Source organism: Sphaerodactylus townsendi, linkage group LG05 (assembly GCF_021028975.2).
Source record: "Sphaerodactylus townsendi isolate TG3544 linkage group LG05, MPM_Stown_v2.3, whole genome shotgun sequence".
Classification (NCBI taxonomy): Eukaryota; Metazoa; Chordata; class Lepidosauria; order Squamata; family Sphaerodactylidae; genus Sphaerodactylus; species Sphaerodactylus townsendi.
Window position 1 is genome coordinate 38,812,325 of NC_059429.1, and position 234,803 is coordinate 39,047,127.

The 234,803-nt window shown below is 41.4% G+C and overlaps 6 protein-coding genes across 14 annotated transcripts; 2 read left to right on the forward strand and 4 right to left on the reverse strand.

Annotated features, from left to right (window-relative positions):
- Nucleotides 1-354: 354 nt before the first annotated feature.
- On the forward strand, nt 355-11,865 carry LRRC39 (leucine rich repeat containing 39). The gene is made up of 9 exons (XM_048496348.1): nt 355-465; nt 776-986; nt 1,873-1,978; nt 2,528-2,684; nt 5,372-5,508; nt 7,347-7,492; nt 8,259-8,411; nt 10,173-10,312; nt 11,641-11,865. Exons 2-9 carry the CDS (start codon nt 805-807, stop codon nt 11,685-11,687), a joined length of 1,068 nt encoding a protein of 355 aa, XP_048352305.1. The 5' UTR covers nt 355-465; nt 776-804; the 3' UTR covers nt 11,688-11,865.
- Nucleotides 5,942-23,809, reverse strand: TRMT13 (tRNA methyltransferase 13 homolog). Of its 4 annotated transcripts, none has more exons than XM_048496345.1 (11): nt 23,659-23,809; nt 21,983-22,029; nt 19,788-19,854; nt 18,733-18,795; nt 17,510-17,579; nt 17,131-17,237; nt 15,449-15,616; nt 15,099-15,165; nt 13,437-13,511; nt 12,426-12,852; nt 5,942-12,102 (listed from the first exon to the last, which is right to left on the reverse strand). In XM_048496345.1, the coding sequence occupies exons 1-11, from the start codon at nt 23,791-23,793 to the stop codon at nt 11,907-11,909; spliced, it is 1,422 nt and encodes a 473-aa protein (XP_048352302.1). In that variant the 5' UTR covers nt 23,794-23,809; the 3' UTR covers nt 5,942-11,906. The 4 variants fall into 4 exon arrangements, with proteins under 4 accessions (XP_048352302.1, XP_048352301.1, XP_048352304.1 ...); XM_048496344.1 differs by having other exon boundaries at nt 17,510-17,582; XM_048496347.1 differs by lacking the exon at nt 19,788-19,854.
- A 37-nt stretch (nt 23,810-23,846) lies between these two features.
- SASS6 (SAS-6 centriolar assembly protein) lies at nt 23,847-47,998 on the forward strand. The gene is made up of 17 exons (XM_048496343.1): nt 23,847-23,950; nt 28,594-28,654; nt 31,393-31,472; nt 32,648-32,752; nt 33,691-33,862; nt 34,319-34,396; nt 35,378-35,497; nt 35,594-35,785; nt 36,247-36,441; nt 37,006-37,095; nt 37,180-37,359; nt 38,445-38,526; nt 43,015-43,136; nt 43,878-44,003; nt 44,486-44,565; nt 45,999-46,093; nt 46,189-47,998. The coding sequence occupies exons 1-17, from the start codon at nt 23,883-23,885 to the stop codon at nt 46,275-46,277; spliced, it is 1,935 nt and encodes a 644-aa protein (XP_048352300.1). The 5' UTR covers nt 23,847-23,882; the 3' UTR covers nt 46,278-47,998.
- Nucleotides 47,999-49,045: 1,047 nt separating this feature from the next.
- Nucleotides 49,046-79,574, reverse strand: MFSD14A (major facilitator superfamily domain containing 14A). Of its 2 annotated transcripts, none has more exons than XM_048497587.1 (12): nt 79,317-79,574; nt 67,750-67,845; nt 66,080-66,142; nt 63,999-64,126; nt 60,297-60,411; nt 58,328-58,546; nt 57,779-57,892; nt 56,939-57,010; nt 54,255-54,367; nt 53,620-53,717; nt 52,842-53,005; nt 49,046-50,541 (listed from the first exon to the last, which is right to left on the reverse strand). In XM_048497587.1, the coding sequence occupies exons 1-12, from the start codon at nt 79,401-79,403 to the stop codon at nt 50,335-50,337; spliced, it is 1,476 nt and encodes a 491-aa protein (XP_048353544.1). In that variant the 5' UTR covers nt 79,404-79,574; the 3' UTR covers nt 49,046-50,334. The 2 variants fall into 2 exon arrangements, with proteins under 2 accessions (XP_048353544.1, XP_048353543.1); XM_048497586.1 differs by lacking the exon at nt 79,317-79,574 and adding an exon at nt 69,823-69,975.
- Nucleotides 79,575-97,918: 18,344 nt separating this feature from the next.
- On the reverse strand, nt 97,919-121,454 carry SLC35A3 (solute carrier family 35 member A3). Of its 5 annotated transcripts, none has more exons than XM_048498628.1 (8): nt 121,395-121,454; nt 105,965-106,169; nt 104,906-105,060; nt 104,700-104,822; nt 102,945-103,116; nt 101,835-101,953; nt 100,530-100,663; nt 97,919-99,114 (listed from the first exon to the last, which is right to left on the reverse strand). In XM_048498628.1, exons 2-8 carry the CDS (start codon nt 106,149-106,151, stop codon nt 99,024-99,026), a joined length of 981 nt encoding a protein of 326 aa, XP_048354585.1. In that variant the 5' UTR covers nt 106,152-106,169; nt 121,395-121,454; the 3' UTR covers nt 97,919-99,023. The 5 variants fall into 5 exon arrangements, with proteins under 5 accessions (XP_048354585.1, XP_048354586.1, XP_048354587.1 ...); XM_048498629.1 differs by having other exon boundaries at nt 105,965-106,166; nt 121,395-121,442; XM_048498630.1 differs by lacking the exon at nt 121,395-121,454 and adding an exon at nt 120,871-120,892.
- Nucleotides 121,455-125,996: 4,542 nt separating this feature from the next.
- On the reverse strand, nt 125,997-220,479 carry LOC125432313 (hornerin-like). The gene is made up of 71 exons (XM_048495733.1): nt 220,427-220,479; nt 206,721-206,922; nt 203,048-203,184; nt 199,733-199,821; nt 198,267-198,414; nt 197,499-197,534; nt 196,743-196,778; nt 195,944-195,985; nt 195,394-195,441; nt 194,351-194,392; nt 192,492-192,527; nt 191,281-191,310; nt 189,895-189,933; nt 189,694-189,711; nt 187,421-187,453; nt 187,012-187,044; nt 184,814-184,852; nt 183,856-183,885; nt 182,700-182,735; nt 181,875-181,919; nt 177,942-178,151; nt 175,662-175,694; nt 175,100-175,138; nt 174,272-174,310; nt 174,123-174,161; nt 173,974-174,012; nt 173,839-173,862; nt 172,001-172,039; nt 171,849-171,887; nt 170,449-170,490; nt 169,957-170,001; nt 169,772-169,807; nt 169,361-169,396; nt 167,207-167,263; nt 166,024-166,056; nt 164,174-164,215; nt 161,936-161,971; nt 161,655-161,696; nt 159,924-159,959; nt 158,870-158,908; nt 157,997-158,029; nt 156,283-156,309; nt 155,747-155,782; nt 153,067-153,102; nt 152,740-152,784; nt 151,587-151,637; nt 151,442-151,480; nt 150,940-150,981; nt 148,450-148,494; nt 148,313-148,345; nt 148,173-148,217; nt 148,033-148,068; nt 147,878-147,922; nt 147,737-147,772; nt 147,588-147,632; nt 146,836-146,880; nt 145,528-145,575; nt 145,379-145,411; nt 145,211-145,258; nt 145,028-145,060; nt 144,861-144,908; nt 144,637-144,684; nt 140,523-140,561; nt 140,408-140,440; nt 137,173-137,211; nt 135,547-135,576; nt 132,683-132,724; nt 131,632-131,658; nt 130,833-130,874; nt 130,670-130,732; nt 125,997-128,164 (listed from the first exon to the last, which is right to left on the reverse strand). Exons 2-71 carry the CDS (start codon nt 206,914-206,916, stop codon nt 128,063-128,065), a joined length of 3,372 nt encoding a protein of 1,123 aa, XP_048351690.1. The 5' UTR covers nt 206,917-206,922; nt 220,427-220,479; the 3' UTR covers nt 125,997-128,062.
- Between the last annotated feature and the right edge of the window lie 14,324 nt (nt 220,480-234,803).

Sequence of the window (234,803 nt, forward strand, 5' to 3'; positions counted from 1 at the left end):
TGTTTCGACTGAGTCTACCCAAACAGGGAAGTTCCCCTTTCTTTGCAAATAAAGCTACTTACAACTGTGTTCTGTTGACTTGATGTTTGATAAAGAAATATTGGGTGCCACAGTTTCATGTCACCACCACAACTACGGTCATATTAAATATTTTTTCTTGATCCAGCATAGTTTACTTTTTCTTTACTTGCAGAAGCAGAATGCAAATCTTTAAAAAGGGCTAAGATTCCTAGAGGACGAATAATTCAAGAGGCTCTGCAGTCTGGCTGTGGCAATACTTGCTATTCTCAGCAAGAGCCACTGGTTAAAATTAGAATTCGACTGCAGTTGCGCTTCATTCTTGTCATAGCCCACGTGGGAGTTGCAAATGGCTTTAGCAACCTGGTCAAGATTCATGACCTCTCCCTGTTGCTGCACAGAAATCAACAAGCCATGGAAAGCCAGCTAATACATCCAACGATTTAGGTGAGGAGTTAATGAAACGCTTTTGTTAACGCCCAGAGGGGAAAGTGTTGAGTTGACAAAGGGATTTGTTGACACATGGAGGGAGCTTGCTGTTCTTTGCTGCTAAAGTTGGGAGTGCTTCTCTGAACTGTCCGTTGAATAGATTAATTGCATTTGTTAGAAAAGGAAAAGTAGTTTTCTGTCACTCTTTATGTCGTGGAAGCAGTTTCTTTTTGGCTTGCCTCTCTTTTTCAGTGTGTCTGTTCCTACTGGAAGTCAGTTAAGTGAGTCTCAAGAGATCTAAAACAACACTTCTAATGCTTTCATCCAGGTTTCCTCTCTGATACGTGAAGCTCCTGTATGCAAGAGCAATGGAGAAAACCAAAACCTGATGCTGAATCAGAATGTGGAAGAGCCATGACTGAAACAGTAGCTTGTGTTGGCTCATTTACAGCTGTTAAAGCACTTTGGGAAGTCAGAATCCAAAAAATAAACGAAGAACTCAGGAAGGAAAGAGAATTCAGGCAGAAGGCTACGGGGAGGTAGGTACTTACTAAAAGTACCTTAGGGATCCTCAGACTCTCATTTCTATTTCATGTGCATCCCATCAGTCTTCAAATCAGGGTGGCGTATACAAGGTTTATCCCTACCCTTTTATATTGCAACAAACTGTGAGGTAGGTTAGGCTGAAAAATAATCTCATCCTGTAACTGTCACAGCAAAATGGGGATTTGAACTTGGATGTCCTGCATTCCAGCCAATACAACATACCTGCTTCCTGAGAAATCTGGTCAGTTTCTAAGCTCTGAGACCCAAGTATTTTTAGTTTTCGGCAGCAGGGAGTATACATGCAGAAGAATAAGATGACAGAAAAGACCGGACCACTTTGAACAGTAGGTGGGAGTCCACTTTCTATAATGCTTCTTGTGTAATACCCACATTTCTCCCTCTCTGCAAGCAGAAAACTAGCACACCAGGAAGCAAGTTGGGCTAGAATTTTTATTGCAGGAATTTTTTGTAGGAAATCTCAGACATCTTCAGTTAAAGTCTCCCAGGCAGAAGGTATTAGTAAGGCCGTTTCAGCATAAAGTCTCGGAAAGCAGCTTCTGCTGCTGTGGTCCATTTGCAGGCTAAAGTAGCATCATCCAGAATTCAACCTCTTCAAACTTTTGCACAGGTCAGGCCTAAACCAGCATGGCGAGGCTTTTAAATTACATTTCACTGGTGCAGATTGGAAGAATGATCTGGGGACCTTTCTCTGGAATGACACTAATATCCCTTCCTGCTTACATAAGGGCAATGTTAATGCCCTCAATCACAGACTGTCCTTCGTGTGTTCCAGACTCTGTTCTTCAGCACAGCCTATGTATCTAACTGTAGACAATAAAGACAGGATATTACAACTGAAGGATTCAATTTTTTTTCTAGGTTGACACTTGTTTGGGAAGAGAGGGTCAGTCTGACCAAGCTCAAAGAAAAAGTGATCACTGAAGATGGGAGGGTTATATTAAAGATTGAACATGAAGAATGGAAGGTACTGCAAACATGGGAGTTCAGCTAATGAAATAATGAAGAAATCTGACTCTTATTTCATCTTTGCTATTTCACTTCATGGTTTTACTCCCTGCTTTCCCAAGCATTTAGGTTAAAGCAGAATTGATGCTGTTCCATTATTAATTTTTGTATTTTTTTAAAATGCAATGCAACTGCCAAGACTACAATTTGAACTTGAAGACCGGTGGCAGGATGGGGTGATGCTGTTTAATCGTTCAGCTAAAAAAATCACACATATCTAGCTGCTTTTATTGTTACTGGGGGAAAGATGGGTAAGATATTGTCTTGCTTTGTATTGTGTGTTGGGAGAAGAGAATCAGTCAACTACATGTCAATTTATGTTTATTCTTTTCATTTTACTTTGGCTCATTTTTTTAATTTTGTCTTGGTTGGATTATTGTAAGCTCTGAGTTGGTTATTTAAGGAGGAAATCATTTCCCAGTTGCCTTTCTACATGAATTAGGAAACCATGCTTGGTTTAGTTTTCTCAATGACTTTTTAAGCACCCAATTTATCTTTGCAAATTTAGATGCTACCTTCTTGCTTACTGAAACTGAACCATCTTCAGGAATGGCAGCTTCACAGAACTGGTTTGGTAAAAATTCCTGAATTCGTCGGTCGCTTTCAAAATCTCATTGTGCTAGATCTGTCTCGAAATTCCATTTTGGAGTTGCCTACACAGATTGGTGAGTTTTAATGTCTTTAGTGGTTTCTGAATCCAGTAGATCACCAGGTTTTTGAATGTAAAGAAACCACTTTTCTTTACATTGTATTTAATGTACAGTGTATTGTATTGTGTTTCTTGGTTTTTTAATTCCAGATGGGTAGCTATATTAGGCCAATATATATCAGCAAAATAAAACTGGAGCCTGGCTGTAACTCAGATTAACAAAATTTATTCCAAGATAAGCTTTCATGAACCAGGTCTTACAGTGCACTGGACACTGGTTTTATTTGGTTTTCTAATACTGGTTTCCTATTGATCTTATTTCCAGTCCCAATTGATCACCTGCAGCCCTCCCATTTCATCAGACAACTAGGAACAGAAGGGACCAGTAAATTCCTATCTGTTTTCAGCATAATGGTAGCTTTCAAGAACCTCTTCCGTATTTACTATACTCATTTACCATTCATTTTTTTCCTGTGTAAATAAGACCTAGGCAAAATGCTCTTAAATTCCACTTCTTCCCACAATATGAACAAAGTCTCTCTAAATCCTTTCTCAGTTGAATGGGACAGTACATAGGCTAGGACTGGAAATCTCCAGGGATAACTGGGTTTGCCAATGTAACCTCAGCTTGTGGGTTCTGTGGGGCAGTACTTGGAATGAGTTGCAACAACAATTTTTAAACAACAAAATGGTTTACTTTTCTGTACAATTAACACTTTTAAAACATCAACATTTAACGTTACAATTCAAGGTCCTGTTCAGGTTGCATTTCAAGTCCTTCTATTTACAGTCTACTGATATTGCCAAGTCCAAATCTTCTTTGCAAGTTGGCTGGCTCCTGAAGACTCCAAGGGCTTGATGAACAGGTTGCAACATGATGAAGGTCTCCAGGAGAACTCTCACCCATTACAACCACAAAAGAAAACCCTGAAACAATAAACTCCAACATTTACAACATAGCAAAAACAACAACTACCTTCCCAGTAGTTCCCAACAATATTGCAATTACCTTAACAAGGTGTTAAGGGCTTATAGAAATCAAGGTCCGAGTCTGGTACCCTTGTCTTCTGCAAAGAGCTCTTTCAGCCTTTCTGCTGCTCTGAGTCTCCACCCCTTACTGGGTCAACCCATTCTGGGCCAACCCATTCTGGGCATGGGGGTTACACCAACATCCAGGTGGTGGCTGGAGATCTCATGGAATTACAACTGATGTCCAGTTGACAGAGATCAGTTCACCTAGAGCAGGGGTCAGCAACCTTTACAAAGAGCCATTTGGACCCATTTTCCACGACCCCGAAGATCTACCGAGTTGGAGAGGCAGCTCCGCATGGAGCTGCTTCCGGTTCGGCTCCTCCACTCACCTTTCCTTCCAGTGCTTCTCTGGAGGGCTGGAGGGACAAACCCATGCTACCCTCCGACCTCCAGGCTACGCGGAGCTGCAGTATAAGGCTGAAAGAGCCGCTTGTGGCTCTGGAGCTACAGGTTGCAGACCCCTGACCTAGAGAAAATGTTATTATGTTTATAATTTATGGTAAGTTTCAAGGACATCAACAATTGAAGCAGTATTGTTGATAGTAAATGCTATTGGCTTTAATGGACAATCCCTGAAAGGTAGGGCTGGCAGAAAGCTGCACACCAAAGACACCTTCTGGTGGGCAGGTGGAATGAGCCCTTTGGGGATGAGGCGGCCTATAAAAATAAAATAAATAAATAAAATATGAGGCATTAGGAGAAACACTAAGTAACCATCATGACTGCAAGAATTAAAAAAGTTTACAGGTAATCTCTGGCAAGTAGGGTCAGCAGGAGATGGTAATTCACACTTGCAAATGGACATGAAGACTAAGGTACAGCAAATTCTTGCTGTTAGGAAAATCGTACATCCCACCTAGACCACTTCTGTTTACTGCTGGTGGAATGTGGTCTACCTGATCTTGGAAGCTGTTACAGGCACATGCCACAATTTTCCCAAGTCCACACAAGGGTTGCTAAGGGTTTCCAGGTTAGGAAACTCCTGGAGATTTCGTAGACGAGTCTGGAGAGGACAGGATTTGGAGAGAGGAGAGACCTTAGCAGGCTGTAATGCCACACAGTCCATCTCCCAAACCAGCAAATTTCTCCAGGGGAACTGATCTCTGTAGTGTGAAGATCAATTGTACATCTGGGAGATAGCCAAGGCCCCTCATGGAAGCTGGCAACCCTACTGAAGTACTAGTGTGCTTTGAACAAAGGTATATTGCACAATATTTCTGTGAAATATACCTTTGTACTCCTATTGTATTACCTCCTATTGTTCAGCTAAAAAAAAAGGAAGGTTAAAGAGCTCTTTTCTGTCTCTACTTCTGGGAAATGGAGTCGGTATTGGCCCCTTTACCAGTTACAAATTTACTGCTCACCAAAAGGCCTAGGCCTAAAGCAGGAGGTGAAACTGCCCACTAATATTGACGGTTCAGCAATTTAACTTGTATGGGTGAGAGGAAAATACATTCTTTAACAATAATGAAGATGGACTCAACAATTCCAGACTAGTGAAAAAGGATGGGAAGCCACCAGAATCATCCCACATTCCGTCCTCCTCCAGTATTGTTCACATCTGTGACATCTTCGCCACCCACTCACGCTTGACTTAGCACTGTGCTCCTTATGGAAAAGTAAGTTTTCAACAGGTGATTATATGGTTTCTTTGATTTCTACCTTTTTCAGGTCAGTTGTCAAATCTCCAAGAGCTGAACCTAAGTTACAATAAAATTAAAACCATTCCTAAAGAGCTGAGCCATTGTGTCAGTTTGGAAAGACTGGAGCTGGCTGTCAACAGAGACATCTGTGAACTTCCCCACCAGGTTTGGAAAGACAATTTTGTTTTCTCTTTCTTTGCTCAGTGTGATGAAGGGTATACTCACAAACTTTGCTTTTAATACTAGAGTAACAAATGTTGAATCTTCCAATGGCTAGTTCAGACTTGCAGGTTCTTCTTCCTAAATCCAAGAGCTTCTGGGCTTGCACCTGGGCTTGAAGACAGGCATGACTGACATGGACACAGTGCGCCATTCACTTGGAGCTCCACAGGCAACTGCTTCAATTTGATTGAGTTCAGTAGCTCTTCTACAATGCAGTAAGGACACATACAGTCCCTCATCTGTGGCAGTTCTCACAAACGGTATGGCCACATCCACACGGCTCTCCTGTTGTGATCTCAACAGATGCCACCACATGAGCCACCTCTTAGAACCAGTTTACATATTACTTTCATGAATAATTGCAGGATAACTGTAGCCAGTTTCAAACAGCTTTATTTAAAATTAACAATGTGAACTGTTAAACAGTGAACAGCTAACAGCAGCTCCACATCTGAACTCCTCCAGGTCTCAGCTACAACTGCTTTTCCCAGGTATCTTATCTCCGTCCATCAATTCAAACTCCTTAAGGGCACACATCACCACAATTACAACCTGTCTCTGGCTAAAGGAACTGATTCAGTTAATGAAGTCTGCATACATTTTCTTATTCAATAACAGATTTGAAGGAAAATCATATTTTGTGGATGCAGTTTTATAGGTACTCATTAAAGATAATTAACTTTTTAAAAGTGTTGCACAGTTAATATGGGACACTTTCTTCATCCATCTAAAGGTTTTAACTGACTCAGCACAATCCTAACTTTTCTAGGCCATTGAATTCAGCGAATTTAAAAGATTGTAACTGTTAAACATTGCACAGGAAATATTTCATCTTTACAGTAGTAAAGCCAAGCAATTTCTGTCCTTTCTTCCTTCTTCTATGCAGACTTCCCACAATAAAAATCTGTGATGTCTTGATTCTACCATATTTCAATTTTCCCTACTTGATAACATATGAAGCAGCTGTAACTAGTTCATGTTGGACATGTTTGCATATAGATTTACTATACTCATTCACTATTCATGTATTTAAATAAGTCTATATAGCACATAAGCTTTCAGATAAAATAACTACCGGTATCATTAAAATACAAGAGTAAAGTAACATTCAGCACTCAAGATAAAGTAGATATTAAATACATATTTTAAGATAGTGAATTAAAATTACAATTAAATTAGCTGGGGAAGTTCATCTGTGATGGTGACCAGCAGTTCTGTCCCAGGACCAGGCTGGAAACTCGACCGGAATGGGTCCAAAACTGATGCATCTTCCAGAAATACCTGCAGCTGTTCCACAACCCCCCTCTCAACTACCTTACCAAAACTATAGATTTGGGACTGGGTAGTAGTTGGCCAGATCCATAGGATCTAACGATGGCCTCTTCAAGAGTTATATGATCACGACAAGGTTACAGTTACATAGCCAGCTGGTACCTATTGCTGGAACAGGCCAGACTGGATTACTGAACCGGAAGCACCTGACAGATCACTCAGCCATCTGTTCATTGACATTCTGTGGTAGTTGACTTTCATTGCTGATACAATACTAAAGGTGGTTCCACAACAATACACCCTCACTAGAATTCTTAAGCGTCTAGAACAGTGTCATTGGCTTCTAAAGATATCTTCTAAAGAATGTGGTCTGATACAGAGCTGGCAGCAGCCCACTGCAAGGCTAAATACCTAATGGGGGGCAAGGGTATTTAAAAGGCCCACATTAAGCTGCTGTATTCTGATCTGGGAGTCCTTGCTGACAGTTGCCCCTTCCCTCTTTTCATCAGCTCAGCAATCTGAAAAGGCTTTATCACATGGATCTGAGTATGAACCAGTTTGCCACTTTCCCATCAGTCCTCCTGGAGATGCCTAATCTGGAATGGCTAGACATGGGAGGAAATCAGCTGAAGGAACTCCCTGGCAATATTGACAGGTACTGGAGAAAAATCCTGCCTCCATTATTTGGCTATAATCAGGATTTCATATTAACAGTAAGAGTCAATACTGTGTATTGTTATGCAGAAATGTGTCTCTATTAAACTATATCATTGCACTGCCCAAAGCAAAAGATGTTCCCTAAGCTGTAATTGAAAGATCACCAAGGCAGATATAACTGAATTTAATCTTTTCACTCATTTACGGATGGGGTTAGCTGGTCTATAATGCAGCACATTAACAGATCTAACAGGATGTTATAAAAGCAGACAATCTCCTTGGAAGGATAAGTATTGGATTCAGCATAAAAGCTCTCAGGTTGGAAAAGGTTGAATTCAGCATAAAAGCTCACAGAATGTCTCGGTGGAGGAAATCTTTCCCATCCTTCTCCAGATGCTTGCTGTTTGTTCCAAAATCCTATCTTGTGGATTAGAAAAGCATTTCAAACAAAATCTACCACAGCAGGTATGAAAAAGAAACTGGGTGAGCCCAATTTTTCTCCCAGAATTGTGGCAAGAATAAAATGATTGGTGGGAGAACCATACATCTTTTATCAAATATTGGATTCAGCATTCTGGGATCCCAGAAGTCTTTCCTTATTCTGCTGTTATAAAATGTCTAGATGGAAAACCAGCAAAATTGCTCACAGGACACCCCATATGCTGATGTTTTGTTGTGGAGATATAACCATACTCAGAGATGACAAGAGGTGTCAAGAGAATTTAAGAAATGTTCATAATAAATAGAGCTGTTTTTCTTTGCAGAATGGAAAACCTGCATACATTGTGGCTCCAACGGAATGAAATAAATAACTTGCCAGAAGCCATTTGCAACCTAGCAAACCTAAGTACCCTTGTCCTCAGTAGTAACAAACTTCAAGATATTCCTGTTTGTATGGAAGGCATGACAAACCTGAGGTAAAATACCACAACCTACTGCATGTTTACAGCTATCAGCAGATATAGACAATCTGGTCACTGGTTTCTGGGAATGCACATTTGTTTCCAAATTAATAAATTCCTCCCTTCACTCAAGCCTCATTCTTTAAACTAAGGAAAATCAGTGGGCCCACCTAGTAATATATCCATCTCCCTTTTGGCAGTCCAATTTCGAGTGTTCAAGGCATATTCATACTCAGAGGGGGACAAAGTGAGGAGCTTTGAAACTGGCAGCCTAATTTTCCAGTAATCAAAATCAACTAATCTTGTAGGAGAAGAAAAGTATCCTGATAGATGTTTCTTTCAATCACTGCTGATTTAGTGGCTGTGGAAAGAGGACTTCCTTGACTGTTTAGGCAGATGCTTGCACTAAGTTCCCTCTATGTCTGAGTTAGTCCTGTTCTCATTGTGTATTATTTCTGGGGCTTTGCTAATTAGAATGTTTTCCACTGTTCCCAGTCATTGATGAGTTCAAGTCTCTCTTTGTGTTACAATTCACAGTGAGCACACATTTATTTACTAGTCAAATGATTGATACCAAGCATTTACACTCAATTGGTTTGTGTGCATCTTTTGTGCATTGAATAGGTACGAACTGAAGAATTTGGAATTCCCAAACTAGTTCTGCCTTTTATCCCTAGCTGGCTGTCTTGTTGGAATCCCAAGTGCCAGCCTTTATGTGCTCACTGTTATATTGACACCTGCCCTTCATTCCTTGAAGTTCCAATGTATTCATTTATTGTTATTTACAGATTTTACACCCCATCTTTCTGCCCTCATCAGGGCTATCAAGGTGGCTGACATTAAGGAAAACTGCATATTCAAAGCCATTAAAACCAAACACACTTCATCAAAACAATGAAAAGCCAACTAAAATATGTAGACAAAAGCAGAAAAACAATAATTAAAACATAGGGCAAGAAGGAGGGGTCACTCAGTGAATACCAGATGAAACAAAAGTCTTCACCTGCGGGCAGAAGATAATAACAAAAGGGGACAGGTGACTCTCTCCGGGGAGTTCCAGTGTTTTAGTACCACAACTAAGATGATCATCTCCGAGTCCTGAGTTGTCCCCCTGCCTACCCTAAAAAAGTTCGGGGGCACCTGTAGCAGGGCCTCAAAAGATGACTTGTGGCAGGATAGATTTGTAAGGGAGTATACGGTCCTTATGTTTGCTGGTCCCAAGCCATTCAGAAACACACTGGCAGCCCATGTGGACAGCCAAGAATGCAGTCATACACTCTCTACAATCTACTTCAGTCAACATCCTGGCTGCAGAATTCTGCACTGGGGAGGCTTTTGAAGTATAGAAGTAAAGAACCTAGTTGCCTGGACGAGATCTGTACTTATCGCAGAGATGCCAGCATCAACCTTAGCTGAAACTGACTTCAACAGACAACTCAGAATACATACAACTATTGCAAATAAATATAATTGCATAAACAATTTAAATTCTCCTATCAAGGTTATATTTGATATCCCATACACAGATAAAGCCCCACTAAAACCACTGAGATCTTACAAGGAGGCACAAGTATAGAAATAAGTACTAGAATTAAATCATAAATGTAGGCTATGCTTCTGAAAAATGCTGAAGATTACATAGTACGAACACAAAGCACCACTGATTTGAACAGGATTTGTCCTGCTAGCAATTTCTCCTATCAAACAGTTGGGGTTGAAATTGCTCTTTTAAAAAAATTCAAAATCACTGCCTTAACCTATTATTCTAATTACTAGATTTGTCAACTTCAGAGACAATCCGCTAAAACTGCAGATTATACTCCCTCCATGTGAGAATGAGGAAGAGGAGGAAGAACGAGAGTTGTATGGAATTCAGTTCATGCAAGCATACATTGAGGAATCACACAGCAGAAAAGGTATCTTTGCATACTTAAAATGAACTCAATTCTTGGAGGAAAACATGCATCGATGATTTGAAGAAAGATGACTGTAACGAACTGAGTCCAGCAACAAGAACCTTCATAAAAGAAAGGGATCTTTATTGCAAAGCTTAGGTCTGTCCAAGGCCTTGTAGCCAATGACTCAAAAATCACACACAGAACTTCAAGAGAACTCTGGCCCAGCCCACTCAGGTTCATTCTCACACCCAGCCAGGCCAGACTGGGAAAAACGCCAAGAGAGAGGCAAGCAAGATAACGGTATACAGTAGAACAAACAAAGCACAATAGCAGGTGTTAACAGTAATGGCACACATTCCAATTCCCTATTCACAGTGACCTTTTTACTAGCACCTCTGCGTATTATCTGCTAGCTTAGATTATTGTTGCCTCACTTCCTAATACCAAAGTCTATATTTCCTTCCCAGAATGTCAAAATCTGTTTCTGGAGGGGAGCGGGAGGGCAGGCTGGGAAAACAACTGTGATAGGCTTGTTGCTCAGAGACTAGAAACCAGATGGCTCATGTCCTACTGCTCTTTAAAATACTTTGGTACAAAGGAATTTTAGACTCCGTGAATGTTTGCCACTAGTTGGTAATAGCCAAGACAAGAAGTAAAGAAAAGGAACCACCTAGAAAAATTCTGCCTTTTGCTAATTTCTGTAGCATTTCTGGATTTTTTTACATGGAAGTTTTGCTTCAGTTTGGATGCAAAAGCAGATTGGGTTTTTTGGAGTACTGATACTGTGTTGCCTAATAATTCATTCTCTGTGTTTTCTTCTGCTTTTCTGCATTCTTTCCCAAATCTGGTTAGTTATAATCTTTCTGGAAAGACTGCAATAAAAGTGTGTTTGTATGCCATGTGCAGAGGAAGGAGCACATTTCTGCAGGGCCCACCCAAACTAATATCATTTTCCTCTCTGGGCTGCCCCACACAGTACCCATGCCATATCACCTAAAGGATTTTTTGAGTTTTCAAGAAAAAAGTCTGTAGTGGACATATTCCTGCAGAAGAGATTCTAGTGCATGGCTAGTGACTGTTCTGGACACCAACAGCAGCCAAAGCAACCTGGGGCTGTAGTTCTAGAAAAGCAATCTTTGCTGGCAGAACAAAGGTATTTTATAAGCTTAGACAAAATGCTTTAATTCAACACAAATGGACTCATGCGTTCAAATGCAGTTTTAAAAAATGGAGTAGAACAACTTCTATAATACATACAAAGTAATACATTAGCTGAGACTGTAAATAAGATGTTGTGTGCAGAATTAAGTATGTGGATTCTTCAATTTCAAATTCTTATCTTTCAGAAAACACAGAAAACAATATTGCTGCTATCAATAACAACTGGAAATAAATCCTGCCAATTTCCTTTTTACAACTACTAGGAGGCAACTATCATACTTTTTTCAAGTTCGAAAGACTGAAGAACACTCATATCTACTCTGAGAAAAATGTTACGATATTCTCTCACTGTGGGAGGAATGCTTTGGTGTTTTGAGCCAATATTGAAATCTGAAAAAAACCAAAAACCCTACACAGCACAAGTCCAGTCACTGTAAAATCCTTTCTCCCTTTAAGAAGTTGAATGAGGTAATGAAGACTGATGTGGTACTGCTGTCAATAGCACATTTTCTAAGGACACACTTGGATCTGTATAGTACTGCAAGACAGCATCATACCCTCTTTGCTGTAAATATTCAATCCGGCCATGATCAATCAACAGTTTACATAACTGACCTATGCGTTTTCGTTCCTCGGTGGTCAGCAGCCTAGAACCAAATAAATAAATGCATCATTGCAACATAAAGATTGAAAGTTGTTGTTTCATTCTGGTTGTTATTTACTATGAAAGGAGGGATTCAGAGGCTTTAACAAACAATTAAATAAATAACAATACAATAAATTAAGATATTACATCAGATTTAGACAATTTTAATGCAAGCAAAGAAGCTTAAAATGTAAAAACATTTTCTTAAAATGTAAAAACTTTGTAGTCCTTATCTTGGATCTCAGAATTTAGAATTCTGAGATCTTCCACTTTGAAAGACTCTCGCTTCCACAAAACATGCCTGTACTACAAATGGTCACTTACCCTTGCAGACTATCTGAAGTGCACTCCATGTGTTTGTCAGGTGGGTCATGTTCTTCAGCTTCACTGCCTTGTTCGTCACTCTCCGTTTCAATTCTAGAGGTTTGGGGACTACTGTCTCTCATGCCACAAGTGGCCCAGCTTGTAATTCTTTTAAAATAATTGAATTCTGTTGCTCCAAGCCCCAGTGCGGTAAAAAATTCTCGACCCACATAATACCTCCAGTCGCATCTATGATGGCAACACAATGCAATAACAATGCCAGCCACAGGGCTTTGGTTCTCAGCTACAGATTTACTACAAGTGTCACTGGAATTATCAAGAGCAGCGCTGGTTCCATCACTCTTCCGACGTTTAGCTGATGGACTTTCTCTTCTGTCATCTTCACAGAAATTTGCATAGGTTTCAACCAAACATCTCAGAGCAAGGTCTGTGAACATACATAACATAACCGTTATTTGCAGTTTACTTCACATCATAAATAACAAATGCATGTAATTTTTTCAGAGGGTAGCTGTATCAGTCTGCATTGAACATCTGAATTTTAGCCCAATAGCACCTTTAAGGCCAACAAGATTTTCAGGGTACGTGCATTCCCCCCCGCCCCAAAAAAGGCTCCCTTTTGCCTGATCCCATTCCCCTCAATATGCACAATTTAGCTCATTAACAAACTGTTAGCTTACCACCTAACAGCCATGATTTGCCCATATTTACTCAGAAGACAAACCAATTGAGTTGGACTGTCTACTTAGTAAGTGCAGCCGGTATTGCAACCCAAGTAAACAGCATTAATTTATTGTGCATCTTTAGTTATTATTTAGTAAACCCCATTATTCAGCGGTTTTTTTCAGATTGCTTATGGCTACCTTTTCATTAAAAAAAGCTATTTTAAGCAGATTCAGAACCAAAAAGGTAATGAAATCCAAAAAGCTCAGAGCCTGCCTTAGGTCACATATAATTTTAAGCAAAGTTAGCTTGCTTGTCTCCAATACGGATAGCCTGTACAATTTTTACCTGTTGCAGAACCACATACATGCTTTCCAATGCCTACTGTAGGTAGTTTCTCTTTCACAAGAACAGGTACCTTATCTGAAAAAAGGAACCAAGTCTAAATTACTTAATTTAGTCTGCCTGCTTCTGAATAGTAACTGCCTCATGAAAATATTTTGCAAATATAATCTACAAATCAGACAGTGTGAATGTTCAAGTTGAAGCTAATCCTAATCAATAAATGGCTATGGGATGGAATGTTGTGATGACGAACCCCCCACAAATTGGCAAGCAGGACTCACAAAGTGAGTCCCGTTTGCCCATTGGTGGGTGACATTCCATTCCCTCCCCCACCCCTTCCCCTGACCCCAGAGCAAGTTCCACCAGCCCATCCCCCACCCAAGCCTCACTTTCCACCCTTGCTATCCAAGTCTCACCTTATCAGCCTCCCCTGATCACAAGTCTTATCTTTCCACCCTCCTCCCAAGCCACACCTTCCAACCCTCTTCCCAATCCTCACCTTTCAATCCTCCCCCAACCCCAGACTCACCTTTCCACCCTTTCCCAATCCTCACCTTTCCACCACCCCACCCAAAGCCTCACCTTTCTACTCTCCCCTTCCCACCTACCCCAAGCCACACCTTTCTGACCTCTCCCACCTCCAAGCCACAGATCCAGGACCAAGTAGGTGCCAAGTGTCATGCCAGGAGAGGAGGCACTATGGCCCAGTAAAGCCATTGCAGGAGGAAATGCTTGCTCCCCCATCCTTTGCTAGGTCCCCCCTGCATCTCTCCTGCAATGGGCTTTGATGCTAGTTAATATAACTCACATTAAATCAAGGCACTCAGTTTCACTGTTTAGTGTATTTGACATAGCTTCTGATTAATCAAATCTTGATACTTTGTGTACAAAAATGAGTAGCCCCTTAGATGCTTCTTGCCCTCAGAGCCTAGTCATCTGTTTTCCTGAAGGGAGTCTGGGTTGGATTCAGCTACTGAAGTACTTCAATGTGAAAGACCAACAGAGCCACCATCAGGCAAACAGTGATGATGGCCTGTATACTTCCCAATCCTATTTGGAAGCCTTCCTCCAGATTCCCTCCAATTTAAGTGGCTCTTCCTCCAGCAAAAGTGTTCTTCTGCTGGCTGCATGGAGTGGTAGAATACCTGCCAGTGGCAATATCAACCTCCCCCAACAACAGGCTTTGTTAGCTGAAACCTGGCCAGAATTACTATCTCAATGACCAAGATTCAGAATTAACCTTGTAAAATGAAATATTTTGCTACTTCAACTCAAAATACATTTACTCTCCCTCCTCCAGTCCCTTCTGTGCATGGACAGGTACAAGAGGCTATTGGAAAGGACAGAAACTATGTGCATGGCTCCCAGAGCTACAGGCCCCCACACGCTTTGGTGAAAGTTATTCATAATTTAACAGATGGCTGCCTAAGAAAATAACATGGAGACAAGTTCAATTGACAAACAATGGCATGTACCCCAGGCTACTCTGGTAAATCTTTGAAGCTGGCATGCCCCATTCAACACTCTACTTATAAAGGCACACTGGCTCTCAGCCTTAGCTGAGATTAATGACACTGACCCTGCCTTAGTCTGTTCAAAAAAAATTACCATGTTCTCTTGCACTGTCTTCTAAAGACACAGTGCAATGTAATCGATGTAACTTACTTAGGCACAAGTGCTGAATATCAACTTGAAGCCTTTCAAAGCTGTTTTTCCTGTGCTTTCCATCTACCTGTGTAAACAGAACAATCTGTGATTATGAACTCAGATCTTATTTATTATCCTGCTCAGCAATGCATGGTTCCATGTTATCACTAGTTGTTTGGAAACAAAAACATTAAGCAGAAGAAAATATCAAGAGTCATTTATTGCTATGATACTGTTAAACTTTATAAGTTTTGCATCTTAAATCACTTATATTGGCAATCTTCTCTCTGTAAAAGAAACCAGGAAACTATAAAATATGGCACAATGCCAAAAAGGGAGGGGAGAGAAAAGAAAGCTTGAAATTGTACCTTATATCTTGTAGTTGCTCTTTCAACAAGAAGGAAGTGAACATCTTTAGCATCTTGTAAGGCTATATCAACCCAGTGAGACAGCTTTCCTCGTCCAGCTCCAAATTCAACAAAACATCTCTTCGTCCCAAGCAAATTTAATCTCTCCATGTTACCTAATATAGAAGCCTACAGACTTCAAAAGATTATTTTATGAACACAGAACACAGATAGTTGCAGAAACATATTAATACAGCTTATGGTAAATGTATTTTCCATAGTCTCTACTATGGCTAGTTCTTTGTTCCTTTTCAGTTCTTTTTTTAGTTTTATGCACAAGTAAACAATCATTAAATAAAGAAGGCAGAAATATATGTATTTGGTACACACATACAAAATCAAATAGCAAGTTTACACTGAAACTACTGACTATATTCTTCTAGAATTTTTCTTATTTATAAGCATTTAAGAAATTCTTACATTTTTCCCATCCAATCTTTCTTAGGAATAACTTTATTTCCAAATCTTTGCAAAAACTAGTCTAGCAGCAGTTATATATAGAACTGCAACTTGTTTATCTCATGATAAAGACCCCACATAATTAAGGAGAAAAAATACTGGGCACATTATTATTATTTATTAAATTTATAAACGGCTGTCCCCCGAAGGGCTCAGGGCAGTAAACAAAAAGGGATAAACCACAATTTTAAATCACAATATAAAACAATATAAAACATAAAAACAATTCAGCACATACTCAATAAAACCAGGAATCACAAAAAAAAATGGGATGAACATCCCTATTCCTTCCATAATGCAGTGACAACCATATTCCAACATTTACTGGGCTTGAGAACCATTCCACCAGACTGAAGAAATCAAGTTTCTCAGCAGCACAGACCCATCAACTTCCTTCCCAACTCTGATACACATTTGTTAAAGACCAAGGTGATTAGTACTACAGATCTACACTGGATAGATCCGATGCTGCCTATAATTATGTGAGGACAGAGAAACAAAAATCTTGGGAATCAGAGACATCATCGTTTTGTGTATGGAATTTCTTTCGGTCCTGTGCAAAAGGATTCTATTAGAGAGGTAGAGATTTGAATCTCTCTTTAATCGCAGGAAATTCAGGTAGTAGTAGGTTGCAGTCCACTATTATTATGTACTTAATACAACAGTTACTTTTAGCACCGACTTTTAAGAGCTGGATTTGTTTATTGCGCAAACTCAGAACAAACAGAAAAATCAACAAAAACTCTGTTATGTATACAGCCGTTTAAGGAACAAAATTAGATTCAGCAGCAAATGCCTAATAAAGGTTCTGCAATTAATGAGATTTCAATAGCGCTTTTACAACATCTGAAGTTAATGCAGCTCATGCTTAAATTGAGAAATAAGTATAAACTTTCAAACGAGAAGCACTTTAAAGTGGTGGTTCCAAACCTTTTCGAGTATGAGAATCCCTTTTTTAATTTATAAAATGTTTGCAGTCCCTCCCATATGATAGTAGTTGTACTATTAGTATCTGTCGGCTGATAACATATATCATGACAAACACAGATGGATTTCTGTTCTCCTTGCTATGACCCCCATGGGGATCAACCCACAGGTTGAGAACCACGGCTTTACAGGAAACCTACTGGTAACAAGGATTAATGAGAAAATTACTCGCCAATAAAGACAATAAGATACTCTACCTGCTGTTTCAAATGCTTGAAAGCTGCATCCCCATTTCTGGGGTCACTTAAGGCTTCCTGTAAGGCATGATGAGAACAGGTTTGGTCCTTAAGAATGGATTTTATGCCTACAAAAGAGACTCTGATTTATTCCTCTGAGCTTCACCAGAAGTAGTCACAATCCTGACTCCCGTATAAATACATGGCAAATAACTTCCTTCTAAATGAATCTGTTTAAAGGTGAATTCCCTGGGCCAGAAATCATGGAGAGCTTAATCAGGTTGACAGATATTTTAAGCAGTTATTATTAGTTAATAGTTGTTCTAACTGTTACAAAATGGTATTTCATCTTTGCTGGATACTCCACATAAATCCAACATAACAAATAAAATAGACGTACCATTACTTGCTTTTTTCAGTTTTCTAATCAAATCTTCTAATTCTTCTTTAGAGAGAGCAGAAACTGAAACCTGCTGGACAGAGTACAGAAAGACATCTTGTGTTGTATAGTTTCTTATTTTCTGATCTTTATAAAACAAAAAAGGAAACTTTCTTGTATACAGCTACTAGTATAAACCAAGAATAAAACTGAAATAAGAAGCAGAAAATTTGACCTTATCCAAATTATGCAGTTACCAGAAAAAGAAGACCCATTCATATTCTGCTTCTCAGGCATGATATTCAATCTTTTTCTATTAGACTATCCAGTTATTTGAAGGAAGGCAAAAGGGAATCAAACAGATTAATAAATATTGTGCAGTTCACCCAGATCCACATTTCTAGCTTCAGTGAATGACCAACACGCACAGGGAAGGGGTTGTGCAAATGGATCCATCAAGATGTAGCTCATAGATATGAATAGCATTGGCTATTTTTGAGCCAGTATGTTTAATTTTCCCTGCTGCTGTTTTTACAGATTGATGCTTTCACCAAATTGCAAGTGTTGACTTTACTGCATGAACATTTACTTCTATTTAAACAAGCACAGGATTGGGCTACAAGTCCAAGCAGGCTAAGTGGAAATTATTCCTAGTAAAAATGCACAAAGCTAGGCTGTGGATGCATCTCAGACATGGGTTGAAAGAGACACTATAACAGAATCAAGAATATGGAGGCTACATGCTGGATCTTATACAAAAGCTATATTTCAAAACAATCAGAAGTACACTAATCTAGCCAAGAGCAACCATAAAGAAATGTGACTTTCTGTGTTGGAATTTATATGGGGAGGTTCAAACAATCATATATCTTGTATTGTCGAAGGCTTTCATGGCCAGAATCCCTAGGATGTTGTGAGTTTTCCAGGTTGTATGGCTGTGTCCATGATCCTCTGAAGATGCCAGCCACAGATGCAGGCGAAACATCAGGAGAAAATACTACTGGAACATGGCCATACAACCTGAAAAACCCACAACATCCTAATCATATATCTTACTGGATTGTCTTGTGTCATACAAAACCAAGCTCACAGTACTGAAAAAACTGTTACGATTAAAACCCACAAGAGAGGTCTTCCCCACACTGATATACTATTCTTCTCCAAGAGCACTCTATAACTGAAAGATACTCTTTATTTCCTTTATTAACATTTGCAATACACATATATTTAAAAAAACTATTCACCTTTTCCTCAGGCAATTCTGTTGCCTCTTTCAATCCTGCATTAATATCTTCAGCAAAGTAGAGCTTTATAAAATCATAGGAAAAATATGTTGAAGACTAGTTATAACAAAACAGCATAACAACAAACCTATATCATGGTTAAAGGCTAAATGAGCAGAAAAGCTAGTTTGTTTAAGAGAAATAAAGATATCCACAATTGTCCAATTTCATAGGAACAGTGCTCAGGGACTTTCTTACATAGAAGAGGGTTAAATGTGTTCCATAACCAAAATAAAAAGTCCTTCACAGAAACACAGGTCAGTGCCAGTTCACCTTTCACAAGACTTTAACGTTTGATTTTAAAAAGACATAAACATTTATTCCTATGAATTTGTCCCCAAGCCTCATTTCTGCTTTTCTTTCAGCATCATCCCTTTTATTTTGTACGTTTCTTATTAGATACTTCTGCTTACACCTCCCCTTGCATAATCCAATACCCACAGATTCAAAGGAACCCCCTGCTCTGTGCCTTACACTGCCCTGTATTTGGAAACAGGCCAGCATCTGATGGAAACCAAAGCTTGGTGCCGCATTTTCAGGTTCTGGTTACGTATCTGCTTCTCCAATGGGCAGCTCCAATGGGCAGTGGGAAAAATTACTCAATCCTCTTATGGCTGGATTAGGCAACACTGCAGATATTCCCAAAACTCTGTTTTCAACTGCCATACTCGAACCAACAGCTAGATTTCTGTGCGCTGTGATTGCTGAGCGTTCCCAATTTTTTACTAGACATACTTTTAATTGAATGGCTTAACGTTTTAACTCCTATTTATTGTATGTCCAAATAGATTTTAATTTAACTTAAATCTCTATTGTATATTCGATATGCCATTAAAGGTTTCATTCATTCATTCACAGCTTCAAAGGACTCCAATACTTCATATATAATGTATTATTGTATGCAAAGCATTCATACAAATGAACACAGCAAGGTATATCACTGCAAAAGGCAGACTGTCCCTGGGATTGTACAGGCCCTTTCAGCTCCAACAAGCAACAACTCCAGGTACACTTACAGGCTTTGGTTTCTCTCTTGAATTACATTTTCTCAAGTGTTTTTGTAGCAGATCTTCATATACAGTGCTAAGATCAGAAACAGAAAGTAAACACGATGTTCTGTTCACCACGTGTTGTTGAAAAAAAATCCAACCATTTCACCCTAACTATCTGAAAGCAAAACAAAAATTCTCAGACAACCCTAAATAAGTGAAAACCAATAAAATACAACAAAAATAAAAATACCATATACCAAATTGGCATCCCACCACTCAAACTAAACTCTTTAGAAAACAGCAGGTTTTGCCTGTCTCAAAAAGGAACAGAAGGAAGTAGTCTGCTGAGCTTTCTTTAGCAGACGGTTCCTGGGGGGAGGAGGGGGGCTGGCTAGCAAAAAAGCCAGTGAATACATGGAGGTGTCTTATACTGAAAAGGACCATTGGTCCGTCATGGTCAGTACTGTCTACTCCATACAGTCTCAGGCTGAGGTCTTTCACATCACCTGCTACCTAATTCTCTCTCACACACACTTTTAAGATGGAGATGCTGGGGACTGAATCTAGGAATTTTGCACACCAAACGGCTGCCCTATTACTGAGCCACAGCCCCTTGCCCGTTGCTTTCAAGGATTGTTCCTGTAGCTCCCATAGGAATCAGAGTAAATAAATGGATTGCTTTGATGGAACCTTTCAAGAGAAGTTGAAAGATCTGTTGATCCAAAATTCAGCTTCTTATCTTTTGGCAGGAGCAAAACCAATGTTGAGACATTGCTATGGGTCTATTTGTTTTGAGGTTCAATTCAAGGTTTGTTCTTTTTTCATTTTTAAAGCTCTTTGTAACCACATCCCTCAGCTAAGTATTTAGTTATGTATTTTGAGTCAACACCTCCTTGGAGTTTCATCTCCCAGGGCCCACCATCTCCGCAGCTCAGCTGTGGGTTGATGTATATATATTAATTTTATCAATTTATACTCTGTCTCTCTCAACGGGGATCCAAAGCAGCTTACATCATTCTCTTCACCTACATTTTATCCTCACAACAACCATGTGAGGTACATTAGGCTGCAAATGTCTGAGAAGTCTAAAGTCAGCCAGAATAGAGATTGGAACCTGATCTTTGACATCACAGTCTGGCAGTCTAGTCCAGGGGTGGGCAATTATTTTTTCCATGGGGCCGCATAAGAAACAGAAAATATTGTGGAGGGCCGGGCCAAAAGGTTGAACTCAATTCTGCATAATAGGAGCTGATAAGTGACAGACAGGTGCACAGATCAACTTGGAATCAGTGGCAACAGTTCTGCATACAACACTATTTGGCACAAAGAATCACAGGCTTAACCTACCTGCATAGTTGTCCACTGTGACAATCAAGCAAGTGGGGAGACTTAAGTCCCTTGACCTACTTTTTTCATCGACTGGTGCTTTTGAAAGCCCCGCAGAAGCCGGTTGCCTTGGTTGCCGGCTTCTGTGGGGCTTTCAAAGGCGCCTCGCTCCCCAGCAAGGCGGGGGGAAGGGGAGGCGCTTTTGAAAGCCCCGCAGAAGCCGGCAGCCAAGGCAACCGGCTTCTGTGGGGCTTTCAAAGGCGCCTCGCTCCCCAGCAAGGCAGGGGGGCCAGTCAGGGTCATCCGGCAGGCCGCATGTGGCCCGCGGGCCGTATAATGCCCAGGTCTGGTCTAGTCACTATTGTTCCAAGAAGTTGGAAATACATCCTGCCTTGTTGTCTTTAGGAATGCAAGTCTGACTTTTAAATTTTTTTTTTTAAATGCAAGTCTGACCTATCTCCTCCCTTCCTTGGCCTTGGTTCGGGCGCCTGTTTTAAACAATCTTCGTTTTAAAATACTTAGTTATTTAATCTATTTCTGCATAGGTTTTAAGGGATTAAGTTTTTATGTGCTGATCCGTTGATTTGTTGATTTGATGTTCGTTGGAACAGCCATGTTGTGAGCCGCCTCGAGCCCTTCGGGGATGAGGCGGCCTATAAGTTTAATTAATTAATTAATTAATTAAAGACTCTTTGATTAAGTCAACTGGTTGGCAGCAGAAGAAAATTTGTATGACATGGGTACTTTTACTGGTTTATGATATATTAAGTTTTCATGCCGGTTCATTATTTTCATTATGTAAGCAACCTTCAACCCTTCTGGGAGGATTAAAAACAGCCAAATAAATAATAAATTAAAACAGTAACTGAATAACATACATTACAGTTGCTTACTGTTTTGAATCCAGAGGGCACGGAATTCTTTTCTTGCCATTTTCTTCCTGATTAAAAAAGAAAGATTGAAATGTGAACTGAACAGTCATTCTTTTAGACCACAGGATAAGTATGCAATGCATCTGTGAATTTCTGAATTGCATATTTATTTATTTGTTAAATTTATAGGCCGACTCACCCCCGAAGGGCTCGAGGCAGCTCACAATATGGCTGTTCTCTAAGACAGCAAATGCATAAAAATTGGCCTATGCCAGAAATCTCCCACTGATAAGATAAAATCACCTCTACAGAATCAGTACTTGCTGCTAAAGAGGCAAGAGCTTGTAAACAGAAAAAATCCTAGAAAGATTATACCAAAAATAAAGAGAAAACCACTAAGCTTAAAGGCATTTTATTGTTGGGAAAGAGTGGGATATTAAATAAAATAAAGTAATAACAATAACAATAAATAAAAATTACAACATAAGAACAGCTAAGAACTGGTGAGAACATTGTCCAGAGAAAGTAAGGAAAATGAGAAGGTCAAGAGCCTGTGGGACTTTTGAATCCAAAAGGACAAAGTGTTGAAACACCATAAGAACATAAGAACATAAGAACTAGCCTGCTGGATCAGAAGAGAGTCCATCTAGTCCAGCACTCTGCTGCTCGCAGTGGCCCACCAGGTGCCTTCGGGAGCTCACATGCAGGATGTGAAAGCAATGGCCTTCTGCTGCTGCTGCTCCTGAGCACCTGGTCTGCTAAGGCATTTGCAATCTGAGATCAAGGAGGATCAAGATTGGTAGCCATAGATCGACTTCTCCTCCATAAATCTGTCCAAGCCCTTTTTAAAGCTATCCAGGTTAGTGGCCATCACCAACTCCTGTGGCAGCATATTCCAAACACCAATCACACGTTGCGTGAAGAAGTGTTTCCTTTTATTAGTCCTAATTCTTCCCCCCAAATACACCAGACATCACTGTGATCGAGGACAAGAAAGTGACCATCATCGACATAGCAGTACCAGGTGACAGCAGGGTCACTGAAAAAGAACAAGAGATGGTCACTAGATACTGCAATTTGAAAATCGAGCTTCAGCATCTATGGCACAAACCAGCTGAGGTCATCCCAGTGGTTATCAGCACGCTGGGCGCCATCCCGAAAACACTAGGGCAGCACTTGAAACATCTTCGAATTGACAAAATTAACATTGGTCAAATTCAAAAGGCAGCCCTGCTGGGATCTGCACGAATACTACGCCGATACATTACAACTTCCTAGGTCTCAGGGTGAGGCTCAAATTGTAATGAAAGGCCAACAACCAGCTAAAGATCTGGCAGCTGTGAAATCTACCATAATAATTCGGCAAAAGTGCCCACTTCTTCATTTGCGAGTTTAAGATGGAATTGAATGTTGTTAGCTTTTAAGGTGCTACCGGCTCTTAATAGTAGCCACGTTGAAAGAGATCTGGGATCCCTGACATGAAGAATGACTGACATGACTTCTGAGCATGTGTAAAGATGGTTCTCTCCACTCCGCCAGTCTCTAAGTGCTCTGGTCTCACTTCTGGCATCTTAAAGCAAAACCAACTGGTGTCCTCTAGCGGGCCAAGGTAGTTTTCTTGCTCTGTGTCACCAAATCAGAATTAGGCTGGAGCCCTTTGCCAGCTGCCCCTACTACAGCCTGTGCCCGCCTGCTACCTCCTGGGCTGCGTGTTCCCCACAAAAGCGCCTTCCCTGCGCCGGGACCATCTTGCAGAAGCGTCTCTTCCGCGCCACGAAATAAGCGCATCGTCCAGGCTGAGGGGAAAACGACCCAGCCAGCTCCTCCGCCATCTTGCCTCTCCGCTCCTCCTCCTCCCTCGGCTCGGCCCTTCCCTCATATTCCCCCCCGCGGGAATCCGGCGCCAAACTCAAAGCGCAAGATGGCGTCGGAGTGCCTCTTCAGCCGGTTGGTGCCGGTGCAGGTGAAGGGCCAGGGCTGCGAGGAGAGGTGAGGGGCTGGCGCGGAAAGAAGAGGGACCTCCAAGGGCCCTGTCTGCTCCGGTGATGCAAACCCAGAAGTCTTTCCTCGCTGGGGCTGCAGGAGAAAGCTGGGGCTGCCCAGTCCTAGAGGCGTGTATTGGTTTAGCTGGTGGTTTGTCAGGCCGGGAAATAGACGGTTGGCCATGCCTTGTCGGGCTAACTGTCTGGTGGAGAAAGCCCCCCTTCCTCCATCTAACCCGTGCTAAATCTTCAGCGGATACTTAATTGGCGGGTGTTTGAAATATAGTAACTCTTGCCTCTGCTTACCTGTTTTCAGTCTACCTATATTGCCTGTTTTCCTGCCTGCTTTTAATAGCGATGCAGACTTGGGTAGCCTTGAGCTTATATTGAGAGTTGCGACCGCCCGTCTTGGGCAAAGGACCCCGTTTCTTTAACAGCAGAGAGAAAAGCAAAAATTCAGCAGCTGTCGTGCAAGTTGTTAAACTTTCGGGTTAATGCCAGAAAAACACAGAGGGAACCTAACTTTCAAGGAAGGTTGGATAACCCTTAGTTAACTTTAATTTGTTTTTTAGTTGGTCAGGGTGATTTAAAGAGTGGTGCGTGAATGTTTATTTTGCTCAAGTCTTTTCTTGTGAGTACCTAGAAATATAACTATTAGAATATGCGAGTGCAATCCTATGCAGAGTTATTTCAGTCTAAGCAGGAACTGCAAATGGCATTGTAAAATTTGACTTGGTAGCATTTTTTTGTTTCATTAATTTAAAACAGTTGTATCCCCCCCTTCTTCCCTGATATTGGAAAAAGGGTTTAAAAGCAGGAAAAAATGTTGTTATTATTATTCATGGTCCACCTTTCTCACTGGAACTCAAGGCAGATTACAAGTGTAAGCCAATAAAATCTATTGCAGGGGTATTTAACGTGTGGGGGCCAGATCTGGGCTTATCAGGCCCACAAGCCAGCTGTGGCAACTGCCCCCCTCCCAATCTGCCTTGGTAAGCCTGCTGCAAGCTCGCCAGCTGAGGCAGCCACCCCACCAGGTCCGCCTTGACCAATTCACATTTATTTCATATCTGGCCCTTGTAACAAATAGGTATAATGCTCCTGATGTATTGGATGGGATATTCAATAAATAATGTAATAGCATTTGGACAGCAAAAATCTGAAACCAAGCAAAAATTGGAAAACAGAGCTGAAATAAAACAAAAACCATGACAGGTAAAATAATGCAGGTAAAATAATGCAAAAAATTGCACAGTAGATGCAACAGCAGACAGTGCGTACTGTGTGCAGTAGTGTAGTCTGTGATCCCTATTCTTTTGCTGAAGCGTCTTTCTGAACCACTTTGTTACACTTGCAGCTATATAACCTGTGTAAAAAAGCTCTCCTGAACCTGTGCATTAAGCATTCTTTTTTATGTGTTCAAGTAGTTTTTGCCCATTTGCAAAGGCCCTGCTCAGATGAGTGAAGCTGTCATGGAAGCACACAGAGGGAGAGGGGGTCCTGTAGTTTTGAGGGACTAAGGCCGTGAAAGGTTTCATATGTGATAACCGGTGTATTGAATTGAATTCCATCACTGAATGGAGTGACTCCAGAATGGGAATAATATGCATGATCTGCCTAGCTCCTAATAACTGACCCGCATTCTGCACCAACTGGGGCCTCCAAGGTGACGTCAATGGACGACCTATGAAGAGTAGAGAGTGTAATTTCAGTAGTCTAGTAGAGCAGATGATTGATCCAAGAAGATCTGGTATTGTTCCATTCCTGTTCTTTCAAGCACGTTGCCTGGAAAAGGCAGATTAGAGATTGGATGATAATCAGCCACATTGTTTTTCTGTAGGGATAGTTTTAAAAGTAATGAACAAATAACTGTCTCTTTGAGTGGCTATGGGAAAATACCCTGTGTTAGTGATTGATTTATAATAGACCATAAGGATAGGTAGACATGGGCCTTGCATGACTTTTGCAGGCTGATGAGCATAAGATGTCTTCTATCAATGGTTCCCAGTCTGGGGTCCAGGGACCCCTGGGACTTACCAGGTTATTAAAAAGGGTCTGCGAATCCATACATGCACTAAACATTATCATGTTGATCTTTTTGTTTTTATTTTCTCAATCTATGGATACTAGTAGTATAATTACTATCATGTTGAGGGTTTGCAAAAACAAATTATGTCAAAAAGGAGTACCCATTCTTTAAGAGCTTGTGAATCTTATAGCATAATCTGATGCCTGGTAAGGTCCTATTACACAGGTTATACTCTTCCACTGAAAGATTAAAGTACAGTTTTATATTCATCGGCCACATGCTCTGCTTGAGTCCTAGTACCTACCTGGTTCTGCTCCACCCCCACTCCCATTAGCCTTTTGCCATCCCTCCTTCCCCTTTAAGAGGCTGGGTATGGGACATTGTCTAGTTCTGCTGCTGCATGGGGCTGGTTGTGGACTAATTTGGCCATCTGCAGCTGCCTGTGTGCTCCCTCTCATCCTAGTTCTTCCCTCACTAGCCAAGTCTTGCTGCTGCCTTGTTGGCGAGGCAACCTGAAGATTCCTGCCCCAGTAGGTTCCTGCTCCCCCGCCTGCCAAGTTCCACTGCTGCCTCCTGCGTTGTCAGTGAGGTGTCCTGAAGATTCCTCCCCCTGGCGGGTCTCTTCTCCCCCCAGTTGGCGAGCCATTTTTAAATATGCACAGAATAATGGTTTTGACAAAGGCAGTCCTGAAAAATAAATGATAATTCTCATATTCATTTGGGACTATTTTCTAATGTGGAAATATACTAGTTCCTCTTCTGCCGTACCCCAACTGACCATAGTTTAATCTTTCAGTGGAAAAGTGTATAGTCCTTATTAGTCTCCTTGAAAAATGATGGAATTAAATTGTCTACTTGTGTAAATCAGCAAGATTGCAAATTAGGATTAATATCCTTATTAAATATAATGGAGACATATATAAAACTGAAAAGCACACTTTTGCTCAATTCAGTATGACTTGGGTCATGCATATTTACTCAGAAATAAGTGCCACTATACCTGAGGGCAGGTAGCTTGTTTTTGTGGGCTGTTTAGAAATTGTCAAGTTTAATGAGTAACCTTCCTAGGAGAAATAAAATGCAAACAGTACTTTGGATTTTTTCACTTTTTCAGAATTATGAAAATGGTAGTCCTTTAAAGGTGCATTAGAATTAAAAACTGAGTATTGTAGTGACAATGGAACAAATTGGAAGTGATAGCTGTGAGGTGGTCAGATCTTGTGTTTCATTACTTTGCATAACAAGTTGTTCAAACATTGTTCATTAATATCCTAAATAACTTACTGAATCTGAAGAAATCTAAGTGCAGCAGATATTCCCCTACTTTCTCCTGCAGACTCCTGCAGAAGGGAAGGGAGGGGTGGCATGCAAGGGAAGGGAGGGGAGGGAGCCCGGTATCTGGACACGGCCCACCCACCCTAGCAGAGGGAGGGGAAGGGAAGGGAGGGGTTGCATGCAAGGGAGGGGAGGGAGTGAGGGGTGGCATGCAAGGGAGGGGAGGGGAGGGGAGGGAGGCTTGTTTTGCAAGCCAGAGGGCCCTAGGGAATGGGGCAGGGGTTGACATGGGCTGCTGCAGCCCAAATGGGAAATTTGCAGGTGTCCTAGATTTGCCAAACCCTGTGGGGTAAACAGTTTGCTGTAGCAGAACGAACCCAGTGGCACAGCATTTATTTCAATATTTTATTATTCAGAACTCACTTCCTCAGAAAGAAAATCATTTTCCTCATTGTTACACAAAGAATTACAGAAGGGGAGGGGCAGGATGGAGGAGTTGAGAAAAAAGATGCCTGGTACCTGTTTCCCTGAAAATAAGACCTACCCTAGCCCAAGCATGATTTTGGGGGATTTTTGGAGGATTCTTGAAATGTAAGCCCTAGTTACACATTCTGCGGGACATTCTCTGGCACAGCTGATCTGGTCACGTGGGGGGCACAAAATCATGGAAAAAAATAAGACATCCCGTGAAAATAAGCCCTAACGCATCTTTTGGAGCAAAAATTAATATAAGACCCTGTCTTATTTTTGGGGAAACAGGGTATCATAAATCAGTTGTGATTCTCTGTGTCAGAGATTTAAACCTCTTAGGTTGCAACAGCTGGTGATAGTTTCTAGCCGCTGTCTCATTAGTTAAGTTAAAGTGCAATAAAGTTGGGGAAATATCAAATGAATTGGAAGTGCCTTCTATTTGTAAGAGGACTAGTTTGAATCTATTCCAATATGTATGGACTGGTTTTTAAGATTGGTGTTATATTGATAATTACATGTGTGAAGTACATAGGGTTGCAATTTTAAAGTAATTTTTAAAAGTGGCAAATAGGAATTATGAGCCACAATACCTAGCCATAGAAATGTATCTGTAATCTAAACTCGTTTTGTGCTACGTTACATCTGTACAATTCGATTTTACAACATAATCAGAGAGAACTGCCCACCTTTATTTAAATAGTTTAGATAATGTATTTTACAGCTTTTAGCAGTAGACTTTTCTTGGCTTAATTCTTCCTGTTCAAAAGTTGATCCTATAGATCTTAGCTTAAGTATAGAGTATTTTGTTTGGTAACTTGCAGAATAAATTACCGATATTGATTTGGCAAGGGTACAGTTGTATGTTTGTTTTGCAGGCGAATAAACGTTCGTGTGAGTATCGAGCTCCAGTCAACTTCGAATCCTATACATAGAAAGGTTTGTATTTCATAAGGCTTGTTCCTCGCTTGTCATATTTAGTTTTACTGTACAGGATTCCTACAGTTGCTTCAGCATGTGATCCTGGTTACTTCTGCAAGTAGAAGCTACCACCAAACTGAAATGTCTTGCCTAACAACAGTCTTGTTGTAGACAATAAACTTTTAGAGAAGACTTTCAGCTCATCCCCAGAAAACTGCAGTGCAGCCTACAGATTTCCTGGCTATACACAATCCCTAAGAATGATTTTTGATGGACTGTATGTAATTTCTATCTCCTCTAGAACATTATTTATTTATTTAATTCTATTTATAGGTATCCCTTTTCCTTATGGACACAGGGCAGCTTCCAACATAAAACAACAGTGAAATCCATACAATGTCTCAATAAACCTATAGCAGTCTAATGTAATTTCAACCAAAGGGTGTTAAAAACGGAACAGATTAAAAACAGATAAATTTCCAACACTCCTGATTTCATATAGGGCAAGAAAGAAACAAGATGTGGGGGAGGAGAAGGCAGGCCTGCTTGATGGAATACCATTGCTACCTTACTCATAGGCCTGCTGGAACAGCTCTGTCTTACATGCCCTGCAAAATTGTGTCAGTGGTTGCCAGGTTAGGATTTCATTTGACAGAGCGTTCCACCAGGCTGGGGCCAGGGCCCTGGCCCTGGTAAAGGACAGCTGAATAGCCTTTAGGCAGGGATCGTCAGCAAGTTGCTATTAGCAGAGCAGAGCATTTTTGGGGGGACACAGCGGAAGAGGTTGTCTTGAAGATACGGCGGCCCCTGACAGTTTAGGGCTTTGAAGGTACATACTAAATCCTTGAACCTGATTTGATACTCCACCTGAAGCCAGTGCAGCTGGAAGAGCACAGGTTGAATATATGCCTGCCACAGAGCCTGCCACAGGTAAGGATCCACACAGCTGCAGTCTGCACTAACTGGATTTTCCAGAGCATCCCCAAAGGCAACCCTGTGAGGAATGAGTTGCAATAGTCCAGTCTAGAGGTAATCAATGCATGGATCTCTGAGCTAAGTCCAGTTGGGACAGGTGGGGAGTCAATAGCATCACCTGAGAAAGGTAATAAAAGGCTAGGTGGGAAACATTTGTGACCTGAGATAAGGAGGCATCAAGGACCACACCCAGATTCTTGATGGCTGGCATAGGTAAATTGCATGCCATCAGGATTTGGCCATCTCCTAAACCTCCTTGACCCAGCCCTGACTCTATCTTTGACGGATTTAACTTCAGCCGTCTTCCTTTCATCCACCTCATCATGGCCTCCAGGCAGCTGGCCAGAATATCTGGGGTGGTGTCTGTCTGTCTGTCCATAAACTGATACAGCTGGGAATTATCAGTAATCGCCCAAAGTTCCGGATCAATTTGGCAAGAGGGCACAAATAGATGTTGAATGATATTGGAGAAAGGATCGCTCTGTGGGGTCCCCAAACACCAACAAGTTGTGCTCTGAGACCCTCTCTTCAATTGCTATCCTCTGTCCCAAACCCTGGAGAAACAAGCTCAGCCACTGTAAGGTGGTCTCACGTATCCCTGTGATTGTTTCTTCTGGGACCCCACACAAAACAAATGGAGTGTCAAGTCCTCTCTCTAAATGAGCTCAGCCACTGTAAGGCTGTTCCACATATCCCATCATCGGCAAGAGATCATGATAATCGAACTTGAACACTTGCTGTTAGGTTAAGTTATAACAGCAGCACCAACCCATCTTGGTCCAGCTAGTCTCTGTAGATCATCAGTAAGGGCTACCAAGGTCATCTCTGTTCTGAGGCCAGCATATAGAAGCTGGGTTGAAATGGATCCAAGACTGATACATCTCCATAAAAGCCTCGAGCTGCTCTGCAGCTGCTGTCACAGCTACCTTACCCAAGAACAAAAGATGGAATGCTGGGTGTTAGTTGGAAGGATCTGCTGAATCCAAAAATGACTTTTTTCCCCCCAAGAGCAGCCTTACCACAGCCTCTTTCAACGCCCAGAGTTAGGAACAGTTGATAATATTCCCCGGGGAGGGGGGGTGGGATGTTCCACACTGCAACTCCACTGGTTTTCACCAGGCAAGACGGGCACAGATCTTAGGGGCATGGGGTAGACTTCACAGGTCTCAGGACTCTTACCAGCATCATCTTGGGAGAGGCTGCTGAATTGGTCTAACATAGGACCTGAAGACAGCCAAGGGGCCTCTAATTCACTAATTGCATGTAAGTTGGCAGGGAGGTCCTAGTGGAACTACAAGACCTTATCCGCAAAACAAACTTGCAAACACCTCATAGCTGAGGTCCGAATTTCTAATAATTTGGGCCTCTCTGTTGTGGCCGTCGAAGACCAAATTACCCTAAATAATTGAGTTGGATGAGAGCCAGTAGGTGTGATGCTAGTCACAGAATGTTCGTTTTTCACAGCTTTCACCACCATCTCATAGGCCTTTAGAAGCATCGGCCTACAAGATATTGCTGCTTCATCATGAGTACTCCACCAAACTCACTCTAGTTTTCTCAGTTGCTGCTTTTTCCTCCTCAGCCCCAAGGTAGACCAAGGAGCTAATTTGGAACAGGAAAGAGTGTTTTTTAGTTATTTTAATGTTATAATGCTGTTGTGTATATATTACATAGAAGTTTTCACCACTTATACTAAATGTTTTGTAGGCTGTATAGGAAATGGATGTTTCCTCTACCTAGTTTCATAGGATTTTAAAGAAAATTTGAACTCTGTCTTTTAGGATTTGGTTGTTCGACTAACTGAGGATAGTGATCCATTTTTTCTATATAATCTTGTCATTTCTGAGGAAGATTTTCAAAGGTAAGTTTTCATATTAAATGTGCAAACTAGAAAATGTTCCCTCTTCTTTTCTGGTGAACTATTCCAAAGGGCTGGTGAAGAAAAGGACTGTAATGTGACAGTTGTCAAATAGACTGAGAGGGGGTCCCAGGAAGAGAAGGCTGTTTGAAGAGTGCAAATGGCACACCTGAATATACCAAGTTGGCACATTGCAAGTCTTGCCAAGAGTAGCCAGTCATGCAGTCAGGGACTATTAATGACTTTCTATCCAAGCTGGATTGGCATGTGCACATCACAGTATAGGAGGAGGGCAACACAGAGTAGGCAGGCCTGACCCTTGGGGCTGCCTTGACTTTAGAGAGCCCTGCAATTACAGCTGCATAAGATCTGTGGGAAAAAAGGCATGAAAAGCTCCAAATGGGCTCAGGCTTATCTTGGCCAAAGGTTTAACATAAAAGTTAAAGAGCATTGGGGATAAAATGAACCCTTTGACACCACATACATCAGGACTTAACTCTGCCTCCCTTATAGCAGTTCTTTATTTCCTGTCAATAAGAAGAATGAAAACAACTGAGGTTTGTCCCTTTTATCCCACCCATTGATAGTCAGTCCACCAAAATATTTTGGCTAACAGTATCAAACACTCCCAGAGTTAATTAGCTAAGGCCAATAGTTATGTTTCAGTTGTTCTGGGTCAGAACATTCTCAATATTCCCCTGCCCTTATGGTGGGAGGGAGGGAGGTATCACAGCATTTGCTTTCAGCAAGCAATGATCTGATCCCTGCGCAAGTTAAAATATCAACCTCCTTAGCAGATCATCAGAAATCATTAAAACAAAGACTAGCTGTTCTCAAATCTGGTGTTGGTGGTGCACTCAAGTGGTGCAAGTGGTGGTGTACTCAGCCACTGTGGACCAATGCAATTACCTTGCTAAAGAGCATTTAAGTAATCAGCTCAACACCGGCATGGGAGTTGGATATCACAACATAGTGGTACAGTAGAAAACTGAAATGGCATCGATTGCATTGTGTGTTTACATTCAGAAAGGTGATTAAAATATGCCCCTCTGTTTCTATTTAAGGCCTCAGTCATGTCAGTATTTTTGTGCTTTAAAAAATTTCTAGTAGATCATTTGTTAGCATCAATGTAATCTATTATTATAGTTGTTTATATATTTTTTCCTTTATATACGTAGCTTAAAACTCCAGCAAAGTCTTCTGGTAGATTTTTCTGCTTTTCCTCAGAGGTTTATAGACCTTCTTCAGCAGTGTATACAAGAACAAAATAAAGATATTCCAAGGTGAGTGAAGAATACAGAGAGAAACATGATTTTCCAAGGAAATAATGTGCCAGCTTTGTGTGAAGTATTTACTTGTTTATAGTGTCATTTGAGGTGTAAAGTTAACAAAACTTTAGGAAATCTCCAATACCATCATTCTAAAGAAAGAACCAGTCACTACTTTAAACAATTGATAAAGTTGGGTGAAAGTAGAAGGAATGAGGTGTGACTTCTGCATTGGTTATTAGGTCTGGCTTTGCAGCTGATGTGAAGCAGTTTCTCCCCTGCTCCTAAACAGTATCGTACTGCTCTTTTGCATCTTCTGGCTATTCCCCAGCTTTCCTGCTGTCTTTTCTGGCCATGCTTTACTTCTGTGTGGATGGGAGAATCTGGGTCTAGGAGGAAATAGCCCCACTCACTTCAGTGCCATTGTTGGTGTCCCAGTCCTTCATATTAGCCATCTTGGGCCATTGGAGATCTTTTTTTGTGCTTGTGTTTTTTTTAAATAAGTAGTTGATAACTTGCTCTAGTACTGTTATGGTCTGTCAGGACCCTTGAATTCCCATCTTTTATTTTTAAACAAGCAGGCCTCTAGCCCTTTTAATTGGGTGGATATGTCTTTCACCTTATATCTCTGCAGCGAAAAGGGTTAGAGATTTACTTAATGAAAATTGAGAATTTAATAGTGAGGTTGTTGTTAATGTGAAAACACTAAGTCAGTCATTGATTTTTTAAAATGGCCATCATGGGGTTTAGTGTAGGGAATATGTTGGGGAAACCCACTATGTGCAAGTCTCGTTGCTACTGTATTTATTGACAGCTGCAGTGGCAATGAGAAAAACACATAATATTGTTGCCATGTGGAATTTCACTTTATTAGCTTATACTTCCATATGGAGGTATGCTTCTCAGGCTTACCTAAGTTCATTCTTTGTAATGCATGATATCATTCTCTTCAGGTTTCTGCTGCAACTGGTCTCATCAGGATCTAGTCTAGACCACACTCCTTCTTTTTTAAATGTGATAGAAACAAACCCATTTAAACATCTTACTCATTTATCACTAAAATTCTTACCGGGAAGTGATACCGATATCAAGAAGTTTTTGGCAACCTGCTTGAAATGTGTTAAGGTAAGATGGTAAACACATAATATAGGCAACAATAAGCAGTATTACAAAATCAAAACATCAGCATGAGGATTTGAACTGCACACTCGAGATAGTGTTCACTTTGCATAATGTCTATTATTGATCATTCGTTTAAACGAGAAATTAAAATTTAAAATGTTGGCCTTCCCCACTGTACCTTTTGCTGATATTGTGCTTTATATTTTCATTTTAAAGATATGAGAATGATAAGATAAACCGTGCCTGAGTTGTTCATAGTGTTAAAATTGACATGATGTCAGTGCATTTTTTCAGAATGATGGAAAGAGAAGGGACTCCAGAACTTTACTGAGCCGACTTCTGTGTCTGGCATACTGGGAATGGTTGTTTGTAGCTAATATGCAACATAATGGCATGATTAATGATTTTCCAAAATTTGAATTGATTTGTATTAACATGTCAATTATCAATCATTTGCAGGAAGAAAAGCTGATGCTGGAACAGAAACTTAGGAAGACAGAAGAGGATCTTACTCGGCAGCTCAGCTATACCCAGCAGGTAATATCAATGTTTCAGTGTGGGCCATTTCCCAGCATTGCCCCTGTGTCCAGGAAACATCACAGCTGCTTTGCCCTTTCATTCAAATCCCTACCTGGGTACTTTGATATTTTCAGCACTTGGGCAGCCCAATCCAAAGTGGGGGACGGTTAGAGCAGTTGCTGGGGACAGTGCCATGGCAGTGTACCCACGTCATCTCCAATGCACAGGCAGGGAGGGGGAATTTTAAAACCCTGACTCCCTGAAAAATCCTATTGGGAACACCAATATGCTATACTTTTGGGCATATACTGCCAGCATAAAGAGCATTCTCAGGCTAAACGTTTGCCTGCAGAAACACTGCCAAATCCTCCTGCGGGGCAGGAATGAGAGTGTTGGGGAACACTTCCTGATTCCTGTGCCATTGGGTCCCACTGCCAGGCAGAGGCAGAGCTACCAGGGGCAGGGGGGCACCTGGATGGGCGTAAAATTGCACCCCCCCGGCGGCGCCCCCGCCCCCACACACACTTACTTTAGTGGAGACTGGAAAAAGCGGCCTGTTCACTTAGGCTGAAAACGGTCTGGTGGGAACTATACTTCCCAGGAGACCTTGCAGAGTGCACACTGGGCGCAGTATGGCCCAGCTACGCCTCTGCTGCAAGGGTATGTCTCTCTACGCCGGCATCTGTGCCACTTTGCACTGTGCTGGTGGCCCCAGCAGGGGCACAACCTTTCCGCTGCTTTCAATAAGGTTCTGGCTCCCCCCTTTGGATTGTAGCATCTTCAGTTAAAACTTTCATCGTGGCATAAATCTTGTGGTCAAAATCATACTTCATTGTAGGCTTTCCTGTGATTTATCTGGGAGGCAGATGGAAAGTTAGGAAACAGTCTATAGAACAATCTCTGTTTTGAGATATTATTACATTCTAATAAAACTTTGGAATAATGTTGACAACTCCTTACATACTTGAGAATCTAACATACAAGTCTTTATTTTCTCAGAACTTGTCAGAAAAAAGCAGAGAATTGGACAAGTTAAAAAATGAATGGACATCAAATACAGCATCATTAACCAACAGACATACTCAGGAATTGACTAATGAGAGGGAGAAGTCTCTTCAGGTATGTAAACTAAAGGCTCTACACATCTAGTAGAAACTACAAAATTATTAATCCATTAAAATATTTTCTCCTTGTTTTACTTGTTTTGCACTGCAGATGCAAGCACAGTATCAACAGCAGTACGAGCAACAGAAGAAAGAAGTTGAAAGCTTGCATCAGAAGGTGGTTCAGCAGCTGCAAAATAAGCTGAAGGAACTGGAGATTGCCAATAAGGATCTAACAGAAAGGAGATATAAAGGCGATTCTGCTGTCAGAGAACTTAAAGCAAAACTGTCCAGCATAGAAGATGTATGAATTGTTCATTTACTGAGATTTATATGTATCTACATGAGCATAAACTTAATTATACCTATGGTCTCTAGTCATACATATTATGACCAATTTAAAATGTATCTAATATCCCAAATGACAGTAATTCAGTATTATGGATCAGACAAAGGTGTAGCAAGGGGGGAAAACGCCCGGTGCACTGGTGTGTCCTCCGGCCCTGTCCCACCCCAGAATGCCCCTATCCCACCCTGGAATGGCCCCGCCATGCCCCCGGAATGCCCTCATCCCACCCCCATAGGGGCGTGCGCCTGGTGCGTCACACCTCCCCCCCTTGGAGCTACGTCTGTGGGATTAGACATACTCTTCTAAGCACTTTATTTCTTTTCATATAGTATACTTTTAAAAACAATGCATAAATTACTATAGCTTTTCTATTTTTTTCTGAGAGTATTTTTAAAGATCTTGTCCTAACATGCTAGGAGTGTCAAAGAACAAAGCAGGAGGTCCTGTCACTGCGTCGAGAGAATGCCACTCTAGATGCAGAATGCCACGAAAAGGAGAAACAGGTTAATCAACTGCAGACCCGAGTTGCTGTTTTGGAACAGGAGATCAAAGACAAGGATCAGCTTGTTATTAGGACAAAAGAAGTATTGGCTGCAACTCAAGAGCAAAAGGTTCTCAAACTTTGCGTTTACTTGGCTTGAATCAACGTATGTTGCTCTTGGGATAATGGCGCTTAAGTACTGGAAACAATAAATTAAAGAACATGACCAGGAGCAGCTGGAGGCATGTTTCAGGATTTGTCTGTGCCCTGGGTGGCTTTACAGTTCTTCTTTGAATTATGCCCTCACAATAAATTTACTTTTCCAGTTCTTCTCACATTTCAAAGGCAGTTTAGACAAAGTGAGGGTTCACGGCAGTTTTGAGAACAAATTCAAATTATGGCTGGGGGGTAGGAATTAATTAGATGGTTCTCTGGACTGTAGTCATATTTATGAAGTCTAACTATACTGCATTCCATATGTTTTTATTAAGCTTTAGAGATTGTGTAATGGATGGGCATTTTTTTTAGGGGTGGGCAGCTTTAATTGAATTGCTAGTGTTTCAGATTTCTGAAAGGAGCTATAAACAAAGGTTTTGGTATATTTGGAGGGTGAATCAAATGAATCAAAGGCTTTGATTATTTCTTTCTGTTTCCAAAAAGTCCTTTAATAAGAGTCTTTTTCCTTTTTTGAAAGGCAAGCCTAGAAGAAAATACAGAAAAGAAACAAATTCAAATAGGCAAGTTAGAAGCAACATTGAAGTCACTATCTGCTGAAATCCTTAAGGTTTGTTCAAACATTCACTTGTCCTTGATGAGGAGTCTTTTATTTTATGTGGTTTTAGCATTCTAAAATAATGTTGTTTTTTAGGCTAATGAAATCATAAAGAAATTGCAAGGAGATGTAAAAAATTTAATGAGTAAATTGAAGCTGAAAAATACAGTAACAATTCAGCAAGAAAAACTGTTGGCTGAAAAAGAAGAAAAACTGCAGAAGGAGCAAAAGGAATTGCAGGAGGCAGAAAGTTCTCTTCGACAAAAAGAGCAAGAGGTACCATACGGTTCAGATATATCCAGGAAGTGCTTAGACGGGCTTTTTGGATTTGCACTTGAAACAGTTTGTATAAATACAGTCTATGGATTGGATCCAGTAGATCTGTTTCACAAACAGAGTTTTCCTTTGACAGAAAGCTCCTTGCATCAGAGGGAACCCTGAAACAAGTAGAACAATTGGTTCTGGAGGGTTTTCTGGGCTGTGTGGCCGTGGTCTGGTGGATTTTGTTCCTAATGTTTCGCCTGCATCTGTGGCTGGCATCTTCAGAGGTGTATCACAGAGGGAAGTCTGTTTCTCACTGTGTCTAAGTGAGAAGGGAAAGTTTAGTGTGGTATATTGTCTATGTCACCAACTTTTTTTTAGCCTGTTGGGTACTGTTGGAATTCTGATATCGTGGTGGAGCCATGACTGTCCAGCTTATCTTCAGTCATAGGCTGTTTTCACACAGCCCAATAACAGAGCCCTAGGGACAATAAAAACTACGTCCCTGGGGCGCTGTTCGTACAGCAGGCACTGCTGCATTGCAGCAGCGCCGTGCTCAAAAACGCTGCTTTTGAACCAGTGTCTTCCACCTGCTGCCATGCGAATGGCAGCGGGTGAAAGGCGGTGTTTTCCCCACGCCATCCCCAAATGACTCCTTACTTCCGCCTGGCTTCCTTCGCTCTGTGGAGACCAGGGGACACGCCTCCTGGGTGCCGTCCCTGCAGTCGTCGCTCTGGCCATGGGGGCATTTCCCCTGGCCTCCATAGAGCAATGGAAGCCAGGAGGAGGTAAGGAGCCTTTGGGGGGCTGCGTGGCCATGCGGAGCTTGCTCTGGCAGCTGCGCAGCCAGCGCAGTTGTTCGTGCAAACGGCCCCTGGGCTTGCATTGGCATGAACCATGCTGATGCAGCCTCGCTGCTCTGGCAGTGCAGATATAGCCATTCAGTGAAGACAGATGTCAACACGAGAGGATACCTATAATTTGAGTATCTTATGACATCCTATGTTTGTTTTTAAAGTAGTAATACAGTTTTGGTGTTGACAGTAGAATAGTCTAATGTAAATAAATTAATGTGGGCTATTAATATGCAAACATTTCAGGTGTGCAAGCTGCAGGAGCAATTGGAAACCACAGTACAGAAGCTAGAAGAAAGCAAGCATCTTCTTAAAACAAATGAAAATGGTAATTGCATGAAATTTAGTGGCCATTGTATGTGGTGTACTCTGACTCTTCTGAGCCTTTCTAGTAAAATTGACCATCTGAGATTACCTCATACATGAGCTGGACATTTTGTGCTTATTTATGCTTTCTGTATATTTTGTAATCTTTTCCTTGTGAATGGTTTTAAGTGTGGTTTTCCCTCCTTGTGTGGTTTCCCCTCTATTAGATGCCATTCTTATTTTTTTCTCTGCCATCAGAATTTTGCAGTGATTATAATAATAAGAACATAAGAACATAAGAAATAGCCTGCTGGATCAGACCGGAGTCCATCTAGTCCAGCATTCTGCTACTCGCAATGGCTCACCAGGTGCCTTTGGGAGCTCACATGCAGGATGTGAAAGCAATGGCCTTCTGCTGCTGCTGCTCCTGAGCACCTGGTCTGCTAAGGCATTTGCAATCTGAGATCAAGGAGGATCAAGATTGGTAGCCATAGATTGACTTCTCCTCCATAAATCTGTCCAAGCCCTTTTTAAAGCTATCCAGGTTAGTGGCCATCACCACCTCCTGTGGCAGCATATTCCAAACACCAATCACACGTTGCGTGAAGAAATGTTTCCTTTTATTAGTCCTAATTCTTCCCCCCAGCATTTTCAATGAATGCCCCCTGGTTCTAGTATTGTGAGAAAGAGAGAAAAATTTCTCTCTGTCAACATTTTCTACCCCATGCATAATTTTATAGACTTCAATCATGTCCCCCCTCAGACGTCTCCTCTCCAAACTAAAGAGTCCCAAACGCTGCAGCCTCTCCTCATAAGGAAGGTGCTCCAATCCTTCAATCATCCTCGTTGCTCTTCTCTGCACTTTTTCTATCTCTTCGATGTCCTTTTTGAGATGTGGCGACCAGAACTGAACACAGTACTCCAAGTGCGGTCGCACCACTGCTTTATATAAGGGCATGACAATCTTTGCAGTTTTATTATCAACTCCTTTCCTAATTATCCCCAGCATAGAGTTTGCCTTTTTCACAGCTGCCATGCATTGAGTTGACATTCCCATGGAACTATCAACTAAGACGCCCAAATCCCTTTCCTGGTCTGTGACTGATAGCACTGACCCCTGTAGCATGTATGTGAAGTTTGGATTTTTTGCCCCTATGTGCATCACTTTACATTTTGCTATGTTGAACTTCTTTTGCTATTTCTTAGCCCACTCATCTAATTTATCAAGGTCCGCTTGGAGCTCTTCGCAATCCTTTGTGGTTTTCACCACCCTACATAATTTGGTATCATCTGCAAACTTGGCCACCACACTACCCACCCCTACTTCCAGGTCATTTATGAATAAGTTAAAGAGCACTGGTCCCAAAACGGATCCTTGGGGGACACCACTCCCTACATCTCTCCATTGTGAGAACTTCCCATTTATACCCACCCTTTGTTTCCTGTTCCTCAACCAGTTTTTAATCCATAGGAGGACTTCCCCTCTTATTCCTTCATTGCTGAGTTTTCTCAACAGTCTCTGGTGAGGAACTTTGTCAAAAGCCTTTTGGAAATCCAAGTAGACCATGTCCACTGGTTCCCCCTTATCCACATGTCTGTTTACACACTCAAAGAACTCTAGTAAGTTTGTAAGACAGGACTTGCCTCTACAAAAGCCATGCTGACTCTTCCTCAGCAGGTCTTGCTTTTCTACATGTTTTATAATTTTACCTTTAATGATAGATTCTACTAATTTACCAGGAACAGATGTCAAACTGACTGGCCTGTAATTTCCCGGGTCCCCCCTAGACCCTTTCTTAAAGATTGGTGTGACATTGGCCATCTTCCAGTCTTCAGGGATGGAGGCAGATTTCAGGGATAAGTTGCATATTAATGTGAGAACATCAGCAATTTCATGCTTGAGCTCTTTAAGAACTCTTGGATGAATGCAATCTGGGCCAGGGGATTTGGTAGCATTTAGTTTATCAATGGCTGCCAGAACTTCTTCCTTGTCTACCACTATCTTCGCTAGTTCCTCGGATTCACTTCCTAAGAAGCTTGGTTCAGGTGCAGGAATGTTCCTCACCTCCTCTTGGGTGAAGACAGATGCAAAGAATTCATTCAGCTTCTCTGCAATCTCCCTGTCATCTTTTAGCACACCTTTTGTTCCTTTATCATCTAACGGGCCTACCGCTTCCCTAGCTGGCTTCCTGCTTTTGATGTACTTGAAGAACTGTTTGTTGCTGGTCTTGATGTTTGCAGCCATGCGTTCCTCATAATCCTTTTTTGCCTCCCTTACAGCTAACTTGCTTCTCTTTTGCCACCATTTGTGTTCTCTCTGGTATTCTTCATCAGTTAAGTTGGACTTCCATTTTCTAAAAGACATCTTTTTTTTCCTAATAATTTCCTCAACCTCCCTTGTTAATCATGGTGGCTTTCATTTGGACTGGGTGCTGCCTTTCCTAACCTGCGGAACACATTCCAGCTGAGCTTTTAAGACTGTTTTTAAATAACCTCCAAGCACCTTGGACATTTTTTACTCTCTTGATTTTCCCTTTCAGCTTCCTGCACACTATCCCCCTCATCTTTGAGAAATTTCCCTTTCTGAAGGCAAATGTAACTACATTAGTAGTTGCCACTTGTTCGCATGCTGAGATACTGAATCTGACAGCATTGTGGTCGCTGTTCCCTATTGGCTCAACGACACTGACTTCCCGCACCAGGTCCTGGGTCCCACATAGAATTAGATCTAGGATCACATCTCCCCTAGTTGGTTCTACAACCATCTGCTCTAAGCCACAGTCATTTAGCATATCCAGGAATGTTCTCTCCTTACTATGACCTGAACATGCATTTTTCCAGTTTATGTGGGGATAGTTAAAATCGCCCATTACCACGACATTTTTACTTTTGTTGGCCTCTCTAATTTCTTTTTCCATCTCAGAATCCTCTTGTGCACTTTGGTCAGGGGGACGATAATATATTCCTAATGTTAAACTATGCTTCACCCCTGGTATTGATATCCACAGTGCTTCTGTAGAGGAATCAGCTCCCCCTGCATTGTCTATTTTATGTGACACTATGCTCTCTTTGATGTAGAGGGCCACCCCACCCCCAATACGCCCTGTCCTATCCTTCCTGTAGAGCTTGTAACCTGGGATAACAGCATCCCACTGGTTCTCCTCATTCCACCATGTCTCTGTGATGCCCACTATATCAATGTCCTCCTTCAAAACTCTGTACTCCAGCTCCCCCATTTTAGGTCGAATGCTTCTACTATTAGCATAGAGACACTTGTATACTCTGTCTCTGTCCCTAACCTGGGATTTATGTGTTTTGCCCTCTAGCCTTTTGTAGACACTCTCACTTATCACATTGCTATGCTCCTCGCTTGTATGTGGTTGATTTAGAAAAACCTCCCTCTCTGTCTGCATCCCCATGGACTCTGTATTCCGAACCGAAGTCACCTCAGCTCCTGTCGGCTTTCCCCCAGGAATCAGTTTAAAAGCTGTTCTGCCACCTTTTTAATGTTGAGCGCCAGCAGCCTGGTTCCTCTTTGGTTAAGATGAAGCCCGTCCCTTTTGTACAGGCCTGCCTTATCCCAAAAGGTTCTCCAGTGCTTGACAAATCTGAAACCCTCTGCCTTACACCACCTTCTCATCCACGCATTGAGACCCTGTATCTCCAATTTCTTGCTTCTAGCTCGCCTCTTGGGGCGCTTTTGGGAACAGTGGTAGCATTTCAGAGAGAATGCCACCTTGGGGAGTCCTGGATTTTAACCTTTTCTCCAGCAGCCTAGAATTTAGCTTCCAGAACCCTCCTCCCGTACCATGCTCAGTTGGTACCAATGTGGGACCGCTACAACTGCTGACTCCACCCCAGCACTGTCTAACAGCCTATCTAGATGAAGCGTGACATCCGCCACCTTCGCACCAGGCAGGCAAGTCACCATGCGGTCATCACGCCTCTCACAAACCCAACTCTCTATATTCCTAATGATCGAATCACCCACTACAAGGAGCCCCCTACTCCTCCCCTCTCGGGAGGGGTATCCTCTTAGTGCGTAGAGGATCATCTGGACCTCACCAGCTAAGGAAGGGGTCCCATCTAAAGGGAGCATCTTCCACCACCTCAGACTGGCACCCTCCGTCCCCCAGACTCTCATTCTCCATGACATCTGAAGAGATGTCACTTTGGGAGTGGGACCCGGCTGCTAGGTCCCTGAAAGCCTCGTTTGTTGCCCTCTCTGCCTCTCTCAGCTTCTCCAGGTCTGCTGTGTCTTCCTTCTCTCTGCTCTACAAGTTCATTGGACTTTACTTCTAAACACTGAAGGATCTGATGTGTGATTCCTCAGTGTTTATCCCTTGTATGAAAGCCTGAAAGGCAGCCATAAGATTAGGCTTGCCAGTCTGTAATTCAAAAATTCCTCTTGTGTGGTTTCCCAAGCAGATACTGAAACTTCAGTTTAGCTATGAAATAGAAATAAAATGAACTGAAAAGCCAAATGCTTGTCTGATATTTCTCTGTATAGTTATCACGTGGCTAAACAAACAACTGAATGAAATTCAGATGACAAAGAAGCAAGAAGCTTTAGGAACCTCTACTCCTCCTAGCAATGCTACTACAAGAACTGGCATTTCACCTCACAACATGGTAAAGTCACTCACATTTAAATGAACGTTAGTATGTCTGTAAACATGGCTGATTGTGGACACAGGTCCGCAGTCTTACTGCTTGAAAGCAAATCCCAACAAATTCGTTATTTGAGAGCAAACCCCAACAAAGTCAGTTGATCTTCTTTCTTTGAAAACAGGCATAGGATTGGGCTTCAGGAGTGTATATTTTTGCACATATTTCTGGATGACATTTGAGCCCTGTTTAGGCTATAATTCTCTTTCCATGGGCTCCGTAACAGGAGTGGACTTAGGGCCTTCTCTCTCCAGCTTCTATTTAGTAGATAAAAGTTTTAATGATGACATCAAGCAATTATGTACTAGTTCAGCTGATATGTAAAGTACAAGTGGAAAACTTAACATTTGTCTATTCTTGGTTTGTTTGTTTTTAACTATTTTAAATTAGTCCACTCTGTCTTCAAGGTACTTTTTTATTAACCATGTATTTAAGATTAATTCTACGCATGCTCAGGATGGTCAGGAAGTGTGTGACCTAAGATCCTCCCACTCTCATCATGAGGGAGGAACTTGCTTTAAAGTAAATAAAAACATACTGAATACAGATTGTCCACGACTCTATTATTCACATACTATATATCGGTACCTGTTGATCATTTTTCAGTGTGGTTGGGCTTAAAGACCCAAAAGGCATTAATACATCTTGAGAGTGACTTTCATGCTGTCACTGGTTTGGCTTGACCAGTTTCATTGTGTTCTACAGATTGAAAGCAGAATCCCTTTTATGAACTCAGGATTTGGCTATCCTATTTCCCCACTGCTAGCTTTTCAAAGCTTCCCAGATACAGCACCTGTCAAAAGTGCCAACCAGCCAGTCTCTGGAACCAAGGCAAGCATCTAAATCTTTTTATGCCTACCTTTACATTCTTTTGAGTCTTCTGATTAATTTTAGGGTTGCTATACCCTCAGTTGTTTTCAGACCCAGGATGCATGTTGCCTATAATAGGTGTAATTCAAGTTAAGTGAGCAGAAGGAAACATGATGTTCAGTTCTTGATCACAGATAAAAATTTTCAATGCAAAAAAACAAGTAAGCTGCATGAGTAAAAGTCTGATTAGTCAAGCATGTGGCTTCTATTTAGTAGATAAAGTTTTAATGACGACATCAACCAATTATTTACTAGTTCAGCAGGTACGTGAAGTACAAGGAGAAAACTTGACTTGTTTTTTTTAACTATTTAAATTAGTCCACTCTGCCTTCAAGGCACTATTTTGGTAACAGTGTATTTAAGATTTATCTCTTCTGGGTTGGTTAATATATAACCAAAGCATTCCTCCAAAATAATATGTGAAATTTGCACTTTCATCACAGGTTCATTTCAATATGCCGCTTTCAGAAAGCAATCAATGTCCAGGACTTTCTGTTGTGACAACTTCGACAAATAAAGAAAAGTGAGTGTTTTAGTTAAATTTCTGGATAATTGTTCTTGGTTGCTGTTAAGAAGGTTTCATAATACTAATTGGTTTAAAATTGGACATTACATTTGCTAATGTACACGCATAAACTGAATTCAATGCTAATATCTTTACAAGGGCATTTGTCAATCAGTTCTATTGTTTAATAGCTTTATTTATTAATTTTCCCCCAAAATGCTAAGTAACAGTAGCAGCAGTATTCTTACAGCGGTTAAAGATCTGTTCTCATTCTTGGAACTTGTAAACAAGACAAACAAATCATGTGATAATTTATTCACAGCAATGCTCAGTCTTTTTGATGAGACTCCTTGTGTAGAGAAGTGATTGTACACAGAAGTTAGTTTAAAGTGGCAAATCAGTGTTCAGTGCCAACTAATTGAGATCTAAGCATCTCTGTACACTTACTGAGATGTTTGTAGTCATTGTTTTAAGTTCCATGTTTTTCACATAATGTTTGTGATGCAACTCAAGAAGTTGCTGCTTTGGGGTGTATTGTTAGAGAATCAGGTTGCTGCTTGTGGAAGAAATAAACCCAGACTGCTTGACATGCAGAGCTAGTTGCATGCATTCAGATCCCAGTATTAGAGTGGTCTGTATAAAGTGGATTTCCAGAGATGTTTTGCTTGGATGCATGTCAGCAGTATTGTCTTTGTCTTCATGGACTTTTAATTGTGACACGTGAAGAATTTCTCTATTTGGAAAAGCTAGATTCTAGACAAAATTTCAACTATAGAAGGAGCTGAGGCAAGCTTCACTGGGAAAATGCAGCCCCAATCAAAAATGTGTGGAATAATATGTCCTGCAGTTGTTTTTTTGGGGTGAAATGAATGCAAAATCAGATGCTTATCACAGTTTCTTGGTTCTGCAGTTACACTTGATGGCCAGGAGCTTATCGATCTGATGTGTGTTTCGAGCTTTGCTGATGGAGCAGGGCATACAAAGGACCTGTGGTTCTATTTTGCTAATGGTGATGTCTGTCTTTGACTGACACTAGTTGGTAAAGGAGCCTCTTTGTCAGTGGAAGGGGGCCTTAGTGGAATGAACCAGTCGACTCCAACTTGATGTCATTAGCTTAGAGCTAGCTCAGTAGTATAAAAATGAAACCTGCTGTGTCTTTCCAACCTTGATTAATGCTGTGCACTAGGGTCTGCCATGGTGTTGCAGCCTTGCTGATGTATTTGTAGAATTTGGAGACAACCCTTCAGTTTGATATTTGCTCTGGGGAATAATCAGAAAGCAACCCGTTTTTTGAGACTGATGCCTTGGTGGAATTCAGTGCCTTTCGACAGGAAGTAGACATTTGTAACAAAAGACTTAAATACTGTGACTGTCAAGTTAATGAGCCTTGAAGCAAGCTCCAAGTAGACAAACTGAAGATTATTATGGTTATCTGTTCTTTCTTTGTCTAGTGGTGAAAATGTAGGATTAGAAGCCAAGTACCTGAAGAAACGGGAAGATAGCATCCCCTTGCGTGGCCTCAGTCAAAATGCATTTCACAATGCAGGTAGGAAAGCAAGCATATGCACTCAACTAAAATTATCAAATTGCTCCTAAGATCTCATAATTATATTAATATGAGACATTTTTCCTCATTAACAGGACATGTGAAGTCATCTGCACTGAAAAAGACACACATACCGTCCAAATCCTCACTACCTTCTACAGCGTCTGCATATTTTCCTGGATAGCAGACAGTGTAGTCATTAGGGGCAATACATTTATCAGCAGTTGTGGATTTTTATGGTTGTCATTCGTATACTATTTTAAAGGGAACAGTCAATTTCAGGAAGCAAAGCTAATATTCCTCTTGTTTTTTAAAGTATATATGTATAATATAAACTTTCTCACAAGGACTTCTAATGCAGTAAGCTAAAACTGGTTATTTACTAATTGTCTATGACAGTAGAGGAAATATATTTTGAATACTCATTATTAAAGAGATACCAATCAGTAAGGATTTTCTGTTTCTCTTTTGAGGTTGATGCATCCTTGATGATTTTAAAAGATCTTTATTGTGAGTTTAGTAAAGCAAATGATATTTCTCTGGTTTTGGGGGACTGTGGAAAATTTTTGGGAGTCAAACTTGTTAACTGTGGTGACACCATTTACATAATCCCTTCCCTAACCATGAAGGCATTGAAAAGAAGTCTGACCTTGTTTAAGGCTTGTTTGAAATGATAGCTGAATATTTGAGAAATCCCCTTAGGTTGGACCTAAGTATACATTGTTTGGCCACCCATTTTTGTTAAGGGTCCAGTTAACGTGATTCAACATTGCCCTGATATCAAAAGTCTGAGGGTAGTGTGCACAACTTGTTTTTAGTTCATTTGACATCAAAATTAGCAAGCTGGTTATCATCAGCTTACAACTTACAGACTTTGGGCATGACTGAATTGAGGTCTGACTATTAGGAATGCATTCTAGATTTCTTGCCCATTTTTCTTGGGATGCTTTGTATGTGTTGCCTCCTAAATGCAGTTTGGCACCGTCATGCAGAGTACTATTACAGATTTTTATAGCATTCAATTTTAAAGTAAAACTTTACACTGAAGTAAAACTTTTGTTTGGAAAACTAAATTTTCTGTTGCAATACTGAGGGTATATTTATTATATTATTGAACCAGTCCGTTAATGTCAAGCTACAGCCATCCAGCACTTTAATTAAAACTGCTGGAAAAGGTAATTCTGCTGAAGTTTTCAAAATATTTCAGTTTATAACAAACATATAGTAGCTTTAAAGTTGTAAAATATTTAGAATCCAGTTAAAGGTCATTGTAAATCATGCCCCTATACACTTCACAAATTTATAGAATGCCTTCCTCCAGAACAACCTGTATACAAGGCCCTTTGAAATGAATAGGTATTTGGAACATCGTTTAGTCAACATGAAGTACTTTGCATTACTGTTGAAATGAGCTGGAGATTTCTGGCTCATTTATTTTGCTCTTTCAAACTAATAGGACCTGAGCCAATTCAAGTGCAACTGAGTCATTTTTGGTCTGTATTCTTACACAAATCCCATCATTGTTCAATTAAGCTTTTAACCTTTGGTATGAACACTTAAGATCTGATGCATAGTTACATCAGTATCTTATTAACTGTTCTTTGGATTTTACTTCTATACCATACAGCAGGGTAAAAGAGGAATTTCTGATTATTCCATTGTTTTGGGATTAGTAATTGCATTGCACTAAAATTATAACTTTTGTCTATGTTAAGTTTGTGTTTGACACCTTGATGACCAAGCTGTGATTCTGTAGCCAGTCTAAAGTTTGTAAATACAGGTAAAATCATTTGGTGTTTGAATCATTTTTTGCAGTGTAAAATTTGTACATTTGTTTATAATCAGAATGAAGTGTTCTGTATATATGGTCTCATTGTAAGTTTTCAAATAAAATGAATTTCCTAAGTCGTGGTAGGGTGAATGTTAAGTGCTGTCAAATTGCTTCCAACTTAAAGCAACCCTATCAGTTAATTGCCTCCAAAATGTCTTGTCATTAACAATCTGAGGGTTGTGGTTTCCTTAACTGAATCAATCCATATCATGTCTTCAGCTTTTCCTACTACCTTCAGTTTTTCCTAACATGACTGGCTTTTCCACAAGTCTTGTCTTATGTGTTCCAAGTATGATAACCTCTATTTGGTCATTTTAGCTTCTTGAGGGCGTTCAGGCTTGATTTCATCTAGAACAGGGGTCTACAACCTGCAGCTCTCCAGATGTTCATGGACTACAAATCCCATCAGCCCCTGCCAGCATGTCTTTTAGCAGTCCATGGTATCTGTAATACTTTCCTCCCACACCATACTTCACCAGCATAGTGCAGTGGTTAAGAGTTGTGGACTCTAATGTGGAAAACCGGGTTTGATTTCCCACTCCTGCACATGAAGCCTGCTGGGTGACCTTGGTCCAGTCACCGTTCTCTCCAAACTCTTAGCCCCATCTACCGCACAAGGTATCTTTTGTAAGGAGAGGAAGGGAAGGAGTGTGGTAGCTGCTGTGAGATTCCTTACAGGAGAGAAAAGCAGGGCATAAATCCAAACTCCTCTTCCTGTCAGCTTTCTTTGTGGTCCAACTGACACGCCCATATACATTAATGGCAAATACTATGGCATGAATTAATTGACCTGGTTTGCCAGTGACACATCCTTACACTTGAATATTTTCCAACTGCTTTCTGTTCTCCCAGTCTTGATCTCCCCGATTTTTTTGGTTGCAGTCTCTTTTGGTTAATGATGCAGCCAAGGAATAGGAAGTCTTGAAAATGTTCAATTTCTTCATGTACTGAAGGATAGTACAGGTGTCTTTTTACTTTCAGGTGTCTATTTACTTGCCCAATTAGAAATAAGGAACATAAATACCAGGAACAAGTAATAATTGCCTTTGACAAAGAAAGCTACAAGTCACATATATATGAATATATCCCTATACAGCATTGTTGTAAATAATTGTGAAAAATCACTAAAATATTCAACTTTATTAACAATGTATTTACATATTGGCCAGTTTTTATTCAACCATGGTGAAAGTTAAAAAAGCTTAAACGATAACCACAGCACAAGATGAAAACATTTTGAACTATACAATACTTTATACACATTTTATACAAAGGAACATTTAAATAATACAACTGCACACAAAAATATACAGTTCTAGAGAAATTCACATCAGTAATTGTATAAAGCTCTCTCCTGTACTGTGGTCCTGGAACTGCAGGACTAACCCTTGGCTGTTTGACATGTTATTTGTGACAGTTCTGAAAGGCCACTATAGAGCAAAGGATTGCCACGGCTGTTACTGGACAAAACTATGCCAGCTCTCTCTCACCCCCACCATTTGTTACAACTCAGAAAACAGGAAAAGGCAGATCAACGGCCTCGTCCCCTGAGCTGTATACCTTGCTCTTCAGCGATCCTGTCCAGCAACCGAAGCGGTAATCCCACATGGAGTACACTGACATCTTCAAGGCTATCAGCTTAAGAGTTGAGTTCATATTCAAGTTTTGAGGTCCTTATGCAAAACATCAAAAGCATAGTGGTATCAAATTCTAGTTAGGAAGATAAAGAGTTTTGGAGCCAATAACAAAATCTTGTAGGCTCATACCACTTACCTATAAGAACTACAAACAGATACTATACTCAGTTCAAAGAACAGAAAGAATGAGAGTAATGCACTTAAAAGTGTGTTCTTCTGAGGATGTGTGTTTAACACATGATTGTGTTAGTAAAAACTCAAAACAAAACTTGCCAGACATTGATTTGAAAATCCAAGGTCAATCCAGTTCATCACTTAGTCAAGTGCATCTACATTAAGGCTTTGAATTCATCTAACCCAAGGTTTTATGTTTAAACAAACGGGTCCTCAAGTCCTGCTCATATTATGCCTCACTGAGACCAGCATGAAGAGAATTAAGCTCAACACCTTCAGGAAACTGATGCAGGAACACATGCTGATACCTTGAATATATAGATATAGAGATATACATAGTTTCAAAATTAAGATGTAAATATTTAATATTTACTGAGAACTTATGGAAAGAGTTCTAAGAATTTAAAAGGTTGAAATAATTTAAATCTTTGGAGGATTTTCCACTTCCCGGATGTGGTTCTTACAATTTTCATGCAAAGAGAATTCCTTAAGACCCTCTTAAGAAACACCACTTTTTGATGGAAATGGAATGTGCATCCAGAACTGCAGGTGAAAAAGAATAAAAAGAACTGCACTCTAAGAGTCCATGAGTGTTGCTGTCATACATTTGTGTCTTGTAACAAAGGTTCTTTGGCCTCCCCAGGGGCCTGTGGACTGTGCGGATGGCCGTGGCTCCCACAGTGCTTCTTCCAGTTGCTGGATCGACCATTTAGATTGGTGTGTTCAGGAATAAACAAGGCAACAAGCAGAGCCAGTAATACGGAGCATGCTCCAAATAAGAAAGGAGGACCAGGAATGATCGCATTCTGGAAAGAAAAACAAAAAGGCACACAATAGCCTTAACAAAAGATAGACTTTGTTCATGTACTTGAAGCTATGTTCTTTTCTAGACTGTCATGTCAGACATCAGTAGAGGACAAAAAACCCTGACATGGTGAATGAGAAAGGGGAAGGTTATGCCAGTCCCTCTCCCTTGTTTGTATCTATCTGAGATTAGAAGGTACTGAACCCTAAATTCAAACAATACCTTATTTAACTTGCTCGGAGTGCTGCCTGAGTTTGACTTTAAGCCACAGAATTGCTCCACATCTTACAGCATGCCAAGATACAAGGTTAATCCTGTTAACCAGTAATTGCAGAGTGCCCTTTCATGAGCTACTATTTCCTCTAAAATAATTAATGCTAGCCTACAGTCCATAAGACAGTAAAATGAGATCACCAACAAAGGAGGAGGAATACTTTTGCATAAGCTAGGAAGATTTCCATGCAAACAAGGACTTTCCGTCTTCACCACGGATTAAGAAGACTGAAAAAATGACCATGACTGAGCACCTGTGCTGTGATGAAACACAAGCAAAAGGAATTCTCACATGCTGACATTCAGTTTAGAGAGTAAGCCAGAGCAGGGAGAGGCAACAGGTTAGAAGCAAACTGGTCCCCCCCTGGCCCCCACACACTTTTTTGTAGCCAGAACACAATCTTAAGAATAGAATGTGTACAGATGTCTGGTGGAATGGCAATTCACTCTGGTTGAGCCTTTGAGCGCTCCCAGACTACAACATTGCTGATAGGGGCTATTTTTGCTGGCTGTAGAGCACGTTTTTCTTAGGTCTCACTTCCCCAGATCTTGGGGACCTTAAATTTGCCAGGTGGACTGGAAGGGTCTGCATTTTAGACCCACTAGTTCTGAAAAAATCCAGAATCAGTAGTCTGAGTGAGCCACTGAGCCCTTAGCCACAGCCTCCCCCTTATCTTTGTTTTTCTTTCATTTTCTCTTTTCTTTTTAAAAGTTGAAGTGTATTATTATTCTCATTGCTATTACTGTTAACTTTCTTTTCCTGTAATTTTTTGATTGATAACATTATTTTAAAAAAGAGTAAAATGTGTGCAGGTAGGTTCTGCAAACTCTACCACTGCCTGAATAGTAGCTTTCGGCAATCGAACAGCCACCTTAGTCGAGTAACAGCTCTCCTCAGTTTGGCTGGCAGGGTCTGAAAACTACACTTGCCTGCTATTCCTGATGCACATTCCCTCAGGGCTTCCTGCCCTTTTTTCACTAGTAATTTCTGTATGTGCATTTTAGCTTGAATGGTTTGACTGCTACACAACTTTGTTGACTTTTATGGCTATTAAGAAGTGCTTTTATTATGCATATTTTAACCTGTTAGCTGCCTTGATAGTAAAAGGCATGGAATAAATTCTGCCAATGAATAAATACACCCATGAATGCCTATCTGGACCACAATAGGATGCAGAAGTGACTCTTATAGTTCTATGCCTACTCTCACTATGTGAGACATAGAAGAAGAAGAAGAGTTTGGATTTATACTCCCCTTCCCCTGCTGTAGGAGACTCAAAGGGGCTGACAATCTCCTTTCCCTTCCCTCCACCACAACAAACACCCTTTGAGGTAGGTGGGGCTGAGGGAGCTCAGAAGAACTGTGACTAGCCGAAGGTCACCCAGCTGGCGTGTGTGGGAGTGCACAGGCTAATCTGATTTTCCCAGATACGCCTTCACAGCTCAAGCGGCAGAGCGGGGAATCAAACCCAGTTCCTCCAGATTAGAAAGCACCTGTTCTTAACCACTACGCTACTGCTGCTCCCCAGTATGTTTGCGCCAGGCCTTGAAAGCTTTGGCCATGCTCATGTACTCCAGCATTTGTACAACATACACACTGGGCTTGTTTGTGAATCAGCTTTTACACCACTAGAAGAACACCCTTAACACCACTAAAGCTGCACCAAGCTTTCTATTCACTTAGGCCTAGACAGTGCCTATCAGAGAAAACATTATAGAAACTTTTAAGCCTACATATTTTTAGAATAACTCACTATACCAACTCACACAATTCAGAGAAGTTATGCTGGATCTGCCACCTAATGCACATGTGACAGACACCTGCCACCAAGCATGACTGCCTGCACACCCACAAAAACTGCGGGACATGCTCCTTACTGCAGTACCAGTATGATGCATATCTGCTAAGCACGTGCTTGCTACATTCTTGGCTTCAATTTCTAGATACACACCCAAAGATGTAATGCACAAAGTGATCCTGTTTGCCATAACACGGACAAACCCATCTCCCTGAAACCCAGGCAATACCTGTTGCGAATGGTGATGCACAGCCACATTGTCTGCCAGGTCATTTTGAGCCTCTGGAATTTCATTCAGTTCCACGTGGAAAATGTAGAATATAAAGCCATAAAGTGCTGGTCCCAAACCGTTACAAAGTCCTCTAATTCCTGTTATCATTCCTTGGACAACACCTAAAAAAACAATCAATTTTTGGAAAAGTCATCTTTACAGCCAATCACCAGCTTTTCTACACTGGGGTCATGATAGAAAGACACTTTATGTTCACCACATTTACCTGCCTTGCCCCCTTACATCAGGGGTCCCTTAACATCGATAGGACCCGCCGTTTCTCCCTCTTGGGGAGGGTTTTAAATATGGGGTTTCGCTGGACGCCGTTTTATTGCACTAACCACTGTTTTAAAGTGATTTTAATAATTATATTTTATAATTAGTTGAGCTTCTGTAATTTGTAATTTATTTTATCTGTATTAAGTTCTTGCTCCCTTTGGTTGTATTTGTGGTGAAATTTTTATGTTGTGCACCACCCAGAGCCCCCCGGGGATAGGGCAATATAGAAAACCAAATAATAAAAATAATCTCCCAACAGCCTACAAACTGCCAATAAATATTTTGATTTCTGTTTCCAAAATAATGAACATTTTTGTAAAACATAGTTCTCTGAAGCTCAAGAATGTGCTAGGCTAGTAGAGTTTGTTTTGTCTCCCCACCAAGGTAGCCCTAAGGAGAGAAGCATGTTTGATTTGAGAAATCCATCTTATGGAACATTTCAAATACCGGTACCTACCTTGCTGATCAGCATCTGCTGTCCGTGAAACTAAAGCACTGACAGCTGGGAACGTGATGCTTGACATGGCTGCAACAGCCCCAGCTGCCCACATCATCCTGAAAAGCACAATTGGCGAGAGTTAATCATGTCAAGTTCCCACTCATAACCAGCTCTGATTGTTTCAACAGAATTTTCAGTTAATTTCATGCCCTGAGTTTCTTTAATAGTCCAAGTAGGCATTCATTTTCTCCAAGATATTTTTTTTAAAACGTAGTACAAAATTAAGAAACCCTTTACATCTGGTAAGACTGATTTGATAGCTTTGCCCTAAGCAAATTTCAGAGCGCAAACAATGCAGAAAGCAGCAGCAAAACAGTCTGAACGCATGATTTAAGGACTATGACAGGGAATGAAAGTTCATTATTGTCACAGAATGTGTCCTCAATCATACTTGGGTCTATTAAAGGTCTCGTTAGAAAATGATTGCACAACAAGAATCACTAACTCCAGCCAACACAGAAACTGAAACAGCATAAAGGAGGGCAAAGCATTTGAGCATGTATAATTCACTTAATACTGAGGGATATTTGTTCAAGAAGTAGAGCGCATCTGAAATATTATACTAAAAAAGCAACACACTGAAAAATACTCACCAAGGTTCTGAGCCAAAGCCATACCATGCAAGCTGCAGAATTTGGAATCCCAGTCCCAGAAGAATGGTGTTTTTGTTTCCAATTGACCTCATAAGTAAACTCAGAACTATTGTCTGTGGGGAGGAAAATGTCAGTATTTTAGTTGGCAACACCAATTTGACTACTTTAAGTAACCAGGACACAGACAAATTTAGCAAAAGCAGTTGTCTGCAGAAATGTATGGCTAGTGCTTTATTAACCATGTAAATCTGGTTTTAAGTAACATGTGGGGGGGGGGGGAGATGTGGAACAATCTATTGCAAAAAGTGAGGAAAAAAGGACCACCCTGTTTCATAACGAAGTACTGTCCGCTGATTCAGCTGTAAGTTTAATACTTCCCCCACCTTTCTGGTCTAGCTGAAATGAGCAAAGACATGGGTATTTCTTATTATTATCTTGAACATATTTATGAGGAAGCTAGTCCCACTGAGGCCTGTGTATTATCTTCAAGGATAAATGGGGGGGGGGGGGGGGGGGGTGGCTTGGGTCCTTGGGGTTGTATGATTTTTACTGAATTATTTTATACGTTATTTTAAATACTGTTTTAATGTTCAAATATTTTTTGTTCACCATTTTGGAGACCCCTATTTAGGTAGAAAGGTCTCATAAAGATGTTTTGAATAAATAAATGCTGCAGTCAAAAATTTCCATCTGTGGAGCAAGACTTCCTTGTCTCCCCTCTTATGAGCGTGTATTCAATTAAGCCAAACTCCCCACCCCCACCCCAGTCTCTGGCTATCTAGGTATAGTAAAAAAATATTCCTTTTTTTGGCTTTTCAGTTTCCCATGGCCCATGTAAGGGCACAGGGAATTTTTAAAAAAATTTCCCCCTCCCCAAAAAACCCCAAAATTCCTGAAGGTAATTTGCAAGGCTGGCAATTACACTTTATATTTTAACTCCCCTCCCAAACATTTTACCTTGGCTGGTGGGATTTTTTATTTACAATTTTTCAGGTCTTGGTGTGTGCATGACTCTGTTTAACTTTTTTTGCTGAGCTATTTTTCTTGGGGTTTTGTGGGGGGGGGGGGTTAGTTTCCCTCATCGCTTCTATATTTTGGTTAGAAACCTGTTTTCCTAGTGTAAAATTGGAGAAGACAGGCCAAAAATCCTCCTGAGGTCCAAAAGACTGGTGGTCTTCTCCTGTTTGGTTGTGTGGTTCTTGCCGGGGGAGGGGGGGAGTTTGTGCAGTTTAATTGGTTAGATGCAGTTTTTTGTATTTTTTTTTACTTTCTGAGGGAGGTTCTATTTTTACAGGTTTCTGTGTATAGTTTCTTACCCCTGTTTCAGGGTTTTTTCCTTTGGATTTCTTTCTCCAGGTTTCAGGGTCTGCGGTGATATTTCAATTTTATACATTGAATTAACCTTCCCCTCAATTGTCTGGTGCTTGCTTCTCTGTTGTGTTGAAGTGGACCAAGCCCTTGTTCTCTGTTCTTCCTTTATTTAAAGGGGTGTGGGTTCTGTTCATTTCTGCACGGTTGAGTTGGTGGAGTTATATTGTTGTGCTCCTCCTTGCAGGTTTTATTTTAGCTATTTTCATATAGTAGTTGAGATATTTCAATAGAAGCTAATTTTATTAAGAGTTCTTTAAGAATTGGTTAAGAAACTTTTTTAAAAAGTTTAACCAATTCTTAAAGAACTTTTAATAAAATTAGCTTCTATTGAAATATCTCAACTACCATATGAAAATGGCTAAAACTGAAGTCCTATACTTGCTTCAGTTTCTTCCTAACTAGGCTTGTAGTAGATGTTATGAGAACTGAAAAATTGAAGGGAAACACACACACACACCCCAAAGCAACCCTCCATCACATTTACCGGTATGGTTAATTGGCCTTTTTGACCTTTCTGAAAATTGTTGGGTCTAATATATTTGCATGTGAAAAATACACACACACCCCCAATGATATTTACTCCTACTCCCCACTCTTGCTGTGATCTTAAATGCCTTTCAAAATGCTATTTTTGGTGATCAGGTGACTCCCTTCTCCAAGAAACAGTATAAGGGGGAACTGACAAAACTCTCATTCCTTAGTATTTGTAGATGTTTTCCATTGAATTTAACCTGATTAAAAAAACAAAGGCCCCATTTCTCCTCATAGTGGCTGAGGCATAGTGGTTGATCAAATGTTTTTATTCCAGAATGCAAAAATGTAATCAAACAAAGGCTGGCAGAAACTCTTAAAACTTCATTCTCACATCCTGGGACAGCGTGTTCCACAAGTCAACAACGCACTGTATGAAACGGTACTTTATGCTGTCTGTCTTCAATCGACTGCAAATCTGCTTCATAGGTAACCAGAGTGCTAATATTTTTGCAAAGAGAAAATTACCTGTATCTACTTTCTCGTTATCATGCACAGTTTCAGAGACCTCTGTCATGTTACTCCTCACTTGCCTAAGAAAGCACATCATAGTTACAGGAAACCCTGTAAAAACCTCCCTGTGATATAGCCACAATGGAAGATTTAGCCCTGATTCTTGCCAGTGGCACAAAGCAAACACAAAGCATCTATAAGCTGAATAGCAACAGCAGCTGTTTCCCTTCGTCCCATACATTTTTAGGTACTACTGCAGCCCTCTCTTGCAAGGGTTCTACAGACAGCGCCTCAGCCACATACACATGATTGCTAGTTAAATAACTTACTTGTGCAACAATGGAGAGAATCCCAAGGACTGCTATAAATGCTGCAACACTTTCAGGTGAAAAGCTCATCATCTAGATGAGAAAGATTATTTGGTCATTTCACTTTAAATATATGTGAACATGCTCAACTGTGGTCATCACAAACATGTAACCAAACATTTTAGCTAGCTGACAAAGAGTCCCATAGAAAGAGGGTGGCAAAATTCGCTCTTGGGAGAGGCGCACCATTGCGTTGGTAGATTTGCCCTCCTTGGGGCACTTTCCTTGGTGGAGGGGGGTTCCCTCCAGCATGTGGCCACCGCTCCCACCCCCGGAACACGGTGTCGAACACCACGCAGGCGTCCCAAGGTCCCTGCCATCGGCGTAGCGTAGTAGTTAGCTTCCTCTCATTCTTTGCCAGTGTTATACTAATGGGCCATGCGTTAGACTTAAGCTGCCCCTTTGGGGGCATAAATCCATTGAAATCCATAGAGGTATCTTGGTGGGATGGGGGGGCTCTTTTACTTTCGGAGCTTCTCCACACCACCAGGAAGCCTCTTTGGTTTGGCGCCTGGCTCATGGATGGGGTTGTAAACCAATATTTTCCATTATGAAGACCAGAACAAATTTCTGAAGAACATGCTTGCCCTGAACCCTCACTGTTTCAACAGAAAATTAATTCACTTTTAAAGAACACAAACAATTCTACACAAGTAGGTAATTCCCATCAAATGCACCAGTCTGGGGCACAACAATACAAGGAAAACCACATTAATCCTATCAGCAGCTCCATCTGGCTGGCCATCCCCCAGTTCTGTAAGTTAATTTTTCTACAATCAGAACAGTTAGGCAAATGCTTACTTGTCTGAGGTACAAGAAGAAGCTGGAATACTGGCCTGCCTCAGGGAGGTAGGAAAGAAAGACTGTGATGCAGATTAGCAGCACGATGGAGTCTTGGCCTACTTTCTTTAATGACTAGGGAAAGGGAAAAAAGATGTCTCTCACAGGCTGCATATACAGAACTTCCTCTCTTCATTACTAGGAGAATTTACTTTATTCTATTTTTATTTGATCAGATTTATACTACACTTTTTTCCAGTAAGCCAGGATCAGGGTAGCTTACAACAACCACCAACGATCAGTAAATAGTAAAATATGTGATTAAAACATTATAATTAAAATAAATTCCAATATGTTGGACAAATAATAAAACTGAACAGACAAATAATAGAACTGAAACATAGAAAGTTATATATGCAAAACTTACTTCTTGATATTTAATGTATACTAGCTAATGAGAATCATGGGTATTACCATTTGGCGACAGTTTAAGAAATACTGATATACATGAATGAAAAATCACTTTTTAAGGTTAGGCCAAAGCCTGTATCAAACAATTAAATACAGTACCGCAAATGGGTCTGCCTGTTCCCAAGAAATGGGTGCTCCCCATGATGCAGGCCTCATCTTTTCTGGCAATGATTCAGGTACAGCAACAAGGATAAAACAAATGTCCAACAATGCAATTGCTGTGGCTAGGACCACCACGAGGCTGTCTCCATACACTCGACCGAGGTAGGCACCAATGGCAGGGCTGGTGACTAGGCTTGCGGCAAAAGTCGCTGAAACCTACAAACACAGAAAAGAAAAATATTTTCAGCCAGAAATCCCATCCTTTACTACAGCTGCTAAAAACATTCACAGTTTCAAGGATCAGTTCTTTTATCATAGGAAGGAGGCAATGCTATTGGACACTTCCTACTTCTACAGTACAACTTAGAACATAAAAGCAGTTTTGCTGGATCAGATTGGTGGTCCATCTAGTCCACCATCCTGTTTTACAGAGTTTGCTCTGGAAGGCCAAGAGACAGGGCGGAGGCTGAGGCCCTCCCCTGATGTTGCCTCCTAGCACTAGTATTCAGAGGTTTACTCTTTTGAATGCAGAAGTTCCCAAACTCACTATGGTTCATAGCCATGGAGCAACCTATCCTCCATGAATCTGTCTAACCCCCTTTTTAAGCCACCTGTCACCATGACCATTGTAACATTTACTTTAAGTGAATGCCTCAATTCACTCACTGCATAAAGATATATTTATGTCTTCTGAAGTGAATTCTTTCATGTAACTACTGTCCATCAACTTCACCAGAGGCCCCTGAGTTACAATATTACTGGAGGACTCTGAGTTACAGAGGGGAAAGCACCCTCTGGCCCATTATGCACAAGGTGTTTGGTGCGCAATGGGGCAAATGTCCATCATGGCAAGGTTTCTTGTACGGACATAGTTCCTTGAGCCCGGCTTTCACTTTGCATTCTCTCTGTGGCAAGCGACACCACTTCTAGCACAATTTTTAATCTGCTTCACAGCCAGAATGGGCAGCTTTGCCAGTGAGCACAGCTTTGCCTCAGACATCTTCACTCCACCCACAGCCAGCCTATCTAGTTCCACCCTTTCCACTCCCTCACATTACCGTCCACGGCTTCCCCCTTGTCCCCCCTTCCATGATACTGGCTCCTTCCTGCTTCTCTAAATGCTAATATTGAGATATCAATATCTTGATATAATAACAGAGAGCTGGGTTTTACAAGAAACAGTACAAGAATGGTCTCTTTTTGGCTCAACCACACTTCCTCCCCTCTACTTCCACCCTCCTCGATGATCAGGAGGGCTATTTCAAACTTTATTTCAAACAAGCCTCTATTGTAAAACAAGCCTTCTATCCTGTGGCAGCAGTAGCAGGAGGAAGAGAGAGAGAGAGCAAGAAAGTGGAGGAAGATCAAGCAAACTGTCCCCCTTCTTCAGTAGTTATAGTCCAGGGAATTGTTTTGCCTCATTCATCTGGGTGGGGGGCCATTTTTGGGATGGGTTAGAATATCAATATAACTGCAATTGAAAGGGCTTTGATCAAGTCCTTTATCTTGCAACTATGACTGTGATGAGATCTGTGCCTTTCAGGCCCACTGAGACTTCAACAAGCAGCTATGAGGCAGGCAGAGAACGGCTCCTTGGTTGTAAACAGAGAAATGCGGGGAGACCATACTATAGCCCCACTGCACAGCCAAAAGCCCTGAGGTAAGTGGTCCAAGCATAATGGGCCTCTATCTACTTTTTCCACCCCATGCTTGATTTTTAACAACTGGGGGATGAATTAACATCATCATAAGTTAATATAAGACAGACACTGAGGATTAAAGTCGGAAGGGAGAAGATAGCAATATTCTTTTATCACTCCAAAGTCAGAAAAAGTTGCAAAATATAATTTTAGAATATTGATGTCAATAACAGAAAAATCTCAAATGAGTCATGTGTCCAACAGGAACATTAATTACACAATGGCTATTGTGTTTAAAATGTACAGAGGAATTTAGATAGACATACCAGGCCGTAGGCCATGCTTCTTTCATGTTCTTGGGTTATATCAGCTACATAAGCAAACACTACTGAGAATGTCACAGCAAAGACTCCAGAGACAGAGATAACAGCGAAGTACCACCTAAGAACAAAAGACTCAGGCTCAGGATTAAAAGTATTCAATTAATGAACTGCTTAAGAGTCTACCCAGACTGACCTCTGCCTGTCCAAATAATCTGTCATCTTTAACTTCACATAGGCATCCTTCATTAACATTACTGAGCATGTCACCCCTTCTCTGCAGAGGCAATTAAAGCATAACTATCTCCAAAAATCCTTTGGGAAGTCAGGGGGCAGATTTTGAGATCAAACCATTTAACAGACTTTATGTTGGGATTCGTCCACTTGGTACTCTGAAGCAGCCTTATTTCACAAAATACATCCCGACTGTTCTTCTACGATGTTCTCACTTCCCTATTGTGCCTGCTTCTCATTCTCAAAATGCCATCCACCCTGGGTGTTGGGAAAGACCTTGCTGAGCTAGATGAATCCATGCCTGGTTTTACACAAGACACATCACATCAACCCCGATCTCTCTTTCACATCACCACTGTGTATCTAATATAGATCATGAGTCCAGTAGAAATAGTTTGCTATGGTGCCTAACCCTCGCAACACCAAATATAATCAGCAAGATGCCGGACTTGGATTGGGAGAGCATGTCTTCACATTTATTTATTTTATAGGTTACCCATCCACGCTGGATGGGCTCAAGGCAGCTCACAACAATACAAACTGCAATACTAAAATCAACTACTACACCCCTGGTTCTGGTGGGTTTTTCAGGCTGTGTGGCATTTTGTTCCTAACATTTCGCCTGCATCTGTGGCTGACATCTTCAGAGGTGTATCACAGAGGGAAGTCTGTTACACACTGTGTCCAGAGAGAAGGGAATGTTTGGGGTATATATTGTCCATGTCCCAGGATGGGAACCAATCAGTAAGTGTTTGGGTGGAACTTGTTATGCAAAGATGTGGTTGATAGTATTGTATTGCAGGTGGGGCTTATCAGTCAAGGGAGTGATTCACATTTTCATGCCTGCAGCAGCAGCAGCAGTATTGGTGAATGCAAATCCTGTGTTTGGGTGGAGTCCTTTGTTCATGAACTTAGCATGCCCTTGGAGTTTGCTTTTGGTGTTTTTAAGTACTGGTAGCCAAGCTTTGTTAATTCTCAGAGTCTCTTCTTTCCTGTTGAAGTTGTCTTGGTGTTTGTGAATTTCAATGGCCTCCCTGTGCAGTTTGACAAAGTAACCTTCTGAATTGTCCAGAATTTCAGTGTTTTCAAATAAATTGTTATGTCCTGTTTTGTTTAAGACATGTTTTGCAACTGCAGATTTTTCAGGATGGTTAAGCCAACAGTGTCTTTCGTGCTCCTTAATAAGAGTCTGAATGCTGCGTTTTGTGGTTCCTATGTAGATCTTTCCACAGCTGAAGGGCAAGCAATTTCCAGCCGCTGGTGTGGGAGGGGGCCTTATTGGCGCCGGCCCCCTCGGTCCGCAGCCTGGGGGTCCACCTGGATTAGTCTCTTCAATGGAGACCCAGGTGGCCCATATAACCCGGGTTGCGTTTTTCTATCTTCGACAGGCCCGGCGGCTGGTTCCCTTCCTCTCCCACACAGACCTGGCCACGGTGATCCATGCAACGGTCACTTCCAGGCTGGACTATTGTAACTCGCTCTACGCGGGCCTACCCTTGCGGTTGATCCGGAGGTTACAACTGGTCCAAAATGCGGCGGCCCGTTTGCTCACGGGGGGGCTCCTCCCGTGACCATATTCAACCAATACTGCGTCGTCTGCATTGGCTCCCGGTTGAATTCCGGATCATCTTCAAGGTATGGGTACTTACCTTTAAGGCCTTATGCGGCCTGGGACCCTCCTACCTTCGGGACCGCATTACCCCATACGTCCCTACTGAACGCAGAGGCCAATTTGCTGGTAGTCCCTGGCCCCTCAATGACGCGGCTGGCCTCCATGCGGGCCAGGACTTTTACAGCCCTGGCCCCTGCCTGGTGGAACACTCTTCCTCCAGCTGTCCGGGCCCTGTGGGATCTTGGTGAGTTCCGCAGGGCCTGCAAGACGGAGTTGTTCCGCCGGGCTTTCGGAGTGTCCAGCCGCTGATAAGAGTGCCCCTTTCACCCTCCTGTTTTTCGGGCCATTACCACCTATGGGCCCCACTCTTTTTCTCCCCTTCTGGGAGTATCTAGTAGGAATTGTTGCGGGCATTGTTGTTATTATCTGCTGCATTTTAACTTAACTTATTTAAAATCTATATGTAATTATAATTTTTTGTTGTTCACCGCCCAGAGCCCTTCGGGGGTTGGGCGGTATATAAGTTTAAAAAAAAATTGCCTCCTCCAGAAATGAGGGGGTCTCTCTTATCCTTTGCTGAGCGTAGCATCTGCTGTATTTTCCTGGTAGGTTTGAAGATGGTTTGTAGGTTATGTTTCTTCATCAGTTTTTCTATTTGATCAGTGATTCCCTTGATGTATGGTAGAAATATTTTTCCTGTGGTGGACTGTTTCTCCTGGACACAGTGTGTAACAGACTTCCCTCTGTGATACACCTCAGAAGATGCCAGCCACAGATGCAGGCAAAACGTTAGGAACAAGATCCACCAGACCACGGCCACACAGCCTGGAAAACCCACCTCAACCAGTTTAATCTGGCCGTGAAAGCCTTTGACAATATTACATCCCTGTTCAGCCACAAAAGCTTACAGGCCTTAAGTAACCCACCATCTTTTCAATCTAACCTCACAATCACAATTGTGTAGTTTAAATGAAGTGGAACAACCTGAACTCTTCAGAGAAAGGGTGGGATATAAATGCAACAAACAAAACAGAACAAAAACAGAATTAAGACCTCACACCCAAACAAGTGTGTTTGGCAAATCTAAAGGTACATCTAAAACAACCATTTTTTAAACTGCGAGTAGCTTCCCTGCAAAGCCAAAATGAGTATGGAACGCAATTATAGCCAAACAAGCTTTTAACAGTCTAGCATGCCAAACACAGTTTGACCGAAAAATAATTATAAGCATGCAGTCCTGTTTTATAGTTTAGTAATAGCAGCTTTGAGCTGTCTGTGAATTCATAATTTTAGAGAATTCCAAACTTTACCAGGGACAACCCTTGTTTCCTTAGTCCCTGATGGAGGGAATATTTAAGGGAGGAAACAGACCTAAACATAATAGAGTCAGCCTGTCTAAACAGGCATTGGCTTTAGAGATGATATTACATATACGAAGCCCCATAGCACCATATATTGCTTATTTGATGCCTGTATTGCATAAAAGTTGCAAGAGGAGAGGCAGCAGAATCCCACAAGCCAGGTCTGTATTGTAACAAGCTTACAGATGCATCAAGTGGACAAACAAAACAAAACAAAAAACATTGAAAAAGCCCTGAGAGCATTGCCTTGTTAGCTCTCAACATTGTCAGGCAGCAAAACAAGGAGGGAGGCCAAGAACACAGTCTTCTGTGCCACATACAATGCATTCATTGGTAGGTGGCCTGGAACTCTGCCAACAGGCCTAATCAAAGCCCACACAAAAACAGCTGAAACTGATCAAAGAGGAGCCTGACATTTAAGGCCAGACTTCTGGGGTAAACCTAGCTCTATGGCACTAACACAATCTATACACAAAAGCAAACTTTGAAATGGCCACTGACCATGGGCTGATCTTCATTAGTGGAATTGGTGCACAAGTAAAAAATACTGTTAGCAGCAGGAAGGACTTTCGGCCCCAAACATCAGACAGGGCCCCAATCAAGGGAGCGCTCAGGAAAGACAACAAACCCTGTGAAGAAAACCAAAAGCATTTTAAATTAAGGAAAACAAACAGAAGGTGGGAGGCTGTAAGATATTGGGATAGATTTTGAAGATCTGCTACACAAATGGCAGCACTCTGCACCCCAGCATAAGGAACCTTACAAGAGGCACTTCTGCCTTACACTAGGGAAGGAACTGTAATTGGAAGATCTGTAGGATCCAACTCAGAACTTATTTATCTGCTTTTAAACCAAGAGACAGTTTGTCACTTCTTTGAGGTAATCGGCACGAAGATGAGCGTAGTCATCATACATTGCTTGCTATTCCTGCCAGCAAAATAGCTTTTCCAAAAAGAGAAAGTGTGCCATACAGGTGGTAGGGTAGCGTCTTTGCTGTTTAAAGCTGCAAACTGCAATTCCATGAAACTCTTTCCAGCTTGGACTGAGTTGCTGCCTCTAGGCTGTAAAGCAGGCTGGCTAGACCAAGTAAGAACTGCTTCTAGGCAACCAGACAGGAACATTTATGCAAAGCAAACAAGCAATTGTCCTAAAAATGAAACATCAGCATGCTCATATGAATTAGCCATGTCATGTGTGAACAGTCAGGCTAGTAATTTTTGCAGACTGATTTGCAAGGCAGTGGTAGACACAGTCAGGGCCTCAGAGCAACCTGCACATGAGCCATTAAACAGGCCGAGGTCACATATCTGTGGAGATCTTTCTGATCTGAAAGACAGATATTTCTCAGACTGGAAAGAATACTGCAGTGGTCTTCTGGCTCCCGCACCTTTCTCTGAAGGACGAGGGGATGAATGTGAGATGAATACAACAACTCTCTGGGGAGCCAACACCATTGTAAAGACGTTGTAGTAACAAGAGAGTCTTTTGGTTCAGAAATCCAGCATCCAGAAGTCTAGGATAGAACCCCTCTCTTTAACTTCTGTACAGATATTCTGAATGTGTGTAACAGCATATGGTCATAACGGCTCCACTTGCAAACTGCAGTGATGTACCCAGAAACTTTTACCCCTCCAGCAAGAACTATGCTCCAAGTTCAAGACATAAGCACTCAGGAATGTTTCCTCCTCCAGCTTTTGTTCTCATAGGTTCAAAAAAATTGCACAATGAAATAACTGACCACTGAACAGTCAAATGTAACTCAGTAGTCCAAAGGATGGCTATTTGCGATCAGATATTGGCTGAAAATACACTTCAATTCTAATGAAGACAATCTTATTTCATTCCTACTCAAGAACATAAATTCTGCAAACAGGTCTAAGCCCATCTACAGCAAAATAGCCAAAATTGGAATTGCACTGGATACCCTGCAATTGTGTGACGACAAATACATCTATCAAACAATCAAACAAAGATGAATAGACCAAGACAGACACCTATTACATCCTCACAAGCCAAAAATATGTTCGTCAGGAATATTTGGAATAACTCCTTCTACGGACTCAAGCACAAAATATCTGACTACATTAAACAATCCGATACACCACAGAACTTTTTCTCTAGCAAGATTGAACATCTTTCCCTCTGCAGTCTTTCTAGTGAGATTTTTCACAAACCCATACTCGGCTCGTCTGTGTATTTGTGATCTTAATGAACCAGATATGCTCATTCATATTATTCTTCGATGTCCTTTACATGAAGAAGCCTGAACACTTGTCCTTGGACAATTGCTTGATGATCAGAAAGATCTTTCAGACAAGGACTGTGTGAAGCTTTTGTTGGCAGATAAGAATGAAGCTATCACATCTACGATGGCTCATTTACTATCTATAATAATGGTTGACAGATCTCACTACATCTACCATAACAGCAAGCCAAAGACATAAGTTTTTCCCTTGCCGTAAACAAACTTTTAATCTGTTTATTATTTCCCTCTATGCACTTTGCTAATTATTTATAATATGCCATTAAAGGTTTTTTATTTGATTTAACTCACTGCTTATTAGGATTTCGAGTAATCTTACCTTTACTCCTTGAATCAGGCCATTCATTAAAAATGTATGTTTTGGAAATGTTTTGTGCAAAACCTGTGGAACAATTATGCACACAATGTATTAAAACGCAGTAGATGCACACAGATTACAGCATTAAGATTGTGAGCCTATGCAGAGCTACTGCTAGCAGGAGCTGAAATAAATGAGAAAAAAGAGGAGCGACAGGAGCAGTGTGGAGAGAGTTGGTCAGTAGCACGAAGGGGAACGGGCAAAACTGACCCGCCATTGCCTGTGGAAAAGCTCTACGTTTATTCTCTATGGGTAGGACCAACATTTCCCCTCAGAGTAGAAAACTGCTCAGCTAAATGAATATTGCATGGGGAGATATATTGCCATTTAAAAGATACAGCATGTTGTTGATAGTAAAAAAGTAGGTTGGGGGACAGAGGTACCAAGTGCTATCAGCTGAGAGCATGCATTAAATTCCACATTACTGTAAGATACAAGTGCATCACTCAACATGGGTATGATTTCTAACACGAGCAACCCAACAATTGATAGGTCCACTTTGAATAAAAGCCCCAACAAAGTATAATTTGAAAATGGACGTGCTAATCTTGAAATTACATGGCAAGAACAATATATTAGAGCTTCTCTAATGGATTATTCTATGCCTCTCATTCTCCACAGTCACAAATGATTAGTTCAATTATACATCAGCTTATTAATAAGTTGAGAAAACACGTTATCCTTAAGAAGGACAATTCTACAAATTCAAGACAAACCAGTTTACCAGGAATATCTGATTACATTAATATTTCATCAAGCATAGAACACTTTTAACAATGAAAAAAATCTCTCTAGTACAATATGCTCCCTGCGCAGAGTTCACTCCATTTCAGACTTCAATATACATTATATTGGATGAAATATTTTACCAAATACATAAATAGTAGAGGAGGAGTGTGGATTTATACCTATCCTTTCTCTTCTGTAAGGAGTCTCAAAGAGGCTACAAGAGGCTTCCCTTCCTCGTCCCACAACAGACACCTTGTGACATAAGGCTAAGAGAGTTCTGAAAGAACTGTGACTAGCCCAAGTTCACCTAGCACAGGGGTCTGCAACCTGCGGCTCTCCAGATGTTCATGGACTACAAATCCCATCAATCCCTGCCAGCATGGCCAATTGGAATTTGTAGTCCATGAACATCACATGTAGGACCAGGGAAACAAATCCAGTTCACCAGGTGAGAGTCCACTGCTCATGTGGAGGAGTAGGAATCAAACTTGGTTCTCCAGATTAAAGTCCACCGCTCTTAACCACTACACCATGCTGGCTTTTCACCACAATAAGAAATATGTGAAAGCATATTCTGCACTGCAGATACATTCCATCTCCTCCCTTTTGCTTTGTAAATTTAGATTTTATAATGTTTAGTTCAGGTCTGCAGAGGACAAGTGGCACCCTTCCGCCATCATATTATTCTCTTGAGTCCTAGCAGCTAATTTAACCAATTTCAGAGCAATGTATTTTCAAGTAGGTGCATAGAAAATAAGAATAGTAAACTACCAAGTCAAACATCTTTAATATAATAATCTTCATGGCACACTTATGTTGCCAAGTCAAGTCTGAAAGCCATAACTGAAATAAAACTGAAGGTCAACTCACTGTAATTTCATACAAATAAACCAGTCACTTACCACTAAAGTTGGTGCAGTCAGGAGTCCCCAAGCAAAAAATTCCAAAAATATTACTATCACAGCATGATAGATACTAGGTGATCCTATTCCTTGAGGCTAAAAAACAAAAAAGTTAATTGTTATTGCAGATTCCCTAAAATAGTAGCTTACAAGCAATTCAAGAGGAAAAGCAAAGGAGGTGCATGGAACAAACACAGAAGATTCAGAAGCCACTTTTAGCCAACAATAACCATTGGGGATCATGTGCATGAACCCAGATGGCTACTGGATTCATATTCAAGCCACGCTTCCCCCTGACACCTGCTTGTGTGGAGAATCTTAGTTGGAAACTTACAATGCAATCATAAACAGAGTGACACCCTTCTAAGGCCACAAAATTCCACGGACTTAGAAAGGTGCAGCTACTCTGGGACTGCATTGTAGCTCTGATTGTCCAGGAGGGATGAATACAGCAGACTAATTGGAGTTCACTCCCCACCACCCCAGGGTTTTAAACTGAGACTGAACTAGATGTGTATGGAGACATACAACATGCCGGTATTTAACATCATAGGAAATGAGAATTAATCTCTATCTGGAATTCAACACCTGGAGAAGGAAAGCAGACATGCAAGCCCAACTGGGCTAATGCACATCATGGCCTCCTGTCAGTTATCTGTCATGGTTGAACATGGTCAGAGTGAACTTCAGTGACACAAAGTTTTCTATTCAATTTTCATAATTTATTTTACTGTCTGAAACTGAAAGCTAACATACAATTTATGAAAGCTCTATCATTTCATATGTAACGATTCCATTGTCTACCATCAGCAAAAAAATTAGCCTATTGGTCTTAGTTCAATTTGAAGTTGTGTTCATGACAGTGGTGTGAACTTAATTTTTACATTTGAATTAGCACATCAAAACAAGAATGTCCCCCCCTTCCTTAATAGTTCATTTGGTGATTTTCAAAGTCACTGCATATAAAGCTCATTTGGAATACTTCTTACTCATCTTCACAGTCAATGAAAAAGCGAACATTTTCAATCCAAAAACAATTTCTCAACCAGGAAGTTCTGTACAGCAAGGCACTGATTGCAAAAGCCTACAATGGAGATAGTTATGTTCTTTCAATTACAGTCAATATTTGAAGAAAGGCTTTTGACAACTGCCACAGTGCCTCACTGTATCTATTCATTTATTTACAGCCCACCTTCTTCACAGAGGTTTGAAGCAGGCCACACAATATAAACAATGCAGGCAATATCAGCCATCCAACAAACACCACAATAGGACTAGAATCATACAGTTAGGGGGAAAATGCAAAAGAAAAAGGTATCACACATGATATATCATAAACAATGTAAACAAGGGAATTTTAAAAGACAATATTGTAACAGCTGACTGTAATTCTGTTCCTTGTATATAGAAGCAATTTCTTGAACTACATATATAACTGAGCAAGCCTAAAAGGTGGAGACAACTCACAGACAACTCACTTCCAGCCAATGGCTCCCCCACACTCTCTCACAAAGAGAGAGAGAGAGAGAAAGAGAGAGAGAGAACGAATGCACCTAGGGGCAAAGCTTATACAGAATCAGTACAAACCAACACAAACAAAACAGTGGAATTTGGCAGTTACTTGCTCTATACACAGCAGATTGCTTAGCTTCTGATATCTAATGAGACTGGGCGAGCTGGGACCATTCAGGTCAGGGCACCACAGGTAACCCCAAGGTATAACTTGGTGGGGGGCATTTTGAACAGTAGGGAGGTGAGAAAGTGCCCTTCTACAAAGCTTTTAAAAATACTGGTGCCAAAAGAAGAAGGGAGGTCCACTAGGCTACATTTAAACTCAAAAATCCTTTCTCAGCAAAATAAACTAAAATGTTGATTGCCGGAGTGGAGTACAGGGGTACAGAAAGAGTGCCTCTGAATGTACACAGAGGAGTTTTCTTAACAGTCTCTCGATGCTGGAGAATCACAACACAGCTGAGACTTTAGAGCACTGAGCGTGACTTCCACAAACTTAGAATAGCGAGTGAAAGAAACTAAGTTCGGTAAATAAAAGGAAGAGAGAGAGGGGAGAATTACCTGCTGGGACCTCTTGGTTCTTCTTTCCCTGGCTGGGCTTTTGCTCACTGCAATGGAGACTCGAGTTTGGCAGCCCCAGCAATCTCTGTCTCTCCTGCCATGGCGACCGCCTTTTCCCACCCCTGCCCTCTTCAACATTTCCAAAAGAGGCCATGGTTGCAGGAGCAGCCTGCATGCTTCTCCCATAGCCAGGGAAACAGGGCACTGTGGAAGGCCTAGCCACAGTAAGGTTGGGAGGTGAGAGCCCAAAGGAAGGCAAAAGGTGTGGCTGGGGAAAAGATGGCAGTTAGCAACAATAGTGAGTTGAGAAGGCTGAAGTTGGTTTCCAGTTTGTGCAATTATCATCAGTATTTCCAGACTGATTCATAAATAAGGAAATAGGAAACGTGAATAAGGAACGGGGGACCAACTTCAAGCTCCTAACAAGCTGCAACCTAGCACTGAGCTCTGCAGAGGATGGGGTGCGACTTCCACGAAGTTATCTCTAAGCCTGAGGAACCTAAGGTTTTTTCCCTCCAGTGGAAAGTCATTCAGTCATTTATGCAGATCCTTCTCCAGCGGAATCTATTTTGCCCTAGGTGTGTGCACTAAGGCGGCCAAGATAAGTTGCTTCCAACTTAAGATGATCCCATGAAGTAATAGTCTCCAGAATGTCCTACTGCTAACAGCCTTGCTCCGCCCTTGCAAACTGCGGGTTGTGGCTTCCTTGACTGAAATAATCCATCTCATATTGGGGCTTCCTCTTTTCCTCTTGTTTTCAACTTTTCTTAGCACTAGTGTTAGTTTGCAAGACTGTTAACGATACAATGCTTTGGAGGACATTGATTCATAGAGTCGCTGAAAGCAACTTGATGACACTTAACACACAGCATTATTGTCTTTTGCTTTAGCTCTTGCTAAAGCAAGACTCTTGCTTTAGCTACACTTTAAGGGAAAACTGGCTAGCCTGAGGCAAATCAAAATAGCTTTGTGACACTTTAAAGATTAACAGATGTTCCTACAATGGGCTTCACTACTAGTTCTTTTATAATCAGCCCTTTATAAAAATGTGAACAATTTTGTTTTGAACAACCTCCAGAAATACAGACGTGTGAGAGCCATCCTGGCCTGGCTTCCTCAGGGAGGTCATTTCACATGCAGAGCACAGAAGGCACGTCAATCTTACCCACCTGCAGGGTGGCACCTTCAGAAGGTTTTGCTCAAATCAGTGAAGCATACAAACACAGAGCTGGAAGGTACTTCAAGGATCATTTAGTCCCTGGACAACACAAGAAATTCACAACCAGCCCCCACCCCTACCCTCAGTGATTCCTGTTCTATGCCCAGCAGCATAGCAGGGGAGGTACTCCTGTAGTTATGTGGGTACCAGGCCGTGAGAGACTTTCCAGAAAATAGCCAGTATCTTGAACTGAAGTCAGTAATTGACAGGTAGCCAAAGAAGTTACTAAAGAATGGGTGCAAAATGCATTCTTTGCCTAGTTCCTGATAGTAACTAAGCTTCAGGATTCTGTATCAACTAGATGTTCCAAATTGGCTTCAAGGATGATACACTGTTCCTGAATTTGTAGCAATATACGGTATTTAATTTCCTGCAAAGGAGCAAGTACAAAGCTGTTTCAGGTTGTGAAAATAATATGGGGGGAAGGGGGGCTTCAGTATTGTCCTGCTGCGAGCAACAGTCCTCATTCGAATCATGCTCCTGAACTCCTTCCAATGCATGTCTGCTTGACAGTCCTGAGAGTGGACCCAGAAACTATTGTTGTACAGTTAGGGTTAGGAATAATATATTAACTTTAGGAATCACTACAGTTGCAAACAACTTATATCACACTAATCAAATGGATAGGCATTGCAACAGGGGAAGATTTGCCCATGGAAAACATATTAGGTTTTTTACACATTATACTTTTTACTCTATGAATTTTGCAAAATGCCACACTGCATTGCGATTATGAAGGCAAAACATATTTGAGAAAAAAGTTAAGATGGCAAAAATGTTAACTGCCAGAGGATTTCAACTACTCAAACAGTATTAAGACAAGAATGATTGCAAGTGGCACAGCATGGTGCAGATGTTTGTACTAGACAACAATGGAGAACTACTGCTTCTGCCCTCTACAGTATAGGATACGTAAAGCCTTGAAATTTGTATTTTAGGGTTATATACTGAACTGAGTTGTGCATCTTTGAAATTGAGCTTTGTAATTAGGTATCTGCATGGCTACTTTTAACAAGTAACAGTTGCTCTCTTTCTTGGAAAATGAGCACACAGATCCAAAATACTTTGCTGTTTTCCCGAGGGAGTCTTACAACTGCTGCTACTACAGTTGTACATGTTTGTTCTCTTTCTCTGGCAGAAGAGGAAAAAAAGGATATTTCTTCTTTAGCCTTTATTTGGCATTAAAAAAGGATATATATGTATGCTTCCTGAAACTGATAGGAGCCACAGGACAGTGAACCATTTCTCTTTCTCACATAAAATTAGTCTGGCTTCTGCATCCAACTCTTTTCTACTGCGGTAACACAGCGAACTCAGACTGGCAGCAGACTCAGAGTACACCACTACATTTGTACAGCCAAGAAGACACAGAACAGCATTTGCACTGCTGTCAATCTCACTGTGTTCTCCTGAGAGGAGAGTTCTTAGATGCAGCACCAGTTGCAGGAAGAACAGAAGAGCACCAGATGCTGCACTACTTTCAAATATGCGATAAATTAGGATTAAGGGAGTGGTGGCAAAAATGTAATGCTCTGACAGCTCTAACCAGGGATCTTCAAACTATGACCCTCCAGATGTTCATGGACTACAATTCCCATCAGCCCTGCCACTTGGCCATGCTGGCAGGGGCTGATGGGAATTGTAGTCCATGAACATCTAAAGGGCCATAGTTTGAAGACCCTTGCTTAAGACAGTATCACAGACAGCCATTAATAACTGTAGGGGGCTATTTCATAGAACACTCACTAGAATCTAAAGTTTACATTCTAATTCAGCAGTATCTCATGTTTCCTTAAAATGAGTGGGGGCAGGAGTCACAACTAAGATTGTGTGCATTATGTGCCATCAAGCCACTTCCACCTTACGATGATCCTACGAATTAACGACCTCCAAACAATCCTATTATTAGCAGCCTTGCTTAGGTTTTGCAAACAGAGGGTCATGGATGTTTATATAGTCAATCCATCTCAGGTTGGGTCATCCTCTTTTCCTGCTGTCTTCGACTTGTCCGAGCGTTACTGTCTTTTCCAATAAGTCTTGTCTTCTTCATACTATGATCAAAGTATGAAATACTAAGTTTGATCATTTTATCTTTGGCAGACAGTTCAGGCTTGAAGTGATCTAGAACCCACTTATGTATCATTTTGGTGATCCATGGTATTCACAAACCTCTCCTCCATCACCACATATTTCAAATGAATAATTTTTCTTCCTGTCAGCTTTCTTCACTGTTCAACTTTCACATCCTTATACAGAAATGGGAAATACCACAATGTGAATTTGGCAACACTTCCTCACACTTAAGGATCTTTTCTCGTTCCTTCATGATGCTCTTCCAGTTCTCAATTTCCTGATTTCTTCTATCAACACAAGCAATTGACACACTTGCATGCTCCCCCAGTATGTGCAGTTTAGTGTCAGCACCTCCTCCCAGCCAGGACTGGGAGAAAAACCACATGGGGAAAAACACAGTGCAAACATCACAGATGTATTGAAATGCCTCTACATGAACACATGAATCTACTGTACACAGAGCCACAGGATTTTCCTCACCGTCACATAATACATTTTTAAGTAAAGGTGCCAAATAACAAACATGGCATTCCATGCACAGAACACCTGGACCGTTATGACTTGCAGCGGATAGCTATGAAAGCCCCAGGCAACATTTCATATATAAGCAGCATATGAAGCAATACTCCAGCTGTCTCATCAATTCCTTTAAGAATGGGAATGACGGCTGCACCAGCACCACTGTCTGTATACCCCAGACTGGGGACTGCTTACACAACTTCTCATTAAATGAGCACTGGCATATTACTTCAACTATTCCTCCCAGCCTTAAAGGATCAGAAAAGTTAATTAATGGATTTTTTTAAAAAAAATCCTGTACTTAATTACTGAAGATATGGTAGGACACCAATGAATTTGTAAATTTAACATAATCTTGTACTGGAGCCAGTGACCAGAAACACAACTATAACTCCCTCCCCCTTTGAAACTGGTTCCTATTACTTCAAAACATTGGTTTTCCAACCCCAGCACATTTTTGGCACTTCTTTACACACAAATTAAGCAAGAAATAAATGAAGAAATGGCAAATAGGAGACAGACTATAAGAAAGAGTACAAGGCTACCACAGCTGAATCCATATCAGCAAACATTAAGTGAGGAAATACAAAAGTAGAATCTAAGGATATAAGGATAGCCCTACAGGATTAGACCTGGGTTCATCTAGTCCAGCATCCAGTTTCATGTAGTGATCACTTAATTGCCCCGGAGAGCCACAAGCAGGGCACAGAGGCCAAGGCCTTCCCCTGATGCAGCTTCCCAGCTATGATGCCTCTGGATGAGGAGATTCCCATTCCTCACCATGGTTACTGATTGACCTATTGTCCATTAATCTAAGTCTCTTTTAAAGCCATAAATGCTAAATGGACACTAAATGCTAAATGGACACAGGTTGGAACCTGAACACTAGTGGCATGAAGGACTTTCACATATGCTCACTTTTAAATAAATATTATTTCAGGGAAAAATGAACGTTGAACTCATTAGCATTATCACTGTTCACAACTGGTCCAACAACATCTACATCTTACATGAGGAGTCAAGCCCCACTCAGGACCAAGAGCAGAGTCGCTACACTCCTTGTTGCTCTGTGACCCACTGTTCCAGTGTACTGTCATTTATGAAGTCTAGAAACCTTGTTGTTAAAGCATAACTCAAGCACACATTCACCCAGTGATTCTGAAGACATCCAGGACTACATTTCCCCCTTTAATAATTTCCCTCTCAATCTTGAGATCAATTTCATGGTTCTGATTGGGGCCATAAAAGTTGTTAGGGCCCAGTATCTCCACCCATAATGATTTTGTGTGGAAGTTTATCCCCCTAATGTTTTGTACCTTTTTTCATTCTGTCCAAAATGTCCCTTCTTGTCCTGTCTATAAAGTTTATATGCACAGCTAACAGTGTCCCTTTGATTTCCCCCATCCCACCAGGTTTCTGAACTTCAAGGCTGGTCTACAAGAAAGTTTAAGCCAATCCTTCTTCTACTCAGTGTATACAAATGTTTTCAAAATATGAAGTAGGCCTGCCTTGGCAAGTGCAAGGGGATCCCAGAAAAGACCCAAGCCTCTTGGGAGTACCAGTGTTGCCTAGTAGTCAGAGTGTTGGAATGTCCACCTCTGCCCTAGAAGATAACTGCATAACCTTGGTTCAGCCACATCCTCTCAGTCTAACTGCTTTCATAAGGCTGCTGTGATGATGAGATGGAGGAAAAAATTACCAGGAAAGAAAGAAGAGAGTTTGACATTTGGAGTTTATTATTTTGATTTTTTAGCTGAAAATGTTTTAAAACTATTATTGTAAGCTGCCTTGAACTATGATGGAAAGCAGGGTATAATTATTTTAATTAATCAGTAATGAAGCTATGCTGACAAACTAATTCCTAGGGAGAAAGGGCAGAATAAAAAAAATGTCTTGCCCATTCAAGTACATACTTTTGCTGAACAAGTAGACAGCCCATTGCCAAAATTACCCCTTTTGGCCTTCAAAAAGCTATGAGGTCCAACTTGTGCTGACTGTTTAGTATATTTAGTAATATGGAAAGTCAGAGGGGCAGCTTATTATTCCGCAGGGTTTCTCTATCAGAGAAACCTGACTGCCCCGGTTCCTTTTCTGCTGATATGGCTGGTTCAGTCTTTGAGAAAAGTTGAGGCTTTGTACAACTTTGGCTTGCCAAGAATAATTAGGATTTACAGATGTACTCTGGTCCTAAGAACAGCATTACCCATGATCTAGGAGGTACCACACCATACCACCTGCACTGGAAATAAGGGCCTTAAGATTCACATTCATGCCCGCAACACACTATAAATAAGTTGACTGATTTACAGGCATGCTGCCTAAGCATTTTTAAACTACCACAAACAGACGTTACGACACAGTCCAAATTGTTATGAGTAAACAAGCAACCCTGCTTCTGATACTCACTAGCTACTATTGCCAAGCCAGGAGGCATCTGGAGAGTTGCATGGGAGAATATCATGCCATTTACATGTCGTTCATTTAAAAATCACACATTCAAGATAGTAAAGTCACTGGGACTTCCACAGGTGCTCAGCCTGCTTTTAAGCACAGCTATTAACAAATCTATTGAAACCTTAAAAACCGGATTTTATTCCAGCATAGGTTTTAATGCCCTAGAGCACATTTCTTCAAATGTAATGAATGTGTTGTCACTATGAAGGCCTCTCCAGTAAGAGACGTGGAAAGAAAAAGACAGCAAGTTCAAAGCGTCATGAGATGTAGAATGTACAACATAAAATGTAATCATATAAAATTCAGATCTAATCAAATAGATCAGATCAAAATTCAGATCTAATCAAATTTGATTTAAATTTTACAGAATTACTTTTCACTCTGTGCTTTCTGGCTGTCATGATCCCTTGAACCTGTTGTATTTTTAATACTTCCTGCATAAAACGTCTCTCTAATGAAAAGCTATGAAATGTATTTGAAGTATGAAAGCTTATGCTGGAATGAAATCTTTGGTCTTAACACGTGACACTAGATTCCACTTTATTTTATTTTTTACAACAGACCAATGCAGTTACTTCTCAATGCAGTTACAATGCACACAGCATTCTGCAAACATAGAGGATTTGAATAACATGAACATCAAGGCAATAAGCTTAGCATACCAATGACAGGCCAAAAAAGTGTTGCTGACCATTTATATGGCTTTTTTAACTGAATACTTCAATGACCCTCAGGGGCCAGGTCAGCTGTGTTTGCACAGCTGTGTGTACCAAGTACTCACAGAGTGTCAATTAAAGACACACTTTTGTGAATATCAGGGAATCCAGAATGGAAGCAGGTCAATACATTCCAGCTTTGGGTTGGATCCAAAGTACTACAAGTAGAGCTACACCTGTAGAATGCAATTTCCCTACTTTACCCTCTTGCTACAGCCCACCATGCCCCCCCCCAAGCAGTTCCTGGGGTTCAGGGGATTCCCACAAACAGCTTTGAGCATGATATGGGAAAGGGGAATAGGCAAGTTTGCCCCCGAGCCCCTTGACAGAAATGCCTTCCCACTAGCAGCAAGGGATCCAATTGAAAGTTATTAAAAATATTCACCTGCTACCCTGTTTCCCCGAAAATAAGACATCCCCTGAAAATAAGACGTAGTAGAGGTTTTGCTGAAGTGGTAAATATAAAGCATCCCCCGAAAGTAATATGTAGCAAAGTTTTTTGTTTGGAAGCATGCCCATCGACCAGAGCATGCAATTGTGGAGTGGAAAAATAAGACATCCCCTGAAAATAAAACATAGCGCATCTTTGGGAGCAAAAATTAACATAAGACACTGTCTTATTTTTGGGGAAACAGGGTATTTACACAATACAACTTTGATGTAAGCAACTGGTGTGACAATGGAAAATACAATTAATTAAATCAGAAGCAGCTTTAAGTTCAAGCTGAGCAAGGAATGGAATACAGACTCCAACCTAGTGCCAGTGGGCTATGCTGTGCTAGCTTTGCTCAAGACCTTTCATGCATAACAAAACAACAGGTGGAGAGGTGCATTTAAACGAGTACAATAATATTTTTAGGAGCATATGCCTCTAACCAATAAATACTTTAGAGGCACCAGCGACCTAATGGACAAACAAAATAATCAATTTTAGTGCTTGTGAACACATGTATTTTTAATATTATCCCCATGCAAAAAAAGATGCATCAAATATTGCAGGGGTCTGCAACCTGTGGCTCTCCAGATGTTCATGGACTACAAATCCCATCAGCTGCTGCAAGCATGGCCAATTGGCCATGCTGGCATGGGCTGATGGGATTTGTAGTCCATGAACATCTGGAGAGCCGCAGGTTGCAGATCCCAACAGCAGTCAGACAAATGTTTTAGAAAGGCTCAACAAATCCAACCAACTATGGGAAGAAATGGGGGGCGGGGGCGGCTCTGAAACATCCCTGACGCACTCTGTTCACATTCATACTGTTCTCAGCTCGTTTTTCGATTTGTCTGGAGAGTTAGGTGTGTACACAGAGGGCCTAATCATTACCACCAAAGCCTGAAATGCCACAGAAGAGCAATTTTATAAAGCTCTTTCCTCCATCTAGCCCCGTGGTGGTGAACCTTTGGCACTCCAGATGTTATGGACAACAATTCCCATCAGTCCCTGCCAGCATGGCCAATTGGCTGATGGGAATTGTAGTCTATAACATCTGGAGTGCCAAAGGTTCGCCACCACGGATCTAGCCTATGAGAATTCTTTTCATAAACAAGTCACATGTCAATGCAAAGTGCTGCTATCCCAATATCCTGACCTCTTCTTGACAGTTCATGAACTGTAGTATTTCATAATGGGCAGGTGCTTCTGGGAAGAGTTTATTCTTTGCTCCACCATTGGCGGAAAGGCAGCACCAAAGGGCTTCACTGGAGAGAATATCAGAGGGTACTATTTTCTCTACCATGGCCTTTTGGTGGAGAAATTAGACATGGCACAATGGGGTAACTAGTTTGTTCTGGAGAGGCAGATCTACTCACTAGCACAAGGATTGAAAACATCCTTGTTGAAACAAAGTTGACTTGAAAAATTAAAACAGTAGAAAGGCAAGATATACAGCTCTGAAATAAACAACCAAATCGCAAATAAGTGGTGGGTGGGACAATATCCAAGCCCTGTTAATTCCAGCAGCCACAAATGACTCTCTGAAAATCTGATCAGCATTTTTCCCAATATGTTCAACTTGTGCTACTGCTACCTTACGGAAACATTTTTAAGAAGGAACTCGGCACATGCCCACTCTTACTTTTATGAAGGAACTCGGCACATGCCCACTCTTACGATCGAACCACGGTTTCTCTCTTCAAAAGGCTGCTACCTGCCTTCCCCTCCAAACAATTTAGAGACAAAAGAAGAAACAAGGCTGTGGGCAACAGCATGTGCTTACAGACCATTTTGGGGTCTGTCAAGACGGCGCAACGTTTCCGCACTCTACACCTGGCAATGACACATTTTTAAAGAGGGGGGGGGGAAGAATAAAGGAGGCACAGGCTGAAGTTAAGCAAAAAGGGGAGGGTTGTTCCCGAGGACATCTGTCTCTGGAGGACCTCATGGCCGTCCAAACTGACTTGAAACTGCAAAGTGAGAGGTAAGACACGTGAACATGCCGACAGGTCTCTCCTAACAGACCCCTGGCAAAGGATCTCAGCCGGCCGCCTCCCTTCCCTTCCTCCAGGCCGCTCACCGTGCCCCCGTCCTTAATGATAATCTTCTTGGCCAGCAGGATGCTGCGGTTCGCGGACCGTTTCTTCTTCTTCCCAGCTTGAGTCATTTTCACATACTTCTCAAAGGCCGGGAAGGGGGGAACCGGCCGGTGGGGAAAGGAGAAGCAGGAAAAGCCTTTGCCGGCGGCAGCAACCCTGGATCGTCGGGACAGCTCCTCTCAGGCACCCGCCGGCGCCGCCATCTTGGCCGAGGGGAGGGAGAACAACAACCCGCCAGCGACAGCGGCGGCAAGAGAGGCTCACATCACGCGATCCCCTGATTGGTCCCGCTGAGGGGCACGTGAGCCCGGAACCCCGCCCACACACGAGGTTGAATGGGAGCCAATAGGTTTCGGAGGCTTTTCTCTCTTTCTCTCTCCCACCCCCGCTTCATTGGACCGCGGATAGAGGAAGCTACGCCGCCTGCGCTGACTTCAGCAGGGCAGGCGTGACCGGAAGAAAGGGACAGAGCTGAGAGTTGTTGTTAGGCTCTGTGTTTCGGCCTCATTTTAAACATTTAAAACTATTTATTAAATAATGTTTCAAATAAATAAAGATAAATAATTCTTTTTAAATAATGTTTCAGTACACATTCTACTTTCTGCATTTCTTGCCACACTGACTCTTGCATTGTTTCGAGCCACACAGTAACAGGAAACCTACACACACTGATAGATACCTGCACAAAAACTCCAATCATCATCCAGGACAGAAAAGAAGCACAATAAAAACTTTGGTAGATCGTGCAAAAATAATCTGTGAACCCCACCAAGACTAACTGAATCACCTAAACTGAGCTCTGCAGACTAATGGTTATTTTACTACAGATATCAGAAGAGCTGCAAGACTAAGAACAAGCCACAGAAATAAAGATAAACAGCCACCTAGAGGGATAGTGTTCTTACCATACATCAAGGGAATCACTGACCGTATAGAAAAACTGATGAAGAAACATAACCTCCAAACAATCTACAGACCCACTAAGAAAATTCAACAAATGCTACGTTCAGCAAAGGATAAAAGGGATCCACTAACTTCTGCAGGAGTCTACCATATACCGTGTAGCTGTGGACAAGTCTACATAGGAACCACCAAACGCAGCACCCTGACACGAATCAAAGAACATGAAAGGCACTGCAGACTAATTCAGCCGGAAAAATCAGCAATAGTAGAACATGTGATAAACCAAGCTGGGTGCAGAATATTATTTGAAAACACAGAGATTCTGGACCACTCTGACAACCACTATGTCAGTCTACACAGAGAAGCCATTGAAATCCAGAAGCACATGGACAATTTCAACAAAAAGGAAGAAACCATGAAAGTGAACAAAATTTGGCTACCAGTACTGAAAAACACTAGAATCAAGACAGTGACTAATGAACACCACCCAGACAAAGGATGTCTCCAGGCAGTAAGTAATCAAAGGGATCAAAAGGCCAGGCTACTACAATGCAGATGCCCTCACTAATTGATTATGCTATCTTCAAGGTTACTCATATGCTAAATGGGTGAATCCCACCCAACAAATCAAGCTTGCTAATTGCACCCTTTACACTTGTTAACAGGCAAATGGTTCTTTCTCCCACCCTGGACATTAGACAGGTATATATACTCCACTTGCTTTACTACCATCAGATCCTCTGAAGATGCCAGCCACAGATGCAGGCGAAATGTCAGGAGAAAATGCTACTAGAACACTGCCATACAGCTTGGAAACCACACAACACCCCAGTGATTCCAGCCATGAAAGCCTTCGACAATATTCATTGACTCTGTTGATGGGTTATGGAAGTTGCCCAAAAACAACTGCCTAGTGAGGAAAATAAAAGTCCAGTGGCACTATAGAGATTAATCTTTATTTCTATAGGAGCTTTTATAGTCTGCACTGGAGTTAAACTTTGTTAATATTTATGGAGCCAAAAGGCTGTGAAAAAGGAACTAGAGACCTGAGGGAAGCTTTACTCAAAGATGCCCTTGGATTGAGGAGGGAGTTGGTGTGGAGTGTTCTGGAATTCCAAACTTCATGGGAATATGCAGTCCTGGTTTGGATCCACTGTGAGTAGAGAGTGGGCCCCAGACCTTTACCCCACACTTTTTCCTGGACTTGAAACTGCTTGGGGAGAGAGGTTTGTGGAAAAGTAACATGCAGCCCCAGATGGAGCAAATACTGTCCAAGACCCATTTCAGGTTGGAAAAAATGGTGCAAGAAGCAGGTCTAAGACCCCTTTGTAATGTGTTCTATGACCTCAGCCAAATTGCATCTCTCTATGTGTGGCAAGTGCAATACTTCAGATACAACTCTCTGATCTGGGGACATACCAGCATAAAAGCCATGCAGTCATTGGTTGGGGAGTGTGTGGCTTGTGGATATACTCTGGAGCATCATAGCTCTAGTGTTTTGTAAAGCCACTAAGATGCAAAAGCAAGTATCTACAGAGCCTTATGATTTTTTCCAAAGAGACTTCTGCGTCGAACATAACCACATCCTTGTACAGAGAGTGAACCATAAAACATCACAGATGCAGCTGTTCATAGTATTGCAGTACAGAAAAAACTTAGACCTGAAGTATATATCATCATACTTTTTATGCCAAGACTACAAAAATCTGTAATCAATCTGCAGCTCATATCATGAACTGTAAAAACCATAGATCAGCCACTCTTTAAAACTATCAAGGTACGAAAGGGGAAAAACACTAGACGTAATGTATCCTTATGATACTTACATGTAGACTACAAAATTCAACTGTCCACAGTGATGCTCACAGACTACACCATGGAATGCTGTGTTTTATACATTTTTGACAGGGTCCCCAAATTAGTGTAACGACAGTTAATACCAATGTCTTGACTACACTGAAAAAAATTAGTGCATCCTCCATTGAGTTGTGATATTAAAACCTAGTTCCAAGTAATACTATCTCCATGATTTTTACATGAGATTGTGTGTACAATATATGAAGGGATTTGGTTACCAAACTGTTTTATTTATTTATTTTACTATATTAATTTGTATCTTGCCTTTCTCTCCAATGAAGACCCAAAACAGCTTACATCTTTCTCCTCACTTCCATTTTATCCTCACTACAAATCAGTGAGGTAGGCTAGACTGAGAGTGTGACTGGCCCAAGGTCACCCAGTGAGTTCCACTACTACACTAAAATAAAAGAACTATATCCATGCCTCACTAATATCAATCACTGTGCATAGAAAGAAGAGAGAATGCCGCTAGCTCCTATCCTACTGCTTCATGCATTGCACACAATGTTTGAAAAATGCCTGTGCGTGTACATGATGTATGCACTTAGGCATTATCCTTCTAATCAGAAACCTTGAGAAGGCAGGTTTCTCAACTGTGTATATAGAGGCTGTGTATATAGAAGCTGTGCCCATAATTTTTTACACACGTATCTGTATTAAATGTGATGGCACAAAGAATAGGCAGGCATAATTTCATCCTTGTTCTATACATTGCCCTATCATATGTCTATGCCCTGTTAGCTTGAACATGACAAGGAAGCACATTCAATATAAGATCAAATTATTAATGTCTTGGAAGAATCGGGACTTCATTCATCATAGGAAGATCTCTTCTATACACATAGGAAGATCTCTTCTATACACAGCCTCTATATCACAGCATTCGTATTGATTCATTTCAAGAAGGCATTTATAACACTTCGCTTCCCAAAAACAGCATAGGCTTATTTGCAGGGAAGATAAGCAAAACCAATTGAGACGACCCTCTAGGTATTTGTTGTTTGAAATGTGACTGAGAGCCTTACGTAGTATTAATTTTACTGCCCATTCTATGCCTCACTTAAGATTAATAATTTGAAATTTTTAATAATTTGAAATTTTTGTTGGAAAGTCTGCTATGGGAGAAATCTGTGACAATCAGTTACCTACTGATCTGAACCAATATGTGAGTTATAAAATTTTCTATTTTGGCTTTAGTAATGCAAAAAATTGATTTAACAGCATTTTAAAGATTGCAGAAAAGCTGAATGAATTCTTTGCATCTGTCTTCACCCAAGAGGAGGTGAGGAAAATTCCTGCACCTGAACCAAGCTTCTTAGGAGGCGAATCCGAGGAACTAACGAAGATAGTGGTAGACAAGGAAGAAGTTCTGGCAGCCATTGATAAACTAAATGCTACCAAATCCCCTGGCCCAGATTGCATTCACCCAAGAGTTCTTAAAGAGCTCAAGCATGAAATTGCTGATGTTCTCACTTTAATATGCAACTTATCCTTGAAATCAGGCTCCATCCCTGAAGACTGGAAGATGGCCAATGTCACACCAATCTTTAAGAAAGGATCTAGGGGGGACCCGGGAAATTACAGGCCAGTCAGTTTGACATCTGTTCCTGGTAAATTAGTAGAATCTGTCATTAAAGATAAAATTATAAAACATGTAGAAAAGCAAGACCTGCTGAGAAAGAGTCAGCATGGCTTTTGCAGAGGCAAATCCTGTCTTACAAACTTACTAGAGTTCTTTGAGGATGTAAATAGGCATGTGGATAAGGGGAACCAGTGGACATTGTCTACTTGGATTTCCAAAAGGCTTTTGACAAAGTTCCTCACCAGAGACTATTGAGAAAACTCAGCAATGAAGGAATAAGAGGGGAAGTCCTCCTATGGATTAAAAACTGGTTGAGAAACAGGAAGCAAAGAGTGGGTGTAAATGGGAAATTCTCACAATGGAGAGATGTGGGGAGTGGTGTCTCCCAAGGATCCGTATTGGGACCAGTGCTCTTTAACCTATTCATAAATGACCTGGAAGTAGGGGTGGGTAGCGTGGTGGCCAAGTTTGCAGATGATACCAAATTATGTAGGGTGGTGAGAACCACAAAGGATTGTGAGGAGCTCCAAGCGGACCTTGATAAATTAGGTGAGTGGGCTAAGAAATGGCAAATGCAGTTCAATGTAGCAAAATGCAAAGTGATGCACATAGGGGCAAAAAATCCAAACTTCACATACACGCTACAGGGGTCAGTGCTATCAGTCACAGACCAGGAAAGGGATTTGGGCGTCTTAATTGATAGTTCCATGGGAATGTCAACTCAATGTATGGCAGCTGTGAAAAAGGCAAACTCTATGCTGGGGATAATCAGGAAGGAATTGATAATAAAACTGCAAAGATTGTCATGCCCTTACATAAAGCTGTGGTGCGACCACACTTGGAGTACTGTGTTCAGTTCTGGTCACCACATCTCAAAAAGGATATTGAAGAGATAGAAAAAGTGCAGAGAAGGGCAACGAGGATGATTGAGGGACTGGAGCACCTTCCTTATGAGGAAAGGCTGCAGCGTTTGGGACTCTTTAGTTTAGAGAGGAGACGTCTGAGGGGGGATATGATTGAAGTCTATAAAATTATGCATGGGGTAGAAAATGTTGACAGAGAGAAATTTTTCTCTCTTTCTCACAATACTAGAACCAGGGGGCATTCATTGAAAATGCTGGGGGGAAGAATTAGAACTAATAAAAGGAAACACTTCTTCACGCAACGTGTGATTGGTGTTTGGAATATGCTGCCACAGGAGGTGGTGATGGCCAGTAACCTGGATAGCTTTAAAAGGGGCTTGGACAGATTTATGGCTACCAATCTTGATCCTCTTTGATCTGAGATTGCAAATGCCTTAACAGTCCAGGTGCTCGGGAGCAACAGCCGCAGAAGGCCATTGCTTTCACATCCTACATGTGAACTCCCAAAGGCACCTGGTGGGCCACTGCGAGTAGCAGAGAGCTGGACTAGATGGACTCTGGTCTGATCCAGCTGGCTTGTTCTTATGTTCTTATGTTCTTATGTTTTAAAAGATGGTAACTCCATATTTTCATTTGCAGACTGGAGAGTTCTCTCCCTTGCTTTTTGTTTGCCATATTTTTTGTAATTGGCATCACCATTAATTTTGTGATGACTAATATTATTTTAAGTGCATACCTTAAATAGATTACATTATTCTAATACAGTTCTTGTAGATATCCTGTGCTGCTAGGAAAGTAGCAGCAAATCACAGCACATTCACAGTTATGGGCGACACCTTGTGGTTATTTAGAAAAGCACTTGCAGATTTCTACAATTTATCTTTATCTTGTTTCTTCAAAATGGAAAAACAAAACAGTACATGGTTGTATTTCATTGTTCTGTGTATTTATTTCTACCATTCCACACAAGCCAGTTCATGTGTCTGGCAGCCTCCACCTGATGCACAGGGCCACTAGCCACTTGGCTGGAATCACATGTGCTGGTTATACAAACTGATACTTCTGGATAATTCTGGAGGCTTAGCTGTGTTGGTTGATTGTAATAAAATCAAACAGCAGCTTGGTAACTGTTGGAATAAATGCTGTTAATCTTTAAGGAGCTACTGGGCTCCTGTTTAATTTTTCTCAGCGACTGTGTATAACCATACTTTAGCATACACGCACAAAAGTTGCTGCAATTGCTCAAAATACATCAGCAGCATTCCCTCCCACTCTAACACACATCATATAGCCAGCAGGTTGATGTGATTCTGACAAGGTAGTGTACACTGCCAGAGGAGCTCCTGTTCTACATTTAGTGAGAAGCAAGCCCCAAACCATGATCTCTTCAGGGATACAGAGAAAATCTGTGAGGTCACTGGACCTTGTAATTATTTCTAGAGGCACAGCTTGGGAATTGCTGACACTGAGATTCTTAAACTTTGATATAATGAAAGGGATCTATTATAAAAATGTTGTATGCATGTTGGACTTTTTGATCCCCTATGGACACTGCTGGGATATCAGACAGTTACCCACAGAGGGAGTTTCATTACTAGGGTACTAGGAGGTTTTTCAAATGAGCAAGTTGGATTTGTATAATGGAGGCTTGTTGTATATGCCTATTACAACAGGTGATGATAGGTTTAAAAAAATTGCAGTTGCCTCACCTGTCTGCTGCTTCACCTGTCTGCTGCCTCAAGCTATGATTTACATATTTCTACATCAAATTGTTACAGTAAAATATATAGGTCTGGCTTCTGTGAAAGACCAGAAGGGACATGTCAGCTGCAAAGTGCTTAGGATCTGGCACCTGATATGAGGTCACTAATAATTACACCAAATGATGGGAATCAAACAGTCATTTATGATGAGCAAAATAAAAGCTGGGAACTGGGGAATCTATGCACAAAGTCAGCCCCGCAGCCCGCACCCCAACAAAACCTCGAGGTTTCTTTATGTACATCTAGCCAAATCTAGTCTTTGGGAGAATTCTGCCTTTGCCTTCTTCACTGTCTACGACATAGGAAATGCAGAGATAGAATTCTCCCATGGTGTCAAACTCATTATTTATGAGGGCTGGATGCAGTGGTGGGATTCAAATAATTTAACAACCGGTTATTTACAAGTGCCATTTTAACAACCGGCTCTGCTGAAGTGGTGCGAACCTGCTGAATCCCACCACTGGCTGGATATGACATAAATGTGACTTGGCTGGGCCAGTTCTGAGTGGAGTGTGTGTGGCTACTTTGGCTGGCAAGCCCCCAGCAGGCTCGCCAACTCAAGTGAGCTCTGGGAGGGGGTGGCTACCTCATTGGCGAGTCCTGGGGAAGGTGTTCGGCACTGGAAAGGGTGGCTGTCTCAGCTGACAAGCCTACAGCAGCCTCACCCAGTCCAGATCAGCACTGGAGGAGGTGGTCAGCACAGTGTGTGTGTGTGCGTCACCAAATTGGGTGGAGAAAGGTGATCAGCCCAGGAGGGGGGCGGCTGCACAGGGGAACCTTTAGCTTAGGACATACTGGGAGCTGAGTGGGATAGGTGCTTTATTGATTACTAATCTTTTCCATAGGTAGTGCTTATATATAATTCTAACATATATGGTCAGATTTATTTATTATATTTCTACACTGCTTTTCCGCACTGCTCAAAGCCGTTTACAATACAAAAGTTAATTATACTCATTACATTCCCCTCCTCTCCAAATCTCCAGAGTTAGTCCCAAATGATGGGCCATTTGTCTCTTAAGTCAAAAGCAAAAGAGCAAATGGAAACAGTGCACTCCCTCCCCAAGATCAGCAGTAATGGTCCTGCATAAAACTGCTCTTCTCACTGTGAAGGCAGCTTTGCCTGAAGAATCTAATCATGTCCTCATACGCTCAACAATATAAGGAGGTCAAACATTGAAGATTCACACCAGTATTTCCCATATTAAAACCTAAATCAAACACACAGAGATTTTCCCTTCCACCTGCTGCCTTCCCTACATAAGGAAACTCAGGCTCATTCTGCATAGGTCAAGAAACACGGGTGTGGGATGCTGTATAATCCATTTTTTGAAGGGGGCTTCAAACAGGTTCTGCTCCCAAAGCGAGTTTTCCCTGTTTTATTTCCCCCAACCTGGTTTTTTAAAAAAATTGCTGAACAAGTGATCCTTTTGAAAAATCCCAGATTGGACCTGCTCAGGAACAAACACCCTTCCACCCAGCCCTCCTAGGTGAGGGAGAAGTCACTTGCCATTACCCGGCCATTTTCCTTTCCTTTTTGTGTGTGACTTGCAGCTGTGTAGCTATACAGGTGCAGTTGGTCATATTGTAGGACATCAGTATGGCTGTGGAGGTTCTTTTCAGCCTGCCTGTGTGTTGCAGGACATATATTGAAGGACAATTTTTTTTAAAAAAGAGAGAAGACTCTTGGTGTAAGATGCCACAGCAACCCAGATTGTTTTTGTGGTCTCCACTCATTGCCTGCACAGAACGCATGTGAACAGGAAAACAGGAAGACGGGTTCCTTTATCTTGACTGCAACTCTACATTTGCTGTGCAGAAGGGACCTAAGGCTAACCATCTGTTCTGCAGGTAGCCCTTTAAAGCTTCAGTCATTGCTGTTGCTTGCATGACTGAGAAATACCTCTTGTTATGTAATCCAGGGATTCTCTCCACCACAGAGATGATGGCTACAGCAGCACAGCTGAAGCGCTGGTAAGGGGGGAAGGTTCTTCTTTTGAAGCATCCCCCCTTTCTTATGAACTCTGAAGCATCCCCCCTTTCCTTGGAGAATCAACTAGTAGTTACAGGCCAATTACTGAGAGGAAAGAAGCCTCTGGACTACCTGCTTCCCCAGGACTTTTGCGACCCTCCTCAGATGTTTAACATCCCAGCATTCTCAGTGAAGTCGGGCTTATCCCTATGAAGAACAGAAGAAAATTCTGATTACATCTGTGGCAGTCAAAGGAGAGCTAGCTTTGACAAAAAAATATTCAGCAACTGATGGAAGGCCTCAGAAAAGAAACATGTTGACCAAAATTTACTGGAGCATGAAAAGTAACTCTTTTAAAAAAGCAATGCACTACCCATATTATAAGTAAAGATTTATGCAAGTTAACAAAAAAGCAAATTTTTACATTCTCATTAACTGTAGCCATAAAAACACATCTATAAAAACACCCAACAAGACAACATGTGTGCATTATAATTATTAATTTAAAAAAACAAATATAAATATACAGTCCATCCTGTGAGGCGGAGGAAAAAATCATAGAATGGAGATGGCATTTATAATCAGGGACAAAAAGCATTTGCTTGTCCTTTTGTGTAATTGCAATAAAATATTCAGTGAAGGAACAACATCATTCTTTGGCTAAAAGAACAAAAAAACTACCAGCAAGTTAATTTTAAAGTTTTATAGGAATGTCAAGTTTCACACACATACCATAAATCCAACCTGCCACAAAATCCTGTGTGCTGAAATAGACTGTACACACAGTGGAGGCTACAAAGGCCACGATGCCTCTTTAGAAGATGAGTTGGCAATGGCTGTTGTCGCCATTTCGGTAAAATTTTATAGGGAACTGTTTTGGATATCAGAAGGAACTGCAGTTAGTTCCAAAGCAGGCAGGTTTCAGTTATCCTACTCCACATGAGGGGAAGGTAGTTCATACACCAAATGACTTCCTGGCTCCTTCTAATCTAGCCAAAAACAGTGTAGGGTTAGTTTGAATGACATGAATCCATCCCAGTTCTTTGCATCAGTAGATATCATGTTATGTTTGCTGGTTTTTTGCCATCAAGTCACATCAGATTTATGGCAACCCCCTAGGCTTTTCAAGTAAAGAGATGTTCAGAGGTGATTTACCATCACCTGACTTCATGTCATGCTGCTGGTATTACTTGGAAAGCTCCCATCCAAATAATTGCCAGGTTCAAGGCTGATAGTGTGTGACTGGCCTAAGGTTACCCAGAAAGTTTCCATGACAGAAATGGGATCTGAACCTGGATTTTCCATACCCTAGTGCAACACTTTGATCACTATACTACACTGAATTTCTGTCATGTTACGCTGACCTAGTCAAAATGAATGTGACATATACAGGCATGCTCATTGGATGAAGGATCACACATATTTATAAACATAGTTTGTTACAAAATTGGATATTTATTCCCCAGGTTGATTTCAAGCAAACTGTCTTAAAATATTTAAAGGAGTCCACTGTTGCATCAGTTTAAAAACACAGCCAGCTGGGGTGCTTTTTAAAACACAGCTGAAGCCTTTCTGTGGATTCATTCCAGGTTGTGCTCTAATATTTAAATGCCTGCAATTGCATTGCTGGAACCAATAATCACTCCAGTGTTTGCATGCTATAAGCATGTACGTGATTGGCCCCACTGACGTAGAGTTAAACTGTACAGCAGCTAAGTAGCTCCTGTGCTACTTCAGTATCATCCGAAGATCTCATGTCTTGGGATCTTCTCTTGTGGCTTGAGAAGCTCCATCACATGGTATTGTAGGGGATAAAGTATGAGGAAATGTGTCATTCTTCTCATGAATCAATGACTACATCCATGCACAGCATGACAATACTGTGTGTCAGCTCTGCATATGGTGTCATTGACCTGAACAGGAAGGGGATCTGGGAAGCAACCCGACCACCACTCCAGTTTTGCTTGAATAGGCTTTTATAAGAGCCATCACAATGCTATATTTTGTAAGATTCCCATTTCTTCTTCATGGGGGGGGGCGGGGAGGGAATGGAAGATTGCAGGGACCACTGCAAGAACCAGAAAAACCTGCTGTTCGAATCTCAGAGCTCTTGAGATCTTCCATGACTTCCCAAGTCACAGCACTGATATGGACAATTATCTCTAGGGATTAGGTAGCTGTAACAATGTTTGCATCAGCTCTTAAAAATGCAGAGGTATTTAGTACTGGGATTTGAGAGCTGGACTCAAATTATTCATCAGTTTGGAAGCTGCAGAGATAGCTTTTTAGGCAAAGCATTAGTCCTTATCTTTAAAATGGGATTTAATAGCAACACATTTCCCAGAGGTTTTGGATTAAGATGGGAGAACTTTATGGCATTTTGTGGATGCAAAGTGTCATACTAGCCCTTGTAGTCATTCTCCCCCAACCCCCGCCGATTATTTCTAGTCTTTTAAAACTATTTTTTCTTATTCTTACAGAGTCTCTCCACACAACATCATCATCAATTATTTCTTCAGAATATGGGATTCAGTTTTCCCATTTAGGTACACATTCAGGTAGTACAAGCTTCACTTCTCAGACAGCCACATGGTATTTCTATGCACTGATCATCTGCCTATTACAGTGTAGGGAGTGTATGGAAAGGTTGAGATCAAAATCTGGCACATACATTGATTTGATAAAGTGCTTTCATAATCTTCTGGATAAGAGCTTCTAAAGCATGTTTAAGAACCAGAAATTATTTTAGTGACCAATTTTAAGGATGCAACACCCAATACAGTAAAACCAAACAATATAAAACCACTCATTTCTGTGTTGGTCGTTTCAAGTTCTGAAAGCTCAGTTGCATTATTTGCATGTTTAAAAATAAATGATGTCTCTCATTCAGGTCCCATAACATTCAAGTCCAAGAGTTTCATTTCTATATTTTTAATCAGCAAGGTTATGAACAGAAGCTCAAAAGATGTCACAAGAGGAATGCTGTCTCCCTGGAGCAAAAATCCGTGATGTCACTGAGAGGCTGACAAGGCTTGTTAAGTCCATTGACCATTACCCCTTCCTTTTGATCCACATGGGAATAAAGGACACAGCAAGATGTAGCTTTCAGGGTATCAGAAGGGATTTTGAGGCTCTGGGAAGGAAGGATAGTCTGTGGTTCCATGAAGAGGGACTGCTGGAGGGAACAGCGGGAGGGAGAAAACCTCAAAGAAGCAGCCAGAGGAAATGCACCATGGCCTTTGATGGCTCTACACCAATGCACAGAGTATGGGAAATAAAGAAGAAGAGTTTGGATTTATATCCCCCTTTCTCTCCTGCAGGAGACTCAAAGGGGTTTACAATCTCCTTGCCCTTCCCCCCTCACAACAAACACCCTGTGAGGTAGGTGGGGCTGAGAGAGCTCTGAGAAGCTGTGACTAGCCCAAGGTCACCCAGCTGGCATGTGTAAGAGTGTACAGGCTAATCTGAATTCCCCAGATAAGCCTCCACAGCTCAGGTGGCAGAGCTGGGAATCAAACCCGGTACCTCCAGATTAGATACACGAGCTCTTAACCTCCTACGCCACTGCTGCTCGAACTCTTAACACAGCAAAACAAATATATCATAGGCATCACTGAAACCTGGTGGGATGAGCCTCATGATTGGATGAGTGGGATGAGTCCAGTGGTGGGATCCAAAATTTTTAGTAACAGGTTCCCATGGTGGTGGGATTCAAACAGTGGCGCAGCGCCAATGGGGCTGGGCGGGGCATGACAGGGGCGTGGCCGGGCATTCCGGGGGCGTGGCATTAATAATTTCTCTGTTACTGTAAAAAACACTTACTGTAAAAAAAGTTCCTAATTTCCAGCTGGTATCTTTCTGTCCATAATTTAAACTCATTATAGCAAGTCCTATCGTCTACTGCCAACAGAAACAACTACTTCTCCTCTAATTGACTGCCTGCCAAATACTTAATACTTTCAAATACTTAATTTTGTTTCTAGAAATCAAAAGAAGGATACTTTCCTTAAACAAGGAACTTTACCATATTTCTAAAACATGTTTTTAAAACAACCCAACAGGGAGAATTATCCCATTTTCTACCTTCGCTAACCAGCCACATAGGAAACAACAGGACTGTATGATTTTTGGACCTAATGGAATTTCTAACGGAAAAGCAGACCCAATTAGTAACCCCCTCTCGGCACACACAAATAATTAGTAACCCACTCTCGGGAACTGGTGAGAACCTGCTGGATCCCACCTCTGGATAAGTCTCATCCTTCAAAATACATAAGAATTGAAGGATATAATAGATCAAATAGAAAAGGAGGAGTAGCTTTATACGTAAAAGATGATTACAGCTGTGAGCAGGTCCATGACTTAAATCCTGCAAGCCACGTTGAGAGCATTTGGGTGAAAATTAAGGGGGAGAGAAACCACACTGATCTCATTTTGGGGGTCTATAATAGTCTGAAGAGATGGATGATGCATTCTTGGAACAGATAACCAAACTTTCAAAAAGGAAATAAGTAGTAGTCAGGGAAATTTCAATTATCCTGATATTTGCTGGGAGTCAAACTCTTCCATGACAATCAGGTCCAACAAATTTCTCACTTGCCTTGCAGACAACGGTATTATAGATCTGCTCCTAACCAATAATGATGACCTGATTAGTGGAGTGGAAGTGGTAGGATCCTTAGATGGGAGTGATCGTGTGTCCCCTGCAGTTTGTTATACAGTGGAAAGGGGGTGCTAAGCATAGTCATACATGCAGTCTAGATTTTAAGAAAGCAGATTTCAATAAGCTAAGGGATCTATGGGTGTGATTCCGTGGTAAAAAATACTGAAAGAGAATGCAGTGCATGATAGCTGGGAGTTTCTTAAAAGTGAGGGCACAATTTCAAACAGTTCCAATGAAAAGGAAAAATGGAAGGTATTTAAGGAAACCAGGATGGCTGTCTAAAGAACTTTCAACTGAGGTAAGATTGAAAAGGACATGTACAAGAAATGAAAAAGGGGGGAAATCAGCAAAGAGGAATTCAAACAAATAACCAGGATGCGTAGGGAGAAAAGCTAAAGTTCACAATGAACTAAGGCTTGCCAGGGAGGTTAAAAACAAACAAAAAAGAGGCTTTTTTTGGTTATGTCCATAGCAAAAGGAAGAAAAATGATAGGATAGAGTAACTGCATGGAGAAGATGGCAAAATGCTAACAGGGGATGGACAAAAGGCAGAACTACTAAACACCTTCTTTGTCTCAGTCTTTTCCCAAAAAGGAAACAGTGCTCACCCAGGAGAAAATAAAACAGAAGATACAGTAGGAGAAATTCAGTACAAAATAAAGAGGTAGTGCAGGAACACCTGGCTTCTTTAAGTGCCTGATGAACCAATGCCTGATAGACTACATCCCAGGGTGTTAAAAGAACTGGCAGAAGTAATCTCAGGACCACCTGCTATAACCTTTGAGAACTCCTGGAGACCAGGTGAAGTTCCAGTGGACTGGAGGGCTAATGTTATCCCCATCTTCAAAAAGGAGAAAAATCTTATCTCTTTTTTTGATAGAGTGGCAAGCTTGGTAGATGAAGGGAATGCTGTGGACATAGCATACCTTGATTTTAGTAAAGCTTTTGACAAGGTGCCCCATAATATTCTTGCCAGTAAGCTAGTGAAATGTGAACTAAACAATGCTACTGTTAGATGAATTTGTAATTGGTTGACTGACCACACTCAAAGGGTGCTCATCAATGGCCAGTGGCGTAGCGCCCATGGGACGGGGTGGCGCAATGCCCTGAGAGGAGCTGAGGCAGAGGTGTGGCCAGGTCGTGGCAGGGGCATAGTGTGTGCACGCGCCCCAGGCAGTTTCCTCTCACTCTGCCTCTGCCAATGGCTCAACTTCATCCTGGAGATATGTGACTAGTAGGGTGCCACAGGGTTCTGTCCTGGGCTCAGTGCTATTCAATATTTTTATCAATGACTTGGATGATGGAATAGAGGGCATGCTAATCAAATTTGCAGATGACACCAAAATAGGAGGGTAGCTAATACCCCAGAGGACAGAGTCAGAATTCAAAATGATCTGGACAGATCAGAGCGTTGGGCCAAACCAAAGTGAATTTCAACAGAGATAAATGTAAAAATACTACACTTAGGCAGAAAAAATGAAATACAGATATAGGATGGGTAACACCTGGCTTGACAACACTACATGTGAAAGGGATCTGGGAGTCTTCATAGACCACAAACTGAGCGTGAGTCAGCAGTGTGATGCAGCAGCCAAGAAAGCCAGTGTGATTTTGGGCTGTATCAATAGGAGTGCAGTGTCAAGATCGAGGGATGTAATTGTACCTCTCTATTCTGCATTGGTTATACCTCACCTGAAATACTGTGTACAGTTCTGGGCACTGCAATTCAAGAAAGATATTGACAAGCTGGAGTGGGCCCAGAGGAGGGCAACCAAAATAGTAAAAGGTCTAGAATCCATGCCCTACGAGGACAGACTTAGGGAGCTAGGTATGTTTAGTTTGGTGAAGAGAAGGTAAAGAGGTGACATGGTAGCCAAATTTGAAGGGATGTCATGTTGGTGAGGGAGCAAGCTTATTTTCTTCAGATCCTCTGAAGATGCCAGCCACAGATGCAGGCAAAATGTCAGGAGAAAATGCTACTAGAACACAGCCTGGAAACCACACAACACCCTGGTGATTCTGGCCATGAAAGCCTTCGACAATACAAGCTTGTTTTCTGTAGTTCCAGAGACTAGGACCAGGAGTAATAGGTTCAAGGTGAAGGAAAAAAGATTCCACCTAAACATCAGGAAAAACCTCCTGTCAGTAAGGGCTGTTTGACATTTGGCTGAGAAATTCTAGTTTGGATCCACAAAAATCAAGTCTTCCCCCTACATATATCATACTTGCCTTGGTTCAAAAGGTCAATTCCCCCATCTTGTGCTTATTCTACCTTGACCAGGAAAGGGGTAGGGTCTAATGAAACCCTCATCACATTAAATCTCCGTTATACATTATTCACACACATGGTAGGACTGTTTTGCTTCCATTTTAGTCCTAACCATGCAAATCGCCATACAGCTATAGAGAGATTTTAAAATGAATCTGAGCACCTTTATACATGTCTGTTTTCTTTTCTGTCCTGTAACATGAAAAGAAAAAAACTACTTGCTGCCCGAGGTAAGTAACTGACTGCCCTCGAACTAAGTAACCCAATTAACAAGACACCAGGCATATTTGTGTGGTAAAAGATTGGCCATAGCCTATTAATTTTATTGGTTCAAGGTTAACAGATATGTAAGGTGCAGCATGGGGGTCTGATGTGCCTGCTGGGCAGCACAAATGCTGTCCCCCAGCACCTAATTTTCCTCAAGCCCACCTGCTGAGGAAAAAAACTCATGGATGAGCCATAAGCTTGCTTTTAGTACATGAAGACCAATGAAGCTGCCTTATCCTGAACCAGACCATTACTCTATCATGGTCAGTACTGCCCATTCAGACTGGCAGCAGCTCACCAGGGTCTTCAGAAGGGGTCTTTCACATTATCTACTACCTAGGCCTTTCACCTGAAGATGCTGGAAACGAACCTGGGGCCTTCTGAATGCAAAGCACAGTTTTACCACTTAGCTATGACTCCTCCATTGGGCCAGCTCATCTTCTGTCAAAGTTATGGAACATTTCCATGAAACTCTATGCTGACAAGCCTTTGCTAAAATTTGTGGAAAACATTATAAATTTCTTTTGCCACCATAAAACACTTTATTTTCTAGGACCAACGTATGAAACACAAATTAGTTTTTTCTCTGATTATTATGATAATCAACAGTTCATTTATAAATTCATCCTTCACCAATGTTTTAACCTAATACTTTCTTGGAAAGTTTGGCTGAAATAACTTCTTGATAAATATAGTTATTGAAGTGCTTTAGCTGAATACAGGGATGTAGGTATAGAGTTTTAATGGAGAGGGTTCAGGGGGTGGGGCCAGGCCCCCCACCCACCCCATAGGGCATGGCCTCACCTCCCCAAGCCCCGCCCTCCCCGCCTCCCACCAGCTGGGCTTCTAGCCGGCAGCCCCTTCTGCCCTCCCCTCTGGGTAGAAGCATAGCTACGGAAAATGGAGCCCGGTGCAAAATCTCAGTTTTGCGCTGCCCCACCCCCCATGGGCAGCCACTGTGATGCTGGAATCCACCCCAAACAGCATCACTATCAATGGTGTTTAAACTAGAGAGCCCAAATTCTCCTTTTAAATCCACCTTAAAGGGAGAATCTGGGGTCCCCAGTTAAAACAACATTGAAAGTGATGCTTTTTGGGGGTGGATTCTCCCCCACCCTGAAACAGCATCACTTTCAATGTTTAAACTGGGGACCTCAGATTCTCCCTTTTAATCCATGCCGAAGGGGGTGGATTTAAAAGGAGAATCTGAGAACATTTGGAGGGTGCCTACTGTCAGGGGTGCAATTGTTAAGATAGCACCAAACTTTCAGGGTATCTTTAGCAGACTCTCCTGGTGAAACCACCCAGGTTTGGTGAAGTTTAGTTCAGGGGGTCCAAAGTTATGGACCCTCAAAGGTGTAGCCCCCATCTTCTTTTAGCTCCCATTGGAAACAATGGGAGATGGAGGCACCCACTTTGGGAGTCCAAAACTTTGGACCCCCTAAACCAAACCTCACCTAATCTGGATAGTATCATCAGGCGAGTCTCCCAACAAATCCCTGAAATTTTGGTGTAGCTAGCCTTAAAAATGCACCCCCTGCAGGCCAAAAACAAAAAACCCACTAAAAATACAAAAAAACACACAAACGTGGAGCGGAGCTTCAGACATGCAATGCGGGGGGTTGAACCCGAGAACCCCCCCTTACTTATGTCTTTGGCTGAATATAATAAGATATTTCAAGTAAACCACTTGTAAACTAGTATAGCTCACAGCTTCCCTCAGAGTATTGCAGAATTTCCTATTTTGATATGTCATTTTAGGCAGTTTATCAACAGATTTATCTACAATGTTGAGCTGGATAACATATTTTCTAAAAGGTTCCACATAAGTGTACATTTGTTCCAAGGAGATATTGTATGGAAAACCACAGTATGTGAACAAATTCTTCGCAGACACAGCTTCTCAACAGAAATTCCAATAACTATAGCGAGGTGTATTTTACTACTGCAATCATGAGACTCAGAAACAGGAAACAGTGGGAATGTCTATGAAGGACTTGATTCAAGCGCTACAATTTTCCACAGAATGCCTGGAGGAGTCCAAGATGCACTGTAAATAGCCCTTCTGCGGTATGTGAACTAGCTCATTACCTTAAGTACTTTTGGAATTTTTGCTTGTGAAATCTCACCTCACTCCTAAAACTGCAGACATGATCCCTATCAGTATAAGGAAAAGCAAAAAGGAGTCTTCTGTCCTCCAACCCTCCCCATGATAATTAGGTGGAATGGAAACCCATCCAATGCTCTCTCTTCAGTGTGCATCCTGGCCTGGAATTTACTTTGCCTCAGGTATGCAATTGGACCTTACGGCTATCCTTCCATTCATACCAGCAAGGATCATCCCCTATAATTGTTGCACAATCATTAATTTTCATTTCTTGGTCAACACAATTCTAACAACAGAATTTCAAGACCAAACAGAACCACTCTTTGTTGCGTAATTTGTGAGTATTTTTTTAAAGCTCTGTCATATTGTACAGTATATACATATTATATACCACCATGGCTCCAAAAGGAGCTATTATAATACCTTTACACATTGCATTTTTAAAAATTAACCTGTACATTCTTTAAAAAAAAATCTCCAAATTATATTTTTATACAATGACAACTACTATTAAGTTTACCGCAAGAAAGCTTTTGCTTATCTTGAAAAGGAATTGTTCTTTGAATACAGCCACAGGGATGGTAGCAATCGGAGCCTACCATGCCACTGGCAGAATGTGGAAGCACACCAACAGGCTCTGTGCTTGTGCAATTGCCATTCATTTCAATGGGCTTTCTGTGCAGTTCTCACAGAGCCTTAGAAGTGAATGGTAATGAGGCAGCAGCGCTTCTGGTGACCTGATCCCTTTACGTGCCCAATACTTTATGGGAACAGCAAATGGTAAAAATACCAAAATTCTTTCCCTCATCAGTCATAATACATCTCATTATTACATGAAATGTTTTGCAACACCCATTTCTGTTTATTAATTCAGCTCCCTATCTAAAATATTAAAAATCTGGAAACGATAATGCCTTGTAGTCACGTGTAACAGTCTTTTTTTCCTTTAGGAAAGAAAGAGGAATACCTAATTAGAGCTGTCACTGTAGAACTACATCTTATTTTGAATTGATTGGATATTTATAGATACACAGCAAGTACATACTTACTAAAACAAAATAGTCAATTTGCAAAAAAAAAATCGATATGATTCAACAAATGTTGTCATGTGCTCTTTCAAGAAGAGTGCATAGGACATCTCTGCAGCAGTCAAATGCAGCAAATTATTCTGAGGTAACCTCAGAGTTCCATCTGGAATCATTACTAACTGTAAGTACCAGAAGCTGTCACTGCCCATCAGGCTCTGTGCTAGGCCATCCTTCTTTCCCAGAGGCCCTATTGTTCCCCATTCTTTTTTGTCTCCTGTGAATCCCGTGCTGTTCTTCCAATACAGTGTAAACTTTTCTGCTCCAGTGCTTGGTGAAGTCCTCTGTACAGAGTTATTTGGAGGTCTCTTGAATGAACAGTCTTGGCAAAATAGTCTGGCATGGAAGAGTCTGCTATGCTTTCATAGTATTCCCCACAGGTTTTGGATCATACCCATATAGGAATGTGGCTGCTATTACAAGAACAGCCCCAAAGAAGAAGACACTGAAGAGAAAAAGAAAGAGAAAGTCACAAAAAGCTGAGCATGAATTCTTTTTAAATCATTCCTAAACTATGTATCATGTAATTTGGGAGATTAGCAGCACTGGGTCAGAACTCCAGCTATGGCCACAGGAATCATGCTGGCCGGCCAGAAAAGCAGGAGTAGGGCCTGCATGTGCCTGAAGGTGCAGGCATATGGTGGCTGAAGGGAGAAGAGGTTGTCCTCTAGGTGCTGCTGATTAACTGGGCATTCTAGATACCACATACTCATGTATAAGTCAACCCACATATAAGTCAAGGCACCTAATTTTACCACAAAAAACTGGGAAAACTTATTGACTCACGTATAAGTCGAGGGTGGGAAATGCAGTAGCTACTGGTAAATTTCAAAAATAAAAATAGATACCAAAAAATTACATTAATTGTGGCATCAGTAGGTTAAATGTTTTTGAATATTTATTTCAAAGAAAAACAGCAAACTAGCTCTGTAAGTGGAAAAGAGGGTCAATAAGAACAATATGGTATCAACAATAACTTTAAAAGTACAAAAACCTTAGCTTTTTTGTAAGGAAGGGTTTTAAACAATGGATCTTACAATAAAAACTGGAATGAACATTCCTGTTCACTGTGACTCAAAACTACCCTGCTTTTTAAAAGAATAGTTCATTATTTGTAGTGTACATATTTTAAAAATTGCACATGGCTGGTGTCATTTTAGAAGGGACATTCACACAACCTGTCAGGGGAGGAATGTTTATGTTAGCAGTACCAACATTTCAGAGTATCTTTAGGAGACCCTCCTGATGATACCACCCAGGTTTGGTGAAGTTCGGTTCAGGAGGGGGTCCAAAGTTATGGACCCTCAAAAGGGTAGCCTTATCTACTATTAGCTTCCATTGGAAACAATGGGGGGATGGGAACACCCACTTTGGGGATCCATAGCTTTGGACTCCCTGAACCAAACATCACCAAACCTGGCTGGTATCAGCAAGAGATTATCCTGATAATACCACCCAAGTTTGGTAAAGTTTGATTCGAGGGGTCCAAAGTTATGGACCCTCAAAATGTAGCCCCATCTACTATTAGCTCCCATTAGAAACAATGGGGGTTGGGGCACCCCCTTTGGGGGTCCATAACTTTGGACCCCCTGAACCAACTTTACCAAACTTGGCAGGTATCATCAGGAGTGTCACCTGATGATATCCTGGAATTTTGGTGCCACTAGCCTAAAAATGTGCCCCCTGGAGGCCGACAAAGTAAAAACCCTAAAATATTTTTAAAAATACAGCTGACTCATGTATAAGTTGAGGGGGGCTTTTTCAGCACAAAAAATGTGCTGAAAAACTCGACTCATACATGAGTATATATGGTAACCAAGAGTCAGTCAGCACAGTTTTAACTTAACTAGTTATTCTTACCTTGTAGGGACAAAATCTTGCAGCCAGAAGTATGAGATTAACGTTGACAATATAATAGACAAAGATGTTGCAAATCCTTTTAAAATGTTGTCTGCATATTTTATTACAGCAGCTATTACAAGGCCTCCGAGTGCCTGACAAAATATTAATAATGAAAGCTTACTAAATATGCATACCATAACATTTACATATTGCAGGAAACAAGGATTCTGAAGGAAAAAATATGTTATTTTAATGTTAAACATCATTTCAGAATTATTAATAGAATCACTGTACTGAAAATGCTATTGTATGTCAATTTAAAACAACAAAATTTACTTAAAAGTTGTAGAACAAGTCAAAGCTAAAAGATGAGTCGTCAGAGGAGCGCAGGGAGATAGAGTGTCAATTATCCTACTCTTTGTGCACTCAGCAGCCAGAATATTGAAAAATACTGTGCATCTTAACTGCACAACTGAATCAATTACCATCTCCACATTTTCTCACTTACAAATATGTAGGTGAAAAGCTTAGATACTTCTGTCAAAAATAAAAACTGTAACATTATGACCCTGCAACATTCCCAAGGGCTGGCAACTTCTTGGAACTTCCCCCCTGATTTCACAAACTGAAGAGAAGCCTGCTGCCAACCATTCACCCACATGAACACCCCAGTTTCTCCAGTCACTGGAACAGACTTCATATTCACTGCTGCTTCTACATCCATTGTAGAAATTGACCCAGGAAGATCAGCCTTTGGGGCTGAATAAAGTCATCTGCTGCACATAAAGATATTAAGCTATGCCATAAGAGACACCACATTCTTTTCTTCTTCCCAAAAGAATCAGGTTGGAAATCACTAATTAAATAATAATATCTAGCATCTTACTCTTAGGAAAGCTTTTTTAAAATTAGTGACATTTGGAACAGGGGCTTGCCAGCTCACACTAAGGCCCCTTCCGCACACGCAAAATAATGTGTTTTCAAACCACTTTCACAACTGTTTGCAAGTGGATTTTGCCATTCTGCACAGCTTCAAAGAGCACTGAAAGCAGTTTGAAAGTGCATTATTCTGCATGTGCGGAATGAGCCTAAGTTTCATCGTTACATGTTCCTCTGATTTCAAGAACAGTATTTGGAAAATGCTATCAAGCAGCTGCTCATTCACCCATCAAAACAGGGTCTAATACCAATATATGGGACAATAATAGTGTCAAAAATATCCCTTTAGAGTTAATTATAACTCATAGCAGTTTCCCTTCTCAAAAAATTGCCACTCTTACTTTCTGTCAGAATAAACATGGCTGATTTTGGGGGGCACATTACCTGCAGAACTACAACTATCCAGGTGAGGTTGTTATAACCCTGGAAAAAGCCATTCTTCGATACCGGTTCTCCATCATAAATATACACACCCATCAATCCAAATATGCTGCCAAAAAATCCTGAAACACAAGACAGGTAATGGAGTAAGTAGTGAAAGAAGAAATTTCTTCTTTATTCAGACACACAGAGACTCATAAGCCAGTTGCCTCCTATAATCCATTACTGTAATGAGCTCTGTGTCGGCCAATCCTTGAAAATGCTTTGCTAATGAAGAATGCAACAGACCATTCATTGACAGAGGGTGACCACAGGAATGTAACAGGGGTCAACCACAGAAATACAGCAGCTATGCATTGCCTAGCCCATAGGAAGCAATTGGCATTCTAAAGGCAGAGTCATGGCCACCCGCTGCGACCCAGGAAAGGCCAGAAGGTCCAGTCTCAAACAACAAATTTGTACCAAGACATGAAATGGGAGCTCTTTGAAAAAATCAAGGCAAAAAGTTTCCTTGGGGATCATGGAATCAGTTGCACAATGTTCTGTATTCCACTGTACAGCTGAGCACCCACTTAATGCTATCACAAATCAAACAAAACAAGATGATGCACCAACAATGAGTGAATGGCAATTATGTCTCAAACAGGATGTAAATTCCTGGAGTTCCTGTTAGCAAAAGTTAATGGAAAACTTGGCATATGCTTCTGTAATGGTACAATTGAATGTAAATTGTTATAGTAGCCTGATTACATTATGATGGTGAAAGCTGTTTTTATGATCAGCTTCTAACCTGAGGGGTGCTTTACAGGTTTAGCCTGCTAGGTGCTGTTTTTGATTTTGATAGTTTTATGCTTATTATTTTATGTTTGTATTGAATTTGTTTTTACTTTGTGAGCTATGTTGAGCAGTATATATAAGCTGCCTTGGAGAGTGGTAGAGTCTCCTTTGGTAGTTTTTAAACAGAGACTAGATGGCCATCTGTTGGGAATGCTTTGATTGTGCATTCCTGCATGGCAGGGGGTTGGACTGGATGCTTCCAACTCTTATGATTCTTTGATATAATTTTTCCAAATTAATAAATCTCTGGTCAGTTTCTCTCCAAGTAAGACTTACCCAGCTGAATATTCCTAATCCACACTGACTGTTTGGTTTCTTTCAAGATTTTCTCAAAATAAACTCCAGCAAATCCACTTGAAAAGCAGGCGATAAGGACTGCCACAAGGCCCACAAACTGGGATCCTGCTGAAAGTTCTTTCGTGGCTCCTTCTTGTGATTCAGTTGGCCACTAAAAGAAATAAGCAAACTAAAAGTATTTGCTTTTAATCCATAGTGTTACTGACTAGAATGAAATACATTGTTTATTGCTTTTTAAAAGTACCAGAAAGGCATATAGCTGTGATAGCATGAAAGAAATAATATTTTCCTTCACTCTGTGAGGCATCGTCTCCCTTGTATGCTGAAGTCCAATGAAAAGCATTAATGAAATTTGCATATTTCTTTGGTTAACCTCTGTAGATAATACTGCTTTAGTTTATTTTAAGCCAGTAGAATAGAAGACCACCTGTTCCCGCCAGCTTTCACTAGAACTGCCAAGAACTTACAAGCAAGAAATTACCCTGCTCACATGGTTTTTTTTTTCCTTTATCAATTTTCACTAATTCTGCCAGTTTACCATTAGAATATGTCAGATTACTCTGTAGTGTCAGTTCTAAAACCACCACCATGTTGAGAAAGTTTAAGACCTCTTTGACTGATTCAGATTACAGCCACTGTTGTCTGATCAGTTTAACTGCAGAGGGTTCTTCCATTACATTTCAACTGACCAGAGGTGGAATTTGGAGGGCGAATATGGAGCTTGGAGGGTGGAACCAACAATCAAATGGACCCCTGCCACTTCAATTTCCATTTGGAGATTGGGGTTAGGGTGAGCCCTGATCGCCAGTCATCAACTGTATCCCTGTCCTGAATGGGACACAGCTCCTGGAGTGAGCCCTGGATGCTGTTTTAATAGCTACACACCAGTGGTGGGATCCAAAAGTTTTAGTAACAGGTTCCCATGGTGGTGGGATTCAAACTGTGGAGTAGCACCAATGGGGCTGGGCGAGTCACGAAGGGGGCGAGGCCGGGCATTCTGGGGGCAGGGCATTCCTGGGCGGGGCTGTGGCAAGGTCGCAGCCACTGTGCCGGTCCTTGGATGGGAAATGAATGCATGCAGGCGCAGGCTGCCACGCATGCCGGTGCACCTCCTGCTAGACTGCTTCAAGTTCTGCGCGCTACTGCTGAGAGGAGAACGTAACTAAGGCACAAATCACGTGGCAAAATCACCAATTAGTAACCCACTCTCGGCACACACAAATAATTAGTAACCTACTCTCGGGAACCTGTGAGAACCTGCTGGATCCCACCTCTGCTACACACCTGACGTAGAAGCAAGCAATAGCTAACCACCTCTCAAGTTCTCTTGCCTTGTAAGCTCTACAGCAGTGGTGGTGAACCTATGGCACTCCAGATGTTCATGAACTACAATTCCCATCAGCCACTGCCAGCATGGCCACGGCTCTACAGGGTTTTCATAAATCGGTTGTGACTTGACAGCAAAAAAAAGGGGGGGATTTCAAAGCAGGAGAAGTCAGAAATAATTTGCCATTGGCCATTGGCTGCCTCTGTGCAGCAACCACACACTTGCTTCATGGTCTCTCCAATTCAAATACTAAGCAGGGTGAACTCCTCTTAGCTTGAGATCTGACAAGGTGAGGCTATGCCAAGATCGAGCTAACCTGGGCAAAACATAAAGACTTACCACACATCAGTAAAACAAATCCTCACTATTCATATTCAGAAGGATCTGTGTTCATGTTTAATATATACCTGTACAAATGCAACTCCAGTCATCAGAATCACCAATGAAAGCCATTGATACACGCCTAATTTTTTACTCAACATGGAAACAGAGAACAATGCAGTGGTAAGAATTTTCAGTTGATATGTGACCTGCAAAAGAAGAAAAGCTCAAGGTTACTAAATGGTATTATTTGCCCGTAGGTTTTTAAAACAAAATCTGTGGCACACTGTACCTGGTAAGTAGCTGCATCTAGATTTGACAAGGCAACATAGAGGAGGTTATTCTGTAGTGTATAAATCCCTGATGGAATAGCAAGTTTAAGGGTCTCCATTGGCTTGTTAAGGATTTCATCATGTAGCACTCTGTTGAGAGCTCTTAAATTGCACTCTGTGAAAACAGAAAGAATTACAAAAATTGTTAAGATTTCTAAACTGACGAGTTAAAAGAAGTAGTAGTTTTTGTTTGTTTGAAAACTTTGTTTTCAACTTACTGCTTTTAGGTAAAAATTATATAAGAAATTAGTATGCAAAGTGAGATAGTTTCACACAGCAAAGGAGATGAACATCTCTATGCTGCTAAGTGTACAAAGCTCTAATAATGCACAGACTGTTCTTATGGCTAAAGAAACAAGACTCTGCAATCTATCTGGAGCTTGTCTCTATAGCAGTTGGAATTTCTGCAGCAAAATCAAGACACAAGGTTCTCTAGGCTATGTATTTCCCTCCTATTACCATATATCCCTTCTTTTTGATCCTGATGGACAGGAGTAGTAGTTATGGTGCAGTTGTGATGCCTTCTGAAAGATTTACTGTGCCACAGCCAGCAAGCCAAAAGCTACACTGCCCTGACATCTGTGAAATCCCCCAGGCAGTACAATGGGCTGTGCTTACCTTTTTGCTGGTGTAAGTCTGTGCTGGAAAATGGGGACATTCCCAAGCCAAAAAGGCTCAGGAACCTGACCAAAGTTGGCTCTGCCCCGGGAATGCCCCCTTTGGCACAAACACAGGTTCCTACACCATAGAAGCACTGTTGCCACAGCTGCTTTGGTGACTGTGTATTGCATAGCTCCCAAACACCAGAGAAAATGGCCTTGCATCATTGTAAATGCCCCTTATACCAATGTGATATTTATACTAGTGCAGAGGTCACACTGCCTCCTCAACAGTTCCCCCCTCCCCACACTTTGTATTGCACTGTTAGTATTCATGCTGCGTTCAAAATACAACATAGTGTATTGACAAAGATATTAACCTTTGCTAAGGTTACAGGGTGGAAAAAACCAGACACCTACTGCTGTCTTTGTAAACCAACAAAATGCAGGCCATAATCTTCATAAGCTCAGCAATAACAACTGCTGTTGAAGACAAATAACGGGGTCCTTCCTCTTTCAGAGTCCGAGAGTAACGCATAGTTAAGACCAAGCTTGTTGTCTGGAAGACCAATATCCCCAAGGAAAGGTACTTTAAGTTGGTAGACATAGCTTGACTTTCAGTCTTCTGAAAACAAAAAAGGGGATGGGAACACATATACATGAAATGTTAATCAAAGTGATGTACTGAAGTCTATTTAACAAAGAACCAAAGCATTATAATAAATGAAGATACCAAAGGTATATGTAGAGCAAATGTTTCACAGTGACAGTACAAAAATCAATGGAACAATATATTGCTCATATATCATCTGATTTAAGGGCTATTCGTTCAAGGGTTGTATTGCATTTAGCTGTATAGTTAATTAATTGCCCCATAAAATTGAGAAAACTATCATTTTAGAAAAGATTAGTAGGCGTAATAGTAACGTTTTTTTAAATAGTTTGGAAAATCAAGCATTTCATGTTTCAACAGAAAGTACGTGCAGTATGTTGCCTCCCCCACCCATGGCACCCTCAGACTCTTCCCACCCCTGCCAAGACCTCAGATCCTCTAGTCTCAGATCCTCTAGACTCAAGCGGTGCATTCTAAAACAAAGACGTTCCTGCATGTGGCAGATGAAGTTACAATTCTACTTAGATCTTTTGGTAGAAAGTTGATTTGCTAATTGCTTGATCTCTTTCATAATTGCTTTATCTAGAAAATTTTATGTTGTGCCTCCAACACTCTCATTCTATCCAATATGTTCTTAGTTTGGTCCATTAAGAAAAAATGATCTGAATATGGTATCCCCCTTAGATATTTTTGTTTTGTTTAGTATTTTTATGCTGTTTGGTTTGATTACAAAGTATAATGATATATAGATGGATAGTGCTGGAATACGGGAGAGAGATCTGCATTCTTGTTTTGTTGTAGATATTTTGGAGATTTGTAATATATCTGGTCATTGACTGTAAATAAAGTCTTCTACTTCTTCTTCTTCTTCTTCTAGTTTGGTCCATCTTATCCTTCGTTTACTTTGCTGCAATTGCTTCTAAATTTCCTCTCATATATGATTTACTGGTTTCCCAAGCCATGGCCTTTATGATATTCTCCATTGTATTGATTTTTAAGCAATTCTTCTAAATCTTTCCTACATTTCTCCACAATTTCTTCTTGCAGAAGAAGATTTTTGCTTAATCTTCCCCTTCCTCTTCTGTTTAACTGCCAAATTACTTCTACTGGATTACGGTCTGCAAAAGTTTTGGTTGTATATTCCTACTCTCTACATTTATGATTAGAGTTTTAGATATCCATCACAAGTCAATTGTTGAATAGGAAGAAGAAGATTTTCTATTTATATCCCCCCTTTCTCTCCTGTAGGAGACTGTGAGGTGGGTGGGGCTGAGAGAGCTCCGAAAAGCTGTGAATAGCCCAAGGTCACCCAGTTGATGTGTGTGAGAGTGCACAGGCTAATCTGAATTCCCCAGATAAGGCTCCACAGCTCAAGCGGCAGAGCAGGGAATCAAACCCGGTCCCTCCAGATTAGAATGCACCTGCTCTTAACCACTACGCTACTGCTGCCACTGATGTCTATCAGTGAAAAAAGGTATAGTCCTGCATATTCAAATTTTTAATCTTCAGTGCATTAAAAATTTTTTGAACAGGATACAAAGTATTTCTACGAAACAACATGAGAAGATTTTAATAAATGGAATTTTAATAGAAGGAATACAAATTGAAAAAGAAAAAAAAACATAATTTTTTGCATTACAATTGTTGACCTCTAAGATCAGACACAATGCAAAAATCAAAGGACTGAGAGTAGATGGAAAAGAGTTTAAAATGAAACGTTATGCTGATGATGTAGTAATGATTATTATAAACTCAATGAAATATTTAATGGAACAATTTGATGAATTTGGATATTTATCAGCATATAAAATTAATAGGGAGAGGACAGAAATTATGTTGAAATTTTTAACAAAGCAAGAAGGACAAGAAATCGGAAGATCACTAGCTGTGATATGACATGAACTCAATTCAAATATATAGGAATAAATCTGACTGGACAAAATGAGTCACTATTCAAAGCTAATTACAAATTGACATGGATGAAAATACAAGAGGATACACAAAGATGGACTAAATTAAACATTTTATGGTGAGGAAAAACGTCCACAGTTAAAAGGAATATTCAACCAAAATTGAACTAATTTTCAAATGTTACCAATTCATATACAAGGAAACAAATTGAAAGAATGGCAGAAACAGATAAATAAATTTATATAGAATGGTGAAAAGCCAAGAATTAGGTTTAAAGTCTTGCAAGATGAGAAAGAAAGAAGGTCTAGGAGTCACAAATATTAAATTATATTTTCAAGCTGCGGGTCTAGTTTGGATTATGGACTGGATTAAAAAACTTGATCAGAGGATAATAAAATTAGAAACAGCAGATTTGGAAGTAGGATTCCATAATTGATTGTGGACAGAAAAAAGTTGAAGAAAAGAAATATAGTTAGAAATGGGAATCATGCAATTAGAGATGGACTGTTAACATTTTGGGTCACAGCAAGAAAAATAATAACCCCTTCAAAAATAATAAGCTCTCCCTTAATGTCACCTATAGAAGCATATTATGATAAGAATGTGATGAAAAAATATAATGGCTTTTATATTTTCAATTAGCCTCAAGATTAAGACGACAAATTAAATTAACAGGAAGAACAAGAAGAGGATTGACAGAATTGAAAAAGAAGAATTCACATCAAAATGAACATGCATGAGGATGAATATATAACCTTCTGTTGCAGTATGATACAGAAATTAGACAAGAGAAATCATGTATGGCCAAGTGGATGTAAAACTTTGACAATAAAATATCCTTCCAACAATTTGAACATTTATGGATGAAAAGTATAAAATTTACAGACAGCCAATCATTAAGAAAAAACTGATGTAAACTGTTTAACTGTTGGTAAATTACCCCAAAGGACACTGAAAAGATGAATAAGAATTACACAGAAAATTGCTGGAAATGTAAAGTGGATAGATCCTTTTTTCATATGTGGCTGTGAAATGGAAAAAAATGGAAAGATATATATGCCAAAATACAAAAGATTTTAAAAGTTAAATTACTTATGGATGCTCAGACAGCGCTATTAGCTATTAGCATTGTCTTACCAAAGCTATTTGTGTTGTCTTACCAAAGAACATATCAAAAACGTCAGAGGAATTGGTGTTTGACAACAACAGCTAAAATGGTTTTTTGCAACAAAGTAAAAGGTCCTAACCTCAAGATCTGGGAAAACAAATCAAGAAAATATGCACCTTCCACTGGTCCAAATCCCAACCCCAGAGCTTGAGGCTCCTTGCTCAAGCCCTGGCCAAAATGGCACTAGCCCTTTAGCTCATGCTGTATATTTGACATGGTCCACAAAGCAGTCTGCCTTTATGAGTAACTGATTAATGCTTTTAGCGTCCAGAGTTACCAGGCTTGTCAAGTACAGTATAAACAACAAATTAAAAGGGCAATAAACATTGAAGAGGTGATCCAGAAACTTGAAGAGGTGATCCAGCAACTGTGTATGGACAAAACAAGGACACATTTTATAGCTCCTCCCCATCCTAGAATTGTATCTGAATACTTCAATAGTCTGATTCATCTCAGATTACTTCTTAGTTTTCAAGCATTTCAGTCTTTACTCCCAATTGATGGCCTTGATTAGACTTTCAAAAGCATTAGATACTCTCTAAGGCTCATTCTGCACATGCAGAATAATGCACTTTGAAACTGCTTTCAGTGCTCTTTGAAGCTGTGCGGAATGGCAAAATCCACTTGCAAACAGTTGTGAAAGTGGTTTGAAAACGCACTATTTTGCGTGTGCGGAAGGGGCCTTAAAGAAAAAAAATCAGATACTATTTTAAACTGTATATATATATATATATTTAAAAAGCAACAGCTACCACCAAACTGTTTGATGCTCTCTACGGTGCCTAAAAAAATCCTGTGGAAAACTTCTTAAAGTTAAACACAGATTAAGGAGTTGAATACAGACTATATTTTCCACTAGTGGAACGGAGCATTTCTGCCTCCCCCTTGTTACTAGTAAATACTGTGATGTGACATCACCCCATGGGTCAGTGATGACCCAGTGCTTGCATAGGGGCTACCTTTATGACAGACAGACAGACAGACAGACAGACAGACAGACAGACAGACAGACACCCATCACCACGAAATGCTGCTCCTGGGGTAAGAGGACCCTGAGAAACTACATGAGGCAGTACCATGCAGGAAGGAGGAATTTATGGAAACTTGCAGTTCAATTTGGATCCAGCTCAAATACAGTTTTGAACTGACCTTTGTAAAGCATAAACCAGATCTAAGCATGTGTGCTGTCCTGCAATGAATTTCATATTAAATCTGCATAGCTCAACTTCGGCACAGTGTAGCCACTTAGTGGAATGAAACTCTGGCTAAAATAAATAAAAGTGCACACTGATTTGCTGCGATAACCATGAGCATATATTGATTTTGAACTGAACAGAGACTTTACACAATATCTGAGGGTATGCTATGAGTTTCTCAAATATTTAACAAGGATTCTTACAACACTAGGAAACATTCCACAATACATGCTTATACAAGGCTTGTAAGGTAAGGCTTTGTTAGAACCCACAGCCATGACAGGAGTCTACAGACAGGTGATGACTGGAATCAACACTTCAAAATGAACCTTCTTTCCATTTTTCTTTCTGCTTTAGTCAGCCTCATCTCCTTTGTCATTATAACACTGACATGGTCCACTTCCCAAAAAGAAATAATCTCAGCCAGAAACAAGGACAGGTAGAAGGTAATGACAGTCAGCATGGCGCTGAACCAGGATCAAAGAGATCTGGGTTCAAATCCCCACTCTTGCCAAAGATAAATTGTTGGGGGACCTTAGGCCAATCACACTCTTTTAGACTAACCTGACATGGAAGCCCATGACTGAAAATACTTTCAGAGGGTATCCATGTTGATCTGCAATAGAAGAATCCAGTAGCATTTCACAGAACAGTAAAATTTTTGGGGTATAAGCTTTCAATTTGATTCTTTGAAGCTTATACCCCAAAATTCTTGTTGGTCTCTAAGGTGATACTGGACTCAAACCTAGTACTTTGACTGAATTTTTTTTTTTGAAAAATAGACAGAAAGGCTTGAAAGGGATATGTGTTGGACAAATCCAAAAAATGGTGAGATTTGCCAAAGGGCACACATTAAGTATTACCAGCCACTCTAAGCCTTTGGTATCAGGAAGGATTTAAGCAGAACATTAATATTGTTTAACTCATTGCAAAATAGGTGATTTCAGTATAAACAGATGTGTGACCCACCAGTTGGTTTCTGAGTTTAGGCCCTGATATGCACCTTGACAATGGAACACATGCAATGGAACACATGGAACATGCAATGGAACATGCAATGGAACATACAACCTCCCCATATAATCAGGTTTTTGGCATTCTCGATGAATTTTAAAAAAAACCTGTTCACTTGTAAACATCATCTGAACATAAAACAAGCAAGTAGTACCAATTTAGTCACTTTCGCGAGATACCTTCTCATGAAACAATTCATGTTCTTTAGACTATTTTGTAATTGCTGACTACTTCCTAATCAACTGCCTGGGGAAGAGTTTTTCCTGAATGACAAGTTGTACAACTTCTATGCCAAACCATCTGATGAAGACTCTTGGTCTTGTTCAAAAAATCAAGACATGTTATCTGAAAGACTCTAAAACCATAGACTTTTAAACGTGAAAAGAAGGAAATGGGATGAAGAAAAACCCACATATTCATTTTGTATGTATCCATTTTGCCAGTGCAAATAAAAATGGATTGAAATACTGATGCCCAGCAATTTGGGCTTTGCATTATGACAGAAGCTTAGATTATATGTTAATATACTGGATAATCCTACAATGCACAAGAAATATTAATAATGGAATATTGTGGGGTTTCCGGGCTGTACGGCCGTGTTCCAGTAGCATTTTCTCCTGACATTTTTGCCTGCATTTGTGACTGGCATCTTCAGAGGATGCCAGCCACAGATGCAGGTGAAATGTCAGGAAAAAAAGCTACAGCCGTACAGCCCGGAAATCCCACAACACTCCAATGATTCTGGCCGTGAAAGCCTTTGACAGTACAATATTAATAATGCTTGCTCATCCACCAGTGCTATTGATCCCACCCCCACCCCACTCCACAAAACTTCCCAGTAACAGCTCATTCAGATGCCTAACATGACTGCAATTCTCTGTCTATAAGATACTTTGGAAGTATCTAATGGATCCTAATATTTTTCCTATATGCCCATACTACCAGAACTAGCATGTCAAAACAAGAAGAATTTCACTTTGAATCATCATAAATGCGGGGGGGGGGGGGAAGACTCCCTGCAGGCATTCCAGAGGGGTAATTGTGATGGATTCCCCTGATGCACACAAAACCTTCAGCATAGTAAAGGTTAAGACTCCTAACAGCTGTTGGGAATGCAGAAAAAAAAAGGGGGGGGGACCTGACCGGAGCTAGCAGCCAAAGGGCTGGGTGGTAAGGGGACAGGAGAGTACGTATTAGAGTATTTTAGAGATCCCAAGAGGGTGGGGAGAAAACTATGTCCGTTAGGGGGAAAATACTAAAAGGGAGCCAGGTTCCAGGGGGGCAGAGAAGAGGGTTTTGATCAGGAGTGGGACATCAAAACGCCTCAGGGATAGCCCATGATTTGAGGTACTTCCAAGGGGAAGCTCTCAGTACTGCCTTTTTATTCTGTTCTCTCGTAGTTTTTAGTAGGTATAAAACTCTCCATACCTAAGAGGCCAGGCAGACAGTCTCAGACACTCTTGTCCTGGGCTGAACCCCATGTTAATATAAACAAGAAAAAACAAGTTGTAACAAATCTGTAAATAGTTACTTGCATTACACATTTTCTAAGCGTTAAATGTAACAAATGAAAAACCACATTACTAAGTACAATGTCTGCAGAATAAACTTCTTTCTATTAGTTTATATTTGTCTCTGAATCCTCTAATAAGGAAATCATTAGAAATATGTTAATTATTCAGGGGACTTCCTCATTCCGCTCCTATACAGAGAAGGGACTTGTTATAATAATCTGACATGTCAACAGCCACAACAAGCCCAGATTCCCTCTCCAGTTTAACTAGCAGACAGGTTGGGATGGGTAACCCCTTGCTAGTAACACTGCAGGGTCTTTGTCTTACATCAAATCACAAAAGTTCAGAATGCAACCTGATGTGCTCAAATTCAACTTCGTTCTCTGCTTCTATATCACCAACATTCACTATTGCAGGCATTAGCTTTGGATTTGCATTTCTCAAACAGAAAGTCACACAATACCTTTCTCCTTGCCCTGTCCATTACAGAACTTTCAAAATTTGTTTGATAGTATTCAAAGAAGTAAAATCATAACTATCACCAATCATGTCCAAGCCCTTTGCGACATCGAGAATAGTTCTTTGGATCCTGTCCCCTTAAGTGTTCAGCTACCCAGAATGCTATAAACACCAATTTTGCATGTCTGCTGTAAAACCATCTCAATAAACAGACAAACACATATCAGAACACTGTAAAAATGCATAAAGATATACCAACTTCAAATATAATCTTCTCTCCACTGGTTGCCATGATTCTGAATTTTACGAGCATAATGCTCTCCAAAGCCGGAGGGGCAAACTTCGATTATCAATTGATCATCTTAGCCTTTTGACAATTATACACCAATCTCAGAGTAAGGAAAAGCTGTGTTTTCCCCTTCGCAGTATCAGCTTCTCACATGCCACACTTTCATGCTAGCATTCCTCAGCAAACACCAGACGTCATAATTCATGCAAAAGGAGTTCATTATCGTGGAGGGAATCTTTCCACAGCTAAAAGTTGACTTCAAAAGAATTATTCTACACAGCTTGTCTCCCAGGCAAATGGAAACCAACCAGGATATGGATACAAAGTCCAAAATACACTGTATTTAACTTAAGACAAATGACGTGTCAAAAGTTTTATGACAGTAATCTTCTTTGTTCCACAGGAACAATAACCTGCCCATTACACAACACAGGACAAGTAGAGCAGTTTCCTCCTGCTTCCTCTAAACCAGAAATCTTAGAATAAAATCTTCAACATAAATTTGAAATCTGATTAGAAAAAGTACTGCAGATATGCAAAATAAAAGATAAGCAGGCCTTTTTTTTCTAGTCACTGAGTCAATTCAAATGCTTAATTCCATTACAGCTTAAAAGCCACGAGAAAATTATTCCTTTGGCTTATATGCCCAATTGTTCCTGCAAGGAAGAAGATTTTACAGACCTCCAATTTAAAGTTAAAACATTTGTGTTGCTCTTATTATTTAGTAACCATGATACCCTCAAATGCCTTTTTCTAAACAAATGTTTCATAAGAACAGCCTTCCTAGAGTAGACCATGTGTCCTTCTACTCCAGCATTTTGTTTCTCACAATGTCTAGATACAGGAGAAGAGGACTGCATTAAAGGCAGAGGAAAAGAACAACAAAAAAGGGGGTGGGGAAAAGATGGTGCAGAGGGACAGTATAACTGAATAAAACAATTCTATTTCTCACTGAACTCCATGTCCTGAAGAAGCCCACAAGCAGCATAAAGGCAACAATCCACCTCACCACTCTATGCCAACAACTGTACAAAAATATCCTGGAGGTTCTATTTAGCCATGATAATAAAAAGCATATTGTATTGTCGAAGGCTTTCACAGCCGGAATCACTGGGGTGCTGTGTGGTTTCCGGGCTGTATGGCCGTGTTCTAGCAGCATTCTCTCCTGACGTTTCACCTGCATCTGTGGCTGGCATCTTCAGAGGACCTGATAGTAGGAATGGAAAGCAAGTGGAGTATATATACTGTGAGGTCAAAAGGTGAGGCCATCTGAATAGAGTAGCCTGGCATGTGAGTCACAAAGAAGTCTGTAGTATGTGAGTAACAATGAAGATAGCAAGGTCAATAGGTGAATGCATCTGAATAGAACACAGGTGTCAAACTCGCCAGAAAATTATTCCTTTAGTTTATATGCCCAATTGTTCCTGCAAGGAGGAAGATGTTATGGACTACAGTGGACTTCAGATGTTATGGACTACAGTTCCCATCATCCCCTGCCAGCATCATGTTGGCAGGGGTTGATGGGAACTGTAGTCCATAACATCTGGAGGGCCGCATGTTTGACACCTATGGAATAGAAGTATCCTGGTCTTTGATTGCTATTGTCTATAGTTGTCCTGTGTTTGTGTGAAGCTGATTAGTCACTGTCTTGATTCTAGAGTTTTTCAACACTGGCATCCAATTTTCATAGTTTCTTCCTTCCTGTTGAAATTGTCCATGTGCTTGTGAATTTCAACGGCTTCTCTGTGTAGTCTGACGTAGTGGTTGTCAGAGTGGTCCAGAATTTCTGTGTTTTCAAATAATATTTTGTCTCTAGGTTGGTTTATCATGTGTTCTGCTATTGCTGATTTTTCTGTCTGAAATAGTCTGCAGTGCCTTTTGTGTTCTTTGATTCGTTTTTTTGGGGCGGGGGAGCAACGCAGCGCTCAGAAACCATCACATTATAGAATATGCCCTAACTCACAAATCTGAACACAACCAGGGCTCCCCAGTATAACAACATTGAAAGTGATGCTGGGGGGGGGGGGATCCACCCCAAAACAGCATCATTTTCAATGTTTAAACTAGGGAGCCCAGATTCTCCTTTTAAATCACCCTTAAACGGAGAATCCACCCTGAAACAGAATCACTTTCAATGTTGTTTAGACTAGAGAGCCCAAATTTTCCTAGAGAACCCAGATTCTCCTTTTAAATTCACCTTAAAAGGAGAACCTGGACTGTCTAGTTTAAACAACATTGAAAGTGATGCTGTTTCAGGGTTTCAGGATGCTGTTTCCCCCCAAACAGCATCACTTACAATATTGTTTAGACAAGGGAGCCCAGATTCTCCTTTTAAATCCACCTTAAAGAGAGAATCTGGGCTCCCTAGTTTAAACAACATTGAAAATGATGCTGTTTCAGGATAGATTCCCCACCCCACCCCCCCAAACAGCATCACTTTCAGTGTTGGTTGTTGTGGGTTTTCTGGTCTGTGTGGGCGTGGTCTGGTAGATCTTGTTCCTAACGTTTCGCCTGCATCTGTGGCTGGCATCTTCAGAGGTGTATCACAGAGAAAAGTTTATTATACACTGTGTGCAGACTTCTCTTAAAACAGATTTGTCTCTGTGACACACCTCTGAAGATGCCAACCACAGATGCAGGCAAAACGTTAGGAACAAGATCTACCAGACCACGGCCACACAGCCTGTAAAACCCACAACAACCAGTTGAATCCGACTGTGAAAGTCTTCGACAATACTTTCAATGTTATTTTTTTAATATACGGAGCCCAGATTCTCCCTTTAAATCCACTCCAAAGGGGGTGGATTTAAAGGGAGAATCTGGGGAAAAAATGCGGGTGTCTGTCAGGGAAGCAATGTTTAAGTTAAAAGTACCAAAATTTCAGGCTATCTTCAGGAGACTCTCCTTCTGATACCACTCAGGTTTGGTGAAGTTTGGTTCAGGCGCCCCCATCCCCCATTGTTTCCAATCAGAGCTAATAGAAGATGGGTCTACCCTTTTGAGGGTCCATAACTTTGGACCCTCCACCTAAGTTTAGTGAAGTGTGGTTCAGGGGACCCTCAAAAGGGTAGCCCCATCTACTATTAGATCCCATTGGAAACAATAAGGATGGGGCACCCCCTTTGGGGGTCCATAACTTTGGACCCTCTGAACCAAACTTTACCACACCTGGCTGGTATCATCAGGATTGTTGTCTGATGATAGCCTGAAACTTTGGTGTCGCTAGACTAAAAACTGCTCCCCCTGCTGGCCAACAAAGTAAAACACTAAAAATATCAAAAAATTACAAACGAACCCAATTTTTTCTGCACCGTCCATGCCATCAAATGGTGGGTGCCTGGGACATTTGTCCCCACATGTCCCCATGCTATCTATGCCCCTGACTATGGGAGATGGAAGACAAGTTTCCTCTATCCACTTTCCTTACCCTATACATAATTCTATAAACCTTAACAATGTCTGTCTCCCCGAATGTATTTTTTCTAAACTAAAAAATCCCAGACTCTTTACAGTTACCTCATAGGAAATGTACTCCAACCCCTGGTTCATCTCAGTTGCCCTTTTCTGTACTTTTCCAGCTGTGGAATATTCTTTCAACACATAATGGCCAGAACTGTACAAATGCAGGCACACTACTTGATCTGTACAGGGGAATTACAATTCTGGCTTTTAAAAAAATTCTCAATGCCTTTCCTAGTAATTTCCAGGATAGAGTTTGTTTTTTCACCACTACAGCACACTTCATTGATATTTTCATTGAACAATCCACTATCATCCCAAGATCTTGTTCAATCTTGGTTTCAGTCAATTCTGAACCCATCAGAATATATTTAAAATCAAGACCTTTTTTTTGTTCCAGTGGTGATCACTTAATAATTACAACACAGAACTTCATTTGCTCCTTTCTTGCCCATTTACTCAATTGAAAGAGATCCTTTCTATAAGCTTCTCAAAATCCAACTTTACCATTTTGAACTATTTGGTGTAATCCGCCAACTTGGCCACTGACACTATTCACCCACAATCCAAAATAATTTAAAACACTTTAAATAGCACTGGAACACTGTCCCTTTTGGGACCCCGCAGTTCATTTCCCCCCATTCCCAGTTTAACCCATTTTCAAGACCTGTCCTCTTATCTTCTAAAAATGGCATATTGTTACCCACTCTGAATTCTTGGGGTAGGGTGGGGAAATAAAACATTTTTCAACACTTTCTGTATAAAATTAATTTCTTCTGTATCTGTATGCAATGTCATGGCAGGTCTATATTCATTCTTGAAACTAGCAATATCTGTTTTTCCCAATGAATCATTTTTCAAGGGAAGAAGAACAGCCCTGTTTTTCAAGTGCTTCAATATTTACTTCAGCATCAGAATATATTTTGGTACGCCACAGATTTCTTTTCCCACCTCTCCAAAACACAGAAAACACCGAACACATTATACAAAAATATTATTAGATAACTGCAACTAAAAGTGGTCAAGTAAGGGAAAAGATCAGTATCCTGGAAAACAGGAAATTCCGGATCTTACTGGGTTTAACATTAGTGTTGCCTGGCTGATTGAGAGTTACTGTGTATACAAAGTGAAGCAATAGTTTTATATTGACTTAGGAATTTCTGTGCCAAAACCAACAGTAGAGTACGTATATCAAGTTCCTCCCTCGTTATTAGTAAATGGTGCATATACTGTGTACACATCAAAGTCTTCTCTGTATGTAATTGTACAAATGGGGCCTGGTTGGTAAAGTACACACACAGTAACTGAAACTTCTCTCCACATTTGGTACAAACCAGCCATTTAATTCAAGACCATTAACACATACATACTAGGACAGCAAAGCCCCATAATTCAAAAATAAATTATATACAAAAGAAATGTTATTTTTTATACCCTGCTTTTCTCTAACTTTGAGAAGTCTCAAAATGGCTTACAAACGTCCTCCTTCTCCCCATAACAGACACCTTGTGAGGTAGGTGAGACTGAGAGAGTTCTGAACAAAGGGTGTCTAGTCCAAGGTCCCCCAACAGGCTTCATGTGTAGGAGCGGGGGGAACAAATCCAGTTCACCAGATTAGAATCTACCATTCATGCGGAAGAGAGGGGGGATTCAGTCCTTTAGATCAGAGCCAGCCACTCTTAACCACTACACCACACTGGCAGTATACTATACTAGCATAGTAAACTTAATTTGGTGTTTTTTTCAGTCTTTTTTTGTATGCTGCCCTCTTTGCCTGGAATCAAAGATTTTTCTACCTCCATTCCTGTATGATACACTCCTGACTTGCAACAAGAGAATTAATATTCATTTATGATATAAAACTGTGCTTATTTACAAACTAAAAGCAATTGTAGCTCTGCTCACTGGAAATCTGGCCAATTTATTCTGTTTTATTGTCTGAACTGTTCACTATATAATAGTATGCCCTGTTTGTGTTTTTTTAGTCATTCAGTGCACCAACAAGCCACAACCTTTTGTGCTATATGGCAGGTGTTCAATGTGTTTTACGTTCTCTTGGGCATAGTCAAATTCTATTTTTCTTCCTTTCCAATACATACATTTCCAGTAATAGGCTTTTCCCAACAGTGAGTCTTTCATTCTAACCATATCTTGTGCCAAAACTCTTTACACTTGGTTCCTACACCTTACAGTAAACAGAGGAGGCCCAATTAAAATGTGATGACAATGAAAAATAGCTTACCTGTGAAAAGTTGCACTCATCTAGCACCTCATTAAACTTGGGCCTTCAAATGCTACATGTACAAGGTTAGCATACCAGGATAAAGATCTCTGGTATGATAACATTGCAGGAAGAGTGGCTTACAACCCCATTAAAAGGGAGGGGGCCGAACCTGCTGTTTAGAGCAGTGCAGAGCTGCACCAGTGGATTTGCCCTCCCCAGGGCACTTGTCCAGGCAGAGGGGTGGATCTGTCAGTGGGTGGCCACCACAACCCTCCACAGCAGTGGGACGCAGTGATGAATGTCATGCCAGCAACCCAGCATGTTTGCCACCATAGTAGGGTCAGTCTGGGGGCATGGCCGGGGGAGGAGTTAACATTAGTCAGTTTCCACCCGGCCATTGCCGGGTAAGTTCATTAAGTCCACTTGGGGCTTTCCAGGGCAGGGAAGTTTTTTTTATTTTTGACCTCCTCAAACTGCCAGAAAAGCCCCTTTGGGAACAGGAGGGCGGCCGCAGCACCACATCCAGGTGCACAGCCTCCTGAATGGGGTTGGCCGTATCCCATTTAAGATAGTGGCAACGTTGAGCTGATAACGTCTTTTGTTAAAGAATATGATGCTCAAATTGAGTTCCAAGTTAAAAGGACCCCAGGCTTTCAGATTTCACATACTGCATGAAGTGATGGTTCAAGTTTTAAGCAACTTTTTTTTATTTCAGTCTGCATAAAGGTTTAGGGTTTTTTTTTTTTTTTTTGGCCATTAAGTCACAGCTGATTTATGCAAACTCCCTCGGGTTTTCAAGGCAAAAGGTGTTTGAAGGTGATTTGCCTGCCTCTGCGTCACACCCTTGGTATTCCTTGGAGGTCTGTCATCCAAATACTAGACAGGGTGAGGCCGGAGTGTGTGTGACTAGCCCAAGGTGATTCAGCAAGTTTCCATGGCACAAGTGGGGGTAGTCCAGTACCTGAACTACTACACCATGCTGGCTCACACAGAAAATTATACATGAATAAAAACAATTTCTGAAGAAAAACATATGTTCTTAGATGATAAAAAGACAGGTGAAACAGCAGACATCTCATGAAAAGTGCACAAAACAGAAAAAGCAGCTCTGACCAATGGTCGCTTTTTCCAGCATCCCACTTCCCACAGTGGCCAGACAGATACCCCAGAAGACATGGATGTCAAGGTCTTCCTGTAGCTGTTGAATCCCACTATATGGTATTCAGATTCCAAATGCGGAGGTTACATTTGACCATTATGGCTAACAGTTACTGACATTCTTTGTGAATTTCCTTGTGGCTGACAAAGGGAAAAGGCTCCTCTAAGAAAAGATGATATGCCCATTGTTGTACAGTTTTTGTAAATTTTTGCACTAAAAGTTATTTATCAGTTCATTAAAACTATGCTCTCTCATTTGCTAGTGACATCTTTTATTCAATCAACACATCCAAAAACTGATTTATCCATGGCCAATTTTACCTATAGAAACAGTTGCCAAGAGTGTGTCCAGCGATTCTGGAAATCTAGACTCTTAACCCCAGATTCTTCTTACTGGGTAGGGTGGGGAAAGGCATTTTGGATGGCGTTCAGAGGATGCCTCCTCTTCTCTCCTTTATCACACATTAAATGACATTTCAACACAGGTTCCAAGGTTCACTGCCTCAATGCTGCATCCTCAGCCTGCACCAGGGTGCCATGATATCCAATCCCAAAGGCAAGGAAGCATTAGCTGCGGCTAGTGCAAGGGACTCTGCACATGCTCGAAGACATTCTCTTCCTTGGGACTACTTCTCCTATCGTGGGCATGGCGCTCCAGCAACTGGTTAACACAACGGAACCAGATCTCCTTTTGTATCCGTTCTCTAGTCTGTCTGGCTTATCCTCTGCATCCTCACACGAGCTCCCACTTCTCCCACGTCTTCCTTGGGGCCGCCTCGTGCTCCCTCCCGATGGGGATGCCCTTTCCCCTGCCTGCCCGCCCAGCCTTCCCTTCCCATTCTCACCTGCCGCGCGGGGAGCCCGACGCGCTTCCCTTCCGGGTGTCTCTTCCCCGGTCCCGCCCCGACAAGTCTCCGGCTACAGCCGCGGCTCCGCCCTCTCCGTTCCCAGCGCCTCGGCCGCTGCTGCCCACACCCCCGGGGCGCTCGGAACACCAGAGAGCCAACCAACAAGGGGGTGTCCAGCCTTTCGTCGGACCAGGGGAAGGAAACGGGGAGCGATGGAGGAAGGTGAAGCACACCAAGGCTGGGAAACGAAGGTGGCAAGAGACAGGGCGCCTCGTTTATTACTTGCAGTTTATATTCGATTGTCTTGAAGAAGATATCCCGCCAACTAATGTATCAATGGGGGTGGGGGGGTGGGATGCATTTCCTAGCAGCAGTATTTCTCGTCTAGACTTGTAATATCAACTCCCCCCCCCCCCCAATTAACCCACGCAGCCCTCCAATCCATCCCATTCATGTACATGGAAGAGAAAAGATAGACCATGCAGTGGACTTTCAAATCTGTTCTGGTGAGTAATGTAACTAAGTGTCAAATCTACACTGGTGAACATGTGCATTCCATTTCTGTTTCTACATCTTAATTTAATGTAGTCCACCCCTCCACTTAAGAAAAGAAGATAAAGTTATTCTAGCAAGTGCAGCATGGGACATATCCATGCTGCTTGTGTAACTTAAGAGTGTCAGGACTTGTGTCCTGAGCATGTCTTAGTCTACAGGCAGCACCAAAACAATCACACATCCCATGTTCCGTGGCACCGCCGTGGCGCAAAAACATGCTTGAAAAACATGGATCCTCATGGATCCTCATTATTTTTATCCTTGGTCACCTCAAAACCACTAGTACATCACAGCGCAAGGCCTTAGACACATGTCTACACAAAACAATCAAGCATCCCATGCTTTGTGGTGCCACAGTGGTGCAAAAATGTGGTTAGAAAGCATGGATCCTCATGATTTTTCCCTTGGTCACACCAAAATCACAATCACATCACAGCTCAAGCCCTTTGCAATGTGTCTGAACACACCAATCACTCATCTGACGCTCCGTGGCGCCGCAGTGGCCCAAAAATTTGCTTGAAAAACATAGAGCCTCATGGATCTGCCTGCTTTTTCATTTTGGTCACCCCAAAATCACCACCACACCACACCTCAAACCTTTTGCCACGTCTCTAAACACAACAATCACACATACCACGCTTCGTGGCAATGCAGTGGCCCAAAAACCAGTTTGAAAAACATGGATCCTTGTGGATCCACCTGGTTTTTGCCCTAAGTCACCCCAAAATCACCACCACACCACACCTCAGCCCCATTGCCACATGTCTGAACACAGCAATCGCTCCTCCCACGCTCCGTGGCGCTGTGGTGGCCCAAAAACCTGCTTGAAAAACATGGATCCTCATGGATCCGCCTGTTTTTTTCACTTGGTCACCCCAAAATCACCACCATACCACACCTCAACCCCTTTGCCACATGTCTGAACATAACAATGACTCCTCCCATGCTCCGTGGCGCCACGGAGCATAGGGGGAGTCATTGCTGTGTTCAGACATGTGGCAAAAGGGTTGAGGTGTGATGTGGTGATTTTGGGGTGACTTGGGGCAAAAAACAGGCGGATCCATGACAATCTATGTTTTTCAAGCATGTTTTTGGGTTACTGCGGTGCCACGGAGCGTGGGAGGAGCAATTGTTGTGTTCAGAGACGTGGCAAAGGGGTTGAGAACACAAGAACTAGCCTGCTGGATCAGACCAGAGTCCATTTAGTCCAGCACTCTGCTACTCGCAGTGGCCCACCAGGTGCCTTTGGGAGGTGTGATGTGGTGATTTTGGGGTGACCAAGCAAAAAAACCAGGCGGATCCATGAGGATCCATGTTTTTCAAGCATGTTTTTGCGCCACGGCGGCGCCACAGAGCATGGGATGTGTGATTGTTTTGGTGTTGTCTGTAGACTAAGACATGCTCTATAGTTTCATGGTGGTTTCATTTCATTCCGGTGGAAAAATCATATGAATTCATGAGGAACTGTTTAAAATCATCTGGATTTTTGCTGGTTTATGTGCCACGGAGCGTGGTATGCATGGTTGTTGTGATCAGACATGTAGCTAAGTGCTTGAGCTGTGATTTGCTGGTAATTTTTGATTAAGTGAGGAAATCAGGAGGATCCATGAGGATCCATTCTTTTTAACCATGTTTTTGCACCACTATGTTCAGACACGAGGCAAAGGGTTTGGTTGTGATTTTGCTTGTGGTTTGCTTGTGGTTTTCGGGTGACCAAGGGGAAAAATCATGAGGATCCATGGGGATCCATGCTTTCTAACCACGTTTTTGCGCCACTGTGGGGCCATGGAGCGTGGGATTTGAGATAACCTGGTGCAAAAAATTGTGCTTTGGTCATAGTGGGGGAGGGCAACTGCCCATTCGGGGGGGGGGGGGGCAGGGTACAAAACTCAGATTTTGCACCAGGCTCCATTTTCCCTAGCTAAGTTTCTGCACACACCCATGCAGTGTGAATGAATTTCAAACTTCCAGCAGGAAAAGCCAGTTTGGTGAATAAGCATTGAGCAGAATAAGCATTGAGCAGTTTGTTTTTAGGGGGGGGGAAAGGTAAGCATTGAGCAGAATAAGCATTGAATAAGCATTGAGCAGAATAAGCATTGAGCAGTTTGTTTTTAAAGGGGGAAAAGGTAGCTGTTTTAGGAAATAACCCACACAGTTCCTATTGAAAATGTACATGCCCTTTTAAATCTGTTTAACTTTGAGTAACGATAGCTCTTACAGAAATGACAAAGGCACATTGGTTATGGGATTGAAATGGACTTGGTTGCCCTGATCAATGACATGTGCCTGGAGATAGCAGGAGGGATGCAACCCTGTTAATTCCTCTAGACTTCTCGGGAGCTTTTGATACCATTGATCATGGTATCTTTCTGGATTGGCTTTCAGGGCTGGGATTGGATGGCAATGTTCTGTGGTGATTCTAATTTCAAGGATAGGTTTCAGAGTATGGTGCTGGGGAACATCTGCTGTGGCCCTTGGCCTGAGGTTTCAAATTTCTCCTATGCTTTTCAACATCTATGTAAAGCTATTGGGAGAGATCACCTGGAGATTGAGGCTGAGCTGCCACTAGAATGCAGATGACACTCAACTCTGTATCATGCTACCAGCAGATCTCGGGGGACTGTGGAAACCATGAACCGGTGCCTGGAGACAGTTTTTGAATGAATGTGGGCTAACAAGCAGAAATTTAATCCCAAAATGGAGATCCTACTGGTAGAAGTAAAGGTCAGATCCAGGAAATGTTGTAGATGTAGTTGTACTCCCCTTAAATGAGCAAGTTCGCACCATGGAACTCTTGTACCTAGGCCTCCTGTTTCATAAATCTATGGCAACAGTGGCCAGGGGTGCTTTCACCAACTTCAGTTGGTGAGCAAACACTGGCCCTTCCTAGACAAAGAAGCTCTTGCCACTGTGGAGCATGCCCTTGTAGCATCTAGATTACATTACTGCAATGCATTCTATGTGGGGCTACCCTCATGTTTTTAGCTGAATTTTATATTTTAACTGTTTTTAGTTGTGTAAATGTTTTTGTGTTCACTGTCTTGTGGACCCTGAGTATATGGAAAGACCTGTTTGAAATAAAATAAACAAATAAATAAAATATTGCAATCCCATTAGGAAACCAAAATTGAATGAATAATTGGATTAAGATGGCATTAGAGAGCCAGTGTGATGTAGTGGCTAAAATCAGGTGGATTCTAATCCTGGAGAACCAGGTTTGATTTCCCACTCCTCCACCTGAGTGGCAGAGGCTTATCTGGTGAACCAGATGTATTTCTGCACTCCAATATTCCTGCTGGGTGACCTTGGGTTAGTCACAGTTCTTTGGAACTCTCTCAGCCCCACCTACCTCACAAGGTGTCTGTTGTGGGGAGAGGAGGGGAAAAGAGCTTGCAAGCCACCTTGAGGCTCCTTACAGGAGGCAAAGGGGGGATATAAATTCAAACTCTTCCTCCTCCTCCTAAAATAATCTATTTTGAGATGCTTCCCAATGTTCTTCATGTATTGCTGCTCTGGTTACTGGAGGATCATCCCGAAGCACAATAAAAGCTTCTATTGTAGCTCATTCAGTTGAGAGATTGCCTTACCCTCCCACTATTTTTGGTACTGAATATCCACATGATGTTCTAATGAACTTGAATGTCAGCTCACTTTTTGGTGATGTTTTAGATTGATACTAGTAAAAAGGCATTATACTACTGTTGCTTTGGAATTTTCTATGGCTCATCCTAGTTACAAACAATTTTGTGTGCTTGGGGGGATTACAGTCCTAACATATGTTCTGAAAGTCATTTTATCAAACATGTCTTCATTCCTTGAGGAGAACTGTATGAAATACCCATGAGGAAGTTTTATTACTATTGTTTCAAAGATACTGAGTGACCATACCCTATTTCCCTGAAAATAAGACCTACCGCGAAAATAAGCCCTAACACATCTTTTGGAACAAAAATTAATATAAGACCCTGCCTTATTTTCAGGGAAACACAGGGTAAGCAGGGTATCACACCCACACACACACACATGTATACAAACACAACATGATGATTGTATGAAACCAAGGGTAAATTTATTAAATTGGTTTAATATGTATTCAAATTAATATTTCATACATTTTGACACCCTAAAGCTTTTTAAAGCTGTAGATATGGACCTATTTTAATTGTAAACCTTATAGGTAGAATCCTGAAATACCCCAGCATTGGTTCATTATGAAACAGCAAAGGCACAAACCAGAAAGGATTAGGATTAGGAGACCCTAAACATGAGATCCTATACAAAGTTACTTGCCAGGCAGGCAATCCTATTAATGGTATTCAGCTACTAAGTAAGTTTGGGATTTAACTGTTGAATTTTAATGTAATTTAGCCTCATAATGAATCTTCCAGATGGTATATTTAGTTTCTAAGTTGTCAAGGCACTTTCTATCATAAAGATTTTAGGATCAATTTGGCATTTGTGTAGTATTTCTTACATTTCTTGCATCTACATGTTATGAATAGCACTGAAACAGTAAGACATTCTGTCATATTAAGAAAATATAGTCTATCAGTTCTATTGACTTAATTGGAAATTGGAAATATTCAAATTGTGGACTGGGTTCTGAAGTCTTGATCGAATTCAAACAATGAAAATAAATCTGCCTACATTGTTTATAACTAGATTGTACTATGTAAGATTAGACTTCACATAGCTTTCAACTCTAGTTCTGCATACATTGTCCTTTGAATGGCTGTGAATTTTTAGCCATTGTCTTAAAAAGATTTTATGCAAAATGCTATTACAGAAAACAAAATATCAGGGGGCACCCATAAAAAGCAATGCAATAAGGACACATAAGAAAATGTTGGGTTGGATCCAACCAGCATTTCTGCTGGTAAAAAAGGTCACCCTTTGACCACCACAAATGTGCTGGGGATCATGGAACTTGCATGAACAAAAGTCATGTGACTATAAGTAAGGAGATGGATTAGATACGATTGGGTGAAAAAGCTGGCTGGATTCAGTCCATTGTATTCATTATATCATCTCTGTATTTTATTATATTTATTTACTCCGTTTATATCCACTTCTCTCCCCAATGGGGATCTAAAGTGGCTTACAACACTATCCCTTTCTCCATTTTATCCTCACAATAACCCTGTGTGGTAGTTTGGCAATGTACAACTATATGAGATTATACCAGACTTCTAATTGAAAACTTACAAATACAAAAGACTTCTAATTGAAAACATACAATTAGCATTTTAAACATTTGCACTTTTAGGACCAGCTTTTTCAAAATGCATGCCCTTATCACACAGAAGAGGTCTTTCAAAGGTATCCTTCTTGAGTTACAAACAGAAAGGTATTAACAACAACAAAATCTAATTGTAGGGTAGCCATTCACTGCTTACCTAGCCAGGAGCCATGTTCAACTGCTTTGGAGCAGGTGAGAGACAGAAGCTAAGGTACTTAAGTTATATCCCAATGGTGGGGATAGGCTATGCCACTGCATATAAAAGGCTGCTTTTAGTACTGGCAAACAGAAGGCAGAAGGCTGAAAAAAGCTGTGGCTCTCACTTTGAGGCTTAAGGCTGCAGTCCTAAAGATACTTCCCTGGGAGTAAACCCCAATAAATAATATAGGAGTTACTTCCAAGTAGACCTGCTTAGGATTGCTCCTGAAATGGAGTTCTGTGCTCCATCATTGTGGCTATTACACTTTTCCTTCAGGAGACAGAAAGCAATTTATATAACACTGTAAAAGCATTCTACATCAATATTTTTAAGTACAATTTTTAAGTACAATATTTATGAATAAATGCTTTGAATATTCTAATAGATACACAATTATATCTGTAACATCTATTACAATTATGTCTGTAATAGATACACAGTTATAAGGTTATGAAGATGAACAGGCAATTATATTCATCATTTTATCTTTTATTTTTTCCTCATCTCTTTCATTTTAAGAAATATCATATGAAATACCATATGTACGAAAGCTTATTTCACAGTGCACCTTTTTTTGACACTGCACAAAATGTGTCTAGCTGCTCATTAGAATAAACCGTGTAGTGTTATGTTGAAGACAGGTATCTGGTTTCTTGGTATGACTTCAGGATATCATATCAGCCATCTAGTTTCAGTTGAAGAAGAGACCGCAAAGGCGCTCAGAACACTGAAAAGCAGCAAGAAGCTGGAGAATGGGTGTTTCCCAGCAGCATTCTATAAAAGGGAAAAAAAGTTTTATCTCTCTTGTAGAAAAAGATTCTTAGGCAGTCCAACAGTTTGTTTCATAGAAAGCAGATTCATTGTGGTTCATGGATTATAGGATTGCATGAAACATGTAATTTCTCACAAATGCATAGCATTTGCATTGGTGAACAGGTGGAGCTGATGAACCCTATAAGATGATGAACACCCATTATTGCATTATTTATTTGTTACATTACATTTATACCCCGCCTTTTTCCAGAAGACTATACCAAAACTACCTGGCAATACTTTATTGCATGGGAGAAAAAGTAATCATTTTATTCCTAAGTCTGCTATTTGGGTGCAGCAATCATTAATTCCAATGCAACTTACCACCACAATAGTTGGCATTTATCATTATCATCCAAAGCCTAAAATAGCATATTAAAACTTAAAGTAAAAAACCTATAACTTCCTTGAGGCCATCCTTAAGAATGGCTCAAGTTGGAAGTACAAATGGATTCAGCTTGTAGTTTTCACATCTGCTAGAGCAGGGGTCGGCAACCTTTAACAAAGAGCCATTTTGACCCGTTTTCCATGGAAAAGAAAACACTTGGAGCCGCAAATACTTTTTGACATCTAAAATGAAGATAACACAGTATATATTCTCATGCAGGGAGAAGTTCCCTTCTTTGGGGCACATTTTTACCCATCAGAGCAAAAAAAAAAAGGGGGGGGTAAAAAAGCTTGCTGTTTTGTACATGATTCAAATGACGAGCAATAGAACCACCGTTTCACACATTTCAGGGGCTGTTTCCCATTAACCCTTAGGGCAACTCTCCAAAGGAGGTTGAGAGAACCCAAGCTATGCGGAGCCGCAGTACAAGGATGAAAGAGCTGCATGCGGCTCCAGAGCCGCAGGTTGCAGACCCCTGTGCTAGAATAAACCTTTCCAAATCTATTTGTCTGCTGGGGGACTCCAGGTAGTACTTGTCACGGATCCTGTTTAGGAGTTCAAGAGTATATTTAACCATGACTAGTTGCACATGTCCTTAGTTTTCATAGGGTACTAAACAGCACTGTTGAGTCTTACTGTCTCATTTGGAACACAGCCAACACTATTCTGTGGAAGAAGGTAGTAAGCTAACTATTCACCATGACTGATCTTTCCAGCAAGAAACTGATGAAAAACTACTGAATAACCTAAATTCCCTGGAACACAGTTTAAAACCCGCTGAATTTAAATAATAATGCATGGTATACAGCTAATGAGCATAATGTATAAAGGACTACTTTTCACAGCAAACTGAGATGTTACAGCATAACAACACAAGTTAATTTGTGCTTACTTAAAAATAAGGCCGACTAAGTTCCATAGGACTAATTTCAAGACAAATGCATGTAGAATCTGGGCAGCCCAATCCAGATGGGAGAAAGCAGATTTAGGAACCAGCATGGGGCACATCTGCCCCTCCCCCCACTGGCTTAAGTGGTACTCACTCTGATGGGGACGCCAAATAGAGAGGCGGTTGGGCACTGCAGAGCTTTGTAGCACCAAACCCAGAAAGGTTTGCTACATAAATAACTGCTGTCCTAAACCTGGCCATAGGTGCAGCTGTGGGCAAGCTTAGGGGCATACCTGGAGGTGGAGCCAACTTTAGTTGGCTTCCACTGGACTTTTAAGACAGAAATGTCACTGGTACAAACCTTGGGCTTACACCACCTGAAAGGGTGATGTAAGTCTGTTTTGCCCTATGGAGGGTTTTTAGGCAACCCAAGGGTTTCCTAGTTTTTATTGCCTCCCCATACCACCTGGAAGCCTTCTGGAGTTGGCACAGGGGCATGGGAGCACAATCTCTGTTTTGGGTTGTTATGGTATAGTCTACAAGCCATTTGTCTCAACAACATAGATCCTTTACTTTAATAACTTGATTGCCTTTTCAGCATTCTGCTTTTGTTGAAGAAAAATAAGGTTTAAAAGTCCAGCAGTAGAAGCTTTTTTTCAACATATTGGCTACGTTCCATGTTAATTTTAAATGTAAGCAAGATTTTTTGGCTGTTTGGAATAAGGAATTAGTTAGTGGTTAAGGATGGGCTGAGTGTTAATTAGCTTTATTTTCAGCCAGAGCTGTGAGCTAACAAATTATCACAATAGTTCTGAAGTTAAAAGGATTGGGTTTTTTTGTTAATTGATCATCTTATAAAAGGCATTGGAGTGGATTCTATCCCTATCGTACTAATCCACAGAGCAACACTTGTTTTTCTTTATTAAAATATTTATACCCCATTTCAAGTTTGGAGCCTTCCTCTGATCAGAGGAGCCTTCCTTCAAATTAAGTTAAATTTTCCATTGGAGGAGAACCACTTAAGATGAGGAAAGGTGAAGATTGGCTGGATTCACCTCAGTCCCGCCTAAGTGCGTGACAACAGGAAATGCCTCTTACAAGTTGACGTCTTTAAATGGGTCATAATCTTTCAAACTGATCAACTAAATACTGCAGTGCTAACAAATAACATCTGATAAACAATCCTTACTTTCCCCCCATACTGGCTGCCACCATATCGTCCACCACCATACTGTCCGCTTCCATGATATCCCTATAGAACCAAAAAGAAAATGAGAAAAGAAGAGAATTTTAGTGTAAATTTAGTGTAAATTTCTGTGAAAAATTGGCCATGTTCTAAGATAATTCCTTACTTGTCTACCACTATACGTGTTTCCACCATATTGGCCGTAACCCTGCAAAGTAAAAGAAATTTGTGAGATGTTCTTTCATCCAGAAGAAACCCTCTCAACGTTCAGAGGCATTTCATGATATGTAAATGCTGCTGAAAAATATTTCTAAGTTGCTAGTCACCATATCAACCATTCTTGCCTCCATCATACTGGTAGCACTGTCCACAGCAATGGCTCTTTGGGCCACAATTATATCTGCTATCCACAAAATGATGACCTTTACAATGGTGACCTTTGTAAGTCTTATTATCTAAACAGAAGACCAAATTTTATGCTAAAAAGTACATTTTGTAGATAAACGATTCTTACATTTCCTCTATATTGACTGCCTCGTCCCCCACCGTACTGGCTGCCTCCATCACACTGGCATTCTTGTCTGCCACCATATCGGCTGCCTTGTCCACCACCATATTGGTTGCTGCCACCATAGGAGCCACCCTGTCCACCACCATATTGGCTGCTTTCACCATATTGGCTGCTTTCACCATATTGGTTGCCTTGTCCACCACCATATTGGCTGCTTTCACCATATTGGCTGCCTTGTCCACCACCATATTGGCTGCTGCCACCATAGGAGCTATCTCTTCCACCACCATATTGTTTACTGCCACCATATTGGCTTTCTTGTCCACCACCATATTGGCTACTTGCTGACTCCTGTAAAAAAAAAAGCAAGCCATTTTTTTGTGCATGCTCATGCTTTGTCTCAAGAGACTATTCATGCTCTAAGCTATAGATACTGTTAAAGAACATTTCTTACTTGTCTACCACCATATTGGTTGTAACCCTGTAAGGTAAATGAAATTTGTGAGATTTTCTTTCACCCAGAGAAAACCAACTCAATATTCAGAGGCATTTCATGATATGTAAATGCACTGTCTCTAGCAATGGCTCCTTTGGCCACAATTATATTTGCTACCCTGAAATGAGCAAGGGTCACTGTTCGTTGCGAGGCTCATTCTCTGATCAAAAGACTGAATGTTATGCTAAAATATACATTTTGTAAATAAATGTTTCTTACATTTTTTTCCATATTGGCTGCCTTGTCTACCACCATATTGACTGCTTCCATCACACTGGCACCTTGTCTGCCACTATGTTGTCTACTGCCACCATAGAAGCAACCCTGTTCACCACCATACTGGCTACTGCCACCATAGAAGTTGTCTCCCCCACCACCATATTGTTTGCTGCCAGTATACTGGCTTTCTTGTCCACCACCATATTGGCTGCTAACCCCATATTGGCTGCCTTGTTCACCACCATATTGGCTGTTGTCACCACAGGAGTTGTCTCTTCCACCACCATGTTGTTTGCTGCCACCATCTTGGTTTTCTTGTCTACCACCATATTGGCTGTTGTCACCACAGGAGTTGTCTCTTCCACCACCATATTGTTTGCTGCCACCATATTGGCTTTCTTGTCTATCACCATATTGGCTGTTGTCACCACAGGAGTTGTTTCTTTCACCACCATACTGTTTGCTGCCACCATATTGGCTTTCTTGTCCACCACCATATTGGCTGCTGCCACCACTTGCATTGTTTCCTCCACCACCATATTGTTTGCTGCCACCATATTGGCTTTCTTGTCCACCACCATATTGGCTGCTGCCACCACAGGAGTTGTTTCTTTCACCACCATATTGTTTGCTGCCACCATATTGGCTTTCTTGTCCACCACCATCTTGGCTACTTGCTGACTCCTGTAAAAAAGCAAGCCCCCCCTTTTTTTTGATGTGCATGCTCATGCTTTGTCTCAAGAGACCATTCATGGCTTAAGCTATAGATACTTTTGAAAAAATTTCTTACTTGTCTACCACCATATTGGCTACTTTGTCCACCATATGATCCCTGTTAAGAAAGAAAGCATTTATCATAAACCTCTTTGGTATGTCCTCCTGACAGGGAGATCCAGAAGATTATTAGGCTTATATAATTAGTCAACTTGCTGTTGGGTTAGGACTGGGTCAATTCTTGGGATTGTGGTGGAGTGATAAGTGGGAGTTTTTGAAAATTCTCTGTGGGAACAAATAATTTGTGCTTCATTCTTTTGCCGGTTGATCCATTTGCAACAAATGTAGAGCAGCAACTGGTTGGAGGAGTTATAATATCTCCGTGATATATTGGAATGGTAGGTAAAGTGCTAAGGAAATGGGAGATGTATTCACGATTACCCTTTGTTCAGTCTCTCAAATCCAACAATATAGGACACATTTGAAAGCCTATGAAATGATGGCAAACAAGACTTTTTTTGGGGTGCTGTGTGGTTTCCGGGCTGTATGGCCGTGTTCTAGCAGCATTCTCTCCTGACGTTTCTCCTGCATCTGTGGCTGGCATCTTCAGAGGATCTGAAGATGATCCTCTGAAGATGCCAGCCACGAATGGCGAAGCGAAGCGTCAGGAGAAGTGCTGCTAGAACGTGACGCCTTGCTGGCCGAAACCACACAGCACAAAATGATTCCATTGTGAAAGCCTTTGACAATACAAGACTTTTTTTCACTACCATCGTTGCATGAGCAGTGTTAGTCATTTTAGGGAACAACCAATACTATATTATCAGTAAGGGCTGAAATTAAATATGATTGTCTGTGGCAGTCAGCGGCAGAGCTACCAGGAGGTGGGAGGGGCACGTTGCACTGGGTGCACACCTGGGGGGGAATCGCCCCCCCTTAGCACCCCCATTCTGCCCCTCATGGTGCCCCCCCACTTACCTTAGTGAAACAGTGCAGACTGGAGAAGCAGCCTTTTCCCTTCAGGCTGAAAACGGCCTGGTGGGAACTATACTTCCCAGGAGACCTTGCAAACCCCAGAGTCTCATGGGAAGTGTAGTTCCCACCAGGCCATTTTCAGCCTGAAGGGAACAGACCACTTTTCCAGGCTGAACTAAGAAAAGGGGGGAGCGGGGAGGCAGGGCACCGCGGGGGGGGGGGCACAGAGTGCACACCAGGCGCATTCTGGCCCAGCTATGCCTCTGATGGCAGTTAGAGTGTGATTAAAAAGTGTCATGTCTGTATTTTGTTCATGTTCTAAGGCTTGCAATGTTTGATTTGTGTATGATGATCACTGGACAGGAACTGACCTGCAAGTAACAGTAAAACCATAATACAAAATTGAGTCAAAACACATATGAGTATAGATGCCATCCTTTTTTCCACAGAAAAAGAGTAGGTTTTTATATTCCAATTTTCTATACTTTAAGGGGTTTCAAAGCTGCTTATCATTATATTCCCTTCCTTTCTCCTTGTGAGGTAGGTGAGGAAAAAAGAGTTCCAAGATCACCAGTTCAAATCAAACCCAGTTCTCCAGATTACAGTCTACCACTCGTAACTATAATATCACACTTGCTCTCATTGCAAGGGTGGCAGTGTGACAAAAATATAGTAGAACATAGAATGGGAAAATATACATGGGACAATTCAGCTGTGTGTGTGGGGAGAACAATTCTTGGATGCAGCACAGGCCTACACCGGTGGATTTTCCCTCTTTGGGCCACTTACACCAAGAGAAGGGCAAAATTAACAGTGGGTATGTGTCATGGCACTCCAGGACACCCGAACACTGCATGCTGTGTCAGCACTCCCACACCGCAGCTGACTCCATTGGTACAGCAAGGATGGGCCAGAGGCATTCCCAGGTGTGGAACCAACTATATTTTGCTTCCACCAGCCTGCCCTCCCTGGCCTTGGCTGTACACCATGAAAAACATGGTGTATGCTTATTGTCCCGTATGGGAATTTTTGGCAGATTGGGTTCCCGCCCCCCTTTTTTCCTTTGCTGTGCCATTGGGAACCCCATTGGAGATGGCTGTAAGTATCTGAATAATATACTAATTGTTGTCTATTGTTCATGTGTAGCAATAAAAAAAGTGAAAGAAAGTAAAGAAGGAAAGACTTTTGGGCTCAGGATGAAACAAGGCCAAAAGTCATTCCTTTCTGATTCCCTTGAAGAAAAAAAAACCTGTGGCTACAAAATATGCAACTAGACCCAGAATCTCAGGGTTGGAATGGTGTCCTCCAATGCTGTACAGAACTTTTGAAGCCATTATAGAGTAATTGTTAAACTGTTGGACTGGAGCTGTGGAAACCCAGATTCAAATTACTGTTCAAACACGATACTTACTGGATGACCTTCCATCTTAATTGCCTCATAAGGATGACATGAAGGTCAAATGATGGAGGGAATATCATTTTAATTCCTCTTAGGAAGTGGATAAGAAAATGTGATAAATGTTCTGCTCTTGCACAAAAGAACAGTCTTTCGATAACCATTCTTCCATTTTTCTCTGCTCTTTTACTTTCTGCCAACATTGTGTAATAAAGTTTTAGCAAATGATCATCCAGTTCATCCCAGTCTGGGGAATGGACTTTATTTAAAGGATGCTTCTACTTATGCCAGAACATTATAGCCTCAAACAGTTTAACAGATATACCAGCTCTGCCAAAACCCACGAGACAGAAATTCAGCCCATTATTTTTAATTCAACCTGGTAATATGAATTCAGCCTCAAGCATTTAAAAACCTCCTTGATACTGTGACTGCAACAATAGAATTTGATGTGCCTTAACTGCAGAGAATACCAGCTTTAAAAACAAAACTTTCATTTCTGAGGACAAATGCATCATGTTCCAACTGACTTGGTTTCCAAACTCATATAGACAGGAATAAGTACTTACAGAAACCCCGCCTGGGCAGTAACAGCCGGTCTGTCAAGAAAATAGAAAATCCTTCATCTATTTCATTATTGAAAATAGATCTGTCATCTTATTAGAATGCCATTTTTATTAAATACTTTTCTTTCTTTTACAAAAAAACTGAACAATATTCCTTTATTGATCTAGTTTGAAAATTGTTTTTGTATTTAAAATATAATGGTTGATCTTTCAAGATAGATTTTCTTAACTAGAGGTGGACTTCATGGCATTATATCCCACTGAAAACCCTCCCCTCCCCCAAACCCACCCTCCTCAGACTCCACCCCAGAAATGTCCAGGTATTTTTCTAATCCAGAGCTGGCCAGTGTAATCAGCTGTCTTAGAATTTGGATGGGACTGCTGGAGGTAGAGAAACAGAACAAATATCTGTGTTCCTTTTGCTGACAGATCTGTTGAATACAAACCATAGCCTTTGGTGGGAAGACAGCCCTTTAACCCACACCAATGAAAAAGAAATGCTTGCTTATATTAACATTCTGTGCCTCAGATAAAAAGAATGAAGAAACATCCATTTGCATTTCTCTGCTCTTTCCTTCTGGTAATAGTCTGCCTTTATGGTGCTGTATTTGGTACATTACTCCCCACCCTCCCACCCCCACTTTTTATCTTCAGGTAGTTAGGTTCTCTATGCAGTCCTTTGGTATTAATAATCACATCTGTGCTGGAAATGATCAATTATTATTTATATTGTTCTTTTCTTGATAAACCTTTATCTTGCCTTGTTATGTTCGTGTTATTTACTCACTTGCTGCATTTTTAATTTATTCTTGATTAGTATAATTACATAATTAGCATACACACACTTACTACAAATGTATACGTATTTATTTATCTATTGGAAACATTTATATCCTGCCTTTCCATCTAGTGAACTCAAGGCAGCTCATAATAAAAAAAGAACAAAACAATATAAAACAATTATTTCCCTGAGTCCCAACAACATAATTCACACTGATTGATTCATAACTAAATATCAATCTAAGTGCAAATAAACCAATCAGTTATCTAGATCTTAACTGCCTGATTATAATAGAGTTGATTTAGTGAAAAAAACTGATATTTTTCTATACAAATGCACTCCTATGACAATCAAGTCATATTTCTTAGGGCAGAAGTTTCAGAAGAAGACTAGGTGAGATAACTTGTGTTTTTTCATAATCCGTAAAAGCAGTGAGGCAAAAGATGTAGCCTGATTTGCTATAAAAACTATTACTTGCTATCATATGATTAAGCAATGCTAGGAACTATGATAATTTCAGCATTTATCTTCACAGTAAGTGGGTGAACTTTTTCATGCCTATATTTTTCTGTCTTGCTCAGTAAAAAGAATTTTTAAAATCTTAATTAAAAAAATAAAAGTTTCTACAGGTGTTCTGTCTGGTTTATCAGTTAAATAAAATATTCAGTGACCCAAATGCAACCCCCTTTTTGTATTTTCAGAATTAAAGGTTGTTAATCACCTTTAATAGAAAAATCCTGGAGACAGTTTTGAACAGGCAAAGCCTTTAAAAACTTTTTAGTGCAGGTCCACTGATAGGTTGCGGGAGAGAATCTCTCATTACGCAAGCTTTGTCAGAAGTTTCTTACCTGCCCTCCAGATGGCTTGCTTCCTGAAGATGACGATCCCTAAATTTATCAGACAAATAGATTTTCATATTCTGAATATTTATAATCACAAACAGTGCACATCAATTACAATGTCATTGTATGATGAGAAAGTGCTGACTATGCCCCTCTGTTGAATAGGATGTTAAATACAGTAATAAAAGAGGAAGACAAAGATTGTTTATTTAGATTCCTGTGGGCTTCCTGAATGCCTTCACTGTAAACACATGTTCTTATAAAATGAACAAAGTCAAAATGTGAAAGTAAATACTCAGATGCCTATTATATGCAGTCAATCAAGGCACATAAAAATATGCATGGATTGAAAAGCAAACAATGAATTATTTTTCATTAACTGTGAATTAATGCCAAGGCATAAAAGGTGCAAAAGGAAAGGCAAGGGGACGTCAAGGAGAGCTAATCATGCCTTGTCTTCTTGCTGTCTGATTTTTTTCCTCTCATTTTTCTTCTAGCCTGACTCAATTTCAGTATAAAAATTGGGCTCAGAGAAAAATTCTTACAGAAGATAGGGAAGTAAGGAGGGGAAAGGAGCTTCTGTTCCTCACAAGTTCCACTTTTGTCAAAAATAAACTCCCTGTCCACCACTTTAAATATGAAAGGGAAAGTATGAATGTTCTTCAATGGTAGGCCATTACATAAGAACAGACCTGCATATGCAAAACTATGATGCAAATATTGATCCTTCCGTTAACCAGTAGTTGAGATTGCTCATATAAAGCACTAGCCAGCCAATTGGCTCTTGGGGAGAAAGCACTGGGACACTGAATTTAATTCCTTATTCCATTACTTACTTCCACTAACAGCTGGTTTGGATGTCTGCTGACGGTGTTGTGTGCGCATAGTTACATTAAGTCTTTACATGTTTACACATTTAAAATCACTCTGAAACTAGTTTTACAGTGAGAGTTCAGTTGTAGGCCATTGCCAACCAAGGACAGGACCAGTAACAACATCCACCACTTGTCTGTGGGGTAAAATTTTGGCCAGAGCCAAACCATTTTATTGACAAAGGATGAAAAGAAGCATGAGGTGCAGCATGGGATCTGAGCTGTACACTAGGCAGCCTGAGTGCTATCCAGAGGTGTAGCTGGGAAAAGCTGTGGATGGAGTGGACTCTGGGTTTTCTGCACCCCCATGGGCCCTCGTGCTACACCCCCCGAGCCACCATTTACCTTCTATGTAGCAATCGGGGTGTGGCGGTCACCGTGGCGCAGGGTGCCATGGGGGGCGGAAAACGCGAAGTCCGCAACCATCCCCTCTGCCCAACGGAGCTGGCAGCCACGTCAGCTCTGTCAGGCAGAGGGGTGGTGGCCTCCTTAGCTCAGCCAGAGCTGGCTGCGTTGAGGAGGCCGCCGCCATCCCCTCTCTGCCTGACAAAGCAAGCAGCTGCACTTGCTCCATTGGACAGAGAGCTGGCTGTGCCGAAGAGCAGGGCGGGGGTGTTGGCCGGTTGAATAGAGGGAATGGCCCCAGCACAGCCAGCTCCCGCGCTGTGAGAGCCGGCTGTGGTGAGGAGGCCAACTCCCCTGCCCGATGGAGCACTGCGCCTAGGTGGGCAGAGGGGGGGTGGCTTCCTCAGCACATCCAGAGCCAGCTGCACTAAGGAGGTCGCTGCTATCCCCTCCCTGCCCAACAGAGCCGGCAGCCGTGCCTGCTCCGTCGGACAGAGAGCTGGCTGCACAGGGGCCATTCCATTTCTCTGGCTGGTGGCCACCCCCTCTGCCCAGCGGAGCAGTTGCGGCTGGCTCAGCTGGGCAGAGGGTTGGACTACCGTGCAAGAGGACTTCCCAGTCGGCACCTGGGCAGTCCTCTCACGCTGCAGCCGGGTCATCTGCTGCATGAGGGGCGGGCCAAGGTCTTCCTCTCGGGCAGCAGTGTGGGGCACAATTTTCCACCCCACCATGTGACTCTCATGGGGGCACCTGGGGTGTTTGTCCCTGGATGTCCCAGTGGCAGCTGCACCACTGATGCTGTCCCCCAGTGAAACCTTCCTCCAACCCACCTATTGGAGGAAACCATTAACCTTGCGCAGCAACCGTGGAACTCAGCAGGGCAGAGGGCCCCTTGCTGGAGATCTATTTTGCACAGCGAAGCAATAGTGGAACTCATCTGGGCGGCAGGCCACTTGCTGAAGAACTGTTTTACTGCTAAAGGGCACAAGCCTCAGTAGACCCTGCCTGGGCATGCTGAATCATGGCTTGCTCCACCCCAAACCTCTTAAGGAGGTTCCACCAAAGAGGGTTAGCTCCCCAGCTCCCCTCACCATCAAATCACTTCCCATGCACCATCCACTGGTTTGGCTATGACAGCAAACACGTGTATTAATATTGTCCAAAGGGGAGAGGTGGGTGAGAAACTCATTGATGCTTGGCACAAGGGGCCAAAAACCAGGCAAACCCTTGTAAGAAGGGCTCCCAACTGGCCCTTCTTGCTGATGTCATGACGCCATGCTGGCATCATGACATTGTTGCCCATGATGGGCATGGCCATCGCCTGTCCTCTGCCCTTCTAAAAGCAGGCGCAGCGGGGGTCTCTTTGCTATGTCCTTTTCCGGTCAGCAATGGCGACCTCGCTGAATCACAGCCGGTCTTTACAAAGGGACGGGGAAGCACTGTAGCTACCCAGTTTAGCATCCATTTTTACATTCCTATGAGGAAAATAATTTTACAAAGCCCTTCAGTTCCTAAACTGCCCCAAACATGGGCAGGAGGAAAGCTTTGCACTCAGTAAGAGTGCTGTCCAATAGGCCACTGTAACATACCAAAAATTTATATGAAAGTAATGCTATTTCCATCCTATGGAACTGTGTTCATGGCAGGTACCTTTACAAAAGATGCTGTTGAAACAATTAAGCTAGTGACTTTTCTGTGGATGCGGGGCGGGAATAGTAGGGGGCTGGGCAACTGCCCCTCCTGGCTGCTCTTAGTCCTCAGAATCCTGTATGGCCATTTGTAGCTTCACCCCACCTTTTGGTCACCAGCTGTGGGATGTTGGAGGATGGGGCCAGGAAGCGTCCCTCTGTTCCGTACTGGTAGGTTAAAGGATGATGGACAGAAGTGGATTGACCTCTTTGCTATTAATGTAACTCTTTTTGATGAACCAGAGAATCAAGCAGGTGGCAAATTGCTCCTGTACTCAAGATATAATAGCAGATCTGGAAGCAAGGTAAATATTTTTAATTTTTTTTCAAAATTACCTGAATACCAGACTGGGTTCCTCCTGAGGATCCCTGCAAAAGAATACACAAACTATTTATTTATATGGACTTATTTATAAATTTGAGAATAATTCCTTTTTTATTCATTTCTTACCTGCCCACTAGTCTTATTGCCTCCAGAGGAAGAGGAGTTCTGTGAAAGATTAGGAATTGTTTATTTCTGTTCCAGATGGTGATGACTGAGAAATCTTTCGGAACAACATTCTCTGTAAATCGTGCGCATGTGAGACCGAGCAGCCACTGTATTGGTGCCATGGAGTTAAGGGGCTGCCCAGCAGGGGGAGCTCTCCTGGATAGCTCAGTTCCACGCAGCATTGGGGAACCTCTGCACAACACTGTAGAGTCCAGTAGAGGGATTATTGTTCCTGATGTATGGTGTTTCTTTGGAACAAATAATATATCTATATCCTAATTAAGCTCAATGGCATTTGTTTGCAGAAACAGGTTTCTTCACACACATACTGAGTTGGTTGAAGACCTGCATATGCAAAACTGTGATGCAAATACAGATCGTTACCTTATCAAGTTGTTAAGATTGCTCATATAAAGCACTAGCCAGTCAATTAACAATCATACCAATCAGCTTTTTGGGAGAGAGCACTGAGAGACTGAATTTAATTCCCTCCTCCACTCCTTACTTCCACTAACAGCTGGTTTGGGTGACTGCTGGCAGTACATTATGTCTTTTGACCATTTACACATTTAAAATCACTATGAGACCAGTTTAACAGTGAGAGTTCCTGTGGGGGTCTTTTTTGTCCAAGAAAGGGGTTATCCAGAGGCGTATCAGGGGGAAATGGCACCCAGGGACAACCCCTGCTCTGGGTGCCCCCCCCAGTCCCGCACTCCCCACACATGCCCCCCTACGTTCGGGTGCATGGGCTCAGGGGCGGCTTGAATGGGCACCGCAGCAGCAGGCCGACTCCCGGGCCAGCCTGCTGCTACAGCGCCTGTTCGAGCCACCCCTGCCTCCCTGCAGGCTGCCTCCTGCAGAAGTCGGCCTGCAGGGAGGTGGGGAGAGGGGGCAGGGTGCCACGACGTGTGATTCAGGAAGTGGCCTGCCATCACGGTGCCTGTCCGAGCTTCCTCTGCCTCTGAGTCCTGCCCTCATGGATCTGGGGAGGGAAGGAGGTGGTTTGGACTGGCGCCCAGGGTCATTTGACCTCCCCGTACCTATGGGCGTATTTGAGGTTATTTCAAGGAAAATTGAATTCCTAGGAAAAAGTGCTTTTCCTCAAGAATTTAAGGAAATCATAGTGATAGTTGTTATATTGACAAAGAAATTCTGATATAAGACAAATGTCCTCAGAATGCATTTGATAATGTCTGGACATTACAAAAACACAGGAGTTTTCAGGACCAACTAACTGGCAGTTTATTCCAGTTTCCTTGAAATATTTCAGGTTGCTGCATTCTCAAATGTAGTTTGGTATAAAAATTCCTAGATGATCCCTGAGGCATTCCTTTGACTGGTTCCTGTATATCCAGCCAGGTCAGACAGACACTATGTTTTGTTCAAATTGCTTAAAAGAGGTTACAGTAGAGCTTCCTATTCCTACAGTAGAGCTTCCACAAACCACATGTGCCATTAAGTCACTTCTGACTTATGGTGACCCTATGAATTAATGACCTCCAAACTGTCCTATCATTAACAGCCTTGCTCAGGTCTTTCAAACTGACGGCCATGCCTTCCCTAAGTTTATTTTTTGATTTTTTATTTGTTTATTCATATTATTTATAGTCCGTCTTTCTCACTGAGGCTCAAGGTGTATTACGTAGTGTAAGTCAAATACAATCAACAGGATGGGACACTCACTGAGCAGTTCAATAGTGTTTGAACTACAGACATGCAAAAACAAGCAGAAATCTAAAAAATAGCTGAAACAAACCTTAAACAATGCATAAGCATTGAAACATGGCATGTTAAATTAATTAGAAACTACATAAACTTTATTCAATCAATCCATCGTAAGCTGGGTCTTTCTCTTTCCACCTATCTTCAACTTTTCCTAGCATCCACAAACAGCGGCTTCGCACTGCTCGGGAGTTGCGAACATGCAAACGGTCTCCCAGGGACGCTGTTTTTAGCATCCCTGGGACGCTGTATTTGGCCCATGCGGAAAGGGCCTTAGAATGGCTTTAGTATCTAATTTCAAACGATGTCTTCAGCTATTTTAATAGGATGTCACATTTCATTCTACAACCAGTTATTTCATATCTGTGGAGCCTTACTCCTGGGAGACCTCCCACATTATATAAACAAAGTTTCTGCTGAGATTTTGAAGACCTTGATCCTTCCACAGTGAGAATTTTTTTTCTTTTCTCAAATTCTGATCAGCTTGCCTGAAATAGAGTGGCCCAGTATCCTTTGAAAGCTAAGAAAATATGGGCTAGAGCCATACTTGAATATGGGCCCAATTCAGAGGGCTCCAGTGGCTGGGGACGGCACAGCTCCCATGTCACCACGGTACCTCCAGAGGACTTCCAGGTACTGTGAGGTGGCAACAAAAGCAGGGAAAGCCTGGTGGAAGCCGATTAAAGTTGGCTCCAACCCCAGGAATGCCCCTAACTCACCCCTTTCTGCACCAGCAGCCAGGATGAGGCTGGTGCAGCTCTGTGTGATGCAGGCTCTTCCAGGTCAGGCAATGTGGATCTGGCGGGGAGGGCCAACAGGGAGGCAGGTGGATGCTGTGGTGTAAGTGCCATTGTCTACCTTCCCAAGAGCCGATGTGCAACCCCCCTCTCCCCGCCGCCATCAGGATTGGGCTGTAAGTATCTTATTTAGCTATGCACGTTATGTACATTTTTGCAATATTGTTTTAATGTGTTTTTAACCTTGGTTTGAAGTACTGTTCATCATTACTTTCATTTTATGTTTCTTTTCTTTTGTATTTTAATAGTGGTAGCTCTTGGCATCACACAATACATGCTAATTGTATTAGTTGTACTTGAAAAAAATGTCTAATGTAAGAATGTTTTCCCTTTAAAAAAAAAACGATATTCAGATTGTGAGTAGCTATATTTTGTCATGAATTAAACACGTATTTAGGAGGAGGGGCAGAGTTTCAGTTAAGAAACCACATTCATTCAACATATTATTACATTTTAGAGTTTTTACCTTTCCAAGTGAACCACCAGTATTATAAGATCCACCCTGTGAAGAAAAGACCCCCTCCAGGGGTCGGAGGACAGCAAGGGAGGGGCTTCGGAGGCCAGCAGGGTGACAACGGCGATGAGGTGAGTGGGGAAGGACGGGGACAACAGCGCATTCCCAGCGGTGCCGTTCGCACCGCGCTGCCGGGAATGCGCTGTATTCCAAAAGCCTCCCTCCAGGAGGGAGGTTTTTGGAGGTGGCCTGAGGCCGCCCTGGGGGAGGGGGAAGGGAGCCAGGTTGGCGCTGCTGCGATTTGGCAGCGCTGCCTGTGCGAACAGCTCCCTGGGGACGGCGTTTTTGCCGTCCCCAGGGCATCGTTATTGGCCCGTGCGGAAAGGGCCAAAGAGAAAAGAAATTGTAGTCGGGAGAAAGGATTGTCCTAATCAGGACGCTGTCACATGGATTTTTGTTATACCTTTTCTTCCAAACCAGAGTGTTTTTTAGTATGTTTGCTCATCCGTTTTCTATTCTCTCCTGCGCTGTTCTGATTTTTTCCACATGTGCTTTGCTATAGTCTCTTTTTTAAGGAAGGCAATCTTCCAAGCGCACATGGATGCAGTCAGGACAGGAAGGTGTGTATTCTTTAAAGTCCTGCCAACATCCATGCTATTTTCCTTCCATCATCCTCTCAAGGTGGCCGTTTTCCCCACAATGCCACCAGAGTTTTTTTTGAAGGTTTTGTTCTTTTAATTAAAAAAATCTGCTACTGTGCTGCGGACCAATCATAATGGTTGAATAATCTATAGCAGGGACCTACTGGTTCCTCTGAATTTCCAGCTTTCCTTTAAAAGAAAACGAAATCTAGCTCTTTTCATTCCAGATATATAAGGGGGAAATTACAAGTGATTTTTGTCATTATTGCCTGGAAAGGACGGAAAATCTGCAAGACAACTGAAGTGGGGCAGGAATCCATTGTTCAGTTGATCCTGGGCCACTGTTCCGTTGCCACTGTTACTAAATTTGCAGTTAACAGTAAAAGCAGTATGAAGACTCATCATCATGTGGATGCAACCTCACATTCACAGGACTAATACACTGTATTAGAACTTTTTACCTGTGCATATGATCCACTGCTGCCACCATATGATCCACCTTGTTGACCCTGCACAAAAAAGAGACATAACTTCAAAAAAAAAAAAAGGTACTCTTTGGGGAAGAGGACAAGATTCCAGTTATAAAAGCACCAAAAAGGTACTGCGCTGAAGAGGAAGAAGAAGTTCCTATTTAAAAAGCAGATTCACATTCAATGGAATAATACAATATATGATAACTTTTTACCTGTCCATATGATCCACTGGTCCCACCGTATGATCCACCTGGTTGACCCTGTACAGAAAATAAACATTACTTTTAAAAAGGTACTTGTGTGGGTAGGAGGAAAAGGTTCCAATTATAAAGGCACACTCAATGTTATTGAAATGGTACAATATATAAAGAGTTTTTACCTGTCCATATGATCCACTGCCACTCTGTCCACCCTGCATAGAAAAGAGACATTACTACCAAAAAGGTAGTGCTCTATTGCCCTTTTACTGCATTTGCAGAAACAATAAAAGCAATACAAACAATCATCATGTGGATGCAGCCACATATTCCTTGTAATTACACACAGTTTTAGAACTTCTTACCTGTCCATATGATCCACTGCTGCCACTATATGATCCACCTGGTTGACCCTGTACAGAAAAGAAACATAACTTCAAAAAAGAGGAACTGTTTGAGGAGGAAGAGAAGGTTCCAATTATAAAAGCACATTGAATTTTATTGAAATGATACAATATATAAATAAATTTTACCTGCCCATATGATCCACTGCCACTCTGTCCACCCTGCACAGAAAAAAGACATTACTACCAAAATATATTGTACTGGAGAGGGGAGAAGGTTTTAATGTAGAAATCAGATTAACTTTCATGGGAATAATACAATATATGAGAACTGTTACCTGTCCATAAGATCCACTGGTGCCACTATATGATCCACCTGATTGACCCTGTACAGAAAAGAAACATTACCACCAAAAAGTTACTGTACTGTAGAGGGAAGAAAGGTTTCAATTTAACAAGCAGATTCACCTTCACTGGAATAATACAATAATTAAGTGTTTTTATCTGCCCATATGGTCTACTGCCATATGGTCCATTCTGTTCACCAAGTTCAGAAAAGGGACAATGGCACAAATAAGAAATTGCTCTACAGATGGAGAAAAGGTTCCAATTTTTTTTTAAAAAAAATTCACTGTCATTACATGGAATTTAGTATCATCCTCTCATTCTACATTATACTGCTTCTCAACTTCATAGTTTTAAGCATATTACTAAAATATAATAAACATGACAACATTGGAATGGTTGTGAAAATCAATCACAAGTGCATAAAATTTCACAACTGGAAAAGTGATAGGCCTACTATTACCTTGTAATGAACAAAGAAATGTCTCCACATTTGGAGCAAAGGAAAAAATTAAAAGATCTCTAGTCTCAGAAAAAGAGTTGCATTCAAACATCACATGATACAAGTGATACAACATCACATGATACAAGTATCTACAAGAGGAGAATGGATTCAGATATTCTGGTGATGGAAAGGCAAAACTGAAAAAGCTGTTTTCTGGCTTATTCAAGTCAATTCTACCTAGGGGAAACTTTATGAAGTTCTGGGGAGGCTGTGGTTTGAGACAGAGACACCAAATTTGCAGCATCACTGTAGGTGACCCTCCTTTAAAGAACTCCAATGTTTAGTGAACACTGGGCCTGGGGGTCCAATTTTATGGGCCCCCAAAGAGAGTGTCCCATCCATTCTCCATTGTTTCCAGAAGAGGAAAAAATAAAGCCCCACAAAATTGGACCACCCTTCCTGATCCAATTTCCACTAAACATGGGGGATTCTTGCAAGGACAGCCTTACACCAGCAGTTACAGTGGTGGCTCTACTTCAAAAAGTTGTGGCTCTATTTCAAAAAGTTGCTATTTCAAAAAGATTCCCCATACATTGGCTTACTGGACCTGAAAATTTCAAATTTCATTTGAAAAAAGCAGGGGAAACCTCTCATATTGATATGGGGATTTGTGGGAAATAACAAAAAATAAATAAAATGAGCCCTAAATATAAAGCAAAACCAAATAAAATAAAAGCTCCAGATATGAAACACAGTCTTTAGTGCCTTGCAGTATTGTATCAGAAACTAGTAACTCCAGCTTTCCTGGAAGCTGGAATATTAAAGGTGAAATTTAATATGCTAGAGGAGTTTTTACCTGTCCATATTGGGCGGTGCCCCCATATGATCCAGTTTGTCCACCCTGCGCAGAAAACAGTTAATTATTTTATTATTTAAAATGTTTGTTAAGTGCCTTTCTCCCTTGCAGAACTCTACCTTTTGTGTGTATAAAATACTATAAAATCACAGTTGGCTTAGGACAACCCAGTAGGATTTTGCAGGCAAGAGAATAACAGAGGTGGTTTGCCATTGCCTAATTCTGCATAGCGCCTCTGGTGGTCTCCCATCCAAGTACTAGACAGGACCAACCCTGATTAGCTTCTGAGATCTGACAAAATCCAGGTAGCCTGGGCCATCCAGATCAGCTTACAATATACAAAAACCACAGTAAAAACCACAGTTATAACAATCCATTCAAATCAGTTTAAAAACTCCAGTTAGGATTGCCTATAATAAAAGCTAGATCAATCAAAACACAGTTCTAATTAAAACTGTCCCCAACAGCCTCCTGAAGATTGACAATGAGGGGGCCAAGCGCACTGCCCTGGGGGGATTGTTCCATAATTATGGGGCTGCCACACAAAAGGCTCCCTCTCATGTATCTACCAAATGTCTTTAATTGATGGGACGGTCGTGAAGGTATCTCCCATAATCTTAATTCGTGGGCAGTAATATATGGGAGAAGTTCTTATTACATATATACTATACTTGGGAGGAGGGAATGTTTTCAAATAAAATTGTGTCTTCATGTTGGAAAATTAATTATTTTATTGAAGAGTGTACAATTACCTGTCCATACTGAGTGCTCCCACCATATGACTCACTCGGTCTACCCTGTACAAAAAAGCAAGCTGATTTCAGAAAAGATTCCAGGGTGTGTGTGTGTGTTAAAATTTCAAGTTCACTGCCATTGGAAAGAATACAGTAAATTATATTACCTGTCCATATTGAGAACTGCTTCCATATGACCCACCCTATGTAGAAGAGAATTTTTATTTTTAGAAAGATGCCGTACTGGGAGGAAGAAATAGTTGCAGTTAAAAACGCATTTTCAGGTTCATAGGGAAAAATATAGTTACCTGTCCATATTGGTTGCTGCCTCCATATGCCCCACTCTGTCCACCCTGTTCAGGAAAAAAAAGCTGTTATTTCAAAAAAGCATTCTTGTGAGGAGGGAGGGAAGTATGTTTTCAAGTTCACTGCCATTAGAACAAATGTCATAAAATGTATTTACCTGTCCGTATTGAGAACTGCTTCCATAATGTGCACCCTATATAGAAGAGATTTTTAATTCAAAAAAGATGCTGTACATGAGAAGAGGGAACAGGTGTAATTAAAATGCATTTGCTGCTTCATTGGGAAGAACATCTTTACCTGTCCATATTGGTTGGTGCCTCCGTATGCTCCACTCTGCCCACTCTGTTTAGAAAAAAGGTGTTATTTCAGTGAAGATACATGGGAGAGAGGAAGGATTGCAAGCAAAACTACAAGTTCAATGCAGTAAATTATCTTACCTGTCCATATTGGGTGCTGCCATATGATGCACCCTGTATAGAGGAGAGTTATTGTTTTAAAAAGGTAGAATATGGGGAAATTGCAATTAAAAATGCACATTCACTTTTGTTGGAAACAATGCAATAAAGTAAATTACCTGTCCATATTGACTGCTGCCACTGTATGTGCCACTTGGTCTACCCTGTAAAGAAAACCATTATTTAATTATTGTTATTGAAATACCATATTACCAGAATATATCTACGCTCACTTAATTTGTATATTTAAGGACAGAAACTTTTCCTTTTATATATAATTTTAGTTTCATACTCTCTAATAACATAGACCTATGCTAACCAGTAAAATAGCAAATAACATAAACCTATGCTAATCAGTAAAATAGCAAAATGGGCCACTGCACAAAAAGGCAACTTTATGCATATCTGGGGGAACTGCAAAATATGCTTAAGAATGGTCCATTCTGCACAGTCAAATAAGACGTTCTGAGGATGCAAAAAAAGGGAGGAAGTTCACACAGCTTTTTCTCCAAGACATCCTTTAGGACGCCTTATTTCAGTTCAATTCAAGACATTTTTTAAAAAAAACATACACTAAAAAGTGGACTTTTTTCCAGGAGTCATCTTTAAGACGTCTCCTGCTTGGCTGTGCGAACACTAACAGGCAGGAGATGTTTATTTTTTCCACCTTCGACCTCCCTTTCCCTGTTAGAGCGTTTACTTTTATTTTCAAAGCAGTTTGCGCTCGCCTTTTTCTGCAGCTTTAGAATCCCTGCTGCCACCATTGGCTGCATTTGTTTCCCACGTAGGTTTCCTCTGCTTGCTGTTTGTCCAATTGCTATTTCCTTTTAAAATATTCATGAATTATATTTGTTTTTTTGTGGAAATCCTGTGCACATGCTGTTATTGTTTTTAAGAGGGAACTGGATTTGTAGCTATGATGAATCACAACCTCTTGGAAGACTGGTCTACCTCCCATTAAGAATCATTGGGGTAGACCTGGTCTCCATAGACCATCTTAAGTTTTTTCTTACTAGTTTATTTAGATATGGTTACATAACAATCTGTAGAGTAGGATGAGTTTGTTCTACCCAATTTGCCAGTATTGTTCCATCTGGTGAGCTTTTAGATTGCTATTCATCTACGACCGTTCCTCAGTAAAGGCATGGCTTTATGTCTGACTGTGGACTGTCTTGGCTTTTTCTTACTAGTAAGAAAAAACTAAGGCGATCCACAGAGGCCAAGCGGCTGCAATTCTCCTATCCATGTCATCGTATCTACAAATACAGCTCCCTCTGAACAAAAACAAAAAAAGAAGGAAAACAACAACATGTGCATGAGATTGCCAGGGAAAACAAACTTTATTTATGAATATTTTACAAGGAAATAGCTATTGGATGAGCTGTAAGCAGAGGAAACCTCTGTGGGAAACAAGTGCATCAAATGGCAGCAGCAGGGACTCTCAAGCTGCAGAAAACGGTGAATGCAAGCTGCTGTGAAAATGAAAGCTAGTACTCTAATGAGGGGAAGGGGAGTGGAAGGCAGGAAAAAAATAAAAGATGTTCACAGTGCAGACAACAAAGCCAAGAGGGGTTCTTTTTAAAATGTCCAAAGGACATTTATTAAAGTTGCGCAGTAGGAAAAAACCACAATGATTCTTTTTAAGATGTCCTCAGAACATCTTATTTGTGCTGTGCAGGATGGACTAATTCTCCTTTCACATCAAAAAGAGGCAAATAGCTACTGAGCTTAGATGCTGCCATGGAACCTGTCGGTATGAGGACAGAAGATAGTCATGAGTTCTCAATCTGTAGGGTGGCCATTATGCTGACAGGAAGGCAATCAGTGTCACTTGTTTATGTCCAGTATACAGAGTATTAAGGGGGAGAGTATCATGAAGCAGGCAACCCCAATCTTACTTTTCTGCCACCAACAGGACCCTTTAAGTTGGGCAGGCCGATCCAGATGGGGGGACAGATGGGATGTGGGAGTGGTGGAGGGCTGTGCCAATGCTTTTGCCCCCTCAGCCAACATAAGGGGCACCCCCACTGGTAGTACTATATATTGCCATACACCTGTTCCCTATGAACTATATACTGTAAACAGTTTTTAGAGTTTTTAATCCATATTGGCTGCTGCTTTCAAATCATCCACTCTGTCCAGAAAACAGTTAGTTCTTTAAAAAAAGATTATTTGTTGTTTGGATAAAGTATTGTCATATTATATCAAGACTAAGGTACAGTCTATATTAAGTATAAGAAAAAATCAAATTATTATACAATATATTGCTACGCGTGGTGTAGTGAGGAGCTGCGTGGCATAGTGGTTAAGTGCTTGCACTGCCACTCACACGGTCAGGAGTGGGTCAGATATCCTGGCAGCTGTCTCATGGTCAACTCAACCATCCATCCATTCCTTGGTCGGTAAATGAGTACCTAGCACATAGATAGGGGGTAAAGAATAGCCGGGGAAAGCAATGGCAAACTACCCCACAAAAATGGCTTGCCTATGAAATCACTGCTTGCAGTGGTACCCCAGTGTCAGACATGACTGAAGGGGAAACTTTACCTTAACTTTATATTGCTACAGTGTAAATTATACATAAGATATGCATTTTAAAAAGTTTCTACCTGCCCATATGTTCCACTGCCATATGATCCACTCTGTGCACCCTGTACGGAAAAGAGTCAGTATTTTTTAAAAAAACCACATATTAGGAAGGGGTATATGGTGACAATTTTATTTTAAAAATACACTTGTTCTCATTGGAACAATTCACTATATTAATAATTTTTACTTGTCCATATGATGTATCACTGCCAGCATATGGTCTACCCTGTATAAAAAGGAATATTATTTTCAAAAAAAGAACTGTACTGGCCCAGATCTTGGAAGGTAAGCAGGGTTGACTCTGGTTAGTATTTGGATGGGAAACCACCAAGAAATGCCAGGGATGCTGCACTGAGGCAGGCAATGGCAAGCAACCTGTTCTTCTCTTGCCTTGAAAACTCTACATGGTCACCATAAGTTGGCTGAGACTTGGTGGCACTATCTACCATCACTGAGGAGTCCAGTTTTTGAAAAGCACATTCACATTCATTGGAAGAATACAATATATTTAAGAGTTTTCACCTGTCCATATGAAGCACCACCACCAGTATATGGTCCACCCTGTACAGAAAGAAATTATTTTCAAAAAGGTACTACACTAGAGAGGGGGGAAGGTTTTTAAAAAATCACTGTCATTGGAATAATACAATATATTCCAAGTTTTTACCTGCCCATATGATACAGAGCTGCCACCACCATATGATCCAGTCTGTCCACCCTGTACAGAAAAGAGATATTACTTTAGAAAGATTGTGTGATGGTAAGGGGGTCAGTTGTTCAAACTGTTATTTGTTATGTAAGTATAAAACTACAAAAATTAAATTATCTATGGCCTATTATGAATGGAACACTTATTTTGGGATTCTACTCTGTGCAGTGGGCTTGCTAAGAGTTCTCCTTGCATTTACACACAAGGAGGCACTCCCTCCTTGCCCCAGAGCTTTTCTGCAAGAACTCTCCAGGCCTGGTTTTCTTAACTCTGCCTATCAAGTGATTCTTAAAGGCACAGATCACATTACCTCCAGTAGTCAAGACTGCTGGCTTAGCCCTTTAAGCTGGCTTAGCCCTTTAAGCTGCACTGATGTTGATATTGCTGTTCCAAAAGTAATCCTTCCCTTACCCCAATGAAAGAGGCAAAGTAATTCCCTGGACCACAGGCCGCTAAAGAAGGGGCCTGTCTCTGGCAGCCTTAGAGTTGGATTGGGCTGCCTGACTTTCAGGAGATTGGACCTATTAACCTTCAAGATCTCTATGCTTCATATATGACAGCAGACCCACTGTTACATATGAGTTTTTGTTTTACTACACATGCTCTGCTTAAACAGTTGTAATCAAAACATTGTCTCCAGTGCTTTCATCCAAAGGAAAGGAAAGCTGGAAGTACTGCTATACATAGGTCCATTCTAATGTCACGCTAGTGCTTTCAGATGTCTCAGACAAAATCAGAGTTTGTGACTAGAGTGAGTGATGAAGTCCTCAGAAAGTGTGCCTCCCTCTCCTCCACTCCAATTCTTACACAAGGAAAATGGAAGACCTCCTGGATCTATCTATCTACCATTTGTCATGACATTTTTATCCGGTGAAATGACAAAATTGCAGTTTGTTCTCTTTCCTATAAACTAGAAATTCTAAATGATTGATTAATCCTGTCATTACGGTCCTGGTTTGAAAACAACAGACTGAACCCCAGTTTTCACTCTTCCTCGTGTGCATATCAAAACATGCTGTGGTTTGAATATGCTGTTTTGCAACTCCATAAGAAGAAAAGAAGATGGAAAGATGGCATGGTCTTTGAATGTAGCAATTTTTTAAAATTTTACCTGTCCGTAAGAGCTCCCGCTGCTGCCATATGTGGAAGATGAACCCTGTTTTAAAAAACAAAACAGAGCATATGTATCATTTCATTAACAGCCCTGCCTGAACATTATACTGCTTGACACAGATAAAAAATCCAGTGTATGCCAGGGAACCATGCCTTTTGCATGTACTCTGCAAGAAAACCTAGGGTGTTAGTACTGGTGTTACCTGCATATCATTTTGGTAACAATACTGGCTAAGCATTAAAATAATATTTAATTCTTAGCTTTTGTGGGAATAATTATACTGTTAGGAGGACAACTCTAAATCAATGGACATCAAATATTTACCTGGCCATAAGAACTGCTGCCATAGGAGGAAGATGCCTAAAGATGGAGCAAACAAGTTTAGCTGCATATATCTAAATCCTGTTTCAGGGGGGAAAATAGTTATATACTTCCTGATGTACTCATTGGAAACATTCCATATGCATCAAGTCCCTGTCATGCATTCTGATGTGGTTCAGTGGAATCAAAGCATGCACAAAGACAGGGTACAAATGAAGCAAATAAATTTTTAAAAACGGTATGTATATCTGGATGTTGTTAACATCACAGTATTAAGTTGGCTTGCTGCAGGATGCATACATCTGGCAGTTTGTTGCACTGTTACAGTTATGTATGTAAGGAAGTAATGTTATCTATGTAACATACAATGTTCTGACACAGTTGATGCATCATTCAAAGTTTTTAATGTGAGTATCTATATTATATTAAAGTGACTGAATCAAGCAGGACAGAATTCTCACACTTCTTATCCTGTTACCTTCTGCCCCTCTCTTCATTACAAAATCATTTTTATATTAAAAGAAACACAAGTGTGGAAGGTATATTATACTTTTCTCACCAACATCCCATGAGCTTCCTCTCTAGTATTTCATAACATTTAAAAAAATTATTTTAGATGTTAAGCCTGGCTACTTTATGATTCCCCTTTACCCCCACATTCTGCGTACAGAACATCAAACATCTAAGAGGAGAAAAAAATGAGTACAAGGGTCAATATACAACCAGATCCAGCAAGTATTTCATTAAGGAATACAAGGCCTAATTCTAAGACTGTCACTGAAATAGGATTGACAAATCAGATTGAAAAGATATGCTTCCTGGGAACATTGATACTTTGACTCATATAGCTATCATCAGTTATCCTATTTGTTTGAACTCTATTTTGAACTCATGCTTTTCCTGGTCAGGGAGAAAGTCAGTTTATTGCGCTTTCAAGTACCTCTTTGGTATCCCACAAAATGAAATTCCACATATCTAGATTCCAGCATATTTCCAAACCTGATGAAATGTATTTAAAATGTTCACTGCACTTTAGTACTGTATTGGTGACTTCAAGTCCTGTGGCATCTTGATGCCCCAAGAAATCAAGAGAGAGCCTTAGACCCCTCGCAGATTCTGCATACTTTGCCAATATGGTGCTACCCACACATTCTCCCCAGAATTTAAGTGGCCAGATGCAATTTTTGTTGATAGAGGTTGAACCACTGTTTGTTACATTCGTCTAGTTGCCCACAACTACATCTGGATTAGTGTCTAATGGCTCAATACAGATTAGGAGCTAATCCTGATTTGGGAGGCAGCACAGCATTTGCCCTGTCTGCTGGCACAAGGGGCACCTGTGCTAATGGAGTAGGCAAAGGTGCCAGTAGCCGGCTGCCCCTCGGCTCCATTGTGGTGAAAGCCAGAATTCTGGGCTGCTGCAAAGCTGCACTGGTGTCCCATTCAGACACTGGTGTGTGCATGTATGTGTGTGTGTGTGGGGGGGGTAAGCCTGGCATCCCCAGGGGTGAAGCTGACATTAGATAGCTCCCACCCTGGGTTTGCAGCTACTTGCACCACCATCTGGAGGGCATAAGGCTATTGAGCCCTATGAAGAGCTACGCAGGTCCAAACACTGGAATCCACGGAGTCATCCCATTTCCACCCTCTGCTTAGTGAAGGCTTCCAATTGGTGGATAATCTACAGCAACACTGGGAGCCCAAGCAGGACCTCCCCCTCTTATTTCTCCAGTGTGGGAAAAAAGTTTAGGGCATTTAAACCACGACACATGTAAACATGAAGCATGACCCCCCTTAATATTGTGATATATAAAACAACAAAATTTTGAATGCCATTTTTTTTTAAAAAAAGTAACAGTTGTGAATACGTTTCTGTACAAATATGGGTGAAACGGCACTCACAATCACTGCTGCAGAGAGAAAATGTGCTTGGGGGACATTTGGGAAATGTTGGGCTGTGAGAGAATCCGCCGACAGTATTTGCAAAATGGCAGGTGGCAAGAGTCACACTGTAATAGCGGCCAGAAACTCAACAGAAACAAAATTGAAATGAAGTAAGGAAGGTGGGAAAACAGATGAAAAAAATAAAGCATTTGGTGCTCGTGCTGTTCACTCAGGAGCAGGTTCAACCTGGGTTTGGGTAAAAGATCACTAGTTTAGCTATTTTTGAAAAACCTGGGTGGAAGGAAATATGATGGGCCAATTCCGTTTTGGGGAAGAGACCTTTGCGACTTCCCCCAAATGGGGTATTTTCCTTTCTCGGTCTGTTATATTTCTAGGGAGTCACCCTATGTTATATTGAGTAACCTAGGCAACCCAAAATGGTAGCCAAAAATTCACAAGCTAGTCTCACAAAATCTTATGAATAAATCAATGGATCTTTTTTTTTTTGCAAACTTGGAGGTTCTTATCAATTTGATGAAACATCTGCCCTAGTCATGAATACCTCTCATGGATTTTTGATCTGCATAAAAGGTGGGCCTGTTTGGCTGCAAGATTTATGATGGCAAATTATAAGCAGCGCTAAACAGGAAACTGAGGGAATACCTGCATGTGACCGCGAAGGGGGGCATTAATAATCTGTGATTCATTCATGGCTCTCCAAACCATAACACAGAGGATTGTTTGAACTGAGCCATGTTTTCAAAAGACATATTGGAATAAGTGTAGAAATAGTACTTACTTCTCTCCTATTTCTAGATTTGTAAGAAAAAGAGCCCTGTAAAAAATGGTAATCACATTCATTTTCAAGATGAGGAAGTTTATTTTGTTCCCTTCAATGCTGTTATCTCCTCACTGGAGGGTTTCAATGATCAAATCACCACAGAATAAATACAATTACTTACAAAAATCCTAACCAAGAAATAGAGGTGGCACCAACAGAGAATGTTGTGGATTATACTAACAAAAATGGTCAATGCAATTGTTTTCTTCCACAGTACAATGGAGTGCATTCTGCAGTAAAGATTCATGTGGAACTGGGTCTTGTGAAAGACTGTACCAGGAGTTGAGCTCCTAACCCACTGTAAAGGCCAAGGCTGATGTTCAATAGGTTCCATTCCAATATTGCTTGGATTCCAAATATGCCTTTGCCTTTTACTGCAAAAAATCACCACATGTCAGGGGAAACAGCTCTGTTCTATATGGCCCAAAAGCACAGATCAGGGCTGCATTAAATAATAAACAATAAATGCTATGTATTTAGAGAATATCAATTACCTGTGCACCAGGGCAAACACATTGTCCCTGTAGAAATATAAAACATTTAGTTATACCTCTGTTGTTAAAAGTCCCATGAAATGGAACATTTTCACACAATATTACAAATGTTGAGAAATGTGCTTGCACTCCTGCCAAAGCAGTACAGACAGAAACTTGAATTCCTATTCCCTTCTAGACAGTGGAGATAAGTTACCGCCACTGAAGTATGCTTTACATGTAATGCCAACTACCTTTTATTTGTAATGCTGATGTTCTGTTTATCTTACATTATATTATCTAAGTTGAAGGCCAGACCTCTTCCCTCTTTAGTCTCTTTAAATTTATAAAGAAAATGTTTAACAAAAGCAAGTTTTTAAAAAACATAATGTAGATTTCCATTTTAACTTGTAGTGTTAACTAAAAACAAATTTTCCAGTCTTGGGTGGTATGGCTTTTGTACTTGTAACAACTGCACAGTATAAAAAAGTGACTTGAGAACTGGTTTATACTACAATTCAACATGAGAAATTCAGCAACTGAAGATATTCCCAGCATGAGAAGCATGGGAAAACATTGGCATGCAGAAATTCATCAGGCCATACAGAGCACCAGTTGTACCTGAAAACAAGTCATAGCAAAGTACACATGACTTCTACCACATACATGATTGTATTGTTGGTCTTTGCAACAATCATGTGTGGCAAAGTTGCTATTTCCACAATGAAAATATTTGGGAATCTTCCAGTTTACTAAGAAGTAATTACTATAGATGCACATTAATAGCATTAATAGGTGTCCCAAAGTAAAGAATAATCTGAGAATCAACACTGGTTACATATATAATTATGTGAACTTTTTTTCTCAGTGGTTTGCAGACACATTGAAAATTGAGGCACATGTGTGAAATCTTAATCCACACCTGCACACATTACTCAGACTAACGACAGCATCATGCTGTACCTGATACAGAAGCGTATCGAGGGGAAATGGCGCCTGCGAGGCAACACCACCTCTGGGTGCCCCGCCCCCATGCTTAGGGGTGGGGCTTGGGGTGGGGCTCAGGGAGGGGGTGGGGCTTGGGGTGGGGACAGGGCTCAGAGCAAGCCCTGTGCCTGCCTCTCTGCAGAGCGAGCCCTGCGCCCGCCTTTCTGCAGACCAGCTTCTGCCATCCCCAGGGCCTGGGGAGGGCAAAAGCTGGCCTGCATGGAGGCCAGGGGGGCAGGGCTCGGTGGATTGTGGCTGGGGCTCATGCTGTTTGTTATGTGGGGGGGGGGGTGCTGGGCACATAACTGAAAGGCATGCGCCCAGGGACATGGATGACCCCATGTCCCTATAGGCCGTATGCCTCTGACCTGATCAGTTCAAAATGAAAGAGAAGTTATGTTTCCAATGCATCAGAAATACATTGATTTGGTAACCTTTAGCACCCCAAACAGACAAATCAAGAGGCATGAGGATGACCAAAATTAATTCAGAAAGTCAGCAGGATATAAGACCATGAGAAAGTTTTCATGGGCAACTAGATTTTAGCTTTTGACAGATGGGAACAGAAAATGAAAGGTCTGTCTTCTGCTTTAATGCTCAGTTAATAGAAACAGTAACAATGGCATATCATACCGTAAACAAAGTCCGCCTAGTAAACGTAATATGCCATCACCATGGGTTAGTAATGCACTGTGGACTACCTTTACCTTCTAAACATCAAGTCTTAATCAAAGGACTATTTGCCTACCTGTCTATAGGCAGATACCATAAATGATCCATCCTATTCAAAATAAAACAAAACAAAACAGAAAGTTGAAATCATTGTCTCAGAGTCTGGCTTATCAAACAAATAAATGAAATGATCATTCATTCATTCATTCAGTCAGTCAGTCAGTCAGTCAGTCAGTCTTGTCAAGGCTCCCATTTTACATATCAGTCCTTGAAGAACTTATTTTTTTTAATAAATCTATTCCACTAAGCTATAGGCCAGTGTGTTGATATAACATCTATCTAGCACTGCTGTCCTCTCCCGGCCTTGGGTTCAGGCGCCACACTTTTTGCAATACTGTTGTACTTTATTGTACTATATTAATGCTGCTTTGTTTTTATAGAATCTGTAAATTGTTTTAACTTCACTTAATTTATTTATTGTGTGTAATGTTGTTCCTGGCCTGTTGTGTGTAATGTTGTTTTTGGCCTGTTGTACACCGCCCAGAGCGGTTGGTAAAAACATAAAATATACCCTGCTGTTTAAGATATGGGAAGGGTCATGGGATTGTACCAAATTAAATCCCCCTCTTTCCCTTGATTATAATTAATGGATACTTTGACACTGACATTAAGATTCCTCACTTAAGAATAACAACAAATATGTGGCTATAACTAAAAGCAGTAGAATAATATCTTCTTTTTCTTTTCCATCTTTCCTCAAAAATACAGTGTTAAAAATTATGCGATCTGACATCACTGAGTTTGGGTTTCCCTGCTCCAATATGTTTCATTGGTTGTTGGTCACATCAGGGTAAAGACACCTGGATCATAATAAAAATGAGTATTGCAGGCAAATTTGTACTAAGAGCACATTATTTATGAATTTCATCAGCATTGTGAATGACCTTACCTGGTCATTGTTATTGCTTTCAGAAGTAGCCGTTTCAGTCTATAACAAAGCCATAATGCTAGTTATTTCCTTGCATGAAAAACAGGTTAAATCAATGATGGTATGTGAAAAAAGAAACTCTTATCAACTGTCCTCCAAAACAAAGAAACAAACTACTAGATGTTTAAGAGATTATTGCAATTTAAGAACTAAACTTCCACAAATTCAAGCAACAGGCACATGTTTTTTGTCCTTCAACAGGCTACTCTGAGATAAGAAGGTTAGACTTGGACTGTGGCTGATAAAGACCTCTTTGAAACAAGGCCCAATACATGCCCTTTGTCCTCTGTATCACAGGACCACATCTAGGACAATATTGGCATGTAACAGAAACTCCGGAGTCTGCAGGCCCAGCATCAGCATGCCCTAATGTAGGGCAGCTGCCAGGGCCCAAGGCTTCTTGGAGGACCCACTGCTGTCAACCTTCCCTCCTACTGACTTGCTAGTACTGTACCACCTCTGCTGCCAGGTGCACATACTTCATTGGTACTGCCAAGGAAAGGGTTGCAGGTAGTAGAGGCAGATGGGAGCATGGGAAGTGGGAGGTCTTTGCAGGCAGGGGAAGGAGATATGAGCAGGTGAGAGACAAGGGTGGGAGGAAATGAGGGTTAGGGCAGGGATTAGTGGAGGGGAGCAGAGTCCGGGGAACTCTCAATTTGGAGCATCCCAAAATCTTGAACCAGCTCTGACACTGCATTTTAAATTCAGCTCATTTTAGCCCTGTTACATACAGTATCAGTGCAATTGTCAGCAAAGTGCACCCTTGTAAGCCCATTCATTTCAGCTGGTTTAGAAAGCCATAGGCACTTTCACACATGATGAAAAATACTTTCAATATGATTGCAGGTGGGTTTTGCTGTTTCACACAGTAAAATTCAGGTGCAAAGTGTGTTGAAAGTGGATTAGTCAGCATGTGAGAAGGCACCCACATGACTCTGTTAAGCTGTAGCAAATAGCACAAACTATCAAGTTTAGTCAGGATCAGATGGAGGAAATTATTTCAGGCAATGCTTACTTTTTCACTCCGAGCCTTTCTGACTAGAGTACGGATCTGTAGAAAAACAAAGGAAGATAATTTTTAATTTGTTGCTTTGTTTAAGTCCAAGATGGATATATAACATCAAAGGACTCTTTGGCTAGTTTGTTTAGTGCTACAACATAGAACACTCCCAAAAAACAGCTGCACAAATGTAATAATTAATCTTAATTTGAATGAATTTTCCCCGTAATATCTGATCTCAACTTCTTGTAGGGCTATTATAAAAGGACATGGCTGATTGGTGGTTCCATCATGTGCCCAAGCATAAATGCTTATTATAGTGGTGAAAGCTGGGATGGGGGCAGGCAGAGGTGGAGAGGGGAAAATCAGGATCCTGCTTATACCATCCAGCCAGTTTTTACACATAGATTGGTAGAAATTTGAGAGAGGAATCATTAGAGCAATTTCTACAACCTCCTTGCACTGATTGTGAAATGATACAAAAAAAATGGTCCCAATGCAATCCCGATGTGAGTGTAATGCAGCAAGACCAGAAGCGTAGTTGGGCAGGAGTATGCCCGGGGTACACTCTGTGTTTTCCGCCCCCCGTGGCCCTGCCCCCACAGCCCCCACTTACCTGTTCCAGCTGGCAGAAAACAGCTTTCTGCTGACTGAAAACGGGCCAGGCTGGTGGGGCGGGGCCAGGCCTGTTGAGGCAAGGTGGGGCAAGGGGGCAGGGGTGGGGGATGATTTTTGCATGCCCCAGGTGCGTGCCCGGTGCAATGCCCCCTTCCCCTTTTAGCTCCGCCATTGAGCAAGACTGCCTCAGCCAGTTCAGACACTTGGACTGATAACCATAAAATGAAGCTGTATGAGTTCAGTGGAAAATTGAATCAAAGGAGAACCAGAACAGCACATACTATAATGGTGAAAAAACCCAACATATTTATATTAGCCACTGTCAAGTAGTTTAGCAATTACAAAGAAGTGATTCCAGTGTAATAGGCAAGGTGAGGTGGATGCCAACCAGACTGACAGTTGGCAACTCATGCATCCAACAAATCAGAAAATGCTGTCCTTAAATACCTCCAGGGATGGGGAAGGTGGTTTATAAAAACTCATCAGTATAAGAATCAGTTTGGATAAACACTCCCTTCTTCCAGTATTTTGAAGATACATCCTGTGTGGAAATTACATGTGCTCCTTTCCCAGGTACATTTTCTAAATTAAATTCCCTGTGTTATGTCACTACGGAGATGCTAAGTGACTTATTCACTATAAGGACAAGAAAAAAACCCCATGATGTTTGATAAACTATGAGGAAATTGCAATGCCAGGCAGAATCACAACTTTTGCTTATGATGGAGTAAGATCAGTGGTTCCCAACCTGGGGTACACGTACTCCCAGGGGTACATGCCAGAGCATTTGGATGTATGTGAAAAAAAAATTATGTGATGGCTTTGCTAATATGCAGGTACACTGTTAGGGAAATGGGTTGCCAAGGGGTATGTGAGTGAAAAAACCCTGGGAACCACTGAGTTATATAATCCACTCATGATCAAGCAGCTACCAAGTACACTGGAAGAAGATGGCCATCACAAGCAAAAAGCCATGTGGTCTGACTCTTTGCAGTAAAATGTCACCATAAGTTTGAGCATTTAAAAAAAATGTTAAAAAAAGTTTTAAAAGAACATGGTGGGACTCTAATGTCAGCAACGTCACAGCCACTCAGTGTCAAAAGTAAATAAAACAGACGTAGTGCTTACTTTTTTACTTCGCGTTTTTCGTACTAAAGCATGAGCTGCGGCCTGAGGGGGAAAAAGATTCCAATTATTTATTACACTCTCTCTTAAGTGCTTGAGAAGATGTAGAAAAGAGTAACCAAACTGACCAGGAGGCTAAAGCAACAGCTGCCCTATGAGGAGCAGTTAAAATGCTTAGGGCTGTTTAGCTGAGAAAAAAGGAAGACATGATAGAGGTCTATACAATTATGCATGGTGTGGAGAGAGTGGACTCTACTGAGACTATAGTGAGAGGTACCCCTTACTTGTTTAATCTTTGTGATGAAATCTTTAGATGTAGCCTGTAAACAGGAAAAAAGGATAAATCAACATTAACAGATACTAAGCCAATCATCCATGCTCGCTCTAAATTGAATGACACAGACTAGCTTGCTGTTGTCAGATTTTGGTGCTTCTGACACCAAGGCCGTTTCCGCACGGGCGGAATATGGCGGCCTGCGGATGGCAAAAACGCCGTCCCCAGGCCGCCATTCGCACAGGGGGCGCAGCTGCATCGCAGCCGCGCCGCCCTCACGCCGCCTGACCTGCGCAAAGCTGGCGTTTCCAGAGTGCGCTGGGAAGCGCACTTTCCTGGGAACGCCGGCTTGAAGCTGCTGCCGTGCGAACGGCAGCGGCTTCAAAGCACCTCCCCCCCACTCCCTCCCTGCATTATCTCATGTTGCCTGGCCTTTGCCAGTACGCCGCCAGGCTCTGTTCAACAGACGCCTGCCCTGGCGCACGCTGGAGCAGGCGCGCAGAGGCTGGGGTTATGTGTCCTCAGGCCTCGGCGATGTGCCGGAGGCCCGGGGACATGCCGGGTCGGCCGGGCGACGGCGCTCTGCAGCGCCATTGTCCCGGCTCTTTCTGGGACTGTCCATGTGGACGGTCCCAGCATCGCTGTGGTTGGCGCCGAATAAAGTGCTTTACCCAGCCAGCTCGCTCCGTGCGGAAACGGCCCAAGTGACATAAATGTAAAGTGGAGATTTGCTTCAGTCATTTTCAAAATATATTCAGAGCAGGGGACAGCAGACTTTAGGTTTCTGAAAGCTCTTAATCTTTTTGAAGAGCATGACAGCTGTGTTTATGTGCTAAGTGCCATCAAGTTGCCTTCAATTCTTGGCGACCCTATGAATCAATGACCTCCAAAATGTCCTATCATTAACAGCCTTGCTCAGCTCTTGTAACTGAGGGCAGTGGCTTTCTTTACTGAGGCCCCTTCCGCACACGCAAAATAATGCGGTTTCAAACCACTTTCACAACTGCTTGCAAGTGGATTTTGCTATTCCGCACAGCTTCAAAGAGCACTGAAAGCAGTTTGAAAGTGCATTATTCTGCGTGTGCGGAATGAGCCTGAGTCATTCCATCTCATATTCGGTTTTCCTCTCTTTTCCTGCTGCCTTCCACTTTTCATAGCATTATTGGCTTCTTTAGTGACTCTTGCTTTCTCATAATGCAGCCAAAGTCACCCCAAATGTAACTTGCCTTGCAGAAAGGGAAGTATACAGTTCCTCTGTTTTTCTTCCTGGTAGAGACAAATAGCAGCTTTGATGCAGGGGAAAGGGGAGTGCATTAATAGCTTACTCCTTTCCTGACCAAAGCAAGGATGCCTGTATGAGTGCATGGAGGAGGAGAAGGAAGAGAAGCAGATGGAAAAGTGTTGATGTTGTTTTCCCAAACAGAGAAAAGATGCATGTGTGCACGCATGACTCATATGAAACATGGAATGCTGTTTTACTGAAGAAATCTTAAAGGTCTTTTCATACTTTTTGTACTTGGGTTGAAAGTTGTTACGAATAGCATTGTTTGGTAGTATTTTCTTCCATCAGCCATAGGAAGTTCATAGAGAAGCTTATATAAACACTATATCATTATGAGCATGCTGAGGTGAAGGTGGGGAGGGTGCTTGAGCTTGATTGTATCCTCACAACAATCTTGTAAAGCAGGTAAAGTTGACTGTATGTGAATGGTCCAATATCACCCAGCCAGCTTCCATGATAGATTGAGGATTCAAATCTGAGTTTCCCAGATCCTAGTCTGACACCCTAACCACCAAAGCCCTTTTTTTTACAGTTTTACAGCTATCCGAAATATGGGAGTTGGATTGTGTGTGTGTGTGCAATTTCAGTGCTTGCCCTGGGTACCATTTTCTGTAGCTAAGAAGCCCTGAGTCCAGGAGTCACTATGCAGAGGAAGGCAACAGCAAATTACCTCTGTTAGGCTCATTCCACACAGCATCTTTATAACAAGTTGCAATCATTATAAATGAATTCGTTTTCCATTTATCAATAGGGAAAACGAGTTCATTTATAACTACTTCAACTCCTTATAAATATGCTATGCAGAAGGAGCCCCAGTCTTTTGCTCTCCATGGGGTTGCCATAAATCAGCTGTGACTTGTCAGCACTTTATACAGACACACACCTCCATGCTTTTTTTGGTACAACAATGATATCACAAGCATATTTGGGGGAAATCCTACATGTAGTAATAGAGAGAGTACTTACTGGAGTATCAATAGACCTTTTGCCTCTACAGTTTGCCGAGCTCTGTTAAAATAACACAAGTGGAATGAAACAAAATGAAATGAAAACAGATTTCCCCCCTACATTTTTACCTGGCCTTCATAATTAGAGATGCCCTAGTTGCCCACCACTACTCTGAGGATCAGTAGAAGAATTTTTTTTCATAAAGGCAACATTAACTGCATTATTATATCACTTCTGGAAAAAAAACCCCAGAAATGACATAAGGTAGTCCTAGGAATCACCAGTAACTCTATGGTTTTATCTGGAAATGCTGTAATAATGTAGCTAATGTTATGCCCTCCATGTCTTTATCCCTCCCATCTGTTCCCAGGCTTGTGCCCCACCAAGCAATATCCAGTCCAATAGCTGGGTGCTTGACAATGCCGCACCTTCATTTTGCAGTAGCAGGTGGGCTATTTGTTTATTTATAAATATTTATGGTCAAACTTATACAGTGTCCCTAGGAGGCTTACACAGGTTAAAAACATTAAAAAGCACAATGAAAACATAATAAATAAAATATAATCATTAAAACAACAATAAAATAGCATTAAAATAAGCTGAAGTGTGGATTCTAAGACATTGCACTGTTCTGAGCTACTTTTCCTCCACAAGATCTGCCTCCACATCTCCTGGAATTTCCCCACTTGGAATTAGCAATCCTAATTAATATTAAATATTATTGATTTAATTTAAAAACCATTCTAATTGCCAGAGTATTTCTGAGCACAGGCTTGTGAACCTATCACCAGTGAACCTTAGCCCAACCCTCATGTATGTGGAACAAGGGGAGGCTCTTGCAAGGCCATCTTAGGAAATAAAATAGGGCACAAGCTTCCTTGTTCTCCAGAACTCTTTAATAGGTGGAATGTTAAAAAAAATGAAATGCTACCTTACGTAAAAAGACACCCAGGTGATTCCTGCTCTGGGTTCAGAAATTCCTGAGTCTGGGAAGGGCAGGTTTGTGGAGGGGAGGGACTACAGTGGAGTGTAATTTCATAGAGTCTGTCCACCAGAGCAGCCATGTTCTCTCTGTATCCTAGAGGCCAGTCGTAATTCTGAGAGACTTCCTAGTCCCACCTGGAGGTTGATAACCACAGTTGAGATGAAAGCACAGAAGATTAAGAGGAAAGTTGTTACTTCCATCTCTGGCATGAGATCTGTAGCTCAGGAATCCTCACGGTTTCCACTGACAGCTGAGATTGCCAACCTCCTCCAGTTAGTGGCTGGAGAACCCCCACCATTACAACTGATCTCCAGGTGACAAACATCAGTTCACCTGGACAGAATGACCGCTTTGGAATGTGGACTGTATGGCATTACATCCCATTGAAGACCCTCCCCAAAGTCTGCTCTCTTCAGGTTCCATCCCCCAAATGTCCAGGTATTTCCCAACCCTGAGTTGGCATCCCTAAGTGGCAGTTAATTTAAGATGAGAATCACCTGCCAAAAGCTGAGCAATGTCCTTGCCCACTTTCCTGAAACATGTGGTGGGTTCTCCTGAGCCACTGAATATCCCTGACTTAAACCAACTTTAAAAAGCTACTCCACACTTTCCCATTTTAACAGTGTTGTCTACAAATCTAGAAAGGCATTTCTGGGTTCTATGAACGATCACAGTATAGCAGTCTTTGAAACAACCCAAGCCCATCAGGATATGAATTACTGAAGTCACCAGCTACCCCACATACATTAATTCGCCAAGTGTTGACACAAATGATCACAACAGATTTGGGAAACAGTCATTTTTGTCTGACTAAATGGGTCTATAATAAGTACGATTTCAACCTACAAGCTGCTTAGAATGCTACTTTAAAAATGTAACTTACCAGAGCCTTTTCACCGTAACTTTTGGCATCACCCTGGGAAAAACAAACATACAGAATTTTTGGAGGTTTGTTGTTTTGCATAACAGCACTGTGTGTGTGTGTTTTGTGTGTGTGTGTGTGTGTGTGTGTGTGTGTGTGTTTGTAGTATAGACGAAATGACTTAAATTCTTGGTCATTCACACATCTCAAGAAGCCACCAGTACTATAGTTTGGTACAGGGACCAAGGACCACAGAAAAATTTTGGACTGCTTTCCAAACTATTTTTAATTAAGAGTCTTTAGGAAAAAATTTACAGCTTAAACCAGTTTAAAACTGATACAAGTGTAGACAGATATAAGGGTTTCATTCATCTGAAAAATCTAGGTTTTTATATACAAATTATATACATGTGAAATAACTATATGTAACTTGTGAAAAGGATTCTTGTCTATTGTCAAAGATCTTATCTCCCTCCTTCCATCTGTCTACTGAATTCTATCAGGAAAACATATACATGCAACATCTTTACCTTTTCTGAGTTTACAACCACATTACACTAATGTAATGATGATTGAGCCTTATAAACTTTGAGCATTCTGATTTAGTTGTGTTGCACTGGACAGAATATATGAAAGGACTATGAAGGAGAAGTATTGTAATAAGTAATCTTATTCAAATTATTGATGTAGAAGTGTTTGATGCAAGTCAAGATTAGGCAGGGGAAGGAGAAAAACTAAATGTTAATAGAGAAAGTATGACGTGGATCCAGTGATGCCTTAAAAAAAAGGAAAACGAATCTAGTACAGTTCTCCTTGCATAAGCAATGGCACAAGGACTGCAGCAACAGATAGCGTTTCAATATCATTTTTAATGAAATAATGATGCACATATGGAGCAAGGAAGTGTACCATAGATGGTTTGCATGCTTTTGAAACTGTATGGGAAGAAATACCTTTTGCTGTGCCTTGAGCACACAGAAAAGAAAGCAGGGGTACAATCACTTTTACAGAGCAAAAGCAGATAAAGAGTAGCAAATTGAGCAATTCGAGGTCCACTTGTGCATGGACTATTGCACATATGGAAATCTTCCATGAGATCCAACCCATATCTCAGAAATAAATGGAAGGTTAATATCTGGTCAGGAGTAGTGTATAACATACTCAGGACAATGTTTAAAAAATGGGTTACAGAAAGATCACTTACAACATCGCAGTCATTACTGTTGTAGCGTCCTCGTCCTCCGTAAGTCTGAGAACCCTGCTAAGAAATGAAAACACACACACACACACAGAATCCAGTTATGTTGGAATATAATGTAGACTACAAGCAACTGTCACACAAAGTGAAAGCTAAGACAAGTTCAGAAGAGTGATGCCTTATTGAGGTGGAGAGTGAATGATCATTTCTCAGAACTAAAAGTCTAATATTAGTGCCATTTGTTTATCTTCGTGTATGTGTGTGTGTGTTGACACAGCATTTCTTTTAACACTCTGTTGCCTCTCATCAAAATAGTAGAGCACTTCTACATCTACACGAGCCCTGATCTCTGTATCACACCATCTTTTGTTTTGAGCCTCAGAGTCTTAATGCACCATGGCGTTTGGTATATAACCTCAGGCAATGTGTGCAACAGGATGTGATGGGGGGAAAGTGGTAGACCTCTGAACTGACTGAATAGAGTGTCCCATTTTACAGTGCAGGAAGAGAGCCCCAATCTTAAATGTTTCTTTATTTTTTAAAAACATCTTCATGTAAGTGGGAAATTGTCAGGGTTAGACAAGGGATTCCAGGCTGCTGGACTTTCTCCTTAGTTATTTTCACAGGCGTCTTGGACTATTCTCTGCAGTGGTATAATGTACAATTCAGGTATTGTCTGTTCTCTTCATAGGAGTGTGATGCTTTGTATTTGCCCCTGGTTGAAGCTGAACTTGAGGCCATGCTTATGTGTGAGGCACAGGGAAAAGACTACTCATTAGAATAGATGTTGGTTTAAACTGACCTCTCTTTGTAACATTCACTGCCCCAGCCTTCCTATTGTTTGCATCCTTTAATAATACAACTCATGCCTCTAATGAAGTGAGCCCTGACTTACGAAAACTTATTCCGAAATAAATTTTGTTGGTCTCTAAAATGTTGCTGAATTCCTGTATTATGGATATAGGTAGTTTGGGGAAAACTCTCAATTCCTTCTGTGGTGCAGAGAGGCAGAAGTAATTCGATCCTTTCTGCTCTTTCAGAGTCATAGGAGCCTGGATTATAGGGATGATACAATCTGACTAGACAGGCTAAAGTCTATCTAGAAACACTGAAGGTTTCTGCAGATGCATAGGTATGCACTGCTGAGCAGGTTCATATATGTATGTATGTGTATTTATCTGTTGGTCACTGTATTACTCCAAATAGAATGGCTGATAAGTGAATGGAGGAATGGTTCCCATTGAGAAAGTAGTGCATTGGGTAGGGTGTGAACAGATATGATACCTGTGGTATTTGATCTGGTGGTAGTTCATTCATCTAATTGCTTGTTCGTGTTATCACCATGTGATGGACATCTGTGGATGAACCACCCCATGATGATTTGTTTAGATCAGTTTTCATTATTAAAATGCAACCTGCATTCTTCTGACAGCATGCAGCAGACAGAGGAGGGCAGTATTGGCTAAAATTTCAGAGCACTCAAACAGAGTGGCTAATGGAGTGAAACTAAAAATTGCCTTGAATTGTTTATGAACAAAAATGAAAATTTCAAAAAAACTATTTAAAATTTTTCAAATGCTACAGTGATGCAATAAAATGACACCAAAGAGGACATTCAGGGATGGCGCAGAGGTGTGGAAAACATAGTAAATAGATTGCTCAGCAAGTGAAGACATTTTGAAAATGTTTCAGGCTAAAGAATCATGCTGTACTCTTTTGCAGCTTGCAGACATATTAACAAGGCTTCCACAGGAGAAATATCTTGTGCTCTCCAAAAGGAAAAATAACAATATAAATAAAAACTAATTATGCAAATATTTGGAGAAGCCATAGCTTAGCACAGTGACAGACATATCATTTGAGGCACTGTTTCAGCACTGAGAATTATGTAAATAGAATAGATTATACCATTGCTCCCAAATTCATTGGATTATCAAAAAGGAAAAGTAACAAGATAAAGAAATACTGCATTTACTTGGAAGGAAAATGACCCTGAATATTAGACAACCTCCTAACAAGTATTTTGCATACACACAAATTTACTGGACATAACTATGCAAATGTAAGATGACACCAATGTGGGGTGGGGCAGGGTGGGGGATTGATGGCATATCCAGGAGAAGAACGGAGGTTTGCATTTGAGTAAATGCTGTAATTTACCTGGTTGCTACCAAACTGTTGCTGGGAAGATCCACCCTGAAAGAGGAACAATCAGAAAACTATCACCTAATTATGCCAACACTTGGAGCAGCCATAGCTCAGCACAGTGACAGATATATCATTTGAGGCACTGTTTCAGCACTGAGAATTATATAAATAGAATAGATTATACCATTGCTCCCAAATTCATTGGGTTATCAAAAAGGAAAAGTAACAAGATAAAGAAATACTGCATTTACTTGAAAAAAATGACCCTGAATATTAGACAATCTCCTTAAAAGTATTTTGCACAAATTTACTGGACATAACTATGCAAATGTAAAATGACACCAGTGTGGGGTGGGGTGGGGTGTTGATGGCATATCTGGGAGAAGAACTGAGGTTTGCATTTGAGTAAATGCTGTAATTTACCTGGTTGCTACCAAACCGTTGCTGGGAAGATCCACCCTGAAAGAGGAACAATCAGAAAATCATCACCTAATTATGCAAACACTTGGAGCAGCCATAGCTCAGCACAGTGACAGAAAATCACATGAAGCTTCTGACCCTCTATTTCAACATTGAAAAATGAGAAAAGAGAAGATAAGAAATTATACCTGTGGGCAGTTGCTACTGCTATATCCTGTACCAGAATAACTGCTCTGGAAGGGAAAATACATTTTAGTTGAAATACTGTACATATAATATATTATAAATGCACACTTCTTTGAATGTAGCTTCAGGAGGAACATAAGAACGGATTTAGGATGCAAATTTAGTTCTACGTCTATTCTCTGAGTAGTTTAATGAATTGATTAAAAGAACACTGGACAATTCCTTCCACATACCACCCATGTTTAAAAACCAGGCTTACAAGGTGCACTGAGAGAAGTGAAATTAAACTTATTCATAAAAGCAAAATCTATTTGATTCTCTGTCATTAGCTGAATGTAACATGTCATACAGAAAATAACATGAATCCAGCCTTGTACTAGATTCAGATAACCTACTGATTACCTTCTATTCACATATGCCCAAACCCCACATGAACGTTCCCACCAGCAAGCAATTTTTATCCAAATGTCTCAAACTATGTGAAAGAGACATACCCCATCACAAGGATTGCGGTTTCCTTGAGAACTGGAACTGCCCTGCAGAAAATTAGGGGAAAATATCCATTAAAATTGTAAGGAATTTTATGAATCAACAGAAACTCAACCTAGTAAATAATCATATATGTACAAGTGAATTCCGTAGGTTAGAGTACTGGTAACACAGTCCTTCCTGTGTGCATGTCACCATCTTGCCTTTTGAGGCATGGGTACACTGAAAAACACCAATTGGCCAAAAACTACAATGAGAATAAATTGTATAATCAACCTGTTAAAACTCCAGGAAGTAGATGGCACAATTTTGTAGATGCCTACAAAAATGGCACACAATTCCTTATTGTTGAGGTATGTGACCTTATGGTTATGTAATACCCGCTTCCCATATAACCAATCATTTTTGATCATTTGGAAATGGATCCTATAATTGTACAAGCAGATAGTTTCCTTCTTCTTCCCACAGAACCTCACTGTACTCATGCAAAGTTTGCCAGAGAAGCAAAATCTGGTGGCATTTTAAAGACCAGTGCAATTATCTTTGGTCAGTGTTCATGAGCCCACAGCTCACTCGATCAGATGAATGTAAGGAATGGTGGTGAGCTCTGACTCACAAAAGCTTGTTGTCTTCAAGGAGAACTCCTGCTTTACTATTAGATGAATCACATTATCCATCTAACGTGCAACTAAATGAGAATCATAACTAGATACCTCTTCTCTTTAACCATTGATTAATAGTTGCTTTGGTAGAGAGAATTGGAACTGGATTGGGACTACAGTGCTGGGGGGCGGGGGTGTTAACCATTTTTCCATGTGCCATTTTCTCAGTGTAAATTGCCCACCATTTCTACTTCCCTGGTAGGGGAAACATATGGGACATATTTGGTCTAGAGAGGAGCCAGCAACAAAAGCCAGCATCGTTGCATACAACTGGTAGAATTGGCTTTAAAAAAAATAATTAAATCCTGTCTCAATTATGGCTTTCTGACGTTTGTGGAGTACTGAGGATACATGAAACTGGAAGCTGGGCAGGAATGCACCAGCATCAGGTGTATGAGGAGTCACCTAATGGCCTAAGAAGGTATAAACAACATAAACTCTGCTTGCGCAGACTGGCACAAGTTTCTGTACAGCTGCAAAGCATACGGTATAAACTGGCTCCTTGCTCTTGATATAAAGCCACAATATCAATGGGAAAGATGAAGAGCAAATGTAACTGCTGGTTTTTCATAACCTTGTTGGGATGATGATCTGCCCTGCAAAGGAAACACTGAACAACAAGGATTTGTTTGTTTTTTACAGGGGGGGGGGACCTTTTAAAATGGCAAATATATGCAGTACATGACGGTGCAATTGGCAGAGGGAAAACAGGATGAAACACATCAGATGATAAATAGTTTTACCTGGTTACTTCCATAACCCTGCTGGGACGGTGGTCTACTCTGGAAGGCAAAAATATTTTATTTCATCAGAACATTCAGGAATGACAATTTAAACAGCAGTTTTTGAAGGACAACTGCAACAGGATGAGATTTAGAGAGGGATCTGTATTTACCTGGTTGCTTCCATAGCCTTGCTGCCCTGATGATCCACCCTGGAAAATAAACCAAAGTACGACATGTTTACCCCACTGTTCTGTCTCAAGGGCACCCAAGAACAGTTAATAAAACTTAAAGCAGCTTAACAAAGTAACAAAACAACAAAATTACAAAAAAGAATGGCAAGCTAACTTGGTAATTAGAATATTAAAAATAGCTAGAATAGTCAGTGCCACAATACCATTATCATAAAAGCTATCATTTAAAAAATACAAAAACTGATGTCAAACAACTTGTCAGCTATAAAACTCCCTTCATAGTACAAAGCAGCAAAATGAGAGATAAAAGCAGAGAAACCAATGGTCAATACACCAATTCAAATTACAGCAGAGTTCCATTTACATTAAAACCCATCAAGAATAACACAATTTTTATCAATTTCCAGAAGGGCAACAACAAAGAAACTGAACAAGCTTTCTGCAACAATTCATTCCATGGTCTGGAGGCCATCAGAAAATGTTCTGCCCCTCAAGCTGACGACTTCACTTAGTACTAGCATGCAAAGCATGGCAGCAGTAGATTCCTTTAAATCATATACAGGTTGGGCAAAAGTAGTCCCTTAAACACCCTAGTGTCAGGCTGATCAGGGCTTTCAAGTTTGATACTTGTTTGAACTGGACCTGGAAAGAAATTGGCATAGTGCAATTGCTGTAACTCTGGCTGAATCCCCACTGAGCAACTAAATCCAGATACAACCAGGTTTCAAAAGAAACTTCACCTTTTCATCGCGGTTTCACCCTCCCCACTGCAGTGTGTATGTGAGGAGGACATCGATGGCTATCACACTTTCAAACAGTGCAGCAATCCCCACGATTGCGCGATTGAACGCACAATCTGCTAAGCGGCTTTCTCTTCCTTGTCCTGATTGGCTGTCGCGCTGTGTTGGGGCGGGAATTTTTTAAAAACTTTTTTTTCGCAGCTACATCACCACGCGCATGCGTAGATAGGACGGTAGCTGTTTTCCACACTAAGCTATGTTTATGCATGGCTTTGGTACTCTTAACCACGCAGCTGCACTGGCACAAAAGTATAATTCTGGTTTACAGTTGGAACAGAAATCACTTTCCACGCAGCCATGTTTCAACATAGCCTCCGCTGGCGCGAAACACAAAAAAAGGGCTGTGCATGCTTCACGCTGACCTCTGATTGGCTGGAAGGCTCCATGGCACTCCCTACAGTAGGAAATTAAATCTAGATTCAACTCCTGATCCTCCCCACCAATCTGGATTCGGATTTTTTAAAGGGGTAAACTTCCATGCAGGTTCTTAAAAAACACGTGATAAGGGGGAGCGGGAGCGCCAGAACCGGGATGAATCTGTGTTCGCCGATCAGGCAGTGGGGAGTTCTTCCTGGAACCTGGATATTTCACTTGAGTATCACACGATTAATTGACCGTGAGGATTCGACCTCTGAGAAGATATATTCACCCAATCCACAAATGTCCTGCCCGTTTTGAATTATATGAAGTTTCCAAACCGTTTCTAACACATCTGCACATTATGTGCGATATGTAACTGTGGTCGGATCCACTTTCTTCAGGAGAGGCCATCATGGGCAAACTGACCTAAGCTGGAAAAAAAGCACCACAGGAAACTTCTTCCACTTTTTTTTCAAGCAGAGAAGCTGGTCCCAGTAGTATCCTGACCATTCATGGGGAACACAACCCCCTTCATAAACTTAATTCTGGATCAGCTCCTTCTTGTTGGAATTAAGCCTCAGTTTTCCAGAGCCGTTCAAAATGATGAGCAAAGCAACAAGACTGCAGTAGGATGACTTATAGAAAGATCTGCTTTACCTGGTTACTTCCATAACTTCCTCCCTGAAATGCAAATTAAAAATATTTTTAACCTGAACATTTAAAAATGTCAAGCCAAGCAGCAGTTTTAGAAGGTCTATAACAGGAGGAGACTTGTGGAAAGATCTGCTTTACCTGGCCGGCTCCATAACTTGGCTGGTACGGTGATCCACTCTGTGAGGGAAAACATTATTTTCTTCAAATTGGAACCTTTCAAAATGGAAATGCAAGCAACAGCCATAATAAAAGAAAATGAGATATAGGCACTTGAAAAGCAACTGTACCTGACTGCTTCCATAATTTTGTTGGGATGATGAGCCACCCTAGAAAGCAAATGATACAAATAATTGATTATATTCCAAATCATTTTGGCTAGCTAAGAAGCCTTTTTTGATTATCTGCAATAATAAACATTTAGACACATTTCCTTTACCGGCCTGCCTCCATAACTTTGTTGAGATGTTGATCCACCCTACAAAGGAAATAAGGGGAAAAAGCTTTCTTATGAACCTTTAAAAATAGCATTGTGCTACTTAGAATAGAACTGATCAAGATACACGCCCAATCTCTTCAGCTTGCATTTTTTTTAACACAAAGAGAGGACAACTAGGATCATGCTCACTGACTTTCACAGTGGTGGGATTCAAATAATTTAACAACTGGTTGTTTATAAGCACCATTTTAACAACTAGTTCTGCCGAAGTGGTGCGAACCTGCTGGTCCCACCATTGCCTCTATACATTCTGTATAGTGGTCCCACCATTGCCTCTATACATTCTGTAGAGCATAGGTGTCAAACTCAGGCCCTCCAGATGTTCATGGCCTACAATTCCCAGCAGCCCCTGCTAGCATGGGCTGATGGGAATCGTAGTCCATGAACACCTGGAGGGCCTGAGTTTGACACCTATGCTGTAGAGAATATGAAACAACTGAATGTTAACAAGCTGTTTCATGCAACTGGGTTCCTTGCAAAAAGCAGGGTCAGTAACTGGATGTTTTGATCCTATGTACATTCCTAGCTTCAGCTAACTGAAGATAAGTCCAGTGGGGACAATCCTGCTGCTGCCTCCACATGTTCAATGAACACAATTTGAAGATGGGGGCGAGGCAATGGGAATTTGTCAGGATGTTTCTCACATAAGGCAAACAACAACCAGCAAAGTAGGCTTATTATGCACCAGAACTTATATGAATAGTAAGCAAAACAGTAGTTCTAGAAATGCAATATGCTGAAATGCAAAGAGAGAAAGGGCACCTTTACCTGGCTACTTCCATAATTTTGTTGTGATGATCCACCCTGCTGGGAAATGAATAAGAAGCAGAATTTTAATTGAAAACATAAAATATATTTAATCCAACATATTTAAAATAACAGGTGTACCTCCCAGCAAACGGAAATTGTTTTTAGAGATAGAGAAACAGGAATATCTAGCTTGAGCACTAGACAGCACCATTTTGCATAAGAAGAGGCTGAATCCAGAAACATGATTCATGGACAAAAGCATGAGTCCATGCATGAGTTGTCAATTCTATCATACAATTCCAATTATTGAGTTGGATCCTGTAAACAGCAAAATTTATCGTCAATTGTGGATCCCTCCCACCCCCGATCACAGCAGTCATTTCTGACTCTGGGGAGTTTATTCCAAGAGTCACAGGACTGATGTGGTCTAATAGCCATATGGGTTGCGACATTACAGTGAGGAAGAGGATGAAACCACCTTTTTTGCATTTTCCATCAGAGAAGTTTCATTAATTGCAGGATTCAACCCATAAGAGATGCCCAAGAATTTCGCAAAAGGGTCTAAAAACCCAAAACTTACCTGATTGCAAGGATTGCTATCATATGTATACCCCTGAGGAAAAAAATAATCAATTATTATTTTCTTTGAAACGGAGCAACATACCTTGATATTGGGGGGAGGGGTTATTTCATAATTTGTTGGTGAAGAAGAGGTGGCGTCAATTAGTTTAATTGCTACTACCTGGAGATTAGTTAGTCTGAGAAACAGTATTTCCTAGTGAAGGACATAAGATTTAGTAAACAGGTAGAAATCATTAACTTTTCATTCTATAAATAAGATGTGGATTTCTTAACCAGCAAAAAAATGGGACGCAGGCAACTGATCATTACTTTGACAAGTGGAACACAGAAATGTACTCCAGAGAGACAACACAGTGGATCAGAACTGTGCTCTAAAAAGGACAATAGGAGCCATACTGAAAAAAAGTTAAGATCTGACAGTGGGTTGTAAGATGTTAGACTTCATGTAGGTTGGTTGTGGTGGGTTTTCTGGGCTGTGTGGCCGTGTGTAACAGACTTCCCTCTGTGATACACCTCTGAAGATGCCAGCCACAGATGCAGGCGAAACATTAGGAACAAGATCAACCAGACCACCGCCACACAGCCCGGAAAATCCACCACAACCAATTGAGTCTGGCCATGAAAGCCTTTGACAATACATTCATGTAGGTTGTTTCCATATGGGAGCAGGCTTGCATGGCTTCACTGTGGCAGTTTCCCTGCCCCAGTCACCCAAAAAAAGACATCTCTGGGCCAGTACAGCTTTTTCCATTTTTTAAAATCATTAATTTCCTATCATTATATCAGCATACCATTGCAACATTAAATGTAACAGGTTTTGTGAATTACGATCCTTCCTTCCTTCCTTCCTTCCTTCCTTCCTTCCTTCCTTCCTTCCTTCCTTCGTTTGCTTGCTTGCTGCTCTAACCTCTTTCATTATGGAGAAATGCTTTTCCCTTCATTTCTCAACAACAGAAGATCCAGAGACTTCCTGTTATTTTTTTAATGAAAGATGGGAATTCATAGAACCTGTTATATGTATGGCTGTAACTATATATGGTTATATCAATCTAATATGAAATTGATAATTTTTTTTAAAAAAATACAAAAACTGTATGCTGGGGAAAATGGCTATACCAGAGTGTGAGGAAAAATGACTGCCACACCAGCAATACTGATATCGTTCCCAAAATATGGCAGCAAAAGCAGGTATGAGAAACTTCAGAGAAAAGCTGGGGAAATTTAGCAGGCTTGGAGAAATAGTATGGTACAGTGGTTCAGAGTGGCAGACTCTAACCTGGAGGACCAGGTTTGAATCCCTACTTGTCTACATGAAGCCTGCTGGGTGATTTTGCACCAGTGACAGTTCTCTCAGAACTTCCTCAGTCCCTCCTACCTTACAATGTTCCTATTATGAGAAGTGGAAGGGATCATTGTAAGGTAGAAAAATGGGACACAAACACCTACTTTTCTTCTTCACTACAGTACCACAATACTATGGGAATGGAGATACTTCCCAATAGCGCAAAACTTGGGGCACATAATTTGTGTAGAGAAAAATTTAGGTTTTGAGGCGGTAAGAAAGGAGTTAGTCTTGCAGGAGTGTGAATTAAACATCTGAGGAGAGATCAAATCTTTAGGCTAAGTTTCCTTGTTGAGGAAATTGAGAGCTTAGAAGAGTTACAGTTGGCTGGCAGGGTATGTAGCTTATTTGCAACAGAGTACTGTTGTACTATGGCATAAATGTAACTATGCTATAAATCTGCCTGTCAGATTTCCTGATGCTTATACTATACAAAAACTGCTATATGCATTTTCTGAAATAAACTTTACTCTTCTTCACTTTAAAAATTAAACCATTTCATGTCAGTTTCACTTCAGTTAACAATTCAGGTATAGGTGGGTTTATACTAAGACGCAGATACTTCGAACCTCTTTTTCCTCTTTTCAGATTTCCATTGAGAAGCCTGGTACAGTGGGATTGGCAGGAAATTGTATTGTGACATGAGATAAAATTTCTATGAGGGTGATGGATAACCCCCAGGTACTGTTACAGTATCAGGTACTATTATTCATGCAAAAAGCATTGCAGTAATATGAATTCTGAAACATTCCACACACTGAAATAATCAGAACAGATACTGGTATTGGTATGATAATAGAATTTTTTAACCTACATACATTATAAAAAAATTAACTCTCTTCACAACTATGGAATATGGCACAATTTTAGTAATTTTTTTCTGTTAATGATAGATTGCACTTTTTCTCAGAAACTGTTTGCAAAGATGTTATTCACCTGTCCGCAAGGCTTGCCACTGCCATACTTTGAGGATCCACTATTGCCACCATAGTTTGAAGATCCACTGCTGCCACCATAGTTTGAGGATCCACTGCTGCCACCATAGTTTGAGGATCCAGTGCTGCCGCCATAATTTGAAGATCCGCTGCTGCCACCATAATTTGCGGTTCCACGGCCACCACCAATTGAATTAGAGGATCCGCCCTGCTGAAAAATGTAAAATACAGCTCAATCAGCAGTTTTTCTATCAAAATGAACAGTTTTCAAGGATGGGGGGGGGGGATCATCTGTAAATATTGGCTGAAAAAGGATAGTTAAGCATAATAATAAAGGGTCCTTCTCATTAGTGTATTTAGTCTTCACGTAGGTTACTCTTCCCATCTGCCCCAAGAATGGTATGTTATGTTAAATGAGCTGCTGGTTCATTCATTTCCACCAAACAAGGATGTTTGTAAGTTCAATATTCCTTTCTCCGTCAATGGAGGAAGGGATCCTCTCTGTGGATAGTTTGCATCTTGCTGTGTAGTTTGTGGAACAGGAACTGTTGTAAATAATACTTCTTTCCAAAAGGAGCATCAGAAGACACACATATGAACACATGGCCACATCTCTTGTATAGCCGTACAAAGCAGAAGATTATGGGCTGCTGCATATGTTTCTTCAAACGAGGGCAGGAGAGATACAAAGCCTCTGGTAGTGAGCCATGACACTGGCAGAGAATGGTGGGTGTAATGACTCCTAAACTATATAGTTTTAAGCTCTAATCCACCTGCTTATAGCAAACTTGGTTGCTTTCTGATCTTAATGGGGAGGAGTGAACCAATCAGATGTTTCCATGTCTGAACTTAGAATGTAGATTTTAAGGCTCTTTTAAAATCCAGTCTAACCTGTTCCTTCCTAAGAGGGCAGCTCATCTTTGGGGAAAAGTGGGCAATACCAGTTCTTGATTCCTATGGAAGGCTGACTGTACTAAGTGTAAGCTTTGAATCAGTCTTAAGTATCATTCTGCTTTGCTGGAAAATGCATAATTCCTTCTGAATGGGTAGTGCCCTGGTTCCAATTCTCTGCAAACGTAATGGCCTCTGGAATGGTAATTTTGAGAAACAAAGGTTCATAAAGGAAAAGTGATTAGGGGTATTGACTGCTGTTTTATTGTGCATTACACTTGTCTAGATTAGACTACTGCGATGCACTTTATGTGGGGTTGCCCTTGAAGACTATCCTGAAACTACAGTTGGTATAGAATGCTGTGGCCACAGTATTGACTGGAGTGGATCACAAGGTTCATATCACTCCAGTATTATTCCATCCACATTAGCTTCCAATTTACTTCTGGGCTCAATTCAAGGTGCTTTAAAGCCCTGCACCTGTACATACCTTAAGGACTGCCTTCTCCTGTTTGAACCTATCCATATATTCTGGTCATCTTTGGAGGCCCTGCTCCAACTGCCTCATGATCTAATGCTAGATATGTCACAACCTGTGAAAGGGTCTTCTTAATTCTGGCAACAAAACTGCAGAACTCCTTCCCCAGGAATATTGTCTCTCTTTATTGGAAAGGGGTTTTTTGTTTCATCTGGCATATCCCCAATAACGGTTACTAGCCCTCTTTCTGATGTGTTTATTTCTGTGCATTTAATAGATTTATTTTAAAATTTGAAATGTATTTTTAATTGCTCAAATATTTTAATCTTTTTATGCTCACTGACTTGTAAAACCTAACTAGTGGAAAGGTGGCATAAAATGTTTTAAACAAACAAACAAGTCCACTGAAGTCAAAGAACTTAAAAGGGTGTGACTGCTTAGATTTTCACTGTTGGTCTGATCTTGTGTAAATAAAAAACAAAATCTATGTAATGTTATACAATGGAGTAATTTATTCTCTTGTCACTGAATAAACGAAAGAAAACTAGTCTCTTCTTTTCAAATCCTGAAAAGGAAGTTTTGAGGTAGAAGGATCCACACAGGAAACACTGGATTTATTGTTCTGTTTAGGATATTCACAGTTTCTGCTTCTTTTCATAAAAATCTTGTGAATATGATACTGAGTTGCAGATGCCTCTCATGAAATACAAATAATCTGGACAAGCTTCTCTAAGAATGGCTACAAGGAAAATAATGAAGTTCTTTTGTTTATTCTACCATAGTCTATAACATGCAAAGGATCTATAAACTCCTGTTTAAGGGGACAAAAACAATTAAGTAGTGTTAAGAACTTGTACTTGTTCTTGGTGTTTCTTTGAACCAAAAAATTAATACCTTGGAAAAAAGAGAAGTTAGGGCGGTCTCATGAAACTTACATGATATGTGCTCTGTTCTTTAATTTACAGGTTATTGAAATAAATGCATAGACGGCAACATAGGCCCTTTCCGCACGGGCCATAAACAGCGCCCTGGGGACGACAAAAACACCGTCCCCAGGGACCTGTTCACATGGGCATGAATGGCTGCATCGCAGCCGTTGCCACCCTCGCTGCCTCCCTCAGTGGTATTGAAGCCGCTGTCGCTCCCGATTTCTCGCTTCCCCACAGGTTTTTGGGAAACAGCAGCTGGAAGGTGCCATTCCCCCTCCCCTTTCCCAGTTCGCCATCAGAACGGTGTCACCTCCCACGGACCTCTGGCAGGTCGCCTGAGCCAGGGGACATGCCCTGCCCCATGCAGGCTTCCGAGCTGTCGCGCAGGGCAGTGGGGGGCGTGTCCCCTGGCATGTGCAACGCGCTGGAGGCCGGAGGACACGGTGAGGCATTTGGGGGGATGGCGCAGCCTGTGCAGATGCTGCACTGTCCCTCCCTATCGCGAACCCAGCAGGACTGTTCGATGGCCGTAGAACAGTCCTGGGAATTGGGTCGGCGTTATGTCACGCCGTACTCCAACCTGACCATTGTGGCTCTCACGATGCAGAAATGGCCATAGTTACAGAACCAAACATTAGGAGAATCTTTAGAACTAGAATAAATTTATGAGGTAATGGGTTTTGCTTGGTTTTTTTGAACAGCATGGAAGCAGAAGACTCTGAAGTCACTAGTAGTTCACCAGACAACTTCTTAACTTGTTAAGGTTTTGAGGGATCTAGGAAATCCCAAGACATTCTGAAAGGACAATCCATCTCCTCATCCCAGCTTGTTTTCCTTCTCCCCTTTCCCTTTCTCCCCTGTCTAGAGAGATGGGAGTCAAGGGGCATATCACTCCATCTCTGTCTCCTCACATGTTTACCATTTCCAGTGATAGAGGTCAGAGTTAGGGGTCATTCCGAGACCTTTTACAATAACAGGAATACTATGTTGCATTCAATGGAGATTTCTCAGTACAATAGTTATCTAATAATGGAAATTACTGCTACTACCAGTGGTAGGCCAACCTTGTATCCAATGCTGTAAGTAAACCTCATTTGATTTTCTCATCCTATGTGGCTAGGGACAAATATATATAGAATGTGTATATATCTCCAGCTGCATGAGGAATCACATGAGGAATCTTCTCTCTGAACCTGCTGTCAGGATTATGCACAAGAAGTCCTCTGCAAAAAAGCAATCATCACACAAATCATCTTTTCACAGGAGTTAGCGGATGGATTTAGTTCCTGCTATTTCCTTCTTCCTGCCAAGTATGGTATTAGTGCAATGAATGCTCTGGAAAAGAGAGCTGTATAGACACAACCCTTGCAGCTGAACATGCACACATGTGGATCAAAGCTTTTGTGTAGGAGAAGATTGTTGTTATGGAGAAACTAGAACATGGGAGGAACCCTCAAAGGGTTTCCTCCCTTGTCAAGGTTGCCCTTCCCAGAAACCAGAGTGACACCTGGCATGGAAAGAAGCTGCATCATGAGGTCCTCCCATGGAAGGTCTGGTTGATACAAGCTGCAGCAGCTCCCTTACCATTAAGATAACATCTAAAAGATATCTATCTAGGGACTGATAAATAATTTACCTGTGATCCATAAGAACTGCTCTGCGATGTGGAAGACTGCATACTCTGGAAAGAAAACAGAAATTGCACAGTTCGGGTGGGCAAAAGTCAAAATATTGACATATTTTTATACATAATGAAGAACAATGTGTGTGAAAATATATGAAGCTGCCTTGTACTAAGTCACAATATTAGTCCATCGACATTATTTGCTCTGATTGATAGTAGTTCTCTAGAATCTCAGGCAGGGAAATGATATTTCCCCAAAGCAGAGAGCCAATCACACTGGACGAGGAGGTACTTCAGAACGCTACAAAAGGCATCTCTTTTGTATTTGCAGGGAGTACCCATTTGGAAGCAACTGCCCTGTCATGAGCTGCTGGTTCATACAATCGGCTGCTACACATCCTGTCTTGAATAATTAAGTTATGAGAAATCTAGTAATAGACATCCCTATATTAACCAGCCATTAGTCTCATTTGTTTCACTGGGAGGTCTTTGTTAAGTGATGATACAGAAGACATGTTTGTGTGTGTAAAATGCCATCAAGTCACAGCTGACTTATGGTGACCCTATAGGATTTTGAAGTCAAAAGATGTTCAGAGGTGGCTTGCCATTGCTTGCCTCTGCGTGATCTATGAGTGTTCTGAGGGAACTATGATTGGCCCGAAATCACCCAGCAGGCTTCATGTGGAAGAACAGGAAATTTAACCCAGTCTGCAAGATTAGAGTCAACATTCTTAACCATGACCCCCATAGTGACTCTCCTTACATCTACCCCATGGAAAAAAAGGATTTTTCAGGTTTTATTCTTAAAATCCACACTCCTACTTTGAATGTGTTTACCTGTTTACAGGCTTGGCTGTTGTAAGAAGAAGAGGTCTGTAAAAGAAAAAGAGAAGCCCAAAGCAATTATTTCTTGAATAGAAAATTATTGTGTTAAATTATAATTAATATTAGCATAGTCTATTAGCATAGACTTAACTAGAATAGGGAGAATTGCCTTTATGTAAAGGTAAAGGAGACTCCCTGTGCAAGCACCAGGTAATTACTGACTCATGGGGTGACTTCATATCTTGATGTTTACTAGGCAGATTATGTTTACAGGCTGGTTGGTCCTTGCCTTCCCCAACTGTCTACACTTTACCCACAGAAAGCTGGGTACTCATTTTACTGATCTCGAATGGGTGGGAGACTGAGGCGTTTTCTCCACAGACCACATATCCTGGGATAAGGAGGTGAAACATCCCGGTTCAGCCATGACTTCCGCATGGCTTCCAGGCTAAAATCAAGCCCACCCTGCAAAATTTCCCTTATCCAGCGGCTTTCAAAAAATTATAACATTGGAGGTTCTTTTTAAAAAGCCCGGGCCACTCCCGCTCCCATGCAAACACCACAGGAAATGGACTGGTTTATTTTTCCTGCCTTGTCGCCTGCTCTCCCTGCCCCACCACTACAGCCAATCAGAATGTCAGAAAAACGGGAATGTTCGCACATGCGCAGGAATCTACGTAAACTAAACTACGTAAATGTATGTAAAAGTACGTAAATGTTCATGTGGAAAATGAAAATAAACCAGGGGCTCATGCACAATTCATTAGAGTTCTTCCTCCCGGCCTGAACACACAGATGAGAAGGGAGAAACCGAGATATAAACAACCCGGTATGTTTGATCCAAGTTTTCCCTTGAGATATTATGTTCTTGGGGAAAACGCCTGAGTCAACCTTGAGCCAGCCACCAGCATTCGACTTCTGTTGAGATTGAACTCAGGTTGTGAGCACTCTGTGCTACTGTGCTTTTATGCCTTAATGTAATCCAATATAAAAGAGTAGTTCTTTGCTGAGCTCAGAAGCAGCAGCTGCTTTTTTTAAACCTATGAGCAGTACACAGAAAAATCAGTTCAGGATTACCAAAATACTTATTAATCTTAACGTGCACAGAATTCTGTGGACATGAATTCTGATATTCAGTAAACTCTGAGTTGAATGAAACAATTCTTACCTTATCACAGAACCGCACGCCTGGTCCACTCTGAGGAAAAATAAACCAATAGACAACATATTAGAAGAGAAGACAATTGAAATGTAACATGTATAGCAGTTATTCTTAAACAGTGGGTTTAGATCCAAAAATGGGTCACGACCCTCTTTCAAGTGGGTCATGAGGCTAAAGGGAGCCACCAGAGCTGTAGTAGTTAATTCTGAAGAAAATCTTAAATAGTTTTAAAGGTGGAGATTCAATACAATTTTTCAAAAAGGTACTGAGTTCTTATACCACTGCTTTGCAAGATCTCAAACACCCTTTTGGGCTGCTTAAGCAACCTAAAACAACAGTTACACATTTCAGACCCATGGCAAAATTAGAGGATTCAAGAGCCAGTGGCATTTATAATTACATTCTACTTCAAAAGGTTTGAGAACATTAGCAGAAAATTGTGCACTAGGCACAGTGAAGACTCTGTTAATAAAACTTCTTGAAAATCAACATAAGTTTGCCCTGTTGTGCAAACTATAAGCAGACAACAAGAGGCGTTTGTAGCTGGTTTACCACTGCCTGCCTCCATGTGAGCTGAGAGAGTTCTGAAAGAACTGTGACTGGCCCAAGGAATCTTCATGTGGAGAAGAGGGGAATCGAACTTCGTTCTCCAGAGTAGAGTCCTCCACTCTTAACCCCTACTACAGGCTGGTTCTCTCCAGGGTTTAAAACTTTCTGAATTAGTACATTAAAATTAAGAATTATTCTTATTTAAATCAATTTAAAATGAATTTAAAGTGATGACTCAAATGAGGCAAAGAAATACTGCATAGGACTTGTCTAAAAAAACCTGGTCAAGTCTTCCAATTCTCTTCAACAAAGTGAAGGTCTTCTTCCAGCAGAAGGAGACTTGCCCCTTCAGACTATTACTGGATTCATAGCTTTTATCATTTTTATCATTTGGAGGATAATGGAAACTGATTACCTGAATGGTAATACGGATGCCACTTTGCGGTTGTGAACCCTGTAGGAAAAAAAGTAGTAGATTACCAAGCAAAGAGATTTCCTGAAAAGATTATTTAAAAGTGGAAGTATACCACAGTGTTCTCATAATCAAGTGGGGGGCTGGTTACTTGGAACATTTACAAATATGTTTTAAAAAATTCCTTAACACAAAGGAGGTGATAAAAATGAGTACCTTCTCATATGCAGACATACTTACTGGAATAAGTGACAGCAATTATTTGCACTTCCTTACAGTGAACAATATAAAATTTACAGAAATAAAACTAATTATCTGGAGAAAAATATAATTATCTGGCTATATGCCTGGCTGTTTTTGGATTTTTACAACAAAAAAAACAAGTAACTGCAACATTATGATAGAGAATATGTAACAAACTTGTACACAAAACCCTGAATACATTAGCAAATTGCCCATGATTGAAAATTAATTTGATTTCAATGGAGCTTAAGTGCACATAAGTGACCTATTACCACATATAATTTCTATAGCACTTTTGTGAGGTACATTTACAGCCCTAGATTCATGTGAGACTTATTCAAGGACTTTGATTCTTCTGTTGTTCATTCATGGCAATTGCTATGCTTCAACCATTAAGCTCTGGGAGGTGGCTGCTGATTCAGAAAAACAAATCTAAAGCTTTGGATTGGCAGAATGAGTTACACAGTCCTTTAGCAAGCCCCATAAAAATCCTTTCAGCTAGTTCATTATGATTTCAGTTTTACAGATCGGAAAATAAAACTGAGAGATATGGACTTGATCAGAACCACACAGTGAAACCATGAAACAGAGATGGAATACAGTTCAGTTCTTCCAAATCCAAATATAACTCTGGACTAAGATAATTGATGATACTTCCAAAGAGAAAGAGACTATACCCTATTCTGAGTGAGCCAGAAGCAACTAATTTTTAGTTGACGGAAGAAGATAATTTTTGTACTCTCCTCCACCAAAGATATATGAATCCTTTGGTGATTAAACAGTTATTCAAACACTACTTTTTGTAATGACCTTAGCGCTTTCCGCAGGGGGTCAATAAATTTGGGATAACCATGGTAAAAAACCCACTGCGGGTGGAAACTTCGCACAGTTCCTGCCCTTAACATAAGCCTGACCCATATTATTTCCTCCAAAACAGGATATTCAAGAATCACACTATCCACAATTCTTTTAAAAAATCCCAGGTTGCAGCCACTTCCAAATGAATGGACAGGCAGGAAAGTGGTTTTTTGGCTGCATGTTCCGTTAAAAAATTTTCCCCAGTGCCTATCTGCGTAGCCATGCAGGTGCAAAGGGTTGTGATGTCAGATAGCATGGCTATGGGGGGGTCAATTTGCTTGCTGACCACATGACAGCCAGCCATGCAAAGGTCTGGGGCTATGCTGGGTTCATTTATCCTGATTGCAACCCATGTTACATTTCATGTGCGGAAAGGGCCCTTGAAAGTATTTGCTAGAGTTTTTTTTTAAAAACCAGTGCATGAAACAAAGCTCAGGATGACTAAAGCAGTTTCAGAATCAGGGTTCAACTGCTGCTGAATTCACAAGCAAACTAGTTGACCTAATCTATATAAGAATAGTGTGGCGACTGATGATAAAGTCCAGTAAAATAAGCCCAATATATATCAGGAACAACGTAGCACTGGGAAAAGAGCAGTTTAACTCTTCTCCTTGCAGGATATCCTGATTAAAAAATGCCCCCTCCTGGTTGCTTTTAGCCTTGGCAGGAAAACAACTGGGGCGATTATTGTGCCTGTCTTTTCCTCCTGTTGGTGTTAAAAGGAGCCTAGAGACTACACTCAAACAGGTAACAGCACAAGGAGGGGTGTTACCAGCCCTTCCACATATTGTCCCTTTTTGTGTGACTATTTTTGAGGTTCCAGAAATACCTGGGGAGAGTCAGCTATTTGTCCCTGTCACAGGACAAGATCCCAAGCTTATCTTAATGTCTCCTGAACACTGAGACACTTGCATTGCAATCCCATATGGTTAATCCAGGCTAAATCCACTGAAATCAGTGTTCTTAGACTGGAGTAACTTTGCACAGGATTGCACTGTTAGTCTGTAAACTAAGACTAATCTGAAAACAATAAAATGGTTACAGGCATTAACTATTACTGTGATGGTATATATGCTAAAAAAAAAAAGATTAAGTCATACCTGGCTCTGTACTTTGCTGCCATATTGAGTGCTCTGCAGGGGAAACAGATTTGCTTGCGTTAAGGTCTAGAGCAGAGCTTTGACTGCAGTACTGCAGGTTATCACTCTGCACCACGGGTCATTTACTACCCCTCAGTAACACCAAGTAGTAAATTAATATTGGATATAAAGGACCATGGTTTCATTGAGGCAACTATTCTTCAGAGATTTACACTAGCTAAAATTCTGGGATATTTCATGTTCCTGAGGATTCGACAGTAATTCCAGTTCTTAGAAAGTGAACCACTGGATTTAAACCGTAACTTTGCTAATCTTTTCTCACTCCACTCCTCAGTTTACACCTTACAATGAAGACTCTATTCTAGTGGTCCTAAATCTGCTCTAAATAAAGTAGGAAAAGAATGCTTACCTGAATATGCTTATAGTGAGAGTTGGCAAGTTGCTACAAAGAAATCAAAATTAATTTTGTTCCATATGTCCACACACAGATTAATTATTGTCATACCTGTAGTGTTATACTATGAACATGATTGGGACATAGTAGCCAGGGAATGTTCCTTCCCAAAACAAACAAGATGATAATAGCACAGACCAATAGATCTGTTCATAGGAGGTACCCAGCAGGGATCTGAGCAAATTTGAAAATTTCGGATTTTCCTGGTTGACATGCTCCCTAGACACTTCTCTGCTTTAGGGTAAAACCTGTTAGCCTCTGTGTAAAAGCTACTGGCAATGGAAAATGCTGTGAAGTCCTAGTCTATTTTCTGCCACCCCTCGAGGAGTTTTAAAGGCAAGAGAAAAACAGAGGTGGTTTGCCATTGCCTTCCTCAGCACAGCAAACTTAAGCTTCTTTGGTGGACGTCCATGCAAGTACTAATCAAGGCCAATACTGCTTAGCTTCCAAGATCTGATGAGATCAGGGTTCATTTGCACAATTTGAGTTGCCTTATCTCAGAAAGATCTTAGAGAGCTGGGAAAAATGCAGAACAGTACAACCAACAGCATTAAGTGGGCTGGAGCATTTTCCTATGAGGAAAATCTGAAGATTCTTGAAGCCAATAGTGTACCGCCACAAAACAGTGCCTGCCTCAGCCGAACTCCATGCTGAATTCCTTCCCACCTCCTCCATTGCTGCACTGCTACCCCTGCAAAAAAACCACAACCCTTTTCATCCGCCTGAGTGGCACCGGTCAGCAACACACTTTGAGTTTGTCTGGGTGCAGCTGTGCAAGCAGATCTGCAAGTGGCAGCAGGCGAGTTCAGCTAGGTGTGGCAAGGGGAGCAAATGGCCTGGTGGACCAGGCCATATGAGTAGGGGGCAAGCAGCATGGGCCATGCGAGCAGGGCAAGTACAGTTGGGGGCAGGGAGCAAGCGGTATGGGAGGCTGGGTGAATGGGGGGCAAGCAGCGCAGGCCATGCGAGTGGGGCAGGTGAGCAGGGTGGACTGGGCAAGCAGCAGCAGGTGATTTTGGCTGAGTGCAGGGGGGGTCTGTCCCCTTTTGCCCCCTAGATATGCCATTGCTTGAGGTTTCAGTTTAGGGAAGGAAAGGCTAACATGTATACAACTGGATGGGAGAAAAGGAGGATTTTTTTCCTATAATACCACAACTTGGACAAACCCAATGAAATCGATCGACAACAAATTCATGGCAGACAAAAGGAAGTACTTCCCTCAACAAGTAATTTAATTGTACAACTCACTGCCAGTGAACAAAATGATGGACAATGGCATAGACAGTTGCAATGGCATAGACAGTTGCAAAAGGTATCAGCTAGATTCATGGAGGTTAGGTTGACTCATCAATAAGTGAGCACTAACTGTGATAACAACAGGTTGATCTTATTAGTTATGATGGCTAAAGGGAACCCCTTTCGGTTGCCCATCTCTAGGGAGTGGCTGGAGATCTGTTGTGATTGCAGAGACAGAGGTCAGTTCCCCTGGAGTAAACAGCCACTTGACTGTATGGAATTATACCCCACTGAAGTCCCACCATTCCCAAACTGTGTCCTCCTCAGGCTCCACCACAAAAATTCCCAAGCATTTTTGAACCAGGAGCTGCCAACTCTAAAACCTCCACACCTAGAAACCATAAATCTTGGAATACGAGTGCTAGGAGACAACAGCAGGCCTCTATGACCTGTTTGGTGGCCCTCCAGGCAATTGATTGGCATGTAAAACAGAACAGTGGGCTATATGGACCACTGGTCTGATCTAGCAGGATATTCTCATACTTGCCCTAGCTAGACAGTCTGTATTATTAGCTTGCACATGTTTAATATGACAGATGTGTATGTGTGTGAGCGGAATGAAACATAAGCTCTTTCCCATATTCTAGCACAATTAAAGTATACATACCAGAGAGACTGGAAAAATGGCATATCATAAAGGCCAATTTCCACATTTCCCAATCATATAATAACTCTTGAAAACATAAGGTGTGAATTTTATGCACATAATGTATTGTTCCCTATCCAACTGAAAATTTAGAATGAAAGCAGTGTCAGAAAACAATTGTAATGTATCCACGCATTATATGTCAATAGATATCCAGACTTGTAAAAGACACTTGGGCACAGATTTCATTGCAGGAATAATTGTATGACTAGATAAGCTAATATGTAAATTGACCTGAGTAGGTTAAAACACAACAAAAAACTAAACAAAAACAAAGTATCCTTACCGCAGTGATTGATGTACGCTGTAAAGAGAACATATGGCTCATAAGTTTGTCAAATAAGTATTTTTAGAAAGGCTACATCTGACAAGAAAGCAAAGAATCAGCAACTTTCACTTTGATGCTCATCTGAATGTCACATTCATTAAAGCTTTAAGGCATACTATAGGGACAAAATAATGAATAGAGTTTTGTAAAGGAACTTACTTCTGGTGGGTAGGGGTTGCTAGGAGGATGCTGAAAAGTCTGCCAAAAAAACAAAACACCCAAGTTTAAATAGTTTTGAAATTAAATCACAGAATGTTTTTTATTGTACTGATTGATTCTGCTTGCTATATTTTGATTCAGCAAATACGGAATGCATGAAAGTAGAAATGTAACAAAGAGAAAAAGAAATTTCAGCTAAGAAAAAAGCCCCTCCCCACCCAAGCCAGACTATTCAGAAACTCAGGTTTGTCTCTTGCAGCTGGAAAATAATCAGAAAATTAAGAGGAAAAGTAAATCAATAAACCTGAAACAATTATTGTTCCCTTCTTTCTCCAAATACTGAAGTATAATAAGTTTTCTCAAGTAGTTACATTTTACAAATTAAGGGTATATTCCAATTAGATAAGTTATAATTTTGAAATGGCAGCCAGTGGGAAGAGACTATTATATCCTAGCAATCAACAGGATGGAGGGCTTGCAGCATTCTGAGATTCTGATCCAACTCTAGCTGGGCTGGGCCCAACCATTATCAGCATCACTAGCTGATAAATAATTATAATATTGAATGAACACTGTGAGGCAGGTAAAAGTGCATGTTTTGCATCGACATGGTAGCATATGTGAATGACTTCTTCTGTAAGTGCATCTTTCTTGCTGAATTGTGGGGGTGGAGAGAGAGATGGAAAAGGCAATGCGCCAATGGTTGTTGCTGCACCAGACTTACAGTGCCAACATTAGCAGAGTTACACCCTCTGACTTCAATGGGCTTAGAAGGGTGTAACACTGTTTAGGTGTAACACTGTTAGTCTAGTTTCAGATCTTGCAACTTCAAGGTGCTGTGTCTCTACAAGGCTCACATCCTATGTGTTACAGTGATTGTCAAAATGTTTTATGTAAAGGGTCATTAGTAGGTAGTATTGGATCAACTCAGCTACCTGGGTGCACAACAGCATACATTGCACAGTTTGAACTGGGGATGGGGGCGGACATTCAGCCTCCAGATACAATTAATACCTTAAGCCTGTCCTGAAATTAGTAGTGGGGAATGGGGCCAATTTCATTTTATCCAAATCCCTGGAGCCTCTGCTTTGAGGGCCATGGTGCTCTTCTCAATTATATTGCATCAATTTAGATATTTCATTTGGGGCATAACATTATAAGACCTTCTCCTGTTTCCACTTCAGTGTTCAACCCCACAGTGAGCCTTTAGGAGAATCTCTCAACAGACATTGGTCATAATGGGGAGCTTTTCATCTACTTAGCTCACAATGAAACTTCTAAGGGAATGTCTTGAAAAACACATTGTAGGGATTTCACATGCAGAAAAAAGCCCTATGAAACCCTATGAAGAAATATTTTAATATTTTGGTTAGAAAAAGTACATACCTTTTTGGTATCTGACACAGTTGACACAGACTATAAAGAAAACAGAAACCCAATATTGATATTTTGTTCATTAGGAAGGCTGTGGCAGGCAGAGGGATTCAAGAAGCAGTGTTTGTCTTCCCTTGGAGTCACATGTACCTTTTTTGGAAGTTTGTTTCATACTTGGCAACCTGGTAATCATTTAATCAAAACACCTTAGGGGTAGGACTGGCACAATACATAGTACTTTGGGAAACTGTGCTTTGAAAAACTATGTACATGCAAGTTGTCACATGCATGTAGATCTTATTCAAAGGATCACAAAACATTTGATGGAAAAGGAGAGGATGCTAGTGATCTACTCCAGTTTCTTACAACCTGATTGCAGGCTTTGCATTTGCTTATATTTTTTCCTCTTGCAATACATTGGGCATGCTGGACTGTAGCCAACCTACAATATGCCTGTTACTATTCCTCTTTCTGAGCATTCTCGGAACAAAGCTAGAGCAAATGGTAGTGAACCATAATATGGAGTACTGTAGCACAGTCAAGAGTAATTAACATTATGTCCCTCTATTAAACTACATTAATGCAGCTTGAAATAACACAAAGAACTGCTTTTTCAGACTGCTGTGGTCTAAACCAAGATAAGTGGCCAGAGGTGGTATCTACTTACACATCTAATTGATTCACTCCATTTCACAATCTGGATGAAACAGGCTAGTGGGTGGCTGCAGCTCCTCTTCCTGCACTAGGGACTGAACTACTTTTGAGGTTCTGTGTATGATACTCCCAGAATCCCAGATGCTTTTGAGGTGGGGGGAGAGAACATGATCCTGTCTGCAGGCAGGATAGCTTCCCCTTCCTTGCTTTCCCAACTCCTGCCAGGGTTGGGAAGCAAGGGGGGATGGGAGAGAATGCCCTCCTGCCTGGCCTGGCACTGGCCCACCAAATTCCCAGCCCATCCTCCCCCCACCCCAAAGAAGCAGCAGTGCCCGGCGGGGCATCTCAGTCCCCTGCTCACCCTCACCACCTCACCCTATTACCACAGCAGGCTTTACTGCTAGTGCTGTTATAATTTAGTAAAAGATCTGCGCAGGAGAAAATTCTGTAAGTTCAAGTATGTGTTTTTAAAAATCTGTCAACTATGGTAACACTTAATGTATCTTTTAGCCTTTAAGATGCCACTAGAATTAGTGCTGGCGTTGATATTATAGATAAAGTATCCTTACCTGCCCATATGAGCTGCTACTGTACGCTGTACCCCCCTACAAATAAAACATACCTCCTTTTATTTATTAGCTAAAATAAGAAATCAACAAAGTGGCCCTTATTAAGATGCATAATTATATCAATTAAAATTTAACAGTTTGGATGGTAACTCGGGGGATTAATCTAGGCTTGTTCTAGAAAAAAGAGGTCCAATCTTTGGGGGGGAAACTCTATAGAGGTTATCACAGTATTTCTTTAAAATTTAAATTGCTACCACATTTGTGCATAAATTGCACCTAAGGTTGCCATCTTCTGGATGGAAAATATCAAACATTTGGGGTTGGAGCCTCTGGATGGTGGGATTTGGGGAAGGAAGAGACCTCAATGAGGTATAATACCATAGAGTGGACTCCCTAAAGCAGCCATTTCTTGTGTTTGAATTTCAGTCATAACTTTGGCAGATCTCCAGCCACCACCTGGAGATTGGCAACCCTACTTGCAACATATATCAATGTTTACATGTACATTTACGAACTAGACCCAGTCAGTTAGAAATTCTGCTAGTGGAAGGAGTGCCATCAGCAAACTGCAACTTCTTTCTTGCTTCTCTCCCACTGTATGGCCCTTTCCGCACGGTGGCGGAAATGAGCCTCCACTGGCATAATTTATGCTGATGGAGGCTCTGGGACCATTTGCACGCTAGCGTGCAAGCGGTCCCCACTCCCCCCCCAGATGGAGAGGGGGTCAGCCCCCTCCACTCACTGTCATGTCCAGCGTCACCCTGAAGGGCTGCAGGGACCCGCCCACACTGCCCTCCGACCTCCAGGGGTCGGAAGGCAGCACGGGCGGATCCCTGCAGCCCTCCAGGGCGATGCTGGACATGACAGTGTGTGGAGGCGACGGGGGAAGCAGCGTCTTCCCAGCGGTGCGGTTTGCACCACGCCACTGGAAAGACGCTCCTTTGCAAAAACCTTGCTTGTTTTGTGAGGTTAAAAGCGGCGGCTTCACACCACTTTCGGGCGTTTTTGCCGTCCCTGGGCTGCTGTATACCGCCCGTGCGTTAAAATGCACCTCTGAAATATTGCTCTCTAGGGGAAGGGGAAACCCAGGAACAGAATGAGGGAGGAACTGGAGGTCTACAGTGAGAGAGAGGAATTAACAAAATCACTTCCCCTTCCAAATACTCTATAGGATCCAATTCAATATATTTCGATCGATACTTTATTAATTACATTAACCTTATAGCATAAGGTGACCAGATTGTCACCTTTGTAAGCCGGGACCTGGGCAGGCGGGCGGCTGCGCGGGCATGCACGCGCAGCCGCACTGCCTTCTGGGGCGCACCCAGTTTCCCGCCCTGAGCGCCCCAGAAGGCAGTGCGGCAGCCTTCCAAAAACCGGGACAGTTGAAAAAACCCGCAGGACGCAGGACAAATTGTTTTAAGGTGGGACTGTCCTGCCAAAAGTGGGACGTCTGGTCACCATATTATAGCAGTCATTTCAACTTTGTGGTCTTTGTACCACTGCAAACTGTACAACAGGGATTACGACAAAGATTACACTTGCCATATTTTACCCTAAATTAGTAATTGATATGAAGTGAAAAACAAACATAATATGTGAAAGTTATCTAGAATTTGTATCCTGGATGTTCTGAATTTTTATTTACAGAGAGGTTTTGCCTTTGGAAGCATTAAAAAGGTGAGTTTCCACCTGCAACCTGAAATGGTACAATCACATCTACCTTTCCATTCTGCTGCATGGACAGACCACACCAAGGTGTTTAGGAGAATACTTGTAGCAAATATGGTTGCTACCCAGCAGATGGAGTTGAGCTAATGACATCAGCCTTCCAAAATGCAAAAAAAAAAAAAACTTACATCACGGCAGCCATACTTGCTGTAGACACTTGAAACTCCACCCTGTGTAAAAAACCAGAGAGTTGAATATTTTATTTTGCTTTGCTTCATAATGGAAACATGTCATAGTAAAAACGTTGATCAAAAGGAGGAGTGCCCAATGTTAGAGACTAAGTAAAATTGTATAAATATTTTGGCTTTGGCTTTTTTAAAACAGCAAAATGTAGTAGTGATTATTTTCTAAGAAGAAATGACCTGGGACTCAGTTAACTTCCCCAAGAACCACATCTGCTGATTTACAATGAAGTACTACCAAACTGAACGTAATCTTACCACACACTTGTAAATGTGCACCTCTCTCTCCATGGTAATATAAGCAAGTTCTTTTATGGGCATTATATAGAAAGCAAGAGTCATGTGCAGACTCCCTGTCAGAACTTTAGTACAAGCAGAGATGAATGCCATCTATGGTTTCATAGAGGCAGGGAAAGGCACTTTATATAGGCTAAGCAGCCACCTCTGTACATTGCATTTCAAGGTTCACATATTATCACAGCGTAGGTAGCATGATAGGAAATCTTTTTATTTATTCATACATTCATTTCAGTTTCTATCCCATTCTGCCCCATCAAATGTTTAAAAAATGACAATAGTGTACCTGTCTGTGTGCATATACACAAATCTCCTGACTAGTGTCATTAAAGGAGAAAGTTTTTTATAGCACTCTGGAAAGTATTCAAGTTTTTAAGGAAGGGAGTCTCACAGTAGCGAGGAGGTAGCAATCGAGAATACCTTTTTACATGCCTTTTCCTGATTATGCAGAGAAAGGAAATAACAGGATGCCAGTATAAACACTGGATTGCTGCTACAATGCACCTCCGGTTTCTAAACTGAGGCCATTTTGTATTAATCAAAGTAATGAACACCCGAAGTCCCACAATATCACCAAGGCTATAGTTTAACACAGTCTAAAAGCTGAAAGAAGAAGAAGAAGAAGACTTTATTTACAGTCAATGACCAGATGTATTACAAAGACTCCAAAGCTGAAAGAAGAATATGCTTACACCAGCGCAGCCACCCTTTTTGATTCCTCCTTGGTACACTGAACCATCCTGGAAGAAAATAAAATGGGTTATTTTTTTTAAGGCGCTTTGTTTGACGCATGACATAAAAGCCTGCAATCTATAGAAACACAATCCATCTACTTTGGAAAAAGGAACACGTATTTGAGAGTAATGGCTATGATCACAGGGAGCAACATATCTACCAAGAAATCAGAACTTATTTGTTGTGATTTTAAAAAGAAGAATGAATTCACAAGAACACCCTGGTGAGGTTTTTGCTTTGCATGTGCACTAGAAGGAGAAAAAGATGGCATCCCCACATGTTCCCACTGGCCTTTTCATCTTCTGTTTCATTTCCCTAATACAGTAATTCACAATGGCTAAAAGTTGCCCACGACAACTTTATGGCAGTTCCCCCGAAGAAATAGTCCTGATTGTTGAGGATAATGTGACTTGCCAGCCTTAAAGAATTGGTAGCTTGATTGATTTTTAGACCTATTATGCATTTTTTGAGACAGCTACAGAACACACATAAACAAGTGAAACTTACCTGCCTGCCAGAATAAGAGCCAGACGAAGAACCCTGATATATCTGCAACAATCAGATATTTATTTTTAATTTTCTGTTTTATTTTTTAAAACTGGGTTTCAAGGTCAGGGGAAGGTAAAAACTGATGGAAAGAAGAGTCTGTGCAAACATTTCGCAGTCTAAAGAAAAATAAATATTTGTTGTGGCAGATCATCCATAAGCAATCAGATGAGAGAGGAATTATATAGCATAGTATTCAGTGAATGGTGTTATGGAAAATAAAACTGCAGTAGTGAGAACAAGAAGTTGGAGGCCCGCAAGAATGGGGAAGGGATGAACAAACTCCCACTTTATAAACCTTCCCCAGGAGATTACTATAAGATCTTAGGAGCTTCAGCATGCCAATTATCTGTCCCCATTTTGTTTTCTATCCTTTTGTTAACTGATGCTCAGATGCTGTCAAAATTCTACAGTCTTCAGGCCATTTTGTAATTTTTTCCCTGTTTAAAAAATTTACAAATTGAAAAGGCATAGGACAATCATATTTGCGAATGGAAAGACATAGATGAATAATACTAACAAAGAATCCAAAGAACAGTAAAAGAAGTGATAAAATTGTCATCAGGAGAGGTGGCATGATATAGCCCACTGCCATCAGGTTTCAGAAGATAAGCAGGGTCAGTACTTGGAAGCAAGACAACCTCTGATTTTCACCTGCTTTGCTGGGATTGCCATAAGTTGGTTGCAACTTGATGACACTTACATATGTACGTAAAAGTGTCATCGCATACATGGTAAATTTTTGAAAGGAATGACTTACCTTGGTACATTCACTGCTGCTTGCATAACTGCCACCCTGAAAGTTATAAAAATAATGTTCTGGTAAAATTTCAGAAAATACGCACAATTTTTAGTGCCAGAACACTATGAGCAGTCAGGTTTCTCTTTACAGTGGCTTCAAAAGGTGCCAGCACCTCATGTTTCCTAATCCCCCTACTTCTTTGTAATGGCTAAATAGAATATTCGACTTGAGCCTGTTCCTGTGATCCTAGACCAGGGTTGCTAGTCTCCAGGTCATGTCTGGAGATCTCCTGGAATTACATCTGATTGCTAGACTAGGAGAAAATGGCAGATTTGGAGGGAAGAGTCAATCGCATCATAAAGCCTGTGGTTTCCCTTCCTCAAACTCTACCATCATCAGGCACCGCCCCTGAATCCCCAAGAATTTCCCAAGGCGAATTTGGGAAACCTACCCAGGTCCAAGAGGGGGAAGATGTGCAAGTTCAATTTCAAGCATGCAAAGAAGTGTGGAAACATGAAGTGTGAATCACATTTCAGATCATGCTGTCCCCCCATATCCTTATATCATTAAAGGTTTTGGCAAAGATGCCAGGATCAATTTGCATCAGTTATCTTGAGGTACCTTAAATATACATCTAACAGAAAAGTGTTGTCATCATGTAAGTGCCATTGTGCCAAGTTAACTTTACCCACACTCCAAACAATGGATTTAATGCAATCAAAATCAACTTGTAAATAACAGATGTATTGATAATTAAAGTTCAAAAATTCTTACCTGGCCACAGTTTATTCTTAGAGTAATACCTGCAGACTGTAAAGAAAACAAAATATCTGAATTATAATGAAAGGGACTCAAATTACAATTTATTCACGCTGGATCATCTTATTGACACGAAGCCAGTTCAAATGATAGACTGTCACAACAAATCTTTGAATATTTGATACATGACCATGGTGGCAGTGTCATGAATCAGACACAGGTGCAGAAGAAAGCACCCCTCTCTACAGTTCTGGATATTGTGATCACAGCTGATTTGTCTTACGTAAAGCGCAGTTTTTCCAGTGCTTTTGTGTTCTTCATGTACATCAACACTTGGAGAATTGTATTAGTGCTACCCAAGCCCAAGAAGCGTAATCTTACATTTACTAGACTCCCAGCCAATATTAAGCACCTTTAACCCTCTGTTGAGTTTAAGATTTAAGCATCCAGTTAGCTATCACCCACGTTCAAGATGCATCCATAGACCTGGTGCTAAACTACTGGCATCAGAGTGAAGCTGTAAGTACATGATGTCTCTCTTCCCTACTTATATTGTAGCCCACTGAACTCTCTTTGCCCCAAATTCTGTTGCTGGAAATTAAGAAACAGCATGGCGGGCAAAGTGAGGGTCTGCAGTGGGAGGGGGGAAGACAAGGAAAACCACCATCTTCTCCTCCACCAACATAAAGCTGTGTTGCCAGCAAAACAGGGGAGCAACACCTTTGGTACCAAACCAGAATATGTAAAATGGAACATAATGGAGACCAAGTCATTTCAACAAACCTTCTTCCTGCTTTTGGGTGATACTTGGGCTGATTGAGATTCACCAACAATTTTGGAATCATCTTCTGCCTCACTGAAATTTCTAGGAAAGAGGACGACACTGGGAACAACAACCCAGTATGTTTCAGGGTCTTGAAAAATGGTTGCTCTGAAAAGATAATAAATCATATTTTATTATGGTGATTATCTCCTATAGTGAAGCAAAGTCTATGTTATGAAGGGGTTTGGGTTTTTTTAAGTTGCCTAAGGATGGGCATAGGGTTCCATTCAAAGCATATACTTTTCATGCAGAATGTCTCAGGTAAATCTCTGGCACCTCTAGTTTAAAGAAGATACTGAGTACAGGTGTTCAGAAAGCTCTTTTTCTGCCAGTTACCTTGGAGAACCAATTAGGGGAGACATTCATCCATTCTGCACAGCACAAATAAGATGTCTGGAGGACATTTTAAAAGAGGCAACTTTTTTTGTCTGAACAGCACAAATAAGACATCCTGGGGACATCTTTAAAAATCTGCCCTCTCATTTTTTTTGCCTGGACAGCACAAGCATCAGAGGAGAAATGAGGCTTTCCCCTCTCTGGTCAGTTTCCTCCTCAGCTTGTGCCTGACATTTTGTGTGCTGCTGAAGGGATTCTCCCTGCCTCCATTTGCCCCATGATGTTAGCTCTGCAGGCACCAATCTGGGCACCTTTTCAGACCCCAAAAGCACATAGTTGTACTCCACTTGTCCTGCCAATTCCGGCAATATATAGTTTTCCTATTTTTAATTCTTGATGAGGTGTCTGCAAAGCAACGCAGACATGCTATGAAAATCTTAGCCACTTGGGTAGACCTTTTAGCATCTTCAAAATATGGTGGCTTGGGCTGAAATAAGGCATCCTGAGGACGTCTTGTGGAAAAAGTGTGTAGAGTTCCTCCACAAGATGCCTTCTTTTGCATCCTCAGGAATTCTTATTTGACTGTGACGAATGGACCATTATTTAGCTAAATAGGCTGATGAAAACTTCCTATTTCAACTCATGTTTACCAAAAAATGCAAAATGAATTATGCATGTTACGCTAAATTTTATTTATCTATATTAATCACTTCCATTATATCACATGATATCAAACTATTTGAAATAATAATCCCACTAAGTTACAAACATCCTTCTCATTTGCTAGTTTTTTCTTCCTATAACTAATATAATATATAATAAATATAATATATAATAATATATAATATAATATAATATAATAAAAAATAGCAAATGCAAAAAAATTAATGAGAGTCTATTTGGAGATCCTCTTTGACCTTGAGACCCAGGCCAAATGCCCCTGACCAATACTGTGACATAAAATAAGGAACTGAAATGTCTGGGTAGAATGAAAACATGGAAAGGAAAAATGTTTGAGGAAGCCACAGAAAATCTGGGATTAAAAAATAAAGTAAAATTTTCAAATGATGATTTTCAGATATCTACTTACATAAATTGAATAGTTTTAGCATCAGGTGAAACCCAGTGTGCTGTTACGTCCTGTTTCGTATCCAAGTTTGTTTGAATTAATGCTGAATTCTTTGAAATTAAAGACAGGCATGAAAACATTATTTAGATATCTATATACTGGCTTATTAAATAATTTAAATTTCACAACAATCCTGGAGCCCAAACATCAGATTCAAATGGCTATCCAAGAAATATACAAAACAAGATTTTGAATTCATTTTCCTAATGAAGACAAGGAATGTAAGGGCATACTAAAGTCTTTATCAATTTGAGGCAATATTTGAAAGCTGTTTCCTTCATCGCTCTTATTTTATTTTTAAAAATTATTTCTGCTAGATTTAAATGGTACTCAGGATATTGTTTTTCACCTTTTTTGCATCCAATGCTATATTAAGCCCTGATCAGTGCCACACAGTGGCGAAGCTACTAGGGGACAGGGTCTGGGGAGCACAAAAAATCACCCAGGCCCCTCTCCCTTTCCCTGCCCCCTCCGTGGCACCCCCCGCAGCGCCCCCCCCCGCGGCACCCCCCATCCATTTTTTTCACATTTACCTTAGTTCCTTTCCTTTTTGAGAACTTTTTCAGGCTGCAAAAGGCCTGTTCTCAGTAAAAATGGCCTGAGGAACTACAGTACCCAGGGGATCTTGGGGCTCACAAGGTCTCCTGGGAAGTATAGTTCCCATCAGGCCGTTTTTACTGAGAACAGGCCTTTTGCAGCCTGAAAAAGTTCTGAAAATGGAAAGGAACTAAGGTAAGTGTGGGAAAGGGAAAAGGGGAGGTGCCGTGAGGGGGGGTGCCGGGGAGGCGCGGGGGGCACTGCAGGGGGGGCGTAAAATATAGTATGCGCACCGGGCACAATTTGGCCCAGCTATGCCTCTGGTGCCACATCAAGGATTGTTTTTTGTTCTAGAAAAGTCAGTTCAGAGATGCAAACTAAGAATATGCTCCACAACCTCTGGAGATGTTGGAGATTATTTTGAACAAATTCTTGGTTCATTTCAGTGGGGAGTTGACCAAGGCAGAAATAATATCAAGGCACCATTTCTTTTACAACTTTTTAATACATTATATACAACAGTTGGGTATGGGGTGCCCACCCTGTGCAGCAGTCAGACATGAGTTAAGGTTCTCTTCAGTTTCCCCAGGTACAGGGCATGATTCAGTTCAGAACAGAAGCATGCATGAAGAAGGGGATTCAGCATTGTACCCCACATTATTCCCCAACCTAAAATGGCTTGGGAGAGTGCTCCCAAGAGAACACACTGTTTTCCCCATTGAGCCAAATAGTGTTCCCAGACAGTGCAGGAGACTAGGCTGAAGACTGGGCACCATGCAGATGGGAAATGAAGAGAAACTGTCACTCATATGTGATTGATAAGCTCTTTTAGGTAGAGGAGTCCTATCACTCTCACAGAACTCTCATACCAAGAAGAAACTGTTTGATCAGAATAAATACATTGTCCTTATATTGTCACATTCTGTTCATATCATTTGGATCTTTTTGTTCTGAAGTGATCAGGTGTGCGATGAACTACAAACTAACCATCTTTTTGCAAACAAATATTTAGCTCATAGAAAGTGTGGTATTATCCAATTTCATTTGCTCACTGAATTCTTTCTAGAATTGTTCTCAATAGGAATGACAACAAATATGAAAGCAAAAGTGAACACACGTAACAAAAATACTGCAGTAAAAATAAATTAAACTTTTGAAAATGAGAAGAAAATAAACCCTTGCACAAAAAGTGTACCTTTCTCATATGTAGTGCACAGTTTGCACTCCAAACACTTGAAAGGATTTGATTCTTTTGACTTTTTTTAATCAGCTTGTAATTTTGAGACATAGGCCCTTTCCTCGCAGACACTTTAACATGTTTGGGAGCAGGAAATAAAACATTTCCTCCAAGGAGTTCTGCATTGTCGTTCCCCCCTTAAAAATGTTATATTTGCATCCTTAATGTGTCCTCTGTTCTAGCAATTCAGAACAGAAGCATGCATGAAGAAGGGGATTCAGATTATGTTCTAGCATTCTTTTGGCTGAAACATTTTTAAAAGGCTTCACTTGTGTGCTGTCCCTTTCAGATGCCATTTTGTGAATTCTTGCCTGAAGAAGCCCCTTACCCTGTTTTTGGAGAGTTTCAGATTGTTTTTGAGATCTTTGCAGGCTGAATTTTCACAGCATTGACTACAGAACACTCAGGGAACTGCAACATGAAGCTGTGAAGCCTGAAGCAGAAAATGGTGGCCAGGAACCAATTTAAGGGGGTGAGTGCGAACAAAAATGTGTGTGTGCAAGGGGGGGAGGTTGAAAACATTTTACTAGTGTTTTACAAACGTTTCAGGAGATTTGTGTGGAAAGGGCCATTGAGAGTTTTGAAACCAAATATGAACTATGTTGCACTTCCAGAAAATTTGATATGATTGAAACCACTACTCTTGGGTGATTCAACATTTACATTTCGCACCAGATCTTGGGCACTGCTCAGGATAAGCAGTCACCTCCACAGTAGTAAGTTGATGTAAATGCAAAATACCAGCAGTCTGGTTCCACTCCAGTTCAACAGAAATATCTGGCTTATTTGAGGATCGAATGTCTAATGCAGGGGTAGGGAACCTGCGGCTCTCCAGATGTTCAGGAACTACAATTCCCATCAGCCTCTGGTAGGGGCTGATGGGAATTGTAGTTATTCTAGGTATCTGGAAAACAAGTTCTAGTCGAGATCTATGACCACCATGTTTCATGTGAATAAAAACCATAAAAAACTAGTACGTTAATGACTTGGCAAGTGATGGCTATGATTTATAAACTACAGCTCCCAAAAATTCTACAAAGAACTGTCTGTAAATGCTTCACACAATATTAAAACAGCAAATGGCTTTTATCCCACAAACCACCAACAGTGGTAGATATTCCCCACATTCTTCTTTCTCCCTGCAATTTCTTCCAGTCCCTACAATGTTTATTACTGGAGTCATAGGACCCACAGATAAACTGAAGTCTGAGTTGAAGCTTATAGTGAGGATCTCCCCTTTCATTCTCATCCTTCTTCTCACTCTGACCTATGTATCTATATGGATGATTGCACAGGATGAAGAGGAATATGTGAACCATCTTTACTTATTCATACAGCATTCTGCTGTTGGTTTGTTGGATAGAATCTAATTATATCTAAAACCAGTTGTCGCTAGAAATAGTGACTTTGCTGGAAGCACAAAAAGGATTGTTTTTCATGTATATTCCAGGATATGTAATTCCATGATATTATCTATCCAAACTGAAGAAATAAATACATACTGAAAGGTTGTAACAGTCAAGGCTTTGCGTGTTTGGATCTGTGATCTGAAATGAACCAACTGGAATGTTTTCTTCAATGTCTCGAGCCTGTAGCATAAACCATTTAAATCCAACATCAGGTGTTCCTTCTATTTTCACTGGAGAAGCAGATATTGAGAATCATAAGCATAACATATTATATTCTGCATTTTAAAGGTATGATAGTGTTAGAGTTATGGCAAGTTTGGCATTTTAAAGGATGATATTGTTAGAGTTATGGCAAGTTTGGCATTTAGACATGCTTCTTTCACATATACTTGGCATCAGTTCTCTATGACACAGTCTTTCATGCATGACAAAAGGGATCGTAATTAACTGAAACTTGCTGGAGATATTGCCACTAAACTTGTCCTTTAATGGCTATGAAAGGCTCTGTCTGAGCAGCAGCTATAGGTGGGTCTGTATAAAGAAAATGCAACATTTAGACTAGAAAAGCAAGAAATACAGAGCAGGAGCCATTGTTGTGAGCACCTAAAGAGTGCTAGATCTCTCTCTTCCTTTTGGTGTTTGATTAGCAGTAGGTGGTACTTGTAAATACAGCAAATACTATAAAGATACTATAAGACTCCCTTGTGCCAAGGGAAACAACCTGGATAAATGTTAGTCCCTGAACTGTATTATCATGATTCACCCTTCGGGGATAGGGTGGGATATAAATCCTAAATAAATAAATAATACTATATTACCTCATACTTAGAACTGTAGTCTGCTTTACTTAGATATCTTCTGAAGTTGCTAACTATATTATTTTTATTCTGGCATAGAAACTATATTACTTTCTGAAATTGGGGAACATGAATCAACCAGTTTGTTTAATAATTCTCAGGTAAGAGATATCGTGCATATCATGCATACTTTAGGGATCATCTCTCCCTTTATATTCCTACTCGGCCTATGTGATCTGAAGAGGTAAATTTGCTGGTGGTCCCCAGCCCCTCAATGATACGACTAGCCTCTACTCGGACCAGGGGTTTTGCAGCCCTGGCCCCTGTCTGGTGGAACACTCTCCCTCCAGCCATCAGGGCCCTGAGGGATCTTGGACAGTTCCGCAAGGCCTGTAAAACAGAGCTGTTTCAACAGGCATTTTGGGGGGCGCCTCCCCTGCCATCCCCCTCATACCATCATAATTGGTTACCGCTATATTGCATCCAGTCCCCTCCCAGGAGGATAGTCGGTTCTTCAATTGCTATCTGATTTTAGTTTTTTTCTGTCTTGTTCTGATGTTGTATTTGATTATTTCAGTTTTAATTATCCTATTGTAATTATGTTTTAATCGTTTTATCCTGTACGCCGCCCAGAGCCTTTCGGGGGTGGGTGTTTATTTATTAAACAAATTTAATAAATTATTAAATAAATAATTAAATACATACATACATACATACATACATACATACATACATACATACATACATACATACATACATACATACATACATACATACTACCCTGGTAAAAGAGCTGATGGCTAAAAATCCCTATCAAGCATAATGAGCATTATTTAATATCAGCAATTTGCAGTATGGATGCAAATCGCATGGCCAGCCATTTAAAGCAATAATTTTAAATAAGCTCCATGCATTGCCTTTTCTGTGCATACAAGTTGTAGAAAAGTAAGAACCCATATGGTGAACTTAAGCTGAAGAACAGCATTGATGCAAACCTAGAACCCTGCATTTTCTTCATAAATGATTATCATATATATTTAGAGAGCAATCCATGTGTATGTGCAAATAAACCATGGATGTGGCACAAGGGTGCACTGATGTGAGTGCCCCTTACACCAGTACAAGGGACAAATACACTGGCAGGACAACAAATATTCCAGCATCACCCCTGGCACAGACCCAAACATGAAAGCTTCCACTGAACCAGTGCTCCTCCACCATAGGACACCGTGCCAGTGTAGGTGGGGGCTTTCCAAGGGCATTCCTGGGGACAGAGCAGTGGTGGGATTCTAATAATTTAACAACCGGTTTCCCCCCCCCCCCGCCACATGGCCCCCGCTGCCCACTTACCTGCTCTGGAGGAACTTCTTGTTGGGGTGGAGGGGGGCAACGGGGCCTTGCCGCCACTGCTCTGAAAGCCCCCTTGCTCCTCTGGGAAAGGGGGAAATGGGGCTTTTAGTGCCTCAGAGCAGCTGGGTGGCAAGGCACATGGCAGCTCCGGGGCTCTGAAAGCCACTTTTAACAACCGGTTCGCCGAACTCAACAAAAAATTCTACCAAACCAGTGTGAACTGGCTGGATTAGACAAACCTCCTTTTTGATGTCGTGTGTAAGAAATACAAAGTCAGTTTATACATGGGACAGCCAGATAAAAGACCCTGTTCACTGGATGGCCTCAGGCAAGTGACTATTTCTGCTTAATGGTAGCAGAGGTGGGATCCAGCAGGTTCTCACAGGTTCCCGAGAGTAGGTTACTAATTATTTTTGTGTGCCGAGAGCGGGTTACTAATTGGTGATTTTGCCATGTGATTTTTGCCTTAGGCTTCGTTTCTAGGGAATTATACATGCTTAAGCGGTGAGATTTCCTTCCGAAGTATTTACTTCTGAGGGCCTTTCCCCACTTACCTTAAGCCCCGCGCTACTCTCTTTCCTCAGAGTGGCATTAGGGGTCCCCCGACTTACTCCGCACGACAGAGGCGGCGACAACACCGCAGCCGCCCTGAAGCGGCTGCAGCTATCCCGCCCCCTCGAAGCAGCGCCTTGGCATCCCTGAGTGCTCTTGTATGCTTGCAGCAGCGGTGACCCTTTAGCGCCAGAAGCGGGATGCGATGAGATACCCAGGCGCGCGCCAGGGATGTCGCGTGCTGAGCAGCGCGTGGCATAGGGGGGATCGTGAAGAGTGGGGAAACGCCCTTAGTTACGCCTCTCCTCTCAGCAGTAGCACACAGAACTTGAAGCAGTCTAGCAGGAGGTGCACTGGTGTGCATGGCAGCCTGCGCCTGTGTGCATTTGTTTCCCGCCCAAGGACCAGCACAGCAGCTGCGTCCTTGCCACAGCCCTGCCCAGGAATGCCCCACCCAAGAATGCCTGGCCACGCCCTGTGGGTGCCCTTCGCCCAGCAACCCCATTGGTTGCTTTCACAGCCACTGTTTGAATCCCACCCCCATGGGAACCTGTTACTAAAATTTTTGGATCCCACCACTGCTCTCAGGCACCTACTGGCTTAGTGCCTTTGGTGCTAGAGAGAGGTTGAAGAAGACCTTTGGGACAGGAATTTGAGAGCTGAGGGAGACTTGAGAGAATTTGGTAAGTGAACTCCCTCCAATGAACTGAACTCTGAAGAGATTAATGAAAGCATCTCGGGACAAAATGCCCTCTGAATCAGGAGGCATTTCCAAAAGTATTGTGTGTACAGCCACTTTCCTACAGAGTCTTCAGAAATCTAAGTGCAGAGGGGGTGGGTTGCTACATGATTTGGAGTGGAGTTGATGGAATACTTAAAAAAGTGGTAGCAGATGATTGCCAACTGGGTGATCAACTAGCAGCCTGGAGTCTTATACATGTTGCATTTCTACTAACAAGATCGTCAGACATAGCGTAACTCAACCTACTCAACTTCCTTTCAAGAACAAGAAAGCCAATAAGCTAGGAGAAATATTGTAGGAAAAACAGGATGTTGATACTATTTACCTTTTACTTCTTTTCCTGGGTCATATTCATCTGATGATACAGAAATGTGATAGGGTGATTCGGATTCCTGTGGTTCTACAGAGTGGTTTGGCAACATCGATTCACAAGCTAGTGAAATATTCCCATATGGAAGGCAGCAGACTCGTGTGACGAAGACCCCACAGAGCAGAAATGAAAAGAAGAGAATGTGCTTCATCTTGGACTGAAACAAACAACAAAATAGGCACATGGAATGTGAGTGACCAAACATAAGAACATAAGAACATAAGAACAAGCCAGCTGGATCAGACCAGAGTCCATCTAGTCCAGCTCTCTGCTACTCGCAGTGGCCCACCAGGTGCCTTTGGGAGTTCACATGTAGGATGTGAAAGCAATGGCCTTCTGCGGCTGTTGCTCCCGAGCACCTGGACTGTTAAGGCATTTGCAATCTCAGATCAAAGAGGATCAAGATTGGTAGCCATAAATTGACTTCTCCTCCATAAATCTGTCAAAGCCCCTTTTAAAGCTATCCAGGTTAGTGGCCATCACCACCTCCTGTGGCAGCATATTCCAAACACACCAATCACATGTTGCAAGTGAAGAGGTGTTTCCTTTTATTAGTCCTAATTCTTCCCCAGCATTTTTCAATGAATGCCCCCCCTGGTTCCTGAGTGTTGGCCGAGAAGAGAGAAAAATTTCTCTCTGTCAACATTTTCTACCCCATGCATAATTTTATAGACTTCAATCATATCCCCCCCCCTCAGACGTCTCCTCTCCAAACTAAAGAGTCCCCAGGCGGCTGCAGCCTTTCCCCTCATAAAGGAAGGTTGCTCCAGTCCCTCAATCATCCCTGCGTTTACCCTTCTCTGCACTTTTTCTATCTAGCTATATCCTTTTTTGAGGATGTGGTGACCAGAACTGAACACAGTACTCCAAATTGTAGGTGCGCTGCATAGTATTTATATAAAGGGCATGACAATCTTTACCAGTTTAGTATCAATTCCTTTCCTGATTATCCCCACAGCATAGAGTTTGCCCTTTTTTTCACAGCTGCCATACATTGAGTTGACGATTTCCCATGGAACTATCAATTAAAGGCGTAAAATCCCTTTCCCTGGTCTGTGACTGATTAGCACTGACCCCTGTAAGCGATGTATGTGAAGTTTGGATTTTTTGCCCTATGTGCATCACTTTTGCATTTTTTTGCTACATTGAACTGCATTTTGCCATTTCTTAGCCCACTCACCCTAATTTATCAAGGTCCAGCTTGGACCTCCCTCATGAGAAATCCTTTGTGGTTCTCACCCACCCTACATGGTTTGGTATCATCTACAAACTTGGCCACTGCAGCTACCCACCCTACTTCCAGGTCATTTTATGGAATAGGTTAAAGAGCACTTCGGGTCCCAATCACTACGGATCCTTGGGGACACCACTCCCACATCTCTCCATTGTGAGAATTTCCCATTTACACCCACTCTTTGCTTCCTGTTTCTCAACCAGTTTTTTAATCCATGGGAGGGACTTCCCCTCTTATTCCCTTCATTTGCTGAGTTTTTTTTTTTTTCTCCAATGAGTCTCTGGTGAGGAACTTTGTGTCAAAAAGCCTTTTGGAAATCAAGTAGACAATGTCCACTGGTTCCCCATATCCACATGCCTATTTACATCCTCAAAGAACTCTAGTAAGTTTGGCAAGACAGGATTTTGCCTCTGCAAAAGCCATGCTGACTCTTTTCTCAACGGGTTTTGCTTTTGTACACATCATTTTTATAATTTTTATCTTTAATGACAGATTCTACTAATTTACCAGGAACAGATGTCAAACTGACTGGCCTGTAATTTCCCGGGTCCCCCCTAGATCCTTTCTTAAAGATTGGTGTGACATTGGCCATCTTCCAGTCTTCAGGGATGGAGCCTGATTTCAAGGATAAGTTGCATATTAAAGTGAGAACATCAGCAATTTCATGCTTGAGCTCTTTAAGAACTCTTGGGTGAATGCAATCTGGGCCAGGGGATTTGGTAGCATTTAGTTGATATAATAGGCAATACCACTCTTACTGCACTTTATGCTTCAGTGTGATTTTATTCAGTTTGCTTAGAAGAAGAGGAGTTTGGATTTACACCTTACCTTTCTTTGTGAGGAATCTCAAAGCTTGAAAACTCCTTCCCAAGGTCACCCAGCAGGCTTCAGGGGTAGGAGAGCGGAAATAAATCCAGTTCACCAGATAAGAGTCCACCACTCGTGTGGAGGAGTGGGGAATCAAACCCAGTTCTTGAGATTACACCACTAACCCAGTTAGATCACTAACCCAGTTCTCGAGATTAGACCACTGCTCTTAACCACTAACACCAGGCTGGCACCACACTTAGCTGAAGAGCTGAAAGAAGTAAGGGGTGGAAAGGAAAGCAACAGTGTAGGCAAGCTTCTAACCCACAGCCAAGCCCATAGGGATATCAGGAGCATCACAAACTCCCTCTGCTCTGCCTGTGCCACTTGTGACACCAGTGCTGCAGGCTGGTCATTTGCATTAATACAACATTGTGCTGATACACCATATGCAAGCAAAATCTATTTCTTATGGAAGTGAAGTTAAACTATCTTGATAGGTAGACCATTTTCTTAAAGTACCATTAAATTGGTTTCTCCTTAAATCTGATTCAAATGCAACAGTCTGCATTGACTGAAATCTGCACTATTTGCATTGATTTCATTCCACAGCCTGTTCTGGTTATCATCATTCATGCAAGAATGGCATGCAAGAGTCCCAGTGCAGTCAGGTATGAAAACCAGTCCTCCTCAATCATTAGAATTTTGGTGCTCCAACATAATAGGTCAGTGGGCTACTTCCAATCCTGCCAACATGTGTTGTCACCATTTCGTATGAATGGGGCAATCCACATATTTTTCCAATTTCAGTATGCACATCCATAAAAGTTTGAGTTTCTGGTTACATACAATGAGGCTGGAAGTCATGTATTGCCCTATTCATGCTCAATGATAGCCATACCTATCAAGAGGCAATGATGACATGGCACAGAAGACAAGTATCATTTTAGGTTTTATCATTCAGACCATTGTGAATTTCCTACCACTCTGTTCAGAAAACTAAGAAACCCTCTTCCAGTTTAAGGAGCTTAAAAGACAGAAGTTGGAGGAAAGTTCCTAAGGTTCAAAGAAGGTTTGAACTGGCAAGAATGTTGTTCTAACCAAAGTTTGTTAATTATTGTTTTAGAAATTATAGTTTCTATGAAGTGTACTCTTGTAATTGACAGCAAGCCAACATGAATTCTAAGAGGGCAACTGAGTGCGGTATTTCACCTTCAATGAATCATGCTCATTTTTTGTTGAGGTTTTGTTATCTATTGGGACTTACACCTACCTAGAACCTGGATTGACATGTTGATTCAGATCCCATCTACTTCCTTTAAAAGAGTCCATAATTACAAACTCAGATTAAGTATAGTCTTTCTCCATCCCTTTCAATTTCACAAACATACTTTGACCAAGTCAATATTCAGTTAAAGTATTTCAAGACATGGAAGCAAGGGACTATTTTGTATAAAAATCCCACAGAAATAAGGGAGCTCTGATATGTTGACACCAGCAAGAAAAAATAGAATACAAAATATCATAGGAAAAAAGGCTTTTGATCCTCTTAACCATGAATGGACTACAAGGACTGTGTTGCTCCCATTTCCCACTGAAACTTCTTTACTCTCCCTCAAAGCCATCACGGCTCTTCAGGAACAGCACATGATGTGGTGTAGGTAGAGCTCAAGAGTGGAAATTCTTCTCTGTGTGAACTCATGCTTCATCTGTCCAAAAAACCTTATGCACAGTCTGTTCTGGTTAACATCATTCATGCAACTCCACCACTCCAGCATCCCAGCTAGTTCTCAGCATTCCTCACTTTTGGAAGCAGCTCGGGGGGTCCTGGGGGATGGGGAGTTGGCTGCATCCCTTCTATAAACTCATTCACAGTTCATAGCATCAAAATCTATTTCCTGATTTCACTCTTGTTTGTATTCTATGTATGTCCTGGATTCTACATCCACTGGTAAGGCATATAAATGTTTTAAGTAATAAATAATAACAATAATATTCGAGGTACAACTCTGCCCATTCCCTACAGGCTTGCCCACACAGATTTTTAGGAGAGGTGGGAATAACAGAAAGCCAGATAGTATCTTGGATAGTATTCATTCAGTATACTGATTTATTGTATTCCCATAAGCTTCCTGAGAGGCATGTGTCTCACTTCCACTAGTTGTCCACATAGCAACAAGCACATGCTTTTCAGTCTGATCTACCTAGAAGACATTGCCTGCAATTTCAGTACTAAAGTATAGATGCTCTCCTAAAGAAATTCCTATGTCGGGAGAATCTATGAAACTGTCAAGCAGTCTGCCCCATACTAATTAACTATCTGGTGTGCTCCAGTGAAGTTAAAATAAATTATTTCCTCTGCTATAGTCAAATAGAATCATTGTAAATTCAGGGGTGGGGGGGAAGCATGAGTCAATCTTGCTTCCTATTTCTGAACTTCTTTTTATAATTTTTTAAATGCATGCTTAGCTGTCTTGTCAGAGATTCTAGAAGAGTAGCTGTGTACATCTGTCGCTCCAAGTAAACTAGGAGTCCTGTGCCATCTCAAAGACTATGGCCCCTTCTGCACGGGTCAATAAACCAGGGGTAACAACTGGATAAAATCTGTTTTGGGGGGAACTTCACACGGTTCCCACACCGCATAAGCTGCTGGGAATCCACCCACATTTCACCCCCCCCCAAAAGGCCATTTTGAGGGTATTGCTATTCTTTGTGAGATTGTTAATGTGGGTTGCAATACTGCATGCAGTGGCAGCACTTACTTTTCCCCAGTCCCTGCATGCCTCTCTGCTGTGAAGCTATGCACCAGGGGCACAGGGAGGCAGCAACAGCTGTAGCTGTGGAGGGTCCAATGCCTGCCTGGCCCATGGCTTCTGTAAGCAGAGAGGAAGGGTAATTAAGAGATGGAGGTGGTCAGAAGCAGCCCTCCATGTGAAGGTGCATCGGGAACCCGTATTGCCTCTGCTGGCTCCATTCCCTGCCTGCACAGAGGCATGTGAGCATCCCAATGACAATGCTCGGTTTGCTACCCCGACACAAACCGCCATGTACACTTTGCCTGTCTTGGAAGGGGGGGCCTATGAAAGCAATCCTAAGCAGCTCTACTCAGAATGCTGCTCAGGACTATTCAGTGGGGCGTGCTACCTGGATAGTGTTCTTAGGTATCTGGGTTTATATTAATTTTAGAATAAACTTCTAGAGGCAAGAGCCCTACTGGATCAGATGCATGAAGCAGATAATTAAGGATTTTATATCTGGGATATGTATATATAAACATGTGAACATATGATTTCAGTGAAGAAAAAACGTTTTGGAAGGCTAAGTTTAAGAAAATGCTAAAGGTGAAATATGCAATTGAAATAGTCAAGATTTAATCACAAGGAATCATCCAACCCACAGGTAGAAAAGGTTCCAGAACATCTATTGAGTTCCATTTTGGATATTACAAAGAAACATGAGTGAGTTTGCTGTTTGTTATCATTCTTATTGTAGCGAGTTTGAATCCCAAGCAAACAACATTAAGGGTCGCTGAAGGTTTCCTAAACAGATTTTGAGGCTGCATTTGAGGTACAACTGAAACCAAGCACCCAGTGAACAAGTTACAGCGCCAGCAGATAAATTAGAAGATTGTAAACGTTATGTTGAAAGAACTGAAAGAGGCCACAGGAGGAGTGAAAGATTTGCCATTGTCACAATCAATAAAAGGGAGTGAAAGAGCAAATGCTTGAACAAACAAACTATCACTGCTTTGAAGGGGAAAATTGGAGGGAGAAATAGAAACTGTCTCACCCTGGGATGGCATGGTGAATAGCATTCACATGGGATTCCTTCATACAACTCTTGCATCAGTATCAGTGAGGTAGGTGTGGTTGCACACTTTCCTGTGAGTATATTGACCTACCCACCTCTAATTAAAATATAAGTACTTCATGTGGGTGCTGCTCTATTAAGCAGAGTGATAAACAGTGATTTCATGTGATTTGCTCTCTGTGTTGCAGAGCTCTTCCTCTCTGACTCACCTGCTGTGTGCAGCATTTAAATTACACAGGTTTGGGAAATGTGATCTTAAAAATAATATCTGCAATGACTGCTGGGATACATGGAAGGAAACCTGCCCCTGAGTATTTTGCTTCTCTGCTTCCTTCCTGAACCAGGACATGTAATTGTGTCCAAAATGACATGCCAAAGGGACACTTCCCATAACAAGAATGTTAAGGTATACAAATAAGACGCTTGAAGTGTAAACATACAGGTGTGAATGTGAAAAGCATACTATCAAACTGGTAGCCTCAAGAGGGAGCTGCAAGGGCCTGTTGGTGGCAAATGCAAATTTCTCTCACCAGTGTGAGAAGTGGCCCATATGTTATATGATAGAAAGAACAGATCAAAGAGGCTTGGATGTGTGCTGAAAGATAGAAGAAACAGCAGCTTGGTAACTTGGAATCAGATAAGGCCTTTTTGCCATCAAGTTGCAACTGACTCATAGTGACCCCTCATGGGGTTTTCAAGGCAAGAGACTCACAGAGGTGGCTTGTCATTGCCTGCCTGTGCATAGCAACCCTGGTATTCTTTGGAGGGCTACCATCTGAATACTAATCAGGGCTGACCCTGCTCAGCTTCCAAGACCTAACAAGATCTGGCCAGCCTGAGGTATCCTGGTCAGGGCAAGACATTGAAGGGATTTTTAAATATCTTGCTAAAATACTAAAATAGAGACCATGCCAAGAAAAAAAAATCCTTCTACAAAACTAAAGACTACGCAAATTCATATTCCTAGCAGCATTTTCCAAATGGGCTGTTGTGGTTTTTGCAGGCTGTGTGGTCTGGTAGTTTTTGCTGCTCACAGTTCAGCAGTGGTTCTCAATCTTCCTAATGCCACTAACATAGTTCCTCATGTTGTGGTGACCCCCAACCCTAACATTTATTCATTTTACAGATGGAGAACACTAATGCAGAGTCTTAGGCAACCCCTGTGAAAGGGTTGTTCGACCCCCAAAGGGGTCGCAACCCACAGATTGAGAATATCAATGGCTGCCATTTTCAGTTCTTTCCAAACTGCTTCATGAATCTGACTGGTGGCTATAGGTCTCAAGAGTTTAAGATGCCATTGGAATCTTGCTCATTTTTGCTACCATCAACCCTCATCTAGTCTGTACGGATGTCAGATTATTGATTTAGAATCCTAATAAAAATTCAGAACATTAAAATGGTTCAAAATCCTATCCTTTTTTCCCTCATAGTGTCACCCTCAGCCACATAATCGAGGGTGAAATGACTGCCACATTTCCTTGCAACTTTACTTTTGCACCCCAGCCGAGTTATCTGCCTCTCATATCCGATTTAATTTAAAAGCATGCAGCACTCCCCTTTTCGTCCTTAATCTGCTTTTTTCTTTTGGCAAAAACTCCCACTTTTTTCCTTATCACATTCTTTCTCCATCAGAAATGTAAGTGAAAGACATAAGCATTTGGAAAGGAAGGAAACTTCTTCCTGCCCACTGCTGTTGGAGCTATTGCAGCAAAAGGAAGAAGAGATATCAATACCAGGGGTGAAGCATAGTTTAACATTAGGAATATATTATCGTCCCCCTGACCAAAGCGCACAAGAGGATTCTGAGATGGAAAAGAAATTAGAGGCCAACAAAGCAAAATGTAGAGTGGTAATGGGAAGCGATTTAATATCTATATAAACTGGAAAAATGCATGTTCAGGTCATAGTAAGGAGAGAACATTCCTGGATATGCTAAATGACTGTGGCTTAGAGCAGATGGTTGTAGAACCAACCAGGGGGATGTGATCTAGATCTAATTCTATGTGGGCCCAGGACCACAGATGGAAGTCAGTGTTGTTGAGCCGATGAGAACAGCGACCACAATGCTGTCAGATTCAGTATCTCTGCATGCAAACAAGTGACAACTACTAATGTAGTTACATTACAGCTAGAAAGGAAATTTCTCAAGATGAGGGGGATAGTGCGCCAGGGAAGCTGAGGAAAATCAAGAGAGAGAGTCAAAATGTCAAGATGCTTGGAGGTTATTTAAAACACAGTCTTAAAAGCTCAACTGGAATGTGTTCCACAGGTTAGGAAAGGCAGCCCAGTCCAAAGCCACCATGGTTAACAGGGGCGTTGAGGAAATTATTAGGGAAAAAAGATGTCTTTTTTTAGAAAATGGAAGTCCAACTTAACTGATAAAAGAATTACAGAGAACACAAATGGTGGCAAAGAGAGAAACAAGTTAGCTGTAAAGAGGCAAAAAAGGATTATGAGGCAGCATGGCTGTGAACATCAAAACCAGCAACAAACAGTTCTTCAAGGGTACATCAAAGCAGGAAGAGCCAGCAAGGGAAGCGGTAGGCCAGTTAGATGACAAAGGAACAAGGGTGTGCTAAAGATGACAGGAGTGCAGAAAAGCTGAATGAATTCTTTGCATCTGTCTTCACCCAAGGAGGTGAGAAAATTCTGCACCTGAACCAAGCTTCTTAGGAGGCTGAGATCAGGAACTACTTGAAGATAGTGGTAGACAAGGAAGAAGTTCTAGCAGCCATTGATAAACTAAATGCTACCAACTCCCTGGCCCAGATTGCATTCACCCAAGAGTTCTTAAAGAGCTCAAGCATGAAGGTGGTGATGTTCTCACTTTAATATGCAACTTATCCCCTTGAAATCAGGCTCCATCCCACAAGAGACTGGAAGATGGCCAATGTCACACCAATCTTTAAGAAAGGATCACAAGGGGGGGACCCGGAAATTACAAGCCAGTCAGTTTGACATCTGTTCCTGTGAGTAAATTAGTAGGAATCTGTCATTAAAGATAAAATTATAAAACATGTACAAAAGCAAAACCTGCTGAGAAAGAGTCAGCATGGCTTTTGCCAGAGGCAAATCTGTGCTGAGCTTACTAGAGTTCTTTGAGGGATGTAAAATAGGCATGTGGATGAGGGGGGGAACCAGTGGACATTGTCTACTTGGATTTCCAAAAGGCTTTGACAAGTTCCTCTGAGACTATTGAGAAAACTCAGCAATGAAAGGAATAAGAGAGTCCTCTATGGATTAAAACTGGTTGAGGAACGGGAAGCAAGGAGTGGGTGTGGGAAATTCTCACAATGGAGATGTGGGGAGTGGTGTCCCCAAGGATCAGTATTGGGACCAGTGCTCTTTAACCTATTCATAAATGACCTGGAAGTAGGGGTGGGTAAGCGTGGTGGCCAAGTTTGCAGATGATACCAAATTATGTAAATTGGTGAGAACCACAAAGGATTACTTGAGGAGGGTCCAAGCGGTTATGATAAGTGGGTGAGTGGGCTAAGAAATGGCAAGTACAGTTCAATGTAGCAAATGAAGTGATGCATAGGGGCAAAAATCCAAACTTCACATACAAGCTACAGAGGGGTCAGTGCTATCAGTCACAGACCAGGAAGGGATTTGAAGTCTTAATTGATAGTTCCTTAGAGAATGTCAACTCAATGTATGGCAGCTGTGAAAAAGGCAAACTCTATGCTGGGGATAATCAGGAAAGGAATTGATAATAAACTGCAAAAGATTGTCATGCCCTTATATAAAGCCGTGGATGCGTACACTTGGAGTACTGTGTCCAGTTCTGGTCACCACATCTCCAAAAAGGATATTGAAGAGATAGAAAAAGTGCAGAGAAGGGCAACGAGGATGATTGAGGGACTGGAGCACCTTCCTTATGGGGAAAGGCTGCAGCGTTTGGGACTCTTTAGTTTGGAGAGGAGACGTCTGAGGGATATGATTGAAGTCTATAAAATCATGCATGGGGTAGAAAATGTTGACAGAAATTTTTCTCTCTTTCTCACAATACTAAAACCAGGGCATTCATTGAAAATGCTGGGAAAGAGGTGGGACTAATAAAAGGAAAACACTTCTTCAATGCTAGCGTGTGATTGGTGTTTTGGAATATGCTGCCACAGGGTGGTGATGGCCACTAACCTGGATAGCTTTAAAAGGGGCTTGGACAGATTTATGGAGGGAGAACAGTCAATTTACTATGGCTACCAATCTTGATCCTTCTTTGATCTTGAGATTGCAAAATGCCTTTTAACAGTCCAAGGGTGCTTCGGGAGCAACAGCCTTGAAAGTCATTGCTTTCACATCCTACATGTGAACTCCCAAAGGCACCTGGTGGGCCACTGCGAGTAGCAGAGAGCTGGACTAGATGGACTCTGGTCTGATCCAGCTGGCTTGTTCTTATGTTCTTATGTTCTTAAGAGGGCATGTTCATCCATTTCTAGTCTACTCATTCCAGGTTGCAAATTTTTTAAAACCAATGATAAATTCCATTTACAAACTTAGAACATTTAATGTACAACAGAATCCCCTTCATTAAAACTAAAACACCATCCTAAAACGTTCCATTATACACATTCTACATAAAAAGGAGACGAGCTGTCCTGACTTCATCAGTTAGGCCAGGGGTAGGGAACCTGCGGCTCTCCAGATGTTGAGGAACTACAATTCCCATCAGCCTCTGTCAGCATGGCCAATTGGCCATGCTAGTAGGGGCTGATGGGAATTGTAGTTCCTGAACATCTGGAGAGCCGCAGGTTCCCTACCCCTGAGTTAGGCTGTTCCACCAGCTGGGGTCACCACATAAAATCTCGAGTATGGGTAATATGGCATCTTCTTAAAACCTTGCTCAGAAGAAGAAAGCTATCACAGTGGAACAACATGTGTGAGCTCAGAACTGTCCTTTGTACAGCACATCATTCCTATCTAGGGGAACAACAGTAGTAAAGTAGGGAAAACCTCCATCTATTCAGTAGTCTCCCTTCTAGGGTCCACCAACATGTTTCAGTACACTCTATATCATGCTTAATGTGCTATGCTGGTTCAAATTTTTGTAATCTCAGGCTAGGCCTAGTGCACTGCTTATTAGATGTCTTTTCATACTGATTGTATGAACTTGCACTGCATTTACCAGGTGTGTCTTCAGACTGATTGTATTGATTTACACTCTGTAATCTGCTTTGAGTCTCAACAAACTCTACTGCTGTTGTTCACCGCCCTGAGCCCTTCGGGGGAATAATACAACACAATACAACAGGAAAAGTGGACTATAAATATAGTAAAGAAAGAAAGAAATTGGGTCTTCCTGGCACTTACAGTAGAACTTAAAGCCAGAGGCATATCTAGGGAAAATGTAGCCCGGTGCAAAATCTGAGTTTTCCGCCTCAACCCTGTATGGGCAGCTGCCCCCACCCCCACCAGTGTATGGAGTATGAAGTCAATGTATCGACCCAGGTGGAAGAAGGAGGGGTGTGTGTGTGGGGGGGATTTTCCACCCTCCACATGACTAAATGGCCACAGCCCGGAGCCTCCTGGATGGTATGCCCCTGCTTACAGCCATGCTGTGTCCTTCTTCTAAAGCTTATAAGAACACAGTGGTCAACGAGATTGGCAAAACCATGCAGAGGTGGAAAGGTTAAACCATCTCCTGTGGATCTAAGCTGAACTGTAGCCCCAAGCAGCTTCTTCTTCTATTTCATAAACCCAATCAGAAACCTCCCACTGTCTTGGATTCGTTAGGGACAGGGTGGAATCGTGCTTTCCAGATACCAGGTCTGCATCTCCCATCAGCTCACCAGCATGGCCAATTGGCCATGCTGACAGAGGCTGATGGGAATTGTAGTTCCTGAACATCTGGAGAGCCACAGGTTCCCTACCCCTGAGCTAGACTTTCCCTCTTGCTTGAGAGGGCTGGTCACACTAATATTTCTGAGGTAGCACACTGACAAAATTAATGTTGTTGCACTAAAGGAACCTCAGTTCCTTCCTATACATTTGTATAGGGCCATACTTGGTGTGTCTTTGTTCTTGTGTATTTGCATGAGAATGTTCATTTGTTCAATCATACTTAAACACAAGGATAGCAAATGAGATGAAAAAATTATTCCTCCATCTTTCCACTTGCTATTGCAAAGTGTGTGTGTGGGAGGGGAAATCATACGATTGAATGCTGCTCCATTATGTTTAAAAAAGAACTCACTGTACATACAGGTCGATTACCCACTGGTGGCATTTTCCAGCCTTGCCCTGCTCTGGCACAAAAAGGTGTGCCAGAAGTGCTCTCGCTTTCCCTGGGGGAAGCAAGAACACGTGGGGTAAGATGAAGTGTGCAGCGGTGGGATCCAGCAGGTTCTCACAGGTTCCCGAAAGTAGGTTACTAATTATTTGTGTGTGCCGAGAGGGGGTTACTAATTGGTGATTTTGCCACGTGATTTTTGCCTTAGTTATGCCCCTCCTCCGCTCCTCAGCAGTAGTGCGCAGAACTTGAAGCAGTCTAGCAGGAGGTGCACTGGCGTGCATGGCAGCCTGCGCCTGCGTGCATTCGTTTCCCACCCAAGGACCGGCACAGCTGCTGCGTCCTTGCCACAGCCCCGCCCAGCAATGCCCCACCCCCAGAATGCCCAGCCACGCCCCCATCGTGCCCAGCCCCATTGGCACTACGCCACTGTTTGAATCCCACCACCAGGGGAACCTGTTACTGAAGTTTTTGGATCCCACCACTGGAAGAGTGCCAGAACAAGAAATCTTGCCCCAACGCACCTCCTCTTTTAGTGGGCCACACATAGAAAGCACTTGGGACAAGATTTTTTACTTGATGTGCTTTCTTTCTTGGCGCACTGCAAACAAGCGCATCAGGACAAGATCTCTTGCCCCGATGTTCTTCCTGTCCCACCCCGTGCCAGAGCACTGGTGGGTAATCACCCATAAACTTAGATTTGAAGGGGGAATGTCCTAGCTTCCCCTTTTTCCTTATATCCTAGTTCTGTGTGTACGTGGAATTTGTTTCTCCTTACTGCAGCATTCAGCATTTCCTCCACATGCAGTTGAAGGCGGTAAGGTTCACTTAAGAATTTACAACGCTACCCTAAGCAGAGCTACACCCCTCTAAAGGTGCAAATCTACTTAGGATTTCATTGTTATCTCCTCTACTACTCACATTAGCTAGCCTTCAACACAGCTGGGGACGGTAGAGGTACACAATCACTTTCTTCTACGGCTGTAAAAATAACAATTTTGTAGAAAGTCACAAATTATAAGCCTAAATGTTACTAAATGATGTTTTTGATTTTGTCTAGGCCTGAAAGTAATAACAAGCTTTATAAATGCAAGAAGCATACTACAATTTGATCACATCTCAGAAGCCTTGCCCTCAACCACAGCCTTATCAGAACATCAACCTCAAATAGCCACCCACTTGTGATTTAACATGGATTTGTGATAACACATAAGATTAGAGAGTTAGGTACATAGTTTCCACCACAGCTGTTGTAAATATCGAAACATGTCTCGCCATCTAAAAAAGAAAAATTTCATCTCTATGGAAAAAAACTTCAGTGCAATCACATTCATGAAAAACAAAACCCACATGCTTTGCATTCAGTCCAAGAATCTTTCAATCTTCAATATTGTCCTAAATAATTCAGGGCTCAAAGACCAGCACCCAATTCATTGCTCAGCACAAAATAACCTTCCACTTTTGTAATTAAATCCTGATAGAATATCCAGTGAACACACCAGTACTATGAGGAAGAAAAGCCAGCAGATGAAATTATATTGCCTCTCCCTTTCATCCCACAAATTCCAGCCAACACACCTTTGTTTCTTGAGTCTTGCAACCAGGAGCAAACCTGTGGCCAGTGTGCAGCAAGTACAGCCCTGGAGTGCAAGAGGATGAGCAAAAAATGACAGAGAAACAAAGCAGAGGTGGGAGGATCTTCCAATCACAAACAGGGTGGGGGAGGAAAATTAGCCAATCAATGACACCGGCATCGCCTCCTCAGAAATTAGGACATCAAAAGTGGAACCCTCCATCAAAATTTAGCAATAGCCACTCACACTGTTCATGATTCATGTATTCCCTGACCTTCAGATTACCTTAATTGATATGGAAATGGAGGCTGGAAAAAAGATTTGTTTTAAGCCAATCATTCCGGTTGGAATCCTGTACAAACAAAGACCCTGATATTATTCCAGTAAAATAAAATGGACAGTTAGAATGACAAGGTGGATGGGATATATGCCTACTTTTCTAGCTTTTTACTAAATTGTTTGTAAGTCCTGTGGAACCACTTTTGGACTTTGGTTGGGAAGGAATTAATGTTTCTAGATTTTTTTTTAAAGAAATGTTGAGGGTAGTGAACAATAAATGCAGTTTTAAGCACAATTTTAAATTTAACATGTTCAGAGTTATTAGGCATGATTCTCTAATACACTTTCCAGATAATGTGGCCTTCGGGAAGAGATTTTTTTAAAGTAATGTTTTACAAAAAGATTCATTCTATTGAAAGAGTTGCAACAAGCTGTTCAAACAACATAAAGATGGTATAAACATACTTATTGTGTGTTGTATGACTATTTCACAAAAAACACCCTAAGAAACGCTAAAGTTGGTAAACATATGTATGGGTAACTGAATATACAGGGAAAATACTACCACCTGGGGAGGAGGGGGGAAACATAGTTGTAACTTTCAGGATTTAAAGGTTGCAATCCTAAAGATACTTTCCTGGGATTAAGCTCCATTGAATAGCACGGGGTTTGCCTCTGAGTAAACCTTCTTAGGATGTACTTCTCTGCAGTTTCAAAGCATATTTATTTATTGATACATACAAGAGGGCTCAAAGTGGCTCACAATCAATATGAACCCAACATAAGTAGAAAACAAATGTTATGTTGATCTCACATAGGGAGAAATCAAAAATAGTTTTTTTTTCCATTTGTCCTTTTCCTACCACTCAAATGGCAAAAAAATGGTGTCCAGGTTGGAAAGAATCTGAAATATTTTTCAGCAGAGGAGTATGAAGTTGGAAGGAGTATAAAGTTGGAAGTATAAGAGACTTGTCAGCAAAAGGGTGGGGGGGAAACAGATTTCATCAGCATAAATTCATACAAGATTTCCACCAATTTTAACATTTGGTCACTGATATTTATGCATCTTTTATGGCAGTGGTTCTCAATCTGGGGGTCGCAACCCCTTTGGGGGTCGAATGACCCTTTCACAGGGGTCGCCTAAGACCATCAGAAAACGGTCTTTTTATATTTTATATATACCAATTTTATGGTTGGGGGTCACCACAACATGAGGAACGGTATTAAAGGGTCGCGGCATTAGGAAGGTTGAGAACCACTGTTTTATGGGGATATATACACAGAGATTGTGCTCCTCTGCATATAATTTGTGCAGTTCATATGCATATTCTTTTAACATTCCTGCAAAAATATATGTATAAAACATTTTGTATTCTCCTTATTGTATGTATTGATTTTTAATATATAATTGTATTCATGTCTTTTAAAGCTTTGTTGGTTTTCAGGTTTTATAATCTACTTCGTCTGTAAGAAAGGTGGGCTATAAATGAAGTAAATCCATTGATACACAATGCTGGTGATGTTGCAATGTTAGGAAGTGTTATAGGAAGGTGTTGATAGGCTGGTTGAATTCCTGTCTGCTGTGATGTGGCTGAAGCAGTTGGGTGAGGCTTTGGGCAGTGAAGTTTTGTCGCTGTGTCAGCACATGAATGCTTCAATCACATCACCTCTCTCTTCCCACTCGCTGGCTTGGAAGAACGTATTATTAACAGTCATTAAATATTTTATTGGAGGAACAACTTAGGCTCTAATCCTTTTGCACCAGCTCATGTACAAATTGAAAACAATTAGACAGTTCCTGCCCTGCAGAGCTTCCACAGTAATGTGCTATTTCTGTTATAGCATGGACCTTTCCTTGCATTCTGATTCTGCCAACTGCATGACAATGCTCTAAAGGTTATTCTTTACTGAAAGTGAAGATACATATCAAAGTCCCATTTATTTAAAGAGAAAAATCATTTTCTCCCCCTCTTAGATAAGGGGAGATATTTGCCCCAGTCTTTAAGGAATGCAGTGATATTCCGCCACAAAACTGGGCAGGCAAGAGGCTGTGCTACACTGCTGCTCCCCTGTCCCCACCACAAAAAGCCTTTTCCCTGTCACCATCAATGCTTCCCTGGCTAGACCACATCTATATCTGTCTTCCCAGCTGGCTTGATCTTTTTTACTTCTAGCCAGTGAGCCATCAACAGACCAGATGGCCCCCCACAAAAAAAGCTGGCAGGCAACCTCCCAAAAGGCAGGCTGGTGGGCTGGTGGGCAAAATGGCAGATTGGCCCAGATGCCAATAAAGGGGAGGGGGAAGGAGAATGAAAACAAAACATCTTCAATTAAGGGCATAATTTATAAGTATTGGCCTTTAATACAAGATTTACTAGAATGTAACTTACACACACACACACCCTCCCTCCCTCCCTCCCTCCCTCATGGGATTAAGGAAAACCAAGAATCTGGGTGACATCCTAATCAGGGCTGACATCAGGGCCCAACCTAAGAAAAATATCCAATGAGGCAAAGGGTATTTCAGATGTGACAAGCATGTGGAACATCCCTGTTACTATTGAATCCAAAGAACTTGCCTTTCCTGACCAAGGCTTTTCAAAGAAACTTATCAGGCTCTCTAATTGTAATACTGAAAATGTAATTTACTATGTAAGATGAGAATGCAGTTTATTGTACATTGGGCAAATGTCTAGCAAGTTAAAAGTGAATATGTTGGAACATATTTCGCACATCAGAAATCTGAATAGAGAAGTACCCATGGTTGACCATTTCACCCAGAAATGACGTGTTCCTGATTCTCTATGGTTTGGGGTGTTAGCAACAGTCAAGGAGAGCATCGCTTCCATTGACATTCAACAGCAATTGCAGAGACTGGAAACTGTTTTCATTTTTCATCTTGGCACTTTGGAGCCAGCCAAACTTAGCCAGAACATGGACTTTTCATGTTCTCTCTGAACAGTTAGCTGCACCTGGATTCTTTGACCTTTTACATGTAGCCTCCCTTCAAATAACTGGTGTGCTCACTCCTTGCCAAGGACATTTGCGGCAGCTAGAGCTTTGTGAGCAGACTGCAGTCTTGAATAGTAATTGATTCCTTCCTCTGCCTCTACAGGCAATTCAGACTGCTTTTAGGCAACACTTTACAATGTTTACATATATCTTTGCAGGTTGGTGAGTTGTTTCCATCATATAGATATTGATTTTACTCTAAGCTTTCGGATATGTAGACATATGGATTACATGTAAGTGCCTTTAATGTTTTTGTTCATACATATAGAACCTTATATATTCATTTTTTCTTATCGTATGATTATCTTATTTCATTATGTGTCTAGGTACCACTAGCCTTGTGAAGAGAAAACGAGACTGGTTTACATCCAGATTCTGGTTAGCTCAGTGGGCCTACATTGATTTATGCATTTTTCTTGTTTTCTTGTTCACAGTGTTTGAATTCTAATCATTGTATTTGAATCCACTATTCTTTATGTTTGATTGAGACATATAAAAATAATATCAGAGAATTCTTCTGAAGATTGTTGTAAAACTTTATTGCAACTAGACAGCTATTGCTATGAGCCCTTTACATTATATTCTCCGTTTGCTAATTTATTATTGTTTGGTAATTTATTATTGCACTGAGACCCATTATCATGGGAGATTCTGGATAGCTACTGCCAGCCAGAGTAGGCAATCTTGAGCTACAATTTACAACAGTCCAGCTCAGTATAATGAACTAAATATGGTTCTTATTGATTTGCAGGGGTACTCTCCTCTCCAGTAGATACTCTCGGTTCTGGTTTGCATGAAAATCCATGCATTCCCCCATTCACAATAAAATTATTGAAACACACTCCCAAAACACATAACATGTCTTTGAAAGAAGAGAGAAACCTGTACAAAATATTCAGTGCTTGAGTCAAGCTAACCTGAAGTACTACTAATGCATTAATTTGTCGAGGGAGCGTGTGTGGATTGCTAGAACAGATGAAATCTGGAATAGGTTCTTGGTGCCATTTTCATTTTCATAGTGAAGCTGGAGAGTGATAGGGTGTTGAGGGTTTTCTGGGTTGTATGGCTGCGTTCCAGTAGCATTTTCTCCTGACGTTTCACTTGCATCTGTGGCTGGCATCAGACCCTCTGAAGATGCCAGCCACAGATGCAGGCAAAACATCAGGAGAAAATGCTACTGGAACACAGCCATACAACCTGGAAAACCCTCAACACCCTACTGATTTCGGCCGTGAAAGCCTTTGACGATACATTGGAGCGTGATACACTGCAACTGAGAAGCTTGGCTAAAAGTACATAGCTTAAAGTAGTGAAAGAGGAACCATGAATGTCATTTAAAAGAATGCATAGAATACTCTGCTGACAGTAGCAGTGGTCCTTCAAGCACCTGAAGTTGTGGGGATTGAGTTTAAAGGGACCTGAGCATTGTAACAGATACTAGGGAATATATTTAAGAACCTCTAGCTCAGAATATTTCCTTATTTGGTCAATAAGACACTGGGAATTTGAAAAAAGAAACATTTTCAGTTTACTTATTAGATCTCTAGTGTCCAAAGATACAATTGACTGGTCTAGCGAAACAGAAAATTGCAGGTTGAGCTGAGAAAATGAACTCAGCTTTAGCACATACAAAGGCAAACTTTTTTAGCCACCAACGATAACTATAGTAGTTAATCTGCAATTATCAGTACAAACTGATTGACAGAATAACTTCAGCTCCACATTTGTTTTCAAAAATTGAATCTGGCATCTATAAACTGTCACCTAATATGTGACAGCTGCACTTATAATGAAGTAAGCTGCACACTTTCATCTTTCAAGAAAACATTGCTATGGCTAATTGTTAAGGCATATTTATGATCTCCTTGGTAGCGTCAACAGACATGAGTAGCATGAGGCCAGCAGAAATCCTTGTTCTTTCTGCTCTCAAAATACTAGGAATTGTATATCCTATACATTTGGCTGCAACACCTAAAATATGACATATATTATACCAGGCAAAACAAGCACAGCTTGCCTGCATCCAACTACTCCACTCAGCCAAGTTTGAAGTTTTCTTTTAAACTAAGGAGACTTCTTCCAAGTCAAGTGGCTCTTCCTCCAATGGAAATTCCTCCAGTCTCAGGTAGGATGCCATAACCACTGAAGAATGCTGTTTACACAGGCCACAAACATAAGTGCCTTTCACATGGGGATAAGCTTCTGTGGTTTCACATTGCTCCTGCAGCTGCTTATACAGCATAAGGGCGATCAGGTTCCACTTGGGAGGTTTTCCTCCATTTTCCCCACCACAATTCTCTGCAGAGGCCTTTTCCAAATGCCATTAGGGCAACTAGCAATTGCCAATTAATATATTGTGATAGTGTTATAATATTGTAACAAACTCCCAGAGAACCTGATAGATGGTTATGATGTTATAACATTATAGTAAAACGTTAAGTGCTGATTTAAAAGCAAAAACCCTCGGGCAGTGGGAAAAGTGACTACTACAGGGTACCAGGCTGGGAAACTGAAACAAATATGAACTGGACTTTGTGTGAGTGGGACCTAGAAGATTTGGACTTTCCCAACTGTATAGATGCTCAAAACACCTTTCCCAGAACATTCCATAAAAGCAGATTTGAGAAAACCTGCAGGAAAGAACTCTCCGGAGGTACATAGAAGCACCTTGATGCTATGGGGAAGTGGCGGAAAACAAGTCTTATCATCCAAGCTGTGGCAAACCTTCCATGTATAAGTAACCATAGAAAATTCAACTATGGAAATAGGACTGTACCCTTGAGAAAGCATGTGTGAAGACTCTGTCAAGACCTGCTAATATTTCAGCTTTTCCCTGGTTCTTGCCATGAAATTATGGGGTGGGGGGCAGTGGACAGGATCAAGTAGTAATGTGGGAATGCAGGCATCTCTGACTTGTTTTATTTTGCTTTAGGTGCACAGTAACTTTCTTATTCTCTGGGGCTGGCCACCTGCTTTACCTCTGGGGTGACCTTGGAGACTATGCACTGCTTGGAAATGCTGTTAGTGATTTCACCCTGCTGGGATCCCAAGGGTGGGGACTGGAAGGATGTATGAGGAAAATATATTAACCAAGAAATGCTGTAGTTTCAGCAAAGCCTGCTTGCATGTTGTTTGTGATATCTTGACAATAAACTAATTTCTGAACTCAAGAGTTTGGTATTGTAGATCCTGACATAATGAAAAATGTGGTGGTGCTAAAACTGTAATTTACAGAACCATACAACGGAATCTGGAATGGATCACCAAAGATAAATTAATCCTGACTCTTGGATGAATCATACTAATATACTGAGTTACACCCTTTTAAGTCTATTGTAGTCAATGTATGGGTGTAACACTGCTTAGGATTGCACTAAATTCCATTTCCAAAATGGCTAAACTAAAAGTATCACTGAGGTGATCATTGAAATATGTTCCTCCATTCCTCTTTGGAATGAGTTTACCATTTCCCTTTATATCTTGCACCATATATCCAAAGAACAATGATTTTTAGCATAACCTTGGACAATTGATCTATAATATTCAGTAGTGAGGAAATTACTAAACAGTATATATATAATAGAATGGGCAACCTTTCATTTGATAACCTTTTCAGAGTTCATTGAAGGAGGACAGTTTGACCTACCTGTGCCAGTAGTGTGACAAGGGGAATGCAACTTCCCCCACCCCTAGCCACAGCAAACTGGTCATTAAATATTTTAATCCCACCGCTGGAAGTTCGGAACCGGTTGTTAAATTATTTGAATCCCACCACTGCTGATACTCCTAGATTGTTTGGTGGCTTTCGATACTATCAACTATGGTATTCTTCTGGAGTTGCTGATGAAGCTGGGAGTAGAGGACAGTGCACTGGAGTCCTTCCACTCCTACTTGGAGGATCATCTCCAGAAAAAAGGGCTTGGGGAATATTGTTCAGTCCCATCCCTGTGGTTTCGCCAGTGTGGAATTCCTCAGGGGTCTGCTTTATTTAACATCTATATGAAATCACTGAATGACATCATCCAGAGTTTTGGAGTGTGTTGTCATCATTATGCTGACAACACGCAGCTCTATTTCTCCTTTTCATCAGTGGCATGTGAGGCTGGGGATGTGCTAAGCCACACACACGCATGTTGGGGAGAATTAGACAAAAGTTTTTATTGACTACAGCTTCAGGAGCACTGAAACAGCATGGGGATGGATCCCAGATTGGGTGACCTGCCTGCCAGCTGATACTACCTCATCTCTCCAGCCAGGGGAATAGCATGGAGTGGCAAGCCCAGGATCCACGTAGGCATTAGCTGCTGCGTAGTTCCCTTGCCATCTGGTGTTGATAGCCAGCCTGCCCCTGAACTGGTCAAGCTGCTGAGCTGCATCACCCCCAAGACCCCTTAGGGGTCCCCAAAATGAGGGAAATGGGAACACAGGCATGACCCTCCCCAAATGGATCTGTCTCAATGCACAAACTACCACAAGACAGGGGCCACCTTGCTGATTTTACTTTTGTCCTGTCTGGTCCACCCTGTCTGGTGAAACGGCGGTGTGCCATTCACATTTCTTGAGCAGTTCTGACCAAAACAGCCCTGTATTTGGGTGTCAATATATAGCATGTGCAAAAAGAAAAAAAGATGGCAGTGGTACGTTGCAGTCTCTGCAGTGATAAAAGTGCTGGTAGAATTAATTTACCATATCAAGTGCAAGGGAAAACTCAACCAGTAGTGTACTGCTAATCGGGACATGGGGTATCCCGTGTCCCGGGCGCATGCCATTTGATCATGGGGGGGCACTGTGCGCTGGCTCCCTCTGTGCTGCTCAAGTGGGTGCCGCAGTCACAGGCTTACTCCTGCACTCCCTGGCCTCCCTGCTGACAGGGAGGCCGGCTGTGGTTGCGGCAGCTGCCTGAGCCAACTGCTGCCAAGTTGCAACTGAGGGCCAGCTCCTGCTCGAGAGCCGGCCTCCCTGTCAACAGGGAGGCTGGGGAGGCAGGAGCTGGCCTCAAGTGCCTGCCTGAGCTGTGAGCTGCAGCTGCAGGCTAGCTCTTGGACAGAGCCAGCCTATGGCCATGGCTCAGCACCAAGCAATTCAGGGGGTGGGGGCTCTGCCAGCTCAAAGAGCAGCCTGGCAGGGCTGGGCTAAGGGGCAGCTGCCGCCAGGACCGCTGCCACTGGAGCAACTGGAGGGACCACCACCACTGGAGCAGCCACCAGCTAAAGTAAGTGGGGTGTAGAGGGTGGGGGTGGTGCAGAGGCAGTGGTGGGATGGGGGGGGGTCCCCAGAGCAGGTGTTGCTCCAGGGTGCCATTTCCCCCCGGTACTCCTCTGAACTCAGCTGAGAAAAGGCTGAGAAAAAGCAGGGGAAAGCAACCCAACCGGAAGCAAATTTGCGAGAGCATTTCAACTGGAAGTGGGACAGCGACAGAGAAAATGCAAAACAGAAGCAGCCTGTGCGTGTGTGCTCCTCAACTCCAAGGGATTTATTGGGCTGACCAAGCATGTGAATTGGCCTTCAGAGTATTGGTTGAGATAAAAGGTATGGAAAATGCTCACACACTGGGAAGACAGGAGAAACAAGCATTGTTCATGGACAAGGTGTTTCCCGTGTCAGTGATTCACAGATGGCTGTCGCATGAGCAAAAAGCCCCAGAGGTAATAATTGATCCAGAAAGGATATGCTGGATTTAAAAATTTCAAAGATCTTCAGATTACCACTCAGTAATATCCAATTAATGGGACAAGTACCAGTGCATAAGTAGTGATGCATTATTCTGTTTCAGTGGTAAACTGTTTTGTAAGCTACTAGCTTACCAAGATCTACTAACAGGCAGTAGATCTTCAACACACTTGTGAAACCGGAAAGCAACTATTAGCTCCATTTTATACATGTAGAAACTGGACAAAATTTACTGGGTTTATTGCTAAAGATATGTATGGAAGATAATTATGATGAGTCATGATTAGAAAAGGCTAGTCTTCCTTCCCAAGGGCAGCATCGTTCCAGGGGATACTTGTCTTTTCACACATGGCATAAAGGCAGGGTTGCTTTGAATGTGACAGAGGATAAGCAAGTGAACAATACCTGTGCTTCCTGTTCCCTGAATTTCTCCAGAGGAACTTTTTCATTTCATCTTACAGGAAAACGAAGAAATATCCCTATACTAAAAGCCCTCCTTTCAGTGTGACAAATTACACAACTAGGTGCCACAGCCAGGCATCCCAGGACCTTGCAGTGGCCAGACACTGGCGGATTTCCATCTCTGCCAGGGTAAGTGCCCCAGGGAGGGCAAATCTGCCGGCATAAGCCTGTGCCACCACCAAGGGGGGTGGGTGGGTTGTCCTGCTCTGGATTGGGCTGTGCATTACATAGAATTAAGTTCTTATTGGCTTAAATGAGGGGTCAATACTATGCAGGCAAATTTAAGTGTTGGAGTTGCAAGTTAAGCTCATGGGGACTATGTTGCCGGAAATGCACAGAGTTCAACTGCCATCCTTAAATTCCTTAAGGTGGCCATTATATCCCTGTAACCCCTTGAATTCTCAAGGGCCAGGTTCAAAGTCTAGGATAATTCTAATAAACTCAAAATATAAATCCAATTTATTTAAAAAAAACCAGAAAGCTCTGTCCTGCGGTGGCTGGAGGCAGCATGGCGAAGGTGCTGCCACACCACCTACATCAGAGTCTCAGGGAGAAAGGAAAAACCCAAGCCCATCCTTACTACTGAACAGCCTTCCATTGGGTCCAATGGACTTATGCTACCCAAAACCATGATGTAACTCCAGGGCTGGGGCTGCAGTAAAACTGGCTGCAAACATGGGATTAAGCTGACTAACATTGGCTCTGCCCCCAGGAACACCCCAGCCCCCTCCCCCACCAATGCGGGCATCTGTTTCAGATGGCAGTACAGCTCTGCCATGGCTGGGACTTCTGGCTTTGTCGCAAAGGGGCTGAGGGGTGGCTGGGCACTGAAGTCTCTCCCCCGCCCCATTGGCACGTGTCCCCTTTCTCCTCTTCTCTCAAAGTCTTATTCTGAAACAAAATCTGTGTAACATGAACTTCTTGATTTTATCCTCACAATATCCCATATGAGGTCGGTGATAGGGAAGATGATTTACCTGAGATAACCCCATGAGCTTCCATACAGAGTGAGGATCTGAACTGGGATGCAAGAACCTGTAACTTTAACCCTCTTAAATATTCAAGGAGCGCTGCCTTATCTCTCTTGGAGTTCTTTTCCTGCTCAAAAACCATGAACAATTCTTTTAAACCAGTATTAGGTTTGTTTTACTCTTAGTTTTTAAAATTAACCATCGGTATCTGACTTAAGGTAGCTTTTTGTAAAACAATTAGAAAGTGTTCCTCTATGTGAAGTATTAAATCCCCTTGCAATTTCCCAGAGGCATGAAAAAGCTGCAATTATCCTCTATTGTTTTCTATATTATGGCAAGCTGGAAGAAGGAATGTTAATCTCTCTTTTAGAAGTCAGTTGCTTAAAATAATTGTCTCTCTCATTAGTTGCCAATTAATATTGTTACAAAGGGTCTACTCCATCCTAGAATGAATGTTTGTATGCCATTCTCTTTTTCTTTTTTTGGAAAGCAAACTTTTTTTGGGCATCAATGTTTTTGAACTGATCAACATGACCTAATTGATTAAATTTAATAAGCAGTTGAGAAGTTTCTTCATGCAGAGACATGCATCTTCCCTCTTCCTTGTGAACAGTCACCTACTCTGCATCCCCATGGATACTGTAAAGAGATTATCTCTGAGCAAGTAGCATCTGTTAAGTCAACAACAACCAATCATTCTTAGCCATAAATTTAACAAAGGAGTGATCTTCCAGCAGATCACTGAAATGCTCTCTTCTTTAGCCAGAACGTGCGGCTTATCGATTGCTGAAACAAATCTATAAATACCTGTTCTGAGGAATACATTTTCTTCACCAATCTTCAGTGGGAAAAATCTTCAGAAAGTTTGTTTTGTTCTGTTCTGTTTTTGCAAAGGAAATTTCCTGTACAGTATGCATTGGCAAAGGTGATTGATCTGATTTGTTGAGCTGGTTAATGTTTTTAATATGAATAATTTGAATATTTGTTCTCGATGGTGTTGCAACTTTTTGTATTCTGCCTTGAGTTCTTCATGGAAAAGCAAGAATATAAATAAATTGCAAAATATTGCACATCACAATGTTTTTGATACACGATCATGATATACCACATGTAACGGGACCAAATTCCTAAGTCACAAAGAAATAAAAACAATCCAGGACTGTAACAAGATAAGAATCGGCTCGAAAAATCAAATAGAACTAAGCTTCTGTTTCAGTCTCATCTGTGGTCAATGTATTTGATAGCTGTTCTATTCCACAGAATCACCTATTTGATTTATATTGAAAAATTCGAGTTTTTATACAAGTAATATAAATTTGGATTCCCAGATCATAGCTCAGCACTCTTACCCCTATAAGAAGAACAATCCCTTTGTCATTCAGGAAAGCACAATTTACAGGATTACTGAACTAATTACATTCTGATCTACAAATGTCATTTGATTTACTAAGAAACTGAATTTAATCTGTTGCAGAAGAAAGAAGGGTTAGAATGACTTAAAGTGTGCTATACTGGCAGATAAATTGTTTAGTATTTGCTATCCTTTCAGAATGAACTAGCGGGGCCCAGCCACGCGTTGCTGTGGCTTATTGTGGTGAAATGGAAAAGGAACAGTAGCAGCAAATCAATTGCAGAGGCCAGCAGTATGTGCTCATGCAAACACGCAGCCTGATACTGTGTGATGTCATTGATGTGTGTGCCCGCATTCCTTGCAGGGGGGGGGGGATGGAAAGGCACCCCTTCCACACATCTAGGCTGGCTGGTCATGATCCTTTACCTGGGAGTAAGTGTGGTTGGTGGCAATGGGTGTTGCTTCTGAGGAAACCCTCTGAGGGGCGCGACGCAGCCATTCAAAGTATGTCACAGTTGCTGTACCGAGTTTACTCCTGAGTAATGTGTGCCTGGTTTTCTTAACTGTAACCGCAGTATTCAGGGAATCTAGGGTGCCTGGCCCCTCCCTCCCATCCCTTGCATGTTGCCCCTCACTTATCTTCCCTTGCATGCCACCCCTCCCCCTCCTTCCCTTCCCTTTCCCTCCGTTAGGGTGGGTGGGTCATATCAAGATGCTGGGCCCCCTGCCTCCCCTCCTTTGCATGCCACCCCTCACTGTCTCCCCTCTCTCACTTCTCTTCCCTTGCATGCCTCCCCCTCCATCCCTTCCCTCTCCCTCCCTCTCTTCCCTTGCATGCCACCCCTCCCTCCCTCTCCCTCCCTTCCCTCTCCCTCGTGTGTATGTGTGTGTATGTGTTTCACTTCCACTAGAGTTACTGCCTATGTACTGTTTTCACTGCTCATATCTGGCCGTCTGAGTGAACATTCTAAGCAGCACGAACATTCTAAGGGTGACAGTTACACACAGGCAGCTGCATGTCCTTCACCATGGAGTGCCAAGAAAAAGGCGTTTTACCTGGGCCAGGTGTGAAATTTCAGGTATGTGAACATCTAAAAACACTCTCGCCTGGCTGACTATAGTGGCTGAGAATTTTCAGAGGAATTGGCCCAGCAGTTACTGAGGTATACTGTCATCAACAAAAAACACTGTTAGCTTTTTGTATATATAGATTGGTTGTAATCAGGTGCTTTTGCAAAATGGATTTAAAAACCTTTCAGTGGAGGAGGAGATATGTCTTCTGTGTCACTTTTTGAGAGTTTGTGTAAAGTTACTATATCTCAGTTTCTTCTTCTGTGAACTGAGAACAGACACCTATGAATGTCATAAGGCTGTTGGAGACGCCTCATTAACTTTTAAAGAAATGGGTTGCAGATGATGATTCACACACACAGTTTATTATTTTGGCTATGAAGGTTGTTACAGAATTATGATGACATCATAATCACCACAGCAGGTAAAATTAGCCAATTAACACTGAAAGGAATTTTTAAACTATCCATCCTTTCAAAAGCAGCTCAGCGCAGAAATTCAGTGGGAGGAGATATTTTCTTGACCAGTCTGGTAATAAGATTTTACTGTCTTCCCTTAAGTGCTTAATTTTATATCCTCTGAAACATTACACATGACGTTTCAGATCCAGTCATCTCACAGCTCAATCCCTATATATGAATGAGTAAGGGTTGGAATGTGAGAGACTCACCTTCCAACCTGCTTCCTCACACCTGCCATTGCTGCCCCACCAGCCCTGTCAGCCCCCTCCTCATTCCCCTGCCTGCCTGCCTTCTCCCAATCCCAAACACCAAGCCCGGTGGTGTATATAGGATCAGGTCACCTTCCCTGTTTTCCATGCCATACAGGGCTTGGGAAACAAGGAGGGGGATAACAACATCCTGATCTTCCATGCAGGACTCAGATAGCTGAGCCCCACATGAAGGATCAGGGCCCCTTCCTTGTTTCCAGGGGCGTACCACCCAGGGGAACATATGGGGGCAAATGTCCCTCAGTTCTGGCCATTTAGTAAAATGTGGGGGGCGTAAAATTGCCCCCACACCCCTGGGTGAGGCGCTGCAGGGCGGGGAAGCCACAGCAACAGTGCAGTTTTTCCAGCAGCAGCTGTTTTTAGAGCCTGCTGCTAATTCAGCTGCAGGAACAAACTTTTCCTGTCTCCTCCTGCTGCTATGTCGGCCGTGGAGGAGTCACAAGGTGCCAGGTTGCCGCAGCTAAGGTTAACCCCCCTTTGTGCCTTCTCTTTCTCCACTTCCTAAGACGACCTCACCCTGGAGCTAAATATACCCCCCAATCTTGCCTTCCCCTGGTTGGACCCTGCCTTTTGGCAGCCTCCCAGAGCTGCCAACCCAGCTTCTCCTCCCCCATGGCGGGAAGGTGCCCACCTCCACCAGTGAGCACTTTGTCCTTTTGGGGACAAAGGTCATTGACCCCCCCCCCTAATTTCTTCTTCTCCATGACCCCACCACCTTCTGTTTGCTTTTTTGCTGTGTGACTTTTGGGGCTGTTTGGGGGGTGGGGGTGGGCAGGTGCATGCGTGGCTGCTTGCAAATTCAGAGAGGCTGCATGCATATCCTTGGCTGAGCATT

Coding starts and splice junctions, on each gene's coding strand:
- SASS6 (XM_048496343.1), top strand. CDS start 23,883: ATGGCGTCGGAGTGCCTCTTCAGCCGGTTGGTGCCGGTGCAGGTGAAG. Junction 32,753..33,690: donor CAAAATAAAGATATTCCAAG/GTGAGTGAAGAA, acceptor CATTCTCTTCAG/GTTTCTGCTGCAACTGGTCT. Junction 35,786..36,246: donor AACTGTCCAGCATAGAAGAT/GTATGAATTGTT, acceptor CTAACATGCTAG/GAGTGTCAAAGAACAAAGCA.
- SLC35A3 (XM_048498627.1), bottom strand. CDS start 113,732: ATGCTCGTAAAATTCAGAATCATGGCAACCAGTGGAGAGAAGATTATA. Junction 105,061..105,964: donor GTTGGTTTACAAAGACAGCA/GTAGGTGTCTGG, acceptor CTGTTTTCACAG/AGTGCAATTTAAGAGCTCTC. Junction 101,954..102,944: donor GATTAGGAATATTCAGCTGG/GTAAGTCTTACT, acceptor CTTGTGTTTCAG/GATTTTTTGGCAGCATATTT.
- MFSD14A (XM_048497586.1), bottom strand. CDS start 69,960: ATGTTGAAGAGGGCAGGGGTGGGAAAAGGCGGTCGCCATGGCAGGAGA. Junction 66,143..67,749: donor TGACTGCACCAACTTTAGTG/GTAAGTGACTGG, acceptor ATTGTTCCACAG/GTTTTGCACAAAACATTTCC. Junction 57,893..58,327: donor AACAGGCAGACCCATTTGCG/GTACTGTATTTA, acceptor CCCTTTCCCTAG/TCATTAAAGAAAGTAGGCCA.
- LRRC39 (XM_048496348.1), top strand. CDS start 805: ATGCAAGAGCAATGGAGAAAACCAAAACCTGATGCTGAATCAGAATGT. Junction 987..1,872: donor AGGCAGAAGGCTACGGGGAG/GTAGGTACTTAC, acceptor TTTTTTTTCTAG/GTTGACACTTGTTTGGGAAG. Junction 8,412..10,172: donor GAAGGCATGACAAACCTGAG/GTAAAATACCAC, acceptor TCTAATTACTAG/ATTTGTCAACTTCAGAGACA.
- TRMT13 (XM_048496344.1), bottom strand. CDS start 23,793: ATGGCGGAGGAGCTGGCTGGGTCGTTTTCCCCTCAGCCTGGACGATGC. Junction 13,512..15,098: donor TATTCAGCACTTGTGCCTAA/GTAAGTTACATC, acceptor TCCTTTTTTCAG/ATAAGGTACCTGTTCTTGTG. Junction 12,853..13,436: donor TGTATGTGGTTCTGCAACAG/GTAAAAATTGTA, acceptor GTATGTTCACAG/ACCTTGCTCTGAGATGTTTG.
- LOC125432313 (XM_048495733.1), bottom strand. CDS start 206,916: ATGAAGCACATTCTCTTCTTTTCATTTCTGCTCTGTGGGGTCTTCGTC. Junction 174,013..174,122: donor AAAATTATGGAAGCAGTCAG/GTACAGTTGCTT, acceptor TTTCCCTCACAG/AGTGGATCACCGTACCAGCC. Junction 148,069..148,172: donor GCACCAACCAATATGGACAG/GTAAAGATGTTC, acceptor TCTTCTATATAG/GGTGCACATTATGGAAGCAG.